The 259,086-nt window shown below is 46.3% G+C and overlaps 2 protein-coding genes, 1 non-coding gene and 3 pseudogenes across 4 annotated transcripts; 5 read left to right on the top strand and 1 right to left on the bottom strand.

The window, feature by feature from the left end:
* The first annotated feature begins 21,264 nt into the window (after nucleotides 1–21,264).
* Nucleotides 21,265–126,960, top strand: B4galnt3 (beta-1,4-N-acetyl-galactosaminyltransferase 3). The gene is made up of 20 exons (XM_005066054.4): nucleotides 21,265–21,801; nucleotides 91,640–91,743; nucleotides 93,149–93,226; nucleotides 102,259–102,354; nucleotides 102,788–102,878; nucleotides 103,313–103,413; nucleotides 103,794–103,861; nucleotides 105,029–105,107; nucleotides 105,235–105,301; nucleotides 109,784–109,927; nucleotides 110,792–110,901; nucleotides 111,729–111,829; nucleotides 111,995–112,056; nucleotides 112,815–113,586; nucleotides 117,808–118,121; nucleotides 118,787–118,940; nucleotides 119,162–119,234; nucleotides 121,500–121,653; nucleotides 122,181–122,307; nucleotides 124,808–126,960. Exons 1-20 carry the CDS (start codon nucleotides 21,633–21,635, stop codon nucleotides 124,914–124,916), a joined length of 2,973 nt encoding a protein of 990 aa, XP_005066111.1. The 5' UTR covers nucleotides 21,265–21,632; the 3' UTR covers nucleotides 124,917–126,960.
* Nucleotides 51,134–54,354, top strand: LOC121136961 (annotated as a pseudogene).
* LOC121136956 lies at nucleotides 55,589–59,193 on the top strand (annotated as a pseudogene).
* Nucleotides 126,961–132,421: 5,461 nt separating the features above from the next.
* On the bottom strand, nucleotides 132,422–221,584 carry Ninj2 (ninjurin 2). Of its 2 annotated transcripts, none has more exons than XM_040738687.1 (4): nucleotides 221,563–221,584; nucleotides 134,409–134,640; nucleotides 133,831–134,014; nucleotides 132,422–132,774 (listed from the first exon to the last, which is right to left on the bottom strand). In XM_040738687.1, the coding sequence occupies exons 2-3, from the start codon at nucleotides 134,599–134,601 to the stop codon at nucleotides 133,881–133,883; spliced, it is 327 nt and encodes a 108-aa protein (XP_040594621.1). In that variant the 5' UTR covers nucleotides 134,602–134,640; nucleotides 221,563–221,584; the 3' UTR covers nucleotides 132,422–132,774; nucleotides 133,831–133,880. The 2 variants fall into 2 exon arrangements, with proteins under 2 accessions (XP_040594621.1, XP_040594620.1); XM_040738686.1 differs by lacking the exon at nucleotides 221,563–221,584 and adding an exon at nucleotides 145,042–145,563.
* Nucleotides 162,761–162,867, top strand: LOC121137403. Its single transcript, XR_005874643.1, has one exon. It is a non-coding gene; the product is annotated as a U6 spliceosomal RNA (small nuclear RNA).
* LOC101824134 lies at nucleotides 212,883–213,297 on the top strand (annotated as a pseudogene).
* Nucleotides 221,585–259,086: the final 37,502 nt, after the last annotated feature.

Genomic DNA, 259,086 nt, shown 5'->3' with positions numbered 1-259,086 from the left:
CACCACACACACATACACACACCACACACACCACACCACACACACACACACACCACACACACACACCACACACACACACACCACACACACACACCACACACACACACACACCACACACACACACACCACACACACACACACATACACACAATTATTAGTAATAAATCTAAAATGTTGATGAAATACTGTCAAAGTTGGGTGGATACACCATTGCTTCCCAAACCTCACAGCATCCCAAGCAAGGTTTAGAGGATTTAAGAAGCCAGAAACAAAGATGGAGATGAGAAACTCTACGTGAAACTGCCAGAGGCAATGGAGTCTATCAACTTTAAGGGAAGGCCCACTGGGCTACCCACCCCTGGAAACATGGGGTCCCACACAGTGTGCAGGTGAAGTCGTGTCAGGAAGAGGCTGTTATAGCACAGAAGCCCTGTGTGCCATGATTCTAAAGCCTGTTGATCCACTCTTGATGGAGTGGAGGTCATGCTGGGAAGATGTGGACAAGCTATAGGTGATAGGATTATAGTGAGCATTTGGATTAAAAATAAGAGATTTAAACATTTTTTTTTTTTTTTTGGTTTTTCGAGACAGGGTTTCTCTGTGGCTTTGGAGGCTGTCCTGGAACTTGCTTGGTAGTCCAGGCTGGTCTCGAACTCACAGAGATCCGCCTGCCTCTGCCTCCCGAGTGCTGGGATTAAAGGTGTGTGCCACCAACGCCCGGCTGAGATTTAAACATTTTTATTATGAATATTTGTGTGTGTTTGCGTTTATGTGTGGGCACATGTGCCATTTTGTACGAATGGAGGTCAGAGGATAGCTTCCTTGGTTTTTTTTTTTACGATGTGAGTTTGAGGGATTCAACATGGGTTATCAGGCTTGGTGACAAGTGTTTTTCAATCAACCAAACCATCTCCCTGGCTGAAAAACTGGCACCTTTGGGCATACTTTGCACAAAGTAGCTCTGTTTCCTTTATGTAGATATTTTTAAATTTTTTATTTTATTTTTATGCGTATTTCGGGGGGAGTTCGAGACAGGGCTTCTCTGTATAGTCCTGGCTGTCCTGGAACTCATTCTGTAGACCAGGCTGCTCTTGAACTCAGAGCTCTGCCTGACTCTGCCTCCCTAAAGGTGTATGCCACCATCATCTGGTTTGATTTTTTCAAAGAAAGGGAGAAACAAGATGAGGGGCTGGCTTTTCCATAAGTGCATGCTCACATTCAACTTGAGAGACATAGTAAGACATAGTAAATAAGTCCAATTTTCTGGGGTATCTAGAGAAAAGAGTTAGGGGGAAGAGTTAGGAAAAGAGTTGATGAAGCTACAGTCCTGCCCCCCACCCCTACCACCTCCTCTTTCTTTTTCCTGCCTCACAAAGTGATCCATTGTCTTAGTTGGGGTTACTATTTCTTTGATGACTAAAAGCAAGTTGGGAAGAAAAGGATTTGTTTGGCTTACATTTCAATGTCATAGTCCATCACTGAAGCAAGTCAGGACAGGAACTCAAAGTAGGACAAATAGCTAAAGACAAGAACTAACACAGAGGCCATGGAGGCAGTGCTGCTTACTGGCTTTGCTCTACGTTGCATGCTCAGTCTCCTTTTGCATGGAACCCAGGACCACCAGGTGGCATCACCTGAAATAGGCTGCGCCCTAACACATCATTCGCTAATTAAGAAAATAGCCCACAGACTTGCCTACAGCCCAGTCTGTGGGAGGCATTTTCTCACCTGAGGTTTTTTCTTTTCAAGATGACTATAGCCTATGACATAAAATCAACCAGCACATCCCTAGACCAGGGATGCAAATGCAGGTGTTGTAGGCAGAGACAATTTCCAAGCAGGAAACCAGAACTCTACACTTGAATCTCTAGTCAGAATTTCAAAGGGGAGGGGGGTGGGACAGTAATGTGGCAGTAGAACATTAAGCTAACATTCTTTGAGGGTCTCTCTTTGGTTTCTGAGTATCTGAAAAAAAATTCCAAAAGTCTATAGAGGGGGGATTATGACTTTACAATGTGTCTGAAAGTTGGGGCTAACGGTGAATGCCATTATAGTGTCTACTGGTTAGGGTAACGTCACCCTTTGTAGATGAGATGGACAAGAATTTTCTAGGTTGCTAGTATCAGGACCAGCAGAGACTGAACCCAAGGTTCCTTCCAAAGGCAGAGAAGTTGTGTGCGAGTGAAAAGAAGGTAAAAGTGAAGGAATGAGGGGTTAGAGAGGTGGTTCAGCAAGGAAGAGCTCTGGCTGCTCCTACAGAGGCCGCTCTTACATGGTGGCCCTAAACTGCCTGTGATTCCAGCTCCAGGAAATCAGATGCTCTCCCCTGTCCTCTGAGGGCAGTAGGCATTCATATGATTGCACATACGTGTAGACAGGCATTCACACAGACACATAAAACAAAAACATTTTTTTTGTTTTTAAATAAATTTGTTTTGTTCTGTTTATTGTTTTTTTCAAGACAGGATTTCTCTGTATTGCTTTGGAGCCTGTCCTGGAACTCGCTCTGTAGACCAGGGTAGCCTCAAACTCACAGAGATCTGCCTGCCTCTGCCTCTGAGTGCTGGGATTAAAGGTGTATGCTACCAAAGCCCAGCAAAAATAAATATTTTTAAATGAAGGACTGGATAAGTGAATTATGAAGAAAAGGACACAACTTTGCAAAGACATTTTGAAAGAGGCTCAGAGTGAGATGTGAATTTGACTCTTTGCTCCACTGTACTGGAAAATTCCAAGAGTAAAGCTGTGTGTTTGCAGACAGTCTCTCCTGCTTTCAGACCCTGACAAGATGGAATGGAAGCCTGGTATGGGGGACCTTGCCCTGAGTGACATACTCATTCAAAATAGTGAACTAGACTAATTACTTATGACAACAATGTCCATGTATATAACGTATTTGGGTAATTTTCACACACAGCCCATTCCCCTCTCTTACCCCTCTCCGAGAGCTCCTGCTGAACTCCCTTTTCCTTTCCAAAAAGTCCCCCTCCCACTTTTACGTCTTTGGTTTGCTTTTCTAGCTTTTTGTTTGTTTTGTTTTGTTTTTTGAGACAGGGTCTCATTACATAGCCCAGGCGATGAGTATCTTAAGCTCAGAGATACCCACCTGCCTACCTCTACCTCCCAGGCACCTGTATTAAAGGTGTGCACCGCCACATCTGGCTTTGCCTTTTTCACCTGGGTTTAATTAGAGTTGTTTGCATGAGCATGGGTTGGGGTGATTTCCTGGAACATGGACAGCTACCACCAAAGAAATGACTCCTCCACCCCAGCAAGCATTAACCACAAAGAGCTTCTCAGGGAGGGGTGGGGCCTCGTGAGCTCCTCCCTCACCCGGGATGGACTGTTAGCTGCCCCATCTTGTGCAGGTTTTGTGCAGGTAACACAGCTGTTATGAGTCCACATGTGCAGAAGACAGCTTTTCACAGCTCTCCTCCCGGCTCTCGCATTTTCTCTACCCCATCCTCTGAGATGTTCCCTGAGCCTTGGAATGGGTGACATAGGCGTCTTACTTAGGCTGCGCAGTCAGCAGTCTTTGACCATTTGTGCGTCTCTGTATTAACTGTTGTCCCCTGCAAGCGGAAGCTTCTCTTAACCCAGGTTGAGAGCTGAATTAATTGAATTTAAACATAAATGTGTAGGAGGCAGTTTAGCTACATGTCCATCAGGACAGCCTCCTCTAGAAGCCTGGCCACCGGTTTCTTGTCAAGTTTGCAGTACCAGGCACATGTCCACTCCTGCTCAAGCCCAATCAGAATGCATACAGGCATTGTCACCACTGCACCAGTGGACTCGCCTTGCCTGGTGCATCAGAACTGTAACATGAGGGACCACAGCAGGGAAAGACTGTGGATGACCCTTCTCCCTCAGTTACATGCACACCATCTCGTGACGCTATGAATGCTAGCCACCAGGGAGAAGCTTCCAGCAAAGTTCCAGTTTTACAACCACGGTGTGTGGTATCTTCATAAGAGGGTCTTACCATCTACTTCTGATGGGCAACCCAGAATCATGGCAACAGCATATGTTGTTTGGTGGAGCCTCACTAACCAACAACTCCAAGGGAGGTATTTCACGGCTGGCACTTCAATTTCCCTTTGTTACACCTTTGGTGTAGGTGGATTTTTCTTTCCCTCCAGCCAGCTTCCAAATAACCACACAGAGACTTATTATTAATTATAAATGCTCGGTTGATAGCTCTTATATCTTAGATTGACCCATATTTCCTAACTATACAGTACCGTGTGGTGGTACCTTTTTTCAGCTCAGCACATTCATCTCCTGCTTCCTCCGAATCTTCTGGCAGTTCCCATAACTCCATCCTTTTTCTTCCCAGTAACCTCTTAGTTTGGCTCTCCCAACTAACCATTACCTGTCTAACTATTGGTCATTTAGTCTTTTTTTTTTTTGGTTTCTTTTTGAGACAGGGTTTCTCTGTATTGTTTTGGAGGCTGTCCTGGAACTCGCTCTGTAGACCAGACTGGCCTCGAACTCACAGTGATCCGCCTGCCTCTGCCTCTGCCTCTGCCTCCTGAGTGCTGGGATTAAATGTGTGCGCCACCAACGCCCAGCTTCATTTAGTCTTTTTAAAAACTAGTCAGAAGGTGCCTTATCAAAGACACATCTTCCCAGTGTACAAAAAGATTATTCCATAATACTCTGGTTTCTGGGAAGGATCTGGCTAATGAATAATAACTGAGTGGATACTAATGGAACAGTATCTTATGAGTTTCTTATCCCTCTCCTAGTATCATCTTCTTGGGTTTTTCTCTCTTTTTTATATAAATTTTATTTTTTACTCATGACTCATGGCTCTGCGTGTGTGTGTCTGTGTGTGTGTGTGTGTGTCTGTGTCTGTGTCTGTATTTATGCATGCATATGTGCAGGTGCCCATAGAAGCCACACATTAGATCCCCTGGAGTTTGAGTTATAGGTAATTCTAAGGCACTTAGTGTGGGTGTTGAGAATCGAACTCTGGTCATCTAACAGAGTAGCAAGCACCCTCAACCACTGGGACATCTCTCCACCTCCATTTATTTTTTTTTTGAGATAGGATCTCATGTAGCCCAGGCTGGCCCAGATTTCCCAATACTTCTGCTTGCCTCTCACTAGATTACAAGCATGTACCACCACATCTAGTGAGTTACATATGCTTTCTGGTGGAACAGAATGGTGTTTGGCTATTGGAGAGAGGGCAGTGATCTATTTGTTTTTTGTCTATGGTTCCTGGATCATCATCACCTCCCCCCAAGGCAAATTATAAATGTTCTAATCTTGCTCTGCTGCCGCCATCTTTCTTCTTCTTCTTCTTCTTTTTTTTTTTTTTGTTGTTGTTATTGTTTCTGTTTTTGGTGTTTTGAGATGGGGTTTCTCTGTAGCCTTGACTGTCCAGGAACTTGGTCTGTAGACCAGGTTGGCTTCAAACTCAGACATCTGTCTCTGCTTCCTTATTTCTGGGATTAAAGGCATGCACCACCACTACCAGGTTTATCCTGCCTTCTTATTTTGGAGCCATATGTTATCTGGCTAGATATGGTGGTACAAGCCTGAAATCCAACACGTGGGAGCCTGAAGAAAAAAGACTTTGAATTCAGTCTAAGCTACATGATGAGAGAACTTATGGTTAGAGAGGAAGGAGTGTTGGAATATTGGCTGAAGATGTGTTACCTTTGTTTATGCTGTGGAACATTTGCTTAATGATGCAAAGGTGTGTTGCATTCTTTTTTGTTGCATTTGTTTAACTTTGTGAAGTTGTGTCTAAAACACCAGATTGGTCTAATAAAAGACCGAACATCCAATAGCTATGCAGGAAAAAGGATAGGCAGGGCTGGTAGGCGGTGAGAATAAATGGGAGGAGAAATCTAGGAAGAAAAGCTAGAGGAGGAGAAAAGGAGGAGAGGAAGATTCCAGGGGCCAGCCACCTAGCTATACAGCAAGGCATGAAGTAAAAAGTAAAGAAAGGTCTATAGAAAGGAATAGTCCAGAGGCATAAGGTAGACAGAATAATTTAATTCGAGAGCAGCTGGCTAGAAACAAGCTAATCTAAGCCCGGGCATTCAGAAGAAAGAATAAGACTTTGTGTGTATTTAGGATCTGGGTAGCACCCACACACACAAAGAGCTAAAAGAGAACAATAAAACAATTACAGGAGAGTTAGTTCTCTGACTTATCCTGACTCTAATAGTAGGTTAAAAATCCTTATTCAAGAGAGGTCCTCCCTGTACCCCTGGAAAAAGAATGCTACACAGAGAAGTCAAAAAGACTGACCAGACCAGCCTTGCTGGGCTTCGCGATCAGTCTAGTGTGCTTAAGTAGTGATGTTCAAATCACCAACCAAGAAGGTAAGATTTTGAGATTATAGATAGGTGGACACATGGAGGCTACAGGAAGGCTTTTGAAAACTCACCTATGGGGCCTGGAGAGATGGATCAGTGGTTAAGAGCACTTGCTGCTCTTCCAGAGGACTCGGGTTCAATTCCCAGCACCCACATGGTAGCTCACAACTGTCTGTAACTCCAGTTCCAGGGGACACAGCACCCATGGCAAAACATCAATGTACATTAAAAAAAGAAAGAAAAAGAAAACTCACCTATGTGCCCGGAGGTAGTGTATGTATCCCAACTTTATGGAGAATATAGTCCTACTTGGGACTCCCTTCCAATTTTAGGCTGTGGAATACATAGTCACATTTGTAGGTTGAAATGAAAAGGCCAGAGAAAGGAATTTCAAGATAGAAGAATAAAGGGAACTACTGATAAGAAAGATACTGGAGTCAGGCAGTGGTGGCCCATGTCTTTAATCCTATCACTTGGGAGGCAGAGGCAGGCACTATCTCTGTGAGTTCAAGGCTAGCCTGGTCTACAGAGTGAGTGCCAGGACAACCAGGACTACACAGAGAAACCCTTACTTGGAAAAACAAGCAAAACAAAACAAACAAACAAAAAGGATACTGGAACAAATGAGATCCAGGGCTGATAGAGACAGTGAGAGTAGATGAGTTAGTGATCTATAGGGGCCAATGGCTTGTATATCCTAGAGAATAAATCAAAGCCGTCTACTGAAAGAGACATGGCCTTTGATATGATGGAGGGCTTGGGGAGAGTGAATGAGTGAATGTTTGGATCTCTCTCTCTCTCTGACTCTGTGTGTATGTATATGTGTGTGTGTATGTGTGTGTGTATGTGTGTATGTATGTGTGTCTCTGTGTGTGTATGTGTGTATGTATGTGTGTCGCTGTGTGTGTGTGTGTGTATGTGTGTATGTATGTGTGTGTCTGTGTGTGTGTTTCTTGATTCGGGTGCTGAGAACCAGGACCTTGTTCATGCTAGACAAGTACTCTACTACTGAATGACAGGTCTCGATGCAGGGTTTATTGAGTGGAATTGGTAGCCAGTGAAATCTGTCTGGAATTGCAGCAAGTCACAGTTGGCTTCATCTGCCCCTCTAAATGGCGAAGGCACAGAGCCAAAATGGGTCCAGACTAGGCAAGATTAGGGGGCCCAAGAGAAAGGATAAAATTGGAGGGAGGAGTTGGCTGCCATTTGAAACAAGGCTCTGCAAAGAAAATGTTTTTAAAAGAGTGATAAATCTCCATATAAAAACATTGTTTTATGAGTGAAAACCTGTGAAATCCTCTACTTCTGAACTGGAATGGTGGCTTAGTTTCCAATTAGCCCGATACACGGCAACTGTGAATCCACCCTGGACTTAAGCGACTATTATGTACCCGATATCCTAGTGACATCACAGCATAGCTAAGAAGTTGTGGCTAGGCTGTTCCTTGATTTGGAGATGGCACACTGTGTCTTGGATTGACCAGACCATAATAAGCACATTTAAAGTGGCATGTATGGAGTAAGGCCTTGCCCCGAGGCCTTGAGGCAGCTTGACATTCAAGTGGCATCTATGATTGCTTCTTTTTCTTTCTTTCTTTCTTTTTTTTTTCAAGACAGGATTTCTCTGTGGCTTTGGAGGCTGTCCTGGAACTAGCTCTGTAGACCAGGCTGGTCTTGAACTCACAGAGATCTGCCTGACTCTGCCTCCCAAGTGCTGGGATTAAAGGCGTGTACCACCAACGCCCGGCTATGATTGTTTCTATTTGCTGACTTTCTTGACATCTTATCTTCTTTGCATCTTGGCTGGCATAGTCTTGTTCTCTCTCTCTTTCTCTCTCTCTCTCTCTCTCTCTCTTTCTCCAGCCAGCTACTCCTTTGTATATCCTTTGTATAAGGTCCTGAGTTTAATCCCCAGCACTGGAAAAAAAAGTGCTACTGGGGCTGTGGTACAGCACTACACACATACACACTTATACACTCTCTCACACGCATACACACTCACACACTCATACTCTCTCACACACACTCACACTCTCACACATGCACACTCATACATACTCACACACACACTCACACTCACACACACACAGAGTTGTATTTTATCCACATATTAACCGAACTAATTAAAACTAGATACTAGGTTATTATGATAACAGGAATTTCATGTTGATAACTAAATATTTTTTTGGTTTGGCTAAATATATATTTTATTATACTTGATTAGTAAGCTCTTTTGTCTCTGTCTTTTAAATAATTGTGCATTTGCATTCAGTTGTAGTAAGTAATACGGTGTCCCAGTATACATTTTGCCCACTATCCCTGCGTCTGTGACCTCCTTCTGACATGGCTAGCTGCAGTGACTGTATAAGTCCCAGCGTTGCCTATTGGCCTTGTGTTGGCTTTGTGATAATCTGTTTCACTTTTGGCCCATACTTGTCCTGTGTGCCAATCACCTTAGCGTTTAACAATGGAAGTGCTAATCTTAAACTAGTACAACTTTAATATGAGCACGCTGACTGCCTCGGAGCCTTTTAATTGTCAGCCTTGCCTTGGCATTCGGAGAGACAATTAAATATTAACTGCGGAACTCAGAATCTGAAGGAGCCTAATGTTGTATCATCACATAAGCTTTTATAAGATTTCGTTTGGCTTCAGACTCCGTGACCAGTCTAGACTGATCTGTCTGCAGCTCTTTTACTTAGATTAGCGCGTTGGCTGCTCTAGCCTTGCGTCTACTGTGTCCTTCCCAGACCAGCTCCTGCAAGCTTCTTCGGGAAAGGGCTCTGTTCTCTGTGCTAACGACCATGTTCTCTTCCTCTGCCATGTGTTCTCTTCCTGTTTCCTGAAGCATATTTTGTTCTCATCTGTGAAATTCTGTGTTTCAGCCAAAGGCAGCCTGCCCAGGTTGTCTCTCGGACTCCCCACCCTTCCTCCAGTGTAGGGGCATCTTGTCTCTCCTGGTGTCTGGTCCTCCTCCCAGCACTGACGCTTTGAGACTGCTGCCTATGCCATCCGTGTGTGGACATGGACTCTGGCCTTCCTGCATCCTGGACTGCTCCCTGGCCTCTCACTGCCACATCTCTTGTACCTCCACACTCATTGCTACTCACCCTTTTTCTGGTGTTGGTGTTCCTGGGACATTTTACCTGGGATATTTAAAATAAGAGTTATTTTTTATGTGTGTAAGTGTTTGCCTGTATGTATGTATATTCTCACATATGTCTGATGCCCTCAGAGGCCAGAAGAGATCTGCAACTGGAGTTACAGATGATTGTGAGCCACCATGTAGGTGCTGGGAACTGAACTTGGGTCCTCTGTAAGAGCAGCAAATGCTGCTAAGCCATCATAACTCGGATTTAAGAACAAATATTCTTCTTTGCCTGCTCCTTTTAGCCCTCCTCCTTCCCTCTCTGTGTATGCTATTTCTGTATGAGAGAGTGCGGATGTACGTGTGCGTGTGTGGATGTTAGAGGGCAACTTTTGAAGTCAGTTCTATGGACTATGGGTTCTGCAGATTAAATCCAAGGCTTGAGAGGCAAGTGCTTTTATTCACTGAGCCATCACACACCTGTGTGAGGATGTGCGCGCGCGCACAAATTAATCAGCCTACTGTTACTATAACCAATGTCTAAATGATCAACTTCAAGGGAAAAAAGTCTAGTTGGGGTCACTGTTTTAGAGACCTCCGTATATTGTCAGTTGGTCTTATTGCTTTGGATCTGTGGCAAGGCAGCACATCATGGTGGCAACTCATGTCAGCTGGGCATGGTGGCACACACCTGGAATCCCAGTACTTGGGTGTAGAGGCAGCAGGGTCAGAGTCTAAGTCCAGCCTCAGCTACATGGTGGGTTTGAGATCATCTGGGGCTACCTGACACTGTCTCCAAACAAAACAAAGCAAAACAAAAGAACAGGACCTAGAAAAAGAACAACCAGGTGACTCCTCCCACGATGCACTCCCAGTGACCTGAAGACACTCCAGTAGGGCTCATCTACAAAGTCCCAGCCCTGAACTTTTGAGGAGCATTCCAGTTCAAGCAGTAAGCTACCCACACCCTCGTGCTTTGACTCTGCTTACTGATGCTATGGTTTCTTTTCCAAAAAGTTAGTTTTGTTTGGCTCACTATACACCCCTGGCTAGCCTCAAGTGGGCAGTCTTCTTGATCCAGCCTGTGGAGTGGTGGGACTATGGGTGTGTACTATTATGCCCAACTTCCTAAGGTGTCTTCAAAGCAGCGGCAGCCTCCCTTACGGACAGCGTGGCTTTTTCTTTTTTCCCCAAGACAGGGTTTTTCTGTATTGGAGCCTGTCCTGGAACTCGCTCTGTAGACCAGACTGGCCTCAAACTCACAGAGATCTGCTTCTCTCTCCTGAGTGCTGGGATTAAAGGTTTGCACCACCACGACTGGCTGCCTTTGCCTGCTTGCCTTCCTCCCTTCCTTCTTTCCTTCCTCCCTTCCTTTCTTTTCAGAGCTTTTGCTAAGGATGGAACCCAGGGCCTTAAGCTTAAGCTTACTAGGTACGCTCTCTACCACTGAGTTAAACTCCCAGTTTGCTTTTAAAGATACAGGATGGTACCATACACCTCTCTCTCTCTCTCTCTCTCTCTCTCTCTCTCTCTCTCTCTCTCTCTCTCTCTCTTGGGGGTGGGTGGGGAAGTTTCGAGACAGGATTTCTCTACAGCTTAGGAGGCTGCCCTGGAACTAACTCTTGTAGACCAGGCTGGTCTCGAACTCACAGAGATCTGCCTGCCTCTGCCTCCTGACTGCTGGGATTAAAGGTGTGCACCACCATCGTCCAGCCATACACATCTCTTTTTAGCACGCCTGTCAGCCCTCTTTTTAGACTCCTGGAGGAATAGCAGGATAACAGAAGACTGTTTGGGGAGCTCCAGGGGTAGCAAGAGCTAAGATGAACTCAATCTTCCATTTTCTCCGGGAGGCCTCTGCTTATCCTCAACACCCTCTGACCTTCCATTGCCATCACCACCCTCCCCTGCCCCCCCACTGTATGCAACTTATGGATGATGGAGCCAAAATGGGAGCTAAAGCCACATCCTTTCTTCATACCTCAACCAGATGAGAATGCCTGGTTTCAATGGGCACTTGCAAACCGACTTTACAGGGAACTTCCAGGGCTGTGCTGTGGCTCAGGGATAGAGCTCTTGCTCTGGCATGTAGGAGGTCCTGGGTTCCATCCCTGCACTTCAAAACAACAGCACACATTCTGCCAAACCCAGCTCTTCCCCTCAGCATCTTACTGTTTCCCTGGAAATGAAGTGGGAGCCCCAACTCTGTTGACAGGGTGGGAAATTTTGTCTCATCCTCTCTTCCCAACTTTGACAAGGCTTTAGTGGGGTTTGCTGCCTGCAGAGGGCGTGGGGAGTCAGGAGGAATGTTCTCTAATTTTCCCTCTCCAGGGCCAAACTAAATTCCAGAAAACCACATACAGTGGGGATTTTTGTTTTCTTTCTTCCATCCCCAGTCCCGGTGGCGGCAGGGCTCAAAGAGCAGTCTGTTCTGGGGAGAAGCCGGCGTCTGCCTCTCTCCCAAACCAGCCCTGATCAAATCCCAAGCAGCCGGTCCTTAGATAACATGGCTGAGAAACCCTAAACCAGCCGCTCTGACTTGCATCAGTGCCGATTCGCTGTCTGGAAATCGAGACCCGCCGCTGAGACGCTGCACTGATTGAGCTTTGAGTGGCAGGACTGGGCTCTCTTACTGGGTTTACAGCCTGGACCAGTGGACCTAGACAAAGAAGGTTTTCAAAAAGTCTGTCCGGGGCTTGAGCGCTGCTGCCGTTTTGTGACACTTGGCACATGTACTGGGTTTTAGGACCATTGTTCTTCCCCAGCAAAGCAGAAGGTAGGTTAATGTAACAGTGAGGGGACCACTTGTCCAGGGTGCCTACAATGATCCTGGCAGGTGAGTTTGGGTGCAATTGTGTTTGAGGGACAATATGAAAGTCAGAAAAGGTAAAGCAGAAATGCAGTGTAGATGTGTTCCTTTCTTTATTCATTTTCTTTCTCTCTTCTCCTTTCTCTTCTTTTTCTTCTTTTTCTTCCTCCTTCTCCTCCTCTCTTTTTTTCATTCTGGAATTTAAGTCCAGAACTTTGAACTCGTTAGGCAAGTCCGCTGAGCTACAGCTTCAAGCTGGACCGTATCCACTTTACTAGAGGAAGGCATTAGATAGACGGACTGTCAAGGAGACAGAGACTCGTGTGACTAGAGATTAAGTATAGTTTCCATCATTACAGAATGTTTATTGATGCCAGGAGGAGGAGACACATGCTTCTAATCCCAGCACTGGGGAGGCAGAGGCAGGTAGATCTCTGGGTTCTAAGCCAGCCTGGTCTACATAGCAAATTCCAGGACAGTCAAGGGCTGTCTGTCTCAAGTAAAAAAAAGAATGTTTACTGAATGATTTCTCAGCTGAATGATGACAAGGCACTCAGGTCACAAGAAGTAGAAAACAAGGTCAGAAGCCATGCCCATAACTCCAGCATTTGGAAAGCTGAGGCAGGAAGATTGATAAGTATTGCACTCCAGATAGAGCTACACAATGAGTTCCAGGAGAGCAGAGGCTAAGAGAAAGATCTCGTCTCAAACCAAACCAACCAAACCAAACCAAACCAAACCAGAACAAACAAAAGAAATGCTCATGCCACAATGAAAGGGTAGAGATAGGAAACACAGAGGTCCAGTGCCCTGAAGCATATTCTGAAAATGCTGGGAACATCCTCAAAGATGCAGAAGGTGGCGCCAGAGAGCTGACTGTTGAGGAGCTGCTTCTGGGTCCGTGGTCCAAGCTCCTAAGGGGGAGTGCAAACTCATGTGTTTGTGCAGTACGTCCTGGCAGACCAAGAAAAAAGTGTCAAGTACTCATTGGTGGTTGGGAACTGCTTAGAGGAATGGTGAGCCTCATAGCTAGCTGTAGACATGACTTGGGAACATGCAAGATTGTGCTTAGACTGACAAGTGGTTCTGCTTAGAGTTGCCACTCCTTCATTTCAGCTTCACATTCCCCACCATCAGCTGTAGCATCAGGATGCAGGATTCAGGCTGGAGAGTGTCTTTCTGGAGAAAGGCAAGGGAGTGTCTTTCAAGCTGGGTTTGAAATCTCCTCCCGCGCAAACTCCCAACCCTGCCCGGTGCTCACACATGCACCCGGACTGGAACCAGTGCTTCAAGCATGCTAGACAAGTGCTCCTCACTGGGTATCACGAGCCGCTCCCAGAGCGGGGTGGGGGTGGGGTGGAGGGTGTTTAATGATCAGAGAAACAGGAAGTAGAGCTTCAGGGGAAGCTCTCCTGGCTTATGTATCACATCAACTAAAGAGAAATCAAGAGGCTTTTTTTCTGTCCAAGGCGATAACCTAACTTTCAATTATAGTATAAAAGTTAAAAATAAAGACATCAAGATGACTTTTCTGGGGGCTAGTAGTGTAGCTCAGGGGTAGGGCTGCTTGTCATGCATGACCTAATAACTTGGTGTCAATACCCTAAAAAGATTGGGGTTGGGGAGGAGAAGAAGGAAGAAGAGTGCTTTTTATCTGTATCCTAGCAACAAAGCAAATCTCAGTGGAGGAAAATAATTAATATTATTCTATTGAAAAGCCTAAGCAAATAAAACTGCACCCTCCTTAAGTGTCTGGTGAATTTCTGGGGAATCCTTTTACTGATGGAGGGCAGAAAGTGTGGTTGTAAAAGATTTGGAAGCAAGAGTTAAGATACAATTTCAGTGGATAGAATGTTTCCCCAGTGTGCACAAAGTCGATCCCAAGCAGCACATAAACCAGCCATGGTGGCATACTTGGGTCAAATTTGGTCAACTAGAAGAGAAAGTGTGGGCATGTAGCTCAGTGGTAAAATACTTGTCATGTGTGAGGCTCCGAGTTTGATGGGTACAAACTAACAAACAAGCTGGCCTGTGGCACAAACCTATAACCCTAGCATTCCAGAGACTGAGGCAGGAAGACCTTGAGGCAGCCTGTTAGAGTGAGCCCCACTTCAAAGCACAAAGCATAAACTGGGCATGGTGATACATTCCTGTAACCTTAGCCCTTGAGAGGTGAAGGCCGGAGGATCAGATGTTCTGGGTCATCCTTGTGTACAAAAGTGAGTTTGGGGCCAGCTCGGGCTACATGAAATCCTGTCTAAAAAATAATAGGTGTGTAGAGTGCATTCTCACTTTGAACTGGAAAAGGAAGACTGTCCAAGCAATGGATTGCTCAATGGATAACTTCAAAGCCCACACTTCTGCTCTGGGAATACTTCCTTCCTGTTCCCTGAATACTGTGCAGAAAACTGTGGTAGGGAATGGCAAAGTCTTGATCTCCTAGTCTGTGAATTGCTGAGGATTTCTCTAGCCCATGAATTTTATTTTGATTTGAGCATAACATTGTCACCCTTTTTTCTTTTCTGTAACTTCCTTAGTCTGATTTCTTTTTTTCATTTTTTTATTAATTTATTTTTTACATTCCAATCCCAGTTCCCCGTCCCCCTCTCCTCCCACTTCCTCCACTCCCCCCTCCTCCCATCTGCTCCACGGAGCCGGTAAGGCCTCCCATAGGAAGTCTATTAAGTCAGTCCCATCATTTGTTGAGGAATTGTTCTTTTTTTTTTTTAAGTATGATTTATACCAGGTGGTAGTGGTGACACCTTCAATTCTAGCACTCAGGAGGCAGAGGCCAGCCTGGTCTACAGAAAGAGTTCCAGGACAGCCAGGGTTGTTACATAGAGAAACCCTGTTTCAAAAAACCAAAACCTTATTGTTGTTTTTTGTTTTTGAGACAGGGTCTGGTTGGTTTGGAACTTACTAAGTAGACGAGGCTGGCTTTGAACTCACAGAGAGTTCTGCCTTTGCCTCCTGAGTGCTGGGACTGATAAACTGTCAACTGCCATCATGCTCAGCATCCTTTTTTTTTTTTTTTTTTTTTTTTTTTTTTTTGGTTTTTTGAGACAGGGTTTCTCTGTGGCTTTGGAGGCTGCCCTGGAACTCACTCTGTAGACCAGGCTGGCCTCGAACTCACAGAGATCTGCCTGCCTCTGCCTCCCGAGTGCTGGGATTAAAGGTGTGCGCTACCAACGCTCGGCTATGCTCAGCATCCTTTAACTCTTTATGGCTTAATCTTGCACTTTATTTTCAGTGTTGTGGATTGATTATAGAGCCCACACATGCTAGTAAATCCTCAATCTTCAGTTCTCTTCTTCTTTAAAGCAAACAAAACAAAGCTGCTGGGTGTGATGGCACACGCCTTTAATCCCAGCACTCCGTAGGTAGAGGCAGGAGGATCTTTGTGAGTTTGAAGTCAGTCTGGTCTACAGAGTGAGTACCAAGAAGACTCCAAAGCTACAAACTCTGTCTCAAAAAAACAAAAAGGAATCAAGCATACAAAACAAAACATTAAGCTAGGAGTTGGTGGCCACATGCCTTAAGTCCCAGCACTAGGAAGGCAGAGGCAGGTGGATCTCTGAGTTCTAGGCCAGCCTGGTTTACAGAGCTAGTTCCAGGACAGGCTCCAAAATGATAAAGAGAAACCCTGTCCTCGAAAAACCAAAAATAAACAAACAAATAAATAAATACCCCTCCCAAAAAAACAAAACCAAAACATTGAGATAAGGTCTTGCTAAGTTTGCTGAGGCTGCCTTTGATATCAGTCTGTAGCCCAGCCAGACCTTGAACTTGAGATTCTTCTGTTTTAGCCTCCTTGCTATCTGAGATTACAGGCCTGTACCACAAACCCTGATAATCTTGCACATATTCATCCATGGAAATGGCAAACATTCATCACTTTTCCTGTCTAGCAGGCAAAACTGTGTAAGGTCACAGACACGGGGCTTCAGCAGGGTTCCTGCTGTTTATTCCATCATCCAGATGAAGGACCTGACCATACGGGAAAGTAAGAAAGAAGCCAGGAAGGAGGGTTCAATCCTGGTGTGGTGAAGCATGCCTACAGTGCCAGCTGGTGGCGGGGGAGGGGCGGGACTAGGCAGGAGGATTGTTTCAGTCCAGGAACTGAGGGTCTAGCCTGGGTGACATACGGAGGCCCTGCTGCAATAGCACGGTAAGAGCAATTAATTCAGTAAGAATTTCTGTCGGATCAACGACCCTGTAGAAGGAAACTCTATAGAGTTATTTGTAGATAATGGACCCAGGAAACCATGGATGGAAATGAAGATGTCCTCACTAAAGAAGAGAGCAGGTGGTGCTGATGAGGACGTGGGGAGGAGGGATGAGGGACAGAGCATGTCTGAATGAGTTGCAGATGTGCCGAAAGAGAACTCAGAGTTTCCAGGATGAATTTATTTCTCCAGGGGAACTTCCATTTCCTGGAAGCAAATATACAAAGCAGGAATAAAAATACACCGGACTTCAGGGCTTTGGATATAGTTCAGTGTAAAAGCATTCACAAGGTCCTGGGCTCCATCCCTAGAACAACAACAAAAAAAATGTGTTCAAGACACAGATGGGGGTTGCATGAAGATCATGGTGTCTGGCTAGTATTACAAACCCTGAATTTGATTCTCTCTCTCTCTCTCTCTCTCTCTCTCTCTCTCTCTCTCTCTCTCTCTCTCTCTCTGTTTTTTCAAGGCAGGGTTTCTCTGTATTGTTTTGGAGGCTGTCCTGGAACTCGCTCTGTAGACCAGGCTGGCAGTGAACTCACAGAGATCCACCTGCCTCTGCCTCCGGAGTGCTGTGATTAAAGGTGTGCGCCACCAACGCCCGGCTGATTCCCCATCTCTAGAACCATGAGTTGCCTATACAACATCTAGCATTTAATATCTTCGTAAAATGAACTAGTAAAACCTATTATATTGCCTCTCTATAAATGATTTGCATGAATTGAGAGAGAGATAAAAAAGGAAGCTTTTCTAAGATGAAGAGCACTCTAGCACAGTTACTTATTTACTTACTTAATTTATTTGTTCATTTTGGGTGATAGAGACAGGCTCTTGCTATATTGGCCAGGCTGGCTTCAAATTCACCAGGTAGCCTGGGATTACATTTCTGATTCTCCTACTTCCACCTCTGGAGTACCGGGATTGCAGGTTAGGTTGATGTTTACTAGGGACTGAGCCTAGGGCCTTGTGAATGCTAGATTAGTACTCTACCAACCGAGCTACATCCCTAGCCTGGTGATTAATGTATCTCTATGTAGTAGAATACTAATTGCTCTGTAGGGGCTGGAGAGATAGCTCTGTGATTAAGAGTACTGATAGTTCTTCCAGGGGACCCTGGTTCAATTTCCAGCATCTGCATAGTGGGTAACAACTATCTGCAACTCCAGGTTGCTCTCTTCTGAGCTCTGAGGTACACATGATGAACATACATGCAGGCAAAACATTCATATGCATAAAGTTAAATACGTCTAAAATATGTTTTTTTAAAAGAATTGTTCTATATTAGGCATTGCTACTACCTTACCTAAAGGTTATTAGGCATCCTTCTAATCCTTTTTTTTTTTTTTGAACAGGGGTGGGGGGTAGGGGATGGTGTCTCTGGGTAGCCCTAGCTACGTGAACTTGCTCTATAGACCAGGCTTCCAACTCACAGAGATTAACCTGCCTCTGCTTCCTGGCATTATCCATATTCCTTTTTCTTTTCTTTTCATTATTTCTTTTATTTTTTTTTTATTTTTTGAGACAAGGTTTCTCTGTGTAGCTTTGGAGGCTGTTCTGGAACTCACTCTGAAGACCAGGCTGGCCTTGAATTCACAGAGATCCAACTGCCTCTGCCTTCCGAGTGCTGGGATTAAAGGTGTGCGCCACCACCACCTGATTTCTCTTCCTCTTACTTTAAGGATTATTTTAGGGGTGAGGGTGCCTGTGTTCATGTGCACTCACCTCTACTGGGGCTCAAACCCAGGGCTTTGTGAATTCCCAACACGTGCTCTACACTGAGATACATCCCAGCCTGCGCTTCCCTTCTGTGCCCTCTACGCCCAGAATCCTTGTGTCTCTGTGCTGACTTTGTCTCACTTTAGAAAGCCTGCCTTCGGCCTTTCTTTCAAAGCTTCTATAATCAGAAAAGACCTTCTCTGTGGCATGGCTTGCCCTGATGCTTAGATCATTGCTAAGTCCAAACCCAGAGAAAGCTCATCCCAAATGGTACTACAGGTAACAGGATATAAATTATTTTTCTTTTCTGGTGCAGCCTCTGCATTGCGACTCCGGATTATGGTAGGCTCAGGGTCAGATGGTGAAAAGTCACCAAAAGACATATGAAGAATTTGTGAATATCCAGTAGACGCAACAACAAAAAGACATTATAAACAATATAGTCACTGTATTAGCCTGTGTATTGAGTATTTCAATCCATATACTTAGCTCTGGAGTTCAGCTGATCAAGAAAAAAATTTGAGTGCCAAGTCTGTGATAACACCAGAAGTCAAGAGAGGAATGTAGGGGTTAGGGTGTAAATCAGTGGTAAGCACTGGCCCAGCATGCAAAGGGGTGTAAAGCAGGCCGGGTACCACAGAGGTATATGCAGCAGGAAAGTGGGCTGAAGATAGGAAAGGGGAACCCCTGAGACTCTCCTGGTCTCCTGTGGCCCCTTCCATCTTTATCAGGGGAGTTATAAGAACAGGGGGCTATGGTGTGGCTCAGGGGTGTAGCTTACGTTCAGCATGCACAATACGTGAGCCCAGTCTTTAGCAAGGAAGCAAATAGAGAGAGAGTGAGAAGAGGCGGACACAAGGTCGAGAGACACAAGGTGGCTTCGTCCTTCTTCTGAATTTCTTGGAAATGTCTGCTTGGGCCAGAAATCCGACCTTGAAAGTGTCTGATTTCTTTTCTACTCAATGAGACAGCATGCTCCCTGTTCCCCATCTCTCCCAGTTCCCACATGCCGGTGCTTCTAGCATTTGGTTGAATGAAATGATTGCCAGCTTTCAGGAGAGAGTCATAGTAGGGAACAGGCTACCACGCATTTCCAGGACAAAATCCTGCAAGCCACTCAGCCTAACACCAGCAGTGCTACTCCCAAGAAAAGAGAGATTTTGCAGGGGTCCCAGTCCCTTCCCACAAGGCTCAGGCCAACTTAAACAAGTTGCCCGCCTGCTTTGGATGTTTGGTAAACAAACAGATGAACAACCATCCAAAGCTTCCATGGGTGGCTTCAGACATCACACGGACATTTCCTAGGGACTTCTACTGAAGAACTAGAGTGAGGAAATAGAGTGTGTCCCGTAGACATCTGCCCTTGTACAGCATTTGCATGGTATGTGCTTGATTTTAATATGTCCTGAGACATATTGGGGCCTTCCACATTTCCTCCTCTTCCAGTGTTTTTCTTTGAGGGGGGGTGGAGAGCATTTTTATGTATCTTAGGCTGGCTTCAAATTCAACTAAGTAACTGAAGCTGACTTTGAATTTCAGATCCCTGGGATCACAGGGGTGTGTCACCATGCTCAGCTCTCTCCACATTTTTCTGACTTTTTTTTTTGCTAGAAGAGTGGAAAATTGAGCCTCCACCTGCTGGGTGACCTCTGACAATTCACTCTGCCTGTCTGGGTTTTTAACTCTTTCATTTAAATCAGATAACACTGCTTTCTCTGCCTAAAGTCAGGGCCTTGGAATGTGGAGTATCTATAGGACCCTTTCAACCCTGAGTAATTTCCCCTCTTTTCATTACCTGTGTGTGTGTGTGTGTGTGTGTGTGTGTGTGTGTGTGTAAGTAGAGCTCCAGATTTTATTACAGGTATTTTAATAAAGGCTTAAGCATGAGGGCTGGAAGTAAAAGAGGGACTCAGAAGGAAACAATGCATATCCAATAGTGATATGGGCTCGCTTTCATTTTCCCCCTTTTAAAAATATTTTATTTTATTATAAATTTTGTACACATGTGTGTATCTCTATGTGGGTTTATACTTATGAGTGGAGGTTGCAGCAGAAGCTGGAAGAGAAAGTTAGATTTACAGTTGTTAGTATTCAGGCATCTGTCCTGACTTGTTCTTGGGGTTCTGACAGGATGCACCCTCAGCTGCAGCCACTAAGAGCACCACCTGTGCACATTCACTATGGTCCCTTTTAAAAGGGCCCTGCCCACCTCCCATCCTCCTCTCTTTCTCTCCCTCTCTGTCTGTTCCCTCCACCCCTTCCTCTCTCTCTCTTTCCCTCTCTCCTCCCTCCTGCCGCTCCTGTCTCCAGAGGCTGGTCTCCCCCTTTCCCCTTTTTATGACCCTTTCCCTAATAAAAAACCCCTCTGCTTGAACCCTGTTGCATGAAGTCGTTCTCTTGAGTACCGCTTTTCTTAAATCACAACATAGGTGAACCCAGCTCAGGTCCTGTGTTATTCCCTCTGTGGATGAGCGGTCTCTACCACTCCACCCACCTTTTCATTTCCGTATTTTATGGTTCTGGGATGGAACCCAGGACCTCCTACATGCTACTGGTCTACTATTGAGTTGCCCCTCCAGTCTTTTTAAAAAAATTCTCCAACATCTCTTCCACCCCAAAATGGGGGAAACTCCTTGTTAAAGCTCCCAGGTGTCTTTCAGAGTGTAGTTGTGGCCGGGAAAGAACGGTATTCAAATTTGACTTGGAAGACAGCGTCAAGGCTAAGTGTCCATTGGGGCTAGGGTCATTGTAGGCAGAAAAAGGACTTGAGGCCAAAGTCACCGAGGTCACTTCAACAAAAATGAGTCTCACCTCCACACCAGCTTTGAAGGAGCACCTCAAATATCTTGGCGGTGACTGTGTTTCCTTCGGTCACAGAGTCCACGGCTTAACTCGAATCTTCTTTCATTCCCAAATCTCCCTCATCACACATCCCACACACCCTCCCACATGACCCCAAGGGTGGCTACGTCAGGGACCTGCTCTTTGGCCCCACCTCTCGCCAGCCCTCGGTCTCCAGCGGGCAGGGCCCACCTGTGCCTGGGGGCGGGGCCGAGGCGGAGGCGGGACAGGTAGGGTGTAAGGTAATGCTCGCAGCGGAGATAAAGCGCCCTAGCTGCAGAAAGCGAGCGCAGGAGCCGGTGGGCACCCAAGAGAGCCTCCCAGGCCGGGTGCAGGAGCAAACGAGGAGCGAGGGAGGGAGAAAGGGAGGTGGCGGGCTTGAGACGAGGAGAGGCGTGGAGTGGACACTTGGGGAGGAGGAGCCGGGCTCAGCGGCCCGAGAGAGACCGGCGAAGCTCCCGCGCAGCCGAGGGACCCTAGCGCGCGGAGCATGAGCGGCCGGCCGGCTGGAGAGCGATCGAGGGAGACCGCTTGCGCGCCGCCCTGAACGGCGAAGCCCTGTCGGGTCGGCGGGTGCGGGGTTGCCGGTGCTTGGGTGGCCGGCCGGGCGCAGAGCCATGGGGAGCACCCGCGCCGCGCCGCTGATGCTGTCCCTGCGCCCGATCAAGCTGCTGAGGAGGCGCTTCCGGCTGCTTCTGCTGCTCGCCGTGGTATCGGTGGGACTCTGGACTCTGTATCTGGAGCTGGTGGCGTCGGCCCAGACCGGCGGGAACCCCCTGAATCGCAGTAAGTAGCGCCGGGGGCCAAGGAGGTGGCCGAGGTGGGCGGGCGCTCCCGGGCAGGGATCCGCCTCTCCGAGACGACTCCAGGTGCCAGCGCCGCCCCTCGCTTTCCCGGGGACCCGGGCCGGTGGGGCAGCGGTGGGTCTCTGATTCTGGCCTGCCCAGGGCAGAGTGTGAACTCCCCGAACGCTGGCAGAGGTTTGGGATACCTTCCACCGCTCGGGACTCCAGCAAAGCGGACTGAGAAACACGCGGTTATCGAGCGCGGGCTCCAGGGCTGCGGCGCAACTCGACCGCAAGCTGCGGTCGGCGCCGCCCCAACTTTGCCCTCAGCTTGCGGGTGTGTGGTTGGCTCCCTGTTAACTCTCCAGTCGAACTTAACGCGGTTCTTTTTTAATCGCATCTCCGAGAGAGCCCTCTGGCCTTCCCCCATCTCGTGCGCCACTGAATGCGTAGTTCTCCGATCCTCCAGCGGTTGAAGCCCTTGCAAAACCCGCGGATCTAGCAAACTCCCTAGATCCCGCCCAAAGGCGACCCTGCCATGGTTAGATGCATACTTATATTTCTATTTCCCCAAAGCACTCAAGTTTCTGCTTAGGAAAACTCGAGGAAACGTCCTTTCCCTTCTTCAATGGATATGATTATCCACAATGACTTTCAATATATATATATATATATATATTTTTTTTTTTTTACGAGACACGGTTTCTCTGTATTGTTTTGGAGGCTGTCGGTCCAGCCTAGTCTCTAACTCACAGAGATCCGCCTGCCTCTGCCTCCGGAGTGCTGGGATTAAAGGCGTGCGCCACCACCGCCCGGCCTCAATATACTTTTGATTAGCTTAACAAAGTAAAATGTCATTTGGTAGTCAGAAAGGAAGCTTCCAGAAGGGTCAGGTGCCCTTCTCCAGCCTAAAGAAGTTTTCATGTATCTTCTCCCTGGGTTTCACTTTCTTGTTTCAAGAATCTCAAAGAATTCCCTCCTGGTAGATATTTTGGTCAACAGTCTTACCCTTAGCCGGATGTGGTATTTTGTCTTTTGTGGCCCAGAAGAAGTTATTGTCTCAGTAACTAAGCTTGTAGCCCAACCTCTCTGTGGCGATGGACATAATTCTGGCTGTAAGCTAGGAGACTGGCGATTACAAGAGATCTAGCTACTGTATGTAGCTAGAGAGCCAGAGGGAAAGGCCTATGATCTCCAGGGTCCCTCTCGGTTGGGATAAGAGACTATATGGCCTCTGCCACTTGAGCATTTCCGAGGCCAGCAAGCCCCCAGAGGTTGCCTTACATAGAATTCAGTCTCCCGCCTCAGGTTTTGTTGTTTGTAGCGGGCTCCACAGTATGGGCCACCCAGGTGCAGGTGGCTGAGCTTCCATCTCCTCTTTGGGACACCCTTTGTCAGCGAGGCTAGTGGGAACTACATAAATTAGACGGGAAGCCGTTGCTTTGCCGTCCTGTCCCTCCTCACTTCTCTGCCTCAGGTGTACTTTCTCGTCCAAGACCAGGCTCCGCTGGCCATAATAAGCTTGCACTCTGGCTCCCACCCAGCCTCTGGATCTTGTTGGCTTCTTCATACCAGTTTCTGAATCTGCTGTGTTTCTCTGCTTGGTGGATCTGACTTGTGGGTTTTTAAATTTTTATTTAAAATTTTTTCCCAAAATGACCCTTCTCCAAAAATATGTTCCCAGTTTCTTATTCCAAAATTGACTTAGTGCTCCTTATGGTTTCTTTCTTTTCTTTTTTCTTTTTGAGATGGCCATTCACTCTGTAGCCTAGGCTAATCTGCAACTTGCTGTATTGCAAGCTAGGCTTGCTTTCAAGATCTTCCTGCCTCAGTCTCCCCGGTGCTGACTGTGGGTGTGTGCCATGTAGCCTGTTTTTCCTTCTTTCCTTCCTGTTTTTTTTTTCCAGATAGGGTTTCTCTGTATTCTTTTGGAGGCTGTCCTGGAACTCACTCTGTAGACCAGGCTGGCCTCGTACTCAGAGATTTGCCTGCCTCTGCCTCCCGAGTGCTGGGACTAATGGCGTGTGCCACCAATGCCCGGTCCTGTTTGGTTTTTTGAGACAAGGTTTCTCTGAGTAGCCCTGGTTGTCCTGGAACTCACTCTGTAGACCAGGCTGGCCTGGAACTCACAGAGATCTTCTGCCTTCCCCAGTGTTGAAATTGAAGGCATGTGCCACCATGCCTGGTTCTCATTGTGATTTCTAACAAGAGCCCAAGCACTAAGGATCTCTGTTCCTCCTTTTAGATTCTGAGGACTCTGAAGTCCATCCTCTGTGACATGTGTCCTATCAGTCCTGCCTTGATTCCTCCATGGGGTGAGACTTGGAGGATGGCTGTACTTATTCCCCAGTCTTCTTTGTCATTAAGAAGTCCAGATGTTTCTCGTCAAAATTCCCTCTTGTGCTGTGTCCTACTCCCAGATCAGAGCTATTCCTCTGGGGAAGGAGTAAGGAATTAGGAGAAGCAGGAAGGGGGTTTCTAGTGTCCCTTCCTCCAACAACCACCAGACCAAAGCTGCCCCTCCCAGCTGTACCCAGGACTTAACCGCAGCAACCAGAGCCCCATTTTATCCCCCAACGAACCACCCTGCCACTTTCTAGTAATCTCTGCCAACTCAGTTCACCACCTGCCTTCCTGTCATCTGTGAGGCTGACCTACACTGCGCAGAACCTGTCATTTACTTGTCCCTGTGTGAGGGTATATTGGTTTAGCACTGGAGAAGTGTATAGAGAATGGCAGTCATAAACTCTGGGGTGGCAAAGTAATGACAGGGGAGCATACTTCCTGCTCCATCTTCTAAAATAACCTGGTAGTTTAAGATGTGGATGGTGTGCAATTTGGGTTCCATATGCAGAAAGAGATATAACCATGATTGGGATAGCTTTAAAGGAAAACAACTAAAATTATTAACAAATAGAAAAAAGTTTCTTTCTTTCTTTCTTTTTTTTTCTTTTTTTGGTTTTTCGAGACAGTTTCTCTGTGGCTTTGGAGGCTGTCCTGGAACTAGCTCTTGTAGACCAGGCTGGTCTCAAACTCACAGAGATCCGCCTGCCTCTGCCTCCCGAGTGCTGGGACTAAAGGTGTGCACCACCACTGACCAGCTTAGAAAAGAGTTTCTTGACCGAAATAATTACAACCATTCAGTCAGTTTTATTTGTTTAATACATTGCTCAAACAAAGCATTGTGCTAATTGTGATAATCAAGATGTGGTGTGCTAGGTATACTATTGCTATACACACCAGGATCAAAAGTAAATTGGGGATGAAAGGTTTATCTGGCTTTTACTTCTACTTCATAGTCTACCATTGAAGGGAAGTATAGGCAGGAACCTGGAGGCAGGAGCTGATGCCAAGGCCATGGAGGGGTGCTGCTTACTGGCTTATTCCACATGGAATAATCCTTTCCTTCCTTCCTTCCTTCCTTCCTTCCTTCCTTCCTTCCTTCCTTCCTTCCCTCCTTCCTTCCTTCCTGTTCATTGGTGTTTTGCTTGCATGAATGTCTGTGTGAGAGTGTCAGAAGCCCTGGAACTGGAGTTACACACAGCTGTGAGCTGCTGTGTGGGTGCCAGGATTGGACCTGGGCCCTCTGAAGGGCGGCCGGTGCTCTTAACCATCTCTCCAGCCCCAGCCTGCTTTCTTATATACCTCAGGACTACCAGTCCTGGGATGGCATAATCAGGCGGTATACACCTTTAATCCCAGCACTTGGAAGGCAGAGGCAGGCAGATGTGTGAGTTCCAGAACAGCCAGAAATATACAGAGAAACCCTGTCTGGAACGCATTCATTAATTTTTTCAAAAGTAGAAAGCAGATATTGCTGTGATATTTCTGAAACTGGGACATGGCTTTTAAGTAATATCATAGAAGTGGAGACATCTAGGTAGATGGCAAGAAGTTGGTTAAATTCTGATGAATTGGGGTTGGAGAGATGGCTCATTGGCTAGGAGCCCCTGCTGCTCTTGCAGAGGACTCAGGTTTGGTCGCCAGGATGACAATGGTGGCTTCTAATGCTTTTGATTCCAGTACACAGGGTCGGAGGCCTCTTTGGGTCTCTACCAGCACGGCATGCACAGGGCACACTTACTGATGCAGACAAAGCTCTCACAATGTAGGGTAGGTTCTGATGAGTTGAGGCTGAGGATGTGGCTCAGTCTGAAGTGTACGAAGCTCTGGGTCTGGGCCTCAAGACCATATAGAACTGGGTGTGGTGTACACCTGCAGTTACAGTATTCTGAGCTGGAAACAGGAGGATCGGAAGTTCAAGACTAGCCTGTGCTACATGAGACCCTACCTCAAAACAAACAAACAGACAAAGAACCTGAAAGGAGGAAAAAGAGGATTCTGATAGAGGCCAGAAAAAAGGCTATTCACAGGCAACAAAGACCAGGAACCAGGGAAAGGTTAGCATTTGGCAATATTGAGCAGCTGAGTGTAGTAAGATGGAGGTATGTAGGTAAGTGAAGGATGAACTACATCCCAGCTTCTGTGCAAGACTTTGAATCTCATGGCATCTAGTTCACCAAAAGCAAAAAAGCAGTCATGAGTTTTAGGGTAGGATAACATTGCTGTGTGGAACAGGCAAGGGCCAGAGTGGATCTGCTTAATCATACTCTGAGGATGGGTAGTGGTATTGGAATAGGGTCTTGAGAGCTCCTTGCTGTGCCCCATAAATCCTTAAATTGCTGGATGGTAAAAGCTGCTCTGGGGTGCATCATTGCAGAAATGGTGGTCCTCGGAGGTCCCGAGGTGACTGTTGTATTCAGGTGTGCACCTAAGTACTTCAGTATTTTCATAACTGCATCACAGCTATATTGATGTGTAGTGGGTGAATAGCAGCCCTGAGCAGTCTGTTCCGGTTCTCCGTTCGGTAGGCTTTAGCACGCTACATCAGTTTGTTCGTATTGGATCTGGTAAGGTTCTGCTGGAAGGCAGGCTTTGTAGGTTCTTTGCTATATAATGGACTTACAGTTGGGGTCAGCCTAGTGTCAGAGCCAATAGGTGACATTTGATACGAAGCTAGCACATCTAGTGTCCACAGTGTACCCTGCTTTTATTTCAGAGTTGGGTCTGTCATGTTCCTTCCCTGGTTTTATCCGCTGGACACCAAAGCCCTCTCAAGCCTAGGGAACTAATTGTGGCTGCCGCTAAGGTCTGCCGCACATTTCCAGTTGGCCCCTATCGCTTGTGATTGGCTTGAGTAGACTAAGGAACATCCACCAATGTCAGACAGACAAGTTGCTCCTGTATCACCACAGCCTTTCTACTTGAAAGGATCCAAACTTCCTGCAGCAGAGGTAACCCAGGGCAGAGGTAATCTGAGAAGTGAGCACTGCCGGGAGATGCAAATGAGGCAGATGTGTGGGCAAAGGAGGGGCGGTGCGACTCGGGGAGGAACCTCACCGCGGTAGAGTGGAGCACCGCATAGCTCCTGCAGACGGTCTGCCACACTGTTCTTTCCCAAGAATTCACTGGCTTTTGTTCTGGAGCCTTGCTTGCCTCTCCGTACCTTGACATTTGTTGTATCACTTGGATGCTGTGGGCCCTTTCAAATTAGTATTCAGTTCTGGGCACATGCTAGGCACTCTTGGTACTCGCTTCAATACTCCTGGTAACCACTGGGTAGTTGCAGATTTCAAAGCACCTGATACTTTCTATCAGCAGACATTAACTTATCAGTGACTAATCCAAAAATAAAGCCCAGGAATGCTTGTCCCGTGTACCATCATACACATAATCTCCCACGTGAATGTCAGGGCTGGAGAGACGGCTCAGCAGTGAGAGCACACAGTCCTCTTGCAGAGGCCCTGAGTTTGGTTCCCAGCACCTTGTTGGGCCCCTCACAGTGCCTGTAATCCAACTGCAGGGGATGAGAGCCTTGAGGGCACTTGAACTCGAGCACATACCCAACCCGTACACATAATTGAAAAATAAAAGAATTGCTGGGCAGCAGTGGATCACATCTTTAATCCCTGCACTAGGGAGGCAGAGGCAGGTGGATCTCTGAGTTTGAGGCCAGCCTGGTCTACAAAGTGACAGCCAGGACAGCCAGGGCTGTTCCACAGAGAAACTCTGTCTTGATGAAGAGGAACAACAAACACACCAAAACGAAAATAACAAGAAAAGAATTGAGCTGCTTATACTGTCTGAGTGTTTTCCAGCAGGTCAGTGGTATTTGGCTAGAGAAGCCTGCCCTTGCTCTGTCCTTCACCTGGGCTCCTCATTCCTGTCCTAATGGAGCCAGCTCGGATCTTGGCAAGACATCCCCAGCTTCATCCTGTTCTCCACCCAGGGATCCTCAGTCTAAGTTTGGTGGCCCTGGAGCTGCCAGACACTCCCTGTCCTCCGGGCTGTTTCAGGGAAGGATTCTCCTACTTTACAGCGCAAGGCCTTCAGAAGTAACCAATTTTGTGCTGGTTCATTGGAGGTTGGAAGTTGCACTGCAGTAATTTTCCAGGCCACAGACTCTGGCCTGGCCCTCTAGTGTTGAACTTTATGGAGCAGAACAGAGCAGAGCAGAGCAGCTGCATGGAGTTTGCTTTGGAAGGGGGCCTGGAGGCCGTTCTTGGAGTTGCTGCACAGTCTGTCTACCTAGTTCCACCAGTCTCAAACCCCTTCCCTTTAAATTTTTTTTCACAAGTGCTTTCCTCATATCCCAAGGTGGTGAGGTTTAAACTAGGCCAGCCATACATTTACACTTTGATGCAGTCCTCCTTTGACCTTTCAATCCACTTAATTAAAAGATTTATAGATTAACACAAAAGAATACTGCTGGGACAGATAAGTTTGGATGGTGTATATATAAAAGGTGTTAGACTGAATGAGTAGGTTGTGTATTCTGAGCAAAGCATGATCTTTAATTTTTTTTATACTCCTAGGTTCTGCCCCCCTACCCCCCTTTAGACAGGGTTTCATGTATCCCAGGCTGGCCTCCAACTCCCGATGTAGCCAAAGATGACCTTGAACTTCAGATACTTTTGCCTTACTTCCTGAGTGAATCTGATACCTGGGATTGCAGACCTGCTCCACTATACCCGGCTCTGAGAATGAGCCAGGGATTCTGCATGTTAGGCAAACACTTTACCAACAGCCATATCTCTGGTTCAGGTTCTTCAAATGCTGGAAACATCCATTAGATAAACAAAAATGATTATCTTAATTATTTTTGCCATGCTGTAGTTTGAGCTATGACTTTGTACCATTATACCCATATTCCTAGCTTTTAAAAAAAGATTATTAGCTGAGTAGTGGTGGTGCATGCCTTTAATCCCAGCACTTGAGAGGCAGAGGCAGGCAAATCTTAGTTTGAATCCAGCCTGGTCTACAGAGTGAGTTCCAGGACAGTCAGCTACACAGAGAAAACCAAACCAAACAAACAAAAAGATTATTTATCTATGTAGTTAAGTATTTATTTATGACACAGTTTTACTATGTAACTCTGGCTGACCTGGAACTCATTATGTAGAACAGGCTGGCCTTGAACTCACAGAGATCCTCCTGCCTTTGCCTTCTAGGTGCTGGGTTCAAGGCATGTGCATGTGCCACCGTGCCCAGCTATTTTTTATTATTTGAAGTTATATCTATGTTTGCCTGTGTGCTTATGGATGCCAGAGGTATTATGGCCCGCTGGGAGCTGGAGTTACAGGCAGCAATGTGGTTGCTAGGAATCCAGCTTTGATTTTCTACAAGAGCAGTATACATGCTCTTAGCTATTGAGCCAATTCTCCAGCTCCCAGTTTTAAATAAACCTTTTTAATGAAAGACATAGACAGTCAGACGGACAGACAGGCACACCCTCTTGGTACTTGTGCGTGCACACACACAGGGTGGGGGGTTGCTCTACAAGTGTACAGCTTGGTAAACAGTGTATCTCCATAGCCAACCATAATGAAGAAACAATTCTACATGACACTTTGGAATTCCCTTTGAACCACTGGTACCAGCATGTATGAACTTAGACTACTTTTATATGTCATATGAATGGAATCATTCAATATGTGATTTGTTATATGAATAACACACACACACACACACACACACACACACACACACACACACACACACACACAGAGTTTTTCTTGAGACAGTATCTACTGTAATCCAGGCTGGTCTTAAACTCACCGTGTACCTGAAGCTGGCCTTGAATTCTCGATCTTGCCTCTATCTCCCAAGTACTAGTATTACAGGTGTGTGCCACCATGCCTGGCTTAAAAATACTCTTTATGATCCTAAAAATAAGGAGCATTCTCTGTCCCAGATGACAGCTCTATAGCTGGACCGTGTTAGCTGCATACTCAGCTTCAATGGTCTGTGCTATGGGCACTCAAGCATATCTGATGCTCGATAACTGTTATCAATGGCTGAGGAAGGTTAGGGGCCCAGCTGTGACACAGCCCTGTGGATGTTCCACCAGAGCTGCGGTGGGGGGGTTGTGCTTTTATTGTGTATGAAGCCCCCCAAAATCTCTCTTCCCAGTCTTGATACTGGAATAACTGCTTGTCTGGAGCAGTTTAGTTTTTATTGGTCAAATCTGTAGCTACCCTGGTTTCTCCCTTTGTGTTGATATTGGAAAGTCTTAGAATTTAATTTTTCCTTCACATGGAGAAAAGCAGGAGGGATTTTATGATTTGTAGCCTGCTCACCCTTCCTTCCTTCCTTCCTTCCTTCCTTCCTTCCTTCCTTCCTTCCTTCCTTCCTTCCTTCCATAGTGCTAGGGATAGAACTCAGATCCTCACTTTTTAAAAAAAAAAAGATTTATTTATTTATTATGTATACAGTATTCTGTCTGCATGTATGCTTACAGACCAAAAGAGGGCACCATATCTCATTACAGATGGTTGTAAGCCACCATGTGGTTGCCAGGAATTGAACTCATGACCTTTGGAAGATCAGGCAGTGCTCTTAACTGCTGAGCCATCTCTCCAGCCCAGAATCTTGCATGTTATCAATTATTCTCTCTACTACTAAGCTGTGTGCCCAGATCTGATTTTTCTATTAATTTCTTTTTCTGTGCCCTCCAGCTACCTCCAATTTATACCTTTTTTTTTTTTTTTTTTTTGTTTTTTTGTTTTTCGAGACAGGGTTTCTCTGTATTGTTTTGGAGGCTGTCCTGGAACTCGCTCTGTAGACCAGGCTGGCATCGAACTCACAGAGATCCGCCTGCCTCTGCCTCCCGAGTGCTGGGATTAAAGGCGTGCGCCACCAACGCCCGGCTAATTTATACCATTTTAACAGTCTGTGGTTCTTACAAGTCACTTAATCTAATCAAGGCATAAAAGAAATCAATAAAAGTGCCATTGTATACATAGGAGCATTTAAAAATTGGCTCTGATCCTCTACTCTGACCAAGAGATCATTGCAAAGAAACTGCAAAATAAGTAAATAAAGTCCAATAAGCTGGTTGGCAATACCGCTAGTCACAATCCAGGCACTAGCCAGCAAGGTCACAACCTCTAAGTGTTGAGAGGACACTGAGAGTGACAGATCATGGGAGTGAAGATCTGTGTCTGCCCGTGGCTAAGAGATCCACAAAGTCACAAATATCAGGTCCCTCCCTTTATGAACAGCTGAGAAAATAACCCAGGGAAGAGCCTTTGCTTGCTTCTTCCTTCCTTCCTTCCTTCCTTCCTTCCTTCCTTCCTTCCTTCCTTCCTTCCTTCTTTCTTTTTTTTAAGATTTATTTATTTTATGTGTATGAGTACTCTGTACATGTATGCCTCCACTCTAGAAGGAGGCATCAGGTCTCATTATGGATGGTAATGAGCCACCATGGGGTTCCTGGGAATTGAACTCAGGTCCTCTGGAAGAGCAGCCAGTGCTCTTAACCGCTGAGCCATCTCTCCAGCCCCTTCCTACAATTTCTTATCCTTTTATCATTTTTGGTTTGTTTTCTGAGATAGTCTCCCCATATAGCTCAGGCTGATCTTGAACCTGTGTTCATCTTCTGAATGTTGAGATTATAGGTTTGTATCATCAATTTACCTCTATCTTCTGAGTGTTGAGATTACAGGTTTGCATCATTATATCCAGCTTCTTTTTTTCCATTTTTCTTTTCATTAAGAGGAAAAGGCTCTCACTATATAACCTGGGCTGGCCTTAAAATCACAGAGATCCTCCTGCCTCTCCTCTGCTGCCTGAGTGCTGGGATTAAAGGAATGTGGCACCATACTTGGCTTCCATTTGTTTTAGAACATGCCTTTGTGCCACTTACGCTGTGTCCTGTAGCATGAATTCTAATTGTTCTTAATAATAAAAACTCAGAGTCAGATATTGGGGTTAAAGCTGAAGATCAGAGAAGCAAAGCAGCCAGCCACCAGAGAGTTCTTACCTCTACCAATGCTCAGACCAAAGGGGCGATCCTGTCCTCAGGCTGCTTCAGACTAACTGCTGCTCAGATTACATCTCTTGTCTCTTCTAGTTGACCAAGTTTGACCTAAGTATGCCAAGTGTGATACCCTCAGGCAGATATACATGCAGGCAGAGCATCAATGCACATAAAATAAAAATGAAGGAGGAAGGAAGAAGAGAGGAGAGGGGGAGTTACAGAACGGGAATAGAGAAAGAACTTCCAAGAGATTTTCTATATAAGCACCTAGGAAATTGAATAATGTGTGTTTTTTTATTTTCAATTTGCAAATCTTGAATGGTAAGGGAGATGATTCATTTGAAAGCTTCAGGGAAAATGTCTATGGAACATTTACTTTTTTTGTGGAGAGCTGAATGGAATAAAGCCTTGATAGTTCCTGGAAAAATGTGGAATTTGAAGACAAGTCAGGGTTTTAATCCCAGTTCTGTTACTCACCAATTTAAGACCTCATGCAAAAAAAAAAAAAAAAACCTAATTATTCTTTTCCAAGTCTCAGATGCCTCATCTGGGTCAGAGGTCATGGTGCTTGGTGTAGAGCTTTCTTCTTGCAGTGAGACTAATGAGTCTACCACATGCAGGTGCCTAATTAAAGGAATTAAGTACTCAGTGAATGTTGGCTCCCATGCTTCCGCCTTGAAGTTTCCAGACTTCGAGAATGGAGAATACCCAAGCAGGCATGGGTGAATAGCTTGTATCACTTGACTGGTCCTTTGGCCAAACACTTCTTCAGGTTAGCCTATGACAAATCTGTGCCCAGCTCCAAGCATTTGCTAGGCCACCCCTGCTCAGCACGACTGAACGCATTCTCTAGCCACTCTTTACCTTCAGGATGCTCAGCATTGAGTCTGTCTTTCCATCCCTGCTGTAGGCAATGCTTGCATCGAGTTGGGAGGTCGGTCAATTAATTGCCAGAGACTCCTGAGAGACTGAGTACTCACAGTAGATGGAATACAGCAGCCTGTCATCATGCTGCATGCTCTGGGGGTGCATGTTGAGGATGGAAAGCACTGGAAGCCAGGGACATGCACAGTAATCTTAAACTTTAGCATGATAGCACACGCCTTTAATCCCACCACAAGCAGAGGCAGGTGGATCTTTATGAGTTCAAGGCCAGCCTGATCTATGTAAAGTGAATTTCAGCCAGCCAAGGCTACAAGGTGAGACCCTGTCTCAAACACTGAAATAAAATAAAAATAACTTAAATCTTAGCTATGACTTGCTATGGATGAGAGATTAGATAAAATCAATTTATTTTAAATGATTAAAAGCAAAGGCAAATACAATTTTTGAAGGAACTGTATTAATTCCTTGACACTATGACAAAATACTTGTAGAAAGCAACTTAAGGAAGTACGGTGTCTTACATTGGCTGTCAGCTTGACGCAACCTGGGGAGAGGGACCCTCAATTCAGGAATTGCTTCTATTGGCTTCCAGCAGCCATGTCTGTGGGGAACTTTCTTGCTTCATGATTGAAGTAGGAGGTAGTGTCATCCCTAGATGGTGAGCCTGGGCTGTGTAAGAAAGGCAGATAGGTAAACCAGAGGAGACAAGCCAGCAAGCAGGGTTCCTCCATGGTCTCTGCCTCCAGGTTCCTCCCTTGGCTTGCCTTCCCTGCATGATGGACTGTGACCTGTTGTTTTTAGCCATAGCGTTTATCTCAACAGCAAAGTGACTAACACAGGAAGGAAGGGTTTATGTTGGCTAATAATTTGGGAAAGGCATGGTGACATGGACCTGGTCACTTCGTGTCCCCATTCAAGAAACACTGAGAGATGAGCATAGATTCTCCACTTGCTGTCCCCTTTTCATTCATTCTGGGACAGCAGCCCATGAGAGGGGGCCACCCATAGTTATTTGGGCCTTTTCTCCTCTGTCCAAACTTTCTGGAAACACTTTCATACAGGTATGTGTCCATGGTGACTTTAAATCCAGTCAAGTTGACCTTGAAGATTAACCATTAAAATGAGGCAATAAATTCAAACTAAAACCATGTAAAAATTTGAAGGCTTTAGCTTCATCCCCTTTGGGAGTAGGCTTGGGCCTCTTCCATGTCACTTAGGAGCTGAGGGGACAGTATCTTTTTTTTTAATACCTGGTTATAGTCCTGAAGACGCAATTGTCTAACTCTTAGTGGTGGCCATTGTACCCAGGTCTCTGGCTGAGGTCATCTCTAATGTGGTTTCAATACATGTAGTTGCCTTGAAGATTAAAGATCTCTCTCCTGGCCATTGATGGGTCTCAGATTGGCAGAGGGAGTGGGGACTCCTTCCAGAACCAGCACTTGTTCTCAGTCCTTGGGTCTCCTTCCTTCCCATTTTGGCGGAGTGGGAAGAGGGAGATGGAGATGGGAGAACAGCCCAGTGAGTGGCTTTCAGCAGTAGCAGTGAAGATCATACCAGGGAGGAAAACGGAGGGCAAGAAGCCAAGAGGGAGAATTTTGTTCTTTTTTTTTTTTTTTTTTTTGGTTTTTCGAGACAGGGTTTCTCTGTGGCTTTGGAGGCTGTCCTGGAACTCGCTCTGTAGACCAGGCTGGCCTCGAACTCACAGAGATCCACCTGTCTCTGCCTCCCGAGTGCTGGGATTAAAGGCGTGGACCACCAACGCCCGGCTTTGTTCTTTTTTTCTAGTGACTTTTTTGCCTGTAAGTTTTATTTGATTCTACTTCAATAATTTTAGATCCCTTAAAAATGCTATATTCATTGTATACTTTTGACAATTGTAAATAACTTTATAATCTAATATTGTTGATTGCCTCCCAAACTAAGGGACCTGTATCTGCTTGCTGCCCTGATCGTCATACCTCAAAAACGAAAATCCACTCATTTGTATTTCAATTCATCAAACATTTATTGAGTTTTTGTATGTTCCAAGAAGTAGGACAACTCTATCGTTGTCCACCCCAACCCCAGACAGAGTATCACTATGTACCCCTGGCTGTTCTGTAACTCGACATGTAGACCAGACTGGCCTTGAACTCACAGAGATCTCTGCCTGCCTCTGCCCCCATCATGCCTGGCTACATCTCTGTCTTAAAATAGCTAGCTGTGCGCCGGGCGTTGGTGGCGTACGCCTTTAATCCCAGCACTCAGGAGGCAGAGGCAGGCGGATCTCTGTGAGTTTGAGGCCAGCCTGGTCTATAAAGTGAGTTCTAGGACAGCCTCCAAAGCTACAGAACTGTCTCGAAAAACCAAAAAAAAAAAAAAAAAAAAAAAAAAAAAGCTAGCTGTGTGGCATGAACCTTTAATCCCAGCACTCAATGGGCAGAGGCATGTGGATCTCTGTGAGTTCCAGGTCAGCTAGGGTGACATAATCAGACCCTGTCTAGAATGAATGAATGAACGAACAAATGACCTCCTCAACCCCAAACCACCCTGCAGTTACTGTACTTGATTCCAAGGGTAGGTAGTGAGTGTCTAGGCAAAAACGGAGCCAGATGTGATAGTTTGGTGGCAGAGATGATGTTGTAAAGGAGAGAGAATGGGAAGCTACGGGTTTCAGACTTGATTCTCTGGCTCCATTCTGTCGTGATCCTTGTTACTAAGGGATGCTGTGTCTATCAGTCCAGGATCTCAAAAGGGTTCCTGAGAGAAGAAAGTGCTTTACTTCTCCTGTCTTCTCTGGGATTTGGGTACTGCACTAGTCCTGGAGAACAATGCTAAGGGACCAGAAGACAAATCAGCATGCAGCTGATATTTCCTGGGCAGTTGTGAAATGCCAGACAGTGTCTTTGGCATTGGGGGCATAGTACGGCTCATGGAATTCAGGGGTGGCCCAAAGTGACTTCGTGGAGGTGGGGGGGGGCTTCTGAAAGCAGGTAAGGTCTTAGTGGTTCAGGATATGATCAAGCATCCGATGGCTATCAAGGAAAAAGAGGGGCTGGAGAGACAGCTCAGCGCTTAAGAGCACCGGCTGCTTCTCAAGGACCCAGGTTCAATTCCCAGCACCCACATGGCAGCTCACAACTGTCTGTAACTTCAGTTCCAGGGGATCTGACACCTTCACACAGACAAAATACCAATGCACATGAAATAAAAATAAAAAATTTTATAAAGTACCCAGAAAGAGATATACATATGCTAATTTTTAAAAGAAAATAGAAAAAGAGAAAACAAAGTGGTGTCTCTTTTCTCCACTTCCTGATGTCCTTGAAGCTTTACCCTTTTACTTCCTGGCAGGAAAAGCCAGCTGCTGCCTCTGAGCTCTTTACTCAAGGTTATTCTGGGCTTGGAGAGAGCCCCATAGTAGTGTAAGCCTGGATCCCAAAACAAGTGCGGGTGGGGTTGGGTCCTTCCTCTCCTACTGAAAGCCTGGCTGGAATTAACCTCTGCTCCCCATTCCCTCACAGCGTTTTCTTCATACCTCCATTAGTGCACTTATCAAAGTCTGCTTGCATCAGGGTTATTTCTGTCTGGGTTTGTCTTCCCCCAAGAGATTGTGATTTCTAGAGTGCTGGACTCAGGCGATCCCCCCCCCCCCATTTAGCTCCCTGGTACAGAGATTTTTAACACTTTGTGCAGCATTGTGTATACCTGTAAGAATCTCATGGAGAATCGGTAGCCCCTTTCTCCACAAGCTTGTTCACCCCTTAAACACTCCTCATACTATCCTGGGGAGTTACTTAGTCCCCTGATCCCTGTCCTGGAATCCCAAGGCAGTAATTTCCGAAGTGTTTCACCTCGTGCTCTGGTAAGCTTTCAGGGTCTGACTGATGGGGACTCTCTGCCAGTTAAACCCCTTTAGTTGCAGAGGTTGGGTACCAGGTGGTATCTAGGAAACCAGAAAGAGCGCCTCTGCACAGGGGCATATGGACGGATGCACCCACCAGAGGGCTGTGGCTGTCCCAAGCCTTGGGCAGCCTACTCTTACATGTTTGCAATTGTTCCCTCTGGGCTCTGTTGTTATTTCACCCCTTGCTTTTCAAGTTCTGCCCACCCTTTGATCTCCTGTCTTCAGCCTTCAGAATCAGCTGACCTACCCTCCTTGGAACTTGGTTGCAGTTAAGTTATGTGAAGCTTGTCATCTGGGTCTGTCTCCTGAATTGACAGCCTGAGAGACTCCCGAGTGTCTCATTAGGGCATTGCGCTGTAAGCATTTGTGGAGCTCCTGAAGAGTTAGGTAGGTGGTCACCTTCCTTAGATTTGAGCTGGCATAGCTCTTGCTTCCTCTGAGGTTGTCATGACGCCCCCCATACCACCTGCTGTTATTGTGTAATAGTTCCCACCTCGCAGAGAGACGTGTAACTCAAGCTGGCCTTTAAACTCACTGTATAGATGAGGATGGCCTTAAGTTCTGATCCTTCCACGCCTGCTTCCCAAGTACTGGGATTACAAGCATGTGCCACCCAGAGCTTTGAGCACGGTAGGCTAGTACTCTGGCAATTCAGCTGCATCTCCAGGCTTCTTGGGGGGGTTTAAATCCTCCGTGTCTCTCTTGATTGGTTTCAAGGCATTGTCTCTAACATATCATAAGGATACCTGCCCTCCAGCCCCCAAACCTTAGAGATTTAAGTTTTTAAGATGACTAGTATCTGTGTTTTTTTTTTTTTGTTTGTTTGTTTGTTTTTGGTTTTTCGAGACAGGGTTTCTCTGTGGCTTTGGAGGCTGTCCTGGAACTCACTCTGTAGACCAGGCTGGCCTCGAACTCACAGAGATCCGCCTGCCTCTGCCTCCCGAGTGCTGGGATTAAAGGCGTGTGCCACCAACGCCCGGCAGTATCTGTGTTTTTATTCTAGACACAGTAGAACATGAAATCCTTTGACTGAGCCTCTATGCAATCTGAGCCTCTTTCAACACGGTTCACCAAGTCATTGCTACCATTGATCTGAGTTACTCTTTAAAATGGATTCTGTTTGCCCAACTTCAGGACTTTACCAGTGAAGATTTTAAGGCCTAGAGAATTTTAATTAACTTGTGCAGATAGCAGAACTGGGCTCCAAACTCCTGATATGTTTTTTTCACTCCTGCCAATTACCAGTAATCATTCTGACCGCTCTTTCTTCCTCCTCCCTGTAAGTCAACAGTTCTCAACCTGTGGGTCGTGACCCCTTTGGGGGCCGAATGACCCTTTTACCAGAATCTCTGCAAATCACCGGAAAACACAGATATTTATATTACAATTCACAAAGTAGCAAAATTACAGTCATGAAGTATCAATGAAATAATTTTATGGTTTGGTGGGGGGATCACCACAACATGAGAAAATGTATTAAAGGGTTGCAGTGTTAAGAAGGCTGAGAACCTCTGCCCTGAGTGATATTTTATTTTCTTGGTGCTGGGGATGGAGCTCAGTACATCATGCACGCCAGGCAAGTAAGTATTGTACCATTGAGCAACACCCTCGGTCTCTGTTTATCTTTTCTTACCAGTGAGGCAGCTGGAGTCGCTGCCACTTAGTTGCGGCTGGATCATGTTTCCAGCTCAACTGCTGTTAGTGGTGATTTGTGGCTTTTCTGAAAATTCTCTTATGACACCTGCTTTGATATTAGTGGTTGAGGGTAGCCTACAAAGACATTGTTGTTGATGTTGGATTCTCACATTGCAAGGGGCAGGTCAAGACTTGAAGTTCTTCATCTGACAGATTCCTTTGCTGTAGGCTCCCATCCTGAGAACAGAGCCCATTCAGTGTCAAACTCCTCCCCGCCTCCTCCTTTGTCATTGTCTCCTCCTCCTTTGAAAGTTTTTAAAATCATTATTTATTTGTGTGTGTGTGTGTGAGAGAGAGAGAGAGAGGGAGAGAGAATGTGTCTGAGAGAGAGAGAATGTATCTGAGAGAGAGAGAGGGAGAGAGAGAGAATGTATCTGAGAGAGAGAGGGAGAGAGAGAATGTATCTGAGAGAGAGAGGGAAAGAGAGAATGTATCTGAGAGAGAGAGAGGGAAAGAGAGAGAATGTATCTGAGAGAGAGAGGGAGAGAGAGAGGGAGAGAGAATGTATCTGAGAGAGAGAGAGAATGTATCTGAGAGAGAGAGAGGGAGAGAGAGAGAGGGAGAGAGAATGTGTCTGAGAGAGGGAGAGAGAATGTGTCTGAGAGAGGGAGAGAGAGAGGGAGAGAGAGAGAGGGAGAGAGAGGGAAAGAGAAAGAGAGGGAGAGGGAGAGAGAGAGAATGTATCTGAGAGAGAGAGGGAGAGAGAGAATGTATCTGAGAGAGAGGGGGGGAGAGAGAGAATGTATCTGAGAGAGAGGGAGAGAGAGAATGTATCTGAGAGAGGGAGAGAGAGAGAGGGAGAGAGAATGTATCTGAGAGAGAGAGAGGGAGAGAGAGAGAGGGAGAGAGAATGTGTCTGAGAGAGAGAGGGAGAGAGAATGTGTCTGAGAGAGAGAGAATGTGTCTGAGAGAGAGAGGGAGAGAGAATGTGTCTGAGAGAGAGAGAGAGAGAAATGTGTCTGAGAGAGAGAGAATGTGTCTGAGAGAGAGAGGGGGAGAGAGAGAATGTGTCTGAGAGAGAGGGAGAGAGAGAATGTGTCTGAGAGAGAGAGAGAGAGAATGTGTCTGAGAGAGGGAGAGGGAGAGAGAGAGGGAGAGAGAGAATGTGTCTGAGAGAGAGAGAGAGAGAGAGGGAGAGAGAGAATGTGTCTGAGAGAGAGGGAGAGAGAGAATGTGTCTGAGAGAGAGAGAGGGAGAGAGAGAGGGAGAGAGAGAATGTGTCTGAGAGAGAGGGAGAGAGAGAGGGAGAGAGAGAATGTGTCTGAGAGAGGGAGAGAGAGAATGTGTCTGAGAGAGAGAGGGGGAGAGAGAATGTGTCTGAATGTGTATTCATGTGCCATAGCGCACATGTTGAGGTAGACGGCAACCTATGGGAGTTGGTTCTTTCTACCACGTAGGTCCTGCTGAACCATGTCACTGGCTCCTAAAGTGAACCTTTAATGGCTGCTGTGTGCTTTTACCACATGTAATTGCAGCAGATCCTGGAGTCTGTTTCAAGCAGTAATAAGAGGGACTTATATTCAGAACTAACTTGAAAAACAAAAAAGAAGGAAAAGAAAAAAGGTCCTGGCCTGGTAGTATATACCTGTTATCCCAGCTACTAGGGAAGCTAAGGCAGAAGAATTGCAAGTTCAAGGCTTGCACTGGGCACTAAATGAATTCAAGGCCAGTCTGGGTAACTTAAGGAGAACCTGTACCAAAATAAAACCTAAAAAGAATTTAAAAAAAAAAAAAAAGAAGAAGGAGAAGAGGCTGTGGCTATAGTTCAATGATAAAATACTTGCTTGGCATCATGTTTGAGGCCCTAGTCTCCCTCCTGGTACTGCCCCCCCTCAAAAAGAAAAAAGAAAAAGTGGGGGGAGGCGGCAAAAAGAAATCACGTTAATCTTTTCTCTTTCGGCACATAGTAGCACTGGGCATCACGGGATAGGTTTTCAGTCTTGTTCTGATCTGAACTGGCTGTACGTCTTTCAGTAAGTCAGTCCTGCTCTTTGCTGTCTGGGGCTCAGTCTTTGTCTGACTATGGTCCTGCTCTTATCTAACTCTGACATTGTCCTTAGAGAAAAGGTATTTGTCTCAGCTTTCAGTACCCTAGTTGAATGTGGCCAGAAAAAGATTAGCAAAAAAGGAGACTAGGGAAGATGCCTGGGTTCAGTCCTGGCTCCTTACGACCACTCTCTCTGTCTTGCTCTAGTGAGATGGAAGGCTGGGCCTTCTCCTGTCCATCCCTGAGACAGCTGCTGTCTTCCTCCTCCCCTTTTCCCACTGGGAAAGGAAGGGTTGATCCCATAGGTGGGGGCTCTGAGGGTGATGATGTGGGGGTGTGTGACTTGGGGGGCGTTTCCATAGGTTCTGGCCACCACTGTCATCAGTCTCAGAGCCCTCCCCTAGTCCTTTGAGCTATAGACTGGACTGGGCCCTACCCTAGGCCTTGCCCTCCTGTCCTCTAGCCTGCTGGGCACCGTCACACAAATGCTGCTGTGTGCTCAGCTCAGGAGTGGGAAGGCTTCTGTTCAGGGACTGGCTGAGGAATTGCCCACTAATTTTGGCAGTTCTTGCCACAAGCCTGACCAGATCAACAGAAGTGGGGGAATAAGAAGTAGGAGTTAGTGAGTCATGGGTGCAGCCACGGGGAAGAAGCCCTTGGCAGAGGTGCCCATCCAGGAGGCCAATTTCCCTTGCAACTCATGGGGAGTAGTAGTTCTGGATTCTTCCTGCCAGGCTTGCTCACTTAGGTGGCTGTTCTGATGAGCCTCCCTGTGGTGGTCTATTTGACGATAATAACAATCCCGCTGCAGTGGGTGAAACCCTGGCACTCTCAAAAAGTTCAGCAAGATGCTTTCCCCTTGGTTACAGTGCCTGGGCTCAAAATAGGGCTGAGTGTAACACCCTGTACAGATGTGGCAAAAGAGCGTCAAACTCCAGATGATCAGCTTTTCCTGGTGACGATGGTGGAAGGGCAGGAGGTTGTTTTCTGTGCCTTTTCCTAACCCCCTGTTGTCCTGGGGCAGGGCAGACAAGCTCCCAGTCATTACCTCACCGCAGGCTGGCTCTGTTTGCCAGAGCAGAGAGGAGGAACTGCCTGGGTGGAGAGCTCCAGGCTAATTTTAGACTTGGAGACTCCCAGGCAGCTGGTGGGGACAACTGGGGTCTGTCTCCTAGCAGGGAGACACATGGCTTTACAGGTCTGCTTAGGGGGCCACATTCCTGCCTCAGCCTCTGCTGCAGAGAAAGCCTGAGGTAGCTTCCTGTGTTCTAAAGGTGGGACCCAGGAACCGTTGCTTTCTCCAATTTTCTTTTTACTTCTCTTAAGATATTTCCAGCCTTCTCATGTTGTGGCTTTGGAGACTGGAAACTACTCATACAGCACCTCAAAGCATGGGTCTTGAGACTCCAAAAGCAGGCAGGAGGGGATACGAGAGTACATATCCAGGCTCCCACTCATTACCTACCTGAGTATCTAATTTTGTATTTTTCAATCTTTTCCCTATTGACATATATAGTAAAGGGGGGGGTAGATTTGACTCATGCATAGGGATAAAGAGATGAGGGTCTCCTTGCTCCTGCTCCTCCAGGTCCTGGGATTGACTGCATGAACCTTTGCTGCCAGCCATCTTGCTCTAGTCTTTCAGGTGTATTTCTTTGCAAAAGTAATTGAAAATTTGAGGAAGTAGTCGGGTTGGAGAAAGTGGTCTGGTTAGGTAAGGAGGAGAAACCTAAAGGGAAAAAGCATAAGAAAATTAGCAGGCAGGGTGCTGAGGGCTAGGCAGAGTCGAAAATAATAAGATTCCACTTATATGTGCTTGACATGTGATCTCGATGACCCCGTGGGGGGCAGAAACCTTTCTATTCCCAGTTTACAGAGGACAAAAGCGAAGTCCACAAAGGTCCCTCACCTTGCTAACCGCCTGTGCAGTCAGCTGTGACGGCGGACGGAAATGAGCTGGCAGCGTGGGTTGGCGGCGAGCGTTGTGGGTGGAAGGGAGGAGAATCCCTCACCTCTCTCAGCTTGTTTCTCAGCTTGAAAATCTTGTCAATAATCTCTTAAAAGTTATTCCTGGCTTCAGAAATGGTGACAAGGAAGTAGAGTGTAGTGCGGACTGTTTAAAGGGTTGGATTCAGCGTCCATGAAACTCCAAAGGCAAAGAAGTAACTGCATATTGAGGCAGCTGTGCCAGTTTGTCTGCCTGACAAGACGCATGAAGAGAAATTATTGTGAGAGAAGAAAGTGATGCATAAAAGGTTGGACCTACATAAAGGCAGCGCCTTGGAGAATAAGTGAAGAGAAAACAAAAGCAGATATACTTGTGTATGCTTTTGCATAACTAAAATGAATGACAGTGGTGTTACAAGAGATTGAGAGGGGGAACTGGAGACATTTTATTAGTGTAAAGGTATAATTACAAAATTCAATATTGTTTAAAAATGGATGTTGGATTCATTGTAAATATATTTTGCAAATAGTAGGACACCACTAAGTGTAAGGAAAGAAGTATAAGCTAGATGTGGTGACACAGGCCTAGATGCCAGCACTTAAGAGGCGTTGCTGTAAGTTTGAAGCCAGCCAGGTCTACATAGCGAGACCCTGTCTCAATCCAAAAAAAAAAAAAAAGGTACAGATATGGCTCAGTCGGTAACTGTCCTCTGCACAAGCATGAGGGCATGAGTTCTGGTCCTCGGCACCCATGTGTACACCCCAGCACTGTGGAGATGGAGGCGGGGAGGCCGCTGGAGCTCATTAGCTAGCCAGCATAGTTGACTCATTTAGTGAGAGACCGTGCCTCAAAAAGTAAGGAAGATAACTGATTTCACTTTCTGGGCTCTAATGGAACAGTTGAAATTGCAAAAAGGGGACTGGGAGTAGTGGCACCGATTCTAGTTGTAGTCTGAGATAGGAGGCTCATGGGTTTATGTCTAATCTTGGTTACCTCGTGAGTTTCAGGTTAATAAAATCCTGGCTTAATAAAAAGAAAAAGAAAGAAAGAAGGAAAAAGAAAAAACTGTATAGCTATATAGAATGAAGAAAATAAACCACTCTAATATCAACTAAAGCAGAAATAGCTGCATTAATTTCAGATAGAGCAGATTGCCAGGTAAAGAAACTTATCAAAGGTAAAGAGGAACATTATATAGTGCCAAAGGATCAAGGATTCTAAGAAGATTTAACAGTCCTTAAGGATTACTATATGCTTACTAGTGGTGTCAAAATACATAAATCAGAAGCAAAGAGAAATGAATGAGTCTATTGTTACAGTTGGAGACTTAACCTCCCTTTCAGAAATGTATCTGTCCAGCAGGCGGAAAATCAGTGAAGCGCCATCAATTGGATATAGTTGACAGCTGTAGACTGTATCATCCAGAAAAAACACAATCCATATTCCTCTGAGATTCACAAGGAGTATTCAGCAAGATAAACATTCTGGGCTATAAAGAACACCTTAACAATTTGAGAGATATCTGATAGTTACTCTTGGGCCATATAGAATTAAACTGGAAACTAGTAACAGAAAGATAACTGGAAGATTTGCAAATATGCTGAGATTAAAAGATAGACTTCCAAAATTACACATGGATCAAAGAAGAAATGTCAGGAAAATTTCTAAAGGATTTTTTTTTTTTTTGGTTTTTCGAGACAGGGTTTCTCTGTGGCTTTTTGGAGGCTGTCCTGAAACTAGCTCTTGTAGACCAGGCTGGTCTTAAACTCACAGAGATCCACCTGCCTCTGCCTCCCAAGTGCTGGGATTAAAGGTGTGCATCACTACCACCTGGCTCAAAGTATTTTGAACAAAATAAAAATGAAAATATAGCTCACCAAAATTTCTGGGATGTAGCAAAATTTCTGGTGATGTAGAAATTCACAGCACCAAATGTGTAGATAAGAGAGATCTGTGCAGAAAAGAGTAACGAAGATCAAGTCCCAAGTAAGCAGAAGGACACTGGAGCAGGAGGACACTGGAGCAGGAGGACACTGGATCAGGGGGACACTGGATCAGGGGGACACTGGAGCAGGGGGACACTGGAGCAGGGGGACACTGGAGCAGGGGGACACTGGAGCAGGGGGATACTGGAGCAGGGGGACACTGGAGCAGGGGGACACTGGAGCAGGGGGACACTGGAGCAGGGGGACACTGGAGCAGGGGGACACTGGAGCAGGGGACACTGGAGCAGAAGGGACACTAGGGATGGGAGTAGAAGTCAGTGAAACAACACAGGAAGTTCAGAGAAAATCAGCAAATCCAAAGGTTGGCCCTGAAAATGTCAACAGAGTAGGTAAGTTTCCAACTCAGGCTCATTATGAAAAAAGAGAGATGACAAATTGCTAATATTCAGAATAAAAAAGGGTTGAATAGTATGACCTAATGACATTAAGAGGGCACCAAAAGAGGCCTGGGGATATGACTCAGTGCCTGCTGTGCCAGCAGGAGGACCTGAATAGGGGAATGCCAGCTCCCACATAATATCTGGGTATGATAGCACGAATCTATAAACTCCAGTGGGGGAGGAGTAACAAACATGTGGATCACTAGCAAGTGCTCTTAGTAGCTGAGCCATCTCTCAACTACCATCTTATTTTTCAACAACAACAACAAAAAAGATATTGAGTCAATAACCTAGAACAAGAAATGCCAGCCCCAGGTTGGTGGTAAATACTACCGGATGTTTAAAGACATTGGGTCAGTAATTTAAAAGATATTGAGTCAATAACCTAGAACAAGAAATGCCTGCCCCAGGTTGGTGATAAATACTACCAGATCTTTAAAAGACCTTGAGTCAATGTCAGGCGGTTATGGTGCACATCTTTAATCCTAGCACTCGGGAGGCGGAGGCAGGCGGATCTCTGTGAGTTTGAGACCAGCCTGGTCTGCAAAGTTACAGAGAAACCCTGTCTTGAAAAACTAAAAAGACATTGAGAATAATCTAAAGACATTGAGTCAATCACCTGGACAGGAAGCACCAGCCCCGGGTTGCTGATAGATATGCCAGGCATTTAAGGACAACACCGATAATCATCCACATTTTCTTCCAGAAAGCAGACACAGAGGAACACTCTTCATCTCTTCCTGTGGGGCCATCATCACACCAGTTTCTAAACCAAGACAACACAAAACCACAAGTGAGGAGAAAAATCTAGACTTCTACAACTTGATCCAGAGTATAAAAACTCTGCAGCTACCATCACACCTAGCAGTGCAAAGCAAAAAGGTTTCTCACTTGCAGCAGGAACTTTCTTTCTTTCTTTCTTTCTTTCTTTCTTTCTTTCTTTCTTTCTTTCTTTCTTTCTTTCTTTCTTTCTTTCTTTTTGTTTTTGGTTTTTTGAGACAGGGTTTCTCTGTGGCTTTGGAGGCTGTCCTGGAACTCACTTTGTAGACCAGGCTGGCCTCGAACTCACAGAGATCCACCTGCCTCTGCCTCCCGAGTGCTGGGATTAAAGGCGTGGGCCACCACCGCCTGGCGCAGCAGGAACTTTAAAGCATTGAAACCCCCTTCCCTAGCCCTTTGTCCTAGAAATCCTAGAAATAAAAATATAATGGCTGGCAAAGAAGAAATAGCTGTTCGTTGTTCACAATTCAATGATAACTGATATAGGATGTCTGAAAGACTTCCAGAAACTACTAAGGTTAGTAAGGTTACAGAACACAAAGTCAATCACAACCCACTTACTCCCGCCCCCTTTTTGAGAGAGGTTTGCTGGCCTTGCTATGTAGATCAGGTTGGCCTCATCTCCCAAGTGCTGGTTTTAAAGGTGTGCGTCAACATGATCAGCTGTAGTTTTCTTAATATTTAAACAAAGGGAATTTGAGACTGAAAATAATGTACATTAAGGTTTACATTATCACTCATCTATAATGAAATATTTAAATATAAATACAAAAACCTATATGAGGAAAGAACCTAAATATAAAGACTATGATAAAAGAAGTAAATTGATTTTCTATGTTTATAGATAAGCCAGTGTCACTCCTTTCCTTGGGTCTCCTATTCAGCCATAAAAAATCTTGCCTGTTTATCTTTATAATGGCCATGCTAACTTGAAATCTGTGTGTGTGTGTGTGTTTTATTGAGGATAGAATCTATGGCCTGGTTCATGCTAGATAAGTGCTTTATCCCTGAGATGTATGCTCACCCCTGTCTTCTTTTTATTTTTAGTCAGGGCATCACTAAATTGCCCAGGCAGGCCTTCAACTTGTGGATCCTTTTAGCCCACCGAGTGTGTAACTGGGATTCTAGGCCTATGCCATCAGACCCAGCAGAGTCTCAATACCTTCTTACCCAAGTCACTGTAAAGAGCTTAGCCTTCTGTCTTTCCTCTTTTATTCTTATGCTTGTATTTTATGTGTGTGGGTGTTTTGACTGCATGTATGTCTGTGCACCGCTTGCATGCTTGGTGCCTCTGGAGGCCAGAAGAGCGTGTCAGATCCTCTGAACTGCAGACAGTTGTGAACCAACACCTGTGGGTGCTGAGAATCAAACCCAGGTCCTCTGGAAGGAAAAGCCCTGCTCTTAACCTCTGAGCCACCTCTCAAGCTGACGCTGGTGTTGCTGAGGAGGTGTAGAGTTTGACTGTGGCTGCAGAGGCTCTGGTGCAGCAGTGACTGCGGCTGCTGTTGAAGGTGCTGCTGCTGTAACTAGTACAGCTGTTGACTTTCGCTAACACCTAAGCAGACTGACTGTAGGTAAACACTTGACAAACATACCATAGTCACACACTAGCATGTGTGACCATGGTTTAAGCCATCATGGCCAGTACTCCAGTATAATTGCTGTGCCTTGAGATAATTTTCTGAGATAAGTGTTTCTCCATGTTAGAGACTCCGGGTAGTACTAGAAGCAGGGACATTGGGAAAGGAGTATACAGGACCCGCAGAGAAACAAGGGATAAGAACCCTAGAGTGGAATCCATGGGATCTGAGGGCAGTGATGGGAGAGTTGGTGGATGGGCAGGCTGAGTCTGCTGCTGGAGTGTTCTGTCTTTTGGGCAGCAATTCCTGATGAGAGCAGTAACAGGTGAACATCCAGAGTCTTCTCATGATGGGAGCCATGTGAAAAGCTCTTGACATTTTTGACATAGGAACTAGAAAATCAGTGGATGAAAAGGTCACCTAGCCTTTTGGTTGGCTTCTGGCTCTGCCAGAAGTGTCATACTGGGCATAACTAGTCTTGGTAGGACACCCTTTATGACTCTTTGTCTAGGAGACTTTATTTTTCCCTTATAGGTTAAGTAAACAAAGGCTGAGAAACATGACTTGCCTCAGGATCCACATTCACAATAAATGCATTCTACCTGGCTTCAGAACCCTAATTGTTTTGTGTGTTAATTTTCTTCCTCGAGATGGTTTGTATTGGAGCTCACCTGAGGAAGGCATGTCTACTGCTCTACTGCTCTTTTGAAGTTTCTCATTTCCTTCTGGAACTCTCCTATTTTTTTTCCTATTCCTCAATCTCTTCGACTTTGTTTTGTTATTTTTGAGACAGGGTTTCATGTAGCCTAGGCTGGCTTCCAATTTGCTACAAAGTCAAGGATGACCTTGAATTTCTGATTTTCCTGCTTCTACTTCGAGTACTGGGATTAGAGATGTGTGGCAAATGTGTTTGGTTTATGTAGTGCTGGGGTCACTACATGCTAAACCAGAATTCTGTCAGCCGAGCTTTATCTTTTTTTTTTTTTTTTTTTTTTTTGGTTTTTCGAGACAGGGTTTCTCTGTGGCTTTGGAGGCTGTCCTGGAACTCGCTTGGTAGTCCAGGCTGGTCTCGAACTCACAGCGATCCGCCTGCCTCTGCCTCCCGAGTGCTGGGATTAAAGGCGTGCGCCACCAACGCCCGACCGAGCTTTATCTTTATCCTGGCCTTTTGTTGCTTTATGTCGTTGTTTGTTTTGAGACAGGATCTCACTCTGTAGCCTGGCTTGGAACTCTTGCTGTATCCAGGTTGTCCTCATGTTTGCAGTAATCCTTTAGCCTCAGCCTGCAGAGTGCTGGGATTACAGGTCTGAGCCACCACTCCTGGCTCATCCTGACTTTTTAAAGTAAAATTTAATGTAGTTGACCAATGCCCTGTTTTCCAAATGCACCTGCTGAGGTAAGACAGTTAAAGGTCTTACTGTAAGCCTCTACAAGTAGTGGTGAGTTTTGGTACCTGTGAGCTTGCTTCTATTTTTGGCTCAAGGTGATCTACTGGGATTCCAGGTCCATGCTCAGGGCCATTGGGCACAGCTGTGCAGGTTGTATTCAACATGGATGTCCCTCCTCCCCAGGGATGAGAACTGCAATTCTGTGTGCCAAATTGCATGACTGCACCAAAGCCCAGGGGCCTTCTGGGTAGGTGGCCTTGACTGTTTTGGAGTAGCTCAGGGTTGTCTTGCTCCTGCATGGCACTCTTCTCATATTCAGAGATGGCATCTCTGTGACATAATGGGGATCTTCCACTCACTGCCTCACCTTCCCAAGAGTGACGGATGGCTGAGCCTGACAACGTGAATTTGGTTCCACATGCTGGAAGGAGCAGCCAACTGCTACAGCTGTCCTCTAGCCTGCACACACCCCTGGTACATCTCCCTCCCCACCCCAATGATAATAAATAAAAATGTAAAATCTAAATGAATGAGTAGGGAACAGGTGCTGCTTGGCCTCAGCCCCTTCTTTTATGGCTTTACAGGCACTGTGTTTTCACTTTGCCCTGCTTCCCAAGAGCAAGTAGAGGTTGGTAGTTTTGTGTAAAGTTGGCCAAGTGTTAAATACTGCTCCAGATTCTCTAAAGCCCCGTGAGTTCTAAGGAGTTGTAGCTTCTAAATTAAGGTTATGCTCTCTAGCAGCTATATAAACTTTCAAGAGAAGCACTTTTATTCTCCCGGGGCCTGGCATGGTGGTGCACACTTTTAATCCCAGCACTCTGAGGCAGAGGCAGGTGGATCTCTGTGAGTTCAAGGCCAGCCTGGTCTACAAAGTGAGTTCAAGGACAGCCAAAGCTGTTACACAGAGAAACCTTGTCTTAAAACAAACAAACAAACAAAAAAGGTGGGGAACAATAGGTGATGACCCCCTATATTGCCTGTAGCCTCCGTGTGTGTACCCAGACATATTTACACAGGCATATACACCCCCACACACACACACGTACTCACACCTTATCCTCCCTTCTCTTGTCAAAGATGCACAAACGCTCCATGAGCAGGCTTAATTGCAAGGTTTGTGGAAGAAGGCAAATCTAAGATTTTGACAACTTGTGCCGCATATGGTGATTCCTACCCTGTCTTTTAAATGAATCAGGGCTTCCTATAAAAGCACTAGTATTAGGAGTGTGAGAGGGGATGCATGAATTGACCAGGACAAAAGGCAGTAGTAGGAGTATGTGCATTAGGTGTGGACACTCAGCATATCTACCAAAGTGATCCCATTATTCGCGCTACCCAGTTGATGGATGGTCAGTGGTTGCTTTGAATTCCTTTGCTGCCCATTCCTGAATCCTCAGGCCTTCAAACCAACCCGAAGTAATGCCTGGGCCTTAGTGGGCCTTCAAGACAGTTCTGCGTTGTCAGGGTAACATCTCTTTTCAGGGGTCAGTGTCCACACTATGGTGCTGGGTAGGGACTTAGAACTTAGTCTTGGATGAAACTGAATGTTAAGGCTGGCTCTCTACTGGGAGGAGTGTTCCTTAATAAGTTACGTAAGCTAGGAAGCTTAATTTTCTTCATCCTTAATAGGGATGCTAATATTTGAAGGTCAGTTGTGAAGAGGATGTGCAGATATGATTATTTCCATACCTCATCAAGAAAGCATCATCTGAGCCGGGCGTTGGTGGCGCACACCTTTAATCCCAGCACTCGGGAGGCAGAGGCAGGCGGATCGCTGTGAGTTCGAGATCAGCCTGGACTACCAAGCGAGTTCCAGGACAGCCTCCAAAGCCACAGAGAAACCCTGTCTCGAAAAACCAAAAAAAAAAAAAAAAAAAAAAAAAAAAAAAGAAAGCATCATCTGTCTACATGTGGGATTGAACCCACCCTCTTGTTTATGTCTAGAGAGTGTCCTGCCATTGAGCTATTCCTTCCTTACCTTGCCTCTTATGCAAAATCTTAGAGAAGTTTGGATGGGAGAACTGTGGACTGAGGGTTGCCCAGTGACATGACTCACTAGGTTCCAAAAATTGTTGGTGCCCATGTAGCTGCTAGTGAACTACCAAGGGAGTCTGGGAAATTCTAATTCAGCAGCTCTGGGTGGGTGGGACCCAGGAAGCATAATTACCAACCGAATTCTGATGATCTTGACTGACAGGTGAATTTGGGAGCCATCCTGTTCTGTCAGGGGCAGAACTGGCCTCTTCTGCCATCACTGCCTTATCACTTAGAGCAGTAGTTCTCAACCTTCCTAATTCAGTGACCCTGAGAACAGTTCCTCGTGCTTTTGTGGCCTCCCCAATCATAAAATAATTTTGTTGTTACTTCATAACTGTAATTTTGTATCATTAGCTATCTGATGTATAGGTTATCTGATATGGGACCCCTTCATGACCCATAGGTTGAGAACCACTCACTGAGAATACACTGCAGACAACATGGTCTTTCTGGCAGCTGGGAAGACCCCACCCTTTGGGGACCTGTTCCATGCCCTAGGTGGGATCCAGGTCCCCCTCAGGCTAAGAGCAAAAGGTAGAGGAGACTACACCTGGGCCTCTTGTTGGGCTTCACAGTAAATGGAATAGGTGTGGATTGGTTTCCTGACCAGGATGGGGAGGCCTGCTACAGGCTGATTAGATTGTCCATCCCATTCCCTAGGACACAGACCCAGTAGCTGGCTGACCTGTGTGTGCCACCTCTTGACAAGGCTTTCTATGTCCTAAGCTGAGCGCCAGCTCCTCTGTCCTCTAGGTGCTCTGACTTGGTGCTGCTGTCACTGATGAGCCCTCTTCTGCCTGGCAGCCATGTTTAGCTCTTCATTATTACACACTCGGGGGCCTCCCTCGGGAGTAAACTATTTGATTGCAGACAGAGGTAACATTCCTGGTATCACATCATAAACGATAAGGACATGGATGACAGGGAGACAGTGCTGAGAGACCCTGGGAGAAGTGTGTTGGCACGCACCTGTCATTTCAGGACTTGGGAGACTGATGCAGGAGGATCTGTGTGAGTTTAAGGCCAGCCTGGTCTACATATTGAGTTTCAGGCCAGTGAGGCCCTGTCTCAAAGACAGGCAAGCATGAACATATGAAAAGAAAGGAAACAGGTAAGGAGAAAAGAAAGTATGAAGACTGAGCAAGAGAGGGGCCAAGAAGGGTATATGTAAGGCAAGTGAAATCAAATTTGGATGGAGGCCTGGGGAATGTGGCTTAGTAGTAGATTGTTTGCCTCCAATGTGCAAGGCTCTAGGTGACATCCTCAGCATAAGGGTGGGGGTGACAATGAGGATGTAGATGATCCTTGCCATTGTTTTATGGTGACTGTGACATGACATCCTTGATCACCCTGTTTATGAGGTGCAGTCTTTCAAAAGAGGCATTCAGTCAGGAAGTTTTGGGCTTGCCTTCCCAGCAGTGAGATCTCTGGGACTGTGGGGCGTGTGCACATGACTCACCTGACCACAAGACTTCCCTAGTTTTCAGCCCTGAACACCTACCTGTTCCTTCTCACTTAAACACCTACCATGACTTAGCAGCTGAGCCCTAACAACCGCCCTGCCTTCTGCATTCTCCGCCACCAGGCAAGGACTGCCATTTGTACCTCTTCTCTCTGGCCACCTCCTCCCTCTTTACTGCTGTGTTTCCTAGGAGCCAGAGTCCTCTGCGATCAGCTGACAAATCCTCCATGGGCTTTCGTACAAAGCCCTTTTCCTCTCTGTGTCTCAGATTTCTGACCTATAAGATGAACCTCGGGCTAACTGCTGGTCGTGTGGAGTTGTGAATGAGGCCTTTGGGGAAGTGTTTCTTGTCGGGTAAAAGATGCCATGGTGAGATCCACACAGTCCCTTCTCTCTCTCTCTCATTCTACCTGCCCTCCTGCCCCAAGTCCTGTTTCTTCCCTCTGACTATTTGCAGTACAGATAAGAAAGACATGTAGTCTACGAACCCCTGAAGACCTCACTTTCATCATCCATCGATCTCTTACAATCTCCTACCCCATCAGAAAGTGCGGAACACGGCCTCCCATCCTTGGAGAAGCACACATGTAACACATGTTTGGGGAAAAAGATTTTTCAGGCTGGGGTGTAGCACTTGTGTAGATGTTCAAGGTCCTGAGTTCTGTCTGCAGCACCACAGAAAGAGAAAAGAAAACCTAACATTATAGAGTTTAAGTCAGATCTAAAAGTTGATTATTTCTACCGGGTAATGGTGGTACACACCTTTAATCCCAGAACTCAGGAGACAGAGGAAGGCTGATCTCTGTGAGTTCCAGGCCAGCCTGGTCTACAGAATAAGTTCTAAGACAGTCAGGGCTACACAGAGAAACCCTGTTTTGGAAACCAACAAGAAGTCACTTATCTTGCACACTGAGCAGTTGTGGCTGACAATTCTGCATAGGAACTGTTGCTGTGGTGGCTGAAGGCCTCTGCTGGTCTGGACAGAGCAGCAGGCTTGGCTATGCAGCTGGGCATGGAGCCCCAGGTGGTGCTGGGTGTAGTGAAGAGCCTGCAGGCCCTGGGTGAGGTGACTGAGGCTGAGCATTGTTCCAAGTGCTGGGAGCTGACTGCTGAGGGTGAGGGGATTGCCCAGGAGGGCAGCCATGAGGCCCATGTGTCAAGGGCCTGGTGCAGAGTGAGCTCATGTCCAACAAGTGGATCCAAGAAGACAAGAGTGCATCAGAGGGGCCCTGGGTGTTCCAAGCGGCGGGTAGTGTAGAGGATGAGGTACAGATCCATTGCAGCTGGCCCAGGCAGGCCAGGCTGAGAGGCTGGCTGAAAAGGAAAGAAATGAGCTCAGAAAGAGGAAGCTGCTGCCTGAAGTGAGCCTGAAAACCTATGGGTGAGCAAAGACAGGACCTTCAGCACAAGTGTGTCCAAGCAGGAGGCAGAGCTAGGGCAGAGATGATCTCCAGTGGCTCCTGAAGGGACCAGCCTTTCAGGCCCTACAACTGTGGTGTGGCCCAGACAGTGGCCACCTTCTCCTCTGCTCATGGTCCTCTCCCAGTTCTCACAGATCTTCTGGAGATGAGATTCTCTGAGATGCCTGCACACAACTTCATCGAGAGCTCCTGGAACTTGGATGAGCTCTTCCAGCCTCAGCAGCACCCAGCAAGTGACCAACATGACTCATTCTTCCTGCGAGATCTGGCTGAGGCCCTGCAGCTCCCAAGGGACTATGTCCAGCAGGTAAATGGACCCAGTCTCATGGCAGCTATGCCCCACAGGACCGCAAGTTTATCTGGAAGCTAGATGAGGCCCAGCTCTCACCACAGAAGTGAGCGCCTGTACCCTCTGCTGCTTAGCCCAGAAGAAACCCTTCACACCAGCAAGCACTTCTCCACTGATTGTGTGCTCCAGAATGAGATGCTAGACACCACATACCTGGCCAAGTTGCACCAGATCGAGGGGGGTGACAGCCAACCACAGACTCACCCTGGGTCACCTCATGGGCGTGCTGAGGGAGTTTTTCACTATGCCGGGAATCACCCAATTGTGCTTCAAGCCAGCCTACCACCCCTACACAGAGCCCAACAAGGAAGTGTTCAGCTACCACCAAGCCTAAAGAATTGGGTAGAAGTTGGCAACTCTGGGTTCCTTTGCCCTGAGATGCTCCTGCCCATGGGGTTCCCCGAGGTTGTGTTTGTATTGGTTAAATGATCCTGCTGCTCACTGAGGGACAGAGGGAGGAGAGGTGGTTAGTCTGCCCTCAGAGAGCTTAGGGTTTGCCCAAGGGAAAGAAGCCAAGCTCTACCCAGTGGAGCTGAAGTGGAGATGCTGAGCCCAGGGGCAGACCTTGGGGACAATAAGTTAGGAAGGCCCAAGAAGGGAGTTCAGGGGAGCATGGGGAATTTACAGCTGGGTAGTATAAGAAGATTGAGATTGTGGCCGTGTGGCCTCATCGGCTGGCTCTCCCCAGGTCTCCACTTACAGGTTGTGATCCAGTCTGCCTCAGTGGTTCTTCTCTGAAAGGTTTCCCCATGTTCCGTTCTGCAGTGGCTTGTTAGGCTCAGTTTTCAGCCAGGAGCACCTGAGCTCGGCAGGAGGATGTGAGCATCAGAAGTGGCAAAGTCCAGAGTCAATATAATCCCTGTGGTGCCCGTGCCCACTCTCAAGGGTCAGAACTCTCTCTGGGGCATCAGTCAACCTCATTAGGCCACTCAGAGATGGTCCTGATTGACCAATAGAGGCAAGAAGATAGGCGGGGCTAGGAGAATGCTGGAGAGGCAAGAGGAGGAAAGAGTAACAGGTCAGACCCTTCTCCAGTAAGGTAAGACCACATGGAAATACTTAGATGAATAGAAATGGGTAAATAAATAAGAGAGCTAGCTAGTAAGAAGCCCTAGTCATTCAGCCAACATTTTATAATTAATATAGTGTCCGTGTGCTTATTTGGGACTAATCGACCAGGATGGAAAGAAACTTCAGCTACATGATCCTTAGGTGTGACCCATTTCATTATGTTCCTAAATATTGTGCCAGAATGACAATACAAACTGCCTCCTATTATCCAGTGGCATAAACCTTAAAATCAGGCAGCTTTTCAGAGAGTGAGGCCAGCTGTCCCCCCACCCCCCCAAGACAGGGCTTCTCAGTGTAGCCTTGACTGTCTTGGAACTCAGTAGACCAGGCTGGCCTCTAACTCACAGAGATCCGCCTGCCTCTGCCTTCCACGTGCTGGGATTAATGGTGTGTGCCACCACCATCTTGGCAGAGGGTGAGATTTTTGTGTCACATCCCACTACATGCAGAGTTAGTTATACAGGGAAAAGTACAGTAAGACCAAGTGGTCACACAAGGCCAACTTTTTTTTCTTTGAACACAATGGACTGAGTTTTATTAATATGCACACCAAATTATTGAATGGTGACTTCATGATGCTTTCCTCTTAAAGATGGCCCATGTAGGTACAAAAATGCAGAGATGTCTGCATAGGTGAGATGTTTGCTTGAGAGGACTCTTCAGCAGCAGTCTGACCTAGGCTTCACTATGTGTGGAGAGTGTGTGTTGACAGGCCGCTGTCCACACCAGTGGTGTTTAGAGCACGTCCTGACAAATGGGACAGTAGAGATCGTCTTCCGTGAAGGATGGGGCCACCAAGAGCTCCTCTGTCAGGAGGAGGTGGACAGGTGGTGCTGGCAACGGTGGCTGAAGTGGTGGAGGTGGTGGCCCTGCCTCCCTGAAAACACCCAGAGCGGGAGGGGCAATGTAAGAAAACAAAGTGGTTGTTTCCGTGCCCCAGGGAAGGGCGATGACCCTCACAGTGTCCCCCGTTCTTAGCCACAAGCTGGGGGACCCCATTCTTATATCTCTTAGCCATAAGCTGGGGGAGACAATCTCCTATACCTGGATCCCTTTCTATAAAGAGATCTTCCCACCTCATGCATAGGAAGTCTTGATTTTGTAAAGTATGGAGCAGATTGAAAGTTGTGGGGAAGAAAAAATTATGTCAGTAGAAGGAAGGAAGAAAGCCAGAGAAAGGATGGCCTGGGAAGGGAAAGTGCTCAGGAAAACAGTACAGGAGAGGGGACTTCTAGAGAAGGTTGTAGTGGCCTGTGGTCTGGGAGCACCCACACCCACGGCCATCCAAAAGCTGCCAGAGGCCTCGGTGGCGACTGCGGGTATGGAGTGGAGGAGGCGATTAAAGGGGCCGTCCAGTTCCAGCCAAAGACCTGTGGCGGCGGGAAGGGGAAGGAAGGTGGGCTGTGCTCGCGGTGGACGCTATGTGTGCCCAGTGCGAACTGATGTGCGCACAGGCTAGAATGCAGCGCAGAGCGTTAACGTTAAGTCAGCTTTTGAGATCCTGATTTTGGAAACTAATAAGCAGAGTGGGTTTGGAGTGCAACCCCGTCCTCGCCTAATCTCAAGCCACGTATTATAAAGTATATCCGTGTCATTTTCTTGTTGATTCCTGTCACATCTCGTGAAGTATGACTGGACACTAAACAGAAGCAGGTCACCCCATGGCTAGAAAGACGGCAGCAAGGGTGTCAGAGGCAAACGCAGGTCTGATTTCTAGATCCACAGTTCCACCTGCGTATAATCCCAGGTCATCAAGGGAGGGCCCACCCAGGCGCGGCTAGCATCTGCTACCCAGCAGCCTTCCTACGTGAACTCACTCTCTTCTAATCGCTGCATAGCTGCTGTTTACTCACTGCTTTATCCTGGTGGATAATACATCTATCACAGAAGTGCTAAATCTAGCCAATTAGCGTATTTGTGAGACCACGCCTTTTCTTTCTTTTCTTTTCTTCCTTCCTTCCTTCCTTTTTTCAGTTTAACACCAAACATCCACTCCTGGTAGAATATTCTTGAAGAATATTTGGAGTAGGGTATAGCTTAGTGATAGATTGCTTACAGGAGGCCCTGGATTACACACACACACACACACACACACACACACACACACACACACACACACTAATATAGTGACCGTGTTACTAAATCTTCTATTTCTTTTTTGTTTTGTTTTGATTTCAAGACAGGTTTTCTTTGCTTAGATTTGGCTGTCCTGAAACTTGCTCTGTAGATCATGTGGCCTCAACCTCACAGAGATCTGCCCGCCTCTGTCTATAGACTGCTGGGTTAAAGTGGTGCACCACCACCACCCACCTTTTCTGTTTCTTTTCGAGTGCTTTGTCCCCAAGCCCAGAATCCCCCTCCTTCTTCAAAAGCCCTCTGTGCACATGCAGTCTATAAGGAGCTCGCTTTCGGTGTCATGTAATGGCTGAATTATTCTGTCAGCTCTGAGGGCAACTTAATTTTGACTTTGTTTCTTGAACGGATTAATGTCTCATGAATGAATAAAAGGATGGATGAACACCAAGCTGATCTCACTTAAGGAAATGACAAATGGGGTGTGATGGTGATGGTGTACAACTTTAATCCCAGCACTTGGGAGGCAGAGGCAGACTGATCTCTGTGAGATTGAGGCCATTCTGTTCCACAGAACAAGTTTCAGGATAGCCAGAGCTACAAACAGAGAAACCCTGTTTTGGAAACAAACAAACAAGAAGTCGCTTATTTTGCACACCAAGCACAGTAGAAGCAGCCGTGGCTGACAATAGGAACTGTTGCTGTGGTGGCTGGAGGTCTCTGCTGGCCTGGACAGAGCAGCAGGCTTGGCTATGCAGCTGGGCATGGAGCCCCAGGTGGTGCTGGGTGTAGTGAAGAGCCTGCAGGCCCTGGGTGAGGTGACTGAGGCTGAGCATTGTTCCAAGTGCTGGGAGCTGACTGCTGAGGGTGAGGGGATTGCCCAGGAGTGCAGCCATGAGGCCCATGTGTCAAGGGCCTGGTGCAGAGTGAGCTCATGTCCAACAAGTGGATCCAAGAAGACAAGAGTGCATCAGAGGGGCCCTGGGTGTTCCAAGCGGCGGGTAGTGTAGAGGATGAGGTACAGATCCATTGCAGCTGGCCCAGGCAGGCCAGGCTGAGAGGCTGGCTGAAAAGGAAAGAAATGAGCTCAGAAAGAGGAAGCTGCTGCCTGAAGTGAGCCTGAAAACCTATGGGTGAGCAAAGACAGGACCTTCAGCACAAGTGTGTCCAAGCAGGAGGCAGAGCTAGGGCAGAGATGACCTCCAGCGGCTCCCGAAGGGACCACCAGCCTTTCAGGCCCTACAACTGTGTGTGCGCCCAGACAGTGGCCACCTTCTCCTCTGCTCACGGTCCTCTCCCAGTTCTCACAGATCTTCTGGAGATGAGATTCTCTGAGATGCCTGAGCACAACTTCATCGAGAGCTCCTGGAACTTGGATGAGCTCTTCCAGCCTCAGCAGCACCCAGCAAGTGACCAACATGACTCATTCTTCCTGCGAGATCTGGCTGAGGCCCTGCAGCTCCCAAGGGACTATGTCCAGCAGGTAAATGGGCCCAGTCTCATGGCAGCTATGCCTCACAGGACCGCAAGTTTATCTGGAAGCTAGATGAGGCCCAGCTCTCACCACAGAAGTGAGCGCCTGCACCCTCTGCTGCTTAGCCCAGAAGAAACCCTTCACACCAGCAAGCACTTCTCCACTGATTGTGTGCTCCAGAATGAGATACTAGATACCACATACCTGGCCAAGTTCCACCAGATCGAGGGGGGTGACAGCCAACCACGGACTCACCCTGGGTCACCTCATGGGCGTGCTGAGGGAGTTTTTCACTATGCCGGGAATCACCCAGTTGTGCTTGAAGCCATCCTACCACCTCTACACAGAGCCCAGCAAGGAAGTGTTCAGCTACCACCAAGCCTAAAGAATTGGGTAGATTGGGTAGAAGTTGGCAACTCAGGGATCCTTTGCCCTGCCCATGGGGTTCCCTGAGAATATGTCTGTTATGGTTAAACGATCCTGCTGCTCACTGAGGGACAGGGAGGAGAGGTGGCTAGAAGTTGGCAACTCAGGGATCCTTTGCCCTGCCCATGGGGTTCCCTGAGAATATGTCTGTTATGGTTAAACGATCCTGCTGCTCACTGAGGGACAGGGAGGAGAGGTGGCTAGCCCACCCTCAGAGAGTTTAGGGTCTGCCTGGGGAGAGGAGCCAAGCTCTACCCAGTGGAGCTGAAGTGGAGATGCTGAGCCCAGGGGCAGACCTTGGGGACAAGAGGGGAGTCCAGGGGACCATGGGGAATTTACAGCTGGGTAGTATAAGTAGATGAAATCATGGACCAGCTTCTCTGTGCTCCCATAGGACATTTGAACATGTGGCCTCAATGGCTCACTCTTCCCCGGGTCTCCACTGGTGGGTTGTGATCCAGTATGCCTCAGTGGTTCTTCTCTGAAAGTTTTCCCCATGTTCCATTCTGCAGTGGCTTGTTAGGCTCAGTTTTCAGCCAGGAACACCTGAGCTCGGCAGGAGGATGTGAGCATCAGAAGTGGCAAAGTCCAGAGTCAGATATAATCCCTGTGGTGCCCGTGCCCACTCTCAAGGATGAGAACTCTCTCTGGGGCATCAGTCAACCTCATTAGGCCACTCAGAGATGATCCTTAGGTGTGGCCCATTTCTTTATGTTCCTGAATAGTGTGCCAGAATGACAATACAAACTGCCTCCTATTATCTAGTGGCATGAACCTTAAAGAGGGTGAGGTCACCTCCCCCCCTCCCGAGACAGGGTTTCTCAGTGTAGCCTTGACTGTCCTGGAACTCAGTAGACCAGGCTGGCCTGGAGCTCACAGAGATCCTCCTGCCTCTGCCTCCCAAGTGCTGGGATTAATGGTGTGTGCCAGCACCACCCTGCAGAGGGTGAGATTTTTATGTCACACCCCACTACATGCAGAGTTAGTTATAGAGGAAAAAGTACAGTAAGACGAAGTGGTCACACAAGGGGTGCTTTTTTGTTTGTTTGTTTGTTTGTTTGTCTCAGCACGATAGACTGAGTTAATTTTATTAATATGCACATCAAATTATTGAATGGTGACTTCATGATGCTTTCCTCTTAAAGACGGCCCGTGCAGGTACAAAAATGCAGAGATGTCTGCGTAGGTGAGATGTTTGCTTGAGAGGACTCTTCAGCAGCAGTCTGACCTAGGCTTCACTATGTGTGGAGAGTGTGTGTTGACAGGCCGCTGTCCACACCAGTGGTGTTTAGAGCACGTCCTGACAAATGGGACAGTAGAGATCGTCTTCCGTGAAGGATGGGGCCACCAAGAGCTCCTCTGTCAGGAGGAGGTGGACAAGTGGTGCTGGCAACGGTGGCTGAAGTGGTGGAGGTGGTGGCCCTGCCTCCCTGAAAACACCCAGAGCGGGAGGGGCAATGTAAGAAAACAAAGTGGTTGTTTCCGTGCCCCAGGGAAGGGCGATGACCCTCACAGTGTCCCCCGTTCTTAGCCACAAGCTGGGGGACCCCATTCTTATATCTCTTAGCCATAAGCTGGGGAGACAATCTCCTATACCTGGATCCCTTTCTATAAAGAGATCTTCCCACCTCATGCATAGGAAGTCTTGATTTTGTAAAGTATGGAGCAGATTGAAAGTTGTGGGGAAGAAAAAATTATGTCAGTAGAAGGAAGGAAGAAAGCCAGAGAAAGGATGGCCTGGGAAGGGAAAGTGCTCAGGAAAACAGTACAGGAGAGGGGACTTCTAGAGAAGGTTGTAGTGGCCTGTGGTCTGGGAGCACCCACACCCACGGCCATCCAAAAGCTGCCAGAGGCCTCGGTGGCGACTGCGGGTATGGAGTGGAGGAGGCGATTAAAGGGGCCGTCCAGTTCCAGCCAAAGACCTGTGGCGGCGGGAAGGGGAAGGAAGGTGGGCTGTGCTCGCGGTGGACGCTATGTGTGCCCAGTGCGAACTGATGTGCGCACAGGCTAGAATGCAGCGCAGAGCGTTAACGTTAAGTCAGCTTTTGAGATCCTGATTTTGGAAACTAATAAGCAGAGTGGGTTTGGAGTGCAACCCCGTCCTCGCCTAATCTCAAGCCACGCATTATAAAGTATATCCGTGTCATTTTCTTGTTGATTCCTGTCACATCTCGTGAAGTATGACTGGACACTAAACAGAAGCAGGTCACCCCATGGCTAGAAAGACGGCAGCAAGGGTGTCAGAGGCAAACGCAGGTCTGATTTCTAGATCCACAGTTCCACCTGCGTATAATCCCAGGTCATCAAGGGAGGGCCCACCCAGGCGCGGCTAGCATCTGCTACCCAGCAGCCTTCCTACGTGAACTCACTCTCTTCTAATCGCTGCATAGCTGCTGTTTACTCACTGCTTTATCCTGGTGGATAATACATCTATCACAGAAGTGCTAAATCTAGCCAATTAGCGTATTTGTGAGACCACGCCTTTTCTTTCTTTTCTTTTCTTCCTTCCTTCCTTCCTTTTTTCAGTTTAACACCAAACATCCACTCCTGGTAGAATATTCTTGAAGAATATTTGGAGTAGGGTATAGCTTAGTGATAGATTGCTTACAGGAGGCCCTGGATTACACACACACACACACACACACACACACACACACACACACACACACTAATATAGTGACCGTGTTACTAAATCTTCTATTTCTTTTTTGTTTTGTTTTGATTTCAAGACAGGTTTTCTTTGCTTAGATTTGGCTGTCCTGAAACTTGCTCTGTAGATCATGTGGCCTCAACCTCACAGAGATCTGCCCGCCTCTGTCTATAGACTGCTGGGTTAAAGTGGTGCACCACCACCACCCACCTTTTCTGTTTCTTTTCGAGTGCTTTGTCCCCAAGCCCAGAATCCCCCTCCTTCTTCAAAAGCCCTCTGTGCACATGCAGTCTATAAGGAGCTCGCTTTCGGTGTCATGTAATGGCTGAATTATTCTGTCAGCTCTGAGGGCAACTTAATTTTGACTTTGTTTCTTGAACGGATTAATGTCTCATGAATGAATAAAAGGATGGATGAACACCAAGCTGATCTCACTTAAGGAAATGACAAATGGGGTGTGATGGTGATGGTGTACAACTTTAATCCCAGCACTTGGGGGACAGAGGCAGGTGTATTTCTGTTGGGTGCCAGCTTGCTTTACTGAGGGACTTAAAAAGCGGAAAAAGAAAAAAAAAGAGGGAGGTAATGATCCCAGCACAGGAAGACTGCTTGTGTAGCAGCACCTGGGTGGGTCTTCTCTTGATGGCCTGGGATTATAGGCAGATGGAACTGTAGCTCTCAGGACACCCTTTCTTCCGGTCTTCACCCTTCTGATTATACTGCCATTCCCGCCCTTCAGGGACGTTTTTCTTTCTCTTTCTCCCTCTCTTGGTTTTGTGTTTTGACTTTGAGAACTGCTCTGAATAAACCCCAAATCAAGATCTGGCTCTCGCTGAGATCTGTGTGGGTAGAGGTTTGTCCCTTTGTTTTCTTGGCTGCTGTAATTGCAGGCCTTCCTCAGGCTTTGTCCTGTTTCTGAGACTGCCCCCATGTGTGAGAGGTGTCTGCCTAGCATGCATCATTGTCATGGTGGGGAGTGCCCAAAGACCCTTGTTTCACATTACCCAGGCCTCGGATTGCAGTGAGATAGGGGTCTGAATGGGTCTGCCTCTCAAACTGTCCTGCGTCTGGATTGATCGGAAGAGAGAACAAAGATCTAAAGCAAAGCTGTGTGGAGTCTGGGTGGGGCTTCAGCCCTCTCCCATGAAGGGACCCAGATCAGACAAGCTGAGCTCTGCCACGGGCAGCCTCAGCCATCCTTTTCTCTCCTCTTCATTTGCATAGATTTGAGCCAGTTAGGCTTCAGCCTAAGCCCTTTTTAGAAACCAGACTGTAGCCCAGCTGTCTCTTTTTTTTCAAACCTCTAGAACGCTACGCTATGGGGCACAGCAGAGTAAACCCTGAGAAGATATAGCCCTGAGAAAGTCTGTGTGATTCCGTTTGTAGAGGTGGAGTGATTTTGAATATACTAGGGCTGCTTTGTTACTTTAAAGGAAGCCACGCGGGGTCTGTTAGCAACATGAGGGTTTTCATTTTTGTGTGCTGTAATCCTACCCCTGGAAAGGCTGAGGCAGGAAGATTGTGGGGTGTGTGGGCTACACAGAAGAGACCCTATCTCAAATGGAAAACCAAAAAAATAACAAATAAAAAAGAGAGCATAATATTTTCAGTGGCCCGTAAATGTCATCGGTTTTCCAGATAAAACAGGACCAGATCCCAAAGCTAGAAGATAATGAGGGCCCAAGCTAGAAGATAATGAGACTCCTGACTCCTAGCCTAGTGCTTTTTCAGTCATGGCAATGATGGGACATGACAGAATATTCCAATATTGATTCTTTTATATTTTTCTTTTCTTTTCTTCTACTTAAAAACATTTTTTAGGCCAGGCGGTGGTGATGCACGCCTTTAATCACAGCACTCGGGAGGCAGAGGCAGGTGGATCTCTGTGAGTTGGAGACCAGCCTGGTCTACCGAGTGAGTTCCAGGACAGGCTCCAAAACAATACAGAGAAACCCTGTCTCGAAAAACCAAAAAAAAAAAAAAAAAAAACCAAAAAACAAAAAACAAAAACAAAAAAACATTTTTTAGTCTAGGTATGGTGGCACATGCCTGTAGTCCCAAGCTCTCAGGGGTGGAGGCTTCCTTCCTTCCTTCCTTCCTTCCTTCCTTCCTTCCTTCCTTCCTTCCTTCCTTCCTTCCTCCCTCCCTCCCTCCCTCCCTCCCTCCCTCCCTCCCTCCCTCCCTCCTTCCCTCCCTCCCTTCCTCTCCCCTCCTCTTTCTCCCCTCCCCTCTCCATGCCTGCCAGGCTGGCCTGGAACTCACTGTGTAGACCAGCCTGGCCTTCAACTTTTGGTGATCTTCCTGTCTCTGCTTCCCCAATGTTTACAAGTGTGTACCCTCAATGCTGGCTTTCAAATTTTCTATGATTATATAACACATTATAGACATAGGTACATTTTGAAATAATTTTCACTTAAGAGTAATTTTATATTTATAAGGCATTACAGAGATAGCCTAGCCACAGAGGTCTTCCCTCCCAGTTTTCATATCATTTTACTTTAGGAGAATATTGATGGTCCAGTATCAGAGCACTAATATTAATTAAAATCAGGGTAGGGCTGAAGCTCAGTTGCTAGAGTGCTCGCCTAACATGCACCAAGTCCTAGGATGCATTCCTGGCTCACAATTCAGAGGTGGAGGCAGGAGGATTAAGCAGGGAGTCGAAGCTGGCTTGGGATATATCAGACCTTGTTTAAAAAAATTGAAGTCCACACCTGTTGTTTGGTTTGTTTTATCTCAGTGATGCTGGGGACTGAGCCAGGCCCTCCTACATGGAAAACGAGGGCTATGCCTACCACTTTTCTACACCCTGCCTGCCCTCTACTTACTTCATCTACTTATTTTTGAATAGTGTTTTGCCTGCATGAATGTCTTGCACCATATGTGTTCCTGGTGCCTCAAGAGGTCAGAAGAGGCCATTAGATCTCCTGGGACTGGAGTCACAGACAGTTGTGAACTGCCATGTGGGTGCTGGGAATTGAACCCAGGTCCTCTGGAAGAAGATGCAATGCTCTTAACATTTGCCATCTCTCCAGCTCTCCTCTCCCATATTTTATTTTGATTTTCTTTCCAATACTTTTTTTCTACTCCAGGATCTCATCCATTTAGTCATCATGATTCCCTGATGTTTCTCTTGGTTATGACAGCTTTTTGAAATTTATTTTCATTTTATGTGCATTGGTGTTTCGCCTGTGTGTATGTCTGTGTGTAGGTGTTGCAACCCCTAGAACTGGAGTTATAAGGCAGTCTTAAGTTGCATACAGGTGCTGGGAATTGAACCTGTGCTCTCTGGAAAAGCAGCTAGTGCTCGTCCAGCTCTGGTTGTGACAGTTTTAATTACTTGCTTAGTAGTTTCTCTTCTGCTATATATGGCAATTTTCCCCATATAACTGTTTTGAACCCCTCTGGGGTAGTGTATAAGATGTTTACTTGTGTGTCTCTGTGTGTGCTTTGTATGGACTGGAGGTGTGACCCAGAACTCATGTCTGCTAACTAGGCCAATGCTCTACCATGAACCACACACCAGTCCCTTACACATTTTAAATCAACTGTTATATTGTACTGAGGTGGGGTCTATGCCATCTTCCACTGCCCCTGGCAATAATAATAGTCCTTTCTATAAAATAATGATAATAATAAATAACAACAATAATAAAACCCAACAATAATTCCTATTGTAAAATAACAATAAGTAACAAGATAGTAAAAACAATAGTAATATCTACTAGAAAAGTATCACAGAGCCTAAGTGTTGTCTAGAGAGTTAGATGCTTCCTGTTGCTTGGTGCTTTGATGCTGTCACAGGGGGGATCTGATGTAGGTGATCCCACACAGCTCAGGGAAAGCATCTGGTGGCCTGAAGTACTGCTGTCGAACTCCACCTCACATAAGGACATGTCTTTAAGACTGTGTGGTTGAAACCCTTACTCATGAAAGCATTGGGCTTGTCCAGGAAAGCTCTGCAAAAGAAAAGAACTTGGTCTCAGTGTCCATTTAACAATGGGGCAGAACTGTGGCGTGTGGAACACTTCCAATTGCTGGCCGTCAGATGCTGAGGACGAAGGCCGAGGGCGTAGCTCTGCGTGCTTAGTGTGTGAGAGGACCCGGATTCAAACCGTAGTACTTTATTCCCATAAAGGGAAAGCAAAGCCTCTGGGGCCAGATGTGGTGGGTGGTTCAGGCTTTAATACCAGCAGAACCAGGCAGGTCTCTATGGGTTCAAGAACATCCTGGTCCACACCACATGAGTTTCAGGACAGCTGAGGCTGCATAGTGAGACCCTGACTCAAAAAAAAGAAGAGGGAGGAGGAAACTTCTTTCTGGTGGTCATTGTAACTAGAAGTGATCTGGGAAATGACTTACCAGAGGTCCATCCCAGGATAGCAGCTTGAATACAGTCGTTAGCTGACAGGACAGGAGAGGCCCACGCCCCAAGAGTCTTGCTAGACAGATGTTGTACAGAGGGAAGGTAGAACCTGGGTCTGATAATTTCTCTTACCCAACACAGAATTTCTGCCATGTCTTGCAGGTATTTGAACAAGGAGCATACCCAAGACAGTGCTTCCCCTCCAATACTTAAAAAGTTGATGAGCAGTTTGTCCTGAGGCCCTATTGGCCATGGCTGTAACTGAGCCTGCCCCCTTTTCAGAACACAGACCCCGTTTCCAAGGGGTGGTTAAGTTCACTGAACAAAAGGGCTGACAGCAGGGAAATACTTTGCAAAATGCAAATGCTTAATAATAAATGAGCATTAGAAGCTAGCCCGAGGCCGCTGTGTTCAAGGAAACCCATCTGCTGGAGTGGGACAGGAGACTATTTTCAGGGCAGGAGGGACTTGAGGCAACACAGAATGGTGAATGGGGCAGCCTCCTGAGGGATTTAAGTGGTACGGAAATGCAGATATAGAATTAGAGAAAGAGCAACAGCCTTGCGCAGGGACTCTTCACTCTCCCAAACGCTGATTTCATTGACCTAAATCAGGCCCCTGCTCCTATGTGCTGGGACCTATTTTAAGAGAGTCATAAATATACAGACTCGGAAGTGCCTGGTGAGGGGTGGCAAGAGGATGTGGTTGCACTCCAGGACAGAATCCGGCTCAGATCACACTCCCCGCCCCTGAATTCCAGGTGCCTGGAGGGATGGCACTGAGCTGGCATCCCTGAGTTTGCAAAGAGGTGCTGGGAGGCTGTTCTAAACAAAAGAGGTCACTGACTAAAGCATGGGTGGTGGGAGCTGAAAAGAAGGGGGCCCTAGGAACCTCTTCTCCATCACACTGCACTGGAATTGCCCACTTGTCTAGAGGCTTTCATTGGATCTGCTGCTACTGGCTTCCCAGGATCGAGACCTACTCCACACACTTGTGTTCCCTTCATTGCTCGAGAGTCCAGGCCAAGGTTATAGAGTCAAAAATATACTAATTTTTAGCTTAGAGAAATAATTCAGGCCCTTCTCCTTTTCAGGTAAGGTGAATGATGGGCTTTGATTGCCCAGGCTGGCCAGGGCATGCAACATGGTGTGTACGAGGCCTCTAACTCAAACCAGGTTTTGTCAGGGATAGAGCACTGTGAGAAACAGTGACGGGTGTTACTGGGTAGGACTGAGATGTGGCAGCGTTGGGAAGACCAGGGCTCTGGATAGCTTTGCACACTCAGAGCTGGTCTTGAAAAGTGCTCCAGCCCTTGCCCAGCATGTGAGACCCCTGGTTCCTTTGAAGCAGCAGGAATTTGATACGAGTTTGCCTGGCCTGCTATTTTTGCAAGAAATAAGAAAGCTTTTGTGTCAGTTCTTTGAGGAGGTAGTGTGGTCTTCCTTGGGGTAATATAGCTCAAGCGTGGAGAGGCAACTTTCCCCCAACTCCATGTTCCTCCAGTTTCTTCCTTCTGTGACCCGAGAAATACTTTGTGGAGGGGGGAGGGAGTCACCTGAGCCAAAAGGGACACAGCGTCATTCAAGAACAAGTCAGTCTCTAGTGAGATGTTTACACCAGCTCATACCCATGGGTGCAGTGTGAGTCATTTAATCTAATTGGTTTAATAAGTAAACGATCTGTGTACAAAGAGGAGGGGGTTGGGCAGAAGAGGGAGGTGCTCTGCTATCTACAAATCCTAAGGAGTCAACTTTGAAGAAACTTGTTGCCAGCTCTCTAGGGATCTGTGGTAATTCAGCTGGGGGTGGGGATGCTTTGGGAAGGAGGAAGAATGGAGACCTCAGTGTCCTGGTGGCGGAGAGGTTGGACAGGTTCTCAGTGCCCATCCTAGCAAAGAAAAAGGAATCATTCACTGAGGTATACAGTTCAGCAGGGCTGGGGGTGTGGCCCAGTGCTTAGTGGTAGAGCTCTCACCTATCAAGTGCACCTCCCTCCAAAGTATAATTCAGTGCAAATTTAATTTCAAAAGTTTTGTTTTTGTTTGCTCCGATAAGGAACCAAGTACACAGTTGTTATCACTCCATTTTCTCTCTGTCCTCTAGGACAGGCAACCACAAGACTTCTCTCTCTTTCTCATTTATTTATTTATTTTGGTTTTTCTTTTTTTGTTTTTTTGTTTTTTTGAGACAGGGTTTCTCTGTGGCTTTGGAGACTGTACTGGAACTAGCTCTTGTAGACCAGGCTGGTCTCAAACTCACAGAGATCCGCCTGCCTCTGCCTCTAATGCTGGGACTAAAGAAGTGTGCCACCAATGCCCGGCATCTCTCTCTTTTTTTTTAGTCTTTGGGAATTTGCTTGTTCTGAACATTTCCTATGAACAGCCCATGTAATAGGTGCCCCATTGTGTCTGGGTTTTCCCTCTCACTTAAACAATCGTGTTTTCTGGTTTACTGATGTAGCATGAGTCTCGCAGTATCCACAGGAGACTGGCTTCAGGACCTGTGGTGCCCTGAGGATACCCACATCCAGGGATGCTCCAGTTCCTCACATTCATGCAACCCAGCACATGCTCCTGTATACTAGAAGTTATCCTAGATGGCTTGTGGTATCTGGTATAGCATAAACATGATGTAAATAATTGTATATATATTATGATATTACATGCAGGTATATACTACATTTTGTTCCTTTTTCTTTTCTTTCTTTTTTTCAGGGGTTGGGGGGGGTAAGACATGGTTGCATTTAGCCCAGACTAGCCTGAGACTTACAGTGTAGCTCGAGGATGGCCTTGAACTTCCAACTCTCCTTCCTACCCCACTGTGCCCTGTTTATGGGTGCTGGGAATTGAACCCAGCACTAAGGATGTGCTAAAGAAGCACTCTGCAAGGTGAGCTGCGTCCCTAGCCCACTTTGTTTCCGTGTGTGTCTTTTTGTTTGTTTGTTTTGTCTTGTTTGGTTTCTAGAGACAAGGTTTCCGTGTGTGACAGCATCAACTTTCCTGGAACTTGCTCTGTAGACCAGGCTGGCCTCGAACTCACAGAAATCCACCTGCCTCTGCCTCCCAAGAGCTGGGATTAAAGGCGTGCGCCACCACTGCCCAGCTATTTGTTTTGTCTTTTGAGATAAACCTGGAACTCACTGTGTAGACCAGGCTGGCCTCAAACTCACAGAGATCCTCCTGCCTCTATCTCCCAGTGCTGGAGTTGAAAGTGTACACTACCACCCTGGTTCTATTTTGTTTGTTTGTTTTTTGAAACAGGGCTTCCCGATAGAACTTCATCTATCCTGAGCTCACTGTGTAACCTGGGCTGACCTTGAACCCACTCTCTGATCCTGTGGTCTATGTCTGTCTCCCAAGGGTCTTCATTAATTACTGATGGACATTAGGTTGTTTACAGTTTGGGGTTATCAGGACTGGCACTGCTCTGGTGTTTTGTTTTGTTTTTTGCTTTTTGTTTTGTTTTGTTATATATTGTTGGCCTAGAACTCAAGAACGATCTTCCTACCTCTGCCTTCAGAGGTTTGGCTGTTTTTCCTTTGTTTGAGGGTACTACTTTCTTCATATCTTTACCAATTGTCTTGTGTGTATGTGTGTGTGTGTGTGTGTGTGTGTGTGTGTGTGTGTGTGTGTGTGTGTGTGTGTGTGTGTGTATGTTCCTAGTGAATGTGAAGTGGTCCTTGCCAGTTAAAGTAGGAATATTGTTATTCTCATTTGTCGTAATCCCTTGTTCCAGGTGGGGAGAGAAATATGAATGGAGGAGAGCTGTATGATGCTGGATCCTCCAATCAGGTAGAGCGGGGGAAGGGCTGGTTCAGCTGGTCTCCTCCTGGGGCTGAGCGGGATGGTGAGTGGTGACGACTCAGACCCTCCCCCCATTAGTTCCTGGGGAGAAAAAATACACACTGAGTCAGGAGTCTGTTGAAACAGGATCTCAATTTATTCTAACAGGCAGGAACTTATATAGGACTGAGGTAAGGGATGGAAATCTTAGGATAGGTTAAGGTGAGATGTAACGGCCAATAATATTCCACCAAGCAGGCAGGGGGCAATCTTACATCAGGTCTGGTTGAGTCACCTCCATGTGGAGGTTACAGGTCAGAGACAGGTCGCCAAACTCTAGCCAGGCTCAGGAGATTTCACTGGGCCTCACATCTGAGCCCTAAACTCAAGTCAGGCTCAGGAGCTTACACTGGGCCTCACATCCAAGACTTTTTTTAGGCCCAACAGTATGACACAAACAGCAAAAGTGTACAACTGTTGAAAAGTGCTTATGATATGACTATTGAGGGGAACTGAGCAAGTTTCGGGATTACTGTGCCAGCTACTTTTTATGTCAGCATGACACAAGTCAGAGTCATCAGTGAGGAGGGAGGGAGCCTCTATTGAGAAAATGCCTCCATAAGATCTGTCTATAGGCAAGCAAGCCTGTAGGGCATGTTCTTAATTAATGATTGATAGAGGAGGGCCCAGCCCATTCTGGTTAAGGGCCATCCTTGGTCATGGGTTCTGGATTCTATAAGAAAGTAGGCTGAACAAGCCATGAACAGCATTAGTAGCAGCCTCTCAATGGCCTCTGCATCAGCTCCTGCCTCCAGGTTCCTGCCCTGTTTGAGTTCCTGGCCTGACTTTCTTCCATGATGAACAGTGATACAAATATTATAAAGTCATCTGTGTTTTGAATCTATTTTAATTATTTATTTATTTATTTATTTATTTATTTATTTATTTATTTATTTTGGTTTTTTTGAGACAGGGTTTCTCTGTGGCTTTGGAGGCTGTCCTGGAACTCCCTTGGTAGTCCAGGCTGGTCTCGAACTCACAGAGATCCGCCTGCCTCTGCCTCCCGAGTGCTGGGATTAAAGGCGTGCGCCACCAACGCCCGGCTTATTTTAATTTTTTTATTCCACTCATTTATTCACTGTGTATGCGTGTGTACAAGTCATGGGACACATATGGAGGTCAGAGGACAACTTGTGGGAGTCAGTTTTCTTCTTCCATCATGGGGATCGAACTCAGTTCTTCAGGCTTGGTGGCAAGTGCTTTTATTGTCTAAGCCATCCCATCTGCTAAAACATGCAAAATGATATAAATGATGATGATTTTTTTCAGTGTTTTGGGAAGCTGACATGCTGATGTCTGTGCATCAGTTCTAACATATGTGTGCCCTGTGACCCAAGAGCCTCACTTTGCAACTCAGTTTAGAAATCATAGCAGCTGCATGTGAACCACTGACTGAAGACAGTTAAATGGCCACTGGCTGAGAAGTACTTCACTCAGATGTGCCATAAAACTAGTTTCTGGTGTTAGGGGTTGGATCCAGAACTTGCACTCACTCAATAAGTGTTCTACCACCTAAGCTCAGTCACAGGTAACCAAGATTCTTCCAGAAAACTTTGCCACTCAAGAACTGAAAACCAGTAGCTCCAACATTCCTTGGGAGCTTTTTGGATGCCAGTTATGAGGTCTCTCACAGGTCATCAACTTCCCCTCAGTCCTTACTTCTAATGCTGGACATGGAACTCAGTCAAGGCTTCATGCATGCTGAGTAAGTGCCCCCCAAAGATAATGGACTTGGGATGTTGCCATTTACTAAGATGTATATCTTTGGGGGACCCAGGTTTAAAAGCAAATAATCAAGCTTGTTTTTTCTGAGTTACCACAGAGATGTTCACATAGGGATTGGGTAAATTTTAAAAAGTGCATATAAGGATAAGTCAGAGCCGGGCACTGGTGGCACACGCCTTTAATCCCAACACGCAGGAGGCAGAGGCAGGCGGATCTCTGTGAGTTCGAGGCCAGGCCAGCCTGGTCTACAGAGCGAGTTCCAGGACAAATACAGAGAAACCCTGTCTCCAAAAACCAAAAACCAAAGGATAAGTCAGAGCAAGCACAGGGAAGTGGACGGCAGGGAAAGGCATTGCAGAGCCAATGAGTAAGGTGGGAGTGTCACCAGGAAGAACAGTCCCTGAACCGAGTCAGCCACGAAGTTAAATTAACGTGATTTGAGTCAAGAAAATGAGCTCTTAGCAAAACAGACAGAGGAAGGACATGTGAGAGCCAAAGGAAAGGCTATCAAGGATCCTGCGTTCTGCCTGGTGGGTTTCTGTGCTCTGGGTTTCAGGGGAGGAAGGTAGTGTTTTCATGCTAGTTTTATTTCAGAAAAAAACCTATGGTTCCAGCCTGTGACCCATGTGTAGGTGGGGGCAGGCTCCTGAGACACAGAAATTCACTCACTCCAAAATACCTGTTTGGGTATGAAGTCTCCCTGACTATCTGGATCCTTTGTCTTTCTTTGTGTGCCCTGCTGTTATCTAAATACCCGTCCTAGGTGCCGTTCAAAAAACACAGTTGGGAGGCGGGGCTGGCTGTGAAAATGCAGCCAACACATGTCAGTGGCCATGCAGGGACTTCACCTGTGACTTCCTGCTGCGGGACGACTGTTTCCTTAGCTTCTGTGAGGCATCCTAAGGCCAGCTTCTCAGGGGTGGGTTGAAGGTCACCTGAGCACCCTGTAGACTTTGAAACCACACTGAACTAGTTTGAATCTCAGTTCAGCCATTTGTGAGATATGGAGCAAAGCCTGTAAAATGTTTAAGCCTTGGTCTTACTGGTAGGATGGGGAGAGGAATACCTCCCTGTTTCTGCGTTGGAAATGAATGAATGCACAGTGCTTGGCAATAGTGTGGGAAATCAGAAAAATGTAGCCTTGAGTTCTGCACAGCCTTATCTACATGGAGCACATATTGGCCCAATTTGTTTAAGCCCCTGAATGATGCAGTTGGGAGATGAGGCAGTAGAGATCTTGAAATGATAACAGACTTGGCACAAGGCATATAGCGAAAAAGTAGTAGGCAGGGACTCAGTCCAGAACCTCTGACTCTTAACTTCATTTGTTATACTATACTTGATCACCAGACAAAGCAACTGGGCCCCACACGGTGCTTGGGAAATCTCGTCTGTTGACCGAATGTGCCTTTCTTTTTAAGCACCTCTTAAAAGCTTTATCTCCACTATGAGCCATTCTATGCAACCATCAGGACGCTAATGTACCGCTTCAAGAAGCCAACTTAAAATAGGTAACAGACTGTAGTCTTTGTGAGAAAGCTCTATCTGTTTTTGTATGGTGGGGAACTCTGGGGAACCTAGCTTAGTGCCCCAAGCAGCCCAAGGGGATACATTTGCATCTTACCCAATAAATTGCCTACAACAGACTCTTTGAAACATGGAAAACATATTCCCTTAAGACCCAGGAAGGCTAAACAGTTAATAGCTTCCCAAGAGTTTTCTGTATTACTAGGATACAGACGGCGATCAGAGATCATTAAACATCAAAGTTTATGTTCAAGAAGGAAAAAATAAATAAAGTAAAAGGTCCAAGCTCTCTGCCTTAGTTGTTTTTACAAGTACTCCAAGTAGGAGAATGTTCCAGAGCCTATTTAAATTTATATCAGGTAAAACAAGTGTGGATGAGATCCAAAAGGCCGCGGGTACTGCTCCGGGAGTGGGACCTCTTGCCTTTGGTTCCTTCTCCACAGCACATTTAGCTTCCTCCTCCCTTTTTGGGGTTGGGACTAGAGCAGTGTGACCCATTTCTGAGCAGCTTTTATCAACTCATCTTAGGTTCCCTTGATTTTCTCTGTGGTTCCAGCAGACCCAGCATCACAGGTTCCTCAAGCCAGTTAGACTCTGGCATCTAGATGAATGCCTGCTGTTTCTCCGGGCCAAGGAGAACAGAGTGGGATGGGTAACCCTGTGATGGTTACTCTGAAGGTGCCCTCTGATGCACCTGGCCTGCCACATTCCTGCTCCTTCCTGCAGTCCTGTAGTGGGCTGAGGATTTCCACGTTTACCTGACCTCATGCGAGTCCTACACTCCCAACTCCTCACTGCGTGTTGTACCTGGAGCCACCTCTGGCTCACAGAAAGGGGCGTGATGGAGAAATCAGTGAGTGGTGGGGATTGCACATGAAATAGTCTGTGAATGAGCCTTTGTGAGGTTTTAGTCAACATCCTTATTGACCCAGCTACAGGTGGATCACCGTAGTTTATAGGTGAGTCCTAAAGTCATCTGGGGAATTTAGCAACTATATAAGGCTAAGGGCCACAGAGAACGTTGAAAGTGATTGTTTGTTTGTTTGTTTTGAGACAAGGCCTAACATCAGCCCAAGCTGGCCTAGAACTCACTAAGCCTGGGTGGTTTCAAACCTCAGGAGAAACCCTGCTTTAGCATCCTACTGTGTGCTGGGATTACTGAAAGTGATAATCGACCATCAAACAATGTGACTCTTTCTCCTGGGTTGCTAACATTCTATTGATATAGTAAGAACACCTACCATATCATTAATATTTAGATAAAAACATATATCATTATTATTTAGCCAGTGTCCAAAATAGGTACCATTATAGCCTTTTCATGTATATTCATCATTGTACTTTGTTTATACTCTGTTCCCCATTACCCTCCTTTGTTTTTAGACTCCTCCCTCCTATGTGGTCCCCATTCTACTGTTACATCAAATGACAAGAATATACATATATGTGACATGTATATTCAATATATGAGAAAAGATAGTGTTTATCTTTCTGAGTCTAACATATCCTCTTTAAAACAATGTTCACCAGATCTGTCCATTTTCCTGCAAATGAAATAGTTGAATAAAACTCAATTATATGACTGTATGTTTGCTGTCTGTATGCCTGTCTGTCACCTTTTTTTTTTTTTTTTGAGATAGGGTTTCTCTGTTCTGGAACTTGTTTTGTAGACCAGACAGTCATTGACCTCACAGAGATTTGCCTGCTTGTGCCTCCCAAGTGCTAGGATTAAAGGTGTGCGCCACCATGCCTGGCTTGTCACATTTTCTTTACCTGTTCATCTGTTATGGGCATCTAGGCTGATTCTATATCTTAGGATTGTAACTAATTATCCAGTGAACATGACGTTTAAATGCCTCTGTTATGAGTTGACCTGGATTCCTTCTGGTATATACCTAGGAGTGATATAGCTAGATAATATGGTATTATTTATTTAAAAATGGAATCTCATTAGGTAGACAAGGCTGGCCTCAAACTTACAGAAATCCTCCTGCCTCAGCCTCCCAAGTGCTTAGACCAGTTTTGGCAGTTTTAGTGTTAGTTTGTGGGCATCTCTGTAGTGTTTTCTAGCATATATATTTTTTTAAGATTTATTTATTTATTTATTTATTTTTGGTTTTTCGAGACAGGGTTTCTCTGTATTGTTTTGGAGACTGTCCTGGAACTAGCTCTGTAGACCAGGCTGGCCTCGAACTCACAGAGATCCACTTGTCTCTGCCTCCCAAGTGCTGGGATTAAAGGCGTGTGCCACCAACGCCCGGCTAAGATTTATTTATTTTTATGTCTATGTTTGTACATGTACACCTTTATCCAAGAAGAGGGCATCAGATCCCACTGTAGATGGTTGTGAACCACCATGTGGGTGCTGGGAATTGAACTCAGAACCTATGGAAGTACATCCAGTGCTCTTAACCTTTGAGCCACCTCTCCAGCCTCTATTGTGTATATCTTGATTAGGTTCAGAAAATATGGTGTCAAACATGCCAAATAACCAGTTGGCTTAGTGAAATTCTCACTTCTCTTTAGAACCATAGAGCTGAGTTGTGTGTATGAATGTATGTGTGATTATTATTATTATTTGTTTGTGTCTTTTGAGACAGGGTTTCTCTGTGTAGTCCTGGCTGTTCTGGAACTCACTCTGTAGACCAGGATGGCCTCTAATTGTGTTCTGTCTGCCTCTATCTCCCATGTGCTGGGATTAAAGGCGTGCACCACCATATCTGGCTAGAGCTGATTTTTTTGACTGTAGAGAATATAAAACTATCACTTGGTAGTTTAATCAGTCATCTTGAGGTTTGAGGCAGTGTTTCATTGACTTTGTGAAGGACCCAACAGACCAATAGAGGTTATTTTATGGAGTTGTAATCAATGACATCTGAACTAAAGTAAATATTTATACTACAGCCCAAGGGACTAATTCTTTCTTCAAGATTTAGAAACTTACATTGATTTATTTGTTTGTTTTGTATGTGTTTTGAGTGTGTGTATATGAGTGTGCATGCATGTATGTGTGCTTATGCCTTATGCCACAGTACATATGTGGAAGTCAGAGGACATCTGTGGGGTCTGGTTTTCTTCTCCCACCATGTGGATCCAGCTCGGGTCATCTCCTGTACCCAAAGGGACAGATCCTTATTGTGAAGGCAGAGAACAACAGAAATTCCTTAGTTCCTGCGAGTCCAAGCCCCTCTCTCAAGTAGACTTACTGATTTAAAGAGATACTGGGGAGGGCCACTGAGTAATTCAGCAGATGAAGGTGCTACTGCTAACCCTGATGATGACTTGAGTTTATCCCCAGGACCCATACGATAGGGGAGAACTAACTGCTGAAAGCTGTGTCTGCTGGCCCCTCACAATAAAATAAGTATAATTTAAAAAAATTCTAGAGCCGGGTGGAGGTGGCACACATCTTTAATTCCAGCACTTGGGAGGTAAAGACAGGTGGATCTCTGTAAGTTTGATGCCAGCCTGGTCTACAGAGTGAGTTCCAGGACAGGTTCCAAAACTACTGAGAAACCCTGTCTCGAAAAACAAAACAACAAACAAACAAACCAACAAAACCAGGACTGGAGCTATAGCTCAGTTGGTAGAGTGCTTGCTTTGCGTGCATAAGGCCCTGGACTTGATTCATAGGAGCATACACACACATAAAATAAATACATACATACATACATACATACATACACACATACATACCACCTTTTTGTGATTCTAGGGCTGGAATTTAGGGCCTTATGCATCTGAGGCAAGTGCTTTGCCGCTGAACTACACACCAACCTTTACTCATTTATTTTAAAAATTGTTTCTTAACCTAAAGAAAAGGGTCTTCTTTTCCTTCCGTGTAAACTGTTAGGAGATTGACATGTCAAGGAAGTGCTTAGTGTCCTTCTGGGTATTTCTGTGCATGTAAGTTACAGTTTTGAAATGAGGATAGTGGAGAAAATAGTAGGGAGGATAATAAATGGTGTGTCAGTCAAGTCTACCATCACTTATCAAGCTCTCACCTTTCAGACTAGGGCCACAGCTAATGCCCAGCCTTGTTCCTGAAGCTCAGAGCCCTCTTCACGTGATAGTGCAGTCAGATTTAGAGCTGATCCTGTCCTTCATAGCAGGCTCTCAGATTCCCAGTGAAACGTGTTATCCAAGTTGCCTGTTGACCATGACCTTGTTTCCACAGGAAGGTTTATGTTCTTAGAGTCCAAGCTAGACATACCCAGCAATATTGAGCTCCTGCCTCACTTGATAGCTTGATAGTCACTTGTTAGCAGACTAGGAATGTTCTCTGAACCAGAGACCTGGGTTTCAGTCATGGGGCTTCTCCAACTTTGCTTTGTGATCTCAGACAATGACTCCTTAGTCTTCCAGCCTTAGCTTTCTAATGGAGACAATCTTTTAGCTTGTAGCAATGATCTCTGTCTCCCTAGACTGCAACAAGTTGTTTTGTTTGAGGCAGGTTCTCTCCGTGTATTCCTGTATTTTTCCTGAAATATGTACAACAGGCTGGCCTCAAACTCACAGAAATCTGCTTGCCTCTGTTTCCTGAGTGCTGGGATCAAGGGTGTGTGCCACCATGCTCAGCTTGATCTGTTTTTTTTTTTTTTCTGTTGTTGTTGCTGTTTGTTTGTTTGTTTAGGATAGTCTCACTACACAGTCCAGGCTGGGTTTGAACTTGAGGTTCTCTTGTCTCAATCAGCCTCTTTTTTGTAAAATAATGAATTTAATTTTGTTTTATGTACCTTGGTTTTGAATGCATTCATGTCTGTCGGAGGCTGTCAGATCTCCTGGATCTGGAGTTATAAACAGTTGTGAGCTGCCATGTAGGTGCTGAGAATTGAACCTGGTCTCCTGGAAGAGCAGCCAGTGTTCTTAACCACTGAGCTCTCTCTCTGGCCCTCACAGTCTCTTATGTGCTGGGATTGCAAGCAAGAGCCATGATGCCCAGCTGAAAGCATCACTTTCTTTTTTCTTTTGGTTCTTTGAGACAGGGTTTCTCTGTGTAACAGCTCTAACTGTTGTGTAACTCACACTGTAGACCAGGCTGGCCTCGAACTCACAAAGATCTCTTGCCTCTGACTCCTGAGAGCTGGGATTAAAGGCGTGTACCACCACTACTGGACAAAAGTATCACTTTCAAAGTCTGACCATTTAGAACAACATCTCTGTATAATTGTTGTGGGCTAATCTTTTTGTACACTGTGAAGATGTGTCTCTGCCAAGGTACCTTCTGATTGGTTTAATAAAGAGTTGAGTGGCCAGTAGCTAAGCAGGAGAGGATAGGAGGAACTTCCAGGCAGAGATAGGAACTCTGGGAAGAAGAGAGGCGGGCTTCACCGGTGAGACACAGAAAGTCTGACAGTATAGTACTGGGGGGAGGTAACAAGCCACATGGCAGAACATAGATTAATATAAATGGGTTAAGTTATAAGAGCTAGTTGGAAACAAGTGTAAGCTAAGGCTAAGTTTTCATACTTACTTGGGAGCTGGTAGTCTAAAGAGAGACTAGCTACATATAATAGTCTAATCAATTCTTCTGTCTCCCAGACAGTCTGTAAAGTAGTGTTTGTGTCTTTGATACATTGTGTACCTTTGTTTTAAAAATAGAATCAAGTCAATCATGCTCAGCTAAGCTGTTTCACAGGGAAGAGGGCCTCCCACCCTGCCTGTATTTGAATGGAGTTTCAAGGTTCCCACAGGCAGCACTAGGGATTTGAGTTCTAGGTAGACATTGGGGTGTTGAAAGATGAGATTTTAAAGATTTTAGTGACTGCCTGGTTCCTGGCCTTTCAGGGCCTGATGTGACTCCCTATTTTATTTACTTTGTGGTATTTCCTGAACACTTAAGTTTTGCAGTCCTACTCCCCCCCCTTTTTAGGTACAATATCCAGGGGCTGGAAAGATGACTCAGAGGTGAAGAGTACTGACTGCTTTCCTAGAGGTTCTGGGTTTAATTCTCAGCAACCACGTGGTGGCTGACAACCATGAGATCTGGTGTGTGCAAGCATGCATACAGGCAGAACACTGCTGTGTATGTAATAAATAAATGAATCTTTGAAAAAATACAATATCCTAGAGGTAGAAACAACCCAGCTTTCCATGACGATGAACAGATAAACAAAATGTGATATATACCCATATACAATGGAATATTGCTCAGCCTTAAGTAAAGTATAACATTATTTCATAGTTCAACCAGGTAGTAGCACATGTCAAAATTTGTTTACTTTAAGGCTGACACATGCTATTACTTGGTTGAACTGTGAAATAATGTTATAATTATGAAATAAGCCAAGCATATAATTATGAGCCAAACATATAATTATGAACTAAGCCAAACATAAGAACAAATATTGTATGATTCCATGTATATGAGATACTTAGTGTAGTAAATTTATAGATAGTAGAGTTCACAGAGAAAGTAGTGTAGTGGTCCCCAGGGCCTTGGAGGAAAAGGAATACTTTACTTCATGTATACAGAGTGAGCTTCAGGCTAGTAAGAGCTACATAGTGAGGTGATGGAGATGGGGCAGAGGATACGGGTAAGTGAGGCAGAGCAAAAGGGAAAAGGGAATAGTGTGCACTAAAGCAGCCAGGGTTTCCTCAGAGACCTTGGCTTGTGACGTTGACATCAGTTTATCCAGAATTTTGGGGAGATACTGCCTAAGAAGTCACTATTCCAGCTCCTCACACCCACAGCCTTTGTCGTTCGTTTATCCACATGTTTCAAGTGCTTGCAAGTTTCAAGTGGGAGCATAATAAGGAGAGACCTGGTCTTCAGGCCTTTCTGGGGTCAGGCTCAGGTGCAGGTAAACACTATGATGGCATACTGTGCCTCTGGCAAGACTCAGAGACTGATTTCAGACATGCTTAACACTGGCTCCCGTTGCACATTAGACATTCAGTGAACTTACCTTTAGGTGTCTGTGCCCTTGTCAACAAAATGGGAAAGGTTCATGGCCCTAGGCTGGACGTAAGAATGAGACCAAGAATATGCAACTCTGGGATGAGAGCCTGACCAGTCCTTTGCCCTTAGTGCATACAAACCCTCAACATTTCATTTAAATGACATTTGTGGGGAGGAGGAAGATGAAACCGAACCTCACAATGACCTCCCCATAGCCTTGGCTGGCTGGAACTCTGTGTAGACCAGGCTGGCCTTGAACTCAGAGATCCACCTGAGTATTGGGATTAAGGGCGTGTGCCACTACACCTGATCTCAAAATTCCTGTCCGCCGTCCTGTATGCCTTTCTGTCCCATTCCTTCTCTTTGCCAAGAACAGGTTATAACAGCCTCAGCTGGGTTTTGGCAAGTCACTTTATTTAGACCATGTAGGTCTGGAAGCTGGCAGGCGCCCACATCAGATAATATGCCTTATTTGTTTGCCAGCCAGATGCAGAAAAGAGGCCCCAGCTGCTGAGAAGGAAGTATGTTCAGTGGCTCAGTGGCAGATCCCTTTCCTGGCTTGCTTGGGTCCTAAGTTGGATCCCTTGCACTGCAAGTGTGTGGGGGTATGGGAGTGGGGGTAGTCTAAAAGCTGATATCAAGTGAAATGGGCTGGGAGACTAAGTCTCTTGACTGCTGGCCCAAACCAAGGCGCTGTGTGGCCCAAGGAAATGTGCTTGGCTTCAAGGACCCTCTCTCCTCTTTGCTTCTCATGAATTCCATTGCCTTTTTGTACAGCAGACAGAAGGTCCTATCTAAGATATTGTTAGGAAAAATAAGCAGTTTCTCAATGCTGTTGCCTGGAGGCTGTGAGGACCTCAGCTTCCCCATCTGTAAATTGGGAATTGTGTTTGTGTGGTTGCTGTACGAATGAAATGAGACAATGTATGTCAAGCTTGTAGCCGAGACGAGCCTGGGCGGATGTCTATTTGTAGCTGTGGTGGTTTTCTCTGCGTGAAGCACGTGCTAACCTGTTAGTGGGTGAAGTGGGGTAATGCAAGGAGGAGAGGTTTCTAAACACACCCCTCCTAGGTCTGTGCTGTCACCTTACCATAGTCGTCCCGAGAGTCCAGGTTCTTTGTTATTGATAGCTAATTGTGAAGTATTTCCTGCTTGTCCCCTCTTGTCTTTAAAAAAATTACTTAAGAGACTGAGTCTCGCCTCCCGTGTGTGATGCGGATGTGCTCTGTGCCCAGATTCCTTCCTGAGTGGCCAGCTGGTGTTCACGATTGTTCCTCACAGGCTCACTCCCCACTGTTTCCCTGCAGCTTCGGATGATGGTGGTTTTGTTGTGTTTGTTTGTTTGTATCCTGGCTCCCACTTTCTCCTATCAGTGATGCTTCTGTCTCTGCAGGGCCTCCAACAGTGGAAACCATTTCTCTCTCAGTCAGGAGACAGGACCTGGAAAGAGGTCAAAGGAAGAGCCTAGGGTTTTAAGGTTGTATTTGCTTTTTGGTTTTAAGATTTATTTTTATTTTATAGGCATGAGTGCTTTGCCTGCCTGTATGTCTGTGCAACATGTGTGTACAGTGCCCACAAAGACTTGAAGAGGGTATCAGATCCCTTGGAACTGGACTTACAGGTTGTGAGGTACCATGCTGGGTGCTGGGGACCAAATCCAGGTCCTCTGCAAAAGTATCTAGTGCTTCTAACAGCTGAGCCATCTCTCCAGCCCTATTTTTCGTTTTTTAAAATTATGTGTATCTGTGAGCATGGATGTGTACATGAGTACAGGTGCTAGTGGAGACTGGAGGTACCAGATCTCCGGAAGCTGTGAGCTGCTATCCAGTGTGGGTTCTTGGAACCAAACTTGGTCCTCTGAAACAGCAGGAAGTGCTCTTAACTGATGAGCAATCGTCCAGCACCCGAGCCCAGGCTTTTGACTAAGTACTAAGGTTCTGTCTTATGCCCTCCAGAGGTTCTGTGGGCAACATTCAACATTCATATGAGATCTAGTAATATTCTTGCTGAAATTCCTTCATGAAGACAAGTTTCTTTCTTTCTTCCTTTTTTTTTTTTTGTTTTTCGAGACAGGGTTTCTCTGTATTGTTTTGGAGGCTGTCCTGGGACTTGTTCTGTAGACCAGGCTGGCCTCGAACTCACAGAGATCCGCCTGCCTCTGCCTCCCGAGTGCTGGAATTAAAGGCATGCGCCACCAACGCCCGGCAACAAGTTTCTTAATTACAGAGAATTTGCTGATAGTCTTGCCTGAGTTTTTGAAAGTGGAAAATCCTTGAGCAATATCATCTCATCAACATCCAGTAGGCCCAGCTTGCTGTGTTTACCTGCTTGCAGCCAGCACTTGCCCTGCGTGTGGGCACAAATGTGAGGACCTGGCCATCTCCGAGTTCTTAGATAAATGGGTCCTTGCATTAACCATGGATGCCCGCCCTATCAGCCTCTCAGAACAGAAAGAGCTAATGTCTGTCCCTTTCTCTATTCCGGCTGTTAGTAGGGCATGTACTCAGTATACATCAGGTCCTCAGCGAATGCCTGGTGACCGGGTCGCTCACTGGTCCATTTGCTTGTGTTTCCCAGGCTTCTGATTGATTTTTCTTAACCATGCATTCTGCATGTTTGACAAATGCCCTACTATTGCAGCCCTGAGCTCCCTATTTGAAAGACCCCCCCAGGGAGGTAAAGGATGGTTCCACGTTTTCCTTAAAGAATATCTTTGTCCCATTCCACAAGAAGACATACTGTAGGCGGAACTTTGCCATGGGACAGCTTGCTGGACAGCTCCCAAATAACCACACAGAGACTTATTATTAGTTATAAGTGCTTGGCTGATAGCTTAGACTTGTTACTAAATAGCTCTTACAACTTTAATTAACCCATTTCTATTAATTTACATGCTGTCATGTGGCACGAGACTTGTTACCTCATTTTCTACGCATACTGCCCCCTCTGCGTCTGGCTGGCAACTCCGCCCTTCTTCCCAGTGTTCTGTCCTCTGGCTTTCCCGCCTAGCCTCTTCTGCCTTGCTATTGGCCAGTTTGTTCTTTATTAAACCAGTGAGAGATATACATCTTCACATTGTGCAAAGTGATTAGTCCACAGCAACAGACCTAGTGGGTTCAGAAAAGCCAGCCCACCAGAAGGTCCTAAAAGAACCTAAATGGCTCTTGCCTAGGTATCCTCGAGGATTAAAGTGCAGGCTATGGTCCAGTCTTCAAAGTCCAGGACTCTGTCAGCTGTAGATTCTCCTAAAACTGTTCCATTTCATTAAGGGTCTTAAGTTTACATCCCCCTTTCATGGGACTATGACAGCCATAGCCCTGACTAGTAACTGAGCCTTGGAATGCTGTATGTTGTTTAAATTTTGTAGTAATGATAGTGATAATGATGATATTCTCAAGGTGACCCAGGCTGGGCCCCATCTTCTGGAGTCTGTGTTGATCATCACCCATGCCTAAAGAATGGGAATTTACTGAGCTAGGCTATATAAAGCAGAGCCCATATTCCCAGGGTAGCAGCAGCAAATAGAAGGACATTGAGCTTTCTTTCTGTCTTTTCTCTTCATCTGCTCTCTTGGCTTTATCTTCTGTCTGGCTGTTTGGGTGAGCAGGAAGTCCCACGGCAGCTGTAGCACAGGTGCATCTCTGGCAGTGGCTGAGATGCCCTCCTTTGAGGCAGCACCTACAAGGGCAGTAGGTGCAGTTCCCATGACACTGGCTGCAAGCCTCAGCCTGCTTGCAGCCACAACCATCCCAACGGCCTAGGTACGAGCCTGGCAGGAAGCTGGGCATACAGCTGACTGTTCTTAAGGCCCTTGGGCCTGTCTGTGAGCAGGCTTGGAAGCCTGTCAGGGAAGAAAACTCATGAGAAAGAGCCCCACCTGTGCTTATCTGTTCGTGAGCAGGAGGAGCCAGGGAAACCTTAGGACTCCACCTTCCCACCTTCCTCAGTCCTCAGACATTCCCTCCTCTTGATGAACTGGGTAGCCACCAGTGGCCCCCAGGGCCCATCATGAACTGCATTACTTCTGTTGAGAATGAGAAGGTGCCAAAAGCAGGAAGAGGGCATCAAACTCTGCCTGAATGCTCTTGTCTAGTATGACGGGATCATGTATTTGGGGCTCCATTTACCTCCTTGCATTTCTTTGGCGCTTGCAGAGAGATGCTGGTTAACTAGTGACTAAATAGAGAAAGGAAATGGTCTGGCGTGCGTGCGTGCATGCGTGTGTGTGTGTGTGTGTGTGTGTGTGTGTGTGTGTGGTATCAGTGAATGATAGTTTGGAGACAGCAGGAGAACAGGAATGGGCAAGAGAATAAGTGAGCACATGATACCAGGTGATATGATGATGGGAGCGAAAACTCTCACACACACTTAATAGGGAGTAATAGAATTAAGAACACAGCCTTTCCTCCTGTGCTCAAATCTTGGCTCAGTCACTTACTGTCTTTGTGGCTTTTGGCAAGATCAAACAAACAACAACAAAAACCCCTGTAAGCCTTGTTTCCCCTGGGAGTAATCTGGGCTGTGGGGGTGGCTCAGTTGGTAGAATGTCTGATGAGCATGCGTGAAGCCTTGGGTTCGGTTCTCAGTATCACATAAGCTAGGTATGGTGACTGTAAGTGAGACCCTGTCTCAGAAACAAAGCCTAAAGCAAAAATATATTGTATAACATTCATGTAATTCAAAAAGAAAGAATAACAATATGTATATATTTAAAAGTAAATATGAAAATAAGATTGGGAAGAAAGGTTTCAGTAGGAGAGAAAATAATGAAGAGAGGGTCACAGGAGGTGAAAGGAAAATGACCACCATCCATTAAATACACATGAACCTGTCCCAGCATAAAAGCTATGTACATATTCAGTACAGACATGCATGAACCTGTCAAAGAAAAACTGAAAATTCTTAAAAATGTCAAACCCTAGGAAAGAATTTGTTGGGAGACTGTAACAGTGTTTTGAAGGACATTTCTGTCCTTGTAATCCGATTAAACCTCTGGTTCTGCCAAGCCTAAACCTTTCTCTTACCCTGGAGGTATAAGCCAATGTTAATTATACTTTTGTCAGCTCTTGCTAAAACTACAGTTCACTTACTTTTGGGGTTCTGGGCTCTGAAGTGTCATAGATATTTTCTTTAAATTGTATTTATTTACTTATTTACTGAGGTTTACTTATTTTTATGGTGTGTGTGTGTGTGTGTGTGTGTTGTCTGTGTATATGTCTGTGAACCACATATGTACCTAGTACCTACAAAGGCCAGAAGACAGTATGGATCTCGGATCCCTGGAGTTACAGGGGATTGTGAGCCACAGTGTCATGCTGGGAGTCCAACCTGTATATTCTAAAACAGCAGTCAGTGTTCTTTTGTTGCTGTTTTTTGAGACAATGTCTCATTATGTATCCCTGGCTGTCTTGGAACTCACTATGTAGATCAGGCTGGCCTTGAACTCACGGAGTGCTGGGATTAAAGGTATATATCATCATGCCTGGCTGCAGTCAGTGCTCCTAACCACTGAGCCATCATCTCTCCAGTCCCATCTCATAGATTATTAAGTACTACAAAAGCGGATTGCTTATGGCTTACTTATAGAAATTACAACTATTTTTTAAAACATAAAGGAAAACAGTAATCTATGTTCCAGTTAATATATCAGGCCTCTGTACAAATAGATGTATATATGTGTGTGTGTATATATATAATATGTATATATATGCATTAACTCACATGCTTATTGTTATGGTTGTAGTAACAATAATTTTTATTGCATCGAGTTCCCTGGGGCATCAAGGAGTAGGAAGGAAAGACTATTACACTCTCTACCATCAGAGCCTTGGGCATGCCCTGAAGACTGTCTCCCAGGTGACAGTCCTCTGCTTCATCCGTGCCTGTGACATGCAGCTTCGACTTTCTGATCTGGGCTAGACCCTGTTGGCCTCAAGCCAGGGTTGCTTTGTCCCACTGAAGACACTAACTCCCCAGGCTCTCCTCAAGCTCTCCCCAGGGAGAGAACCTTTTCATACAGGGACTCAGAACTAGTCCTGGCTCTTGTAAATCCATGTCCATGGCCTCTTGTCTCCTTGGCAGCCTCTTGTTTCCTAGTGGGACAAGGATTCTGTCTCTTCGGCATCACTGGGTTTCATCACTGTTTCTCTTTGCATTATTGGTCTCTGGAGAGTGTGTTTCTGCACAGACCCCAGGGCTTCCCTTTGGAATCTACATTTGTTCTGGATCGTTGGGTCTGTGGTGCCTTGTGGAGCAGGTGGAACTGGACCTCCTCCTAGGCTGCTCACACCCTTTCCAGAGTCATGGGAGGGCCAGCCCCTCCCCTCTCCTCCCCTCCCCTCCCCAAAGTCTTCCCCTGTAGTTTCTGGAAGGAGAAAACCCTTCCTACTGTAGACCAGCCCCAAGGCTGGAAACAATACTGTAAAAATGTCTATCTGTGCCTACCGTGGTAACCCCGTGGGTCCGTCCCTTTTCAGGCGTTCCCCAGTTCCACCTTTCTGGTAGCGTTCTTGGGCTGCCTTCAGTTTCCCTGCTGCTCCATAGAGCTGTCAGGCTTCTCCCTCCCTCCTTCCCTCCCTCCCTCCCTCCCTCCCCCTCCTTTTTTTAGAGACGAGGGAAGGGGTTAGTAACCTTCTTATTCCACTATTTAGCCTTTATTTGGGGTAAACTTGCATCATCCACTGTGCTAGGCTGCCTATACCCAATCCAGCTCTATCTATCCTCCGGCAAAATCGGCTTCCACTTGAGCAAGAATTAGAACATGGAGTGACACTCTGTGGTTACAGGATTGGAACAGAATCTGTAGGTCTCCACTGGGCTCACTGTTGTTCACGATGAAGTTATGTGTGTGCATGTGTGCTCATATTACTGTCTTTACATGGCGAAATAAAACTTTTAGCATAGAGTGGGCAGGGTAATGTACACTTTTAATCCCAGCACCTGGGAAGCAGACACAGGTGAATTTCTATGAGCTGGAGACCAGTCTTATCTATATGGTGAGCTCAGACCAGTGACAGCTACGTAGTGAGACTCTGTTTCAAAAAATAACAACAAAACAACCCAAAAGCCAAAGCCATGCCTCCTAGCATGGTGCTCTGCTATAATAAGTGCTCACTAATTAGTATCATTCTTGTAGTTACTCAGAAGCAAAAGCAATACACATTTCCACAAGCTTGGTAGAAGTCTGCTTGAGCATTGGTAGATGCTTGAACATTTATTTATTTATTTGTTTATTTATCTATTTATTTATTTAGTATACAGTATTCTGCCTGCAGGCCAACAGAGGGCACCAGATCTCATTCAAGATGGTTGTAAGCCACCATGTGATTGCCGGGAATTGAACTCAGAACCTCTGGAAGAACAGTCAGTGCTCTTAACCACTGAGCCATCTCTCCAGACCGAACATGCTTTTTTTTTTTTTCCCGAGACAGGGTTTCTCTGTGGCTTTGGAGGCTGTCCTGGAACTCCCTTGGTAGTCCAGGCTGGTCTCGAACTTACAGAGATCCGCCTGCCTCTACCTCCCGAGTGCTGCTGGGATTAAAGGCGTGCGCCACCAACGCCCGGCCTGCTTTTTTTTTTTTTAAGATTTTTTTTTTGTTGTTGTTGTTTTTTTTTTTTCGAGACAGGGTTTCTCTGTGGCTTTGGAGGCTGTCCTGGAACTAGCTCTTGTAGACCAGGCTGGTAAAAAATATTTGTATTTATTTATTTTGTATACAGTGTTCTGTCTGCATGTATTCCTGCAGGCCAGAATAGGGTGCCAGATCTACAGATAGTTGTGAGCCACCATGTGGGTTCAGGGAACTGAATTCCGGACCTCCAAAAGAGCAGCCAGTGCTCTTAACTACTGAGCCGTCTTGGGCACATTCTTATGTGGTGGGCTGGAAGGGAGTGTGCTTTGGGTCAGCCAGTTAGTTCAGGGTATTTATTAACAGGCTTTAGGAATTTATACAGACATGCAAATTTAGCATTAACTTTTTACTTGTTAAGTTGTTCTGGCCTGCATGCATGCATGTAGACAGAACACTGTATACATAATACATACATAATATACATATAATGAAATTTTTAATTGTGCTGGGGATAAAACCCACTAGCAAGCACTTTGTACTAACTAAACCCTACCTCCAACCCTTAACTGTTAAGCTGAAAATGCATTTAAGTGTTTTCAGCCCCTGGGTTGGAGTCAGAGCTGAAGCCTGTAGTCCCACTGTGGGTCTGCAGTATCAGTGTAGCCTCGGCAGTGAGGGCCTTCCCACTCTGCCATGTGAATGGCCCTGACATCCATACGCTGTGTTGGCAAGAGTGTCGGATGAAGGGTCCAGGGGAATGAGTGCAGCTCTTGACCTGCGGCACCAAGCGATGCTGAAGATTGAGTTGTCACGGGTGCTGATGCTTCATGTGGGTTATCGTTTCACTGTGTGACCTTGGGCTGATGATCATACCATTTTTGTTGCTTTGTTTTTCTCATTTCTGAGAGAAAGGGTGAGATGTGGCAGTGGAGTTAACTTACATTAGAGACTTTGAAAACTGATACTGAGGGATATATGTGTGCTATAGCCTCACAGAGAGGCAGGATGGTAATCTCCAGGCCTTTGAAGTCTCTGTTGCCCCCAGGAGGGATGCTGGCAAAGCTCTGGCTGATGGTGAACTTGATAGCCCAGCTTTGTGAGGGCAGAGTATGAGGCCCATGGTGGTGCTTTATCTGATACCTGAGATCCGGGTGTCTGTCTCCTGACATAAATGTGACACCTGCTGTGGGAGGACCAGGCCTTGGCAGCTGGTGTTCTGCAAGGAGAGGTTCAGCCAGAAGTAGGGGACAAGTGTCAGTCATCCAATCAGCATATTCTTTAGCTCCAATTGCCCCCAGGAGGCTAAGCAATGGCTGGGTATCCACTGGCAGGATTATTGCAGGTGCAGAGATGGGGAGGATCCCAATATAGGGCCCAATGCCTGGCATTGAGTGTTCGCCTAGTGAACACTGGCTGGGCCATGGGGAAAGTTCATGGAGCAGAGAGGACATGTCTATGGCTGTGCCACCACCAAGTCCCTGCTGCCCTGTCTGCTTGCTCTCTGGCTGGTAATAGCAGTTTACACAATTCAAAAGAAGTTGGGATCCCTGTCCTCTGACTCTCAAATCCAAACCCCCAACTCAGGAACAGCTGGGGGAAAGAGATGCATTTTAAGCAGTTTGTGAGTTGGACACATATAATTCAGTGCTCACAGCAGGCCTGGTGGATGGAGCAGATGCTTCCGTTCATCCTGACGAAGAAAGCAATGTGAAAGAGATGCAGTGATTAGCTCAGGCCGTTATAGCTGTCACTCAAAAGCCCGAAGACTGCACTGTTGACCATCTGAATCTCAGTTATCTCAGAACCCTGTAGACATACCTGTGACCTGCAGGTGAGGGCCTGGCTAGGTTTGACTTCACTGAGTTTCCCATCTTTTCCTCAATAGTACTATCCTTGGCCACAGAGAGAGCCGTCAGTTAAAATGGAATAGAACTAATGTCAGTGACAGTTCTTCATTTAGTCTAGACCTGAAATCAGTTCTGAGTACAGCCAATAAGCTTATTAAGGAAGCCAGCAGATGCTCAGTTAGCAAGAAGAGGCATCAAGAGCATTGTAGCCAAATTAGCTTAACAGGATTCCTCTAAAATCAAGGGGGTTGGGGCTGGAAAAATGGCTCAGTCATTAAGAGCAATTGCTGTGCAATCATGAGAACCAAGTTCAGATTCCAGCCTCCATGTAGTAAGCTGGGCGTTCTGCACATGTGCAGGGGGTGGAGACAGGGAGCATTCTGGGGCTTGCTGACTTTCAGTTTGGATAAGAAAACATGAACATTAGGTTCATGGAGAGACCTCTCCTCAAAGGGAGTAGATATAGAGTGATTGAGGGGGACACCTGATGCCTTCTGGTCTCTATGCATGCATAGTGCATGTACGTGTGTATGCATACAACACACTTTGTGTGCGTGAGATTTGTATTTTTTAAGTTATGTGCCTGTGCATGTACCCTTGGAGGCCAGAAGTTCTCATAACTGTATGACTGAGTACCTGCATAGTAACCCAAGGCCCAGATCCATAACTAAGACCTCTGAGTCCAGCATTCCTCAAAGCTCTGCTAAAGAGTGGCCAGAGGAGAAAACAGAAATGGTGACAGACATTGGCTTGTAAGGGCTGCCTTCCCTAATCTTGGGTGACAAGTCGATCTGTGACTCAGAAGTCCAAGCTCCTCTTTCCCCATCTGTGAGATGAGAATGATCACACCTGACCTAACTCCAGCATCTTAAAAGGCTCCCATGATGCCTTGCCTCTGAGATGCCACAGCCACATAAGAAAAGCCCCCCCCCACCATAGCATGCTCCAGCCTGTGATTCTGTGCCCATCCCCCCCCCCTTTAAGTATCAGCACTCCTGCACAGGAGATGTCCACTTTCTGTGTGGTCCATACGCTTTGTTGCACTCTGTGGTTGTTTTTGTTTCACTGAGACAGTCTTGCTGTGTATCCCAGCCTGGTCCCTGTGTATCCCTGCCTTAGTTCCCCTAGACTTTTGGTGTGTTATAGGCATCTGCCACTGCACTTAGCTGTTTATTCTTGTTTTGTTTTGTTAGCTATGTCCCTGTTGGTGCTCACATAGGGATCCCGTGACACTCCTGCCAACTGTTGATTCCCAGTTGTGCGTGCGTGTGTGTGTGTGTGTGTGTGTGTGTGTATGTGTGTGTGTGTATGTGTGTGTATGGCGGGCGACTGTCAAACTCCTTTTACGTGGAGTTTTTTCCCACATGTTGCATCACTCTGCCTCTTCCTGAGCAGTGCCTGTGTTGTTGTACCTGGCATGAACTCCAGAGCCGAGATGCAGCCCCACAGGGTGTCTTAATGAAGCAGCACACTAGGGTTCTCATCCTAGCCTCGTTACTATTTTGTTCTGTGACCCTGGATTTGTCATTTCACAGCCTTGGTCCCTTTTTTCTTTTTCTTTGACTCAGGGTTTCTGTGTACCCCTGGATGTTTCACCCACCGCCGTCCCTTGTCTCTTCATTTGTGTAGGAAGGCTTGCTTGCACATCAACACTTTCCTGATCCTGCCCTCCCATCAAGGTTTCTGGTTTTGCCTCCTCAGACGTGTGCAAGCTAACCAGTTCCAGAGCACACATCAGTGAGTCCCATACAGCCTTCAGATCAGCTCAGGGCTAGCTGGTCCCCCAAGTTTGCTTGACAAACACCAGTCCCTGGGTCACTCTTTCCTGCCTCCTCCAGCTCTGGTTCTATCCAGCAATCCCAGGGTGGTGAATGATCAGAAAGAAGTGTGCCCCTCCCCCTCCCACTTCTACCCTCCCCCTTTAGTCCCCTGCTGCTGTCCTGGAAATGGCCTTTGCCACCATTTCTTGACTGTGCCTTTTGTGAGAAATCACCCACCACGTACGACTGGGTAAGAACCATGCTGTAGTGGGTCCCCATGGTACGTTCTCTGATTTAGGGAAGGCAGAGGTCTTTCCCACCCTCTACCCATGGACTGTGGCTGAATTTGTATCTGCCCCTCCCTTATGAAGTGGGGTGGGGAAAAGAGAAGCGATCCCCTCTCTTATCTCTGCCTCCCTAACCTTATAGATTTACAGGCTCCTGAATTAAGCTGACCTTGTTTTTCTCTTCTTTCCCTTTCCTAGGGTATGGCAGCTGGAAAGAACTGGCCAAGGCCCTGGCCAACAGGAACATCCCTGCTGTTGATTCAAATCTCCAATTCTATCCTTCCCAGAGGCTGTGCCTTAAGGTATGAGGCAGGTCCGGTTCTCCCCCTCCACCGTACCCCTTACCTCCTTGCTGCTTGATCCAAAAGGGTCTTCAGTTGCTCCGTGGCTTTAAGGGAAATCTCTGTGTTATGTGCAGAGGGGAAACATCCGGGAGAACCCAATCTAGCTTCTAAGAAGTTCTGGATTGAGTGCAGATGTCTGTCTTGCCTTCCTCAAAGCCAGTGGCTTTCAACCTTCTTGATGCTGCAGTTAATACAGTTCTTCATGTTGTGATGACCCCCAACCATCAAATTGTTTCATGGTTAGCTAGTTCATAGCTATAACTTTGCTACTGTTACGAATCATAATGTAAATATCTGATTGCAGGATATCTGATGTGGTACTCCTGTGAAGGGGTCATTCCAGGGGTTGTGACCTACTGGTCTCTCTCTTTCTCTGTGTGTGTGTGTGTGTCTGTGTGTGTGTGTGTGTCTGTCTGTCTGTCTGTCTCTCATACACACACACACACACACACACACACAACACTTTCTGCATATTAACCATAATATCCTGGGGGCAGGACTGTATCTGATGACATGGTGCTGAAAACCAGAGGTGATAAAGGAGACAAATGCCCTTCCCTGCCAACAGCGGGGGATATAGTTTGTCATGGAACATTTCCCTATAGTGTTTCTCAGGTGGTAGGTTAGGGAATCTGGGGGCCATTCCAATTTGGAACTCCACCCCTGAAACAGTTGAGCCAAAAATAGACACAGAACCTCAAAGCTGGGCAACACCAAAGTAAATCTGTTGACAAGTATGGTAGGGAGGACTTGCAAAGTCTTTGAGGGGCTCCTTTGTTGAGACCAGTGACAAATCTGAATAGAACTTGGGGCAGGAGGGCGGTGTTGGAGGAGGAGAAGTCACAGTTCCTGCCCCAAGGGGGTCCAGATTCATTTTTTTCTCATGGAGCAGGTTGAAAAACTTGAGGGATGTGAGCAGGCCTCAGGAGTACATGCTGGCAAGGCTGAGACATTCCCCTCAGCAATATGGTGTAAATAATGAATGAAAGCGTCTCTCTCCCTCTCCCTTTTTAGATAATTTATTTATCTTTATTTTATGTGCATTGGTGTTTTACTTGTATGTGTGTGTATGTGAGGTGCCTGATCCCCTGGAACTGGAGTTACAGACAGTTGTGAGCTGCCATGTAGATGCTGGGAATCGAACCCAGGCCCTCTGGAAGAACAGCCAGTGTTCTTAACCACTGAACCATCTCTCCAGCCCCAAAAGTGTCTCTTAAGATGACAAGCTTCCTAGGGACAGGAGCTGTGTCCTATGACCCCCATCTTTCCCAGGGGCATCTTCAAGGAGTCCTGAATCCTGTCCTATCTCTAATTTTTTAACAATATATTCATTCACTAAGTTCATTCTTTGTTCTTCTGATAGGACCAAGAAATTTCCCGAAGTAGGAGTAGGAATAGTAGCTACTTGAAGTGGAACAAGCCTGTCCCCTGGCTTTCTGAGGTAAGGAACTCTACTGATCCTGGTTTACAGAGGCTTAAACAGATGAAACACAGAGGCCTCAGAACACCATCTTGTGATTATTGCTGTATTAAAATGTTTGCCTCTAAAGCCGGGGTGGTGGCGCACGCCTTTAATCCCAGCACTCGGGAGGCAGAGGCAGGCGGATCTCTGTGAGTTTGAGGCCAGCCTGGTCTACAGCACAAGTTCCAGGACAGCCTCCAAAACAATACAGAGAAACCCTGTCTCATAAAACAAAAACAAACAAACAAACAAACAAAAAAAGTTTGCCTCTAGGTTCATGAGGTTTTTCTTCAGTAGCACAAACATTAGCTGCAGGCCTACTGTGTGCCAAGCTCTGCATATCGTCTCACATGAGCTGCTTTGCTCCTGTAAGGTGTTAGCTCTCTGGCACACTAGCAAACACCTGACACAATGGACTCACAAGGAGGCTCATGGTTTGTTTAGCCTCTTACTTTGGACCTTTGAAGCACAGCACATCATGGTAGAGCTAGAGAATTATTCTAACTTCTGGGTGGCTGAGAGCAAAGAAAGAGGGGAGGGCTGGTCTTAACATCCTCTCAAGCAGCAGGACCCATTTCCTTTGGGCTCTGCCTCATAAAGCCTCCCCGCCACAACAGCACCGAAGACTGTGACCTGCGGACATTTCAGGGATGTTGTAGATTCAAGCGGTGGCAATCTTTATCTTTACTTTATAGGTGGGAAAGCCATGTCTGGGGAAGTTACATGACTTTCATAGCCTTGCCAATCCCCAGTCTTAAAGATAACAACTTCCCCAGGAGTGCTCTCTCAAACCATTAAGTCCCAGAAGATATTCCAGGAAGAAAGGAATCCATTGTTAAGTGAACTTAAAAAAAAAAAAAAAGACCAAAAACCCACTGTGCAGGACAACTGTTCTTGGAAATTCACATTAACATATGAAAGATTCTGAGAAGTCCTGGGGAAATCTGCTTAACTTGGTTTAGCTCAGCATGTCCCAGATTTATCTGCCCCTGAACAGCCTTTTCCATGAATGCCTGTTAATATTTGGAGCCATCAATGTTCTGAAGGACCATACATTAGGAATCTGCTTCAGAAAACAGTTATTATGGGACCAAAAATCACAACCAGGTGCAGTGGTACAGCAGGGTGAGCACATGAGCCGCACAGCAAAGAAACAGCCTGTCTCTTTACAAAACTGCAGCCGTTAAGATACCGTTTACTAAAAGACATTGATTTTCTTTTCTTTCTTTCTTCCTTTTTTTTTTTTTTTTTTTTGTGAGCATGTACAAGTTACCTTTAGTACATGCTTGTACCAAAATTCTATTTTACAGTTGTTTGGAACCCAGGACCTCCAGCTTGGAGCCCTTGGTAGAGACTACTCTTCTTGGCTGTGGTGTGGGGCCGTCTATTGTCTTTATTGTTCCTGTTACAGATTGATCTTGCAGCAGTTTTGTTTCCAACCCACCCACTCCAGGGCAAGAGAGACAGAGACAATGTTAGCTCCTCTACTTGATGAGACTGCCTCTTTTTAAAGCCCAGAGTGAGGGTGGATTACAGCGCTGGCACAGTTATTCTAGTTGACATCATCAGGCAATTGGAGATAGTATGCCGAGCCGTGCTGTAAAAAAGAGCAGGTGGGCCTGTGAGCCAGCCTTCTCTCTGGGGGCAGCTTGACTCATCTTCCCTCCCTCCCTCCCTCCCTCCCTCCCTCCCTCCCTCCCTCCCTCCCTCCCTCCCTCCCTCCCTCCCTCTCTTCCTTCCTTCCTTCCTTCCTTCCTTCCTTCTTTTCTTCCTTCCTCCTTCCTTCTTTCCTTCCTTCCTCCTTCCTTCTTTCCTTCCTTCCTTCCCTCCTTCCTTCCTTCCTTCCTTCCTTCCTTCCTTCCTTCCTTCCTTCCTTCCTGTTGTTGCTTATTTTGCTGTTTCGTTCAAAATAGAGTTTCTCTGAGCTCTGGCTGTACTGGAACTCACTCTGTAGACCAGGCTGGCCTTGAACTCATTGTATAGTTGAGAATCACTTTGAACTCCTCTTAATCCTCTGCCCTCATCTCCCAAGTGCTAGGATTACAGGCATGCACCACCATTTTTAGCAGGTTCTCATTTGCACTCTCTCTCTCTCTCTCTCTCTCTCTCTCTCTCTCTCTCTCTCTCTCTCTCATTTTGGAGATTGGGGTCTCTCAGGTCTCTCAGGCTAACTTGAAATTTATGATCTCCCAGCCTCAGCTTACTGAATGCTGGGATTATAGGCACATAGCACCACCATATCTGTCCTGGAATTGACTTCTTTTCTTTTCTCTCTCTCTCTCTCTCTCTCTCTCTCTCTCTCTCTCTCTCTCTCTCTCTCTCTCTCTCTCTCTCTCTCTCTCTCTCTCTCTCTTTCTTTTTAAGAAAAAGTGGGCTTGACTGACCTGGAACTCAAAGAGTCAGCTTCTGCCTACCAAGTGCTGGGGTAAAAGGCATATGCCACCACACCTGGCCAGGATTGACCTTTTTAAAGAAATAGTTGGTGTCTTAGTACATGTAGGTGACCTTTTAGTAGTAAATGACTGATTTCCATGGATTTCATCTTTTTTTTAAAGATTTATTTATTATGTATACAGTGTTCTGGCATGTTCATGCCAGAAGAGGACACCAAATCTCAATATATATGGTTGTGAGCCACCATGTGGTTGCTGGGAATTGAACTCAGGACCTCTGGAAGAGCAGCCCTTGCTCTTAACCACTGAGTCATCTCCCAAGCCTCGGATTTCATCTTTTAACATTAAAAGATTTAAAATCCCCAATCTTCATAGTTCTTTAGGGAGTCCTCCTAGGTCAAAGGATGAGTAGCATCTGCTGCAGCCCAGCCCCCATCCCTCCCATTACGGGGGACTTTTGTGTGCTTAGCTCAGTGGCTCTCAATTAGGGGGCTCACCCCCTTTGTAGGCAGTATGTCTGAGAAGCTGCAGTTAGTGGGGAGTCTTGTTCTAAGTGAAAAAGGACTAAATGTAAAGACATTTCTTTGTTTTCCAATCTCAGGCTTTGCCTGTCTGCTCTGAGGCCAAGGTCATTCCAAGAGGCAGCAGCCTTAGCTGTACCCTTGGTGTGTCAAGAGAGGACTTAGGGGATTGGACAGCTGGAACTGTGTTCATGGAATAGCTATCCTTAACCCTTCCATGTCCACTAGCAAACTCCAGTGCCAGCCACTTCATCTGTTGGTCAGTATGTAGGTTCATTGGTACATTCTGTCCATCTGGGTCGTTCCCCCAAACAAAAATAATTACAAGCCACTTGGTGAACACAGCTGACCTAAGCAAGTCACAGTGTCTGTGTTACTATACAACTTTGGTAGATGATGCTTCTCACCTGTGGACAGTAGCAGGCCAGAGACTCAGGGTTTTTGTTGTATTTGTTTCCAGCACTTAATCCAGAGCCCCACGTGTTGTTTCAGAATTTTTTTCTTTTTTCTTTTTTTTCCTGTTCCTTTGTTTTGGTATTTTGAGACATGAAGCCTAAAGCCACTTAGAGCTTATATTAGCTCAAGATATCCTAGAACCCACAGTGACTCCTTGCCTCAGCTCACAGGCTTCTGTCACCACACTCAACTGGTTTCATTTTGGGGCAGGGGGCAGAAGATAACTTCCAGGAATCAGTTCTCACCTTTGACCTTATAGGGACAGAGTCTCTTGTTCCCGCTCTGCAGTATGCTCTAGGCTAGCTCTGGGCAATTCTCCCATCTCACAGCAGGCCTGCTGGGATTGCAGACTTGGTACACTGCACCAGCTTTTCATGTGGCTGAAGATGGGGAGCTCCGGTTATTGGCTTGTGGGGTAAACACTTTACCACTGAAGCATCTCCCTGGCCCTTGTTACTGCTTTAAAAAAAAAGAATTTGGAGAGAGACCTGATGGTGGGTATCCCCAGCACTCGGGAATCTGAGGCAGGTGGATCACTCTGGGTTTGAGAATAACCTAGGCCACATGTTGAGACCTTGTCTCAAAACCAAACCAAAACAGCAACAAAAATGTTATTGAGATCTAGTTCATATTCTTTACAAGTCATTCACTCATAGTGTGCAGTCCAGGAACTTTCGGTGTGTTAACAGAGTTGTGCTTCGTCGAAGACTCCATGTCTGGCCGGCTCAGTCATTTGGTGGTAGAGCATTTGCTTGAAATTTGTGAGGTCTTAGATAAAATTCATAGTACCGCTAAATAAGTAAATAAACAAACAAATAATAAGGGAGCCAGGGCCGGGGTTGTAGCTCAGTTCATAGAGTACTTGCCTAGCATGCACAAAGTCCCTGAGTTCGGTCCACAGCACTGTATAAATGAGGCATGGTGCCACACACCTGTAATCCCAGCACTCAGGAGGTGGAGGCAGGAGGATCAGACGTTTACATTCATCAATGGCTACGTAGCCAATCTGAAACCAGCCTGAGCTACATGAGACATTGTCTGAAAAAAGCAAAAGAAAGCCCTGCATCCCCAGCCACCTCCCATCACCACACCCTTGCCAACCCCTTCAGTACGGAGCTATTATCTACCTTCTTTGTCATTTTAAAATTTTATTTTATGGGTATGAATGTCTTGCTGAATATATGTATGTGTTCCTAGTGCCCATAGAGGTCAGAAGAGGGTATCACATCCCAAGTTCTAGAGTTATAGGTGGTCATTAGCCACCATTGTTAGCGCCGGGAACTGAACCCATGTTCTCTGTAAGAGCAAAGTTGTTTACTTCCTGGCTCTACATTTGCCTGACCTGGATACTTCATAGAAATGGAATCATGAAATGGATCTTTTTGGTTCTGGCTTCTCTCACTCAAATGGGTTTGCAGAATTCATCCACAAGGAACATGCCATGTTTCGTTCCTTGTTGTAGCAGTGTAAGATGGCATCACATGGTAGGGCACCCATGAAAACCTCTCCAGCTAAGACAGCAGAAGGGATGAGTTATTGTTCATGTGTTGCATTTGTAACTAAGAATAGAGTGTTACAGAGTCCAAGATGACTCTCAAGAGACTGTTTTGGTCCTTTGGTGATGCAATGGCCATAGGAGTTCTAGATCACTAAGAAGAACATTCTAGGGGCTGGAGAGATGGCTCAGCGGTTAAGAGCACTGAGTGTTCTTCCAGAGGTCCTGAGTTCAATTCCTGGCAACCACATGGTGGCTTACAACCACCTTGAATGAGATCTGGTACCCTCTGCTGGCCTGCAGGCAGAAGGCTATATCATTTTATTTATCCCTTCCTCTGCTGGTAGACAGATTGCTGCTAATCTGGGGGTCATTTTGACTGATGGTGCTGTGAACGCTTGGCTGAGATTTGCTGTGGGTTGGGCTCTCCTGTTTTCAGAGCCCAGGTCACCATCACTGCAGTTTGTCTCACCCCCTCCACACTTTGGTCACATGATAGACACCTGTAGCATGTCAGTTCCTTATGAACCTTCTACACGAGTGGGGAAACTTCACCTGTTAGGTTCTACAGAATGGGCCTCCAGCCTTCATCAACCTTCAGAATGGCCCCCATCTTTCTAGCATCAGGAACCCCTCCGTTCCACAGGGAGCACTGGCATCTCAATGGTAGGCCATAGGTTAGGGGTGTGACCCCAGATTCCATTCCCAGCACTGTTGAAAATGGGGAGGAGTAGACCAAGCTCCAAATGCTGTCTAGGAACCGCTGGCTGATTAGCTGCACAGTAAGGTCAGATAAGGCCTCACTGGACCCCAGCTGAACCATTCACCAGGTGTTCTGGGCTTGTGACAGAGCAACAGCTACAGCTAGGGTCAGCCAGAGCCCACAACCGAGGTATCTGATCTCCTGTCTCTGTCCTACTGCAACAGCTCCAAACACAAGTGACACCATTTACACAGCTCAGGCCTTGGTCTTTGATTTGAGCGCTCTCTCGCTCTCTCCTATGGCTCTCTCTCTCTGCCCCTCTCCCTCTCTCCCTCCCTCCTTCTCTTCATCTTCTCTCCAGGTAAGTGCTATACTCCCGAGCTGCATCCCCGTTCAGTGAACACAGGAACTGGTGCAAAGCCCTCAGTAACGGAACATATTGCTCTGAATTCAGCTTCTATAAGCCTCTGTCCATTCAGATAATTCGGATGTACTGGGACATGGGAAGGAGTTGTTAGCTCGTTCCAGGGCACGCACAGAGGGCCTCGGAAGTATTTGAGAAAACTTTGGAAACTGCTGTGTGGGGAAGAAAACCCAGGGCCCGATCAGGAAACAGCATTTGGGAAAGCAGGGCAAGTCGAGAGCTGGATGGTTTTGGGCAAAGGCTGGAAGTTAGATGAGGGTAGGGAGGGTGTGGTGTGTGGTGAGTGCTGGGAAGGTGGGCCTTGAGGTTATTCTGCAGTCACCTCAGTTTTCAGCCTCAGAGCAACTTGCTCCCTCCCACCAGCTCAGCTGCTTCAGAACAGTCCTGGAGGTGGCAAGAGTACTCAGTGCAGGAGAGACGCTGTCATCCACTGAGGACACATGCCACATGCTGGCCCATCAAGCCCAGAAGGCCAGCAGAGGTGGAGTGATGGAAGGGAAGGCTGTGGGGCAGGCCTTACTCCACTTGCTCCCTTCTGCCCACTCCTTCTCCACAGGGCAATTGCTGTGTTCTCAGGGAGTCACTCCCTGAGCCCCCATATCCCCGTATCTAAATGAGACCATCCCATAGACACTTTCTCCACTACAGTAACTGAAGTCCCAAACCATCACAACTGAAGCTTGGAGGAAGCCCTCTGCTTCCTGGCCTTTTGCCTATGCTAGGCAAGGTAGAGGGGCCAGCAGCTGAGGCCGGCATGCCTGAGTGCCACATCCTTGCTAGTTCAAAGTCCCTAAAATGGAGTAACACAAATTCTAGTGTAGTTGTCAGTCTGGACCTGGAGAGGAAGGCAGTCTCCAAGGGTCTCCAAGACACAAAGGTTTGAGACTCAGCCAAATGCTGGGTGAAGTCTCTCCCAGAGAAAGGCTAATGCTCTCTTGGCCTGCCCTGCTGGCTTCCCAGAGCACCTCAGACTCCCATGGCCAAGCTAGATGACCTGGGGAGGAGCTGAGCAGGGTTGGTGTCTACCTGCCCTCAGGCCAAAGCTGCTCTCATGCCAAGCCTGGCATCCTAGCTCCAGATTTCACACAGCAGGCCTCTCTATCTGATGGCTATGTTCCCCCTCTAGTCCCCTGCTCTTCCGGGGACCAGAGCTCTCTGACCTGGAGGTCTCCTGGGGAGGGTCAAAAGCAGACCACTGGGAGGAGACAACCGAATCTTTTAAGCTGGAGTTGAGGAATTTCCCTCGAAGCAGCATAATGTCCTCATTCTTTCCTTTCTGGAGTCTCAGCCGCCTCCCACCTACCAGTCACCCACTTTCTCCCCCACCCAGCCCCCTGCTTGCATTCCTGTGAGTGATGGCTACTTCCCAGCATCCCACATTCCAAGCGTTGACCCAGCTAGTGTGCGTAAGGGTCAGAGAGTTACAAGCTAGTCTCTGTCTTCAGGGTCCAGCAGTGGGACCAGTGTCCATGAAACCTTGCCCACCATTACTGCATAACTTAGACCCTCAGCATTACCGTAGAGCATTTCCCTCGTCCCTACATATCTCTTTCAGAAAAGAATTGTGCGTTGGGAGGTATACCTGTGTGCTGGTGCCTGTGGAAGCCAGAAGACACCTCTGGTGTCATTCTTCAGGGTGTCTACCTTGACTTTTGAGATAAGATCTCATTGGCCTGGGGCTTACCCGTTTAGGACTAGGCTGGCCAGAGAGCTTTAGAGAGCCTCCTGTTGCTCCCTCTCCATGTTAGGATTCAGTGACTTCTGGGCCTGGGGCTCAGGCCCTTGTGCTTGAGCGGAAAGCACTGTGCTAACTGAGCCATCTTCCCAGTACCCATCCTGCGTCACTGCACAGAGGACCGAAGTGAGTCCTTCAGTCTGGGGACTGTTCCATTTCTGTCCACTTTGTCTTAAGACTCACTCAGATTTTGGATCTGACAAGCTGCCCTTGGGGTGGGAGGTGGGGGATGGGGCAGGCCCTGTTTGTGTGTGCGGATGAGACACCACCTGGAATGGGCTCAGCTCTGGTGAAGGACTGTGGAAGGAAATGGACTGGAGTAATTTGAAACTGTGTGTCAGCTGGGATTCTACCCTGCTTCTCTTCCCTTCAACATAGCGCCTCCACTCACCTGGAGTATGGCTGTTGACTCCTTCCTGCCTTCAGCGAGAGCCTCTGCCCCAGGTCTAGGGCTGTCCCCCTCCAATGTCACAGCTGCGAGGGACAGAGAAAAGGGCAGACAGTTCTGCTTCTGCCAATGCAGTGCTGCCAGGAGTCTGACCTCCAGGAGGCCCTGATGCTGCATGGCCGGGAGGGGCCCCAGATACCTCCACAGTCTTGCCAGAGTGTGGAGACCACTGTTAAGGCCTCTTGACAGTCAGACTGCTGCAGGGCCTTTCATGAGGAACAGGAGAGGCATGGTGGACAAGCTCTTGGCTGGAACCTAGCCAAGCCCCTCCTAGTTCCCTCTGTCACTTCTGCCATGGTGCCATGGCTGTTACGCCCCTCGCCTGTGCCTGAGGGATGCAAGACAGCGCTCTTCCTGCCTGGGAGGAGCAAGGAGTATGTTGTGTGTATCTGTAGGCATGGGTGCATATGTGACCTCATCCTTAGAGTCGGGCCACGGGGCTGGTATTAGCTGGTGACAAACATGCCTGACATAACCAACTCATAAAGAGGCAAGGATCGCTTTGACCCACAGTTTCAGAGGTTTAATCCTAGGCTTGCTTGACCCACTTGCTTTGGACTTGTGACAGCTGAGTACCCATAGTGGCAAAGGACTGGAAAGCCGAGTAACACAGAGAGTAGCTGGGATCCCCCAGTGTCCCCTTCAGAGGCACAGCCCAGTGACCTAGCTGTCCCCTGCTACATTCCCATGGCCTGAAGGTCCCACTGTCTCCTAGTAGCACCACGGGCTGGGAGCCAAGCCTTTCATAGAATATGCAGGAAGCGTGTGCCCATCTGCTCCGGGACCGAGCACAGGCTGCTCCTATTGGCTCATTGTCCCTTCTCTGCTCTGCACAGTTCCGGGGCCACGCCAATCTGCATGTGTTTGAAGACTGGTGTGGAGGCTCCATCCAACAGCTCAGGAGGAACCTGCACTTCCCACTCTACCCCCATGTAAGTGCCTTGGGGCTGTCTGTCCGCCGTCCCCAGACCATCTGTGTCTCCTCCATCTTCTCCTCCCCACCTGCCTCCTTCTCTGCATTATTCCCTCGCTCTCTCGGGGCCCCCTTCCTTGTTTAGAGTCTTTCTTGTTGTCCTTTCCGGAGCCTCTTGTGACCTGCCACTCTGCCGCATTTTAGTTAAGGCTCCCTTGGTATTTATCCGGGGCCAGCATGTACAGATGCACATGTTGTACATTGTGCAGAGTCACCCGGACCAAGAACTGAGTGGGACCTGGCATTTATCCTGGACTCCACGTGCCGCGCCACGCTTAGTGTCTCCTCGCTGTTCCCCTCCTGCTCTTCTTACCAGTCTTGAGTAGCCTGAGCTCAAATTCCTTAAACTCTTCTTTCTGATTCTGAGTAACAGTTCATCTTTCTCGACATAGATCCGCACAACCCTGAGGAAGCTGGCGGTGTCACCCAAGTGGACCAACTATGGTCTCCGCATATTTGGCTACCTGCACCCTTTTACGGATGGTGAGGCAGCCCCAAAGCCTCATCCTTCTTCCTGCTCTTGAGTTCTTCAGGGAGGTCCTATAAATATATGCCTGAGCTAGGAAATATGTCTGCATTGAGTCCCTGTTAGTCCATAATCAAGGGAGAGGGGAAACTGAGGCACGGGGCGTTCTCACCCAATATCTTTAGGTTGGTGCCTCTCTCTCTCTCTCTCTCTCTCTCTCTCTCTCTCTCTCTCTCTCTCTCTCTCTCTCAGCTGGAACTGGCTGGTCTCCATAAGTCTTCTCCATCTTCATATTTACCCCAGAATGTAGACTCACCCCCCAACCCCCCACGCAAAGGTGGGAGGCAGTAAGACACCGAGTGAAGGGAACTAAGGCTCAGGCATAATGTAGGCTTTCAGCCCTGGTGCCAAGGCCCTCCTTGGCTCACCCAGACACTCTGCCACCGCCCAGGGAAGATCCAGTTTGCCATTGCTGCCGATGACAACGCTGAATTCTGGCTGAGTCGGGATGACCAGGTCTCAGGCCTTCAGCTGCTGGCCAGTGTGGGCAAGGTAGGGTCAGCTCAGCCCCTGGTCTCTCATTGGCCCCTGGAGCAGTCAGCCATATGGCATATGAACTATTGGGAACCTCCTTGACTTTTAGCATCGCAGATGTGAAGAAGCCATACATGGTGCTCCTCATCTCCTCCCTATACTACAAAGGGCATGTGAGATGTGGGCAGAGTGGGACCCAGCCACTTACATCTTTGGGTTCCACTGTGCCTTAGCCCCAGGCTGAAGATTCATGCCGGGCTGGTTGCCATGGGAAGGCTCCCTTCCATCAGCGGGGCAGATGTGTGTTGGCCAGCCATCCTCCCTAACTCTGTCTTCTCTATCTCTCTCTACCTCTCCCTTTCCCCCCATCCTGCCCTCCTCTCTCCCCACACTTCTAGACAGGAAAGGAATGGACAGCCCCTGGAGAGTTTGGGAAATTTCAGAGTCAAATTTCCAAGCCAGTGAGGTGAGTAGAGAGGCCTGTCAGCTGGGACGGCCCTCCATCAGCTTGCCTCAGTGTCCACACGATCTGCCTACACAGAAGTCACCTGCCCTGCCCTTCCTCATTTTATAAATGCTTTTTTAGACTTTTAATTTTTTTAATGAGTGTGTTTTGCCTACACCTATGTGGTTGTGCCGTTTGTGGGTCTGGTACCCCCAGAGGACAGGAGGATTATTGGATCCTCTGGAACTGGTTTTATAGGTGGTTGTCAGCTGCCACATGGATGCTAAGAACCAAACCCTGGTCCTCTGAAAGAGCAGTGCTCGCTCTCAACTTCCAAGCTGTCTCTCCAGCCTCCTTCCTCATTTTAGATGAGGCCACTCAAGCCCAGGGAAGCTTTGTGGCTGATGGAAGGCCACACAGATACAGAGTGACGCTCAAGATTAGAAAACAGGTCTCCTTTCTTCCCACCCTTACCCTCCCATTCTCTCCAGACCTAGAAATGCTCTCACATAAAGGCTGCCTAGTGATTGCTCTGGGCTTAAGAGGGATCCATACAGGGAACCGGAAGAGTGACTTTGAAGTGATCCTGAGAAATCAAGCCTTTTCCAGGGGACAGTAGCTGGAATGGCATAGCTGGACTATGAATTTAGTCCAACTTCAGTCTGCCACCTGGTGGCCGGCACAGTCATAGGCGAGACCATATGCTGGCTAGAAGCCTCCTTGAGTAGACCTAGTTTGCAAAGAGCCTTGTTGCGAGCCAGCACTAGTGTGAGCATTCTGAGTTCCCTCAGTGGTTGATGTGAACCCTAAAGCAAATTACAGCTCCACTGTTTACTACCTGGGTGATGTTGAGCAGATTACTAAAGATTACCGCGCCTCCTCCTTCCAGTCAAGGAGTGTCAATCAAAGCACTGAGGATGGTCCTGGAATGTAGCAACCGCTCAGTAAGGCCAGGCCTACCTACCCCTGAGTGCTGTTTCACTGGGTCCCCCAACTGACTTGTGAGCTACTTATATTTATTTGGCCCTTGCAGAAAGAAAGTCAAGGTCAGATGTCAGGGGTGGATGGGGGATGGTTAAGTGGCGAGTTCTTGGGAAGAGAAAGGAGCACCAGGGAACTTATAGGTGGGAGAGGTGGACGAGGTGACCAGCTAAGGAGAAGCTCTTGTTTCCTGTCTCCTTCTGCCAGCCTATCAGCCTCCCGCAGGTACTACTTTGAGGTGCTGCACAAGCAGAACGATGAGGGTACCGACCACGTGGAGGTCGCGGTGAGTGACTTCGTCCCCCCTCCCCACCCCCACTCCCACGCCTTTCCCAGCATTCCCTTCCGCACGTCTCCTGAACACTGCCCCACTCCAGCATCCTCCAACGCCTGTGCCCTTCCTCTAATTCTAGTGGAGACGGAATGACCCTGGAGCCAAGTTCACCATCATTGACTCCCCCTTCTTATCCCTCTTCACAAGTGAGTAGGCTCTGCCTGCCGGGAAGCACGTGGGGCTCCATTCAGGAGAATGCGGCCCAGGGTGGGGTCTGAGGGGTGGAGATAAAGTTCTGCTACTTAGAGCCTGTGTATGAAGTAGGTCCAGAGAGGATGAGAGCCTGAGGGACCTTCAGTTGGGGGGCCTTTACTCTCTGGGGTCAGAGGCCCGTAGAAGAACATGTTAGACACGAGTATGATGGTTTCAGGTTTGTTGGTTTGTTTTGGTTTTTCGTGACAGGGTTCTCTGTATAGCCCTGGCTGTCTTGGAACTCGCACTGTAGATGAGCCTGGCCTTGAACTCAGAGATCTACCTGCCTTTTGTCTTTTAAATGATCCCAGGACTAGGGATGCTGCGGCAGGAGGATCATATATTCAAGGCTATCATATGGAGACTTAAAAATAGACACAAGGGGAGAAAAGGGAGAGTGGGGGGGGTTCCTGGAGAAAATATTTCAATATATGAAATTTAAAAATAAAAAAAATACAAAGTGAGCCTGCTATAACCTCTCTGAGCCCTCATGCCTAACATTTTAAATACAACAACAAGGGGTTCTGGGTCCATGAGGCTTACTTGTGGTTGAAGGCTGATGGACGGCAGACTCAGCATATTGTCTGTGTGTATTTGTACATACATATACGTATGTATACATATGTATGAATTAACAATAGTAACCAAAGACAAAGAGGCTATCATTTGGGAGTGGAAGGCTTGGGAGGGCCTGAAGGGATAATGGGAAGGGAGAAAGAAATGTAATTCTACTTTAATTAAACATGTTTTTAAAGCCAGTACTTTAATCCTAGTACTCAGGAAGCAGAGACAGGAGGATCTCTGTGAGTTCAAGGTCTGCCTGGTCTACGGAGGGAGTTCCAAGAAAGCCAGAAATTCTGTCTTTTCAAAAATGTATTTTTTAAATAAAAGGTTTACAAATGAATCCAGTCCCTATTTGCAGTGATATTTCTTACTCAGTCAAGACCATGAGAGAAATTATCGTCTACTTTTTTTTTCTCAGACAGGGTTTCTTTTTGTAACTTGCTCTGTAGACCAGGGTGACATTGAACTCACAGAGATCTGCCTGTCTCTGTCTCCCGAGTGAGCTCTAGGATGAAAGGTGTGCTGACTTAAGAAAAAAGTTGAAAATAAATAAAAATATTGAGCCAGGTGGTGGTGAGATCCATCTTTAATTCCAGCAGTTGGGAGGCAGAGACAGGCAGATTTCTTTGAGTTTGAGGCCAGTCTGGGCTACAGAGTGAGTTCCAGGACAGCAAGGGCTCTACAGAGAAACCCTGTCTCTAAAAACTACTGCTACTACTATTAATAATAAAAATAATGATGATGATGATAAATGTACTGGGGTGTGGCTTGGTGGTAAAATACTTGCCTATATTGTGTGCAATACCCTGGCTTCCACCCCAGTACAGAAAAAAGTTAAAAATTAAAAACAGTACCTTTTGCCGGGCGTTGGTGGCGCACGCCTTTAATCCCAGCACTCGGGAGGCAGAGGCAGGCGGATCTTTGTGGGTTCGAGGCCAGCCTGGTCTACAAGAGCTAGTTCCAGGACAGCCTCCAAAGCCACAGAGAAACCCTGTCTCGAAAAATAAAAAAAAAAAAAACAACAACAACAAAACCAGTACCTTTTAATCAGGCAGTGGTGGCACATGCCTTTAATCCCAGCATTTGGGAGGGAGAGGCAGGTGGATCTCTGTGAGTTCGAGGCCAGCCTGGTCTACAGAGTGAGTTCCAGGACAGCCAGTGATACTTAAAAAACAAACAAGCAAAAGAAAAATAGTATCTTTGGGCTTCTGTGGCAAGAGTATAGAGAGAAGTAAGGGTAGAACTCCTGGGAAGAACAGGCAAAGTGCCATCAGAGAGAGAGGGTGTGCTGGAGGAGAGCGATGTAGGGGACCATCTGGGCTCCCAGGAGAGGCGGAAGGTGTTGCTGGTTAAATAAGAGGTGCCAGGTGGGAGCAGAAGGGACACGCTCTGAACTGCTGGATGTCAGAGAAGAAAGTGGTATCAGAGCCCACTGATTTGGGGGCTGGACAGACGGCTCAGTAGCTAGGAGCAACTTTTGTTCTTGCAGAGGCTGAATTTCCAATTCCCAGCATCCACATAGTGTCTTCACAGCCATCCTTAACTCCAGTTCCAGGGATCCGACACCCTCTTCTGGCTTCCAGAGGCACGAGACACACACATGGTGCAGACATGCATGCAGGACATTTGTACCCGTAAAATAAATACATTAAAAAAGTAGAGTCCACACATTTGGTGTGATAACATCTGGGGCTGAAGACAGCACCCAGGAGGCAGAGGCAAAAGGCGAGCAGCCAACTCCCCAAGATTTATGTCTTTTTCACTATGTGTACAGTGTTCTACCTGCGTGCATGCCTCCATGCCAGAAGAGGGCGCCACATCTCATTATAGATGGTTCTGAGCCACTATGTGGTTTCTGGGAATTGAACTCAGGAACTATGGGAGAGCAGCTAGTGCTCTTTCTTAACCTCTAAGCCATCTCTCCAGACCCTGGAGCAGAATTTCTTAACCATCTCCCAACATGAGATGCTTTTAGCCTAGAAATCTGCACATGACTACAGACATATGGGTCTGTAAAGTAGGTATACACTGAGCATTTACTGATAACAAATCATATGAAATTCATTTTAAAATAATGTTTTTGGTAGACCATTTATCAAACATTAAAGAAAATTTGCACCAGACATTGGTGGCGCACACCTTTAATCCCAGCACTCAGGAGGTAAAGGCAGGCGGATCTCTGTGAGTTCGAGGCCAGCCTGATCTACAGAGTGAGTTCCAGGACAGGCTTCAAAACAATATAGAGAAACCCTGTCTCGAAAAACCAAAAAAAAAAAAAAAAAAAAAAGGAAGGAAGAAAGAAAGAAAAAAAATTTGCACATTAATGAAATGTATATGCTTTATTTTTACATAAAGAATTAAATCTTGGTTCTGGAGAGATGGCTCGGTGATTAAGAACACTTGTTCAGGTTCAGTTCCCAGTACCTACACGGTGGTTCACACTCACTTTAACTCCAGTTCCAAGAGACCTAATTCCTGCTTCTGATCTCTGTAGGCACCAGGCAAGCACATGGTGCACATACATAGATTTGGGCAAAACAATCATACACATAAAATGAAATTTAAAAATATAAAATAAACTTTTTTTAAAGAGCACGTTTTAATCCAGTGTGTTGGCACACACCTTTAATCCCAGTACTTGGAAGGCAGAGGCAGGTAGATCTTTGTGCATTTGAGGCCAGCTTGGTTTACAAAGCAAATTCCAAGACAGCCAGGGCTGTTAAACAGAGAAACCTGTCTTGAAAAGCACAACAAAACAAAAAAGAGCTCTTACTGCTCTTCAGAGACTTTGAGTTTAGTTCTCAGGACACACATCAGGTGGGGCACTGTTAGCCTGTCCAACCAGCTCCAAGATATTCCATGCCCTCTTCTGGCCTCCACGAGCACCAGCCCATATGGCATAGACGCACACAGAGAGGCAGACAAACACATACATAAAATAAGTCTTGGGCCAGATGTGGTGGCACACACTTTTGATCTCAGCGTGAAAGAGCTGGAGGCAGGCAGATCTCTGTGAGTTCAAGGCCATCCTGGATTATGTAGTGAGTTAAAGGATAGCCAGGGCTACATGGTGAGACCCTGTCTCGAAAACCAAAAACATTTATTTAAAAGATTAAACTTTGGCTAAATATTTGATGCTGTAGGAGGGATTGTTCACTGGCATCGCTAGGTGTGTGGCAAATATGTACATCATATGTTAATAAGAAAGGCTGATGTTGTGTGGTCTAACCAGAAACCTTTTACTTTTGACCCATTTTTTTCACGGCCCCCACCCAGTTACACCACTCCATGTGGGCACTTGACCACCAGCTTAAGCTGTGGGCTGGAGAAGAGAGATGTGGTGTGAGCCCCAGCCTCGGCTGTGATAAGCAGTGCTGTAGCTGATGGGGAGTGCAGACCAAGGAGGACCACTGTAGTGCTGGGGATGCCTGGGGAGCCTGGTTCACCATGTTCCCATGGTGCAAAGAGATAGTATAAGAGGCTGCTCACCCTACAGTTCGGAACTAGAGTGCATGGGTGGTATCATCGTTCCCTCTTACCAGAGAAGCCTCAGGTTCAAACCCCAGCACTGCCAGGAATACCCAGGAAGTATGATACAGGCGTAGACTAAGTGTCAGGTCCGCAGTACAGCATTTTGAGGGGGAGAGGCGTCTTTTTCTAGTCTATGAAAAATCATCAAATGCCTGGCTATGAGGTGAGGCAGGCTCACAGGGAGCTGGCTAAAACCACAAATAGGACAGGGGCTCGGGCACAGCTGACTTAACCTGCCAGAATACTGAGGCTGTACCTAAGCTCCTCCACCTGCCCCGCAAAACCCACTCGATTCTGCGAGGACCTACAGCTTCCTACTGTTTTCTCCTCCCTGGCCACAGATGAGACCACCCTAAGGATGGATGAAGTGGGCCACATCCCACAGACAGCAGCCAGCCATGTGAGCTCCTCCAATACGCTTCCCACGGATGAGCAGCCCCCAGCAGACATGCTGCGGCCTGACCCTCGGGATACCCTCTACCAAGGTAAACCCTTGGTCACATGCTGATGACCACGTTGAGGGGCTGCGCATGCCAGGCTCTGTGTTGATGGACAAGACTCGGGGGACCCATCTATTCTGCAGTAACCCCAGAGTCACAAAATCTCTTCCCCTTTGAAGTGTGAAACATAGCATGCATACCAAAATTGCAAGAGCATTTATATCCAAGTTTGTGATTGTACAAATCGTTATAGAATGGACATTATCTGACCACCACCCTAGACCAGAAATGGGATTAGAGTCCAGATGCTCTCATGCAGTCCTTGATGGCCACAAATGGAATCTCTTTATGGATCCCAACTCTTATCATCCTGTAAGGAATATGTTAGTCTTTTGTTCTGATGCTGAGGACTGAATCTGGGCCCTGTAACTGAGCGTGTGCTGTACCACAGAGCACATCCCCAGCTTTTACATCTTAAAAGCTGACAGTGAGCCCCATGTCTTCCCTTTAAAATAAAAGAAGGCAGCAGCCAGACGTGTCACCTATCTACAGTCCCAGCAGCCAGGAGGACGAGGCAGGGAGATGCTGAGCTTGCAACCCACAAAACCCTATCTCAGAAAAGCAAATCCAACAACTAGTGAAAACTGGACAGCAGGAAAGGGAGACAATCCAGCTAATGGGAGAACACTGAGGTGGAGCCTTGTGGCCTATTGAAATGTCCCTGTGTCTCAGGGTCCTCTGCCCCCACTGTTGAAGAGTGGTGGCAGCCTCACTGTGGCACGGTCAGCTGACAGACAGGGACTGGGACCACGGTTGTCCCCAGTGAATACAGCTGGAGGTTGCTTGGGTGGAAGATGTTTGTGCTCTCATTTCTTTACACGCTTCAATCCTTTGACCTTCTGTTCCCAGTGCCTCTGATCCCCAAGTCGCTTCTGCGCCATGTCCTGCCTGATTGTCCCTATAAACCCAGCTACCTGGTGGATGGGATCCCACTACGGCGTTATCAGGGCCTCCGCTTTGTAAGTCATGTCCCTAGACCTAGGAGGACTGGGAGAAGGCCAGCTGCCTATGGCTGGGGGTGTAGGAGATGGGGGACAGCCTAAAGCTGACTCTGTACTTCCTGTGCCCCAGCCCAACAGACAGGATGGCCTCACAGGTCCCTGGGCAGCACCCCTGGATGGGCTTGCTAGGGCGGACTGTCTGTCCTACAGAACCTGCAGATGGAGGCTCTGCCTTTGGATCTGTCTCTGGTTCTGCAGTCTGGTGACTCTGCTCCAAAGGCCACGCAAATCCTTCTTGCCTGCTCAGTCCCAGCAACTGGGTAGCCAGTGGCGTTTTAAACTCACAGACAGATGCTTGGGAGAATGTACTAGATGTAGGTGGTAGCTGTGTCTGTGTGGAGAGTAAGGGAGCAGAAAGCTTGCCATACACCCAGGTCTAGAGATGAAGACGGAGGGCCGGAGGCAAGAAGGAAGTGGTCCAGAGCCACGGCCAGCCCAGAGGGTGGGGCCATAATTGAGGACATGTGTTGGTAGTGGAGCTCAGACAAAGGAAATGGAGTGTGGAAAGATCTCAGCGCTGAGAGAGTGGATAAAGAAAGGTTCTGAGCTGGAAGGAGAGGATCAGGTGGCAAAGGGAATTGGAAGTGGTCTTGGTGACACCTAAGGGAGCCGGTCAGCCCAGGGATTTTTACTGAGAGCCCAAAAGAGCAGGCATGAGAAGACGGAAGTCTAGACTGCGTAACTAAATGCGGCATTCCCCCGCCACAGCGGGTGTGGCTCAGCTCGGGCAGGCTGGTTCCTCCCAGGATCCCCCTCACGTCTGCCCCTTTTTTCTCTGCTTTCAGGTTCATCTCTCCTTTGTTTACCCCAATGACTATACCCGCCTGAGCCACATGGAGACCCATAATAAATGCTTCTATCAAGGAAGTGCCTATAAGCAGGGCAGGTGTGCGGTCCTGGAGGGGACAAATGGAGGGACTTTCAGGGGGGCGCTGTAGGAGTCAGGATGGGCCTGCCTGCACATGTGTGTGTACACCCTCACAGAATGTAACTCCTGCCCAGGTAGAAACTGAAGAATCAGGTGCCGTTCACATGTCCCTTCCTCCTACAGGTCCGGCTTCCAGGAGTATATCAAGTTGGACAAGCCAGAGAAGCAGGGACCGGAGCAGCCAGGTACAGGGGACAGTGCAGTTAGGGCTGTCTGGGCGCACCTAGCTGCGATGGCCGGTGGCGGTCTCTTTCTAGAGGACTGTCTAGTCAGGCAGCCATGCTCTGGAGGAGCTTGGCATGCAAATCCCCTCATTGATCCCTCAGCACACCAAGGAGCCTTCCATTTCAGGTCTATGTGGGGAAAGATGCTTCTCACACCCTGGGGCAGCTGGGAACATGGGTGGCTGTAGGGACCCTGGTTCTGTACACTACTGGGAAGCATGCAATGGAGAAACCCTGTCCTGCTGTGGTCCTCCTTCATGAGGCAGGGTATGGCCGAGGTCACTTTTTGAACCCTAAATGGTGCTAGTGCTTGTGAGGTATTTTATGTCACTCAGCTCATAACCTTCTAAGAAGCTGTTCTTTTTTTTTCTTTCTTAAGCTTTTCTTTGTTTGCATATATGCTTTTGTTTTTTAAGACAAGGTCTCACTGTGTCTCAGGGTAGCCTGGAACTTGCTGTGTAGACCGGGCTAGAGTCAACTTTGTGACAGTCCTCCTATTTCTACTTCCTAAGTGCTGGGATTACAGGCATACACCACCATGCTGCCTATCAGCATTGATGTAATAGCAAAACTGGGATGACCGAGGGAGAGTAGCTTGCGCGGGGTCACACAACAAGCGACCTCCACCTGGACGCCTCGAAATGTCTGTTTTGTCTCTGCTGTTCTGTGTCTTTTGGGAAGAATTGGAAACTCCTGAAATGAGGGCTGATTTTTAACAGGTTCTGAGGATGGTCTTCTAGAAGAATCCCAATATGGAGACGTAGCAGAGGAAAGCCCTGTATCCCGAGACCAGGATACTGGGACACAAGGGAGAAAACCAACGACTACATCCCCGCCGGGGCTGGGTGTCACTGACTACCACCTTCGGAAGCTCTTGGCCCATCCACAGAGTGACTCATTGGCATCTTTTCCCAAGCAGAACTCCACACCTCCCTTTCCAACCAGGACAAATGACATCCCAGGCCAGCAACCAGGAAAAGGGAAGGGAAAAAGTGCCCCTGTGCCCAGCCAAGATTTGTCTCATTCTGACAAAGGGATCCTGAGGAACCTGCCTCTCAACCAGAGAGCCAGGCCCACTGGTGACAGTCCTGGAAAGACTCTGGAGCAGTCCCAGTGGCTGAATCAAGTGGAGTCCTACATTGCTGAGCAGAGACGGGGTGACAGCATAGAGCCCCAGGTCGCCAACAACGGCTGGCATGGAGGGGAGGAAGTGGTGGTAACAGCAAGCCAGGAAGGAGAAGTGGAGGAAGAGGAAGAGGAGGAAGAAGAGGACGAAGAAGATATGAGTGAGGTGTTGGAATTTGTACCTGTGTTTGACCCGGTGGTGAACTGGGGCCAGACCTTCAGTGCTCAGAACCTGGACTTCCAAGCCCTGAGGACAGACTGGATTGATCTGAGTTGTAACACATCAGGCAACCTTCTGCTTCCGGAGCAGGAGGCCCTGGAAATCATACGGGTCTTCCTGAAAAAGCTCAGCCAGAGGACCCGGGGGTAAGGTAAAGGGCTCCCTTGGAGCTGGGACAGGGGTAGATGGTAGCCACTGCCCTCAGGGACCCTGACCTGTGGGCTGAAAGCAGGGTTCCTGCTGCAGGATAGGGGACCTTGGCTGGTATTCTGGGGTGAGAGGTTGCATGGCTTCACCTTGATTGTAGCTGAGGACTAGCAAGGCTTGGTAGACTAGCATCTGCCCTCTGAGAAGGAGGTTAGGAAGAGAAGCAAGCCTCCCATGGAGGTTAGAGGGCGTGGCTAAAGCTCTGCTCTTCCTTAACCTTTCATCCTTTCCTTCTCCCTCATAGCCCCCCCTGCCTTTTTATGTTCATTTGTTTAATCAAGATATTTTCAGAGAAAATTCACACGCTATTAAACTCAGTATGGGTTGTGTACAAACATGCTGGGTTTAAAAATACCTTCGCAGTAGAGTTCAGCTATCGCTAGTATCTACTAATTCCAGGGCATTTCCATCGTCTTTGTGTTAGCTTGGGTTCCTGCACCCACACCAACTAGGCAAGTGCTGCCCTACTAAGCTATGTCCCTAGACCTTTCTTTTCTTTCTTTTTGAAATAGGTCTCAATGAGTTATTGAGGCTGGCCTAGAATTCATGGTGTAGCTCAGGTTTGGAACTTGAGATCCTCTTGCCTCAGCCTCCCGAGGAACTGGGATTCCAGACTGCACCTCAAGACCTGAGGCAGGGAATAGAGAGGAGAGGGAGAAGTCCTCCCTCCTAGTTATTATTAAACGATTCTTTCCCACCATGGTATCCCACCTATCCAAGTGCTTCCCGTACCTGACTGTCCTGCCTCTATCCGCCCCCCCCCCTTTCTGGTAACCTCTGTTCCATTCTGTGCTTCCGTGAGATAGCTTTATTGCTTCCACATATACATGAGGACACGTGACATTTGTCTTTCTGTGCCTAAATTATTTGCCCTACAATTCCATCCATATTGCTGTAAAAGAATTCTGCTGCTTATGGCTAAGTAATATTCCATCCTATATGTAAACCAATGTTGTTTACTCATCCAATTGTGGACAATTACTTTGGTTCAACATTTTGGCGATTGTAACTAGAGCTTCAGTGCACATGAGGCAGATAGATGCCTTTAACAGGCGGACTTCAGTTCCTTTGGGCGGCGGGACAGCTGGATCAGATGGTAACTCTGGTCGTAGGTTTTTAAGAACCCCCTCAGATTTTTTTCTTTAGTAGCTGTACTAACTTACACTCCCACCATTGTTTAGGAGAGTCACCATTCATCTGCATCCTCTCTGATGGCTCTTACTCTGTCATTTAGTTATCTTGACAGCTGTCAATCTTGCTGGGGTGAGATGGTATCATTTTGATCTTACCCTGATGATTAGCGATACTGAATATTTTTTCACATGCTTGTTAACCATTTTTTAGAAGACTTATTTTATTTTATATGTATGAGTATTTTGTCTGCATGCCTAGTACCCTAAGAGACCAGAAGAGGGTACTGGTGCCACCATGTGAGCCCTGGGAAGCAAACCCAGGTCCTCTGGAAGAACAAGTACTGTTACTACCAGACATTTTTTTTTTTTTGAGACAGGGTTTCTCTGTGGCTTTGGAGGCTGTCCTGGAACTCCCTTGGTAGTCCAGGCTGGTCTCGAACTCACAGAGATCCGCCTGCCTCTGCCTCCCGAGTGCTGGGATTAAAGGCGTTCGCCACCAACGCCCGGCACTACCAGACATCTTTCTAGCCCATCTACCCCCACTTTTAGATCTTGTTTTGTTTGGTTTGGTTTTGACATGGATACTCACTGTGTTGCCTAGGCTAGCCTTGGCTTGTTTTTGTTGTGTCCTTTTCCTAAGTGGTAGGATTACAGGCGTGTGCTACCATACTTGGCTTTTGGTTTTTGTCTGTGGCCTTGAGTGGTCTGGAACTCACTGTTTGGATGGGGCTAGCCTTGGACTCATAAGCAGAACTCTTGTTTCAGCCTCCCAAATTCTGGAATTATAAGCATATACCTGGATTTTAGTGTTTTTTATTTTGGTTTGGTTTTTTGAGTCCATGTAGGTCTGGAATATAGGTCTTGTCTCACTATATATTGTATACTTGGTTATCTTTTAAAAGGTATCATGCCAGGCAGTGATGGTGCACGCCTTTAATCCCAGCACTCGGGAGGCAGCGGCAGGCAGATCTCTGTGATTTTGAGGTCAGTCTGGTCTACAGAACTAGTTCCAGGACAGGCTCCAAAGCTATGCAGAGAAACCCTGTCTCGAAAAACAAAAACAAACAAACAAACAGAAGTATCTGTCTATCTGGTCCTGGATAGAGAAATGGCTCAGTGGGTAAGAGCATTTACCATGAAAACTTTAGGGCCTGAGTTCAGATTCCTGCATAAAAGCCTGGCATGGCATTGCATGCGTGTAATCCCAGGGTTGGTGGGTGCAAACAGGCAGGTCTGCTGAGATTTCTGTTCACCTGAATGTGTGCTTCCTCTTGTTTGATGTAGTTGTACTTGTTCATTTTGGCTTTTTGTTGCCTGTGCTTTGAGGCGCATTCAGGCAGTCTTTGCCCAGAGCAGTGTCCTGGGTGTTTCTTTAGCAGGGCCATCACTTCCGGTCCTAAATGGAAATGTTTGATCCCGACTGCCTTTGAGTTGATTTTCATTCTTCCACGCATGCAGTTTCCCCTTTCGTGACACCACCCCCTAGAAAAGGCATGTTCTGCTGCCTTTGTTGCCAGTCAGTTGGCTGGAAAAGCCTGATTTAGTCCCAGGTTCACTCGTCTGCCGTTGATTGACACCTGGGGGTTGTGGTTTTTGTTTGTTTGTTTGCTTGCTTGTTTTTTAGTGCCCCTATGTTGGGTGAGTGTTCTTAAAACTGTATCCTCTTGGATTTTTTTCTTTAATCAGTATGAAGTAACTTTTGTCTCTTCTAACTGTTTTGTTTTGAAGCTTATGTTCTTTTTTCTTCTCTTTCTTTCTTTCCTTCTTCTTCTTCTTCTTCTTCTTCTTCTTCTTCTTCTTCTTCTTCTTCTTCTTCTTCCTCCTCCTCCTCCTCCTCCTCCTCCTCCTCCTCTTCATCCTCCTCCTCCTTCTTTGTTTTTTGTTTTTTGAGACAGGGTTTCTCTGTGTAGCTCTGTAGACCAGGCTGGCCTGGAACTCACAGAGATCCGCCTGCCTCTGCCTCCTGAGTGCTGGAATTAAGGCGTGCGTCACCACCTGTGGAAGTTAATGTTTTTGACATTATAGTTCATTTGCTTGGAACACCTTTGCCATCTTTCACTTTGAGGTAGTGTCTTTATTTGATAGGGAGGTGCGCTTCTTGGAAGCAGCAAATAGGTGACTCCTGTTTCATTTTGTTTTTAAGATTTATTTTTATTTAAAAAGTTTTTTAACCCTTACTTTAATTTTATGTGTATGGGTCTTTTGCCTGCATGTGTGTATAGTATACCATATGTGTACAGTGTCTGCAGAGGCCAGAAGAGGGTGTTTGGTCTCCTGTGGCTGGTGTTACAGGAGTTTATGAGCTGCTGGAATCCAACACAGGTCCCCTGTAAGAGTAGCCAGTACTCTTTAACAGCTGAGTCATTTCTCCAGACCCAGGATTTATTTTATTTTAAGTTGTGTGTATATGGGGTGTATGTGAGAGGGGTGCACATGTGGGTATAGATACCTTAGTGTTTAGAAGTCTATCAGATCCCCTGAAGCTGGATAATTGTCAGCCACCTGTTTGTTGTGGGTGCTGGGTCCCCTAAAAGAACAGCAAGCACCCTTAACCACTGAGCTATCTTTCCAGTCCCTGGATTCTGTTTTGTGTGTGTGTGTGTTTGTTTTTGTTGTTATTTTTGTTTGGTTTGGTTTTGAGAAAGGGTTTCTCTGCATAGCCCTGGCTGTCCTGGAACTTGCTCTGTAGATGAGGCTGGCCTTGAACTCACAGAGTTCTGCCTGCTTCTGCCCCTAGAGTGCTGGAATTAAAGGCATTTGCCTCCACTGCCCAACTTGTTGGCTTTCCTCAATGTGGGTCAATTTCTCAAGGAATCTGTCACAAGACCCCTTATATTGAATCTTAGACTATAAAAGTCCTTAAAAATCACTTTACATTTGAGGATGGAGTGAGTCTTAGGGAGGTTGTATATGAGCCTCTTACAGCTGACCAATGGCAAAAGTAAAGACAAAACAAGGGTCTCCTGGCAACTGGCCCTGCAGGCTTCTGCCACACACTCTGCTCACTCTAGCCACTGTGTCCCTCAGGAGGTACCAGCTGCAGCGCATCCTGAACGTGGAGAAGCGCCAGGACCGGCTGCGTGGAGGGCGCTACCTCCTGGAGCTTGAACTCCTGGAAGGCCAGCGCCTGGTGAGGCTCTCAGAGTATGTGTCCACCCGAGGTTGGCAGGGAAGTGACATTGCTGCTGGTGAGGACACAGAAACCCGGAACCTGCAGGGCCTGGTCTGGAGCCTCCAGAGTCACAGACATGTACTGAATTCCCAGGATCCAGAGCCAAAGCTATGCTGGCCCCAAAATTTCTCCTGGAACCATCGAGCTGTGGTCCACTTTATTGCGCCCGGTAAGCTTCAGCAGAATGGGGGTGGTGATCACTGTGAGCACTGGGTCTGTTTTATTTCTGAGTGAAGCCACCTTGCCATTGAGGGACTGGGATTTACAAAAGAAAACGGATTGAGCTGTTGTGTGGTTAGTGAACAACGTTGCTGAGATCTCATGCTAGGTCTCAGGGTTGGGTGTGAGCATCAACTTGGGTTGTTGTTGGAGAAATAAGAATGAGGGTATCATATGAAGGGGGTTTTAGTTAGATTATTTTTTTGTGGTGCTGAAGATCAAATCCAGGATCTGGCACTTGCTAAGCAGGGCGTGGAGCCACACTTCCAGCCCTAGAGTGGCCTTTCCAACGAGAAAGGAAAACACAAGATTGTGTATGAGACGAAAGGTGTGAGTAAGATGGATAGAAAGCAAAGGTCTGTTAAAGCTGGGCAGGGTGGCTGCTGCGAGTCCCACCCAAAACGGTCTTGCCTGGGAGGTGTTCAGGCAGCTCTAGAAGGCAATGGGCTGGTGAGCCCCACCCCTCCCTAGGGTCCCTGTGGTTCATGCTAATGATTCCTGTGGTTGCATTATTCCCTGGTAGAGTTGATGGTCCGGACTCCTGACTGGGGTCAGAGCTGAGGGATGTTAGCCTTTCCTTAACTCTGCTGTTTTCTCCCTGACCTATCTGGATAGTGAAAAACCAGGCTCGCTGGGTGCAGCAGTTCATCAGAGATATGGAGAGCCTGTCCCAAGTCACCGGCGACCCGCATTTCAACATCATTATCACAGACTATAGCAGTGAGGACATGGATGTTGAGATGGCTCTGAGGAGGTCCAAGCTGAAGAGGTGAGGAGGACCTCTGGCTGCAGCTAGCTTGCCACCTTGCCAACATCTGCTGGTCAGGGTGGAACAACAAGTGGCAGCCACCTTTCCTGAGTCCCAGTGTCCAGCCCTGCATCCCTGCCCACAACCCCGGAGTGCCCACTGTCTCTATTTTATGCTCCCAACTTCCTTCAGGGACCCTACAGCTGAATCCTCACGCTCGGCTCCTCCTTCTCTTCCTGCAGCTACCAGTACCTGAAGCTGAGTGGAAACTTTGAGCGTTCCTCAGGACTACAGGCTGGCATAGACCTGGTGAAGGTAACGGCCTCAAGGGGGATTGGGAAGGTGATCGAGAGTAGTTAAGAGACTGAGAGCATTTGGAAGCTATAAGGAAGTCAGCTCCTTAGTACCTGAGCATCCTTTTGCTTCCTATTGTGGTGGTAAACGCCATGACCAAAAGCAGCTTGGGGAAGAAAGGGTTGAATTGTTTCGTGCATCTGGATCACAGTGGGTCACTGAGGGAGGTCAGTCAGGACCCCTGAAGGAAAGGTGTTTACTGACTTGCTCCTCATAGCTTACTCAGCTCTCTTTCTTTTCATTTTCATTTTCTAAATTAAAAGCCATTACAGGGAGGCTGGAGAGAAGGCTCAGCAGTTAACAGCACTGGCTCCTCTTCCAGAGGTCCTGAGTTTGTTTCCAGAAACCACATGGTGGCTCACCATGCGTAACGAGGTCTGGTGCCCTCTTCTGGTGTGCAGGCATACATGCAGACCGAACACTTTTTTTTTTTTTTTTTTTTTGGTTTTTCGAGACAGGGTTTCTCTGTATTGTTTTGGAGGCTGTCCTGGAACTCACTCTGTAGACCAGGCTGGCCTCGAACTCAGAGATCCGCCTGCCTCTGCCTCCCGAGTGCTGGGATTAAAGGCGTGTGCCACCAACACCCGGCTCAGAACACTTCTTTAAAAATCTTAAAAAACAAAACACAAAAAACCATTACAGATGGTTGGGAGCTGCATATGGGTGCTGGGAATCAAACCCAGGTCCTTTGGAAGGACATCCAATGCTCTTAACCTCTGAGAGACTTTTCTCGCCCTCCATCTTGCTTTCTCATACAGGGGTGGCACCATCCACAATGGTCTGGACCTTCCCACATCAGTCATGATTCAAAATGCCCCACAGACTTGTCCAAAGGTCAGTCTGATGGAGGCATTTCTTAATTGAGGTTTTTCTTCCCAGATGACCCTAGCTTGTGTCAAGTTGACAAAAAAACAAAACCAAAAACAAACAAAAAAACCAAAACAATCAGCTCCCTGAATTAAATTAAGGTTTGGGGGCTGGAGAGATGGCTCAGAGGTTAAGAGCACTGACTGCTCTTCCAGAGGTCCTGAGTTCAATTCCCAGCAACCACATGGTGGCTCACAACCATCTACAATTCAGTCTGGTGCCCTCTTCTGGCAGAACACTGTATATGTAATAAATAAATCTTAAAAAAAATAAAAATAAATAAAGTAAGGTTTGTTAATTATTTGTGATGTTGGGAATTGCACTCAAGGCCTTGTGCGTGCCAGGCAAACCCTCTTCCACCCAGCTAGCTCCACACCCAGCTCTGAGGAAAGGTTCATTTGGTTTCAGTCCATGGTCTCTTTGCCCCATTGCTTTTGGGCCTGTGGTGAGGAAATGAATCATGGTGCGGAACGCAAAGGACGCTGCTTGCTTCATGGCAGCCAAGGAGTGAAAGAGAGGGGCTAGGCTCCCAGTGTCCTCCACTCCTAGTGACTTAAGCTAGGCTCCCAGTGTCCTCACACTCCTAGTGACTTAACTTCTTATCGCTAGGCCCCACCCCCCTAAGGCCCACCCGCCACTTCCCAGTAGCACCACAGGCTGGACCGAATCCTTTATCACGTGGCCTTTGGGGGATACTTTGAAACCTTAGCAAGGAACATACGTGGCACTGCAGTGCGGTCCCAGTGCTATGAGGGGACTACATGAGTAGCAGGGAAGTGTTTGCCCAAGAGTCAGAGTCCTCAGACTGCAGAAAACATGGGGGCAGAAGTCAGGTATCATGGTACATGCCTATATTGCCAGCTCTGAGGAGGCTGGGGGGTGGGGTGGGGCATGAGTTGAGGTCAACCTGGACCATGCAACAAATCCCAGACTAGTCTTCTGAGACCCTGTCTCAAGAGAAAGTAGAAGGAGGATTCTGAACTCACGGTGTGATGCGAAGGCTCAGCCTTTCTACCCCGGGTTGCAGAAATTTGCTTAGGGTTTAGCTTGTGTTAAGTTGTCAGTTACTCCAGTAGGGAAGAGCCTGAGATTGTCTATAGAGCAGTAATTCTCAACCTGAGGGTCGTGACCCCTTGGCAAGCCTCTGTCTCCAAAAATACTTGAATTACAATTCATAACAGCAGCCAAATTACAGTTATGAAGTAGCAACAAGTAATTTTATGGTTGTGAGTTATCACTACATGAGGAACTGTGTTAAAGGGTCGCAGTATTAGGAAGGTGAGAAGCACGGCTCTCGAGAGTAGCCTCGTCTCCCCGATCTGCCCAGAGATCCCCTGACCTTGCCTTCTCCATCCCCAGGACCCACACAGCATCGTCTTCCTCTGTGACCTGCACATCCACTTCCCGGCGGCAATCATTGACACTATCCGCAAGCACTGCGTGGAGGGCAAGATGGCCTTTGCCCCCATTGTGATGCGGCTGCATTGTGGGGCCACCCCACAGTGGCCCGAGGGTGAGCCTTGCCCTGGATGAGGGAGGGGAGGCACCCTCTGATCTTGGTGTTTAACCCCAAGGCTGGACCGGCAGATGCCTAAGCATCAGCATCTTCCCCATCCTGCCTTCCCGTGTTCTCTGAACTTTACTGACAGCCGCAGTAGCAGGCAAAGCAGTGGTACTTTCCTCTCCTCTCCAGCATGTGTTCATCCGACACTCATGAAGAATTTGCTATGTGCTGGATGCTGTGCCCAGGAAGGCAGGAAGGTGGAGAGAGGAAGCAGATGAGGAAACCAACTCACAGCTGCCAGAGGGCTGCTGGGGCCACATCCTAATTGCTGGGCTATACTTAGGTTGTGACATCAGTCCATGGTCACTGCTGTGCTTGCTGAAACACAAGCTTTGGTAGGGGGCCTCCCCGAGACAGTCCAGGGACTTCCTTAGCTGACAGTCTTCGGCCTCTGCCGCCCATCTCTCTACCGTCAGAAGAGCCTGTTCGAACACAGCATCCGGCTCATCTCAGCTGAGTGTCTTGTCTGTCCACAGGCTATTGGGAGGTCAATGGATTTGGACTGCTTGGCATCTACAAGTCCGACCTGGACAAGATTGGGGGCATGAACACCAAGGAGTTCCGAGACCGCTGGGGAGGGGAAGACTGGGAGCTGCTGGACAGGTGACATGGGAACAGGGCCTTTAGGGATCTGCTGGAGTTCCAGTGCCAGGGCAGCGAGGCCAGAGCCTCAGACCTGTGCCGCCGGTTCCCTGGGCACGGGAAAGTGTACTGGGCTGGGAGCTCCCAGAGGCTGGCTTCACTGACGTGCTGCTGTGTTTCCAGCAGATGGGAATGACACTTCCGCTGTGTGTCACAGTCTGATTGGTCAGTTGGGTTGTCACAGGTAAAGCAAGAGACTGGAGCTAAATAATGAAAATGATAATGTTCTCAGGACTAGGCGAGATTCCCAGGAGCTTTCTCTCCAGCCAGGGATCATGTTCTTTCCGGACACGGCTGCCTGGAGGAGGGCCAGAAAACTGTGAGAGGATACTGGAAGACAGGCCAAGGGTTAGGAGAGCGTTGGGAGCCAGCAAAATAGGCAGTATGGAGAATTAAATAGCAACAGGGTATCCAGGGGGTCTGGATTCCTGGAGGTGAGAAGGGAATGAGCCCTGAAAGGAGTAAATAGTCTCAGAGGAGGAGAGGTCTGGGCAGAAAGAACACTTGCCTAGCATGAATGGGGCCTTAGGCTCAATCCCCAGTACTAAAGAAAGAGGAAAAAATATTTGTTTATATAAACAAATATACATTATACGTACATATTATATATAAATATGCTACATATCATATTGATATAAATATATTTTATGGTTATATGTTATAATATATATATCACTTTTGTCATCACTGTGACAAAGGACATAACTGAAGCAGCTTAGGGGAAGAAGAGGTGTTGGGTTCATGGCAGGACAGCACGGTAGCATTTATAGTGATGGGAACTCCTGATATCTTGGGCAGACTAGGAAGCAGGGAGAAAGAAATTTAGCCTGGAACTAAGACAGATGAAAACACATAACCCAGTGTATATCATGTGTTTGCATATACTCATACATGTGCATTCTTAGCCTGGTGTGGTGGCATATGCCCTTAATCCCAGCACTGGGGAGGCTGGAGGCAGGAAGACTGCCATAAATTGGAGGCCAGCCTGGGCTACACAGCAAGACCCAGTCTCAGTCCCCCATGCCTCAAAAAGACAAGGGAAAAGGAGAGAAACATGGACACATGGGAGCAGTGGGCTCGGCAGGTGGCCAGGAGAATGTCTAGGAAAAAGCGGGGCTGGGTGGACACCTGTGGCTGCTGGCCTGCAAGAGTGGAGGAAACCGCTGCAGTGAGAGCATCCCTCCCTGCGTTCGCGTGCGAGTCCTCTCTCAGGAAGTCCACAGGAGGGTGAAGGGAGAGGCAAGGGGCACCAGGGGCATGCTACTTCCTGAGAGGCAGGGCAAGGTGCAGCCACCAACCTCTGAGTTATTATAGTTGGCAGGTGAGGTTCGTGCCCAAGGCCTTATTCATCCTTCTCACCAAACTCCTGGGCAGTTGTCTCCATTTCTCAGAGGGGAAACCACTCATGAAAAGCAGTTAATTACTTGTCCCTTCTGTCTCCGTGAAGCATCAGAGGCCTAAAAATCAGGCCCGTCTTTGATTTCTCACTGGAGGGAAGCAGAAAGGAGAATACTGAAATACTGAGAATTAAAGGTGGGGTGAGGAGCGGTTCAGAGAGCTGTGTCAAGTAACTCAGTCATAGGAAGCCACATCACAGTAGACCCTGAAGCGGATGGAAGCCCAGTGTCGTCGTTGCTGTCACATGTGGCCTCTGTGCTGGGCTTTGTGCTTTGATGTAGACCTCCAAAATAGTTCTGAACCCTCCCGCTGCCTTTGAGACCTGAGGACAGGGCTGCTTCTGGTTCTGTCTACTTGCAGTCCTGTTTGAAGCATAGGCCTCCTTGGAAAGGGACCCTCCCCTGGTGTCTGTGCAAAGGAGAACATTGCCTAGCTTCTGTGAGACCTTGGGTTTGATCCCCAGCACTGCAAGGGGAAAAAAAAAAGCCAGGATGTTCAACACACACCTTAATCCCAGTCTTTAGGAGGCTGAGGCAGAAGAATCTTGAGTTAGAGGCCAGCCCGGGCTATATAACAAGATGATTCCCCCAACTACACAACACACACACACACACACACACACACACACACACACACACACACACACACACCACAGATAGGAATGGGGAAAGTCTGTGGGTGGTTTCTCCAGTTCCAGTCTCCTGATACTGTACAGCAACTGGTGTGTGCTGGGAACTGTGCTTCGTGCTGCAGATCCATCATAGTGTGTGTGTGTGTGTGTGTGTGTGTGTGTGTGTGTGTGTGTGTGTGTGATCATTAGTAACTGGCATTGGTATGTGCTGGGAACTGTGCTGAGTGCTACAAATCCATTGTGTGTGTGTGTGTAATTAGAGAGGATGGATATATATATATGCATTTATAAGATTATTGTACTCTTCTAGATAGAGTGGGGAATGTGTCTTTGATAGGCAACTTTCTGAGCCACACAGCTGGGACTACAACCCAGGCAGGTTGCCTGTAGCCTTCCTACTTCTGCTGCCTCACGCTGTCCTCTCTCCTCCAGGATCCTGCAAGCAGGCCTGGAAGTGGATCGACTTTCCCTCAGGAACTTCTTCCACTACTTTCATTCCAAGCGGGGCATGTGGAATCACCGTCAGATGAAGATGCCATGACGCCCAGGGACAGCTGCTCACAGTCCTTGACTCGCAGTTGGCCTCGGGGAGGGAATATGAGGAGCAGAAGCCTCAGCACTAATTGCCCTCTCCACCAGGAGCTGTCCCTTCATGCAGGGACAAGTGCCATGGTTCCTCTGCCACTCACCGGGTTGACAGATGGAATGGCTTCACAGGATGGGTGGTGAGGTCAAGAAGAAAACACCTGATTTAACAGAATACCATCGTGTCCACAACGGTGCTCCTCACGGGGAGTGTTGATCGTGAACCAGAAACTTCAATGGAACAGATTTTATTGGGGGTGGAGGTATTGGGGGTGATAATTTTTAGCAGATAATGAAGACTTATGTCTAGACCCAGCACTGACTGGGAGTGAAGCTGTGCATTGCAGACCTCAGACCCACTGAGGTGCCGGCCCTATGTGAAGTACCTCAGCTCCAGGCCCAGTCTGTGCCTTCCAAACACATCCTTCCTGGTAGCCACTGAAGGGCTGGCCACCAACTGGGTATGAACCCAACTCCTACAGATAGAGGTTTCTTTAGTGGAACCCAACATTGGTGGCATCCTCCTTCTGCAACAGGGTGTGGGATGGGAGCACATGGGCAGTGGGCCCATTTTCCCGAGTGTCCATCTGGGCTGTGGAACCAGCAAGGCCATGCCCCTTTGACTCACCTGCCAGTTAAGACCTGGAGTAATGGGGAGGTGCCACCAAAGGTGACATGACAGCCCATTAACTGCTTAAGTGAGAATGTGGGAGGGACTCAAGCCGGCAGGGACAGAAAGGGAAGAAAATGTGTACTGTAAGTTAGCACTCCTGTGGCCTTGCCTTCCTGCTGAGGGAGCGCCAGCCTCCAGGCCCTGAGGAGAAGAGGTGAAACCTGCTAAGGGGCAGAGTGAGGTATGGGGAGGCAAGGCCATGGGCAGGAAGAACTGAAAAATGGTTAGTTTCAGGGACAACCGCCCCTAACCTTTTCTGTCTTTGGCTACCCCTTCCGTCCCCTGATGTCACATACTTATCTTGCACTAACAGTCCCCATGCTCCGTGGCTGGGACTTTGTATTGCTGCTGCTGCTGCTTCACCAGTGGTGCACTGGACGCTGGGAATTAAACCCAGTCTGTGAAGAGGGTCAGCGCAGCGTGTTGCTGCTGCGAGAAAGGGCTCCACTGGGCAGAGCCTGCCCTCCATGCTGTGAATCAAAAGTGCAGCATTTGGAGCTGCAGGACCCACGCGGCGGACTCTGTGAGTGCCAAGAAGGTTTGGCACGTGCGAAGTGGAGCAAACCCACTGGGCCTTGCCTTTAAGCAGTCAGGAGGGCAGGGTGGTTCTGTTAATGGGTTGCGGCTTTTTCTCATCCCTGCCCAGGCCTTCTGCTCTTTAGAAAAGGCACATAGGAAGTAGGCTAGGGCTGCAGTTGGGCAGCCAGAGTGCCAGGCTTCTCTCTAAGGCCTTAGGTTCTTGGAATTGTGCTGGGAGGCCAGAGCCAGTCCCGAAAGCCCTCCTGCTGTTTCTGAGGACCGGGAGCCCTCTGGGCCTTCCCCAGCCTGCTCAGCACCTCCTGCCCAGGTCTAGTGCCTTGTGTTTGATACCTGTTACCTCCTTACCATCTGCCTTAAGGGAAAGGAAAATGCTGTGGGTGGAGAGAGGGAAGGCGGCATTGAAGTCAGCATCTTAGGGCTGCTCTCCTGTTTCTCAAGAGTCCCTCAGCTGTTTGCTCCATGACAGGCTAAGGACTACCCCTTCCCTGCTTTCTGCCTTGGTGCTTGCTGACAGAAAGGACAAAACTGTGTTGCAGTGTTCTTGGGAAGACCACCACACCGTCCTGACCGTGTCTCACAGTCTCAGCAGCTCCGCCTTGTGGAGGTCACGGCCTCAGCTGGAGGACAATCCCCCAACCCCACCTGAAGAGGGCCAGCTGGAGCAGTGCAGCTGTAATCCAGCACTTGGGAAGCTGAGGCATGAAGATGAGGCCAGCCCAGGCTACCTAACAAGACCCTGTCAAAATGAATGAACGAATGAATTAAATAAACGAATGAGTTAAATAAATGAATGAATTAAATAAATGAATGAATTGAAAATAAAGGAAAGCTCTTTTCTGAGTGAATTGAAGGTATCCTACTAATGCTCTATAGGCCTGAGTTGGCTTTCCTAGTTATATTTGACCTGCTCGATTTTTCTACTTTAAGTTTTCGCAATTTTTTAAAATTTATATTTATTTTATATTCATTGGCATTTTGGCTGAATGTATTTCTGTGTGAGGGTGTCAGACTCCCTGGAACTAGAGTTACAGACAGGTGTGAGCTGCCGTGAGGGTGCTGGAAATTGAACCATGGTTGTCTGGAAAAGCAACCAATGGTCTTAACCACTGAGCCATCTCTCTAGCCCCTATTTTTCAAGATTTTGTTTTATGTGTATGAGTGTTTTGTCTGTGCACCATCTGAGTGACTGTTGTCGGTGGAGGCCAGAAGCCAGCATCGCCTTCCCTGGAACTGGAATTACAGATGGTTGTGAGCCACCATGTGGATCCTTGGAATAGAACTCAGGACCTCAGGAAAAGCAACCAGTGTGGTGATATTTTGTTGATGATCTACACATAAAGCTTGCCTGAAGGTCAGAGAAGCAAAGCAGCCACCAGAGAGCTCTCACCTCTATCAGTGCCCAAACTGAAGGGGCCGTCCTGACCTCACACCGCTCCTGACCTCACACTGCTCCTGACCGCACACCGCTCCTGACCTCACACTGCTCCTGACCTCACACTGCTCCTGACCGCACACCGCTCCTGACCTCACACTGCTCCTGACCGCACACTGCTCCTGACCTCACACTGCTCCTGACCTCACACTGCACACTGACCTCACACTGCTCCTGACCTCGCACCGCTCCTGACATCGCACCGCTCCTGACCTCACACTGCTCCTGACTGCACTGCTCCTGACCTCACACTGCACACTGACCTCACACTGCTCCTGACTGCACTGCTTCTCACCTCACACTGTTCCTGACCTTACACTGCTCCTGACTGCACTGCACACTGACCTCACACTGCTCCTGACCTCACACTGCTCCTGACCGCAAACTGCTCCTGACCTCACACTGCTCCTGACTGCACTGCTCCTGACCTCACACTGCTCCTGACCTCACACTGCTCCTGACCGCACACTGCTCCTGACCTCACACTGCTCCTGACATCACACTGCTCCTGACCGCACAATGACCTCACACTGCTCCTGACCTCACACTGCACACTGACCTCACACTGCTCCTGACCTCACACTGCTCCTGACCGTACACTGCTCCTGACCGCACACTGCTCCTGACCTCACACTGCTCCTGACCTCACACTGCTCCTGACCTCACACTGCACACTGACCTCACACTGCTCCTGACCTCACACTGCTCCTGACCTCGCACCGCTCCTGACATCGCACTGCTCCTGACCTCACACTGCTCCTGACTGCACTGCTCCTGACCTCACACTGCACACTGACCTCACACTGCTCCTGACTGCACTGCTTCTCACCTCACACTGTTCCTGACATTACACTGCTCCTGACTGCACTGCACACTGACCTCACACTGCTCCTGACCGCACACTGCTCCTGACCTCACACTGCTCCTGACCGCACACTGCTCCTGACCTCACACTGCACACTGACCTCACACTGCTCCTGACCTCACACTGCTCCTGACCTCACACTGCTCCTGACTGCACTGCTCCTGACCTCACACTGCACACTGACCTCACACTGCTCCTGACTGCACTGCTTCTGACCTCACACTGTTCCTGACATTACACTGCTCCTGACTGCACTGCACACTGACCTCACACTGCTCCTGACCGCACACTCCTGACCTCACACTGCTCCTGACCTCACACTGCACACTGACCTCACACTGCTCCTGACTGCACTGCTTCTGACCTCACACTGTTCCTGACATTACACTGCTCCTGACTGCACTGCACACTGACCTCACACTGCTCCTGACCGCACACTCCTGACCTCACACTGCTCCTGACCTCACACTGCTCCTGACCTCACACTGCTCCTGACCTCATACTGCTCCTGACCTCACACTGCTCCTGACTGCACTGCTCCTGACCGCACACTGCTCCTGACTGCACTGCTCCTGACTGCACACTGCTCCTGACCTCACACTGCTCCTGACTGCACACTGCTCCTGACCTCACACTGCTCCTGACCTCACACTGCTCCGGACCTCACACTGCTCCTGACCTCACACTGCTCCTGACTGCACTGCTCCTGACCACACACTGCTCCTGACTGCACTGCTCCTGACCTCACACTGCTCCTGACTGCACTGCTTCTCACCTCACACTGTTCCTGACATTACACTGCTCCTGACTGCACTGCACACTGACCTCACACTGCTCCTGACCTCACACTGCTCCTGACCTCACACTGCTCCTGACTGCACTGCTCCTGACCTCACACTGCACACTGACCTCACACTGCTCCTGACTGCACTGCTTCTGACCTCACACTGTTCCTGACATTACACTGCTCCTGACTGCACTGCACACTGACCTCACACTGCTCCTGACCGCACACTCCTGACCTCACACTGCTCCTGACCTCACACTGCTCCTGACCTCACACTGCTCCTGACCTCATACTGCTCCTGACCTCACACTGCTCCTGACTGCACTGCTCCTGACCGCACACTGCTCCTGACTGCACTGCTCCTGACTGCACACTGCTCCTGACCTCACACTGCTCCTGACTGCACACTGCTCCTGACCTCACACTGCTCCTGACCTCACACTGCTCCGGACCTCACACTGCTCCTGACCTCACACTGCTCCTGACTGCACTGCTCCTGACCACACACTGCTCCTGACTGCACTGCTCCTGACCTCACACTGCTCCTGACTGCACTGCACACTGACCTCACACTGCTCCTGACCTCACACTGCTCCTGACCTCACACTGCTCCTGACTGCACTGCTCCTGACCTCACACTGCTCCTGACCTCACACTGCTCCTGACCTCACACTGCTACTGACTGCACTGCTCCTGACCGCACACTGCTCCTGACCGCACACTGCTCCTGACCTCACACTGCTCCTGACCTCACACCGCTCCTGACCTCACACTGCTCCTGACCTCACACCGCTCCTGACCTCACACTGCTCCTGACCTCACACTGCTCCTGACCTCACACTGCTCCTGACCTCACACTGCTCCTGACCTCACACTGCTCCTGACCTCACACTGCTCCTGACCTCACACTGCTCCTGACCTCACACTGCTCCTGACTGCACTGCTCCTGACCTCACACTGCTCCTGACCTCACACTGCTCCTGACCTCACACTGCTACTGACTGCACTGCTCCTGACCGCACACTGCTCCTGACCTCACACTGCTCCTGACCTCACACCGCTCCTGACCTCACACTGCTCCTGACCTCACACCGCTCCTGAACTCACACTGCTCCTGACCTCACACTGCTCCTGACCTCACACTGCTCCTGACCTCACACTGCTCCTGACCGCACACTGCTCCTGTCCTCACACTGCTCCTGACCTCACACTGCTCCTGACCTCACACTGCTCCTGACCTCACACTGCTCCTGACTGCACTGCTCCTGATCGCACATTGCTCCTGACTTCACTGCTCCTGACCTCACACTGCTCCTGACCTCACACTGCTCCTGACTGCACACTGCTCCTGACCTCACACTGCTCCGGACCTCACACTGCTCCTGACCTCACACTGCTCCTGACCTCACACTGCTCCGGACCTCACACTGCTCCTGACCTCACACTGCTCCTGACTGCACTGCTCCTGACCACACACTGCTCCTGACTGCACTGCTCCTGACCTCACACTGCTCCTGACCTCACACTGCTCCTGACTGCACACTGCTCCTGACCTCACACTGCTCCTGACCTCACACTGCTCCTGACCTCACACTGCTCCTGACTGCACTGCTCCTGACCTCACACTGCTCCTGACTGCACACTGCTCCTGACCTCACACTGCTCCTGACCTCACACTGCTCCTGACTGCACTGCTCCTGACCTCACACTGCTCCTAACTTCACACTGCTCCTGACCTCACACTGCTCCTGACCTCACACTGCTCCTGACCTCACACTGCTCCTGACCTCACACTGCTCCTGACCTCACACTGCCCCTGACCTCACACTGCTCCTGAACTCACACTGCTCCTGACTGCACTGCACACTGACCTCACACTGCTCCTGACCTCACACTGCTCCTGACTGCACACTGCTCCTGACCTCACACTGCTCCTGACCTCACACTTCTCCTGACTGCACACTGCTCCTGACCTCACACTGCTCCTGACTGCACACTGCTCCTGACCTCACACTGCTCCTGACCTCACACTGCTCCTGACTGCACTGCTCCTGACCTCACACTGCTCCTGACCTCACACTGCTCCTGACCTCACACTGCTCCTGACCTCACACTGCTCCTGACCTCACACTTCTCCTGACCTCACACTGCTCCTGACTGCAGACTGCTCCTGACTGCACATTGCTCACCAAACATCAGGCTACAATGAGCTTCAGTCTCCTCCCACCTTATATTCCTCTCTCTGCTAGGCCATATCACTCCCATCTCCACCTCCCGAGTGCTGGGATTAAAGGTGTGAGCTCTGTTTCTCTTGTAGACTCTCATGTAGCCCAGGGTGGCCTTGAACTCACAGAGATCCATCTGCCTCTGTCTCCTGAGTGCTGGGATTAAAGTTGTGTGCCACGACTGCCTGTCGTCTATAGCTATGGCTGTCTTTGCATTCTGATCCTCAGGCAAGCTTTATTTGTTAGATCATAAACAAAATATCATCACATTTCCCTTTTTTTGGTCTAAAATTAAAAAAAGATTATAACTTGAACTCTTTAGTGGCTGGCCACTTTGCTTCTCTGATCTTCAGGCAAGCTTGTTGTATCATAAACATAATATATCACCACAAGCCAGTGCTCTTAACCACTAAGCCATCTCTAGTACCCCATTAAAAAAAAGAGCTTTTAGCCAATTGATGGTGCCTTTGATCCCAGCAGTCCAGAGGCAAAGGCAGGTGGATCTCTATGAGTTCAAGTCCGGCCTGATCTACATGGTGAGAAATTGTCTCAAAAAAAAATGAAAATTAAACTTTCTCATTTAGAGTGTGTGTGGTATATGCATGCCACAGGTGCTGGTCAGAGGACAGCTTTCAGTGATGGTTCTCTCCCATACCATATGGGGTCCTCAGGCTTGGCAGCAAGTGCCTTTACTCACTGAAAATGTATATCCTTCAAACGCATCTAAGAGACACCACTAGTGTGAAAAGTACAAAAGGTTTATAGTGTTTAGATACTATAGATAGCTTTAGATAGCTTATGTGTATATCCGTCAGTCTAGAACTCGCTGACCTGTTTTTGATGTGCAGGTGACAAGAAACCCTTTCCAGGACACAGATGACAAAGGCATCCACCTACCAGCCTGCTTCAGAGCCCATATGACTGAAGACAGCAACTTGGTGAATTTTCAGATAGTTTTATAGATAGATTCCCATTTTGCAGGAAGGCATAGTTGAGGCTTGGAGCAGAGGGAAGGAATGCAGTAGAACCAGAGTCTGCAGGCCATGTAGACTGCCTTACTTAGTTAGCAGAGTCAGTTACTGTTGCTGGAGGGAAGGGTGGCTGTTGCAGAGGCTAAGCTCAGGCCTCCAGACCCAGATGCGATGACATCACCCAGTAAAACTTAACTCAGGTGCTGCAGGCAGGAAGCGGGGGCATTTTTGTTGCCCTTGAAGCTCTCCTGGAGGCCGTGGAACGTGCTAGTTAGCCTGACGGGTCAGGGACAAAGGCTGAAGCAGTTCCAGACCCAGTTCCTGTGAAGAAAGTAGACAGACAGAAGACATCAAGGGGTGGGGCCGAAGGAGGCTCCTCAGACCGATTTGCACCCGGTCCACCAGAATGGTGTGTGACTCAGCAACCTGGAGTGGGGCCTGAAGTGCAGTTCCCAGCCAGCTCCTAGGGGGCGCTGTGGATGCTGCCGCTGGCCCACACTGCCCAGTGGCAGTGGCAAGCACGGCTTGGCTCCCACACCTCATGACAACACCAGGCAGAAGCCACAGCTCTGTCTGTCTCTTGCCAGCAGGCCACGGCATCCAGTAACCACATCGGCCTCCACCCCACCCCAAGCAGGGGCGGCAAAAGTCTGCCTGGGTTAAAAGAGATAGTCCCTGAAAACAAACAGCAGAAGAACTGGAGGCCCGTCACTTCTTCAGACCAAAGGCCTCCAGGCAGGCCTCACTACGTCCCCCGCATGGTCACTCATGGCGCATGTGCTGTGGGAGGCCCATGCTTCAAAGTAGCACTCAGGGTGAATGAACTATTGGAGGCTGACGTCTACTTACCAGGCCTCAGGGTGCATGTACTCTGGTGGCGTGTGTGTGTGTGTGTGCGTGTGCGTGTGCGTGCGTGCGTGTGTGTGTGTGTGCGTGTGCGTGCGTGCGTGTGTGTGTGTGTGTGCGTGTGCGTGCGTGCGTGTGTGTGTGTGCGTGCGTGCGTGTGCGTGCGTGCGTGTGCGTGTGTGTGTGTGTGTATGCGGGGGGGGGTATGCTTATAAACAAGCACTCATTGTGAAAGTTCTCTTGGAGGCTAACATTTGTGTACTTGTGGTACCAACACTTACTGCGCATGTACTATACCGCAGCGTTCACGGAGCATGTACAATGGGAGATTTATACATAGGCCTTATTAAACGTTTTCCTTTATGTTGCATGTACTGTGCAAGGCCCATCAGCCCTTCAAGAACTCCCTTGTCCACAGGCCTATAGAGCTTCCCCTTGGTGTGGGGAGGGAGAGCCCTCTTACTCCAAACACCAAAGGCAGAGGCCACTCGTGAGCCCTTGGACCTGAGGTCCTCCAGGCCTCCACCTCACCTGGGACCTAGGTAGGGACAAACAGGATTGCTGGAGGTCCTGGCAGCCATTCACCCTGTCTTGTGTGCCCCAAAAGCAGTGATAAAAATGTTGATGACCACAGTAATGAAGACCAAGGTGGTGGCAGCATTGTTGAGCTGGTTTAGACGCCGCTGGTTTTCTAGTTCATTCAGGTTCAGCCTGGCTGTGGAGACAAGGAGACCAGGGTGGGCAGACAAGGGTCAAGCTAGCGGGACTGGAGCCTGGAAGCTTCCCTCTCCCCACCCATGAATTTGGAGACCTACCAGAAGAGATCATGACTGGACTTAAATGTGTTTGGGTCTCCGGACCAGCATGTTAGGCATTCACAAGGTGCTTCATAGAAAGGGAACTGGGAACAAAACCATCTAGGAGGGGAGGTATGCTTACAATATAAAAGACTGTCACCAGCTAGTGGGGTCAGTCGAGGAGTGCCCTGCCGTGGGATATAAGGAGAAAGGACAGGACTCTTTTTAGTGGCTGGTAAATTTCACGTGGGCTGCAGAGGCCTTTCCTACCACCAGGGGGCACCAGGGCAGACTGCAGGCTGTGCTCCTTACCAGTGACCACAAGAAGAATGCCAATGACTATTTGCAGGAGCAGAGAGAGACTGATGAGGGCGATGAGGGTGGTGTAGTACTGTGAGGACTGGCCCTGCTCCAGCACCACTTTCAGCCTCGTGGCGTTGGACATAAAGAGTGCCACATCCAGCATGCTCTCTGCCACACTCTTCTTGGTGGCATAATGGTTCATGTTGAGAAGCTGGTTCCCCCGGGGATTGAAGTGGCTGTGCTGTAAGAGAGGAGACTCTGGTAAAGGGACTGAAAGGGAAAGAAGACAGGGGTTTTAATACCCCTCCCAAAGGAGATGAATGTCCTCTTGGGTGACAGTGAGGGCCTCCCTGCTCAGCTGATGACCTGAAACCAATGAAGGGTTGGAAGGATGAGCAGTTGGGTGAATGGATTGGTGGATGGAACCTCTTTGGATCACTCATCTCCAAATTAACTAAAGCTGCATCGTGATATCTGCTTCACAGAGAGTCCCTGGTCGCTCACATCTTCACATAGTCAGAGGAGGAAAGACAACAGAAGGGGCTTTGAGGCCTGGGTGAAATGGAAGTGACACTTCTTACGGAATGGCTGGCCCTACCCTAGCCAGTGCCTAGATCAAGATTCCTAGAGCTTCACTCCCACTCCAGCGTGCACTGATTGTCAAACATGGGCTGTTAGAAAACTTAAGCACGCCGGGAGTTGGTGGCGCACGCCTTTAATCCCAGCACTTGGGAGGCAGAGGCAGGCGGATCTCTGTGAGTTCGAGACCAGCCTGGACTACCGAGCGAGTTCTAGGACAGCCTCCAAAGCCACAGAAAAACCCTGTCTTGAAAAACCAAAAAAAAAAAAAAAGAAAAGAAAAGAAAAGAAAAAAGAAAAGAAAACTCAAGCACACAGCAATGCATACTAGTTGAAAGGTCTTAACTTTGAAAATTACTTTGGAGACTGGGGGTGTAGCTCAGTAGTACAGTGTTTCAGGACATGACCAAGGCCCCAGTTTCAATTCCACTGCTAAAATAAATTACTTTTAAAAATTGTTTTAAAATGAAATTATTTTTGAGCTATAAAATAAATATCTTGTTCTTCCTAAGCCACTAACTCCAAAAGATGAAATCACAGTATAAGCCATATGTGAACCTCTGATTTGGATCAGGAAAGTCAGAGGGGGGTGCTGCAGGACCTCTGTAGTCACTCAAGAGGATTTGGGAGATCAATTTGGCAATGGTGCTTTGGGCATATGAAGCAAGAAGAGACCAGAAGCAGGGAGTCTATAGTGGTAAGATGCCATAGGGCATGATGGTGTCCACCTGTAATCCTAGAACTAGGAAGGCTGTCTTAGGATTTCTATTGCTGTGAAGAAACACCATGACACGGCAACTCTAAAAAAAAAAAAAAAAGGAAAACAATTAATGGGATGGCTTTCTTACAGTTCAGAGGCTCAGTTCATTATCATCACAGTGGGACATGGCAGCATGTAGGCAGACATGGTGCTGGACAAGGAACTGAGAGTTCTACAGTTTGATCTGCAAGCAACAGGAAGTAAACTGAATCCCACACTGGGTGTAGCTTGAGCATAGGAGACCTCAAAGCCCACCCCCACAGTGAGACACTTCCTCTAACAAGGCCACACCTACTCCAACAAAGCCATACCTCCTAATAGTGCCACTCCCTTTGGGAACCACTTTCTCTCAGACCACCATATGGGTAAGAAGAGCAGGAGTTTGAGGTCAGCCTGAGCTATATGAGGCTCTGTCTGAAAAACACAAGGATCAATGAATGGCTCAGTAGGCAAAAGTATTTGCTTCAATGATGTGGGATATCCTTCTGTAGGCTGTGAATATGTGTTGCTTTTATTGGTTGATGAATAAAACTTTTCTGGCCAATGGCTTCTCAGAGTTAAGCCAGGCAGGAAATCTGAACAGAGATAGATAGATAGATAGATAGATAGATAGATAGATAGATAGACAGAGAGACAGAGAGAGAGACAGAGAGAGAGAAGGTGGGGTGGAGGAGACACCATGTAGCCTCTGGGGAGACAGGATGCCAGGGCATCCCTGGTAAGTCGCAGCCCAAGGGTTTTGATAGAAGAACAGGCTTCTCCTTCTCAAACAATTAATTACCTGGGTAATGTGAAGATGTAAAGGGATATGAGCAACTTTCTAGAATCATGCTGAGTACAGGAAACACCCAAACTCCCTGAAACTTGTCTCTCTTAGCACCCATCCCAGCCCGTACACCTGCCCGCTCAAACATTTACCCACCGTGCCCCCGTCCGTCCACCTATCCACACTACATCCGGCAGCTAGCTCAGTTGGTAAAACAGGAGACTCTTAATCTCATATATATAATGATTTTCTTAGATGGGGTCTCTCTATTTATAGCCCAAGCTAGATTCCTGCCTCAGGCTCTCAGCAGAATTATGCACTACAGCCTTAGGCAAATTAGGAATGCCTGAGAGTCTGTGGGGGGGGGGAACAGGGTGTATACCTTGGCCAGGGCATGAGACTGGAAATCCATAAGTACTCCTCATTAAATATAGACAGCACACCTGCCAGGAAGACTTGAGGCTGAGTACCCCCAAAGTTAGAGGAGGCAGTCACTGTCCATTAAGTCCCTGGTCTTGACCCCCTGTGCTGCAAACTGCTCACACCAGACATTTATTACCAGTTGTTTTTCGTGGTCATCAAAATCAGACTGAAGGCCCTATAGGTGTAGTTGGGTTGGTAGTGCATTCACCCAGCATCCATCAAGCCCTGGATTTGATACACAGTATGATACAAATGGATCTTGGTGACACATACTTGTAATCCTGGAGACCTTGACCGGGTTTGTTTTCTCTGCCAGTTACAGAATAAAAAGGAGGCCGGACAGTGGTAGTGCACACCTTTAATCCTAACGCTCTGGAGGCAGAGGCAGGCAGATCTCTGTGAGTTTGAGGCCAGCCTGGTCTACAGAGTGAGTTCCAGGACAGCCAAGGCTACACAGAGAAACCCAGTCTCTAAAAAGAAATGGGGGGGTGGGGTGGGGGGAGAAAAGAAAAGGCAGGAAAAAATTTGAGCTCAATAGGTGGTAGCAGAGAAATCTTAAATAGCACAGACAACAGCAGATAGTATCAGAAGTTAAATAAAGGCCTTTATTGAAGGTGAGGAAACCCATACATTGGGCAGACACTCAGAGAAAAAGACCCCCCCATAAAGCAGAGGGGGGGCTCAGAAAGTCAAAAACTCCAGTCTCTTCTCTCTGAAGTCTCTTCTCTCTTCCCTAATTTCGGGTTGGTCAATTGGAAGAAAGAAGGGTTGAACTGGTCAGTCACTGTTGTGTATCATGTGCTAATCTAGTCTTGAGCTGGCGGGGGCCTGCTGGTGGGAGAAAAAGCCTGTAGGAGACTAGGAGTGAGATGGAGTCCACAGCAGGTAGACAACCTGGGACAGGGTCCACGGCTAGGCAATGTCTATTAAGGAATAGCCTAAGTCCTAGTCTCTCTAGGATCAAGTTTGTGGCTGAGGAGGTGCCTGCCATGTGTACACAAAGACCAGAGTTCAGATCCTTGGCACTCACTTGACAGCCAGGCCCTGGGGAGCAGAGAGAGGTGGATTCTGGAGTCTGCTGGCTAGCCAATCAAATCAATCTGGGAGTCCTGGCTGTGGTGAGAGAATGTCTCAAATAAAATGAAGTATGATTGGGGAAAGATGCCCAACTTTGAACTCTGACCTCCACAAGCGTGGGCATGCACCTCCCTTCACCCACACAAATTTAATTAATCTATAAAATGTTAAAATATGTTTTATTTGCACATTTGGGTGGCCCTAGTTGCAAATAGAAGCATTTACTCTTCTCTGAGCTATGTGGAAAAGAGATAGCAGAGAGATGCATTGTTTGAAGGTGCTGCCTAGCAGTTAAAATAGCACCCTGCCAGAAGGTGGTGATGCACACCTCTAATCCCAGCAGAGAAGGCAGGCAATCTCTGAGTCGAATTCGACGCCATCTTAGTCTACAGAGGGAGTTTCAGGAGAGCCAAGGCTACACAGAGAAATCGTCTCAAAACAAAACAAAACAAAATAAACAAACAAACAAAAAACCGAAACAAACAAAATAGCACCTTCACAACTGTTAGAAAGTAAGTTAATAAAGTCCTTTGCTCCCCTTAAGTCCGTAAGCTAGAGCAGCTACCGCCTTGGGTTGCTGGCTTTCTTTTGTTTCCAGGGAGTGAAGAGGAAGCTTTTGTTTCATTCCCCCCAGCATGCACTTCTCTCCCTTCCTGTGGTAAGATCTTCTACTAGTAATACTTACTTTGTAGCCACAGCTGATAACATTGTTCCAAATAACTAACACTGCTGGAAGCCAACTGGGCAAGGAGTAGGCAAACTCCAAGGCGGTGTGTCTATGCCCCAGAGTTGTTTTAAAACTAGAAGTCCATGATGAATGCAAGGATGTCTTTCTTAATTGTAAAGCACTTTATGAGATTCACATTTACAGAATGATACAGCCAATTCAAACCCCTAATACTAAAAATTAAAACTGAAAACAAAACCCGGAGGTAGGAGAGATGGCTCAGCTGTTAAGAGCACCTACTGCACAGGTTCCGTACCTAGCACTCACGTGGTGGCTCACAACCGTCTCTACCTCCAGATCCTGGGAACCTTCAAGCACACGGTGCACTTACATGCAGACAGACAGAACATTCAGATGTACATGCACACAGGCACACACACACACACACACACACACACACACACACACACACACACACAAAGAAACAGAGTCTTTCTACCTAGCCCCTGCTGTCCTCGAACTAGCTGGCCTCAAACTCACAGAAATCCACCTGCTCTTGCCTCTGAAGAGCTGGGATTGAAGGCATGGACCACCATACCCTGCCGATCTTAAAAAATTAAAAATAGGGCTGGAGAGATGGCTCAGCGGTTAAGAGCACTGACTGTTCTTCCAGAGGTCCTGAGTTCAATTCCCGGCAACCACATGGTGGCTCACAACCACCTTGAATGAGATCTGGTACCCTCTGTTGGCCTGTAGGCAAAAGGCTGTATGCACAATAAATAAAATAGTTTTTAAAAATTAAAAATAAAACCTAACCCAACACCCCCGAAAGAAATGAAAAAGTTCCAAGTCATCCTCTGCTATGTAATTTTGAGGCCACCCTGGTCCTATACACCCTGCCTCCCTGCACATCAGACTAGGCTTCAGAGCCTAGAGAATATTGAGAGAGAGCAACAGACATAGAAGGTGGGAATATTCCTGTCTTTCCCTGATCTTTTTCCCCATTGGATTTTATTGGGGTCTGGCTTGCAGCCAGTGCTGAGGCGGGAGAGGTGGTGACAGATAGGGGGTGAGGATCTATTGGACCTGGGAGGCCACCCCCTTATCCACAGAAATGAGGTCCAAGCCAGGTGTTTGGTGGCGCACACCTTTAATGCCAGCACTGGAGAGTCAGAGGCAGGCGGATCTCTGTGAGTTCGAGGCCAGCCTGGTCTACAAGGGCGAGTTCCAGGACAGCCTCCAAAGCCACGGAGAAACCCTGTCTCGAAAAACCAAAAAGAAAAGAAAAACAAACAACAAGAAAAGAATTGCCAGACCGGCTAGCTCTAAAAACTTGCAGTGGGCAAGCCTTAATTCAAACCTCTAGCCTTGTGTTTGAGCATTGACTGTAGTGGGGCTAGGGGGATAAAGGAGTACTGGAATGGGTTGGTACCCGGGAAACAGATCTTTCCAAATCTCTGCAAAAGTGTTGTAATTTCTCAGTCTTCCCCCCCCCCCACTTCCTGGTGCTCCTGAGTGTATTACCAGGGCTTCACAGGTGAACATCATGCATTCTGACACCCACCTCCAGCCTCACTGCCTTTTGTTGCTGTCTCTTTAAGAGCCTGTTTTACTGAGGATGTGGGAGGTGTAGGCCTCTCTGAATTCAGGTCTCTTACTTTCATTTCACTTTACTCCTTTCCCCAAGGCCAGCTCTCCCATGTCCACAGGGTGGCATGCAAGGTTCAAAGAAGCTGCTTGGGTACTGGGTGTCAGGGTCATATTTCAGCCCCAAGAAAGGGCCTGTCACCATGTGATAGGCCGGGATTGTTGAGAAACCTGGGGACCCGAGCCTGAAGACAATACAACTGTCAAGGGACAGCTAAAGAAAACCAGTGCTGCCAGGCGGTGGTGGCCCAGGCCTTTAATCCCAGCACTCAGGAGGCAGACAGGAGGGTCTCTGTGAGTTCGAGGCCAGCCTGGTCTACAGAGCAAGTTCCAGGACAGCCTCCAAAACAATATAGAGAAACCCTATCTCAAAAAACCAACCAAACAACAACAAAAACCAAAAGAACAACACAAAAAGAAAACCAGTGCTAGCTGATCCTGGTGGTATTGCCTTAATGTCAACACATGGGAGGCTGAGGCAGAAGGATTGTGAATTTCTGACCATCCGGGCCAAACAGCAAGATACCAAACCAGAACAAAGAAATATAAAGAAGCCAGTCAGGGTGCATGTGGGAACTGCAGTGCACCTGGAGACCAGGGAGGGAGGAGTGGTCAGAGTTAGTGTCCGAGAGACCCTAGAAGAAATTGCTTTGAAGAGGGTCCCCTTTTTGGATCTTCGCAAGTGAGGAAAAGACATTCTTCCTGCCCTCCTGGGCTTGAGGATGGGATTGGCTGTTCCCCTAAACCCTGCAGTAGAGCGTCCTCATAGCCTCAAGCCCTCTAGCACCTCCACCAGGGAGGTGGTGCCTCAGAAGATCTGGCCCTTTAAGGTCAGCGCCCAGGCGGGTTGGAACAAAGGCCCGGGAATGTGGGCTGGATCAGGGAGCAGAGCCATCCAGCATGAGTCATGCATGTTTCATGGACTCAGAATCCCTGGCTTCTACTTGCCTCAGCCTTTCCCGTGGCCAAGGGACAACATTCAGGACCCGACTGGAGGCTCCCATCCAGCTCCAACCCTGCCAGGGAGGGGGTCCATGAGCCTGGCCTCCTGGCTTTGGGGCTCAGTTTTACCCAGAATGTGGGTGCTCGGTTTCCTATCTGCAGAACAGAGGGAAAACCAGGCCCCTGGAGGAGAGGCAGAAAGACCCTTCCTCCCAGAGGTAAAGACAGAATCCAAGCTGTTCCTGTCTTTCCTAGTCTGAGGTCCGTCTCGGAACGCCCATCTCTTGGTGTCTCACGCAGGGCCTGCTCTCCTTAGCTCTGTACTTTCACTCAGTAACAGTGGGACAGTGAGTCTAGGGTCTAGAGGCCCCGTTCAAGGTGCATAGCCCCAGAGAATCGTGCCAGCCAGGGATGCATGGGAACCTGAAGGCCACTGCAGTTGGTGTGAGCCAAAACAGAGGGATGGCAGAGGGAGTGGGGGTAAACTCAGAGGTCCATTCTGGGGCCCAGAGGACCTCCAGGACCTGATTGTGGTGGGTAGGCAGAGGGTGAACACACCAAGACCTAATTTTCTCCCTTCGCCTCACCTTCCCCATTCCAGCTTACGATTCCCTTAGCCCTCTTCCCAGGCCCCACCCAACTCCCAAGACTCCCTTCAGGTCAGCTCTGTTATTCAGCCCTTCATCTTTGTGGTTCTGTATTCTTGCTTCTTTACAAAACTAAGGTGGTCAGGAAAGGACTGCCTTTTTTAACAGAAAAGTAAACATGTTGTCACATTGTTTATTGACACACTGGTTATCAGGGACCATGATGTTCACCAGCTCATTCTGCTTTTTCTCAGAAACAAGATTACAGGGATGCTGTCTCACAGTGGGAGTGTGTGTCATGGAAGTTGGATAAGTAACTGTTCTACCAAGAGGCTCCAGAGGCCTAGAGCCCAGCACAGTAGGCACTGCCAGGAGGGACAGGCCCAGGGAGCTGAAGGTGGAGACCAGCGTCCCTTCCCTGATCTATCAAGCTGAAACATGAGCAGGCCAGCTCTCCCAACCCGGAGAGTGCAAGCAAGGAGCTGAGTTCTTTTTAGCAGAACCACCTAAGGATGGGGAGGCCCCCTCCTCTGGGTGGAGAGTCTCAGGGCTGAGGATATCTGCTGAGAGGAATTGAAGCCAGGCAGCTGTGGGGCCAGGCCAGAGTAGAGACAATGAATCACTCTGCCCTATGCAGCTTCAGGCACTGGTGACCTTTGGGTGAGTCATGCCTGTCAGTTTTGAGAAAAGCCATGTGGGCAGTCTTTCTATGTGTCAGCCCAAACCCGGGCTGTACACAGAGTAGATCCAAAAGAACCATGACCAATAATGACCTTTCAGTTGACCTCAAAATAGCAGTCCACCTAGGAGTCTAGCCAGGAACACCTGCAGGGTCGGTGGTGAGTGCCAGGTTTCTAAAAGCCTGATTTCCTACCCCAGGAAATGGTGGGTCCAGCCCAGACAGAATGGCTGTCTAAATAATGACTTCAGGGGAATTGTTCTACTAGCAGGTTTTAAGTAGGTGTTGGAGGGCCAAATCCAGCTTGGGAGAGTAATGGGCCTGCCCCACTGTGTGGTACATACACTGGAACCACGTAGCCACATCATACTGCATAGCTGTGTGGCTTCAACATCCCGGAACCATGTGGCTCATGGTTATGGAGGATATACCTGCATCTGGCACGGCACTAAGTACAGGGCATGAGTCAGCTTAGTTCTCACTTACTTCTGCAAAGTAGCGAGAGCGTCACCATCTAGTGAGCAAAATGCAGAGAACCCAAGGAACTCACCCCAAACCACACAACAGTGCTTTGCTTCCCCCTCTCCCTGTACTGGAGTCTGTAGTTTAACCGCACCCCTGTAGTGTCCCAGAAGCTAAAAAAATACTTAGGTTCCAATGAAAAGCATACAAGCAAAGCATGGCAGCGTATGTCTGTAACCTCAGCACTCGGAAGGTTGAGATGGGAGGAAAGCAAGGACAACCTGGGAAAGAAACAGAACAAAGAAGCATGAAATATGTGGTGTGAAATGAAAGACGGCAATCGGATAGGCTGGTAAGGGCGCGCGCTGCTCAATGGAAGTCAAGCCCCCAGGCCCAGTGAAACTTGCTCCAGGCTTTCCTGAGTCTTCAAGGGCTCTTTCCCCAAGCCCTGCACTGTTGTGGGAAGAAAGGACACAGGCATGAAGATAAACCTTGGGTTCAAAATATTAAAAGGAAGCTGGGTGATGGTGCTGCACACACCTGTGGACGCAGCACTCAGGAGGCAGAGGCAGGAGGATTTCTGGAAGCCAGCCTGGTCTACAGGGCAAGTTCCAGGACAGAGAGAAACCCTGTCTGGAAAAGGAAACAAACAAAAAACGTTCAGAGGGGACTGAGGAGAGAATCTAGGAGAATAGGGTTGACTTCAGCTTCTTTGGCTGTGAGATTGGAACATCTGTCCTGTTTGCTATGAGCAGCTACAGCTGCAGCTCACCTGTAGAATAGAATGCTTGCCTATTATTCATAAGGCCTGGGTTTGATCCCCACCAACAAAGGGGAGGGAAAGAGGAAAGAGAGAGACAGACAGACAGACAGACACAGAGAGAGAGAGAGAGAGAGAGAGAGAGAGAGAGAGAGAGAGAGAGAGAGAGAGAGAGAGAGAAAGAGAGAGCAGGTAGGCCCTCAAGAAATACTGACAACCCCCAATTCAGGATTATACTCCCACAGTGGTCCTACAGGCATTTTAAATAATCTGTTCTGCCTCAGGGCCTGCTTCAGCCCAGCTTTTGGTGTAGGCATCGCTTAGCTTTTCCACAAGCCCCAGGGACTTGTAATGCATCTCTCTACCATGACTCTGTCCACACCCAAGCCATGCCATACACCAGTCTCCCGAGAAAGGAAATGTTCACACAGCCCGATGACACTGTGCCCACGGTCCCTGCTGGTGCACTGGCAGTCCCCTCCTTCTCTTCCCACCCTTCCCCATGGGGCAGGCTGATAGCTAACCGACTTGAAGGATCTGCCTGTGCCCCAAGCAGGATGCTGAGAAGTAATGCCACACATTACTCACCATTCCCTGAACAAACTCCACCCTTCCTGCCTGCTTCTGGAGGCCTGTCTGCCCCATGCCCCTGGGGGAAAGTGCCCACTCTCCTCTGCATCTGCTTCTGGAGGCCTGTCTGCCCCATGCCCTTGGGGGAAAGTGCCCACTCTCCTCTGCATCTGCTTCTGGAGGCCTGTCTGCCCCATGCCCTTGGGGGAAAGTGCCCACTCTCCTCTGCATCCCTTCCCGACCTAGTACAGACTCTGCTCCCTGTCTGTGATGGCCTTTGGTCTTCTTTAAGCCTCTAGACGGCTCCCTCCTCTGTGTCCTTTCCACGACTTTGGGACAAGATCTCACTGCATAGCCCAGGCTGGTCTTGAACTTAGGACCATTCTACTTCTGCTACTCTAATGCTTGGGTGACAGGATGGCATCATTATGCCCAACTGCCTTACCTTTTGTGTCCTCTCTTGCATATTCTTGGTTTGCACAGTGTTCAGCTCGGTGCCTTGTTTGTGTTTGGTGTGTAGTGCATTCTGGGACTGCAGCCTCTGTGTAGCATACTTGAGACCCCAAGTGCATTCTGGGATGCTGGGGAAGGGACTTAGGGTCTCAAGTATACTACACAGTGCTCATCCACGTATACTCCCAGCCCAGTATTAGACTATTTTACTTTCTTCAGCCCCCCCCCCCAAAAGAAAAGATCTTTAGGGTGAGGCATCAGGGACATCACCTCCGGGACAGGGAGTGGCTTGGGATGTACGTTGGAAAACCTGCTCCACCCTAAGTACTGTCTTTTCTCCTCTGGACTCCCCTCAGCCGTGACCCTCATGAAGGGCTGCTGGTAGCTCCAGTGCTGTCACTGTCTTCAGGCCCAAAACCCACAAAGTACAGATTCCTCTGGCCTTCTGCTTGGGGCAGGCTCCATGCCTCCACTATGCCGCCCTTGGCTTCCATGCCAAGAGCAGCGGTCTTGCCCTTAAAAATCAACAGCGTCTAATCCGCGGTAGGGCGGGGTGTCCTTTGCATGTTATTCTGGTGATAATCCCTGACTAGCCCTGAATGCTCCTCCAGCCTTGGGTGCAGCTTCGCTGGGAGGCTACAATTCTTGCTCCAGGCAACAGGCCTGGGCCTCAACGCGGTAACACTAAGGGCGAGGGGCGTGGCCTTCGGGGGAAGGGCTGCGGTGCTGCGGTTGTCCAGCAGGGGAGGCCAGGAAACAGCTCAGAGAGGCCCAGGTTAGCTCAACCCCTCCTGGGCTGGAATCCAAGTCTTCTGATGCCCAAGTGACAAGGGGCCAACAGGCTTGGTTCTTCACTAGAGGAGGCAGAATGTGTAGGGAGGCTGTAAGGGACGCCTGCGTGGGAGAACTCGGCGGGGCCTGCGCACTCTTTCCGGGAGTTTGTCCACCTCCCCTGCAATCAGAACTCTGCCTGTGGCCCTCAGGAAAGACGACCCAGAGTGAAGCTAACGGTAGCTTTACCCCGCACAAACTGCCCAAGAATCCATCTGCTCTCCCACGGTACCCACTTCAGACCAGGGCAATTCCTGAGGTTTCTAGAGCCATTTGGCATTTAGCCCTAGAGTTCACTTTGGCTCTGGGATTCCCCCGAAGCAGTATTCCCCAAGTCTACCCAGCCCACCTCTGCTACTGACTGTAGGTAGAGGGGCTTTTTGTAAAAGAGTTAACATGTAAACAGTAATTGTCAAATAAAGACAGTGCTGATCGCCCGGCATAGCTTTCATAGTGTGTGTAAACCAGTCCCCGGTTTGTAAGTGAAGGAATTGAGGGTCCAAGAAATTAGCAGCCTGAGCCACCAGATCTGAAGGGCCGTGTGCCCATATGGGCATCCTTACGCCTGGGCTCTTTCTTGTGTATGGTTCTCAGCATTTGAAGTAGCAGCAGCAGCAGCAGCTGGAAGCACACAGAAAGGAACGTGCTGGGCTGGAGGTGAGGCCCAGGGATAGATCACTTACTTCCCTTTAGTGTGGAGGCTTGGGCCCCAACAGGCCGGCAGCGTCGCGGGTTTATGACAGTCAGACACTCAAAGGAGATGCACCCAGGTAATGCCAGTCAAGGTGGGGTATGAGGCACTGTCTGACACTGACTCCTGGCTGCACTGGAGGCCTCCCCCCTTCTAAGTGCCTGCACCACACAGTTTCAGTTTCCATTTAATTCATCTAATAGCACCGATTTTTACAGAAAACCCAGGGTTGGAACAGTTCAGCAATGCTGCCCAGGATTACCCAGCTTTCAAGTATTACAGTAATTGGGATTTGAGCCCTAGCAGGCTTTAGGACCTGGGTCCTTAACTCACTAAATCATACAGCCCTGGAAACAGGTCACAAGCCTCAAAAGGCCTGCTATGGTGGCTCACAACTTCAATCCCAGGGCTTAGGAGGCTGAAGCAAGAGGATTTATTAAGGCTAACCTGGGCTACAGAGGGTCTTCTAGTTCAACCTGGGCTTCAAGACATAAGTCTTTCAAAACACAAAGAAACACTCAAAGATAGAATCAGTCTAAAGTATTTTAAAGTAGTATTTCTAGATCTTGCCACAGAATAACAAATTAAATTAAACCTATGGAGTTTTTGGAGGGGGTTGTTTGTTTGTTTGTTTGTTTTTCAAGATAGGGTTTCTCTGTGTAGCTTTGGAGCCTGTCCTGGAACTCACTCTGTAGACCAGGCTGGCCTTGAACTCACAGAAATCCACCTGCCTCTGCCTCCCGAGTGCTGGGGTTAAAGGCGTGCGCCACCAATGCTCAGCCCGTGTTTCTTTTTATACTATCCGTCAGTATGGTCTGGCAGCTTCTGTCCCCATACCCATTATAGCCACACTATTGCCTTGCTTAAGAGAGCCCAAGGCCCCTTTTTCTCTTCTTCTCTGCCCTCATGGGCACTGAGGCCTGAGGATGCCGGGAAGTGCTCTATCACACTGCAGGGCATCTCAAGCCTCTGAGCCACTGGTTTTCTCAAAGCCTTGATGGGGAACCGAAGTCCAGAACAAAAAACATAAGTGAGTGAAGAAGGAAAGAAACATAAGTCTTTGTCTCCAAACAACAACAAAACCAGAAGTTAATTATGAAGCTGAATGTCAACATTGCACTTGATGGTGAGAGATGGTGCGGCCCCACTAGAACATACATTTCAAAAGGCAAGAGTCATTTGCTTGGCATGTAAGGCAATTAGAACAAGAAGTAATAACAGTTTCTGGCTATGTAGTCCAGGTGAGAAGGTCCCATGAAGGAGATGGTGTCTGACAGCCAGATGGGTAAAGGGGAAGGTGGTGAATTTCCCACCCCACCCAGCCCGCGAGAGCCTGCCAAGGTGACTATTCAGTCCAGTTCAACAAACACATGTCCAGCTCCTATCATGTGTAGGCACTGAGGATGCAATAAAGATCCCTGCCTGCCTCATAGTCTTCTCCTCCTGTTCTCCCAAAACTGCAAGGTTTAGCAGGGAATCAAGTATATAAAGTGGGAAGTTCAGAGATAAAAGATCCTTCATCCCACCACAATGGGAAAGCTTCAGAGACTAAGGACTTTGTCTGACTCACTGCTGTAACACCTCACTGGACATGGCAAACGAATTCATTCATTCCAAAAAGGCTTAACACACAGATCAAAGAGGGGTTGAGCTCTGTGACCTTCTCCAATGGAGGATCTTGCTCGCTCAGCCAGGAATACATGAGTGTGTACTGCAGCATCCTTGATCCTGGCCACAGACTAGCTAGACTATAGATGAGACAAAGAGAGGAGGGTACTGGGAGCCCTGAATCAAAAGCTGGGGTAAAAACAGACCTAAAGGGGGCCCTTCTGATTGACCTGCCAGCATGAGTCAGCGGGACTGTGCCACTTTCCATCAACTAGCAGAGGCCTCTCAGGACCCAGATCCAGCCTCGGTGATCACTTCCCCTCCTCGAAGTGTAGCTAGAGACCTCACATGACGACTTCCTTCCTTCCTCAGGGTTTAGTGCCACCGTGAGATGCAAAGACACAGTCCCCGAGCCCATACCTCACTCTGTGGGGCACCTCTGATGTGACAGAGCAAGCTGAAGACAGTCACAGGGGAACGAATGAGCAACGGTAAAGTTTGTGTGGAGCCAGGGATCTGACTCGAGCCCACCTTGCATGCCTTTGCTGGGTGACTGTGGTGATAGATGGTTTATGATTTATTAGAGCCACTGGAGATCAAAATAGCAAAGCAGTCACACTAGTTAGCTATAGAAGCCAGGGAGTGGTGGTCCACACCTTTAATCCCAGAGCTCAGGATTGAACCGTAGACGGATCTCTGTTAGTTCAAGGCCACACTGACTACACAAATTGATCCAGTCTTAAAAGAGACAGTTCACACAAAGGTGATCTCAGCACCCAGGATCACATGTCTTTAATCCCAGCACTAGGGAAGTGGAGACAGGAGTGATGTGGTTGGGTGGAGAGAGGAATGTAAGGAGGAGGAGACAGGATTTGAGAGTCTTTTGCCTCTGAGGAATCCTGGAGACAGGATCAGTCATTCCAACTGGGTAGAGGTAAGATCTAGTGGCTTGGCTGCTTTGCATTTCTGATCTTCAACTTGAAGCTTGAAGCCCAATGTCTGTCTCTGGGTCTTTTATTTCCTGTGTTACAGGTGACCCTCTGACTTGAGCCTGCCCACAACGCCTTTGCTGGGTGACCTCAGGTTGCAATGAAGCCTTGCTGCTTCTTCACTTCTTGTTGGGTGAAGGAATCTTCTGGAAGACTTCCCTCCATCGGAAACCAATTTAGGCCTAGTCTGTCAAACACTTAACACAGTAGTTTACTAACCAAGGTCAAGGGAATCCTATGAGAAACGGCCCAGCGTCAAGCTTTGGCAAACAGGCCTCTTCTCCTTCCTCCAGTCATCAGGACCAAAATGAAAGTTGTGCATAGGAGGAGGCACCCTTCCACCTACTGAGCTGCACCCTCAGGCTGTTCCCTACAGCTGAGACAGAGTCATGTGGTCCTGGCTAGCATTAGAAGCTGAGGATGACCTGGAGCTCCTGATCCTCCTGCCTCTACCTTGTAAATGCTGGGGTTGCAGGCATTCATCACCAGGACTGTTACCCAGGTGGCCTTGAATTCCTGGTCTCAACAACCCTCCTGCCTCCACATACGGAGTAACTGGGATTATAGGCATGTACTTACATCCTGGCCTTTTTTGTTTGTTTGTTTGGTCCCGTGTCCGTCCCCCCCCCCCCCAGACAGGGTTTTATTGTTTTGGAGCCTGTCCTGGAACTCGCTTGGTCTCAAACTCACAGAGATCCCCTGCCTCTGCCTCCCAAGTGCTGGGATTAAAGGCATGCGCCACCACCGCCCGGCTTATTGTAGCCTCTTAAAAAGTTTATTTTTTATAATATGAGTGTTCACCTTCATGTATGTCTATGTACTAAATGCATGCCTGGTATCCTCAGAAGCCAGAAGGGGGCATCAGATCCCCTGGAACTGGAGTTACAAATGTTTGTGAATCACCATGCAGGTGCTGGGAAATGAACCTGAGTCCTCTGGAAAGGTATCAAATGCTCTGAACTACTGAGCCATCTTTCCGGACCCAGTACGCCGCCATCTTTTTAAATAAATAAAGTATTTATTTATTGGGAGGAATGCGAGTGTAGAGCTCAGAGGACAACTTTGGGGAGCTGGTTCTCACTGTCCATCTTGTTGAAGCAAAGCCTTTCTCATTCCTGAGCTGTACCTTGTTCTCCAGGCTAGCCTCTGACTTTCCTTTCTGTCTTGACTGCCCTGTAGGAATGCTGGAGTTCAGATGCACGCCACTGCATCTGGCTTTCCTCGTGCGTCTCGGATCAGCTGGCTCACACGGCAAATGCTTTCACCTGCTGATCCTTCTCACCAGCTCTGCAGCTCTTTAATACCTTTGTTAACTTGGCATTATGTCCTCCTTCCCTCCCTCCCTTCTTTCCTTCCTTCCTTTCTTCCTTCTTCCCCCCTTTTTAAAAATTTTGTTTTGTTTTTGAGACAGGGTTTCTTTGGATGACCCTGACTGTCCTGGCATTCTCTCTGTGGACCAGGCTGGCCTTGAACTCAGAAATCTGCCTGCCTCTGCCTCCAGACTGCTGGGATTAAAGGTGTCGCCACCACACCTTGTGCATGATGTTCTTTGAAATCCCCCATGTACATCCTCTAATCATCTTTCATCCAAACCCTCTGAGGAAATCTTAGGGAGCTGGGACGTAGCAGAGTCAAGATTTGGATCCCTGCAGGTCTGTCTGAGGTCAGTGTTCCAAACTCCTAACCTTTGAACTATTCTGACTGCCATTCACAGCTCTTGGTCATTTGCCTTGGTCATGGAAGTCAGTTCTCTAGTGCTCTGCACAGTGTCTGGCCAGTACGTATACTAAGGTGTGGGGGATGGATGGATGGATGGATGGATGGATGGATGGATGGATGAATGGATGCAGAATCACCTGTGCACACTGATTGCACCTTAGCACTGGCATTCTGGAGCTTTCTCTGCAGCCCAGGGCAGTGCCCCAGAATAAGGAGTCAAATGTCAACCCTTCATGCCCTCACCTTCTAAAAATACTAGGGACCATGAGCCCTGCTTGTCACCACACTGCTATCTAGTTGTTCCTGTCTGCCACCTAACACCTGCTCCCCAGAGCCTTCTGCTTGACAGCTGTTCCATGGTCCCATGGCTTTCTTGGAAGAAAAGACCAGATTTGCCTAAGAGAACTCTTGAGCACCCAGGCAAGGCCAGCTCCTCAGGCTGATCTTCGGGACACTAAGGCAGGTTTGGACTTGCATGTGAAAGCCAGCCCTTCTTTGGTCCAGGCTCTATTTCCATGTGTATGTCCTGTTAGCTTATGTAGAGTTTGACCCCTAGCCTATTTGAATGTCCCCTGGCTGTAGACATTCAGGACACTGGAGTTGAGACTCCACACTGACCCTTAGTTGCCATGTGACTTGGGACCTCTGTTAGTCACCTACTAAAAAGGGGATAATAATATTACAAAAGAGTGACATTATCATCCTATCTATAAATTCATCTATTTATATGTATATAAACCTGATAGGATGTATAGACTGAACTGTAATGGTCTTATCTCTAGGCTATGCCCAAGACAGATTCTTTTCTTAAAATTTTATTTATTATTTCATGTGTATAAGTGTTTGCAGCATGTGTATCTGTCCACCACACATATATCTGGTGCCTCTGGAGTCCAGAAGAGGCATTGGATTCTCTGCAACTGGAGTTTCAGACAGCTTTGAGCCACCATGTAGGAGCTGAGAATTGAACCCTGAGTCCTCTGAAAGAACAGCAAGAGTTTCTACCCAGCAAGCTGTCTCTTCAGCCCCCATGGACAGATTCTTTTACTCATTTACTTTCTCTTTTTTTCTTGTTTATTGATTGGTATTGCGAATTACACCCAGAACCTGTGCCTTCTGGGCACATGCTCTACCAAGTTCCCACACTGTGTTATATAGTTACTTTTCTTGTCCACCAGATACCTGCTAAGGAGCAACGTAAAGGAGAGAAACTCTGTCCTGACTCACAGTTTGAGGGCATGATCCATTATGGCAGGACTATGGCACAGCTGGTCACATTGTGTCCATACTCCGAAGGCAGAGGAGATGAACAGTTACTCAGCTTCATCTGATCTCCAAGGCAGCTGTCAAGCAAGAGGCCAAGGAGGGCAGGTGCTGGTGAGCAGACAGGGACAGCACAGGGGCAGCTGGAGGGCTGTGCAGTGACAGGCAGGGCTCAGTTCCTCTATATTTTTAGAAGGTGAGGGCATGCGAGGTTGATATTTGCCTCCTTACCCTGCGGCACTGCCCTGGGCTGCTCTGGGCTACAGTCTGGTGCTGCCTGCATTTGAGGTAGGTCAGTATTTCCAACACAGTTAAACTTTTCTGGAAACACAGATATGGTAGCTACTTCCACGACAATTCTAAATCTAGTTACCTTGACAGTTAAGATTATCTTACATGCTTTTTCCTCAATGAGTGAGTTATTTATTTACTTATGCATGGGTGGAGAAATTAAAGGACAACTTCCAGAGGTGATTTTCTTTCAACCATGTGGGTCCTAGGGATCCCACCAGGTAGTTAGGCCTGGCAGCAGTACCTTATTCACTGAGCCATCTGGCCAGCCCAATGTTTTGCTTTGTTTTTAAGAGTTTTGTTTTAAACAAACCAATATAGGGCTGCTGATACAGGTCATGGGTAAACCACTTATCTAATGTGTTTGAGGCCAGGAATGTAGCACACACTAGGAATTCTAGTCCTTAGGAGGCAAAGAAAGGGAGGTCATGAGTTTGAGAATAGCATGGGTTACAATTTGAAACCTTGTCTCCAGAAAGAAAAAAAAATGCTGGTAGCAGGGCACTAATCCAAGTGTGGGGTCTGTCTCTGGGCTGCCTTCCTGAGCAGGTCCACTTGCAGTGCAGGAGAGGAGGGTTAGGGATCTCCGGTAAAGAGGACCTCAGGTCCTGGGGAAGCTAGTGTCTGTTATATTCATGTCCTGTTCTCTAGACACACAGAACTCCCAGCCTAGTCTGGCTCCATCCTCCCCTTTGGGGAGAGTGGAGATTCCCTCCTCTTAGTCCATGGTGCCAGCAAGGCTGAAAGGTCTTGGCTCATTTCTCAAGAGCCAGGATTAAGGAGCCATGAAAAGCACAAATTTAGATGCCTTCAGAGCTGGAAGCACAGAGGGAAACCTCTCCTCACTGGAAAGGGCTGACCCTACTTCAAGGCATTCGGTTTCAAGCTGTGGGCACTTTCCTTGCAGTGGGGTATTGCTTGTGTCCAGCCTTGTTCTATAAACAAGGAAACATTCGACAGTGAGGGAACTTTCTACCATCACCCAGCAGGTGTACTGAAACCAGAGCACAGGCTTCCATAGCACCCACCAAATATCCTCCTCAGGCTAGGGCTGGAAGGCTCAGCTTGAGATGGTCCTCTCACAGCGTCTTTCACCTCTGTGACTGTGGAGAGGCATTCTGGAGAGGCATGGAAGGAGCCTACCCATCCCAGCTCTAGGCATTCTGATCAGCATGGAAGGAGCCTACCCATCCCAGCTCTAGGCATTCTGATCTGCATGGAAGGAGCCTACCCATCCCAGCTCTAGGCATTCTGATCTGCATGGAAGGAGCCTACCCATCCCAGCTCTAGGCCCCTATTGCCTGCCTAGAATGGAGGTGCCTTAGCAACGGACAAACAACCAAAGGGAAACTGTCATTATGCTCTCCTGGAGACTGTCAGGGCACACTTGGTAGTGGAGCAAGTCCTGGCCTGGCTCCAAGACAAAACTAGAGTGGGTCAGAGGTCAGAGTTGGATCTTCAGGAGAGGCTGCACACCCTGATGTCTGGATTTATTTATTTATTTATTTTAAATTGTGAAGGGCCTTGTGGCAGTGGCTGGTTGCACAAGCCTCAGAGACAGAATAATTCGAGTTAAATTGGCAACAGGAAACACAAGAGGTGTCAGATAAATGGTGGGGTACTCAGGAAGGAAGGGCATTTGCACGTGGGCAAACTTACAGACTCAGTCACCTGGGACCTGGAGCTGGGCTGCATTCAAGGGTAACCGAAGCCCAGGACCTCGGACCCGGTAGAGTGAAGTCATGCTTAGGGCTATCTGGCCAGTAATACCTGGAACCCAAAGGAGAAGGCCTGGGCTTCCAGCTCTGCTGTTTGGAGAGCTGGCCTCTCCTCTCACAGCTGTTTATTTTCTCCTTCTCCTTCCTCTTCCTCTCTGGGAACACCCCAGCCAGTTCTCCAGCCTTGGGCCTCTGCAGCTAAGGGCTCAAGCATGTCACAGGGGCAGACCGCCCAGGCTGTGAAAAGTAAAACTGACTTATGAGACAGTAAAATCGGAGAATGAGGGTAAGTCCCTGTGGTGAAAGACCCCCTTGTGTCTTTAGCAATTGTTCCCTTTGCAGGGTTGAGACTCAAAGCTCCCCCCCCAAAGATCCCTCAAAGTGGCAGCACTGCCTGGGAATATATTTTTTTAGTCTTAGAATGAAGGAAACTTAGTAAGTATGACATGAAATTCATAAGCCTTAAAACAGTAGCTCTCAGTTTGTGGTCACAGACCCTTTGGGGATCACCTAAGACCTTTCACAGGGGTCACCTAAGACCACCAGAAAACACATTAGGATTCATAATAGCAGCAACATTACAGTTACAAAGGAGCACTGAAAATGATTTTATGGTTGGGGTCACCACAACATGAGAAACTATATTAAAGGGTCACAGCATTAGGAAGATTGAGAACTACTGCCTTAAAGGATCCTGTTTGCTTCTTTGTTTGGTTTTGGAAAAGGATCTTACTATGTAGCTTGGGCTGGCCTGGAGCTCACTATGTAGCTCAGGCTGGCCACAGCTGAGTGGTGGGATTACAAGGATGTGCTACCACACTTAGCTTTAACAACAATGACAGTCATTTTTTGAAAGGAGGCCTAGCACATTGCTTAGGAGGTCCTTGAATTCCTGGACTCCGAGTGACCCGCCTGGCTCAACCTCTTAAGTAGCTTGAACTACAGGAATGTGCAACTGTACCTGGATAAGACCAGTAAATGTCATTGCACAAAAATTAAAACTATTTGAACACAATTATTTCATGGCAAACACTATGTAGACCATGAACTCATTTTGTTTCATAATAATCCTATAAAGGTCCAACAAGACAACTCAGTGACAAGAACTCATCTTATAAAAACATGAGGACCTGAGTTTGAATCCCTAGGCCCCACGTAAGAATAATCATAGCATGGCTTCACGTGCCTGAACACCAGCACTAGAGGACAGAGACGGGTGGATCCCAAGAAGTCACTGAGCAGCCAGAGAGTGAGTTTCCGGCTTGGAGAAAGACGCTGTCTTAAGGCAGTACGGTGGGAGCCACAAAGAAAGACACACAGCATCCTCTTCTGTTCTCTAGATACGTGTGCACAGGCCCTGGTACTCACTCACACGCATGTGCGACACACATACAACATAAAGTGTGTGAGCGCGCGCGCGCGCGCGCACACACACACACACACACACACACACACAGATCAACCTTCATGTACTGTCTTCATCCTCAGTTTGTAGACAAAGGACCTAAATTGGTCATTCTTCTGGTAAGTCAGAGATGAAACCACGTTATCAAGCAGTTTGCTGTCTGATTCATTCTGGCTGTACCTCATGCTGCCACACGGAAGACCGGCTGGGGTGCCACTCAAAGCCACAGCATAACTCAGTTTGCAGTACTCCAGGGTTTCATACTCAGTGCCCCTCCCCCACTCCGAAGTCAGAAGACAATGACAAAAGGGGAAACACTGCAACACGCAGGTTAAAGGACTGATTTCCCTGCGTGTATTGAGAGGCTTAAAAGAGAGTTCAATAGCCGGGCGGTGGTGGCGCACACCTTTAATCCCACCACTTTGAAGGTAGAGGCAGGAGGATCTCTGAGTTCAAGACCAATCTGGTCTATAGAGGGAGTTCCAGGACAGCCAGGACTACACAGAGAAGCCCTTTCTCAAAAACAAAAAACAAAAAAAACCAAAAAAACAAAAACCAATGACAACCCCCCAAAAAACAAACAAACAAAAGCACACTTAGTACTGCCCGGCTATATACTTAGTACTCTTGCAGAGTGCTCACATTTGGTTCCTAGCCTTCCAAATATTTTCTATAATTACTTGGCTGAATCCATGAGTGTGGAACCTGCAGGTCAAGGACACATAGCCCATAGTAGGCAGACTTGGAGACTAAACCAAGTAGACCATTGTCTGTGGCAAGCCTGAGAAACACTCCTGAGTGACATGCTTTCAGAGGCACTGTGTTTCCTGGGTACCGGGATTTGAACCTATGGTGTCACATACACCCTGCTATTGAACTGTATCCCACCCTTCTTCTTCCTCTTTTTGTTTGGTTTTTTACACACCCCTTCTTCCTGTAAGATAAGCTCACTAAATCGCCTAGTCTGGCCTTGAACTTACTCCGTCCAATAGGCCTTGAATTTGTGATCTTTCTGCCTCTGCCTCCTCAGTGGGTATTACAAGTCTATGCCACCTGGCTCACCACACAGGTATGCTTCAGAAGGAACGTAATGGAGGTGGCACAGTGGTCAGACTGTCGAGTCAGTCTGGGCAGCCATGCTGGGGTGGTGAGTAGGGATGAGCCTGTCCACAGAAGGTTGGAGAAAGTAGAGGCAGACAGGGACCCACTGGACCCTGAGGATGTGCACAAGGGAGCTGGAGACCAGGGCCTGGAGACCAGGGCCTGCTTCTGCTTGGGAGACAGCCTCTGTGTTTCAGGCTAGAATCTCACCGCACCCTGCTCTGTGACCCAACAGGACGCTATTTAGGAGCAACTTTCCAGGAATGTGGCCTTTCGTGTGAAGAGAGGGACCTTTGGTAATCTGTGAGGGCGCATCTGCCAGGTCCTGATCCCGACAACCTGCTGGCCCCTTGCCAGGCTCTGCAGAAGCCTGCCAGTGCCACAGTCCCTCCCATTTGACACCCACTGCTGACTGAAGCCAGGACAAAGCCATTTTCCACAGAGATGGAAGAAAAGACAGTGAGTGTTTAGTCTTCTCTTTTCAAAGTGGATGATGGGTCCCGTGGCTCCCCGCTCCTGTCTCTGGATCCAGAGCCGTGATGGCCCCTCCCACCCACCTTCTTTGGGAACAGTGAGGGCAGCTGTGGGTCCTGCAGGGCGTGGGGCCAGCATCACTGTACCTGATGTCAGGGCTCCCTGCAGCATCTGCCTCACCTCCTGCCTGCTGACAGCCCTCTGATATGCACAAAAATAGCCCTGTCACCTTCACATTCCTGCTTCACACATAACAACTTGCCTCGGCTTTGGCTCCATCCTTTTTCTTTGCCATAATTGCTGAAACACCATTGTCAGGGCTGAATACAGACTCATCTGTCAGCTTGGCCAGAGATGGGGAGCAATTCTGACTATAGAAGTTTCTGGAAGGGCAGTACTTCAGGAGCTCAACAGGGCTGGTCATAAAACCAGAGACCTTTTGGCTGAGCCCTGAGTTTAGGAGGGACAGTGTCTGCTTTGGATGGACGTCACTAAGGGAGTGGCAGGGTGTCATGGGTCTGGCTTCTCTCCCTTAGCTCAGCTTATCTTAACATGCAGCTGGCCTGGGGCTCTGTGGGAGTTTCTGCTGGCCTGTCCCCTTTCTAAGAGGAAGCCCTGCGGACAGAGTGAACTGGCTAGTGGCAGGTGGGACCTGAGAAATAACTGATGGGCTCTGAGCTCCCCATTCTTACCAGTTTCCCGTTCCCCTGACTATCCCACCTTCCAGGGCTTCTGCCTCCAACCAAAATACTACCCCATTTACATTAGTGATGAACTTCAGTTAATCTGTAACCAGTGAAAGATTTGGACTTTGAAATGAGAACAGGGTCAAATCCAGCTTTACTACTTACTGGGCAAGTGAATTTGTCTGAGCCTCGATAAATGTCAGGCTCTCCCTTATTAGATTGCTCTGACATTACAGATACTGGGCTGTCACAAAACCACGCTCGTCTCCTGGGTACTGGGGTTGTCAGGGGGAGTGCCACCAGAGATCAAGAGAGTCACTGCTCACACCTGCTTCTACAGTCCTCAGGAAGGAACCCAGGGCTATGGGATGCCAGGCAAACGCTCTGCCACTGAGCTACAACCCAAGTCCTGTTTTGGATTTGAGAGTCGCACTAAATTGTTCAGGCTAGCCTCAAACTTGCAATCCTTAGACTCCCTAGTGACTGGGATTCCATGCTGTGCTGTCACACGCAGCTGTCCTGACTCACTTCAGGACAATCCTACAAAGTGACCCTGAACAAGAGGACAACACTATCAAACATTCTGAAGTCGAGTGACCGGCTCTGGGTCCAGATCCTCAGGGAGGCAGTGCTGGGTGAACCACACTGCTCTGTGCTTGGACTCATGGCTGTGTCTGTTTTATTTGGTATAGACTCTCACTGTGTTGTACAGGCTTGCCTCAAACTCCCGTGTTGGAGAGACCTCTTGCCCTGTCCTCCAGGTATCTGGAATTAGAGGCCTGCACTAGTGAAGTTCTAACAGAAATTTATCTTTAGGCAGATGTGGAGGTTCATGCCTATAGTCTCAGACCTTGGGAGGCTGAGGCAGGAGGATTATGAATTTGACATCAGTCAGTCTTCATAACAAAACTCCATCTTAATAAAGAAATCAGTAGATAAATAGGTGGAAGAGAACAAATTGTTATAAAAGAGCAAGCCTGCTTTTCCCTCACTCCCTGCAGCTCTTACTGTGTGGATGCTCTCTCTTCTCTGTCTCATGTGCTCTCTTGCCGTGGTACCAGGCCTCATCAGAAGCCATGCCAATGCTATGCCTTTGCACACCCATAGCCTTGAGTTAACCCCGTGTCTTTCTTTCATTTTGTTTTCAAGGCAGGATTTTATGTAGCTCAGGCCGGCTTCAGATCCACTAAGTAGCCAGGCTGATCTTGAACTACTGGTTCTGCTACCTCTACCTTCAACGTTCTGGGAATAGAGGCATGTGCCATCACTCTACACAAATGCTCTTCTTTATAAAGTGACATTTTTGTTACAGCAACACGAAACAGATCATGACATCATGCCTCTCCACTGCACAATTACTTTCATATATATACCCTGCTTTTGGGGAGTAAATTCAACACACACTAAAGAAGAGAGGTGAAGACTTTTTAGAATAACATCATTATTACTATTACTATTATGGCTCCTAAAGATGTTCATGACAGTCATCTACTTTGATCCCATGTGTAGTCAGTGCTAGCTTCCATTCACCCAACTGCATTTGGTTAATATGTCTCAATTCCCCTTACTCTCCCTTGCAATTTATGTGTTACACAAGCCAAGTCACTTGTGCCATAGAGCTGCTCATGGTGTGGTATTTAGCCTGCAAGATGACCTCCTAGGGTTCACACCCTGTGCTGTCTGTCCCTTCCCACACTGAATCTGTCTCATCTGCTCAACCAACAGGAATGCTGTATTTCTGGTGCTGTGTGGTTTCCAGGGCAGTGTCATAGGAGGCATTGTCTCATTTTGCTGCCTTTTGAATTCCTTGCTCTGGGAACTGGCTGCCTGGTCATCAGTCTAGCATCCTATGGAAATGGCCGGAGCGTGAGTCTTGAACAGGAAGTAGCAATTCTTGGCCAACCAGCCAGCTGTGAGCATGAGTCTTTTCTGTTTTTGAGATGGAATTTAGCTTTGTTGGCCAAGCTTCCCCAAACTCCTGGATGCTAGCACTCCTCCTGCTTCAGGAGTGATGGGGGCTACAGGTGTGTATGTGTAATGTCATGGAGTGATGGGAGCTACAGGTGTGTAATGTCGTCGTTTCAGCGACCAGGGAAGGGGCTCCTTTAAATGCAGTCAGCTTTAGTATAGAGGGACTGGGCCTGGTTGATATCCTGAACACAGTCCTGTGAGCTTCCAAGGCAGAATCACTCCTGGGTGTCCACCCTCAGAAACTCACTGTTTCTCTACCTCCCTTGCTGTGTGTGCCCAGTGGTTAGACCTGGGGCTGTGTGGATTCAGGGTTCATTTTGGGTAGAATTGTTCACCAGCACATCTGTCAGGGTGTTCAGAACAGCTGTTCCAGCTTTCCCTTGGCTTTGGATGCTCAGAAACACTCTCTATCAGACTTTGTTTGTGTTCAGTGACCGACTGAACATAATTCTCCATTACAGGTGACTTTCCTCTCATCATAATGAAATATATGGTGTTATTGCCCACCCCCTTTTTTGAAAGAATAATTTAATACATACATTGCAGGGGAGCAACAGACTAGGCAGCAATTGTACACCTCCTTCCCCTTAAGTAATTCCTGTCAGGTCATTTTATCACTGTGATGAAAAGTGTAACATAGTAATCTACATTTGATCTTAGCCAAAGGCTGAGAAGTGATTGAAAAGCTTCCGTCACAAATATTTAAAGGAAAAAAACAAAACAAAACCTCTGAATAAAGTGACATATGTAACACCTGCTGGATGTATTTATGATTTCATATTTTCTTTTCTAGACAGTATCTTACTCTGTAGCTCTGGCTGGCCTGTAACTCACTTTGTAGGCCAGGCTGACTTTGACCTTGTGGCGATCCTCTGACTCCAGCCTCCCCAGTGCTGGGATTACAGACATACGCTGCTGACAAGGCTATGAATCTCATCACTCTGAGCTAAAACAAAATACTGTCCTAGAAGTAGGTTAGTTATTAGGACATTCTAGGTTGTGGGCTCTTGGGTGATGTCTGGTTCCAACATCTGTGTGGCCTTAAGCAAACCAATTATCGTGTCTGTGTCCCCATGTCTCGTGTATAGAATGAAGACATAGACAATGCCTTCCTATGAGGGCTGGAGGAGAAATTCATTCATGGGAGAACCTTCTATTATCCTGTGCTCTCTCATGGACAGGCTTTTGGAATTTCTGTCATGTTTCCCATTACATAGTCTACCACTGAAAACACAGCGACATATAAGAATACTGAGGCAGGGTTGGGGGGAGGGCACGGTAGGAGGGGAGGGAAAGGGAGAGGGACCTGGAACTGACTTGTGAAGCAACCTTGTTTCTTATCTAAATTTAAACTGGGAAAAAAAAAGAATACTGAGGCAGTTTGAAAGAAAATGGCCACTAAAGTGAGAGGCACTATTAAGGAGGTGTGGCCTTGTTGGAGTAGGTGTGGTCTTGTTGGAGGAAGTGTGTCATTGTGGAGGTGGGCTTTGAGGTCTCATAAACTCAAGCCATGCCCAGAGGAGACAGACCACTTCCTGTTGCCTGCAAGATGTAGAACCCTCAGCTACTTCTCGCACCATGTCTGCCTGCAGGCTGCCCTGTTCTACCATGATGATAATGGACTGAGCCTCTGAAACTGAGCTGCCACCTCAAGTAAATGTTTTCCTTTACAAGAGTTGCATGGCCATGGTGTCTCTTCACAGCAACAGAAACCCTAACTAAGGCAAACACTAACGACCCTGACATTACAGGTAATGAAGAGCCAGTGAGCGAAAGCAGGCCAGAGAGACAGTGTAGAAGCAAAGAGGCATCACGTCATAAAGTCAAGGAGATAATTTATACGATAGGCTCCTGACTTGAAGTGACTCAGCATACGGTTTTAATCTTTAAAAAGTGTTTCTTTTTTTTTTTTTTGGTTTTTACCAGAGAGGGTTTCTCTGTATTGTTTTGGAGGCTGTCGGTCCAGCCTGGCCTCGAACTCACTGAGATCCGCCTGCCTCTGCCTCCCGAGTGCTGGGATTAAAGGCGTGCGCCACCACCGCCCAGCTAAAAAGTGTTTCTTATTATTGTTTGTGAGTACAGTGTGTGTTTGGGCACACACGTGGCATAGGTCACCTGTAGAGGACAACTTTCAGGAATTGGTTTTCTCCTTCCACTGTGGGACCCAGGGACAGAACTTAGGCTGCCAGACTTGTGCAACGGAGGTCCTGAAGAGCTGGCGATGGAACCACAGTCTCACAAATGCCCTACCAGGCAAGTGCTCTGCCCCTGAGCCACAGTGCAGCCCCTAGCAATTTGCATGGAGTGTTGCAAGCATTTGCATCTCTGAAGGTAGAGCTAACTGCACTAGGGGTATGAACAGACTTTGCATCAGTCACTGGTATGAGGTGAATGCTGGACTGTAGAGGTGGGAGGGTCCAAAAGCCCTTGCCACGGGGAACCCTCTAATAGAATGTCCTTCCTGCTGTGGAGTGCTTTTCCTTTTTCCAGTAGGATCTCTCTTTAGAACTGCTTCGTTGGCATGAGAGGAGGTCCCTCCTGGGACAAATTAATCTTCCCTATATAAAAGCGTTTCACAAGCATCTACAGGCAAGTTTCCTGTCAAGAAATGAGCTTGTTAATAAATGGGGAGATGAAGAGCTGCTCACAGGCAGCTCATGCACGGCTGCAGTGTGCGAGCCTGTAGTGTGCAAGCCTGCAGTGTGCAAGCCTGTAGCTGTCGCTCCGAATGTGTGTAGATATGTACAGATAGTGCTTTGCCAATGGCCTGCCTCCAGAGTGCTTAAGGTTCCCTACTTGACTGTAGCTCAGGTATTTTCCCTCGGGACATGGGTAAGGGTGCCAAGTCCTCTGTTTATTAGGGAGCAATATCTACAATTACTTTTTGTACCCCCTTCTTGCTCTTCCTCTAACTGGAGAGAAGAGCCCAGCAGGAGACCCTACAGAGGGCTGACTGGGCTGGTTAGAGGTATACAGAGAGTATGAATGGTGTGGACCTGGCCACAGCCTACCTCAAAGAAAGAGTTCACTAGTGACACTAGAGACTCAGTCTCCGCTGGTAGGGAATAAGAAGAAAGTGGGGGAGACATTCATGCCCCTCAGTCTTCCATCCATGACAAAATACCCGATGACATTTTCTCACAAGAGGAAAGGTTCGTCTTGGCTCATTGTTTCAGGAAGTTTAGTCCATGGTCACCTGCTCTGCTGTAGGGGTGGAGCATGGTGGTCAAGAAGTAAGGAGAGTGCTCGCTTCGGCAGCACATATACTAAAGTTGGAATGATACAGAGAAGATTAGCATGGCCCCTGCGCAAGGATGACATGCAAATTCGTGAAGCGTTCCATATTAAAAAAAAAAAAAAGAAGTAGAGAGAGAGGACTGGAGAGATGGCTCAGCCGTGAAAGGCTAGACTCACCGTTAAAGGCTAGACTCACAACCAAAAATATAAGTAGAGAGAGAAAAATGTCAGGGACTAAGCGGACAAAACACAGTCCCCATGGACACACTCTCTTCAGTGACATCCTACCTCCTAAGGTTCTATTGCTTCCCAATGCCAAAACCAAGGGTTCATCAACAAAGCTATCCATTGACTAGTCCAGACCTTCTCAATATGGTTACAACAGTGGCTAAGCATTCACATGTGAGTCTCAGGGGACCCTTCCAGTCTATCCTATAAGCTACTGAAAACATACTCATCTCTAATGATGGACATAACTGCCTTAATGGAAAGTTTAACCATGTATATGCCCATATTTTAAAAAATTGGACAAGAATGTATTCTTTTTATAAGTAGAAAAATGTTAAAATAGACAAAAATATAAAATTTAAAAGTATTTCCTCTTCAGTTAAATTTTCAGTGGTCTTGAAGACCTTAAAAAAAACATACTTTTCAGGCTGGATATGGGGCACAAAGACATACATCCAGCATGCAGGAGGGGAAGGAAGAAGGATTTTGAGTTTGAGGCCAGCCTGGGCTATGCAAATTCTAGCCCAAATTACCCTTTCCACTTTAAGCGGTAGTTGCATTGTAGACATTGATTCTGGGAAAAGAGTCAGGGTCATGTGCAAAGGGATGCTTTTAGACATTTCCATTATGCCAAGTTTGCTGGCTTTGCTTTGTTTTGAGAAGCTGTAGCCCAAGCTTGCTCAAGCTGATTTGTATATAAGACTCTCCCCAACTCCTTGTCCTCCTGCCTCTACCTCCCAAGTGCCTAATGTACAACCATACCCAGCTCATATGACATTTCACAACAATGAAAACTGGATAGAACTCTCCATATGGATTGATTAAATATTGCAGTCATGACGGGCTATTGTTATTGGTTATTTCTGTGATATATACGTATGGAACCCAGGTCTTGTGTATAGTAAGTGCACATTTTACCACTGAATGACACTGTCAGCTTGCCTAGTTATTCGGAGTAGTTCTTTAAAAGATTTATGATAACATGAGTATTGTCCAAATAATTTCATTAAATTCTAAATATCATCCAAATAATTTCAAATTGTCCCAAAAGTAGGACTCTATAATGCAGTGTGTGTGGAGCAGAGGCTAAGTGTGGAAGTGTTAGCTATCATTATTTCTGAAGAATCAAATTATAGGTTATTTTCACTTTGTATTTCTTTCCTAAAATAGTCAGAGATTTTATAATGATCATATACTTTGCTATCACACTGTAAATAGATATTTTAGAATGACAAAAAAAATCCCTTTCCAAGAGATGACAAGAGCAAAGCTAAGTAGACCCCAGTCTTAGGAACAGGGGCTTCCTAACCACCAGGCATTGGGCCTGCATCGTGTTCTGCTAGACTTTGCATGACCTCTGAACCTAGCAGAGTAGCAGGTGGGGCTGAGTGACTCCACCCAGACACGAATCCATGGTTCAGAGAGGAGCTTACAGCATGGTTATGATTTCATTGAGATCTGAGCCCTGACCTCAGCATAATTAGAGGAATTAGGTCCCTTGAAGTTCACTATGGTATGAAGTGTGGAGCCCTGCATCCAGCATGCTAAAGGGGTCTCATATCTTCCCCCCACACACTAGCATCAGGGTTGCACTGCTGCCTGGATCATGCTCCAGTGCCAATGCTTATAGACCTTAGACATCATTCCCACCTTCCTGCCTACCTAGCAGGGGACTGGTATTCAGCCTATGCAGCTTGGTGTCTGAGTCTTGGGGAATGTGCCAGAAGCAAGTTGGCATGAAGATTCACATTAATCTGTCCTCCAGCTTCCTGAGCAGCTGGGGGGTCTTGGCTGTTGTCACTCAGATCTGAATTCCTCTAAGCATAATGTGGGAGGTCTTCAGAGTTGGGTCCTTATGAGAGACTTGTAGTGAGGTAGTCAAGGCTGTATTCAAAAGAAGGTGATCAGCTTGGAAGAGAGATGAGGTGGGGAGGCATGACTTGAAAATAGATTGGTAGCAAGATGGATAGTGGAACTGTTAGATTTCCTACCTTTCTCTCCACTCATTAGAGATGGTCTAATATTATGTAATTTTTTTGGAGACAGATTCTCCTAGTCCAGGTTGACCTTGAATTTTCTTTGTAGCTCAGGCTGGCCTTAAACTCTCCTTTATCCTGCATCCATCTCCCATGTGATAGGATTTTTAGGAATGACCAGTCCTAATATTTATTCCATTAAAAAAAATCTTGAGTTCTCAATGGGTATATAAACAAGGCACAACACTTATGGGAATCCTCTGATAGTTAAAATAACCTATCCATCTAGTAAGGAGATCTCTGTCTGTTGGGAGATGTGGTCACACCAACCTAAATGCTTGTTATTAGCACCTGTCTTTGCGACTGGCTTACCACATATTATTGGAGGCTGGCAGAGTAACCAGCATATTGAAAACACTCAGTATTGTTGAGTGAACGAACTGGATTTGTATGCTCACTTTCGCTTGCAAATAGATGTATATTTTTTTAGATTATCTTGTTACCAATGCAAGTTGTTCTTTTTTTTAAATTAAGCTTTAAAAAGAAATAAAGTTATTTCTTTTGAAGTTATCATTTTATTTATTTTTTTTATGTGTATGGGTGTTCTGCCTGCATGTGTACCTGGAGACTATGAAGGCCAGGAGAAGGCATTGAATCCTTTGGAGCTGGAGTTACAGATGGTTGTGAGCTGCCATGTGGGTCCTGGGGAATCAAAGCCAGGTTCTCTGGAAGAGCAGCCAGTGTTCTTAACCACTGAGCCATCTCTCCAGTTCCATAAATCATTTATTTTTAATGTTTTATTTTATTTATTCTTCAAATTTGTGTGTATATGTATGCATGTGTGAGCACCCGAATGCATGCATCTCGATGCCTTTGGAGGCCAAAGGGAGTATTGGGCACCCTGGAGCTTGAGTTCCTGTTGGTTGTGAGTAGCGTGATCCGGTGCTGAGAACAGATCTACGGTTCTCTGCAAGAGAAGCCAGTGCTCATGACCTCTGCATCTTTCCCCTAGCTCCACGGGAAACAGAGCACCGGTATGGGAAGAAGAGCACAAAGTCACTGTCATCTGTCTGACTTGATGACTAGCAGTGAAGATGTTGATAGCCCCCACTGAAGCCAGCGACAGTTCCTTACGTGAACCACCTTCAGTTAAGAACACACATGTCACTCAGATGCATCCTCCTAAATATGGCGACTGAAAAGTATTGTCATAGACATGCTAAAGATTTCCAAAGATATTGACACTGGGGACCTACTCTTTGGCACAGTGCACCAGCTGCAGAAAATCCATTGTGATGGTTTTATTGAGATACAACTCACAAATCATGATTCATGCATTAACTCATACAATTCCACGACTTTCCATATGGTTGTGTAAACATTGCTACAATCAACTGTTCTAAACATCTCGTATCCATAGCATACCATATCAATGAAAGGATGACCTTTAATCTTGTAATGTTATCATCTCTTGATAGATTTTCAAAGTTCAACTATGTGATGTTACATATGAATATTTCATTTCTGATTATATATTTTGGTAGGCTGGTCTTGATCTGGCTATGTAACCAAGACTATCTTCCTGCCTGTGCCACCTAGTGCTGGGATTATAGGCACTGGCCATCACACCAGTCATACATGGCTTTCTCTTTATAAACAAAAATATTTCTTTAGCTTGTTGGTGGTGGTGCATACCTTTAATATCAGCACTTGAGAGGCAGAGGCAGGTAGAGCTCTGAGTTTGAGGCCAGTCTGGTCTACAGAGCGAGTTCCAGGAGGGCCAGGGAAACCCAGAGAAGCCTGTCTCAAAAAAGAAAAATTCCATTATATATTCCAAGGAAGAACTTCCATCCTACAAAATGCCCACAGTAAGGCGTAGAAGCTACTCAACCATCAGGTTGTCCATCAGAACACTATCATAGTCTCCTGACAATCAACTTCTGTTGGTGTCACTGAGGAAACCCATAAATAATCCTCCTGGCAGCTTTTGTAGATGTCAATTGACTAAAAGAGCCATTCATTTGTACATTCATTTCCGCCCCCCATACACACACACACACACACACACACACACACACACACACACACACACACATTCAGCTTTTTTTTGAGGCAAGATTTCACTATGTAGACTAAGTTGGCTTTAAATTCACTATGTAGTCCCAGGCTAGCACCCAAATTCAAGGTGATCTTCTTGCCTCTACCTCTTACCTACAGGGATTACAGACACATGTCAGCATGCTCAGCTAAGATGTGGCAGAATCCAGGCTAGTTTGGAGTTACATTCCCATGCAGCAGTGTGAAATGTGGACAAGCCCTGTAAACTAGGACTGTGTATAAATTCTTGACAGACTGGAAATGAAGAGCTGGTCCTGGTCAAGTCTGATGATAATCATCAGGAATCCTGATACTTGGAAGATAGAGGCAGGAGGATTAGGAATTCAAGGTCATCTTCTACCTAGCATGTTCAAACCAACCTGGGCTACATGACACTTTGTCTTAAGCAACCAAGAAAAAAAAATGCTGGTCTTTCTTTTCTGATGGTTTAAGAAGGGATATAGGACATGTGACAGGTGCAGTTGTGTGGTAGTTGGGTTGGGGCACCTGGCTCAAAATCTGCATTCTGAGCAATGCTCCACTCTCTTCCACTCTCATTCTAGAAAACTGGTTTCTCCTTTACTCCAGCATCCATCCAGACAGCTGTCTAACCAGAAGCATTAGCTAGAATTGGGTCTTGTAGCACAGACCTATAATTCTAGTTACTGGGTGGAGGGGGTGGGGCCAAGCCTGGACGATCCCAAAGTTCAAGGCCAACTTGAGCTGCACAGTGGTATCCTGTCTTAAAAGAAAACCAAATTTTCACAAAAAGGAAAAAAATATGGGCAAAATAGACACAAAGTACTAAAAATGAAGTAATCTATTCAGAAGGTTGAAAAGCCTAATAAAGGGAATTTCAGATAACTTGAACTGAGAAAGAAAGGGCAAGAAATTCCTATATAATTAAAAAATTTCCCCATAGAGCAGAGCTTGTAAATTTTCATGATACAAGTGTATCATGATGCCTTTTAGAACCAAGTCCCCTCCAGTATCCATTGCAGCGAATGGGAGAAGATGCCCACCATAAGTGTATCATGATGCCTTTTAGAACCAGAAGCGAGAAGAGTCTCTAAGTCCTCAGATGTGAGGTGCAAAGGACAGAAGACGCATGTTGATGTGACCACCGCTGCACTAGAACCTGAGTTCCAGCAACACGCTTGAGCCCAAGGGTAAGGGTGATTTTATTTACCCTAGTGTGTAAACACTACCCTGCCTTTGCTTGCTGTCACAGGGAGTTGCTAGTGTGCACCCCAGAGTCAAGGTAAACGAGGAAGTGGAAGACACGCAACCTACAGGACGGTGGGCAGAATTACCTCGGCACTACCCATCAGAGGGAAAGGAGAAAAGGAAGGGGAGGAGGGGGTGGGGCATTGCAGGGGGGGGGTGGGGACATCTAGGCATTGAGTTAAGTGCATAGGAACACAGAGTCAATTGACCAAGAGGGTCCTGTGGGTCTGGTGAAATTATTCAACAGGTAAAGGTGTTTGCCCTTTACTAGGATGACCAGAGTTCAATCCCTGGGACCTACAGAGTGGAAAATGAGAACCAACTCCTATAAGTTGTCCTCTGACTCTCTCTCCCCCTGCCCCTCTCTCCCTCCCTCTCTCTCTCTCTCTCTCTCTCTCTCTCTCTCTCTCTCTCTCTCTCTCTCTCTCTCTCACACACACACACACACACACACGTGATTTTTTTTTAAAAAGAAAGCTCTGTGGCCATTAGAACTCCTGTTTCCAGTTCTTCATGAAGCCCAGCTACACTCTTTCCCCTTTAGCTTTATGACACCCAATCTCCCTGCAATAAATTCTTCTAGTTTCCTAGTTTCCCAGTGGATTTTAACCATTGGCAACCACGATGCCTCCAGAAAACTTTGCTACTCAAGCAACTTTAATCAACCTCAACATTACCTGTAAGTTAAAAATGTTGCCTCTGGTCTCCCTGTCCAACCAGAATCTCTTTTCCCTTTTTCTTTCAGTGCTTGGGGTAAAACTCAGAGCCTTGTACAAGTTGGGCAAGTAGTCTACCACTGAGCCGTATCCCTGACCTTGTTTTTAGATTCCTTTATCTTATTTTGTGTGTATAGGTGTTTTGCCTACATATATATATCTGTGCACCATATGAATGCCTGATATTCATGGAGGTCACAAAGTCATCCCCTGGATGACTCTGATGACTGAATCACCCATGTGGGCGCTGGGATCCAAACTTGGGTCCTCTGAAAGAGTGATAAGTGCTCTTAACCACAGAGCCAACTCTTCTCCAGAGCCTAGCAGGAACCAGAGTCCCAGAGCATTTACAAATCCATTAATGTCTGAGAAGAGCTGTCCTTCTACATCAGCTTTGTAAGGTAGTATGCCGGGCAAACTAGAGATAGCATTTAAATACTTGACCCCGCTGGGCATGGTGGTACATGCCTGTAATCCCACCTTCTGGGAGGTAGAAGAGGGGGCTCTAAAGTTCAAGGCTACTCCCATCCCATTCCATGCTGCCCCTACATAGCAAGCTTGATACCATCCTAGAGCTACAGGAGACCTTGAGCTACCGGAGTCAAATGACAGTCCTGTGCCGAATTGCTAAAGCAAGCACATAACTAAAAGACAGAAAGCACATTGAATCAGCAGAGACTTGGGCTCTATGCCAGCAGCCTGTCAGGGTAGTCAGGCCAGGTGTCACTGGGAACCATTAAGTAAAATCACCTCTCAGGTGTGGCAATTGACTGAGTGAATGACCAACCAACTGTCAACATCCCAGCTGACACAGGCTTGGGGTGCCCGGCTAATGCTCTGTTCTTGGCAGAGTGAGCCTTCTGCCCCCGTGTTCAGGAAGTTGGCAGGAGGAAACAGCCTGAGTTAGCCACTGCTAATCGCTTTTTCAGAAAGAAACCTGTGGCCTCCAATGCTAAGGGAAAGGAGAAGGGGACAGAGAGGAGGTTGGGGGCCCCTGTGGGGGTGGGGTAGGAAATCACATTCCCATTCTTGGCCGGAGCTGGTTGCCTCCCACCACTCTTCCTGGTTGAGGTCCGTTGGCAGTCAGCCACAGTCTTTGTGCTGTGGGCTCCGCCCCCTTTCCAATGTGAGCTCATCTGAGTGTGTAAAGATGGCAAAGGCAAGAGGAAATGGACTTGTGGATAGCTGTGCCCTCTGTATGCCGTAACTACAAGATGAGAAAGGAGGAGGAGAAGGACGATGATGAAGAAGACTCCCATTTGAGAGTCCTTTAAGGTATCATCGGAATATTACTTTACTCAGCAGTAGCAAACCCCCCATTGAATGTCTGTTTTCATGAAGGCTGGTTGTCAACTCTGGAGCCAGCAGTGCAAGCAACAGTCAACACAAACCTTGGAAAGTAATAAACACTTAAAACTGTGCTAAGTGGCGCCTCTAATCCCAGCCACTAATAAGGCTGAAGCAAGGGGATTAAAGGTTCAAGGCCAGCCTGGGCTACTGAATGAATCCAAGGCCAGCAAACAAGGGATGTGACCTCATCTCAAAAGGAAATGCATGAAGTGGGTACAGTGTAGTGCTTGCCTAGTATACGTGAGATCCTAAATCCAGTCCCCAGTAACACACACATGCATGAACGCACAGACAGACTAATCACTACCAGCCAGGCACTTTCTTAGCATATATTGTAATTCATTTAATTCTCAGAACAACTTCTTGGAGTGACTGCAATTAGTCCTCACTTTACTGAGGAAAGCTGAGGTCATGTAGTAGTTAGTGTCAGTTAGATTTTCAAAGCTATGACAAAATATTCAAGATGACTGACTGAGAGGAAGAACAATGAAATCAAGCTCATTGTTTTGGAAGTTTCCACCCACCATGACTTGGTCTTGTCACATAGGACACATCACTGTGAGGTGCAGATGTTGCAAGGTTATTCACCTGATGTTGCCTAGAAGCAAAATGAGAGCAAGGGGTCAGGGTCCTACTGTCCCCTTCAGTGACCAAGCCTCTTGTCACAAGATTCTGCCTCCTAAATGTTCTGCTATGATGGAGGAGAACTAAGTCTTTGGCATATGGTCTTTGGGGGGCTGTTCTAATGCAAAGCACAACCCCAGTAGACCTGGGGCTCAAATCCAGGTAGGATAGCCCCAGAGCACCTACATTTTAACCAAAGTGCTCAGTCCATGGCACAGGATGGATTGTGGACAAGATGCTGGCAGCAGCTCCTGAGAGTGAAGCCTGCTCCAGCCTTAATTAGCAGCTTGTGCCGCTAAGAAATTCAGAGGCAATATGGGATGGGACAAGAACTGAAGTGTCATCTAGACCAGGTAGCTCAGGCCTGTAATACCAGCTACTTGGAAAGTTGAGGCAGGAGAGTCGAACATCCAAGGCCTGTCTGGGCAGTTTAGTGAGAGATAAAAAGTGACAAAGGGGCTGGGTACATGCTGCAGTGGTAGAGCGCCTACCTGGGTCTGGTCCCCGATACCTTGAAGAAAAAAAAAAGCAAAAGGCAAAGGTGATGAGGACTTGCTCATGGTGCTGTCACCTAGAAAGGGAGGACACCAGTGCTGAGTGAACACTTGTCATGTCCTGGGCACTTTCTAGGCCGTCCTGTGCAACCTTACTGGGTCTCTGTGTCCTGGGAAGCAAATAAGCCCAGGTGACCCAGGGACTTTGTGTCATTGTTCTGCGGCTGAGGGTGGAACCTAGGCCTTGCATAGGCTAGGCAAGTGTTCTGCCCTGAGCCATACCCAAGCCCCGTCCTCCCTTTCTTCTCTTTCTTTTCTGTTTTGTTTTGCTTTCCCTGCAATAATGGGGACTGAATCGAATTTCTTACTGGGAAGGCACTCTACTAATGAGTTATACCCCAGCCATTTTTGTTGTTATTGTTGTTTTCCTCCATACAGGGTTTCTCTCTGTGTAGCCTTGGCTGTCCTAGAACTCTCTCTGTAGACCAGGCTGGCCTCGAACTCACAGAGATCTGCCTGCCTCTGCCTCCTGAGTGCTGGGGTTAAAGGCGTGCACCACCATTGCCCAGCTCTTATTTTGTTTTAAATAATTGATCTGAACAACATTCACCAAAGGCATACTGTGTGTGCAAATAAGAACCTATACCACGTGCCGGAGGCCACAGAGAGGCCTGGGAGCTGCTTTTGCTTTTGTAAGACTCGCTGGCAACATTTCTTTTCTGCTTTGTAAGTCTTTTTTAGTTGAATAAGGCATGCATCCTCCCTTTCTTTCCCTCCCCCTCCCTTCCTCCTTGCCTTTCCTTCTCTTTCATTTTCTTTATAAGTTCTCCCTATTGAGCCCAGGCAGACCTCAAGCTCACAGCAATCCTCCTGCCGCCCAGCCTCCCAGTGCTGGGGTTTTCAAGCATGTGTGGCTGCGCTCTGCTTCCCTCGCCCTCCTTTTTCTCAGTGAAGGAAATGAAGGGCGAATGTGAAGGTTATTACAGCCAGAGAGTGACCCCAAGTTGACTCCTAGTGCGGGACTCCTGTCCCCATCTCTCCCCCTTTGTCTTGACATCACCGTGACTATAGGCTACAGCCCACTTTGACTTTTTCACCCCTGTAGTCACAGGCACCTCCCACACGATGTGTCCATTTTCCCTGTCTAACATTCATTCAGAGATGAACCCCCAAAGACGTAGGGTCAGCACCACCAGGTGAATGCAAGCTGGGCCCTTTGGAAGCTCTGCTCTTTTGCCTAAAGCCCCACCTGGCATGTAAGCAAAGACAGCTAGCTACCACAGGCACGGTGACTCATCCCCCCCACCCCCATCTGCTGACTCGGAACTGAAGCCTTTGCCCCACCATGTAATTACTGGAGAAGAGGAAGTGCTTGTAGATAAAGTGACTCTTCTTGCTGGTAGGAAGGGGTCAGAGCACACAACATTCTCTTTCTGTTGTTGTTGGTTCTTTTATTTGTTTTAGCCTGGGTCTCACTACATAATCCAGGCTGGCTCGAAATTTGCAATCCTCCTGCCTCAACCTGAACGCTGAGATTGCAAGCTTGTACTACCGTATCTTTGCAGCATAGCCTTCTATCTGATGATCCTTCTACCTCTATGGGCTCCACCGCTGCATACAGCAGGCACTGTGCTGGGAACACGGCTCGGTGGGAGAGCACTTGCCCAGCAGGTACTCAACCCAGCTTTGCCAGTGGATCAGCTGCCTGAACATCTGTGCTCAGCCCAGCTGCAGGCAGGGTTGCTAGGCAAGGATACACATGTGAGTGTGGACTATGGAGGAAATGACACAAGTTCTTCTTATTTAGCAGAACTGGGCCATAACTAGAAGAACCACAGCACAGACAATCTGTTCTTTAGAGAACTCTGTGCTATCAAATTCACTTCTGTAGTTTGGCCTGGGAACTTCCTTTTTTTCTTCTTCTTCTTCTACTCTACGTTAGAGGAAGAGGCACCTATCCCTTGCTTCCTCTACCCCCACCCCCTTTTCCTTTTCTTACTGTTTTTTTTTTTTTTGAGACAGGGTCTCATTGTGTAACCTTGTCTGATCTGAACTCACTCTGTAGACCAGGCTGTTCTTGAACTCACAGAGATCCATTCACCTCTGCCTCCCAACTGCTGGAGTCACAAGTGTATGTCACCATGTCTGAGGAGATTCTTAAAATGCTGTCAAAGTGCAAAAGGGTTTTTGAAATCATTTTATTATTATTATTATTTGTCCTGGAACTGGCTTGGTAGACCAAGCTGGTCTTGGTCTACAGAGATCCGCCTGCCTCTGCCTCCCGAGTGCTGGGAGTAAAGGCTTGCGCCACCACCGCCCGGCTGAAATCATTTTAGCCTGTAACTCTGACCATGCTTTCTGAAGTATTTTATCGTCCATATTCTTCCTGTGTCCAAAAATCTCTCCTCAATCTATTTTTGAGGCTATTGCCAGAAGACACAAAGGCTTCTGAGAGTTTCAAGGGACCCAGACAGTAGGGATCCCTGCAGAAAGTTGTTTTTCAAATCTATTTGACTTTATTCCAGCTAATAGAATTTTTGACTGGACACAGACCACCCAGCTGATATCAATGTTTTCCACTCTTAGTTGCATGTACTAGCAAGGTCTAGCTTGTAAGAGCTCAGAAGGGACAATTGTGCCCTTATAAGGTGTGTGCTGGTTGTGGAGATAGCTTAGTTGGTAAAATGCACATGGAAAAACAGAAACGAGAGGTCAGGGCTAGAGAGATGGCTCAGTGGTTAAGAGCAGTGACCTCTTGCAGAGGACCCAGTTCAGTTCCCAGAACCTACATGGTGGTTCACAACCATCCCTAACTCCGATTCCAGGTGATCTAATGCCCTCTTCTTACCTCTGCTGGTCCTGGGAACACACACGGCACATAGACAGAGACATATATACATGGGCACTAGGAACACACAGGGCGCGAGCACACACACACACACATACACACACACACATATAAAACATTCATAAACACAAAATAAATAAAATAGATAAACCGAAAGAAGAAGAATGAATATATGTCAGGCAGGCCCAGGGAAAGAAGCCACCATGTTGGTCTGTGCGCATTAGCTTCTCTTCCTGTTACCTGCAGTCAAAGGTGACCACATCCTTTCACAGCACAGTAAGGGACCCATGCTCTGCAGCACTCCCCTTAGCACGTGGACTACTTCCCATCTTTGCAATTAAAATGAACTAGATGGGTTAATAGGTTGACTCCCCAATTAATTGGGCTTGTGGTGGGTCAGTCAATGAATTTTCCAGAAGATGCTAATCAGGCCTTATGCAATCATAGGACTAGTGTAAAGGGGACCAGAGGCACTAGGCAAAGAATGCCCAGAAAGATTAGTGACATGCCCAAAGGCATGCATTTCAAGCAGCAGACCCTGGACTGGATCTCTCGGCTCCCCCCTCTCCTTCTGTCCCTGGTTGGTCTGTTAGGCACCAAGAAACCAAGGAAAGCATCCCCTCTGTTCATGAGCCAACTCCCTGTGACATGTATGTCAAACCTGTCATTCCTGTGTCACCTGTGAAAAATACAAACTTACCCTGTTTCTGGAATTTACTCTCTGGTCCTAACTTATTTAAAAAATAAACAGCCTTTTTTTTTCCTACAGAAAGAGTGATGTGCCTCTGCCACATGTCAGGTGTTATGTGTGGCGCTCTTCTGGGTGCTGTTTAATCACAAGATTCTTTGCCAGGACAGGAATGTGAGAAATGCCTGGAAGAGCAGACTAGGGAGGAACCCAGGCTGGCCTGGCAGAGAGCGGGTGTCTTTCCCACAGCACTGCCTTTCCTTCTGCAGATCTCCCCTGATCACCCCCGATCCCCTCCGCAGCCCTCTCCATGGCCAGCAGGGTTTGACCCAGGGGACATGGTGGGGAGAGGTGGGGAGAGGTGGAGTGCATGGGAGCCCAGCAGGTGGCATGTCCCCCACATTGCCTCCTCTTAGGCCTGTCCTCCTCTGCTTCCAATCCCCCCTTGCCTGTGCCCACATCACTTTCTTCCATTCCCAGACACCTTCTAGTGCCTGTTCTCAACATCCTTCTGGTCCTCAACAAAGAACTGCTTGGTTGTTCCTCCCAATGCCACTTTGTCCACAGAAGTCATCTGCTTAGCTTGTTTTTAACCCCACAGAGAGGAAACAAAGGGCTCTCAGCTCAGGCTGGCCTGGTTTTGGGCTGTGTTTGTACCCAGAGCTGACTGTCTGTCTAGCTTAGGTTCCCAGAGGCCTGAGGGCAGGACTGTGTCTTCACATGCTGGGTGGCAGGTAGCGTGCTCTGTCAGCTCTCCACGAAAAACAAACAGCTGTCATGCAAGACAAGGAAGCTGCCAGGCTTAGGGAGGCTCCTGGGAGATTGAAAACAATGCAGGCTCACGATCCTGACCTCTGTGGACACCACCTACCGGAGCCCTGTGGGCTGTCCTGATGATGGGTTCTTTGAAGAACCAGGGCCCAGCAGTTCGAGGGAATGTGTGAAGTCAGGGGATGGGGAAGACCCCTTCTGACTTCATTGTGAATCCTAAAAATAACCCCTGATGCTTCTTCTTCCCCCAAAAGAGTAGTTCTCTAGGGAGAGCTGTGGCCCCACTGGGAAGTGCCATGCTCAGATTGGCACGGGGGATAAACAAGAGCGTGTTGCATTCACCAACAGGAGACAGGGTTTTTAAAAAGGACCTGGCCTTGGGAAGAATTCCCGTTGTTTTCTTTCCTTAAAGAGTCGGCTTAGCTTTCAAAATCCAACTCAACTGCCGAGCCATCCTCAGGCTTCAGAGGTTAGATTCGCCCTCTCCCTTAGTTCTTGGCTCATTCCACCACACGGAGAATGCCAGGCCAGCCTGGGCTAGAGCCCATCGAAAAAGAGAAGAGAGAAAGGGAGCCAGTTTGGTGGGGTTCAAGTTCTTTGGAAGCTTAAGGACAAGTTGTAGGACATTTAAGACTGGAAAACTGGGATCACATTGCCATTCCTACAGCACTAGATGACCTCGGAGCAGGCCTAGGCTTCAGAAGCTAGACAAAGAGAGAGAAAAAAAGAAAGATAACAGCCAGGCAGTGGTGGCACACGGCTTTAATCCCAGCACTCAGGAGGCAGAGGCAGGCGGATCTCTGTGAGTTCGAGGCCGGGCTGGACCGACAGCCTCCAAAATAATACAGAGAAACCCTGTCTTGTAAAAACCAAAAAAAAAAAAAAAAAGATAACAGCAATAGTAATAACCTGGCCTTCAGGGTTAACTGTGGCAAGCTGTGTAAGTACCCAGGCCATGCACCTCCAATTCACTAATCCCTTGTGGTTTATGCCTCCTGGTTTCTTGTGGCCTATAGATGAATGGTGGACTTTGAATGAGCCTAAGGCCTGTGTGAATATCTGACGGCTTGGCTTTGGGAGGACATACGTTTGGATTCTTTAGTGGTAAGCAGTAGAAAGATTGGACTGTGGAGATGGATCTATGGATAAAGATCTGATGTCCAAGTTGAATTTCGGGGTGAAGAAAAAAGAGCAGACCTCCACACATGCACATACACCACCCCGCAACATTAAATTAAAAGTGTAATAAAATTAGTAATAGTGATACAATATTGTCTTAAGTTCATTTTATTTATCTATTTGGTGTACATATTAGGGAACATGTGTGGGGGCAGAGACAACTTTGGGGAGTCGCTTTTCTCCTTCCATGTGGGTCCTGGGGAATTGAACTCAGGTTGTTAGGCTTGTGTGTTAGGCACACAACTCCTGGGAGGGGGGAGGAATCTGGTGCCATACTCCTTTCTTGTGCCTTTAAAATTTGTCCACAACAGGAACCCTTCTGCACTGTCACTGAAGTGAACTAATTGTAGACCAGAATGCATTAGGTTGGCCAATAAGGGGTGAGAAGTCCCAGGCTACACTTACAAAATCCAAACTGATGCATTTCATTAGAAGAATGGTTCTTGTCCCAAGTCCCCTAACCTCAGCAATGCGGGTATAACGATGCCTCGCTCGAGCAAAGAAGCTATCAGAAGGCAAACACTAGCAGAAAGTGACAGCTTGTTTGTGTCTTCCATATCATGCAGACGCCTGGCACTAAAGGTTTGGCCATTAGCCCACAGCACTATTGAGACGTAGTGGGGCCTTAAGGAGGACGTTAGGTTACTGGGAAACGCTCTTGAAGGGTACACTGAGACACTAGCCCTTTCCCTCTCTCTTTGCTTCTTAGCCGTCATGAGACGAGCAGCCTTCTCCATCACATTCGCCTACCATAATGTTCTGAGTTACCACAAGCCCAAACAACAGGACCAAGTAATCTTTGAAACCATGAGCCAAGAGACTGGACAGGCAGTTCAGCAGTTGGAACCACGAACTCTTCTTGCAGAGGACTTGAGTACAGTTCCCAGCACCCACGTTGGATGTCTCACAATATAACCTGTGACAAAAGAGCTGTCTCTCTAGCTCCAGGGGACCAATGTTTCTTCTGGCCTCTGCCAGCACCTGCACTCAAAAGCATATACTCCCATGAAGACACATACACATAGTTTAAAAAATAAAATAAATAAAAAAACCATGATCTGAAACAGTCCTTTCTCTTTTTTTAAAGGATTTATTAGTATATGAATATTTTACCTGCTTGTATGCATGCATGTATGCATGTGTAATGCATGCACATCTGGTGTCTGCAAAGGCCACGAATGTGTATTGGATGCCCTGGAAATAGAGTTATAGAGAATTAATTGTAAGCCACCATGTGGGTGCTGGGAACTGAACCTGGGTCCTCTGTAAGAACAGAAAGAGCTCTTAACTGCTGAGCAACTCTTCAGGCCCAATCCTTTCTTTTTTGGGGGGGGTGGTTTTCGAGACAGGGTTTCTCTGTATTATTTTGGAGGCTGTCCTGGAACTTGCACTGTAGACCAGGCTGGCCTCGAACTCACAGAGATCCACCTGCCTCTGCCTCCTGATTGCTGGGATTAAAGGCGTGCGCCACCAACGCCCGGCCCAATCCTTTCTTTCTTGTAAGTGGATTGTTTTAGCTATTTTGTCCTAATGGCAGAGAGCTGATGAACATAATTCTTTAGCAGCCAGAGCATGTTGCTCGACAGACTTGCTGGGTCTGTCTCTTTGTGGCTGAGGCCATCTGTGTGCTAAGAGCCTCCTTCTGATGCCTGTTCCCTTGTCTGTACCATCACTGCAGCTGCGCTCCCTGCGCATCTGTCTTACAAAGCCAGGAAGCAAAGGATCCCAGACAGAGCACAACTTGTTCTTTCTATTCAGTAGGCTTGTAATTAGGGGGTGGGAGGCTGTGGGATCCTGAGATGAAAGGCCCATTGGACTCGATGCTTTTTCTCACGATTCCCTGAGCATTCATGGGCAGTTGTGCACTGAAGGGTCACCCAGTCAAGACTCACCAGGGTTCACTGGGCATCCTTGTATACAGCCCCCTGCTCTGCATCAGCTCGTTTTCTGTTCTCTTTGTTCATGTCTCAGGATGTTCTGATTTCCTCAGCTTCGCCTTCCTCATTTAGTCATAGAGGTTGGGCAATGAGCACTGGGCAGTGGGGTCGTGACCCTGCTTCCCAGGAAACAGTTCTCCTGCAAGGTCACTCTGTAGTCACTTGTTTTCCAAAGGCCTTGGTAGCCCCACAGGCCCTGGCACTCTGGTTCATGTCCATACCGAGCTCCCATGTGGAGGCTGTGCTGGGCTCTGGCCAGGCGTGCAGGCTCTGAGGTCATCTTCCTAAAAGGAACTACCAGCCCCGCCTTATGCTAGTCTGTGACCTTGACCTTGATGCTGTCTGCAACAGAGTTCAGCATGCCTCTTTATCTCATGGAGATCTGGAGACTGATTGTGATGATTTGTTTTAGTGCCTGGCTTGGCAAGTGTGGGCAAAGCGAGAGCTGTCCTCCTGGGCCCATCATCGTCTTGCGGATCCAGGGCAGAAAGCCTTCCTCGGATGCTTCTCATGCCTCCAGCAGGACCTCAGAGCAGCTGCGCTCTCTGCCTGGGCCTGGAAACAATATGTAAAGTCACAGAGATGGTGCTGGACTTCACGGACTGACCTCTGTAGGCAGAAGGGGTCTGGGGAACAAAGGTCCCAGTTCACCTGCTTAAGGACAGCTTTACTTTTCTTCCTTCAATTCCAGTGATGACCGAGTCTACCTCAGGCACCATTTCCAGACTTTTCCAGAAGAATCTCACTCTCCCACTCTGGCTAGGAGCCTCTGTTGGTGACAGGATGTGACTTGTGTGACTCGGAGACCTGCAGTTGTGGCCTGTGGCCCACTCCCGCTCTCTCCTAAGGTGAACCACAAAAGTCCCAAGTTGGGATCTGGGGCTTCATGAAGGAGGCTGAGAACCTGAGCCCTCAGGAGAGCTCCCTTCTTCGAAGCCTGACTCCCTGACTACACTCACTCCCACAAAAACTATCAGAAGCCAGACCCGCAGTGTGGAAGGCTCACCCAGCACACTCAAGATTGTGGCTTTTACCTCCACATTGAAGAAAAAAAATCATAAGGAAGGACAACACCAGCCAGAGTCTCCTTGGTCTTCTCCCCATAGCCTCCTCTTTCCCAGACTGTGTTTGTGGGGAAGAGAGGAATGCCACCTTGCAAAGGACCTCCAAGCTCTTGGCTCAAACAAACAAAAACAACAAAAACCCCTCCTGACCACCACAAGGTCATGTATCTAATTTCCTGCACATCAGATATTTACATTACCATTCACAACAGTAGCAAATACAATTATGAAGTAGCGACAAAATCATTTTATGGTTGGGGTCACCACAACATGAGGAGCTGTGTTAAAGGGTTGCAGCACCAGGATGGTTGAGAAGCACCGCTCTAGGGTCACGTTTGCATAGCATCTTCGTATGAGGTCTCTCAGTAGCACAGTGTGCACTCCGGGAAGGATGTGCATTACTTCTCATCCTGTGACTTTTATCTGGGACATACACATCCCATGTCAGGTTTACCACAAGTGAGTCACTCAGGCAGCAGCCATGCAACAGGACTCAGAACCAGCTTGTCCATACAGCAGCTGTGGGCTCTGCCACTGCTTCTTTGTTTTAGTTTTTCTCCGTGATGGCATCAGATGCAGGGCTTTGAAATGCCAGGCTGCTGCCTGGCCTCTGAGCTCTCTCCCTAGCGCTTTGAGAGGATTCTGCTTTGATTTTTGAGACAGGATCTCACTATGCAGCCTCGGCTGGCCTCGAATCCTCCTGCCTCATCCTCCCCAATGCTCAGGTATGTGCTGCCCTACCTGGCTGAGGATTTTAAAATCAGAGAATAGATATGGAATAATTTCCTAAACTATAAAAGAACAGGTAACGTTTTCAGATGATGAGGACAGCGATGGGAACAACAGCTCTCTAGTAGTCTGAAAGTGATACCATACTTTCCAAGCAGGTAGGGAGAGTCTGATTTCCTTGGTTAAATGTCAAGTTTACCAAGGCCCCCTCTGTCTAGAGCACTCCATTCTGTCAACAGGCCTGTCTGGTCCTGCAGGAACTCCTGGCTGGATCAAGCAAGGGGTCAATCCTGACCTTACTGGGGGTGGGGAGTTGGAGTATTGAGAAGGAAATGCATTGTTCTAGAACCCCAGAGAGGCTTGGGCTATGGGATGTTAGGTCGAGAGGACATTTGATACTAAGTCTGTCCATTTCATGGATGGAGAAACTGAGGTTCTGAGAGGCACATAACTTCAGTCAGCAGTGTGGGCTGTTGAGCAGCACTGTGCCCCAGGGGCTGCCTGACCACAGTGGTAAACTCTGGGGCTCTGAGAGATTGTTGCTGGATCGGGAGCTCAGCTGTCTCTCATACCAGACTTTCTGTCTCACTTTGCAGAGAAAAAGCAGCTCTTGGCCTTCAGGGAAGCCAAAGGCAAACACACTTGATTCCCAGGAAGCCTTGAGTGGAGAGCAACTGCACACACCCTCCTCCATTGCTTCCCTTTACCCCACTCCAGGGACCCAGGAGGCCTTAAAAGGCAGAACTGCCAAAGCCTTAAATAGCCCTGCACAGGTGCAAAACACTGGCGTGTGCTTCCAGGCAGAAGCCCTGTGCCTGCAGGACCCATTCCTCCAAAGGCCATGCCCCCAGACAGCAAACCAGAACCCAGGTCCCTCAAGCCAGGAGCCTTGTGGGAGACTGGGTAGGCAGAGCCACCCAGGAGGGAGGAGGTGTGTCTATAGACTGGGCTTAACTCAGAGAACACTTATTAGGTGTTGAGTTGGTGCTCAGCCTACACCTGGAGAGGGAACAGAATATATTTAACACCTGACCCCCGCTTGCTGGAGGTTTAAGGTTCACATTAGTCATAGAAAAGAAAGGCAGGAGCTGTGTTAAAGGCCAGAGAGAACGTGCTCTAGAAGGAATATGAAAACTCAGGCTGGCCCTAACTGGTTCTAAAGAGCCAGACTTAGTGGTTGGGGGTTGGGTGGGAAGGGAAGGTCTTCGGGTGGCCCGGAACATATTGGACTGTACGACTGTACCCTTTAATTGTGTTCTCTCTCTCTCTCTCTCTCTCTCTCTCTCTCTCTCTCTCTCTCTCTCTCTCTCTCTCTCTCTCTCTCTCCCTCTTCCTCCCCTCTCCTTCTCCCTTTTCCTTTCCCTCCCTCTCTCAAGCTGGTCTCTCTATGTAACCCTGGCTTTTCTAGAACTAGCTATATAGACCAAGCTGGCCTTGACTCACAGAAATCCACCTGCCTCTCTTAGTGCTGGGATTAAAGCTGTGCACGCACCAGTGCCCAGTGTCCATCCAGGAGGAGAATTTTAGAGACTGCTCCGCCCCACAGGATGGAGTGCACTACACGTCCTCCTGGCCCTGGGAAATGTAGCAATGGAGCTGCTGCACCAGGTAGTCTCCTGGGAGACAGTTTTACACATTTCTGTAAACTGTGGCTGAGTTCAGAATGATTCCTTGGACAAAATCATGTAGTCATTAAGAAAAGCCAGGAATCCCGAGTCTGGCATTAGTGGTGCCATTTCAGGGTCTGGATTTTGTCTGGACTTTTGATCCTATCCAGACTCCCTTAGTAACTGTGTGACTTTGTCATTAACCTAAACTTCAATATCCACGGCTGTGAAGCGAAGGTAACAACGATCCTTAACTCAAGGGAGGACTGTGGGAGGTTGGTTAACCCTCAACTTGGCATTCTCTGCTCTAACAGTGACGGCATTGCGGTGTTCTTTGTTGCCAAGGCCTGGTGTGGTGTGTGGTTGGTTCTCATGCCTGACCGTTGATCAGATCAGGCAAGCCTGAATGAGTCCTTTCTTCCCTTAGGTGTCCAATGGACACCTCTTGACTCGGGTTGGGGTGGGGCGGGAGTGGACCTGGATGTCCTTAGGTAGCTGTTCTCAAAGCCTACCAGAGAGAGGGAGATAGGAAGCTGGTGTCACTCGGCCTTACTAAGCTTCATTAACTAGAACAGTTTCCTTAGCAATAGCTGCTAAGGATGGTGGCCCACAGCTGCAATCTCAGACAGGGAAGGCAGGAAGAGAGTTTCGAGGTCTTCTTTGGCCACATATTGACTTTGAAGCCAACCAGGACTACAAGACTCCCTCTCAGAAAAACAGTAAGTAAATAAATACACAGGGAAGGTCTTAAATGAGACCAATGATTCTTTCTTTGTTGGGAGAGGAGAGGATCCTCTATTAGAGATGGGGGAGGCGACTCTGGATTTAGATACACATCAAAAATTGCCTACAGATAAATAAATACTATTTTCCACACAAAACACACCGTGTCCTTTTTCAAACACTCAGGGGTGTTGTTATGCACTACATTTTGGATGACTGTAGAGCAGCTCTTAACTGGCATGCATTTTTCATGTGTGGATTCTTAGAATGCAATTGTAATTACTTGCAGGAATGCAAGATTGAGTGTGAAATTTAAAGAGGTACTCCAGAGTTTGGCACCTTCTGTAGCACATGGAGGGCACATTCCAACTTTCCCGACCAGGGCTGCTAATGCCAGCCTGATATTGGAGCTCCGCTCCCTGTCAGCCTCAGTCCTGCTCTTGATAAACAGCAGCGACTAGCCTGGACTCCCTGTGGCCTGGGGACAAATGGAGATGTGAAGGGTAAGGTTGGGAGAGTAAGCATAAGATGAGGTTTCTGTCACAGAGTTTGAGAAATCAGGGTTCTGTCCATGGAAAGGTCTCTTTGGAAAAGTGGCCAGTCACATCACTGCACGGTCATCGTTTCCACTGCACATGTTTATTTACAGCACATAGGAAACAGGAGGAGCTGGAATGTCCACCCAGTCCCATGTGCAGAGAAATGCGTTAGTTTATTTTGTTTAACTTTTGAGGAGGTTACAGATTCTTTCAAACCCCAGTAGAGATTCTGAACCCTCATACCAACTCCTAGAGCACAGTCATACTTACAAGACCACAGATGCTTCTCACACAGTTCCAGGAGGCACACCACTCTCAATCCATGTGTCTCTGTGAGGATGTATGGACCCCGAGATAGGATGTTTGCACTGGAGGAAGTACCTTGACATAGTTTTCCATAGATAACTTTATGAGTTCCAAAAGTCCCATGGGGCCAACGACTGTGTCATTTCCCAAATGGCTATTGTTGGAACTTGAGGTTTTGGAAGCCTCAGGCTGCATGAGCTAAGGTGAAGCCTTGAAAGGGGTAAACTGAGCTTCAAGAGACAGATGGAGCCCAGAGACAGAAACAGAGCCTATTGGAAAGTCAAGAGTCCTTCTTGCCCATGCAGTTTTGTGTCTGTGGCCTGCAAACTTTTGGGTTCTTGAAAGGGAAGCTACTCGCATCTCCGGGCAAGATCCCTCTGCCCACACATGCTGACAACCCCCCTTTTACTTCAGGGCCTGTGTGAAGACACCTTTTCCTAGGCCATCCTCCTGCTGAGCCTTGTCACCAAAGCCAGAGTGTAAAAGCCCAGAGATTATTTATCAACGTGGACCCATTAACAAGTGTCCCAGGGAGAGTGAGAAAGCAACAGGTCTGAAGGGAACAGAGGGAAACTGACAGGCCCACCCAGGACAGGCAATCTAGGCCAGTGGGCAATTTGTACCAGGCAAGAGAGGCAAATTCCCCAAATACCAGGATGTTGAGCAATATTCAAAGAATGAAATTCATTGCTATTCCAGCCCTTCCTCTCCCCCACCCTGTACTCTGTGTCCTATCCTTTTCCTCTGCAGAAGCTACTGTGCAAATGACTCACTGGGCCCTGTATGCTTCCCCTGCTGGCTTCAAGTCAGTCCCAGCTTCTACACACCTGAAACCCACTATGGTGACTGAGATGCCTTCAGAGTTGTGGCAGGACATGAAGGTTTCAAGTCACTCTGCTCAAGTATTTCATTTTGCTATTTTGATTTCTTTCTTTCTTTTTTCTTTTTTTTTTTGCAGTGCTGGAGATTAACCTAGGATGTTTTCCATGCTGAGAAAGTGCTTTACCACTGAATTATACCCCTAGAAATCCATTTCTCCATTTTAGTTCACTGTTTTTGTTTTGTTCTACTTTCTACTATAGTCCTAGTTCTATGGTCTTGCACAAGTCAGGCAAGCATTTTGCTTCTGAGCTAACTAGCCTCTCAGTTCTTAGAATTAATATATCTAACAAGTCATTATGGACTCTACTTAGGTTAAGATAAAAAGAGATGGGGAAAATTAGAATGTATTAGATCCCAGTCGAGCCAGGCGTTGGTGGCGCATACCTTTAATCCCAGCACTTGGGAGGCAGAGGCAGGCGGATCTCTGTGAGTTCGAGGCTGGGCTGGACCGATAGCCTCCAAAACAATACAGAGAAACCCTGTCTCGTAAAAACAAAAACAAAAAAAAATAGATCCCAGTTGATAGGAAAATATACAAATGAGATTTTGACTCTGTTTTTAAGGAGATTGCTGTCTACTTCAAAGACAAAGGAAATAAAAACCACGGCTCTTGGTAGAAAGTACATACATATATGTTTGCCCTAGTTTAGTAACTCTGCCGTGCAGCAACTAACATTCTAGCTGGAAGTTAGACCATGGGTAAAAGTTGGCGATGAAACAAGGAAAAGACCTTCCAGGTGGAAGGAAGGCATAAAAAGAACCTCAGAAGCAAGAGAAGTTGATCACCTTCAGAAGAGCAAATAGTTTTAGTAGGTAAGAACCTGAGAGCCAGGTGGTGGTGACACACACCTTTAATCCCCCAGTAGAGGCAGGGGGATCTCTGTGAGTTCAAGGCCAGTCTGATCTATAGAACAAATTACAGAACAGCCAGGCTACATAGAGAAAACCTGCCTGGGAAAAGAAAAAGGGACCCAAGAGAAGGGCCTGGAGCAATGGCTCGGTGGATAAGAGCACTAGCTGCTCTTCCAGAGGACCCAGGCTGGATTCCTAGCAGCCACATGACAGTTCACAATTCTCTATAACTCTAGTCCCAGGGGATCACACACATTCTTCGAGCCTCTGCAGGTACCAGGTATGTATATGTACACAGACATTAATGCAGGCGAAATATTCATCTACCTCCACACATATACATCTATCCATCCATACACACACACAAGAACATGGAGAAATAGAAAGACAGAAGGTGAAAACCCAGGCTAGGGACAGTTAAGCAGACAACTGACTTTGAATGGCAGACTTAAGAGTAATCTGGAGATCTGTGGAGATGACTCCACCAGCTCAATGCTTGCTATACAAGCATCAGGACCTGAGTTCCATTCCCAGGACCAACATAAGAAGTCAGATGCATTCATGTACTTATTTATAACCCCAGCTCTGGAGAGATACAGACAGGGAAATCCTGGGGAGCCTGTCTGCCCTGTCAATCTAGTCAAATTGGAGAGCTCTGGGTTCAGTAGAAACTGTCTCAAAAACCGAACTGGAGGACTGGAGAAATAGTGAAATGGTTGAAAACACTTACTGCTTGTTCTTCCAGAACCAAAATTTAGCTGTCAGCCCCCATGTCAGGATACTCACAACTACCTGTAACTCCAGCCCAAGGGGACCTAATGCCTCTGGACTCCATGGACACCTGCACTCATGTGGACATATCCATGCTCATACATACATATAATTTTTTGTTTTGTTTTCTTATTTGAGACAGGGTTTCTTTATGTAGTCCTGGCTGCTCTGGACTTGCTGTGTAAACCAGGCTGACCTTGAACTCACAGAGACCTGCCTGCCTCTGCCTCCCAAGTGCTGGGATTGTAGACATGTGCCACCATGCCCAGTCAACATACACATAATTAAAAATAATGAAAATAGGACTAGAGAGATGGCTCAGCTGTTAAGAGCACTCGGTGCTCTTGCAGAGGACTTGGTGATCATGACTTCATTGTTGATGTTGTAGATATGTATATGCAGAACTAGAGATAGGGCTAATGTGGGGAAGTGGCAGCGTGCTTGCCTGGCATGTTTGAAGCCCTAGGTTCCATCTCCAATACTGAAAACTACCTCCACTACAGCTGTCTCCCTTATTAGACTGCTGATGGGGGCAGAAGGCTCTTCTCGGTTACACAGTTCCCTGTACCAACTAGGCAACCAATACATGAAAGAAATGGATGGCATGGTAGGCGGGGAGTGAAGATTTTCACTAAGTGTAGGAGTTACCTGTCTGTCCCCCAGAAGAGGGCTGACATTATTATTATTATTATTATTATTATTATTATTATTATTATTATTATTTTGTTCCCTGTGCTCCCTCTACTCCCTAGTATGGTCACTCTAAGTTGGCAGATATGATAAGAAATACCAAGGGACAGACGAGTCTGTCCTGAAAACAGGACATGAAGTCCAGTTCCAGAAAACATTTGGCGCTCACTGTTCCTGTAGGTGTTAATCCAAAGTCACCAGTGCCTGCTCCTCACGGGACAATGTCCACATGCAGCTGTATTTACATAAAGCCTTCCTGATATCTATCTGGCCCCCTTCAGGGTAACCTTGGTTCAGCTCAGTGGTACCAACCTTCCTGATGTGGTGACCCTTTAATACAGTTCCTCATGTTATGATGACCCCCTCACTACCATAAAATCATTTTCGTTGTTACTTCATGGCTATGATTTTGCCTCTGTTATGAATTGTAATATAAATGGCTGTTTTATGATGGTCTCAGGTGGCCCCTGTGAAAGGATTGTTGTTCAACCTCAAGGGGATCACGACCCATATGTCGAGAACCACTGTTCTAGATCAAGTCCTGGGTTTGTAAGGAGGCAGTGTAAACTAACCGTTACTGCACAGCAGAGTTTGGGACCTGCTCTCCAGGTTACATCCCTTCCTTCTCCAGAACTCCCTCATCTCCTCAGGACCAGTGCTGGAGACAACCCAGGCTTTCTTTTCTCAGTTCTTTGCCTGAGAAACCTCAGACAATCCAATTTCCCTGATGCAGGGTCTTTTAGTCAAGGCATCCAAGGTTTTCTGTATAGTCCTGGTAGTCCTGGAACTCTCTTTGTAGACCAGGCTGGCCTTGAACTCACAGAGATCCACCTGCCTCTGAGTGCCAGGATTAAGGCATGAGCCACTGTTGCCCAGCTCTTTCTGTTTTCCTACTAGCATCTTATGTTATATCTGTCGTTAACTAACACATTATATATTATAAAAACATTTTATCTATAAATATAAATATTGATCTTAATAATCCTATAAACATAGATTCCAAATCCAGCATTGCTCTTCTGTGAATGATATGTTTTTATCTTAATGATTTTATAATGCACATGTACACAAGGCTGTTTAGGTTTTAAAAAGAGACAGCCTGCCAATAGCAAGCTCAGAGGCCACTGAGGGTGGGGCCTTTGGACACTGTCCCCATTTATCTGAGTGATACCTATGACTAGAGAACTATTACAATTTGAATTTTATCTCTGGGTCTGGGTGGAGACATAGCAATCCAATCTGTTCCCAAGATTATAACATTACACATTACTGTCCCTTCCTTCCTTCCCTTCCCTCCCTCCCTCCCTCCCTCCCTCCCTTCCTCCCTCTCTCTCTGTTTCTCCTTTCCTGTCTTCTTGTTTTTATGCCTTTCTTTTTAGGAGAGAATGAGAGTAGTGATATAGGATCTTCATCTGTAGCTCAGGTTGCACTGGAACTTTCTCTGTAGCCCAGACTGACCTTGAACTGGAAACCATCCTCCTGCCACAGAGCCCCATGTGCTGAGATCACTTGTGTCCACCACAGTGGCCAGGGGAGCCCCATGTGCTGAGATCACTGGTGTCCACCACAGTGCCCAGGGTAGCCCCATGTGCTGAGATCACTGGTGTCCACCACAGTGGCCAGGGGAGCCCCATGTGCTGAGATCACTGGTGTCCACCACAGTGGCCAGGGGAGCCCCATGTGCTGAGATCACTGGTGTCCGCCACAGTGCCCAGCTCTGACTTTGCTCTTGCGAATCTCCCAGCACTCCCCTTATGTCCTACAATGAAGCAGGTGTTCACTTTTTGAGATTACAATGAGTTCCATCTCTACTTTCTAAATGAATAGACAACCAGGAGACTTAGGACCACAGAGCGATATGGGAGGTACAGTCTGGGAAGTCTTCAGGAGGAGGTGACGTTGAGGTGTGTTTCAATAGACTTGGGTAAGAGGATTCAGATTACAAAAGTTGCCAGTTCAAGATGGTAGAGAAGCATCTCAGGCATGGTACATGTACATGCATGATGACATCCACGTGACAGAGCTTGGGTCCTAATGCAGGTCCAGGAGGACAGGGATGGAGGTGGACATAACTGTTTGGACCAACTGTGGGCCCAGGGCTAGGAACCCTTGAGCTGTCAGTCTCGGTCGTCAGGGTCACCACGTCCCATCTGCCCTCTTGGCTCCTCTTTTACTCCCGGTGCTGGACAGGAGGCTGCAGTGAGATGCTGGCGAGGGCAGGCAGAGCTAGAGTCCTCCCGTTATGACAGTGTGTCAGAGGCTGCGAGGTTCTCTCCACAGTCCTTCAGACCCCCAGGCTGAGCTGAGACACAGCTCTGGGTGGAGAAGTCCTCTAACAGGTCTCTGTACCACAGTTTGCTCTAACAAAGGTGATGGGGACTGGGGGTTTCCAACATGCATGAGTGCCTGGGTCCCAGGAGCAAACAAACAACAGCAAAACACAGGAAAATGGGGGTGTAGACATTTTTTCCTCTCTAAAAGAAAAAAAAATCAACTCTTTTTCTGGGCAGGGAGATGCATGCTTGTAATTCTAGCATTCATGAAGTTGAGGCAAGAAGTTGAGGCAGGAGAATCAGGAGTTCACGACTAGTCTCAACTACATAGGGAGTTACATGGTTACATGAGATGCTGTCTCAAAAATCTTTATTGGGCTGGCAAGATGTCTCAGTGGGCAAAGCTCTTGCTTTGTGAGCCTGACAACCTGAGTTTAATCCTGGGAATGCATATAAAAGTAGAAAGAAGAAGCCCAGTATTCACACACCTTTAATTCCAGCACTCAAGAGGCGGAGCCAGAGGGATCTCTGTGAGTTCCAGTACCACTCTAGCCTATATTGAGAGTTTCAGGCTAGCCGGAGCTACATAGGGAGACCCTGTCTCAAAAAAAAAAAAAGTAGAAGAGTAGGTAGGAGAGAACCAATATCACAACATCACAAAGTTGTCCTCTGGCCTCTACATGTGTGTCGTGGCATGTAAACATGTGTTTGCACATGTACACAATACTACTAATATATAATTTACATTTTTGTTTAGTTTTTGCAGTTGGAGATAGAAGCCAGAGCAAATGCTCTGTGGTCCAGCCCAGTGCCATCCTTTCTACCTTGCTGTGCACCAACCAAGAGTGTCTCTGAAGAGTCTGTCTCCTCTCTCAAGGGTGGGAACCAGGCCTCCCTTTCCCTCTGTGTCATCTCAGAGCCGCATTTTCAGCGAATTTGTGGCAGACAACAGAAGTCTTGTTGAGTCTGATGAAAATAACCAGCAGAACAGCTGACAGCATCTCACCTCCATAAGGGCAGGAAAAGACATCCTCAGTAAAGCTCACCCAGTGAGGACCAGTCGCTACCCTGTCTTGCGTGCTCACCTTCCCGCACCTGATCCTATCCTCACAGCAAGCTTATGGGGTAGGACTGCTGCTGTCTCGATGTTACAGGGGAGAAAACTGAGACTAAAGGTTAGGAACTGCAGAGGTCACACCAGAGGAAAGCAGGTGGCACTATTAGTCTCCTGAGGTTTGAAGAAAGGAGGAGGCTGTTACTTTTTGATGTCCCTTAGCTGGCAGCAGAAGGGTCTGATGGAAGGAAAGCAGAGACACAAGCATGGAGTCCCATCCTCAGAACCCGAGTCTTACTCAAGACTCATGACTTCAGTTAGGCTGGAGACAGAAGGAACTGTCTCAACCCCTTCCCAGCTCCACCCTGCGAGAAGAAAGCTTTGGGGATGCCCGCCTTTAGACACCCACCTCTTCCCTGTCTCCCTTCTCTTCCCTTTTTACTTTTTCCATTTCCTCCCCTTCCCCCATCCTTTCCTTCCCTCCTTTCTTTTTCCTCTCCTTCACCACACCCATACTTTTTTTTTTTAAAGAAAGCAGTAAACACCTGAAACAGTTTTGGGTTATAATTATAGATAGAGAGGGCTGCACTTGCTTCAAGTGGGAAAGCTGTTTCTAAACACCAGCTGAAGAATGAAACTTTCTTGAAATCACCCTCTCTACCTTCCTTCATCCCTGCAGGGCTAGGGCGGCTTGTAGGCTCATGCTCCCTGGAGAGGGCCTGGCTCAACCTCACCACGCCCCAGCACAGATAACCTGGCCCACTTACCCAAGTGTACAAGGGGATGAGTTTTCTGCCTACTCTTGTGGAGAGAAAGATGAGCTTCTGAGATATTTGTGAAGATCTAAGGTGTCTCTGAAACATTTAAAAACCCAAGCCAGGTATGACAGTACACACTTGAGATCCCAATGCTCAAGAGACCAGGCAGGAGGATCATGAGTTCAAGGCCATCATTGACTGCAAGTGAGCTGTGTTACAGAGAAACAAACCAGAAAAAAATTTTCCTTTCATCCTGGCTGAGGTACAAGTCAAGGCCTTGGGTTCTGGAAGGGAAGGACAGATGGTTGAAGACTAGAAGGACTGTGGAGGCGGCCCCAGCAATAGCCTCTGTGTCAGCCTCTGGACCTGGGCTTACTGGTTCTGGTTCTATTTCTAAACCAGCAATTTAGGGATGAAAGTACAGGATGCTCTCTGGACAAAAGTTTAGGGGGAAAAAAAAAACAAAGCAGAAGACTGTCCCTGACACTTCTGTTGGGTGGTGGGCAGTCTCTAAAGACCTTTTGGGAATGTCCTGGGCATGCACAGGTATCTAGAAAGTTACTCAGCTGAAATGAGAAATGCAAAGGTGTGTGTGTATGTGTGGTGTGTGTGTATGTGTGTGTGTGTGTGTGTGGTGTGTGTGTGTATGTGTGGTGTGTGTGTGTATGTGTGGTGTGTGTGCTCGTGCTGTCTTTTAAATCATTCTGTTCACAACCCCTTTCTTGTTCTTCATTCTAGTTTCAGTTACTGGTGGAAAAAGGATGTAAAAATGACAACAAAACAAAAACTGAATGAAGAATAAAGCCCACACAATTTCAAGCAATTTTATCTGAAACTCTTGAAAGGTTAAAATTAAGTATTAAACAGTGTTGAACTCTTTTGGGTACTATCCCTCCTGGGACTGAGTTTGTGGCACGGTCTTGAAAACCAGAGATTTTAATTTTTTCACTACTTCATAGTTATTCCAGAAAGAAACACAGATGAGAATGTAACCAGATTCTGAGGAAGCATAAGCTATGTGGCAAGGATGCTCAAGTTTTAGGGAAGGCCGGCTGAAATAGCAATTTGTGGGTGGAATATTAGCAGACTCCAGACTTAATCATCAATTAAAGGGACAGGAGGGGGGTGAAGACAGATCTTAGGCTCAGGGCATGGAAAAAGATTCAGGACAGACTTCTGTGTTCTCAGAGACTCAAGTCCTGTCCGGATGTAGACATCTAAAGCACAAGCAGCAAATGGAATCAGAGTCTGTTCAGCAAAAGACAGGAGAACAAATCTCTCTTCTTTGTTTTCCTGGTTGAAACCCAAACACAGTGGCCATTTGAGGAGATTCCAATGTCAAGAGTGCCCAGGCAGGGAAAGGAGGGTGAAAGCCAGCCAGATTATGACCACAGTGGAAACAGGCCTGCTGGCTCATTCGCAGGCCATCTGCACTCCGCACCCTGGAATGCTCATTGTGGTTGGTGCAGCACCCCAGGTTCTGATTCAAGCCCACAACTCACTTCCTATTCATTCTCTCTTGCCTGCGACCCCAAAATATTAAGTGGTGAGGCCTGGTGTCCCAGTCTGGGACAGAGCAGCTAAAGCCACTGGCATGAGTCACAGGTAACCTCAGCTGCAGTGGGAAGGACCGAATGAAGGCACAGCAGGAGGCCCTCTGGAAGACCTTGCTTGGCTGCAGCTGGTGGGGTGGGGTGGGTAGAGAGAGACCCTCAGGTTGTCTGCAATGTTGCTGCCCAGTGTGCCTGCTCTTTCACCAACAGAGGCAAATTCCAGATGATCAGCAACATCTTTAGGAAACTTGACCTTTGGACAGCAAAGGAACTAAAATTATAGCACTGCCTGTAGCCGAGAAGCTTGGCACTCTGGGGAAGTGTCAAACCCAAACCAGAACCAAGCATGGAAATGTCAAGCCATTAGTACAAAAGGTTAGCAGGCCACTTTGCTTTGGGTAGGATCTCGGGAATTTCAAATCCCTTTCATTCCCTGACAGTAAGTAGTAGGCTCTAGTCAGAACTCACTCTGTCCTTTACACTGGTCACAAAGATCTAGAACTTTCCAGAGAAGCCCCCCCATCAGACCCAGTTTCCTGTCTCATAATTACTCCGTGTTCTAGTAGAACAGTGGCCCATTTCTTCATTAAACAAAATTGATCACTGCTAGGCATAGTGGTGAGTGTTTGTAACCTCAGCACTTGGCAGGCAGAGTCGGATGGATCAGGAGTTCAAGGGAAGCCTCAGCTACATACCAATTTTATGACAGGATGGGCTACATAAGAGTTGCCTTTAAATAAATAAATAAATAAATAAATAAATAAATAAATAAATAATCATTTAAGACATTTTAAGGGTTTGCTACTATCTGCTAAGTTGGCACACATTCTTTTGCCTGATTATTTCTGAGTTCTCTATTTGGTGACACCACACCCATACACTAGTGCACCCTCTCACCCTCTCATGGAGTCAGACTGGCTACACTGTTCTCAGAGCACTTACTCATTCTGGCCTTTGCTTCAATACCTAGCATTCTTCACCTTCACCTCTGAATCGGAATTCCATCTCCAAGTAATCACTAACTCATTCCTTGACACGTATACTTTTCTAAGTGGATGGAAAGTCACCTTGAATTGTGTGTTACAATGCCTCACATAAATTGTGCTCAATAAATAATTAATCTATTGTGACTCTTCTCCTACAAGTCAAAACCTAAACACACAAATTACTCTGGTTCCGAATCCCATGGATTTCAACACAGCATGACACAGGTTCTTTCTCTAAGTTCAGCAACTCAAGGAGAAAACTGATTGAATGCAAGATAGTGAGAGAATGAGTTCGAAATAGAATGAAATGCTTGCTCAGCACTGATATTTTACATGCCTGTCTGAAAACTGACCACTTGTAAAGTGTTACACCCTTCATAGCATTCAAGTTCAGATCTCCACAACATAAAATCCCTTTGTGTTAGCAGAAAAGCAGGTCGGGAGAAATCATGTATGTATTTCTCAAGATGGAATGGAGCAGTCATAACAGACTAGAACAGAGAACTCTGTATATATGGTAAACTGATTTAAAAATCATTTAAAGGACTTTTATTTTATTTTGTGTGTATGGTGTTTTGCCTGCATGTATGTTTGAGGAACCATGTCTTTGTCTGTCTTTGGAGGATGAACTGTTTTTGACGAGAGTGCTAAGACTGTTGGATAGGAACAGTCTTTTCAGTAAATGGTGGTAGCAAAGAGTAGATTTAAACTATCTTTATACAAAACAATGAAAATGAACGTATACATAAACCCAAAATGAGCAAGGAGAAGGCATGCTAGCGCATATTTGTAATCCCAGCCTTCAGGAGGCTGAGGCAGGAGGACTGCTGTGAGTTCAAGGACAGCTTGAGCTGTTTAATGAGTATCAGGTGGGTCAGGGTTCCCAAAACAACATCTCAAGGAAAAACTGGTATAAAGACCTAAATTTGTGAACTATTAGAATTCCTCTAATAAAATATAATGGAGGTCTGGAGACACAGTTCAGCTGGTGGAGTGCTTGTCTGATGTGGAAGGTTCCAAGTCTGCTCTCAAGCACAATGATGGTGGCTTATGCAGGTAATCCCAATAGTTCCTCTACTCAGAAGGTGAGGCAAAAGTTCAAGGGAAAAGAAAGAGACAGAGACAGAAAGGAAGGAAAAAGAGAAGGAGAAATGAAAAAGAAAAGGAGAGAAAACACAGTGAGAATACCTCCATAATGTTGTCTTTGGCAATGATTTTTTTCTAGACTATGATGGCAAATATGATAACAAAAAACAAGATAAATTAGACTCCATCAAAATTAAAAATTTTGGCTGAGTAGTAGTAGTGTATGCCTTTAATCCCAGCACTCTGGAAGCAGGGGCAGGCAGATCTCTGTGAATTTAAGCCATTTAAGCCCAGTGAGGTCTACAGAGCTGGTTCTAGGACAGCCAAGGCTACATAAAGAAACCCTGTCTCAAAAACAAAAACAAAAAATAAAAATGTTGTGTATCAAATTACTGTTAAGAGAGTGACAAGACAACTCATAGAACAAAAGAGAGTATTTCTAATCAGATATGTAATAAAGGGTCAATATTAGAAGATATAAAGAACTTTGGAACTGGGTACGATGATGTGCTTGAAGTTGTAACACCCAGGATGCTGAGACACAGGGATGCAAGTTTTAGGCTAGCCTGGGCTACATAGTAAGGCCCTGTATTAAGGAAGGAAGGAAGGAAGGAAGGAAGGAAGGAAGGAAAAGAGAGAGGAAGGGAGAGGAAAAAGAAAATGACAATAAAGAAGAAAGAATTCTTGTAACTTAACAATAAGAAAATTAACTAGAACCCTATTTGAGATTCTGAGTAAGCTGGCAAACTAGAAGATCTGCAATTGGCTTAAGAGAAGTGTCAGAATAAGTAAAGATAGACTCTATTCCAAAGGCAGAAAGGAGACGAGCTTCAGAGAGTCACAAAAGGAGGGTTAGAATTGCCAGAAAGTGCAATGAGACAGAAAGGCAAAGCCTAGTGAGAAAGAAAACCAAGCCAAGGCCGGGCGGTGGTGGCGCACACCTTTAATCCCAGCACTCGGGAGGCAGAGGCAGGTGGATCTCTGTAAGTTCGACAGCCTCCAAAACAATACAGAGAAACCCTGTCTCGTAAAAACAAAAACAAAAACAAAAACAAAAAAGAAAGAAAGAAAGAAAACCAAGCCAAACAGCTCTCCTTGAAGCTCCTGTCAGACAAGGGTCTCATGTGAACACAGTTTGTTTTTTCCTGGGAGGCACTAGCGATTGAGCCCTCAAAAATCAGCTGCCCCCCCAAGAAGACCCCCAAATGAAACTAGCAGAGATAAGCAAATATCAAAACACCAGAAACATGGAAAAGCTAACATCCCCTCAAAATGCTAACTCCTCAGCTAATGATCTCAAAGACACTGAAATAAGTAAAACGTTAAATAAAAATTTCAAATGATCAATGGCCTTCAAGAGGTTACAAACAACAAATAAGGAGGTCAGTTAAGGACTTGGAGGGGAAAACCAGCATACAGAACAAATAAGCAGCATAACAAACAAGAAAGTCACCAACATGGAAGAGAAAGTCAGTGAATAAATTAAAAAAAGAGTGTGGAAATGAAAAACTGAATCCTTCATACGGCTAGGAAGGAAAAACACCAGATATGAGAACAAAGTTAAGGAAAGACTGCATTCAAGCAGCAGTAAAGAAACAAAATAGCCAGGCTTGGTGGTGCTTGGGAAGTTCAGGCAGGAAGGTTATAAGTTCAAGGCCAGCCTGGGAATTTAAAAGTGATATGTGGGTGGGGATACAACTTGATGATAAGGCACTTACCTTGCATGGTCAAGGCCTTAGATTCTATCCCCAGTTCCATAAAAACAAAAACAACAGAAAGAAAACCTGTCCAGGACCAAAACATCTCAGAATGCTAGGATACAATCAAGAACCCAAACTTAAGATTCACAGATAGGAAACTAAAGGCATAAAGAGTCTATTTAAGGAAACCACGATGGACTATTTCCCAATTAGAGAAAGAAATGGACACCCAAACACAAGGAGTATTTTGAACTCTAAATAGATTTGACCACAGAAGCATCTCTTGATGACATGATACAGCTAAATGCCAAACACACAAAGCCTGGTTCAGCAGGCAAACTTATTGCCATGTCTGGCAGTTCCTGGGGCCCACACAGTAAATATAGAATCAATTCCTGCAAATTGACCTTTGATTGCTACATATGTGCTGTGTACATTACACTACACACACACACACACACACACACACACACAGAGAGAGAGAGACAGAGACAGAGAGAGAACTAAGTAAATAAAATATAATTTAAAAAATATTCCAAACATAAAGCCTGAGCCATATTACTGGTGGTTCACACCAGTAATCCCAGAATTCAGAAGCTTGATTCCAACCCAGTGAATTCTTCACCAGCCTATGTTATAGAGTGAGACTCTGCCTCAAAACAAAACAAAAACCAAGCAAAATTAAAAAGAATATGTAGCAGGGTGGTGGTGGTGGTGGTGGTGTGCATGCCTTTAATCCCTGCACTCAAGAGGCATAAGCAGGAGGATCTGTGTGAGTTAGAAGCCAGACTGGTCTATAGAGAGAGTTCCAGGACAGCTAGAGTTACAGTACCAGATCTCTTTCAGATTAGCAGTCTTAAAAACCAAGCATGGAAGAGTCTATTTCAAGCCCTGAATGTAAATAATTGCCAATCAGAATTGCTATATAAAGCAATATAGAGAAATGAGGGCATTTGAAGACAAGCCCAGACAAAGGCAACTCCTGACCACCAAGCCGGCACTACAGACATTACTTTAAAGGAAACTACACAAAGGAAGAAGAAAGAGTCTCAATTATGAGAGCACAGGAAGGTAACCTTTCCATGAGAGAACTATATGATCAAAGAAGAGCTAGGGAAGGCTTCATCATGTCCAGCATGGTACAACAGAAAAGTCCTGATAGGAGTAGGGGGAGTTAAGAACAAAGAATCCCACCAGCCAGAAAAACCAACAAGATCACAGAAATTAGCAAATTTCTCTCTAAAAGCTTTCTTTTTTCTTTTTCAATAAAGCTTTAATTGTAAATGTCCTCAACTTGAAGGCAAGAAGATGCAAGGTTGGCATCTCCAAAACAAAGCTGAGGAAACACACCTCACTAACAAAGACCCACAAACTGAGCACAAACGATGGAGGTCAATTTTTAATGAAGTAAGCAGAAGCTGAAAAAAAGTTAGAATAGCTACTCAGATATTGGATAAAGTAGTCTTCGAACCAAAATTAATCAGAAAAATTTAAAGGCCACTACATATTAATGAAGGGGAATATACCAAATGTGAATAATATGCCCTAAATATTGGAGAGTCCAATTAAAAAGAAAAACACCAAAAAGCACAAAAAGCCAGAAAGGTACTCATTCAGTAATAGTGGAAGACTTCAGTACTCTCATCCTTTCCTTGGATAGGGCATTCAAATTAGAAACCAACAACAACAAAATTCAGAGTTAAAAACACCTTGGTGCTGGCAAGATGTCTCAGCAGGTACAAGCTGCTTCTGAGCAACCTGACAACCAGAGTTTGACCCATCTGGCAAGTTGTCCTCTGACCCCCCACACACACACCAGAAAGAAAATAAAATTTAAAAATAGTTTTGTGTATTATATCACCCCACAGCAAGATAAAACTAGCAACCAATTATGAGAGAAACTACAGAAATAGACAAATAATGCATAACATCTCTTGAATGTTCTTTGAGGAAGCCAGTGAGGAAATAAAGTAACTCCTGAAATCAAATGACGGTGAAAGCGCACTTTATCAGGAGATCCTAGATACAGCTAAGATTTACAGATAGGTTTTGTGTCAGCCTGGTCTATGTATGTAGTTCTAAGCCAATCAAGGATCATAGCAAGACTCTATTTTAAAAAAATGAAGGAGACCCTCGAAGATGGAAAGACTTCCTAATATTGTGAAAATGCAAAAAATTACCTACGGGGTTAAAAGCACTCCTCATCAAATTCCAGTGCTATTATTCTTCTCAGTAATAAAAATAACAATTTTATAATACAAATAGAAGCACAAAAGACTCGTGCTTCCAAAGCTAAGACCTTAGCAGAAATGCTCTCAAATTGTACTACAGAGCCAGAGTAACAAAACAGCAAGATAGTGACTCCAAACCAGAGCTGAAGAACAATAGAATAGAGTAGAAGACCCAGAAACTAACCCACACAGATATATTGGAGGCAGAAAAGGGCAGCCTATTCTACAAATGATGGTGGCAAAACTGGATACCCACATACAGGAGAATAAACTAGATCCCTATCTCTCACCCTGAACAACATCACTGTTAAAATGTCACCGATTTACACCTTTAAAATAATAAAGCTGGTTCCTATAGTTTACAACTTAATTGAGCCCGAGTCAAATTATAAGAGGGAGAAATCAGACAGCTACAAAAATATTCTCCAAAATAACTGACCTTCAACAATGTCAAGTAGGTTGATGAAGAGCAGTAGGGTGCTGTTTCAGATTAACAGAGACTTCAGAGTCAGAATAAGGAAATGCAGTGAGTAACCCTGGCTCCCCTGCCTCCACCTGCTGAGTGCTGAGATCACAGGATGGGCCACCACCTCCAGTTTTAGGTGGTGCTAGAGACAGAGTCCAGGACTTTATGCATGCTAAGCAAGCCCCCTACCCCCAGCCCATGTCTCATCTCTCTCTGTCTCTCTGTCTCTGTCTGTCTGTCTGTCTCTGATGGGGAATGACCTTCTGTATATATTTTTATCTTATTGATTGATGAATAAAACACTGTTTGGCCAATAGAGGCAGGAAGATAGGTGAGACTAGGAAAATTCTGGGAAATGTAGGCAGAAAGGACACCATGCAGAGACCTAGAGGACAGGATATGCCAGGCATTCTTTGGTAAGACAAGGTCATGTAGAAATACATAGATTTATAGAAATGGGTTAATAATTAAGACAGAGATAGCCAATAAGAAGCACTAGCCATAGGTCAATAATTTCATAATAGAGCATCTGTGTAGTTATTTGGGGCTGAAGTGGCAGTGGAACTTGTTCTGTAGATCAGGCTGGCCTCGAAGTCAAAGAGATCTGCCTGCCTTTGCCTCCTGAGTGCTAGGATTAAACACATGGGCCACCACTGCCTGTATCTCATTTTTCTTTTAACCTTAAAAATGTGTGTGTGTGTGTGTGTGCTAGGCATTGGTGCCTCACACCTTTAATCCCAGCACTCGGGAGGCAGAGGCAGGCAGATTTCTATGAGTTCGAGGCCAGCCTGGTCTACAGAGCAAGTTCCAGGACAGCCTCCAAAACAATACAGAGAAACCCTGTCTCGAAAAAAACAAAAACCAAACAAAAAGTGTGTGTGTGTGTGTGTGTGTGTGTGTGTGTGTGTGTATGTGCGCGTGCGCGGATTCTCAGCTGGGTAGTAGTGGTATACACCTTTAATCCAGCACTTGGGAGGCAGATTCAAGTCAGCCAGGGATACATATTGGAACACTATCTTGAAAAACAAAAACTAACAGAGAAAACCTCAGAGACACACCAAACACGATATTTTGTGCAAAAGAGCTAACACCATAGTAGGTATTTAGTATAGTTTGTTCTACAATTGATTATTAGCTACCCCATCAATACAGAGACAAAAACCTGTGTCAAAGTACAGTGGACAAAGTCAGAAACCAGTTTTTTTCCTGAAGTATTAGGATGCTGTCAGGTAGGACCTTGAAAGAGGAATGACAAGAGTGGGCTTGATCTACCCAGCTTTCTGTGGCAACCGGGCTACTGACTTAGGTTGTAATCATATCTTAGAGGTGGGATAAGATAAATTCAGCCTTAGTAAAAGTTTATTGGGTGCCTGAGTACAGAGTATCCCTGGCTTGGGGCCACCAGGCAACAGTTCTCATGCCCTAAAGAATCAGAACCCCGAGTAACACTATTTACTTGGGCTACCTGTGCCTCAGAAGGCTTGCACCAGTAGTAACTCAAGGACGGCAGCTAGCCTGCCCCAGGGTGGAAGTAAGAACTACCTACACTGCCCTCCTCAGAAGACAGAAATTGCCCAAGTGCTAAGCAAGCTGCAGGAGATTGCCCAGACGGGCTGCATTCCACCCCTGGCTGAGACACCCTATGCTGCTGTGTTGTGGCTTGTTATGACAGCATAGACTGGCCCTTCTTGTTTTGAGTAGTTTCTCAGCAAGCCTGGAAGTCCTACAGGTAAACTATCCTTCAGCCCGGGCTCCCAGGACACAGGCCTCAACTCCAGCACACACTCAGTGTGAATTTCCTATTAAATTGAGTCTTAACGCTGGCCACAAGTATCACAGTAGCATTGAAATTTTGTTGAATTGAAATTTTAGATTGTTTTGGTTTTGTTTTATTCGAGGTTGAGCATTGTTTTGTAGCCCTGGCTAGCTTGGTATTCACTATATATCTCAAGCTAGCCTCAAATTCACAACAGACTTTTCGCCAGCCTTATGGATAACAGGTTTACAAGCTTTGTGAGCCATCACAGATACTAGTTAGGTTTAAATTCCATTGAGTATTTTACTACATAGCTTCTGGTGTTGATCCTTGATCATTTCATGCATGTTTTGAATATCTCCATAAAGTTGCTCCATGCTGTCTTGCCATCTTGGGATCCCCCCCCCCCCAGACAGGGTTTCTCTGTGTAGCTTTGGAGCCTGTCCTGGCACTTGCTCTGTATCTGCAGACCAGCCCGGCCTCAAACTCACAGAGCTTCACCTGCCTCTGTCTCCTGAGTGCTGGGATCAAAGGTATGTGCTGCCAATGCCTGGCCTGTTTTGCCATCTTTATTCATGGAGTAAACAGTAAATGTTAAACACACAGTCATGAGGAGGGATGTATAAATAGTCCAGGGCAGGGTCACTGAGATGCTCACGTGTGTAAAGGCACTTGCCACTAAGTGTGACAACCTGAGTTTGATCCCTGGGACACACACAGAGGAAGGAAAGAACCTACTCTTGAAAGCTGTGCTCTGACCCTCACACATGCACCCTGGTACATGTACATGCACACACATACATGTACCTACAATAAAGAAATGTAATTTTAAAATACTTAAAACAATAGTACAGTAAGTTTCTGAAACAGGTAAAAATAAGTTAATTGAGTACTATTTAAGGATATAGAAGCTCTTAGGCTCAATTATCATCTCTAAAGCTACCACTGTCTTCATCATCTATATATTTAGCAAGGACATTTCTCTCTCTCCCTCCCTCCCTCCCTCTCCCTCCCCCCCCCTCTCTCTCCCTTCCCCCCCTCCTTCTGAGACAGGGTTTCTCTGTATAGCCTTAGCTGTCCTGGAACTTGCTCTGTAGACCAGGCTGGCCTCAAACTCAGACATCTGCCTGCCTCTTGAGTGCCACCACTACCTGCAAGGACATTTCTAATACATACTATGTGTTTAAAAAAAAAAGCAAGTAGGGAGCTAGAGCTGCGGGTGTAGCTCAGTTGCTAGAGTATTTGCCTAGCATACATGAAGCCCTGGGTTCAGTTCCCTGGTACCACCTAACACCACGTGTGGTGGCACCAGGAGGAAGCAGGTGTTAGAAGTTCACAGTCATCCTCAGCTACAGAGAAAGTTTGAACTCAGCCTGGGTACATGAGAGTCTGTCTTCAAAAGAAAAAGGGAAAAGGGGAGGAGAGGAGCAATTAGGCACAGCACAAAATCTTTTACAAAGACGGGAATGGAAGAAACAAAGGCCTGATCTTTATATCAGTTTCTAGTTTCTTCATAGACTCTTAGTCACAGTCTTTTGGTGCAAGCTAGTGCAGAACTAGGGTTTTTTTTTTCCTTTTCAAATGGAGAATAATGCATCACACACAGGCCGTCCGTATAGGACTTGCCATGGCAACTACCACACTTACCTAGCATTTGCCTAGGCAGATATTGCTCCTGGTGCTCTCCTGAAGGAACTTGCTTAACCTTCACAGTAATCTTTTGAGGAAGCAAGGCACAGACAGAGTAAGTAATGTGCCCTAGAGCAGACAGCCCAGCAAAAAAGGTGATGGCTAGGGTTCAAACCCAAGCAGCCCAGCTCCAGAGCCTCTGTGCTTCTGCTGTTCTGAAGAGGTTTAGTAACCCCTTCCCTCTGTTTCTACATATTGCATGTGCCTCCATAAGGGTATTCAGAGCATTATATGAGAGTTATCTGGAAAGAAAACACATACCAACATACTACACACACCCCTATGGGTTTCAAGGTTTGAAGTACCTGTAAGGAACTATTGAGGTGCTCTTTTTTTCTTTTTTTTTTTTTTTTTGGATTTTCAAGACAGGGTTTCTCTTTGAAACAGCCTTGGCCGTCCTGGAACTCACAGAGATCCTCCTGCCTCTGCCTCCCAATTGCTGGGATTAAAGGTGTGCAGCATTGAAGTACTATTGAAGTGTTCTGGAAACTGTGTAGTTTGTCCCTGAGAGCACATAACTATTGGCCCCAACTGCAGTCATATAATATACATAGATTCCCAACCAGTGCCTCATAAAGGTAGGTTCAGCCCCTGCTCCAGATCACATCATGAAGACTGCCCCCACTTAAGAGAAGATACTGATGGTGGCCTGGAGGCGAGGGGAATGATGATCACATTGAGAGCTGGGAGCTTGGTTCTCCCCTGGAAAAATCCTTAAGGATCATTTGCAGTTGTCAGAAAGCAAAGCAGGACATTCAGTCTTCTGAGATCTGAAAAAGCCTGCTGGAGATGGCCCCAGCTCAGCACTGTTTGGGATTAAATTAGCAGCCCTCAAACTGCTAGACCTATTGTCACAGTGAAAAGTGTTTCCAGTCCTCACGCGGAATGTTTGCTCTCTGGCAGCCAAAAACACTTGGAACAGGCAATGATGATCTCACAAAGCAGGAAATCTGAGCAGTTAGTCAGATGATTAACGTGTTTTTGAGTTGGAGGAGCAGAGTGTCATTTAATGAAAATATCATTGTAGAAGGAGTTTCCAAATGGGCGACAGCTTAGAAATCCATCATATCTAAAGTCCTCTCTTTGTGAATGTGGAAACCAGCTCTTGGTCTGTTTGTGTGTTTTGATTTTGAGACAGGATCTCTGTGGAGCCCTGCCCTGGAACTTGTTATACAAATCAGGCTGGCCTGGAAGTCCCAGGATTCTACCTGTCTCTGCCCACTGAGTAGCCACACACACACACACACACACACACACACACACACACACACACACACACACACACACACTTGGAGATTGTAAAGGCTTCTGGCTCAAGGAAAGTCAAAGTGCAATTTTTCCACTATATCCTCTCTCCCTTACAAGACCCTGCAGCCTTGAGTCTCCACTGTAGTCCTTTATTTGTTTGGGTGCCTTGTGACTCTTTTCTTTTTATCAGTTTCTTTCTTTCTTTTCCTTTCTCTTTCTCTTTCTTTCTTTCTCTCTTATTTATTTATCTACTTATTTATTTTAGTCATTTTATCTGTGTTTTGCCTGCTTACATGTTTGTGTACATGCCTGGTAAATGCATGTACATGCATGTCTGGTGTCTGAAGAAGTCAGAAATGGTCATAGGGTTCCCTAGAACAGTAATTAAGGATGGTTATGAGTCACCATGTGGGGCCTGGGAATCAAACCCAGGTCCTCTGCCAGAATAACCAAGTGCTCTTAACTGGTAAGCCATCTCTCCAGTCCCTCAGTGGTTTCTTTTCTTCTTTTTTAAAAATTTTAGTTACATGTGTGTGTGCGCACACGTGTAGAGGTTAGAAGAGGTTGTTGGATCTCCTAGAGGTGGACTTACAAGTGATTGTGAGTCATCTGACATGGAAACTAGAACCAAACTCAGGTTCTTAGAAGAGCAGGGAGCACTCTTTTTCCTTCTTTTTGTTTTTTAGACCTTTCTCTTATCTAGCCATGCCTATGAGGTAAAATTATTTGCTAATCTGCTTGTACTGATTTTCAAATAATAGAAACCATCCAGTCACAGCTAAACTCAAATTCTACCTTTCACACACACAAAGCTTTCTGGCTTTCAAAAACTACTACCAACAACTTCTCAACAGACCTACCTTCTCACTTGGAAGGGGCATTCTGGGAAACCTGTGTTCTGCAAGGACCAAAAGGATGGGACCTTAGAGCCTTCTCCCAGCACTGTTCCCAGCTCTCCTGATCCTTAATCTATGTGGGTCTGTAGCAAGGATTGGTTGCAGAGGCCCTGAACTACAGCTTAATCTTTCTCATATTCTCTATACTAGGCAGAGAGGGACAGAGGAGCGGAGTGAGGACGGGAGAAGAAATAAGCCCTAAGCCTAGATGCTTCTCTTGGAAGTCAGGTAAGAATTCCACACACACCTTTGACTCCACTCTTGGTAAAGACATCAACTCTAGAGGAAATGTTAAACAGTGCCCTAGTCTGACATCATGCTTCAAAGTGGTGCTGCAGAGACCTTATCCAAGTATCTGGGGACATCTGTCATTCCAGGCAAGGTCCTTGCTAGCTATGTCCATGAGCAAACGAACTTCTTGCTTATAAGTCTTCTCATCTGTAAATTGGGTTTGCTCTGACAAGTTGGGAAGGAAGAAGATGAAGAAGGAGAAGGAGAAAGAAAAAAAAAACCCAACAACAAAAGCCAAGCCCTCAGAAAGTGGTAGCTATCACTCTGAGCTCCGAGCTGACTGCAGTAGCCGTAACCCAAGGGAAGCCAAGGAGAAACTCAGCAGGAAACCAAGAACTCCTCTTCTGCGAAAAAGGAACTGAAACAGTCCCTCTGGGCCCTCTGGGTTTTGCTGTGCAGGGCTGGGGGCCTAGCTGGGCTCTGGGGGAGAGAAGGGGGCAGGGAGTCGGGCTCCCTTCCCCAGACAGAAAGGAGGGTGGATTGCAGGGACTCTTAAAAACTGGTAGTTTCCAAAGCTCCAGCCTTTACACCTACATCTGCACAGCTGCTTGCTGTACGGCCCTCAAAACTAGGTAAAAGGAGAATGAACTCCATTCAGGGCCTCTACTGTATTCCTAAAACTTCCTCATTGATCCTCTGATGTGTACAGCTGCTCTAGGCCTGCAGAACCAAGGTTCTTTTGTGGCTGGGCTATGGATACCTCAGTGGCAGAGCCCTTACCAGACATGTATCCAGACTACAAGGCAAGGGTTTTTCTCAACTCAACCTCATTCCAGGACACCAAATAATGCCTATTCAAAAAGCCCACAGGCTTCCTTGTTTGCTTGGTGGCCATCAGTGAGGGAAGAATGAGCTCCCTGAATCAAAGTTAGAAGTCTTTCTGCAAGGGGTAGGAAGGAAATCTTTGGATTTGAAGTACACACTTTAAGTTCCCCATAAGTGACACTACACTGAGCCACCTCTTTCAGCAAGATACACTTTTTTGTGTGTGTGCTATTTTTGCTTTGGGTGCTGAGGGTGAACACAGGGTCTTGCAAATAAGTGCTCTAACACTGAGCTACACCCTAAGTCCACACGCTGTTCCTCCATTGCCATTAACCAAAAAAGGACATTCCCTTCCCATATCTCTTCTGGAGCCCCTTCCCCTCACATAATAGCAACGGTCACATGTCACAGACTATTTTGTCACTCGGAGGGGAGATTTTGAATTACCAACGTATCCCTGAGGCTTTATAATACTCGTTCTTGTCCCCCAAAGTCTCCGAGAGCATAGAAATGCTCACTCATACCTGTGTTGCACCACTACTGCAATTGTTTATTTTCCTATTGGTTGCCCTCTGTGGCGGAAGGACAATGCCAGAGTGAGGGAGCTTGGTTCTAATCGGAACCTCAGCACTGGGTGTCTCTCCTGACCCAGCCTGGGCAGGACAGCAAGATCCCGTAACAAAAATAAAAACTTGGGGACCGGAGAGATGGCTCAGTGGTTAAGAGCACTGGCTGCTCCTGCAGAGGACCCACATGGCAGCTCACAACTGTCTATAACTCCAGTTCCAAGAGATCTAACACCTCATATAGACATGCATGCAAGCAAAACACCAATGCACATAAAATATAAATAAATAAATAAAAACCCCATTTACTGAGTGTTCATTACATAAAAGGCATTGTTCTAAGAAGACAAGCACAGCCATGTCAACTGGGCAAGAGTTAATTAAAGGCAGATTCTGGTGTCGTGTGAGCTCTCATGAACCATCAACTTCTGTGTATTGATTTACTTTATCCTCCCATTACCCTCTAAAATTGGCTCACTTTTTTGTTGTTGCTGTTGCTTTTTGCTTTTCAAGACAGGGTTTCTCTGTGTAGCCTTGGATGTCTTAGAACTCACTCTGTAGACAGGCTGGCCTTGAACTCAGAGTTCTGCCTGTCTCTGCCTTCTAAGTACTGGGATTAAAGGAGTGTGCCACCACCACTGCCCAGCAGAACTGGTTCACTTTATAGATGAGGACACTGAGTGGTTACACTAGTGTGAACGCATGTGACATAGTTCAGTGGTAGAACATGTGCACGGCAATGGGTTTGACCCTCTAGCACAATGGTTTTCAACCTTCCAAATGCTGTGACCCTTTGACACAGTACCTCATATTGTGGTGACCCTCAATCATGAAATTCTTTCTTTTTTTTTTTTTTTTTTGAGACAGGTTTCTCTGTAGCTTTGGAGGCTGTCCTGGAACTCACTTTGTAGACCAGGCTGGCCTCGAACTCACAGAGATCTGCCTGCCTCTGCCTCCCGAGTGCTGGGATTAAAGGCATGCGCCACCAACGCCCGGCTTTCATGGAATTATTTCTATTGCTACTTCATATCTGTAATTTTGCTACTGTTATGAATCATAATATAAACATCTGATATGCAGGATATCTGATATTTGACCCCTGTGAAATTGTGACCCACAGGTTGAGAACTGCTGCTCTTGAACTACTTGGGAGAAGAAGAAATAAACAACAACAAAAGACTACAGAGAAATGAGGAAAACAGGGTGGAGAAGATATAGCTGTAGAAGGATCGAGAAAATTCTAGACAGAGGAAACAGTATTTATAGGAGCTTAGCATGCAGGGGAGGTGGAAAGGGTTACTTACGGGCTACTTTACCTATTAGGCACCTAGCTATGCACCCAGGTCTTGGGCTGTGAGCTCCCCCAAAGTCTCAATTATTTGAGACCTGAAAGAAAAATATTGCTGCTTGCAAATGAACTTAGGACTTCACACACTTTAGGCAAACCCTCTATCACTGAGCTATTTCCACAGATCAAGACTGAACACTTCAATTAATAATTCCTGAATTCAAATAATGAATCTTTTAATGTGCGGTACCTGACTGTAATCCTAGTTCTTGGATTGTTGAAGAAGGAAGATTGCTGAAAGCTTGAAGCCAGTCTAATCTACAGTATGAGATTTTATCAAAAAAGAAAATTAACTAATCTTGGTGTGTGTTGTTTTGATTTATTTGCAAGGTTTTTTAAAATAATAAAGTTTATAAAATTAGAAAAAGCAAAGCAAAAATCCTTTCAAAGGGTTTATACAAATTCATATTTAGTGAGTGATGTTGGTATATTTTAACACACTTGATTTAAAAACTGAGTAGCGCAAAGAACAGAGCAGGCCAGTGCAGTGGGTTGGGATGTCCTCCTGAGGGCATGGGGAATCACTGAGAGAGTCTGGGGAGTGCTCTCTGTTACTGCCTACCATGAAGAATCTCTCCTCAGAGCCAAGATTAGCATAACATGATGTCGTTATACAATCCTATTATTCTTTGATTTCTCCATCACCAACCTGACTCAGCATTCTAAATTTACTTAAGACCTGGGAAAGTGGGTTTTGCCAAATCAACACCCGCCTCCCGCTCCTTTGAGACAAGAGTTCCACTCTGCAGACAAGGCTGGCCTTAGATTTGTAGCAATCTCCCTGTCTTAGCCTCCCAAATGCTGAGATTATCGGCATGAGCCAAATCTAGCTTTGCTAAATCCTTTCTTATTACGTCCAATAAAGCTGTAGTCTAGGCAAGGGCTAGCGCCCATGTTTGCTCCAGATAGACATGGGTTCAATCTTCAGCTCTGCCACTTGCTAGTTGTGTGACTTTCACAAAACAACTTAACTTCTCTGAACTTTAGTTCTTTACTAGAAAAAAAGGGGGGGCAGTAAGGGAACATAAAAGATGATCCTGGATGTTTTAGGAACTGTTTATATCTGAGCTCTAGTTTCCTCATCAGTGATGGCCTGTACAGGTCTTGGTAGTTGCTGGCACCTGGAACCTTCTACTCTGTCCCGCTAGTCTCCATCTGCCCATCTACCTTCCCTCCCCACCCTGCCCAACATCCCTACTCCACCCTTACCCTGTTACAGCCTCTGCATTTCCCTTGTTAAAGAGCTTGTCAGAGGCTCTGAGGGAACGCCCTTCTGGGAGCTGTCCAGGGCACCTCCCTTTAGTAGGTCACATCAGGATGCTGGGGCAGGGGGGGGGGGGGGCTGGGGGCTGGGGGTGCATTTCTATGGAGGATGAAAAAGTACTGCAGGTCACATGGAAAAGGGGGAACAAAATCATAGGGGCTTTTCTTCTGTCCTGCTCTTTCTCAGTCTCTGAGGGGCAGCTGCTTGTTGGCCACTGTGACTCTGGAAAGTGGATGTCACCAGCAATGCTGAGCTCCTGGGACTTGGGATGCTAGTGACTTGGGCAGAACACTTATGTCTCCTTTGCTCTCCTAACCCAGCCCTGCCCCGCATAGCTCCCTTTCAGACAGACACCCTCACTCTGCCCAGCTCCTTTATTCTCCTCAATGGAGAAGAGAAAGCCCAGGATTGTAGAAGATTCCACCTTGGTGACCTGGGAGGCTCTGGACTGACCACTTGGAGCAGCACCCTGTCCTGTTCAGGTCTAGGTCCCAGTAAACCAAGACTACTGTGGCAACCCAGGCAAGTCACAGCCTTTGCAAACCTTTTTCTCTTCACTAACCTTCCTGCTGGCAGTTCACAGACAGTGGAGGATTCCACAGCTGGGCAGATGTCTGTGAGAACCCGGGGCCAGAGAAGGCTATCTATGCAGGGCAGCCAGATACACCCTCTCTCCCAACCCCAACCCACCCTCGGCCCTGCAATCTGCTCTCCTCCCCAGCTGAGCCCTGCTGGAGTCATAACTTAGCTGGAGTCCCTCTTCTAAGAAAATGCAGCTGAGGAAGAGGTCCTAGCTGGGGAGGACGTCTGTGTGCAGACTAGGTCTACAAACAGCACTGACCACACAACAGCGTCCCAAATGGTTTAAGACAAGGGGACAAGAACAAAAGGACAAAAGCCTGACCTTCAGCCTGGGAAGCATTCCTGCTTCTCTGGCATCCACCTCTGTAGGAGACCAGTGTCTTCCTCTCCTGCTGTATATAGCTCAGTGCCTCCTCCCTCCCTGCCCATCCCCCCATCCAGCCCGGGCAGCTCTTGGGAAGTGTATAGCACTCTCCCACCTGGCTCATGTTCCCATGCTATCCCTTCCCTGACCACTCAGGGATACTACTCTGCAGCAGGGAGCATCCCCCCACCCCTTGCGTGTCTGGTCCCACATGCCCTGTGGGAACATCTACTCTTGCTTTTAGTTGCTCTCACTCTCACAGAGCAAATGAGAGGCAGTTCCAGGTGACAAGAGAGAGACATCCATCTACACCTGGGTCTTTCATTATACTTAATCTCCCCAGTGGGCCAGACTTGTCAAACACACCTCATTCCCAGGCTGGAGGGATCCCAGCGCTCTCTCATCAGAGCGGTGTAAATCCCCACAGGTATGTGGCAGGCAAGTAGAAGCAGTGCCAGGATGGGGGTGCCTTGCACTGAAACAAAAAGTTTAGACTTGTAAAATTTATAGCCTTTGTGCTCTCCAATTCCCTGGCATCTGTGGCTGCCTGGGTCCTGGATTGGCCCACTCTCTGTCTGTTACTAGGTGGGCCTCATCACCCAGGTCCCTTGGGCAGGCTCTCTTCAGACACCCGAAGAGAGAGGTCAGTCTTGAAGTTTCCATGCCCCCCCTGCAAGTCAATTAGTCATGCACTTATTGCAAAGTTTCTGAAACTTCACTATGCTTCAGAGTCATGGGGGAGGGGTGGGTGTTCAAACAGTGTCACCTCTTGTCCCTGGGTTCCGAGACTTTCAGATAATACTTGAAGCTGTGGTTACCTCCAAGTCCTCTACATGCCCCCACCACCACCCTGGGAATATATATACTGATGCTAAACATTTATCTTTTTACTTAAAGGACATAATTTATATGGTGTCTTTGCCCATTCAGATTCCAAGCACCAACACTACAGCCCTTCCATTTTCCATTTGCTTTTGAAACAGGGTCTCAAGTACACTGACTGGCCTCAGACCTGCTCTACAACCAAGACTGGTCTTGAATTCCTGATCCTGACAGGTTGGTACTACATCACCTGCCTTTATTTTTGCTCTCTTGTATGTGTTGTATGTTTGGTGGGGGAGGGCAGAGGGGGTGATGAGAGAGAGTCTTGCTATTCTGTACCCCAGGCTGGTCTTGAACCCTCCATCCTCCTGTTAGGTAAAACATGTGTCCCTTGAGCACAATCATGACAACACTGTAATAGTCAGTGTGGTAACCAAAGTGGTGCCTAGAACTAGTGGGTGAGTAGGATGGGCAGAAGAGAGATGCTGAACAAAGCGATGACTGACATCCCAGGAAGGACAGTGGGAGATTTCAGTATACTTCTCAGAAAGGGGCACAATTAAAAACTTCTGGAATATTCAATAATATTTCAGATCATGATTGATATTGATCTTGGGTTATGGAAACCTTGGGAAAGCAAAATCCCTATAAGTAGGTTCAAAGCCTAGAATGCGTGTTTCTGGTTTGACATTTCTTCTTCTTCTTCTTCTTCTTCTTCTTCTTCTTCTTCTTCTTCTTCTTCTTCTTCTTCTTCTTCTTCTTCTTCTTCTTCTTCTTCTTCTTCTTCTTCTTCTTCTTCTTCTTCTTCTTCTTCTTCTTCTTCTTCTTCTCCTTCTTTTCTTCTTCTCCTTCTCCTTCTCCTCCTCCTCCTCCTTCACCTCCTCCTCCTCCACCTCCTCCTCCTTCTTCTTTTTGTTTGTTTTTGTTTTTCAAGACAGGATCTCATGACATAGTTCTGGCTGTCCTGGGATTCACTATGTAGACCAAACTGGCCTTGAACTCAACAGAGATCTGCCTGCCTCTGCCTCCCAAATGCTGGGATTAAAGGTGTGTACCACATCTGGCACCTGGTTAGACATTTCTAACAATCCATACAGGAAAGGATGGTGCTGTCCAGATAGCATGCATGGCAAAAGAAAACTTAGGTTTGAGTCCCAGCCTGCCACTTTCTGGCTTAAAGAGCTTATATCAAACCTTGCTTCTGTTCCTTTACCATGAGGTACAGTAATGACCCCTGCGTAGGTAAGGGAAGGTGCTGGCTGGTTTTATGTCAACTCGACACAAATTAGAGTCATCTGAGAGGAGGGAACCTAAATTGGGAAAATGCCATCGGCAAGCCTGTAGTACTTTCTTTTCATTAGTGATTGATATGGGAGTCTATTGTGAGTGGAACCACCCCTAGGCTGGCAGTCCTGGGTAAAAGCACGATGAGCCAGGGGTGGGGGTGGGGAGTGGCACACGCCTTCAATCCCAGCACTCAGGCGGCAGAGTCAGGTGGATCTCTGAGCTTGAGGACAGCCTGGTCTACCAAGTGAGTTCCAGGACAGCCAGGGCTACACAGAGAAACCCTGTCTCAAAAAACAAACAAAAAAAAAAAAGAAAAAAGAAAAGAAAAAAAAAGAAAGAAAAAAAGGCTGAGTACAGTGGAGCATGATTGTAATCCCAGTAATGGAGCAGCAGAGGCAGGAGGATCCCTGACCCCTGAGATTTGTTAGAGAACCAGTCTAGCCAAAGAGATAAGCTCTGTGTTCAGTGGGATATCCTGCATCAAAAAATAACATGGAAGAGCCTAGAGATGGTTCAGGGTTAAAAGCACTTGCTGCTCTTCCAGTGCATCTGCGTTCAGTTCCCAGTATCTATATAAGGCAGTTCACAGTCACCTGTAACTCCAGCTCCAGAGGATCTGATATTCTGGCCTCTGTGGGCATTTGTACACATATGTACAAATTCACAGGCACACTGACACATCTACACACCACACACAATTTAAAACAGAAGTTGAAGAAGAAACCCAACATATCCTCTGGCCTCCACATATATGTATGCACATGAAAACATACACACACACACACACACACACACACATTCAAAGAGAGAGAGACATGCAAAAGTTGAGCTAGTTAAAACTTCTAGCTCTTCCCTTTCTGCCGCCACCATGCCCTCCAGACTGAGGAAGACCCAGAAACTCCGGGGCCACATGAGCCATGGCCTTGGGAATGCTGGAGGCATGCATCACCACAGGATCAACTTCAACAAATACCATCCAGGTTACTTTGGGAAAGTTGGTATGAAGCATTGCCACTTAAAGAGGAACCAGAGCTGCCCGACTGTCAACCTGGATAAGTTGTGGACACTGGTCAGCGAGCAGAGGCGGGTCAAAGCTGCCAAGAACAAGACTGGAGCTGCCCCCATCATTGATGATGTGGGATCGGGCTTCTACAAAGTTCTGGGGGTAGGGAAAGCTTCCTAAGCAGGCTGTCATCGTGAAAGCCAAATTTTTTCAGCAGAAGAGTTGCAGAAAGGATAAAGGGTGTTGGATGGCTTGAACCAGCTTGGGAGGCTAATTAAATGCTAACATTTTCAAAAAGCAAAAAACACTTGTAAGAAGTGGGACAGCTGTTGAAAGAGATGCATGCTTCTGCACAAGATTAGTCAGCTGATTATTTTCCATGGTAATCAGAGACAGAATACAAATATTTGGATGTGCAAATATGTATATTTACTATGGCCCATATTCAGGAATCCACTGATTTATCTATGGACACACCTCCTTTTGTAATCCTCTTTAAACTACATTTTTCTAAGTATAATTGTGTGCTGATAGAAAACTATCAAAGGAAAATGAAAGAAGACAGTAAGTCATTCATAAGCTCATAGTCTAGAAATAACCAGTAAACATTTTGTTGTGTTTCCTGCCAATGGTAAAACCTGTATATTTAATATCCATGATTTTTAAAGGCATTCAGATTCAATGTTTATCTAGTTCTAAACCCTCCCCTTCTCCCTCGATGTACAGTTGGCTTTTTTGGCATTTGTGATGGGCAATCTTGGTTGTAAGAAGAGGAACCACCAACTGGAAGCTGCCTGCATCGGATCGGTCTGTGGGCACGCATGCCTGCAAGGCATTTTCTTGACCACTGATTGATGTGGGAGGGCCCAGGCCACTGTGGTCTTGGGCTGGGTAAGAAAGACGGGGGAGTGTGGGACTGGGTGCAAGCCAGCAAGCAGCGCTCCTCTATGGCTTCTGCCTCAACTCCCGTCCTGAGTGCTCCTCAACCATGGACTGTAGACTGTAAGCTAAGACAAAGCCTTTCCTTTCCCAGGCTGCTTTTGGTCATGGTGTTTGTTGCAACTACAGAAAGAAAACTAGAACAGTAGTCCTTTAAATATTCTTCAAAAATATATTTTAAATATCTATTCATAGCTGCAATAATCGATATTAAACCCTATAAATCTCAATGAATATCTTTGCATTTCTAAGCAACAATTATTTCCTTAGACTGAACCTAGAAACATTTCAATCTCTGTCTCTCCCTTTTTTAATTTTTTTGAGACAAGGTGTAGCCCTGGCTGTCCTGGAACTCACTCTGTAGGCTATACTGGCCTAGAACTCACTCTGCAGACTAGAACTCGGAGATCCAACTGCCTCCCAAGTGCTGGGCTAAAATTGTGCATCACCACCGCCACACATTTCAGTCTCTGTTTTCTGGAGCTCCAGTTTAAAAACACTTCCAGAGGGGACTCCAATTTCCAGTCCTGCGTATCAGAAGCTTAGGAGACACCATCTGATATGACAAGCAATAGCTACGTGACTGGAGTCACTGTCTCTTTTGCCTCTGAGAAAACAGGGACAACAAACCTGTCAAGCTGGGGATCCACAGGCAGAAGGGCACAGCATCTCATGGCGAAGCAGAGCAGAAGCTGAGGCGGGGGGGGGGACCTTACTGCAGCAGGTTAGTTTTGCCTGGTACATCACATCTCCATATCAATAGTTTCTAGAGGCACAGTTAGAAGAGATTGACCAAGACGCTAGAATAAGACATGGCTGGGGTGCTAAACTTATCTGGTCAAGAGTTTAACCCTCTGGGGAATGGAGAGATGGTTCAGTGGTTAAGAGTACTGACTGTTCTTCCAGAGGACCTGGGTTCAATTCCCAGTACCCACATGGCAGCTCGCTGCTATCTATAACTCAAGTTCCAGGAGACTCAACACTCTCCCACAGACATCCATGCAGGCAAAACACCAATGCACATAAAATAAAAAAGCTGAGGACTGTAAAGTACACAGAGAGCAAACAGAGTCAGACTGTAAACAAAGCTGAAAAGGGAACATCCAAGCAGGGCTTGGGGTGGGGCTCAGTCGTAAAGTGCCGGCCTAGCATGTTCAAGGCCCTGGGTTCCATCCCCAGCACCAAAAAGCAAAGGAAAGATGTGAACATGGAATACCTGAAGATAATGTCTTACTAAATGAGACAAAACAACACTTTTGGAATCAAAATTGACTAAAATAAAAATTTACTAAAGGAAACCTTGAGAAAGAACCAAAAAGAAAAGCTGGAAAGATGGCTTGGTAGTAAACACTTGCCACAAGAGCCTGGCGACTGGAGTTTGATCCCCCCAGCTCACTTAAGGGTGAAAGGAGAGCTCTGATGCCACAAAGTTGACCTCTGACTCCACACTTGCATCATGACACAAATGCCCCCAATACACACACACACACACACACACACACACACACACACACACACTCACACTCACACACTCACACACGGGGGGGGGCAAGGGAAATAAATAAATGTACAAAAATAAGAACCATCTGGCATGGTGGCATACACATTTAATACCAGTACTTTGGGGTTAGAGACAGGTGGATCTCTGTGATTTTAAGGCCAGCCTGCCTGGCTTAGAAGTCACTTCTAACAAGTTCCAGGACAGCTGGGACTACATAGAAAGATCTTGTCTCAAAAAATGAAAAAAAAGTACAAAAATGAAATATAAGAGCCAAAAAGAAGTCAGGGCTGGAGAAATGGCTCAGTAGTTAAGAGCACTTAATGCTCCAGCAGAGGACCTGAGTTAGATTCATGGCACTCACGTCATTGGGCTCACAACTGGCTGTGACTTCAGCTCCAAGGAGACCTTCCACCTCTGGTCTCTGTGAGCATCACACACACACACACACACACACTTTTAAAAACAAGCCAGGCGGTGGCGGCCCTCAACTTTAATCCCAGCACTTGAAAGGCAGAGGCAGGTGAATCTCTGTGAGTTCGAGACCACCTGGTCTACAAGAGCTAGTTCCAGGACAGCTTCCAAAGCCACAGAGAAACCCTGTCTTGAAAAACAAAAAACAAAAACAAACAAACAAAAAGAAAAAGAAAAGAACCACGAACCACGAAGAAATCCTGGACATTTCAAGCCTGGGAACAGAAACACAAATGGTTATGGTTGGTTGGGCTTATCTTCATGTGTCATGGTGAAGTAAAATCTCTGAGCTTGAGGACAGGTCCACAAACACCCTCCAAACTGAAAGCATCAAACAAAATCAGACAAGCGGAGAATATTTAAAGCCTGTGTAGCAGCTACAGCTGATAAGGATGGTACCTGAGGAAGAAAGGGACAGAAGACATATTCAAGACAAAGAAGGGTGAATAATTTCCTTAAATGGACCTCCAATGCTAATAAGTAGCAGGGCCAAGAAACACAGAGAGTTCTAGGCAGGATTTAATGAAACCTTCAGAACGTTAACGATAAGGATGCCTGAAAGAAAACAGCGCAGTAAAACGGATAAAGTGCTCAGAGGGACCTGCGAGGCGGTTCAGCGGGTGAAGGCTCTTTGGCACCAAGCCTGATGACCTGTGTTCCATCCCCGAGACCCACAGAATGGAAGAGAAGTGATTCCTGAAAGTTGTCCTCTGGCCTCCACATTTGCCCTATGGCATACACGCATAGCTGTGAAAATGAAAGGGTAAGGCCATCAAGTAGGTCAAGGTATGCGCCTCAAAAGCCCAGCCACCAGAGTTCAACCCTGCCACCCAGGTAAAGGCACACGAGAAAACCAACTTTCCAGAGCTGTCCTCTGACCTCCACGCATACACCACGGTACCTATGCTCATGCACACACATCATCCATGCATGTACATAAACTTGAAAAAGAAATGGATGTTTCAGAAGTAACTAGCAGACTACAGCACGTTAGTATAAATAAACTTCACATAAACACCGAAGGGCATACTCAATGATCACAATATGAGCAAAGCTTCAACAGGCTGAGAAACACAAAGTATGATGTCATATTGAGATTTACTGAAAGACAAATGAAAAAAATTAGAAGCAAAGAAGAACAAATTATACAAGAAAAAAACAGGCAAATTGCATTATCAAAAACGCATGTTCTGTGAAACAAGCCAACTATTTAGAGTTAACAACCACAATTTGTTGAAAGAATTAGATACAATCAACTGGCTTCCCCCAGGATGAAGAACCAGCCATAAAAACCGGAATAGCAAGCTCCCGTGTAAAGTAAGAGGCTGTACTGCTGTGTGAAGTTTTCCTGGTCAAGATCAAATGACTGCAAAGGACAATGCGAAAGAAGAGAGGGAGATTACTGAAGCTAGTTTAAAAAGCTCCAGGAAACAGTCCCCAAGAAGAGGGAATTAACTGGTACAAGAAATCGAAGTTCAATGAAGAAACCAGACACCTTGACTAAGGTGAAATAAGTAAGAGGTTAACAAAGCGGGTGGGGTGGGGAATTTTCTAGAAACTTGAAGAAACTCAGACTCACTGCTTGAAACAGAAGGAGCTAGAGAAACCAGCCATCAATTGGTGGGGGATAAACCAAAGCGGCTAGCAAGGAAAAGCTTCTCTTAACATAATGGTGATCAGGAGTGGGACGATGAATTTCCACGCAGAATAACAAAAGCTTTAAAGGAATTTTAGAAACAGGAGAACAGAGAGAAGCACAGATTTTGGTAGCAGCATTTTTCTCAGGTGTGCTCTGTTTTGCTAGCGACAAGCCGAGATTCATGTGGCTCGGTTACTGGAGTCTTCCTGACTCGGCATAAAAAAAAAAAAAAACAGCAAGGTTGTTTTAAGAGACTCTGCTAACGATTGAAAGGTGTGTACATACAGCTGGAAGTGGCAGCTTTTGCTGGAGGTCAGCATGGACTGAGGCGGTAAGCTGGAGTCACGCTTATGCCCGCCATCTTGAAACGGCAGTTTAAAACAGCAGCGGGTTTTACAGATAAGACACGTGGCCAGAAAAACATAAAGATTTACAGTAAAGTCAGACTTGGATGAACAAAACCTCTAAAGGTTTACAGTGTGTTTAAAAATATACGTGAGACTGAGAGAGAAAATGAAACGGCAAAGTGGTAAATAAATGCAAAAGCCGGTTGTGGTGGCGCACGCCGGTAGGATTTGCTGAAGGAGGCAGAGGCAGGGGGATCACGAGTTCGAGATGTAAGCGCCATTGGGGTAGGAAGCCTGGAAACCTCTCCGGTAAGAGACATACTTAGATTAACAATTATGGGGTAATTACTTAAGTCAGAGCTAGCCAGTTAGAAACAAGCAAGGCCAACAGCTTCATAATGAATATAGCTTCCTGTGTGTTTATTTGGGACTCATGCGGATCTAGAAACAGGCTCGCGCGGCAGAGCCCAGGCGGCTGGTGGGGGATAAACCAAAGCGGCTAGCAAGGAAAAGCTTCTCTTAACAATCAATATGAACCGTTTAAGACAAAGGTCTTCTCCCACTAACCACACCAACTAACTATTTAACAGGATGGGGTCTGGAGAGATGGTTCAGTGGTTAAGAGCACTTGTTGCTTTTGTAGAGGACTGGGGTTCAGTACCCAGCACCCACATAGTGGCTCACAACTGTCTGTCTATAACCCTAAGTTACATGGAACCTGATATACTCTTCTAAACCCTGGGCATTGAGCACACACGTGGTACACATACATGTAGGCAAAACACTCATACACATAAAGTAATCAAATAAACCTTAAAAAATGATTAAGCTGGGTGGTGGTGGCTCATGCCTCGTGCCTTTAATCCCAGTGCTTGGGAGAATCTCTATGAGTTTGAAGTCAGCTTGTTCTACAGAGTAAAGTCCAGGACAGCTGGGGCTACACAGAGAAAACCTGTCTCAAAAAACAAACAAACAAACCAAACAAACAAAAACAAGATCTGTGAGAATACTTTCTAAATATGCAAATGACAGCTAATCTAAGATGTGTGATTTGTTAAGTAGAACAGAAAAAAGCAACTATATCAGGAAAGAAATAGTATTGACAACCTGCAGAAATGCCTTTAAGGATACAATGGCTATATTGGAGGTATAGTTCAGTTGGTAGATTGCTTGTCTAGCATGCACAAAACCCTAGGTTCCATTCCCCAGCGCCCCACTAAAATGGGTGTGGTGGTGCTCACCTGTTGTCCTACTGCCCAGGTTGTAAAGGGGGCAGGTCAGAAGTTCAAGCTTATTGTCAGCTACATAGTGAATTCTACACTAGCTTGGGATCCATGAGACTGCGTGTGTGTGTGTGTGTGTGTGTGTGTGTGTGTGTGTGTTTTATAATTTAATATTTTTATTTTATGTGCATTGGTGTTCTGCTTGCATATATATTTGTGTGAGGATGTCAGGTCTTGAAGTTACAGACAGCTGTGAGCTGCCATGTTGGTGCTGGGAAATTGAATCTGGGTCCTCTGGAAGAGCAGCCAGGGCTCTTAACCACTGAGCCATCTCTCCAGCCCTGAGAACTTGTCCTTAAAAAAAGAAAAAGGAAAGAAAAAAGGACACAGTGGAGGGGCTCGACAGAATGTGTCACACTAAAAGCAAGAAAACAAAGCATATTCTGAGTTTTGCTACAATGCCATGAACAAGATAAATCTTGTGATCAAACAATTCACAGGAGCCACGAGTCAAGATGCCGATTACCAGTCAATTACTAAAAAATTCGTCAAAGCAGGTTACCCACCGAGCAATAAACCGTCCTGGGTGTTCCACACATCAGCAGCAGAAAGCAAGTCCAATTAGCTGTCGAGTCTGTGTAGAAATATCTTCTTGTTGCTGAATCTCATACAAACTAACATAAGACAGTTTACCTGTGTAAGAATATACTGAGAACTTCTGAATACCATAATTTTTGTGATCTCTTTGGAGAAAGATACCTTAAATAGCACAATAGTTCAATGAACAGTTTACATATAGAAAGGGGTGGAGTCAAGGGGGAATCACTGATAGAGTACTTGGCTAGCAAGGCCCTAAGCTCAGTCTCTAGAACTGGAAAAAAGAAAGGAAAGGAACAAAAAAAGAAAGAAAAGAAAAGAGAAAGACACTGTCTCAGGCCTCAGTGAGGAAATGTGTTGTAGTAGACTTGACTTCAAACAATGTTAAAAGTTATTTAGAAAAAAAGAAAACAGACCAAAGAAAGAAGAGGGCCTGAGGGTGTAACTCGGAGGTACAGTACTCATGTATCTTATATGAGGTCCTGAATTTGATCCCCAGCACGATGGAAAGAAAATAAATATATAAAAAATTTAATAACTCCAAAGAATAGAGGAAAAATGATCTTTCATTTTTATTATCTTTCTCAGTCTAGAAGTGGAAATTTGCATGCTTGCTGTGAACAATTTGACTATTTTTCTTGTTTTCATTGAGCTAATAGATAGTGATAACAATGATCCATTGGATTATATGCATTTCTGTATATGTCACATAGATGGCTGCATGATGGTAGGTGGGTGACAGCAAAGACAAAGGCAATGAGAGAAGAGAGGGTTTGTACTACAGAGTACTGGCAATATCTACAAAGTGTCAGAAAAAGAGAGGGTTTGTACTACAGAGTACTGGCAATATCTACAAAGTGTCAGAAAAAGAGAGGGTTTGTACTACAGAGTACTGGCAATATCTACAAAGTGTCAGAAAAAGAGAGGGTTTGTACTACAGAGTACTGGCAATATCTACAAAGTGTCAGAAAAAGAGAGGGTTTGTACTACAGAGTACTGGCAATATCTACAAAGTGTCAGAAAAAGAGAGGGTTTGTACTACAGAGTACTGGCAATATCTACAAAGTGTCAGAGAGTTATTTGGAAGTGCACATGGATTATTTGTGAATGTATTGAAGATTTGAGATAACCTCTAGAAAAAAGGTAACTAGAAAAAAGGAAGACAAAATGGAATCAAGTAAAACCACAAAGTGAGCCGGTGGTGGCACACACCTTTAATCCCAGCAGAGGCAGGTGGATCTCTTGTGAGTTCAAGGCCAGCCTGATCTATAGAGCCTCCAATACAATACAGAGAAACCCTGTCTCAAAAACAAAACAAAACAAAAAACAAAAAAACAACAACAAAAAACCAAAAACACAAAGTGGCTGGTGGTGGTATCACACACCTTTGATCTCAGCACTAGGGAGCAGAGGCATGTGAATCTCTGTGAGCTTGAGGTCATCTTGGTCACCATGGCAAGATCCAGGACAGGCAAGAAGAGCTAGGTAGAGAGACCCTGTCACAAAAACAAACAAGCAAAAGGCCAACAAACATCAACAAACAAACAAAAATCCATAAAGTGATTGTGGTGGTTTAAATGCAAAATCTTTCATCAGCTTAGGAATTTAAAGCTTGGTCTCCAGTTGGTGCTGAAGTTTTGCTAAACTTAGGAGGTGGGGCCTTGTTGGGGGAGGTTCATCCCTAGGGGTGGGCTTTGAGGTTTCACAGACTCATGCCATTCCCAGTTCATTCTCCTTGCTCCCTGTTTGCATGTCAAAATGTGAGCTCTTGGCTTCCAGCCCCAGAGCCCCAGCGCCTGCCTACCTTGACTGTGAGGTGAGGGACTCATCCCTTCCCTCTGGAGCTGTAAGCCCAAGCAAGCCCCTCCTCCTGTAAGTTGCCTTGGTCACAGCAATAGAGAAGGACTAATGCAGATGCTCATGTCTGTAACATCAGCACTTGGGAGTGGAAGCAAAAGGTCATCTTCATCTGTAAAGGCCAGCACAGGCTACGTGAGACTCTGCATCAAAATGGAAAAAAAAAAGAAGACCAAAAAGATGGGAAAAAAGATGAAGACAAAAATGTAAACAAAGAACAGGGCAAAAGATAGAAAACTGTGATAAATGCAATGTATACTAATCTAAGTATAAAAAAAATCACAGGGGCTAGAGAGATGGCTCAGTGGTTATGAGCACTTGTTGCTCTTCCAAAGGACCTGGTTCAATTCCTGGCACCCATGTTAGGCTGCTCACAGCTGCCTGTAACTCTAGTTCTAGGGGATCTGACATCCTTTTCTGGCCCCTGCAGGCATTATACTCACATGATATATACATACTGTATATATACATACATTCAGGTGCACACACACATACACACACACATCAAATAAATAAACTGTTTAAAAAAATCACTTTTTCTGGGCTTGTGGCACATGCCTTTAATCCCAGCACTCAGAGGTCAGAGGCAGTCAGATCTCTGTGAGTTCAAGGCCAGCCTGGTCCACAGAGTTCATTCCAGGACAGGCTCCAAAACAATATAGAGGAACCCTGTCTCGAAAAACAAACAAACAAAAAAATCACTTTTAATGTTACAAACAAAAAAAATCACTTTTAATGTTAACAGTCTAAATGCATCAATTAAAAGACTGAGACAAGAGGTTAGGGAGGCAGCTTAGCTAGTAAAGTGCTTGCTGTGCAAAGATAAGGACTTGAGTTTAATTCCCAGAACTCACTTTAAAAAGCTGGGTGTAGTGGTACACTTACCATAGGCCTACTCTTGGAGTCCTGACCAGTCACCCTAGCTAATATGTTGAGTCACATGCCAGTGAAAGACCTTATCTCAAAAACCAAGGCAGAAGGCTGAGAAATGACACCTGCTTCATTTTCCTGAGTAGACCTATGCCTCCAGGACCAGTGACTATAACAGTCCTTCATATTCATACATTAAACTATGTGAAGCAAAGACTCATAGAAATTTGAGGGACATAGATGTCACACTCTTATTATAGGTGGAGATGTGAGAGCCCCTCTTTCAGAAATGGGCATGTTCAGCAGACAGCTGAAAAAAAGTAAGTGTGTGGTTCCATTCACTAGCAGAACAGCAGCTGTATATAACCAACATGTACAGATGACTTCATCACAACAGTAGACCTGCACATTACATTGCACTATAATGCTTGGAGCATTCACCAAGATGGGTCCCATTTGAAGCCACAAAGTACATCTTAATAACTATTTGAAAATAAAAATTATGGGCAGAGCATCATGGCACATGCCTTCAGTCCCAGGTCTCAGGAGGCAGAGGAAGGTGGACCTCTGAGAGTTCAAGACCAGCCTGGTCTACAGAGTGAGTTCCAGGACAATGTAGAGAGACCCTGTCTCAAAAAGGAAATAGAAATCATGTGATGTTTGTTACTAGACCAATGTGAAAATAAATCAGAAATAGATGACAGAAATGTAACTGAAAAATCCACAAATTGAGGAGATTAAACAGCATACTTTTAGGTAATACATGAGACTAAAAAAATTCAAGAGAAATTTAAGTATTTTGAACTAAATGAAATCTTCCTAGACACAATCTATCACAATTTGTGGAATGCAGCAAAATCAGTGTTCAGAGGGAAATTTAGGGAACTAAATGTGGATACTAGAAAAGAAAAAACATCTAGAACCTGTAATCTATGCTTCTAAATTTGGAAAGTAGAAAAACAAGTGATACATGGTGACAGAGTCCTTTAAGCCTGTGGGAAGCTAAGATGGGAGGGCAGGAAGTTCAAGGTAATCTTGGGCTACACAGCAAGACCCTGTCTGAAAACACACACACACACACACACACACACACACACACACACACACACACACACCAAGCATTCAGGAACCAAGATCAGGCATTCAAGGCCAGCCTTGAGACTGAGACTGTCTAGGCTATACAAGACTTTTCTGAACAACAACAAACAAAGCATCAAGCAAACAGCAAACTCCCCGATTAAACAGAAAAAGAAGAGCAAATAAATGAAGGTAAGCTGAAAAAATGATTAATAAAAAGTACAGAATAGAAATCAACAAGGTAGAGTTGTGTGTGTGTGTGTGTGTGCGCGCGTGCGCGCGCTGCGTTGTAGCATGTGTGGTCAGAGGACACCCTTGGGTGTGGATTTTCACCTTCTACCTGTTCAAAGCAAGAGCTCTGTTGTCTGATACTGCATGGGGCTAGCTAGCTAACCCATGAACTTCCAGGGATTCCTTTGTCTTCTGTCTCTCATCTCACCATAGAAGCACTAGAACAGAGTCTACCATGACTGGATTTCTGTGGAGTCTAGGGATTTGAACTTGGGTCCTCATGCTTGCCTAGCTTAAGCTCTTTACCCATTAAGCCATTTCTCCTGCCCAGTTCTCCTCCCTCCCAGGTGCTAGCCATTGAACTTAGCACCTCACACACACTAGACAAAAGCATGACCACTGAGCTAGCTTCACAGCCTTTGTTTTTGAGGCAGGGTGTGTCGTTTTTATCCCAGATTGACCTCGGGTATTTGACACTGATGGAAAGCAGAATCAACATAGGAAGTTAGGTTAATTGTTGTGAAGATGTCAGTTCTTTTCAGTTTGATCTGCACATTCACCACCCCAATCAAAACAAATTCTTGGATATCAGCAAAATGACTCTGCAGTGTATATGCAGAGGCAAACACCCAGATCTAGAACAGCTAATAATACAGTGTTTGAAGCATACAAGTAGGAGATGATATGACCCAAACTCGAGTCACTATAAATCTATAAAGATCAAGACAGTATGCTATTGGCAAAAGCATGGATCAGTGGGACAATGTAGAACCTGCAAAAAATATAGTTTACTGTGTTTGGAAAAAGGAAGGGAACCTGTATGTGTGTGTGTAGTTCATGTTGGGGGGACAATGATACAGAAAACAATGGAGTGAATATTATCAAAAATACTACATACACATATAATAATTATTTTGTACAATTAGTATATCCTGATGAAAGTGTCTAAAAGTAAGTAAATTGCTAGTCATGGTGGTCTATGCCTGTACTCCTAGCACTTAGGAGACCTATACAGAAGGACCATAAAAGTTTAAGGCCAACTTGGGCTATGTAGAAAGGAAAAAGTAGTTACTAAAGAAAAGGGGAAAGGAAAAAATAAAGGAAAGGACAAGAAAAGAAAAAGGAAAGGAATAAACTAGTAAACCCAGACATTGGAGTGTGAATCAGTCCTGAAAAGTGCTTGCCTTGTAAGCACAAAGACCTGAGTTCAATCCCCAGAATGCACTTAATAAAAAAAAAAAAAAAAAAAAAAAAGAAGCTAAATGTGGTGATGTGCTTAGAATCCCAACACTGAGAAGATGGAGACAGGCAGGTTCCAGAGGTTCACTGACTAGCCAGCCTAGTCCACTTGGTGAATTCCAGGCTAGTAAGGGAACCTGTTTCAAGAAAAAAGTGAACAGCACCCGAGGAATGACATCATAGATTGTTCTCTGACGTCTATGTATGCTCACACACGTGTGCACAGATAACCACACATATACGTGAACTTCGCCAGATACATACAGAAACAAAGAAATAAGCTATCAAGGAACGGGGAAATACTAGATTACTAAGTGAGAGAAGCCAATTTGAAAAGTCTAATTTGTGTAATCTCAACCATATGAAGCCTGGGTAGGGCAAAACTGGAAAGGCGAACATGTTGGAGACTGACTGTCGGGGCTTGAGAAGGATGAACAGATGGAAGACAGGGAAATAACTATGGTTATAGAGTGGCAGGAAAGAGGTCACTGCATTTGTGCTGCTGCACACTGTGCACTTTACACTTTGATGTTGGCAGGTAGATTCTGGTTGGGGTAGATGATAATGTTGGAGTCCACACATGTTCGATGGTACGGATTCTATGGGAGTTCCCGGTGCCTTCTTTCCATTGTGCTGTGAACCTTAACCTGCTCTAAATGCATCCAGAAGACAGAAGGGTTGAGGATGGGACTCAATGGCTGAGTGTGTGCTGAATGTGTGAGGCCCCGTGTGCCCAACTGACAAACTCAAGTCTTCGAGAAGAGCAGGAAGCTGACCTCCTTTGCAGCTCAGATAAGTATACACTAGTTTGGGGGCTTGTGTTTAGTCTGAAGACCATGTTTTGATATTAAAAATTCTTGATCTTAAAAGTCCTTATCTCACCAGGCGGTGGTGGCACACACCTTTAGTCCCAGCACTCGGGAGGCAGAGGCAGGCAGATCTTTAGGAGTTTGAGGCCAGCCTGGTCTACTGAGCGAGTCCCAGGACAGCCTCCACAGCTACAGAGAAATCCTGTCTCAAAAAAAAAAATAAACAAAACAAAACAACAACAACAACAACAAGAAAGTCCTTTTCTTGGGACTCGAGGGATGGCTCAGTGGTTAAAAGCACTTATTGTTCTTGCAAAGGGCTTGGGTTTAATTCCATTAGTTCCCAGCAACCACATGGTGGTTCACAACCACCAGTAATTCCTGTTCTGGGAAATCCAACACCTTCTTCTGATATCCACAGTTTCCAGGCATGCATGTGGTGTACATACTTGCATGCAGGCAAAATACTCAGAAATCTAACATAAATCTTAGAAAAGTTTCATGCAACTTTCAGCTTATGTTACTCTGCTAGATTGACACTCTGCCTTGCTAAACCTTCCATTCCCTTTAGTGCCTTCCGAGCCTGTGGCATCAAGGGTAGCACACATGACTGCCTCTCCTAATAGATGGTTGCCTACCTTCCGCTGCTGCTGTCCAGATGAGACACTCTCTGCCCCACACAAGAAAGCCTTATAGAGAAACTCCGTTTTCATAAAAGTTTAGGTTTTTCCAACCTGCCCCTCTCTCTCTAACACCCCAAGCTCGTATCTCTTTGTCTCTAAAAAATAGCTGAGCAACTCTCAGTCACTGTCCCAGGGTTTTGGGGAAAGCAGTGCACAAAATATGAAATCATGTCGTGATAACACAGATCTAATAAAATCTTTGACAAGAGGAAGCAAAAGCTAAGAGGGGTTGAAATAATGCAGTTTTCATATATCTAAAGGCAAGTGAGGAACCAGCCCAGGGAAACTTCGAGAAATGGAACTAACGAGCAAGAGCCATTGGAGCATTCAGAGAAGGGGGTGAAGAAGAGAGAGAATAGGGTGGGGTGGCTATCGAGTGACCAAATGCCCAGGTTTCTTTCTCCTGGCTCCCCGGTTCTCTTCTCTTGCTCCCGACAGAACTTACTTGAGGGTTCATGATTTCTCGGTCTGACTCCATCTTGCTGCCCTCCGGCTACTTTCCACCCTCTGAGTGCCTGTAGTTTGCGTGGGCTCTTCAGCCAGACAGTCTGTGCCTGCAGCTTTTCTGGGGTGGGAGACACTGCAGCTGTAAGACAGAACTGCTATTCATCCGCTGATGCGGGAAGCTTGGCTTGGCCTCAGCCCCGGGGGAGGCGCACGTGTGTGCAAGCATTTGCCTTGCATGTGGCATATTGAGAGGTGGCCTTCTGAGTCCCCCTTCCAGTCCCAGACAGGCCATCTGAGATTACCTTGTCTGCTTTGAGACAGTAGATTTACTACTTGAAAAAGTAAGTCTGCACATTTGTCAAGGAAATTGGAGAATAGCTCTAAGATAGTCTTCACACTTCACACTAGTGGTTCAGAGTACCGTCTTCAATCACAAGGGTGGGGTAGGCTTCAGCATAGTTTCAAGACAGAAGTTTCAGGAATCCCCCCTCTTTTTTTTTTGCTGTTTGTGTTCTCCTAAGAGTGGGGGAGAGGAGGGAGCAGCTTACCTAGGATGATGCAAAGCTACAAGGTAAGTGATACATCTTCATTGACTGAATATTACCTTCAGCTTCTCTCCTGATGTGAGAGGGAGACAGGGGTGTGAGAGAGGGGAAAGCTGTGCCTTTAAATCCTGTCCGTGAAGCCAGTTGCATTTCCCCCACTTCTAAAACTGAGCTACAACAGCCAGACCTTTGTTTTGGAAACTGATTATTTTTGCTGTTTACCTTAGAACCTAAAACACTTCTGTCTTGTTCCTAGACCTGTTTTAGACCCAAGATGCTGTGGCGGGGTGTCTGTGAATGTGCCAGATGAGGGCTGTCAGGGAGAGTTTCCACTCAGGGTAATGGGAGGTAGGAATGGGGGAGGGCAGAGTCCTGGGTTTATTCTTACCACTCTCATGTGTGGAGAGACAGAGACAGAGACAGAGAGACAGAGACAGAGAGACAGAGACAGAGAAAGAGAGACAGAGACAGAGAAAGAGAGACAGAGACAGACAGAGACAGAGACAGACAGACAGAGACAGACAGACACAGAGACAGAGAGAGACAGAGACAGACACAGAGACAGAGACAGACAGAGACAGAGACAGACAGACAGACAGAGACAGACAGACAGAGACAGAGACAGAGGCAGACAGAGACAGAGACAGACAGAGACAGACAGACAGAGACAGACAGAGACAGAGACAGAGACAGACAGAGACAGAGACAGAGACAGACAGAGACAGAGACAGAGAGAGACAGAGAGATTCTTGGCTTCTCTCACATGTCTAAGTCCCACCCTGCCAGACAGAGAGTGAACAGTTTAGATGATGCAAGAGGATTACGTCAAGTGAACAAGATTACCCATCATTCCCTACCTCCCACAGTTATATCTGTGTCAGTCAGCTTTTTGTCACTGTGACAAAATGCTTGGGACAATCAATCAACCTTTGGCACATGGGTTCAGAGATTTTACTTCATAGTTGGCAGGTCCTGTAGCAGCACTCCAAAATAATGAAAGTGTGTTGCAGAAGAAGTTCATTCACCCCGCTCTTCAAGGGCGAGCCCCACAATAGCCTGACTTCCTCCACCTGGCTCCCCCTCCACTACTTCCCAATAGCACCGACTCCTGATGACCAAGCCTTCAACACCTGGGCCTTTGGGGGAACATTTCTCTGCTCTGTGATAAGCACCATCCTCAACACTGAACATATACTGCTTACTTTTCATAGCAATTCTGGAAACCGGGTTCCACTCTTACCACTAATCTACAGAAGAAGAAACAGAAGCACAGGAGGTCAAATAGGTACTCCAGGTTGACCCAAGATTTAAACCCAAGAAATCTGGACTCAGATAAGGCACATATATGGTTTAAAGAGGAGAGATGACCACACTCCCAATGGGCCTTTCCCCTCCTCTGTCTTTCTTCTTCTTTTCCTCAAATCTAGGGTGAGAAAGGGAAGTCCATCCTTTTTTTCTTTGGCTCACTATATTTTTTCTTACAAAAGAAAATTTTCATTGGAGGCATGCTTACAGTTTCAGAGGGTGACCATCATGACTGTTCCAGCACCAGGCAGCAAGCAGCCAGTTATGGTGCTGGAGCAGTAGACAAGAGCTTACATTTTATCTATAGGCAGAAAGAGAGGAGGAGGACAGCCTGGGACTGGTTGGGCTTTTAAAACCTCGAAGCCCACTCCCAGTGACACACCTCCTCCAAAAAGGCCACACCTCCTAATCCTTTCTAAATTGGCTTACTTTCTTTTTTTTTTTTTTTTTTTTTTTTTTTTGGTTTTTACGAGACAGGGTTTCTCTGTATTGTTTTGGAGGCTATCGGTCCAGCCCGGCCTCGAACTCACAGAGATCCGCCTGCCTCTGCCTCCCAAGTGCTGGGATTAAAGGCGTGCGCCACCACCGCCCGGCTCGGCTTACTTTCTTATGTGGAATTCTAGGCTAATAACTCAAAGGGAGAGATAAAGAAATGTGAAAGTCCTCTTTAGCAATAAAACCTACCAAACATATTCTCTCTGACCAGTATGGTAGATGGATCAATTGGTACAGGGTTTTACAATCAAGCCCAATGACCCAAGTTAGATCCCTGATATCCAGTTAAGGAGAGAAGCAATTCCTGCAAGCTGTGGAGCATGTGTGCATGAGTGAGTTCATGTGTGCATGTGTGTGTGTTCACATGTGTGTTCACATGCGTATGCTTATATACTATAAAATAAAAATGTGCTATTTACTATAGAATAAAAAAATAAAACCCTGTCTTGCTAGAACATTTTATTTGGTGGTTCAGAAACAAAATATTAACCATCTCCTTTCCCTTTGCCTTCCTGTTGTGGCAATTCCATTATCTTTTAACTGCATAGATGCATCTGGCTGGATAGAGGGGAAACCAGGAGAAAATACAAAACAGAAAAGCACCTGAATATATTTCCAAATAAATTTCCTCAATAAGGAGTACATTGGCTTTAAGAGGAAACAGCTGTGATTGGTTAGGAACCTGGTCAGGTTGCCAAGGTTGTACTGGATTTGAACTGTATCCTATCTCAGAAGAATCACGTGGAGGTAAACAAGAAGCAGGATTTGGAAAATGTTTTATCTCCTCTGTCATACTGTGACCCTGGATCAGGGGTCATCATACTTTTTCTGTAAGAGGCCAGAGAGAAAATATTTTTTGGCCTTTGTAGATCATATGGTCTTTGTCACAACCACTCAGCTCTGTTGTTATTGTGTAAAAGCAGCCATATACAGTATTTAAGTAAATGAGGGAAGTAACATTCCAGTAAAACTTTATTAACAAAAACAGATGGTCAGAGACTGTGTAGCCCTACAAATTGTAGTCTTTGGAGCCCTGTCCTAGAATTTAAACAGAAACGTCTTTCAAGTCTAATTTTCATGGGTGTGGCAACAGCTAAGTCCCTATGAGCAGACACTATGCTAAATTTCTGGGGGCATTCACATTGTAAAGGAGTGTCCTGGGACAAATGCAAAGCAAGTGCACTTGTCAGGAATGGTAATTGGGACATTTGGCTGTAGGACTGAACCTGCCCCATGTGGAGGCTGCTCAGTCTCTGTGGGAAAGGTTTTATCTTTTGTTAGGGTGATTTTTGTAGTGTGATGTTCAAGAAAGATTTTTAGGGAAACTCTCTTGGGGAAGATTTTTTTTCTTAGAACATACTTGAACTTACCATCAACTCAAAGCAGTTATGGGTGGGAGCCCGCAATATGGCTGTGGAGAGGCAGAATTACAGAAAACACAAAGGTAGCAGTAAGAATATCCCTTTGCCTGCACACTTGTGCACACCTTAGTCCCAACTAGTCTGAGGCTGAGGTGGAGATTACTTTTGAACCCAGAAGGATTTTTTTTATGTTTTGTTGTTTTTTCTTTTCTTCCCTCCTTCCTTCCTTCCTTTCTTTCTTTCTTTCCTCCTCCTCCTCCTCTTCCTCCTTTTTTTATTGATTTTCGAGATAGGGTTTCCTCTATGTAGCCCTGGCTGTCCTGGAACTCAATCTGTAAACCAGGCTGGCCTTGAATTTAGAGATTTACCTACCTCTGTCTCCAAAGTGCTGGATTAAAGGTATGCACCACTACTGCCTGGCTATTATGTTCTTCTTTGCGTGTATGAAAAAATGAAGTTGTCAAAAATAGTGATTCTTAAGATTTGTGCCTCCTTTAACTCTAGTTTCTAATGAGTGTTTATATCAAACCTTGTGGGTAACACTGTAAGTACTCAGCTCCATGTGTAAGTTTAGAGTAGAAAGTTCAGGGTTAGAAATACATGCATGAGCTGGGCATGGTGGTGCATGAATTTATTCCTAGCACAAGGGAGGCAGAGACAGGTGTATTTCTAAATTAGGGGCCAGTCTACAGAGTGAGTTCCAGGACAGTAGGGCTATACAGAGAAACCCTGTCTCAAAAAAAATTCATAAGGAGGAGGAGGAATATAGAATTATAAAAGGGGGAATTGAAATAGGAAAACAATTCATAGCCCTCAATTTCACCAATCAAATTGTCTCTAGTGGAATATTCATATAGTAGAGAAATCTTAGGGGAAATTATCTCTATCTGGTGACTCTGATAGTAGAGACATATGATGAACAAGATGCAAACATGAGAATAAAATCAAACTTCAGGGCATGCTTACAGAGTAATTCCCAAATTCACTGATTCGGAGGACATCTAAGACCAGAATGGATAGCAAAGAAAAGATCTGGTGACCTATGGAGGGAGCTGGTTGTGCAGGGACTATTGTGAGGCCCAGAATGCTCAAAAGATCAAGCAAGAATTGAATTTAGTGACCTTTGTATATCTTGTAACAATTTTCTTTGGTCTTAAAAATAAAAACTTGGAGGCAGCTATCAGGGAGTGAAAGTTGAAGGATCAGAAAAGCAAAGTGGTCAACCACTAGAGTTCTTACCTCTACCAGTGTTCAGACCAAAGGGGTGGTTCTGTCCTCAGGCTGCATCCTCAGACTGTTTCAGACTAACTGCTGCTCAGACTACCCTGAACTCCTGTCTCCTTCTGCCTTATATTCCTCTCTCCTCCCAGCCATATCCCTTTCTGTCCCCATCTCCTTAGTGCTGGGATAAAAGGCATGTCACTCCAAGAGCTGGGGTCACCTTTGTGTGAGTTCTGTTTCTCTTTTAGACTGGATCAGTTTTGAGTAGCCCAGGGTGGCCTTGCACTAACAGAGATCTGTCTGCCTCTGTCTCCCAAGTGCTGGGATTAACAGTGTGTACCACCACTACCTGGCCTCTATGGCTGACTTTACACTTTGATCTCCAGGCAAGCTTTATTTGTTAGATCATAAACAAAATATCACCACAATGTCTAATAAAACTTTCCATAGTGACCAAAGTAACAAAATACCTCCATCTTCATCATTCAGTACAACAACCACTAGCTACATGTAGGTACTAAGTAAATGAAATGTGGTTGGTATGACTGATGATGTGAATTTTAATCTTTATTTCATTAAAAAGAAATAAGCCAGGTATGGTAGTCCACATCTTTAATCACAGCACTCAGGAGGCAGAGGCAGGGAGATGATCACTGTGAGTTCAAGGACAGCAAGGTCTATGTAGTGAGTCCAGGCAAGTCAGGGCTACATAGCAAAACCCTATCTCAATAAATAAGTGAATTAATGGATTTATTAATGGGGATGAAAAGATACCTTAGTGGTTAAGAGCAAATACTGCTCTTTCAGAGGATCCAAGTTCAGTTCCAGTTCAACATCCACAATGGGAGATTCACAACCACCTGTAACTCCAGCTCCAGGAAATCCAATACCTACTCTGACCTCCAAGGGTATCCAAACACACACAGTAGAGACACACACTCACACATACATATAAATTACAAAAGAAAAATAAATTCTCATTTGGACACCTTTATGTGGGTGTGCATGTGCCAACTCAGACCCAGGCATACTAGGCAATTGTTCAGCCCTAAAGAATTATGTTTGTTTATTGTTTATTATTTATTTATTTATTTATTTTGAGATAGGGTTTCACTGGGTAGCCTAGACTGTCCTTGAACTTGCAATGCTCTTGCCTTGGCCTCCTGCATGCTAGAAGTATAGGCATGAGTCGGGCGTTGGTGGCACACTCCTTTAATCCCAGCACTTGGGAGGCAGAGGCAGGCGGATCTCTGAGTTCAAGACCAGCCTGGTCTACTGAGCGAGTTCGAGGACAGTCTCCAAAGCTACAGAGAAACCCTGTCTCGAAAAACAAACAAAGAAACAAACAAAAGTATAGACATGTACCACCACACCTAATTTAAATAGTTTTAATTATGTATTCATTCTTCCACTTTTTGTACTTTTGTTCATTATGTCAATCCGGCTGGACTTGAACTCAAAATGATTCTCCTGCCTTATCCTTCCAGGTACTAGGATTACAGTGTGATCCACCAGGTCTGGTTTAAACTGTTAAATTGAAATAGCAGCAGCTAACACATTACTGGCCGGTGGAGCTGGCTGTCTCTGTCTCTATAGCTCGGAGGTTCATCTGGCTAAAGTCTGATTTGACATTAATAGGAACTCAAACACACAGCTCTCTGGAGTGCCCCATGAGACCCCGGGGTGTTCTTCATTGTGGCAAAATTTCCCTTCTCTCAATTCAGAGCAGGGGATTTTAGCTGTGACTCACTCTTGAGTTGACAGTTAGTGAAGAGCCTTCCTGAGACTTATATGGAATACTCACCTTTCACCTCTGTGACAGAGGTAAAAGTGGCTCACGCTTTAGTTCCAGCACTCTTAGGGGGCAGAGGTAGGCTGATCTCTGTGAGTTCAAGGCCAGCCTAACCTGCATATTGAGTTCTAGAACAATCAGGGCTGTGTAGAGAGACCCCGTCTTTAAAAAAAAAAAGGGAGGGGTGGAGGGTTGGGGTGGTCTGGTGCTCTCCTGGAACTCAGGGGAGAGTAATTTGATCTCAGCAATCACAGGGGGTCTGTGGTTTTCAATGACTGTAATTCAGGTGAACCCTTCATTAACTGGGCTCCTGGGCAGAAGTTAACACAAAGAACCAGATGAAGCTGCTAAAATCTGCTGCAATTGATCCTTGTCTTCTTCTTTTTCTATTTATTCTTCTCTCATACAATACATCCCAACCGCACCCTCCCCTCCCTCCATTCCTCCTGGCCCCACCCCAAACCCCCTCTTCCCCAGATCCATTCCTTCTCTATTTCCCTTCAGAAAAGAGCAGGGCTCCCAGGGATATAAACTGAACACAGCAACAAGAGTAGGCACAAATTCTTGTACCAAGGCACGATGAGGCAACTTTACTGGGGAAGGGCCCCAAGAGCAGGCAAAAGAGTCAGAGACACCCCCACTCTCACTGTTAAGAGTCTTGTAAAAACCTCAAGCTAAACAACTACAACATGCATGCAGATGGTCTAGTGCAGACCAATGCAGGCTCTGTGCCCATTCCGTCACTGTGAGCCCTATGAGACCTGCTTAGTTGATTCTGTAGGCTGTGTTCTACTGTTTTTCTCAACACCTCTGAATGCTCCTCATCTTCCTTTCAAGCCATCCTTTAAGGCGCCTCTTGGGAACTAGCAGAATGTTTTTTTTTTTTTACCACAACAGGGTTTATTTCTCCAAAGGATGTCTATGTGTTAGCCTGGGAATCACAAGTTCTGTGGAGTTTCCAAGTCTTAGATGATATGGATTTATATGAAGAAGAGGGTATAAAAGACACAATTCTGTCATGGCCACTTAGCCAGTTGTAGAGGAGACACTGTCCCGTGATGTCTCCTTATTGACACCTCAGAGAAAGGACAACTTAATGTCGATGTTGCACTATTTTCCAAAAGGCAGAGATGCTCAGGTTTAAGTGTGAGAGGATGAAAGCCAGGAGGTATTGGTTAAGGTGAGACCTTTAAACATGAGTCTATGAGGATGGGGTGAGGATACGGTCCTGGAGTTATGAGCAGAGTATGAAAATCAGAGGTTGGAGACAAAACAAGAAACAAACAAACAAAAACTCCTCAAAGAGTCCTGTCCAAACAATTCACCTTACAATTGGCAAAAGCAGTTGAGTAGTGATGACAGAATTATATATTTACAAGCTTAGTTTCCCAGTTGTCCTTTTAATCATTTGGATGTATTGCCTGTGCATATAAGTAAATATGTGCATAACAATTCATCTTCAAATAGTCAAAATTCACAGAAAAGGACTGTAAGTGCAGAGAACTGTTCAGAATTCTAGTTGTTGAGGATGGGAGACCAGAATTAGCTTGAGATTTCTTTCCTCCAATTCTATTTTCTTCCCTCCAACTTTTACCCCAGCACACACACACACCACACCACACCACACACACACACACACACACACACACACACACACACACACACACTGTGGCATGCAAACGTACAGTTGATACAGATGCTGTGTGGTAACATTTAGCAGGTTGTTGGTAGGAATAACCCACTGTCACCCAAGGAAACAAGTCTGCTTTTACCTCCTGGTCCTTCTGCCTGCTAGTGCACTTGTAGGGTGTGGTGGGAAGCGTGTTCTTTGTCCTACTTTGGATGGAACCTAAGGCTTTGCATGTGTTGGACACATCCCTAGTTCCTCCTGCTGGTCTAACAGACTATTTTTTAGAGCAGAAAGTTCAAGCAGGTTTCATATACTCCTTCTGGTCTGCTATGTTTCTCTACTGCCATGCCCTTCACAGCTTTGTCGTGGAAACATAACTTGGGTTGATGACAAATGAAGAAAGGACACACAGACATGTACTGAAAAGCTGGGAAGGGGTGGGCTATGCTTGCTCTGATGGAATACACTGACCACCCCACAGTGGGAAACTCATCTCTTTTACTATGTATAGCACAGGAAGAAGGGTTCCTAGCTCCAGAGGGAGGTCTCTATGTGGGGTGTGGGGAACAGCCTCAGGCTGCAGTCATCCCAGGAGGGGAAGCTTCCAGTTGCTAGTTTTTGTACTCTCTGGTCAAGCTTTAATAAACATTTGTACTTGGACCAGAGGAAGGCTTTGCCATGTCTCTGAGCCTTACCAGGGGAAAGCTTCACCATTCCATTCCCATGGGTCTGAGGGGTTGGGGTACTTGACATGGCAGTACCCATGGCAACAATAGTATTCACTCAGGCTTTCCTTTGCTTACCACACTCTACTATTAGCATCCGGCACCAGAAAGGCTTTTTTTTTTTTTTTAAACTAGTTATTGCCACCTCAAGTCCATAGCAGACATTCAGGTTCATTTTTGGTATTGCACATGCTGGGAGGGCTTTGTTTGGGTTTGAGTTTTGATGCTAGAGATTTGAGCCCAGGGCTTTATATACATAAGCACATGCTTACTCCCCAGCCTCCTTCCAGGGGGTTCTTATTAAATGTGTGTTGCAGGACTGAGAGTTGTTATTAATTAATAATAAACATTAACTAAAGTTTAATAAAAATTAAAAATACATTAAATCAGATGAAGAATTAAAAAAGCATAGAATGAAGAGAGCACAACACAAGGGACTGTTAGCATTCATATGAAGGTAATCCAGATCAGCCAAACTGTTTAAGAGACTCCTTTGCATCAGCCCAGGCCTCAGGTCTAGATAACTCTGCCCAGGTAACCATGGAGACCCTGTAAAGACACTAAACTATGAGAGTTAGTGCCCTGTGGAGAGGAACTGAAGCTGCTTTGGGGTTCTCCCAGGAAGTCATGGGAGACGGATAAAACACATGGGTGTTCATGGACCCCCGAAGGTTCCACAGTTTACAGCAGGCTCAGACCTGGACCACTTGTCAAGGAAGCAAATGTGAGAAGGGTGGGCTGCCAAGGGAGAACTTTCCAGAAGTTCATCCAAGCTCTGCTGCACTGTCAACTGCAGAATATACACACTGCGAAGAGTCGGCAGAGTCCTTGTCCCCACACTTGCCTTTGGACACGTTTATAAAGGGCAGCTGCGGGAAGTAAAGGGGCAAAGCGTTTGTTTAGTTTGTGAACGGCTCTAGGACAAAGGTTTTGTGCCATGTGCTCTTGGTTGCTCCTCTGACAACCAGTTCCTCCCCCACCTACACCGCAGGTCTTAAATTTAGAGTCTTCACGGTGGCACTGATGTCACTGGGGCACATGGAACAGTAAGAGCTTACGGGAAGCCCCATGAGAATAGGGCTTTGATTTTGGAAGCTCCCCTACTAGTTAGCCTCAAATAAAGAGCACAAGTAACTACCTATGGGCTTTGGAAGAGCAATGCTCTCTGCATATCACAGTAAAAAGCTTCCAGACAGAAACAGAAGCCCAAAAGATTCATATTAGCAAAACTCCTGGTAATGCAGACCTAAGTGACCAGGGTATGAAACTGGCACATAGTTTCCTGAGCATGGCCACACAGCCACTGATTGTTACGTGATCCTCCATGAGTCATTTCCTATCTGGTACCTTGGTTTTTCTCATCTGCAAAATAGGGAGGAAATTTTTGTAAATGTACATGTATTCACTTTTTTTCTGATCAGAAAAGTAATATATGATCATTATAAAAAACATAGAATATAGGCAGCTGATGGTGGCCCGAACTTTAATCCCAGCACTCAGGAGGCAAAGGCAGGTGGATCTCTGTGAGTTTTGAGGACAGCCTGATCTACAGAGGGAGTTCCAGGACAGCCAGGGCTACACAAGCAAACAAAAACAAAGCAAAACAAAGAAAAAACAACATAGAATATATAGAAGAATAGGGAGGAAATGCTAGGCATGCCTACAATCCCAGGCCCTTGAATACTGAGGCAAGAGGGTTAGAGGTTCAAGGTTATCTTTGGTAACACAGAGAATTCTAAGCCAGCCTGAGCTACAAAGATTAAATTGAGAGAGAGAGAGAGAGAGAGAGAGAGAGAGAGAGAGAGAGAGAGAATCAGAAAATGAAAACCACCTTAAAAGCCGCCTACATTCAAGCACAGTTTGTATTCTCGTTTATTGCTTTGAACCATTTCCCATGTGTGGTGTGTACCAGCATGCTGATAAGCATCATCTTCAGGTGTCAGAGTAGAATGAAAATGTAGATCCCTTTTTTAAAGGTCAAGAGAGGGCAGTAGACACACCTTCAGTCATGTGAGAGCCCCATACACACAGCGATGTGCTCGTGAGGCTGTATCTTCATATCTGCTACTCAAAACTGTACACATACTTGGTGAATTATTTGTCTCTTAACTCCATGCCACTCTTCCTCAACTCCTCTGTCTTATAGTCACAAATGGAGGCCAAAACTGAAGAAATCTAACTGAGTTCACATCAGGAGTAGTCGGCAGTGATGTCACACCTTTTTTCGAAGTCACTCACACATTGTTCTTGTGACTGCAAGTTGATACTTTTTGTTTTAGTTTTTCAAAAGTTTCTATTTGTAGCCTTTGACTGTCCTGGAACACACATGGAGACCAGGTTGGTCTCAAACTCACAGAGATCCATCTGCCTCTGCCTCCTGAGTACTGGGATTAAAGATGTGCTCCACCACTGCTTGGTCATATTTTTTATAGTATAACGTATTCCTCAGCACCTGCATCTTGGATTTGGTTTTTCTGTGACGTGGCCTCAACTCCATATGCTGCAGAGAATGACCTTGATGCTAACAGTAAGGTATGAACTACCATTCCCAGCTTCTTTTTTTTTTTTTTTTTTTTTTTTTTGGTTTTATGAGACAAGGTTTCTCTGTATTGTTTTGGAGGCTGTCGGTCCAGCCTGGCCTCGAACTCACAGAGATCCACCTGCCTCTGCCTCCCGAGTGCTGGGATTAAAGGTGTGCGCCACCACTGCCTGGCCCATTCCCAGCTTCTTATTGGCTTATACAAGTCAGTAAGAAATTTCAAATTATCTATATGTCACTAAATACATGAGGAAAACGGTGGCTATGTATAAGACAGGGTGGTCATGAGATGAAAATGAACCGAGAATAATTCCCTTGAAAGATTATATTAAGTACAACATTGTACCACCACCTCCTAGCTTCTGGCTGCTGGGATTAAAGGTGTGTGCCTGGCTTCTAAGACTTGTGGCTGACTTTGCTTTCTGAATCCTCAGGCAAGCTTTAATAAATCACAAATAATATATCACTACAGATTTTCAGTAAGATTTTGGATTGTTAGTATACCATTGTATAAGCCTATTGTAGAATATGTGGTATTTTTAAAGTTTTTTTTATGCCTACATATGTGTCTGTACTGTGTGCATGCCTAGTGTCCTCAGAGACCGAAAGAAGGCAATGGATCCCCTGGAACTGGAATTAAAGATGACTGTGAGCTGCCAGGTGGGTGCTGGGAGCTGAAGCCAGGTTCTCTGGAGGAGCAGCAAAAGCATTTTTCTTCTGAGTTATCTCTCCAGTGCCTTCTGTTGATGTTTTAAGAAAACATTGAGTCTACTCAACCCCATAATTATTTTGTTCTTTTGTTTTACATTCATTTATTTATAGTGGTTTTGTGTGTGTGGTGTTATGGCCCCCACCAGAAAACCATTCCATAAGAGTTGTACAAGGTGCCATGGAGATGGAGCATGTGGAAAGGTTGGAGGACAATTTTTGGTAGTTGCTGCTTTATGTTCCTTCACTGTGTAGGACCTGGGAATTGAATTTGGGTAGACAGGCTTGGCAGCAAATGTTTTATTCGCTGTCCCATACTGCCCTATTTTTTTCACTTAGGATGCCTTTTAGACTATCAATTCATGGTACCAGTACCACTGACTCTCAGTCTTGGTTTGTTAGAGGGGGTCTACAAGCTGAATTTCCTAAGGGAATTTTCCTTTAAGGGGACATGGAGCTGATCGGAAACAGTCGTATCACTCACTGGTTAAAAGAAGGCCTCCACGAGTGAGGAGTCCTCTTGTCTCAACAGGTGCACCATGGAACACTTGCCCACACAGGCATCACAGATATAACAATAGTAAAAAGCTTAAATTAAATTAAAATATACAGGAAAATGAGAGCCCGCATGCATACCTGGAGGAAGTATTAAGCTAGAAGATCCATTTTGAAGAGTCATTGACAGTGTCTAGTGTTGGGGAAGTCCTGTGTCCATGTCAATAAAACACTCTTGGCCAATAGGTAGCAAGATAGGTGGGACTAGGAGTCCAGGAGGACTCTGGGTAGGGGAAACACAGGGAGTCACGATGTAGCCCGCCAGAGAAATAAGATGTCTGGAACTTTGCTCGGGTAAGAGAAATGCTTAGATTAACAATTATGGGGTAAATACTTAAGTCAGAGCTAGCCAGTAAGAAACAAGCAAGGCCAACAGCTTCATAATTAATATAGCCTTCTGTGTGTTATTTGGGACTAATGCGGCTCTGGAATCAGGGTGGCGGGAAGGCTTCTCTCAAGGAAAAGGCTTCCCTTTACAGTCTAGAAAAGCTAAAAATATCTCATAGTTTAAATCTTGCAACCTCCTTCTAGGTGACATTCCCAGTGTTGTTTCAACAGACATACTTCTGAACTATATAGAGCATGGGAACATCTCTGAATGATTCTTTTTGAGGATGGTGCCTGTTTGGTACCACTTTAGAGATATGGTAGAAAGGTTTACTTGTTGTGGGATAATCTTTCTGTGTACCATGAAGATGTATCTCATTTACTTCGTCTGCCTAAGGCATCTCCTGATTGGTTTAATAAAGAGCTGAATGGCCAATAGCCAGGCAGGAGAGAATAGGTGGGACTTCTGGGGAGAGAGAGGAACTTGGGGGAAGAATCAGGGGGTGGAGATCTGCCAGGGAGATGTGGAGGAAGTCAGATGTACAGCGTGGAGGAGAGTTAATGAGCCACATGGCAGAATGTAGATTAATATAAATGGGTTAATTTAAATTATAAGGGCTATTTGGGAACAAACCTAAGCTAAGGCCAAGCATTCATACTTCACAATAAGTCTCCCTGTCATTATTTGGGAGCAGGAAGTATAAAGAAAGTCTAGTTACATTTACTTACTACATACAGTGGTCCTATTGCAACATTAAGGTATGCCTTATTAAACCCAAATGAGGAAGACCACAAGGGACACTCGCAAACATATTTAACTACACGTTAATAACTGAATATGATAGGTTCACCCGGGGAGGGCAGAGCCAATAAGCACAACTAAAAGAAAAAGAAGTACAGACAGCTTTGTTACTTATAACAAGAAAGCATGGGGACAATCTTCAGAGCAGCACCCTCCTGAGCAAACAGGACAAAGGACTTGGGTAAGGAGAGGACTGGCTTGTTATATTTCCCAAACTGGCATCACACATGTCATCCTCCTGCCTCAGCCTCCCAAATGATGGAATTTCATAAGTGCACAACCATGTCCATACATCCTTATTTTCAGTTTTCAAGGCTAAAGATTCTATAACCATTAATATTTGTTCAGCTTGAACAGAGAACACACCAATGTTATACTATTTATTTTTCATTAATTTTTCAATGCTCTTTAGTCTTTTTATTAATTAATTAATTTATTTTTGGTTTTTCCAGACAGGGTTTCTCTGTGGCTTTGGAGGCTGTCCTGGAACTTGCTCTGTTGACCAGGCTGGTTTTGAACTCACAGAGATTTGCCTGCCTCTGCCTTCCAGGTGCTGGGATTAAAGGCGTATGCCACCACTGCCCGGCTGTAGTCTTTTTAAAATTAAAAACCTTATGTGGCAAAGTTTCACAACAATTACCCAAGGAGCAAAGACCATGTGGAAAGCACATGTGCTCTGAGAAAGTACTCCAGATTCGTTTACTAAGTTTTGTTATTTCTTCCTTAATTTAAAAAGAAATTTCTTCCTGGCAGTAGTGACACACGCCTTTAATCCCAGCACTAGGGAGGCAGAGGCAGGCAGATTTCTATTAGATCAAGGAGTCTTATCTTGATCACATGGCCTTCTCAGATCATTCCCATTGACCTCCTTTCATTTCTGCTACAGCAAGAAGACCTCATTTGAAAGGGAGACCTATTTATCAATCTTTGACAGCAGCAGCTTGCCATCAGCAGCTGAGCAGGTAACTAAGAGAGCTCCGGATCTCACCAGCTCACATCCAACCAGTTCTCCCTGCAGACGGATATTTGGGGCTATTTCTTATTTCCAAAGCAGATGCTTCCATCACTGCCGTGTCCTTTTTTTCCATGCAGTGCATCTGAGGAGAAACAGGTTGATTCCAAGGCTCATGGAACACCTCATCTGCACACTAAAACAAGGAGGAATGAGGTGGCTCACAGCCTGTCCGGCCTGTGTGAAGCCCTGGGTTCTACTCCCAGTATCGGAACCCTAAACCATCACCACGACGACCACCAGAAAACATGCCGAAGAATCACTTTGGTCCTGAAAAATAGCTTGCTCTAAGAAACAGATCGCCTTTATTCCATTGCTAGGGAAGCTGTTGTCTTTTTATGGATTGACTTCCTTTCTGGATAAGGTGACATTTCTTTTTCTTTTTTTTTCCTTTTTTCTTTTTTTTTTTTTTGTTTTTGTTTTTTAAGACAGGGTTTCTCTATATTGTTTTGGAGGCTGTCCTGAAACTTGCTCTGTAGACCAGGCTGGCCTCGAACTCACAGAGATTCAAGGTGACATTTCTTACGAATCTTATTTCCTATCAATATTTCCTTTTCCTTGTTTGTTGTTTGTTTGAGACAAGATCTCATGTAGCTCAGGATAGCTTGAAACTCTCTGTGTAGTTGAGGATGACTTTGAACTCCTGATCTTTCTGCCTCCACTTAACAAATGATGAGATTATAGGCATGGATCATTTTAGGCTGACTTCAGAAATCTGCTCTTAAAAAATTAGCAATGACTATTCCTACTATTAAATCCTCAAAGTAATAAAATAAAAAGTTACAAATTAACCAAAGGACCTAAGAACCGAATGAGGAGATAGTATATCATACATCAGCAAACGTGACCAAAGCCTGGCAGTCAAGGAAACCCATTCCTCAGGCAAGCTACAGTGAACCACACCGGAAGGAATCTCAGTTTTCAGGATGGGCCTAGGGTGACATGGGGACAGAATTGATTCAGATATGGATTTTTTGTTCTGTTTTTATTTTAGTAAATTCAAGTAGCTTGTATTTATAAAACAAAATAATTAAAATAAAGGAGTAGAAATCATGCCAATGTGATTGATATATATCAATATATATATTTATTGATATATATCAATATATATGTGATTGATATATATCAATATATATGTGATTGATATATATCAATATATATGTGATTGATATATATATATATATATATAACATCACACAACAGGGCACGGGAGGAGGGGAGGGAAAGGGAGAGGGACCTGGAACTGATTTGTGAACTAACCATGTTTCTAATCTAAATTTAAACTCAAAAATAAAAAAATTAATAAAATAAAAAAATCACTCACACACACACACACACACACACACACACACACACACACACACACACAGGTTCTGTTCCCTAAACTAGTTCTCTGAGAAACATGATATTAAGAGCCTAAGCCAGGCATAGTAGTTCATGCTGTAATCCCAGCACTGGGGAGGCAGAGGCCAGAGAATTGCTGAAAGTTTAAGGTCAGCCTGGTCTGCACAGTGAATTCTGGGTCAGCCACAGCTACTGTGTAAGACTCTGTCTTAAAAAACTAAAAGGTTGAAGATTGGAAAAAAATTCCTCAATAGTTATACTTAGTGACAAAATATTCTCTCTCTCTCTCTCTCTCTCTCTCTCTCTCTCTCTCTCTCTCTCTCTCTGTCAGGAAGTCTAATGAAAATTATTTAGTAAATATTGAGAAGTCCTAAAAAAAAAAAGGAAGCTGTTTGAATTTTTATAATTCGGTCAGTATTTGTTCATGAATTTATTTGTGCACAGAACACTTTCTTGCCCATCTCTATTGATCTTTCCCAGGTCAGCATTCTGCTACAGCAAGATCTTGTCCTGTGAGCCAGGAGTCAAGGACTCTTGTACAGCACTGCTAAGTGTTGCTGAGCATCCAGGTCTGTCCGCAAGGGTCCTGATTCCCACCTTAAAATGTGGTAATAACAACCATCGACACTTAGGAGGGATGCTGGATGAAGCACACAAGGGCTCTGTACACCTTGGAAACCAGTTCTATAGAGACAGTGCCATTATCTCAGGAACACAAGCACGGTAAGCAGTAATGCCATCATTAGATACTGCAAGCCTAGGGGAGCAGATGTGCCACACCAGCGCTCAGTCCCCAGAGGGATTTATATTCATTTTCAGTCCTTCAGTAAACAAACCATTTCATGCTAGTGCATGTTCTAAACAGATGCAAAGGAAAGAAGGGAAATGAAAAGGAATAGAGAGCCAGAAGATGGCTCGCGGGGTAGGAGGGCTCTCTGCACAAGCCTGGAGTTCAGTCCTCAGAACACACGGTAGAAGGAGAAAACCAAGTGCCCAGCGCTGTCCTCTGACCTGAGCTGTCCTCTGACCTGAGCTGTCCTCTGACCTCTGCATGTGCTTCATGGTGTGCGTGCATGCCCTGCTCTTTTTTTTTTTTTTTTTTTTTTTTTTGAGACAGGGTTTCCCTGTGTAGCTTTGGAGACTGTCCTGGAACCAGGTTTTGTAGACCAGGCTGGTCTTGAACTCACAGAAACCCACCTGCCTCTGCCTCCCGAGTGCTGGGATTAAAGGTGTGCGCCACCACCGCCTGGCTAAAAGTGGCTATCCTGTTCTTCTGTTTTGTTTTTTCTTGTAGACCAAGCTGGCCTTGAACCATGCACCTACTCTTATACACACTATCATCATCCGTCATCATAATAACGAAATAAAAAATTTTAAGAAAGAGAAACAGACTGTAAAAAATACAGGGGTGTAATATCTTGTTGTTCTGTTTTGTGTGGTTGGTTTTGAAGACTGTTTGTGTGTGTGTGTGTGTGTGTGTGTGTGTGTGTGTGTGTAGTCCTGGATATACTGGAACTTGCTCTTAGACCAGGCTGGCTTTGAACTCAAAGATCTGTCTCTCAAGTGCTGGGATTAAAGGCGTGCACCACCACCCCACTGGTTGATCTTAACTGTAGATTCTATTGAATTTAAAATTATCATGGAGCTGAGTGCACTAGTGAGACAGAGGCAGGCAGATCTCTGTGAGTTTAAGGTCAATCTGGTCTACAGAGTGACTTCCAGGGCAGGCTCCAAAGTTACACAGAGAAACCTTGTCTCGAAAAACCAAAATAAACAAGTAAATAAATAAATAGAACTATCATGCAAACAAAATTCTGAGTGTATGAGGTGATTTCTAGATTGGGTTAATTGGGGTGAGAAAGTTGTCCATAACTGTGCATATCACTGTCCCTTAGGCAAAGGTACCAGACAAGAGAGAGAGAGAGAGAGAGAGAGAGAGAGAGAGAGAGATAAAGGAAGAAGGGAGGGAAGAAGGGAGGGAGGGAGGGAGAGAGGGGGGCAGGGGGTAGGGGGACAGAGGAGCAGGGAGGCAGGAAGGGAGGAAGGCAGGGAGGGAGGGAAAGAGGCTGAGAAATGCCATCTCCTTGGCAAAGCATAGCCATTGCAAACATGAGCTCAGAGTAGCTGTGCTTCTGGACCTGTTCAACTGGCCCTGTTGACAATCAGTCATCAAAGGAAGAGCAACACTGCAAACAGGAAGCAATGTCCAGCCCCAACTGTCAAGCTTAGCTTTCAGCTTTGCAGAGAAGGGGAGGGTCTTAGTTCACACTTGGTTGCAGAAGAAACCCACTCAAGTGGTTCAAGAAGAAGGATTTGGTGGATACAGAGCCCCCAAAGAGGTGGGACCAGGATACAGAGCCCCCAAAGAGGTGGGGCCAGGTGTCTGAACCCAAGACGGTGCTTACTTTGGGGTTTTGCCAACTCTGCTTCTCTCAGCCTTTCTAGTCCTGACCATTTAAGCTTCAGATTTAGATCAATTCTAACCCCATACACAGCATGAGAATGTCACATTGGTCTACAGAGTTGGCAGGCAAGGTCATCATAGGCAATTTGCAACTCTGTCTGAAATCCTGAGAGTGTCTCCACATTCACTGGCTCCTATGAGTTCCATTAGGCAAGAGCTGGGTCAGTTTCCTTGATCTTGTGGTAACTGTGGTCCCAGCTTTCTGTTCTGTAGGTTGTGCTTGCTTCTTTTAGGGATCAAACCCAGGGCTTTATGTATGCTAGGTAAACATTCTACCACTGAACTACATCTTGATTCCAGATTTGCCTTTGCCCCTAACTAGCTGATCACTTAGCTGTGGACTCTTTTTTCTTAAAGATTTATTTTATTTTTAGTTATGTGTATGTTTGTGTAGGGGTGGGTATATGCACACAAATGCAGGTGCTGGAAGAGGCCAGAACCCCCTGGAACTAAAGTAACAGGGATTTTGTTTTTGCCACCTGACTTGGGTGCTGGGAACCAAACTAGGTCCACAACAGTGTTGTGAACTGGTGTGCTATCTGTCTAGCCCCTAGGTGGAATATTTATAATAATAAGGCAGAAACTTCTATGACCCTCCTATCAACAATTTTATATCTAGAAGAGAAAGGGGGTCTTGGAACAAAAGGGGGTTTAGAGTCATGTGATGATGATGGGTGTCTGTTCTCTCAGAGGAAGAGAATCTTACAGGGAAGTTTCAGGCCTGGATTTGTAGAATGGGAAATGGTCAGGGGTGGGCCCACAGGGAGGGGCTAAGAATTTCATCCTTGGAGTATAAAGAAAGCATGCAGAGATACAGTCACCTGGATCCAAATGTAATCTGGATAAAGTATCTCCCTTTTCTAGGCCTCAGTTGCCTCCAGCTCTGTTTCCAGAAATTGAAAATGTAGTATGGGGGAGGGAGGGAGTGGGGTGAAAGAACCAATGTAGTTTTTCTAACTGAAGCAGAGCCCGAGTTTAAGCAGAAGAGAAAATGAAGGTGTGTTAGAAGGAGAGGAAATTCAGGGAAAACTGGCGAGACATCTTGAAACCTGTGCTAAGGAATTTCCCTGCCTCAGAACAGGATTTATCATTAAAATCCCTTTGGTTTTTACCTCTAAAAAATCCAAGATTGCAGCCCTTTCTTCCTCTTTGTAAATTTTGGCTCGCCCATAAGGTATGACCACTACTCAGGGGGAACGCAGTTAAGACTAGAAGAGAGTGTTCCATTTACTTGCACTCACAGCAGGTCTTCAAGGTGACCCCAGCAAAGTTCAAATACAGGAAAACTGTGTCCTTCATGTAGCCAAAGAAGACAAACTATAACCCTATAGAGGAACTGTATTAATAGGTTTTCCATAGCTGTAATGAAATGCCTGAGGTTGAAACACTTTTTAAAGAAAATATTTATATAGACCAGCATTTTGGAGGTTAAAGGGCATAGCACCACCATGACAGGGAGACAGAGATCCCCTCTTAATACCATAGAAAGACTGGAGTCCCATAATGGCATCATTCCAACCAACTTCAGGTCTGAATTCTTAAAGTTCCCGCACTTCAGTGAGGACTGAAGAGCTGACACATAGACTTGGAGGTGGGGTACATTAAAACCATATCCAAGCTACAGCAGGAACCTAAGCAGGCAGTTTCTCAATAAAAAGACCTTCCAGTGTGAACATGGGGGTGTTCCAGCTTCCGAATACAACTCATTGGGTTGTCTTTGATTTTAACAACTGTGTTAAAAGATCAACGGTCAGCAAATTGAGAGCTTCCTTTCCCGGGGGCATTTGGGATAGCTGGTTGGCAATAGCCTGTACTCACCGTCTTTTCAGACAAAGGGATTCTAAATTTCTTAGGCTAAAAGAACAGAAGATGGTGTCCTGTGGAGGGAGACACAGAAGGAATCAAGCAGGTGAGTCCAGGGGACTTGCCTTCCCCACCCCCATCCCCTGAGACAGGGTTTCTCTGTAGCCTCAAACTCATAGAGATCCACTTGGCCTCTGTCTCCCAAGTACTGGGATCAAAGGCATGCGACACCACAGCCTGGCCAGGGGACTTGCTTTTTTACTGTATGTCATGTTGAAGGAACCTAGCGAATATTCTCCTCTTTGAAGGGCTTTGGTGTGTGTTTCTCTCCCTAGAGCAACACTGGAATCAGGTTATTAGCCCTTTCTTATAAAGAGAAAGACACTATAATGGAAATTATAATAGCTGACTATGTGTGGTAGCTTTTGCCTGTAATCACAGCATTTGACAGTCTGAGGTAGAAAAATCAGGAATTCAAGACTATTGTAGGCTAAATAGTGAATTCAAAGTCAGGTTGGGCTACATGAGATCTTGTCTCATAAAAGGGTCGGGGTAGTGGCAACTGGAGAGGTGGCTCAGTGATTAAGAGCACTTACTGCTCTTGCAGAGGTCCTGAGTTCATTCCCAGTACTTTCATCTGGTAGCTCAAAACAACCTGTAACTCCAGCTCCCGCTCTGATGAGATGGGATGCTGGATTCTGTGGGCACCTGCGCATACACACACACACACACACACACACACACACACACACACACACACACACACTAAAATAAAAATAATGGGGCTGAAGTGGTAGTGAACACCTTTAATCCCAGCATTCAGAAGGCAGAGACAGGCAGATGTTTAGTTCAAGTGTAGCCTGTTCTACAGAGAGAATTTCAGACTAGGCAGGGTGACATAGTGAGACCATGTCTCAAATAAATAAATAAATAAAATGATTTTAAAATCAAGATAAAATCATGTCCTCCTTAGCTTTAACTGTCAATGGGAGACAGTGCAGTCAACAGAGAAGAGAATCTCAATCAAGGTGTTACCCAGATTGTATTGGCCTGTAGGCATGTCTGTGAGGAATCAGCTTCACTGTTAATTGATGTAGCAGGGCCCAGCCCACTGTGGGTAGCACCAGTCTCTGAGCAGTTGGTCCTAGGCTGTACAAGAAGTGAGTGAGCCAGAAGAGTCCCTTTCCATAGAGGTTTCTGCTTTAAGCTGCTGCTTGAGTTCCTATCCTGATTTCCCACAATAATGGACAATTGTGATGGCTAAAGTTATGTTCCAAGTTTAAATTACTGTGCTTAAGAGATCTATAAAACAAAAATGCCTCTAACATGTAAGCTCCACTTGCCCAAGGACAGATAACTTCCTGGAATGGTGGGGACTGTTCTCAAAAGATAACAAGCTTGGTTGCCTCAACAGCAAAGGCTATGTTTGATCACACATAGGTGGGAGGTACGTAGACAGGAAGTACTTCAGGATGTTGGCTTTCCCCCAACAGGACGAAGGAAGGAAGTATAGAGCTTTGTGGGTTTTGCCTTTATAAACCTCTGACTGTGGACTACAAGCCATGGACTGGGCCTGCCCAGTGTCCGTGGTCCTGGCCGGTAGTTAATAAAACTTGTTTCAAATTTGGCTCAAAAATCGTGATAGTGGTTAACTCTTGCCTGGTGGGATTAACAGCAAGTTCTCCAACTGTTAGGTTTCAAACTTGGGACAAATGGCTGAGGTACCTATTTAACATATCAAAGTGGACACTGGCCACAAGGTTTTCCCTGAACCCCTCAGCCCCTACCTGTTACAGGGCCCTCATATGAGGCTGCCCTATGGCCCCCTACCCTGAACTCTGCAGCCTAGGAGATGGGCTACCCTTCCCTATATAATACAGCCATTTTGGTTACCTACCTTTTTGTACCTTTGGCCTTCTGACTGCTGCACCTGGTTCCCTTCTCTCCCCTCTCCCTTCCCCTCCTATCTCCCCACTTGGCTCAGCTCAGTCTGGTCATGTCCACTCTGGACTCTCCCAGATGCCTCTGCCTTTGGTGACACTCTCCATTGTATCTACAGAAAACTTTCTCCACCACACCTGGGAGCCATGTTCTTTCCTTTCCTTTTTCTTTTTTTCCACTCACCAACCTACAGCCTATAGTGGGGGTGGATTTCAAAACACCACATGGAGCAGTTTGAATCTGTCCTGTAATGTTTTCAATAAACCCGGGAGCAACAAAAAACAAAAACAAAGGAAAGAAAGATCGCCAACACTGAGGGACTTTTACATGCTAGGCACTTTGCTGGCCACTGTTTCTATGAAGCTCAACATTCTTACATATGAGGAAACTGGAGGGTTAGAGGGTTTAAGTAACTTTAAGTTTCCTCATTATAGAAGGTGGAAGTGGGATTCTTCTGACTGTCAAGCCCTGGCTCTTTCCACAGCAAGAACAACCAGCCATGCCTTCTGCAGGTCATTAACCACAAGAGGACCAGATGACTGGGATAACTTAGAGAAATGTTCTCAACCTTGACCTACAACAAAATCCAGAATGTGCAGCCCCCACACCCCACCCCAACCCCCGAGTTTCTTACCCTGCATGTCTACAGTGGGAACAGTGATTTGCATTCTCTCTCTTCCCTTTCGTCTCTGACAGGGGGCTGGGTTTCATGGCATTGCCAAGGCTGGTTTTAGACTTGAGGTACCACACCAGCTGGGAGTTGCCTCCCCATCCCCTTTCCATTGTTTTACGACAGGCTTTCTCTGTGTAGCTCTGGCTGTCTTGGACCAGGCTGGCCTTAAACTCAGAGATCCACCTGCCTCTGCCTCCTGAGTGCTGGGATTAAAGGCATGTGCCAACATTGTCCAGCTGGGAGTTGGCATTTTTGGCAGAGATTCTGATGCTGTTGGTACCAGACCTCGAGACCAGCTGGCTTACAGTTAATATAGCTCTACCAAAGGAAAAGCATGTTCCAATTCACTTTCTAGTGATGGTGGATTGGAGAAGGTGGCAGAGATGCTTTTGTGTATGAGGGCTAATACATTCCAAAGTGCCTTTAGAATAGTATCGTTGGCTCTGGGGCTCAAAAAACTGTGGCTGGTTGTTTGTTTTTGTTTGGTTGTTTGGTTGGTTTTTCAAGACAGGGTTTCTCTGTGGCTTTGGAGGCTGTCCTGGAACTAGCTCTTGTAGACCAGGCTGGTCTCGAACTCACAGAGATCTGCCTGCCTCTGCCTTCCAGGTGCTGGGATTAAAGAGGGTGTGCCACCAACATCTGGCTTGGTTTTGTTTTGTTTTGGAGGTTTTTGTTGTGTTTGTTGTTATTATTTTAATTATTGATTTGTATGGGTAGGGGGCTATGAAAGTTGAGGGCAATTTGTGGGAATTGGTTCTCTCCTTCCACCATGTGGGTCCTGGAGATAGAATTCAGGTTTGGCAGCAAATGCCTTTACAGAGCCATTCCAGCAGCCTGAAGCATGTTTTCTTTTTTTTTTTTTTCAATTTTTTTTTATTTTAAATAGCTTGTTTTACATGTCAATCCCAGTTCCCTCTCCCTCCCCTCCTCCCCCACTCCCCTTTCCCCCCACTCTCCCACCCTATTGCCAAATCCTTCCACATAGGGGATATCAGAGTCTGTCATTTTACTCTGGGTAGGGTCCAGGCACATCTAAGTGTCCAGGCTGAGAGAGCATCCTTCTTTGTGTTATAGGCACACGAAGACTGTTTGTATATCAGGGATAGACACTGATCCACAGCTCAGGGCCCCATAGGTTGCCCAGGCCTTCTCACTGACACTCACATTTGGGGGGGTCCAGATCAGTCCCATACTGGCCTCTTCACTGTCAGTCTGGGATCCAAGAGCTCTCCCCTGTTCAGATCAGCTGTCTCTGCTGGTTTTGCCAGCCCATTCTTTGCCAATTTGCTCATCACTCCTCTCTCTCTGTCACTGGGTTCCTTGGGTTCAGTTCAGTGATTAATTGTGTGTTTGCCTCTGCTTCCATCAGTCACAGGATGAAGGCTCCCGGATGGTTATAGACATCAAGTTCATTATCAGGGATGGGCATTCGAGGTGGTCTCTCCACTATTGCTTAGCTTGCCAATTGGTGTTATCCCTTTAGATCACTCGAGGTCGCTCTGGTGCCTGATCTGTATTCGATCCTATGATTCCCTCTTCCCCCTATTCTACCCCCACCCCCTCAATTTCCTTTTCCCCCATGACCAACTCTCTTCCTTTTCACCCCCTCTCTTCTTCCCAGGTCCCACTCCCCCCCACTCCTCGCCGTGTTCCCCATCCATTCAGGGGATCTTGTCTCCATCCTCTTCTCTTGGGTACTATGCATATATGCATATCTTTTAGGTTCTTTCCTGTTTCCCAGACTCTCTATCAGTGGAAGTGCAAACTGGCACTATCCTGATCCATGTCTAAAATCCATGTTTTCTTAACATCTGGTCCCACAGCAAGATTTTTGCCTTCACAGTATTTAACAAAGATGGTCATAATCAACCTTCATCATCCATAGCTCGATATTTACAGACTGACTACTCCCTAAAATCTAGCCGTGACTGCCAAGTCAATCCCCCCAGTGCTTTTGCAGGCAGTCAGCGACAGTCACAGAGACACGAGAAAACTGAGTCATCAGGACACAGTGGTGTACACTGCGCCAGACAAAGCAAGACTATTTTGCTCCTACTGGAGACAAGTGACCCTTTATTTGTAATATACTTTGTCCTTTCTTTCTTTTGTATTTTTGGTTGATGATTATGACTCTGTGTGTGTGTGTGTGTGTGTGTGTGTGTGTGTGTGTGTGTGTGTGTGTGTGTGTGTGTGTGTGTGGTATTTTTGTTTGTTTGTTTCTATTGAGAATTGAACATTGAACCCAGGGCCTCATTTATAGTAAACATCTATGCTTCTACCCCTGAGCTAAGCCCAGCCCTCTTACATTTTTTAAATGGTGCCCAAGGATGGGGGTGTGGATTAATGTAGCTTGTGGGAGTGTTACTGTCCTGGAAGGAGTGCATATATTTTAAGGAGGCCTGTGACTCTCCCTTTGGCTATCAGATTATTGAGACAATTGGTCTCAAGAAATTGGAATTTCCCCCAGGAGTTTCATGCTGAGGGAAGAGAAAGGCTGGAACCCTAGTGCCAGCCAGAAGGAGATATTGTCTCCCGAATCATACAGCTCTGATAAGCTGTCAGACCTACCTTCAGAGATACTGGGATTGAGTGAGCTATGGTGGGTTCACGATGGGTAGGAGCCCATTTTGATCAGGATGGATTAGTTGTGTATACTTCTTGCCTACTATTTGAACCTAAACTTCATGTCAGGAACCTCAAAGATGGACTCGGGGGCACTGGCCACTGAACCTCTCGTGTGTTCCTCTTCCTGTAGGACGTGGCCATGTTGAAAAGTCTCCTTTTCACTTTTAATCTTTAGCTGGTTTATTGAGTACATGTGACTTGTTAGGGCTACCAGGGCCCAGGGCTCTGACCTCAAACTCTGATAACAGAAGGCCCTTGATTCCATCCCTAATAATAAAAAATAAATAAAAAGATATCTCTGGGCCGGGTGGTGATGGCAGCACACCAAATGCTTTTAACCCTAGCACTCAGGAGGCAGAGGCAGGAGGATCTCTGAGTTCGAGGCCAGCCTTGTCTAGCAAATTCCAGGACTGGCTCCAAAGCTACAGAGAAACTCAAAAACAAAATAAAACAAACAATAAAACACAAGAAAACAAAAAAAAAGATGTCTCTGAAGTGATATCTAACATTTTTTGGAGGGGCATGTTTCAAGACAGGGATTCTCTGTCTAGTCCTTGCTGTTCTGGAACTAAATACCTAACATTTTAATTTTATTTTTAAGTGATTTATTTATTTATCTTCATTTATGTGTATGTATGTGTGCCTGTGAAGCCATAACTAACTATTCTTCATCAATAAAAAAATCAGGAGTCAGATATCTGGGTCTGAAAGACCAGAGAAGCAGGGGAGCAGTCACCTTCTGTCACTTTTTTTTTTTTTTTTTTTTTTTGGTTTTTCGAGACAGGGTTTCTCTGTGGCTTTGGAGGCTGTCCTGGAACTCACTCTGTAGACCAGGCTGGCCTCGAACTCACAGAGATTCGCCTGCCTCTGCCTCCCGAGCGCTGGGATTAAAGGCGTGCGCCAACGCCCGGCGCCACTTTATACCTCTTTTGTAAGTTTCTTTTCTGAATTTGGTAACAAGAAAAACTATAACTATCTAGTCTTAAACTCCATCAGAGACCTGAGATGGATATAATATTACCTGAGTAAACAGGAAGTGCAGAGCAAACAGCTTCCAAAACTAATAAATGACAGAAACAGCTGGCTGTCTGGACAGTCACTCAAAGTTCCTCTGTAACATTTGGGTATCTATCTTCTGCCTACAGGTCTAGAATATCTGACAGACTTTCTGTGAAGCAGGATTTTTGAAGTACTATTTTGCCTTGTCTTGGCAAAATTTGGCAGTCACTTTCTTTTGTGTCCGGCTTGTTCAGTTTGGACAGCATACTGTCAGCAGTTGAGGCAAGGGCAGTTTCTTGCACAGAGGCTAGCTTTGCCACAAAGAAAGTAAGCTCCATATGAAGTTTCCTCGATGACCATCATCTTCTCTGATGATATATCTCACCGTCAGAAAAAAAAGCTTATACTATTAAAACATCTTAAATGCCATATTCTATAGATCTCTGAAGTGTTTTATTATTTATTCATTATTTATTTATTTTGTTTTGTGAGACAGGGTTTCTCTGTATTATCTTGAAGGCTGTCCTGGAACTGGCTTTGTAGACCAGGCTGGCCTGCCTCTGCCTCCCGAGTGCTGGGTTAAAGGTGTGTGCCACCAACGCCCGGCTCTGAAAGTGCTTTAAAATCACCTGTCTATCTAAAATATGTCTGTTTGACCTTGAAAATATACCTAACATGACCACAAATTTGATTGTAATAGGTGACTATTAACCTGCATTTCTTTATTATTTTAAATGGTTTGTAATAATAACTTTCTTTTTTGTTGTTGTTTTTTTTCCCCTGAGACGGGGTTTCTCTGTGTAGAAGCCCTGGCTGTCCTGGAACTCACTGTGTAGACCAGGATGGCCTTGAACTCACAGAGATCCACCTGCCTCTGCCTCCTGAGTGCTGGGATTAAAGGTGTGTGCCACCACTGCCTGGGTAATAACAACTTTCAAGAAACAGAAAATTATATTAAATTATTAAATGAGCTGTATAGGTACAATACCTCGAACAAAAGCAGAAACATATGTGCAGTAGGTTCTAACAAAAGTAACCTCAAGTTTGTATTAATATACAAAAATCCATACCAGTATACAATATTTAATACTAATAGTTGCTTTTTGGGTTTAAAAGTAAATTCAGTAATCTACCCTTTTATCCTAACATTTCTTTTTTTTTTTTTTTTTTTTTTTTTTTTGGTTTTTACGAGACAGGGTTTCTCTGTATTGTTTCGGAGGCTATCGGTCCAGCCCGGCCTCGAACGCACAAAGATCCGCCTGCCTCTGCTTCCCGAGTGCTGGGATTAAAGGCGTGCGCCACCACCGCCCGGCTATCCTAACATTTCTATATCACCCCTTTGTTCAGGTTTTTTCCTGACCATACCTATAACAATTTGTAGCTACTCCCCCTAAATTATAGATGACAAATATCCATAATCCACTGAACAAACAAAAACTGCCCACCTCACCTTTTGGGAATTTGGGCATCATGTTCTTAAAACTACTTCCTAAAAAAAAAAAAAAAAAAAAAAAAAGCCGGGCGGTGGTGGTGCACGCCTTTAATCCCAGCACTCGGGAGGCAGAGGCAGGGGGATCTCTGTGAGTTCGAGGCCGGGCTGGACCGATAGCCTCCAAAACAATACAGAGAAACCCTGTCTCGAAAAATAAAAAATTAAAAATTAAAAATTAAAAAAAAATTAAAAACTACTTCCTGCTGTCTGGGGGTGACAGCATCTTAGGGGACCCTGAAAAAAAACTGGGATAATTATCAAGTCCTGGGAGATCTAGCTGTATCATTTGTTGTCCAGTCTCTGTGTAATGGGAAAGTCTAGGGCTTATCTCAAGTTCTGGCTAGAGTAGTCTGTGAGACTGGACCATCTCTGCTAGTCACCTTGAAAGTGTCCTGAGCAGTTTGTAGTCCAAAGCTAATCTTTTTTTGTCAGTTTAGTGGCATTACCTCAGTCCAAGTGGAATCCCATCATGCTTTTGGAAACTTCCAATGTCACTGTTAGGTATGTTCTTGGTTCACTACAGAAAACTTAAAATTTTAAATGTCATATGCAACAGATCTCAAAGAGATTAAAGGAGCATAATTTGTTATGTACATCAGAGTACAAAAAATTAATTCTACCTGATAGAAGCCCAAAACCAAAATCATGTACAGGAAGCTAGATGAAGTATTTTACTAGAATTAGTTAGTACTCTATCTGACCATTAATATGACAAAATGGTAAACTATATATTAATTTTATAAATTTTGAGATAATACTTACACCTTAAGAAAAGTTTTTAAAGAGTCAAAATAAAGCCAAAGAAATATGAGATTAGTGGCAATAGATCCAGTTAGTTCTCTTTATTTTGAGACAGGGTTTCTCTGTGACTTTGGAGGCTTTCCTGGAACTAGCTCTTGTAGACCAGACTGGTCTTGAACTTGCAGAGATCTGCCAACATCTGCCTTCCAAGTGCTGGAACTAAAGGCGTGCGCCACCCCCCCCCCCCCCGTGAGTTAGTTCTCTTTATAAACTGAATTCCCTTGTTTTTGAGATATTTGTTGCTAATGTCTCCCAAAAAATATTTCAAGCTCTTTGCCAATGTTTATTTTCTGTCCATAATGAGGAAATTTCAGCATTAGTAAAAGGTACACATTTTCTGCTGGGTCTAATCCTGCTAATTGACAAAGTCTTAATTTTTCTTTCTGAATCAACTCAGAAACTTTTCTACATAGGTTTTTAAGTTTTTACTCTATTTGTGTGGTAAAAATATCCATTCTAAGATAGTATCTTCTCTCTGCATTAGAATTCCTATAGGGAATTCATAGAAGGTAAAATAACTAGAATATAATCAAGCTCTGGATGCAAATGATCCACGTGTGCATCCTGTAATTACTTTTCTACCAAAGCCAATTGTCTCTCAGCTCATAATTTTCTTGGAATATCTAAGTCCTTGTCACCTTGTAAGATTTGAAATAAATTACTTAGTTAATCTAGTTAATCCAAGTGAGGCCCATAGCCATTTAATGTCTCCCTGCAGTTTTTGAAAACCATTAAGGATTCATAACTGATCTCTCTTGATATGTACTTTCTGTGATTGAATCTTATATCCTAAGTAATTAATAGAATCTCCTCTTTGTATATTAGAGGAGCAATTTGTAATCCCCAACAAGACAAAATTTTCTTTACTTCTACAAACATTTTTTCTAAGATATATATCTACATTTGAATAAGCTAAGAAGATAATATCTATATAATGGTAAATAATAGATTGAGTAAACTGTTTGTGAATTATTTTAAGTGGCTGTTGTACAAAATATTGGCACAGGGTGAGGCTGTTTAACATCCCTTGTGAGAGAATTGTTCACTGATATCTTTTAGTGTGCTGGGAATTGTTATAAGTAAGCACCGTGGAGGCAAAATTTTCTCTATCTTGTTCTTGAAAAGGTATAGTAAAAAAGCAATCTGTTAAATCTGTTAAATCAGTCACTATAATAGACTATCATTTAGGTAATAGAGAAGGCAAGGGAATTCCAGGCTGTAAAGAGTCCATTGGCTAAATCACCTTACTAATAGCTCTTAGATCTGTTACCATTCTCCATTTTCCAGATTTCTTTTAAACAGCAAATATAGGAGAATTCTAAAGGCTGTTCTGAGGCCTGTAATTTTTCTGATGTCAAAAGTCTGCTCCACCCAGACAGGTTTTCAGTTAACCATTTTAAAGGTATGGCTGTTGGTACCTTTGTAAGATCATCCCCTGTTGTGCCCTACTTATTTACACCCTAAATGGTTGGAAACTGTTCTCTATAATACCATTTAATATTTTTCCAGACACATACATTAGTTCATGGCTTGTTCCTGAGAGTGGAGGAATGTTATTCTGGGCATTTCATTGCTGTAACAGATCATGTCCTCATAAATTCATTGCTCTAATAGTCACATATGACTTTAATTTTCCTCTCTGTCCTTCTTGCCCTATACATTGGACCCATATTTTGCTTTGTTTTACCTAAGATAAAGTTCCAGTTCCTAAAAGATGAACATTTACCTCCTGAAGAGGTAAATTTGGGTGCCAAGGTCCTGGTGTAATTATTGTTACATCTGCTCCTATTTCTACCAAACCCTCAATTACATTGTCATTTATTCATATTTTTAGCTTTGATCTTTGATCATTTATAGAAGTTTGCCAATTATTTGCTTTATGGTTTCTCATGAAATTTTGTTTTGTCTTTTAAAGCTATTCTATCATCCAGAGCAGTATGTTTCTTACACAGGCATTAGGTCCTTAAATTTAGCTCTGTGTAGGCATTTCCCCCATGGTGACAGGGAATGACTGAACTACATTTGACATGGGGGCCTTCAAGAGGCCCCCTAAGATGTTTCCCAATGGCAAGGGTTATCTTGCCTGTCCCTTGTTGATCTGCATTCATTGGTTAATTGTTGGCTTTTTGATGCACTTTCTGCATACACCAGAAGGCTGGGGCCTTCTGTTTGAGTTAGCTATAGAAAAATATGTTGTTTCTAAGACCACCCTGCCTGCAGGCCCTTTTTAGATGACCTTGTTTACCACAATTAAAACATTTGATATTTTGACTTTTCTTTAAGCCTTTGGAAATCGTCTCTCCAATCCATGAATCATCATGGTTATGAGATTCAATATTGACTGTAACTCAGATCCATTCCTCTATGGGTGCTGGTTTTACCTGCAAAGGCCTAATTACCCTTTTGCATTATGAATTAGCATTTTCAAAAGCCAAAGATTCAATTAGTATTTGTCTGCCTTCTGGATTTGCTGTCATTCTATTTACAGCTGAAGTCAATCTTTGTAAAACATTAGTAAAGTTTTCTTTTAGACCATGTGTAACTTTAGTAAATGACTCAGTTTTCTTTCCGATTTCTTCAATTCTGTCCCAAGTATTCAAAGCTGCTATTTGGCATAGAGCCAAGATGTGTTCATCATATACATACTGTCTTTGTACATCAATATAATCATCCTCTCCAAGAAGGTGGCCTTGAAAAATCTCAATACCTCTAGCCCTACTGCGTTGTTCAATGGTTCTAGCCTCATCTTTCCAGGTTCCAACACTGCTGTAACCAAGTCTTTCCTGTCTTGTGGGATAATTCTATTACCAGTTTCCCATGATTATAACATATGCCTCACAAAAAGTGAATGCTTACCATATGAGACTATCACTTCCTTAAATCTCCTCAAATTTAACATTTCCACAAGAATCCAATGAGTTCTTCCATAGCCTTGGGGATACCTATCATTTGGTGA

This window comes from Mesocricetus auratus, unplaced genomic scaffold (genome assembly GCF_017639785.1).
Source record: "Mesocricetus auratus isolate SY011 unplaced genomic scaffold, BCM_Maur_2.0 Super-Scaffold_100676, whole genome shotgun sequence".
Taxonomy (NCBI): Eukaryota; Metazoa; Chordata; class Mammalia; order Rodentia; family Cricetidae; genus Mesocricetus; species Mesocricetus auratus.
The sequence above is the reverse complement of the archived record's forward strand: the minus strand, read 5'-3'. Positions and strand labels throughout refer to the sequence as shown.

What these genes read in the sequence shown, in the direction of transcription:
- B4galnt3 (XM_005066054.4), top strand. Translation starts at nt 21,633, where the DNA reads ATGGGGAGCACCCGCGCCGCGCCGCTGATGCTGTCCCTGCGCCCGATC. An exon ending in ACTTCCCACTCTACCCCCAT is followed by an intron (nt 102,355 to 102,787) that starts GTAAGTGCCTTG and finishes TTCTCGACATAG; the next exon opens with ATCCGCACAACCCTGAGGAA. An exon ending in GCAGGGACCGGAGCAGCCAG is followed by an intron (nt 112,057 to 112,814) that starts GTACAGGGGACA and finishes GATTTTTAACAG; the next exon opens with GTTCTGAGGATGGTCTTCTA.
- Ninj2 (XM_040738686.1), bottom strand. Translation starts at nt 145,140, where the DNA reads ATGAGGGTCACGGCTGAGGGGAGTCCAGAGGAGAAAAGACAGTACTTA. An exon ending in AGCCACTCCCTGTCCCGGAG is followed by an intron (nt 134,641 to 145,041) that starts GTGATGTCCCTG and finishes CCTCTCTTACAG; the next exon opens with CACAGCCACTTCAATCCCCG. An exon ending in CATTCTTCTTGTGGTCACTG is followed by an intron (nt 134,015 to 134,408) that starts GTAAGGAGCACA and finishes TTGTCTCCACAG; the next exon opens with CCAGGCTGAACCTGAATGAA.